This window comes from Citrus sinensis, chromosome 2 (genome assembly GCF_022201045.2).
Source record: "Citrus sinensis cultivar Valencia sweet orange chromosome 2, DVS_A1.0, whole genome shotgun sequence".
Lineage (NCBI taxonomy): Eukaryota > Viridiplantae > Streptophyta > Magnoliopsida > Sapindales > Rutaceae > Citrus > Citrus sinensis.
The window spans coordinates 5,781,303-6,022,917 of NC_068557.1; the positions used below are offsets into that span (position 1 = coordinate 5,781,303).

Genomic DNA, 241,615 nt, shown 5'->3' on the forward strand with positions numbered 1-241,615 from the left:
GACAAGTATCTTAAATACAACAAAGATACCAGAAGAACTTCCCCTATGTGAACTTTGAAGTGGTGCCGCTTCACATTACCGTTAGGGTTGCTCTTAAGAAAGTTCATGAAACAAGAAAAGCACATGGCCATTAAAAGTGCTAAGTGAGAATAATGTGAAAATATGAACACAAAAGTAGTTGTGTGTATGGTGTTACCGGTTTGGTCATATAGAAATAATTGGTTCAAATCTTTAAGCTACCTCGAATTTCAACTAAACTTTGTAATACTTATACTAAGGTAAGGTTCAACTCGAAAGATACTTTTTTTATGCATAAACTCTGTAATATTTTTTGTTGGTGTCTCTTTTATTCATTTTTGACCAAGTGGGGGATTGTTGTGTTTTGGTCAAATAAGAATAAAAATCTAATTATGAAAAGTCATAATGCTTGGTGGGATCTTTTGGTCAAATCTAATTATGAAAAGTCACAATGCTTGATGGTGGAGTATTGAAAAATCACAATGTTTGGTGGTGGGGTGTTGGTGTTAAAAAGTCACTATAAAGATAAGGGAGATAACTTTCAATTATAATCTAATTTTTTATAGTTCTTACCTTTGTCAATTTCCTATAATTTAGAAAAATTTATCAGATATAAAGTATTCATATTTTCTTAGTGAATTCTTCACATTTGCTTGTTGCAGATTGGCATTAAAGACTTGTCAATAAACCCATAAATAATTTTTATCGAGAGTGGGACTATCAACGTTTTAAAAAAAGCCTATTCGATTAGTGTTTCAAACCTCCATCTACTACTGTTATTATTTTTTTTTAACAGCTTATGCTTTGCGGCATGAGTTTTGATTTGTATGTTCGCGTGCAATTCTATTGATATTTACCAAATTTTATAAAATACTGAATAATTGGTGTGCGTGGTCATGACTGATGGGAAACGTGTTCGAACTATTTAATAGCAATCATTATTTAGAGGGAAATTATCATTCGTATACCCTATATTTGCTCTGTTATCAAAAATACTACAACACTTTGAGGGTGTATCAATCGTCCACCCTTAGTTGACAAAATGTATCAGCCGACCACCAAACCGTTAGTTGCCGTTTGAAAGTTAATGGAAGTACAGTGAATTGACGATTTTACCCTTGAAAATTATCACTTGTATACCCTTAAATTCTCTTTTTATCACTTGTATACCCTTAAATTATCACTTGTATCATATGAAAAGATCAAATTACCCTTCTGATGTCATCATACTTAAACGGCAACTAACGGTTTGGTGGTCGGCTGATACATTTTGTCAACTTAGGGTGGACGATTGATACACCCTCAAAGTGTTGTAGTATTTTTGATAATGGAGTAAACTAAGGGTATACAAATGATAATTTCCCTTATTTAGAATCCGCTCTTAGGTAAGAGGCTTCCGGTCGCTGGAGAAAGAGACGGCGACGTCGCCAGCAACGGAAAGAGTAAACTAGAAGCCACACGATCTTATTCAGATCTTTCCAGTCTCTTCAAAGCTACTAACAAAATTGGCTACCGAGGTCATGCGGCGGCGGTGCACACGCCACCTAAATGTCCGAAGCTCCCATTATGCCTCCAGGTAACGACAGAAATTTGAGGTGCACCGCCATCTTTTTTATGCATTGTGGCAATCACGGAGAGATTTGATTCTAGTGGCCGTGTACTCTACTGCATCGCCGTTTGACCGTCGCGTTAAGGAGATCTCCACTATTTGGGGAATTTCTGAGCATCCAATAATGTGTGACACAGGATTTATTTGTAACTATTTATCTTCACCGACCAGCTATTCATATCCCAAAAGTTAGCTCGTAATCAATTTGTCATGAACACTAAAATGATATATTTGAGTAAAAAGTCTCTAGCAATTGACAAATTTTCCTGAAGGAAGTTTTTATAAAATTAAGATTAATAAATTTATCTAAGATCAAGAACTACACTAGGAAAACTACGTGCATAAACTTTATTAAGTATTGGGGGAAAAAAAATTATTAATACCATTAGTATATCGGTTTTTTTTTTTTTTAATTTTACTTTAAAGTCCGAGGCCTCGGATTCACTTCAATTTGTGAGTCTCTATATAACATATGTAGTAAACAGAAAAGGCAGAAGGAAACAATAACTCAGCTTGATGGGATAAAAATTGGGGTCATGAGTTAACATAAAGTTTAATATAACAACAATGTATATATACCAGATTTTAAATCTAAAATATGAAAGGTGGAGTCCTATGAGAATGGCATTTGAAGAAGCAGCAGCATAAATTTTAGAGCTCTGAAATCTAGAAGTAACAACTCGGTCTTAGGATGCCGATTCAAATATTCCACAACATGCTTGATGTCAGCTTGGCAATGAACTCACTTTTGTACTAAATCAACGACACGGTTGAAGGTGATAGAGGTGGAATGATTAATGTAATTTTCATGAAACATACCTTAAATTGGCTTTATCCGGACACTCACTGAAGTAGTATTCTATACTTCAACGACCAGATTCTATGATCCTCCAGCAAAAGGATCTAGCATTTCACACAATTTGGCATGAACCTGGGCAGTTGCAGACAGTTCTGTTAAAACCCTAGTGTTTTGATCTCGAGAACAACCTCCTCGCTGGAACCATTCTATTGCTGAAAATACTGTCTAACACTATAACAATATACAAACATACATATTAATTTAACTGGAATGTCAGAAGTATGAATTTGGATGTGAGTTTGCACTCTAACTAGTAAGCAACCTGTGTTACCACCTCTCCAAACTCCAAAGCTTACTTTTGGATGCGGACGATCATGACAGAATATAAATGTATCCTCTAGAATCCACCTCTTTGATTCTACCCTAAAATATTAAGCTTTCATTTAGTAGGACTCCTGACAAACCAACATTTCAGACATTAAAAGTTCCAAAACTCCATGAAGTTCAGTTACTTGGGATTGTGATCCGTCTTCTGAATAAAAAAAATGGACTTGATTTCTCACTTCAACCCAACTACAGCCACCACTCTTCCTCAATCCTTTCTCTGTCATTAATTTCCTTACATTCATAGCATCAATCCATCTCCCAGCCGAAGCATAAATATTTGACAACAACACATATCCTGCCGGGTGCTCCTCTGGCAGTTTCCATAGATTCTTCACTGCCCTCTCTGCTATCTTCTCATTTTTATAAGTCTTACAACCACTTAGTAGAGATGCCCATGCATTTGAGTCAGGTTCAAATGGCATAGAGTTAATGAAATCTTCAGCTTCAGATAGACGACCTGATCGAGATAGCATATCCACCACACAGGTATAGTGTCGTCCATTTGGTTTTATATTATAAATCGGCTCCATGGAGTTAAAGTACTTAAGTCCTTTGTCAACCAAACCAGAATGAGAACAAGCAAACAGAACTGATAGGATTGTGAGCTCATTAGGGGTGATAGATGTTTTTTCCATTTCCTCAAACAAATTTATAGATTCCTTTGCATAACCACTTTCTGCAAGCCCTCGAATCATAACAGTCCAACTTATTTCATTCTTGTCAGGCATTCTATCAAAAACCCGTCTAGAGCTCTCAATGTCCCCAGATTTTGCATACATATCAGTGAGTGCAGTTCCCAAAAAAACATCATATGGAAACCCAAGTTTAATTATTTTTCCATGAAGGTCCTTGCCTTTCTCTAATGAGGCCACGCTTGCGGAAGCACAAAGCACACTAGAGAATGTGGACTTATTTGGAATTTCTCCTGACAAAAGCATCTCATTGAATACAGCAAACACCAAATCAAATTGTTTATGTTCTAAATAACCAGAAATTATAGCACTCCAAGAGACATCATTCCGTTTTGGCATGTTATCAAACAGCTCCTTGGCTTCTTCCATTTGGCCGTTCAGACCGTAACCACCAATCATAGAATTCCACGAAACCACATGGGCCACATCCTTTTCAACAATAGAGTCAAATACTAAGCGTCCATCTTTAGTTTCTCCGCATTTACTGTACAAATCAATAAGAGCGTTGCTAATAAAGACATCCTTCTCAATCCCAATTTTCAAAACATGGGCATGAACGTGCATCCCTGATCTAAAAGCCTTCAAACTGGCCAATGCACTGAGAACAATTGAGAAACACGAGGTATTTGGCTTAAAAGAATATCGAGTCATTTGGCGGAAGAGTCGGAAAGCCTCTTCAGGATAACCACTCTGATTATATCTTGCAATCATCACGCTCCAAGAAACTTCATTCCTTTCTGGCATCTCATCAAAGATTCTACGTGCTTCTCCTAGGTCTCCCATCTCGATAAATACATCTAGTATTACAGTCCAAGAAACAACATCTCTCTTTTCCATCCGATCAAACACACTCCTAGCCAAATCGACTTCACCCATCTTCAAGCTTAATGTAATCAAAGAATTACACACTGATACATGCTTTTCAAATCCAGCCTTAAAAATTAACCCAAAAACACTCAACCCCAACCGAAAATCATTTATCTCTGCACAAGCTTTACAAATAGAACTGAAGGTAACTTCATTTGGTTTAACTCCAGACTCAAGCAGCTTCAAGAAAAGCTTCAAGGCTTCAAAACTAAACCCATTTTGAACAAAACCACAAATCGCAGCAGTCCAAGAAATCACATTCTGAAAAGGATTTCTTTCAAAATACCACATTGATTCTTCAACTCGTCCATGTTTCATAAAACCCGAAATCAAAGCTGTCCAAGAGACCTCATTTCTTTCAGGCATTCCATCAAACAGTCTCTGAGCTTCTTCAAGATTTCCCCACTGAATATTAGCATTAATCATGCAATTATGCACAACAAGATCAAACCCATTGAGATCCTTAACAATCTCATTAGCTTCAAGAGATTTTCTGCTGCCTAGATACATTATCAGAAGCCTAGTGGTTAAATATCTCTCCTTATGAATCCCTGTTTTAATTAGATGGCCATGGAGGGCACGTCCTTGAATGACCAAGTTTTGACTTGTGATGTCTTTTAAGAGACAGAGACACGTCTCAATGTAAGAATTGAAACTTGTTTCGGGGTTGATAGAGAAGAGGCTTCTCAAAGAAGCTTTCATGTTGTAAGAACTAACGGGTAGTTAAGTTAGTTGACTAGAAATTAAGGAGAAACTGGCAAGAAATTGTGTTCCGATTTTACGGCCACAACTCCAAAATATGTTATCAGTTTCGGAAAACTTGCTGGTAAGTGCTGAACCAAATAACTACTTATTTTCTTACCTTAATTATTTTTTCAATAATAAGTTAAACCCAGTTTTGTGTGCCATTTTACATTATCATTATGTTAAAATTATTTTTGTTTAAATATCATTACTCTTTCGATTAAGTGCTTTTGCTAACTACGTGGATGCACGAACGATAAAATATTAATTTTAATTATTAAATAAAAGTGTATTAAAATATTTTAATCATTGTTCCTTCAAAATTAAAAGAATTACAAATATTAGAAATTAATAATATTAAAAATTCCAACATTTTAATCCTAACTCGAGTCTTAATATCTTGGAAAATTTACTCATTTGACCACTTTTTAATTTTAATATAAAAAAATATCTCACTTTAATTTTTCTTACAATAGTAACCACTCACAAAGCTCTCAGACCAAACTACCCCTAAAATTTTAAAACAAAACAAACAAACATTTTATCCAATATTCACCTAAAAACATCTCCTACCACCCGAACTACACCTACACAAAGTTCCTTCACTTCTAGTGTTTCTTGAGTTCCGTCAAGTTTCTTCACTTCCAGCGGCGATTTCCTTCACTTCTAGTGTTTCTTGAGTTCCGTCAAGTTTCTTCACTTCCAGCGGCGATTTCCTTCACTTCTAGTGGCGTGTGTGAGTTATTTTGGTTCTAGCAAATTCCTTCACTTACGGTTTCGGTGGCTTAGGCACTTTCTTGATTTTTTTTCATTAATTTAGAATAAAATTTTGTTTAAATTGCCTTATTGGTTCATCATTGATCATAGTTAATCATTAGAATGTGTATTGGGTATGAAAATATGAGAGTTTTTTTTAAGATTAGGATATCTAATAAATGGCACACCAAGTGTCTGTTTAAATGCCTCTAAGAAATTATTGATCTAAATTTAGAATTATTTTGAGGTTAAAGAGAAGGTTGGTGTGCCGGCCAATCAAGAACGTGGATGGTTGCCCGTGTTGCCTAAAATTTGGCCTACTTGCATAATACTTAACTAAACTAAATAATGGACATCTCTCTGGAAAATCAGGCGACAGACTATGTCGCCCGGGCGACGCGTATGTCACCACACTGTCCGTTGACAACTTTACGCCGACGATATAAGCTGTTGCCCAAGTGACGTTGCTTGTCACCCAATTTTCCAAAGAGTTGCATAATACTTGACAAAATCAAGAAAAAAATTACTCTTTGGAAAATCGGGCGACGAGCCTATCGCCACAATGTCTATTAGCTATTTGACTCGTGCGACATGGGGCGATAGCCTATCGCCCTATTTTTTCGAGTGTTGTCAATTGCTTGATTGTAATCAATAACATAACACCATAATTAATCAACGTAATAAAGTCATTCCAAATTTAGATAATACAAGATTAATCAAAATAAGATCCTCCCATAAGTCTTACATGATAAAGTCATTCCAAATTACATAATACAATTTACAAAATTAAATATATCTTCGAACACGCTAAAACACCATTAATGCAAATTTACTGGAAGGGGATTCTCACACGTCTTCCGGTTATGGTCATGCTCCTCGCACCAACCACAAGTTATAGTAGACCGAGGCAGTGAATCAATGGGTTGTGTCGGATGAGTTGATTTCACATTTGTCTTTACTGTGAGGGAATATTCATCTGAACTTTTTTTCAGAATTCCATATAACTTTGCAATAAATTGTTCAAATGTTGCATCTTCTTTTTAAACAAAATGCAGTAACTTTTCCATTCTCATACTCCATACGACCATCCTCCAAAGTCTCCCATGCTCCATCAAAATACATCTTAAGAACTATCGACTCTATTAACCTGATGAAAAATAATAAAACTATTTTATTAAAAACAATGCAAACAATAACATTACTATATTAAATAAATAATTAATTATCAACGAATTCGGGTGACAACACTATTGCCTAGGCGACAATATTGTATATTAGGCGACGTATTTTGTCGCCGGATAACGAATACCAAAATCGAGGCGACACATGCATGTCGCCAGGGGGATAGGTACTTGTCGCCTGGATTCTGGGTTTCGTCTTCAATATCTTTCAAAATTCATTTTCATCAGATTTTACCAAAATTTTACTAATTTATAAATCTATGACCTCGTATTAACCATTTAATGTACCCATATTGTAATAAAATGAGCGACTGATCTTTTGTATAAAACCCAATAAAAAATAAAAGATAAAGATTGAAGAAATACTAACCTAACTTTTTATTATTCTTTAGTTTGTTGCTTGATTTTGTCTTCAATACTTGGATAAATATATTAGTTTGATGAATGTGAGATAGATAAAAGGGAGGTTGAGTGATAGTTGGATAATGTGGGAGAGGTGAAATGAGGAGTGTTTTGGTGGTGTGTGCAGGTGTTCGGTTGTTGCTTGAGAGTTAGATAATATTGGGCGAAATGTTTGTTTGTTTTGTTTGGAGAATTTATGGGTAGTTTGGTTCGAGAGCTTTATAAGTGGTTGCTATTGTAAGAAAACTGAAGTGTGGTCTTTTTTTATATTAAAAGTTGGAAAGTGGTCAAATGGGTAAATTTCCCTAATATCTTTGTATCCATTATCTATTTTTATCCCCTAATATCTTTGTATCCCTTATCTATTAAATTATGAATTTCATAATTTATAAAAGAGTGGGACTATTGACACCCCTCTAAATACCTCTTAAAACCTCTTTAATTATTTTACAATTTTAACTTTTATTAAAATTACATATTAGGAAAATTTTTAATTAAACCCCCACTCAATAGTCAAATAATTTTTCTATTTTAAAATGTTGTTTTTCTCTAATTTTTGGGTGAGAAATTTATCACCGACGGTTATAATTGAGAAAATAAAAACTCATTATTTTTTCTTTAAATGTAAGAGACCCGGTTTTTTAAATGGGATTTAATAATAAAAATTAGAAAATAGAGTTTACACAATAAGTGTTACTTAAGGGTATTTTTGTCATTGATGGAGGTGTTAAAAGAATTTTATAATTTTATAAAATAATTTAATAGAATTAATTAAAAAAAGTGTTAAAAAATATTTAGATGGGTGGTGCCAATAGTCTCGCTCTTTATAAAATTACTTAACCATATAGCCGTTAAATCAATTAATCGCGTAAATTACAATTCACCGTGCATGATGGCCGTATATGTCCGAAAATTGCTTTCTTAGCTTATCCTTATCCTTGGCAGGCGGCAATGTATCAGTGAAAGGTCAATTGATTTGAGCATGCCCATATGCAGAGGCACCGTAGATGAGCATTTTGGCTAGTTAGCAACTACACCACATTCCAACAAAATGGCAAACAGAAATTAGAGACGCTGCTGATTAATTTGAAAACTCTAAAGATTGTCAAGCCTAACCTACTCGAGCAAAATGAATTGTTTTGGTTAATTTTGGATTTTTTGTTATTGTTGGATTATTGGTTAATTAATCAATCAACATGCCAAATTTCAACGTATTTAATATTGGCAAATCAATATTTTCGTCACCAGTAACGTAATCCCAGCTAGTTGTTAAATATCTGTAGAAGAACGATTACCGAGACTGTCCAAGTGTCCATATATTAATGATGAGGTCGCCGCCATCATCAGGTTGCCTAAAAGCAGTTATATTATAAGCCATCTAATTTTAAAAAATTTACGAAAATAATCATAAAATTTTTATTATTTTCACAACTAACCCTCTTAATTTTTTTCTATTAATATTAGCCAAACACACGTTTTTCTCCCCAAATTACCCTTCTTTACAAACCAAAAGCAACTTTCTTTCTCCTCTTTCGCCAAACCAAAGCCAGCTTTCCACTCTTGAATCATCAACCAACGACGACGGCAAAAGGTAACGATAAAAATGAAATCCGATCATAATTTATCCGAATCCAACACTAATCGGCATCACATAGTGGTATGAATTATTTTCTGAACTTGCTCGAGAGTTTCAGTGAACTGCGAATCGTGGGTGAATTTGGAGACAGGCTGCCTGTCGCACCAAAACTTGAAAAATCTATTTGCAATTCATCACTTGTATTTTTGTTTCCACTCGGCAAATGGGGCCTTAACTCTCTAGTTTGGGATTTAATGTTTGAAGAAAATTTCGATTTATTGCTGCTACAGCAACTATATATTGCCAGACTGCTAGCCAACTTAGAATTGCAGGCCATGGTCTGGTCTTCATCTTCATGCCTTCCGCAGGCATCCAAGGCGCTGCTGCATCTCAATATCTCGGCTTCCTGAATAGAACAAATGATGGTAATATGAACAACAATGTTTTTGGCATCGACAGGAAGATCACTGCAGAAATGAGGCCCAGCCTTGTCAGGAAGATCACTGCAGAACTGGTGCGACTGCACGGGCGCGCGCACACCCGCTGTTGCCCAGCGACTGCTGCCGATGATGGGAGGTTCTTCGGTTTGGGAGAGATGGGAGAAAGAGAGATTGTTGGGGGAGAGATAAGAGAGAGGGATATTTTAGTCTCAAATGTCTTTTTATGGCTAATGTTGATAGAAGTTTGTTTGGCGGGTTAAGATGGAAAAAGTCAAAATGTTTATGGTTATTGATGTAAATTTCCCTCCAATTTTTCTCTTACATTACAATATTCTCTAAATTTAATGTTACATTTTTCAGATTTTTATTTGAATTTTTTTAAAGTTTTTTACATGTTATATTAAATTTGGAAGGAAAATTTTTAAACTACTAGAGTCTAGAGTATTAAATTTGGAAGGAAAAATTAAAAAAAAAATACTAGAGTCTAGAGATATGTAGAGCCGTTATGGGCTTACCCAACTTATCAACTTACTAAGTTCTCGAATCATCTAATTAATTACTTCATCTGTTATTGCACTGATATGATAGTCACAAGCTTTTGAATGAAAAAAAAATCTACTACTAATTAACAATTCTCTCATTTTTCTTCAAGAGGAAAAACTATTATGTGAGAGAGTCATTGTGAACCATTTAATAGAATTATGAACGAAGTTTATTTATTTATTTTTTCCTCTGACTCGTTTTAATTTTGAAGAGAATGCACACACACACATATATATATATATGGTAAAACTTCACATGAGATTACTAATATGAAGAAAAAATGAACTTGAAAATATCTTTAAAAATATGTTTAGTTTCTTATTCTTTAAGTATTTTTTTTCTTAGTTGTGACTGTGGTATCTTTAGCGTATCATACTTAACAACCCGAATACCATCATATATCATATGACAAACTTTTGTTGATATTTTAACTAACTGATTATGTGTAGATTGTTGGCTACGTATCCTTGGGACCATAATCGATCACACCTACACTTTCGCATCACAGCCCACTCATTTTCAATTTCACATTGGCAAGAAAAAGAGAAGTGCAAAGACAGGGAAGCCCTACATATGGGTAAATGCCGAATTTGATGGAACCGCCGTAGCGGAAGCGGAAATGATAGGGTAGGAAATTGGAGAAATCCAACACGATTAGCTTATACTCTAAATGAAGGGTGATTAGATTTTATTCTAACCTAAATGATTCAATGAGATTTTTAATAACATATAAAGTAATATTAGATGACGCTCTAATTTAAATGACTCCACAAGAGAGATTTTGATAAATAATATCTAGAGAAAATTATAAAAGAGAGATTTTATTGAATAACTGAATCTGAAGTTACAATAATAAGACCTTTCTATTTATAATAGAGAAAACTCACTTTCCCAAAATTAACTTACTTTGCTAAGTTAATTTAAAAAGAAAAATTAAATCATAATTATAATAAAAATAAAATATTAAATTACATACCATAGTAGACTCCAATTAAAATAAAAAATACTAAAATAATAAAAATTCTAAAATTTCCTACATCAAAATTATTCATGTTTTCCATCTAATATTTCTGTAATAAGGCCGACAATATAATTCATCGCTAGCCACACAAATGTTGCAACTAGGGATTCAACCTGCCCATATATAACCATCACCAGAAAGATTTAGGAATCCAGCTATCAACCACACCAGATTAGAACAAAATTTGGACTTCCGAAAAGCTACGAGTGATGTTGTACTTGTCACTGGGCACCGTTGTCCATTGTCATTATTAATTATGGGCAGAGTTTATCTTACACCGCTGTGCCTTACAGCTATAAATTTTTTAATCCTCATAAAAGTTAATAAGTTTTAAAATTTTATTTTAAACCCCAAGCTACAACCAGGCTGCACTGCAATTGTACTTCAATGTTTTTTTAAGTTTTTCATTTATATTTATAGCAAATTCAGTGCCAAGTTTTTATTCTATTTAATTGAATCTCTAACTTATTTAATCTTATATTTATTGAGTTTTTATTCATTATATTAATGATTTCTTATTTTAATATAGCATGATCTTTAATGTTGAAGTCTTTTATTAATTATTTAACTTTATTAAAAATTTTACTCATTTGATCTCAACGTTTCAATTTGTTTTATATTTTCTTTATTAAAATTATTAATTTCTAACATTTCGTTTGCTTTTTCTATATCATTTATAAATAAATTTAGATTTCCTAATTTATTTAATAAATATAGCGAAATTCAATTTAATTGATTATTTTCCCGCATGTCTGAATCATTGATCGGATCAAAGAATTAAAATCTTTCATAAGAAAATTCTCTTTGTATATAGCTAGAATGTGGTATCATTTGCTTTTTCTATTTCATTTATAAATAAATTTAGGTTTCCTAATTTATTTATAAATATAGTAAAATTCAATTTAATTGATTATTTTCCCGCATGTCTGAATTATTGATCGGGTCAAATGATTAAATTTTTTCATAAGAAAATCCTCTTGTATATAGTTAGAATGTGGTAACTTATTAGTTTATATATTTTGTAAATTTATTAGAGGTTCTAATGATTTATTCATTGTAACATCTTTCCAGTAATTTATTAGAGTCATAATATATTTATGACATTTAATATCTCTTATAATTCAAGATGCTAAATTTAGATTATATATATATAAGAAAAAAATCTAGTTTATTCTCAGGAGAGATAAGAAATTATAAATGCATGTGTAAATATATATTCAGAATTTATAAATTTTTATGAATATGATAATTATTTAGATTTTTATAAAAATATAGTAAAAACTTTTAAAAATTTTAAGAATAAATGTAGAAGAGATGGTTAACAAAATCATTTAGTTATACAAAATTAATGAGGACTTATTTAAAAAAATAAATAAATATGTGATTCAAAATAAAAATTTTTGTAAAAAACTATTACATCCATACCTCGTTTTAGGTTAAAATTATTTTCATCAATTAAATTAAAAAATATCAAAATCTAACCACCCACCCATATGCATCGGCTGTTTGTCACAGCGAATGTAACATAAGCTTTGCCTTAATTATGCCGTCCAAGTCAAATTCATTAAGTGGCATTCTCACCTTTATCGTCTCGGGGACGCTACCTTGACAGCCCCTGCAAAAAGAAAAACCATTCATTCCAAGCGGCAATGGACGCACCGTTTTCTTTCCTAGAAGTCAATCTTAATTCAATGCCAAATTCACCTGCAAGTAGTTCTCCCACAGGCTGCCCTTACCCGTACGTTAAACTCTGGGTACACTATCCTATATTAATCAAAAGCATGCAAAAAAGAGACGCAACGTATACTCAAGAGAGAGTTCCCGTTGTAAAAAATAATAGCAAAAGCAAGAATTTACATCCTATCATCTACAATCATTCTTAGGAATAAGTATCTGTAATTTTTAAAAATATGAAATTAAGAGTTTCACAATGGTGTCAAATATTTTTATATTATTGTAAATTGCTGTAAAATTATATATATATTTTAAAGAATTTAACACTATTGTAAATAATCAAATATAAATTTTAAAAAATACGAGTGCCGGCAAAGGAAAATGACTAAGTCATGCATAACAAGTACAAAGATTACCTTAATTGAATCAATAATTATTAAAGAAATAAAAAAATAAATCTTAATTATTACTCGAAATCGGCTGCTGGGGACTGAATCCTAATTCAGCGTATATATCACACAACATTCCAATGAATCCTTCAAATACACACAACACACACACATATATATATGACCCACCAAAGCACTTAAGAACCACATATTCAATTTCAAAGGCACCTCCCGACATCATTTCCCTCTCAAAAAATTAACCCAAAATAACCAAGAAAGCAACATGGAAGAAGATCCTCCGTCTCCCCAAAAAAGATCAACATCACCACCAACCCCCTTCACTCTCCCCGTCGATTCCGACAAGAAAGCCACAGAGTTCCGTCCATTCTCACCATCATCCCTCTCATCACCTCACATGCGAGCCTTCCACCTTGCATGGCTCTCCCTCTTTTCCTGCTTCTTCTCCACATTCTCCATCCCTCCTCTCATCCCCATCATCCGCCACGACCTCAACCTCACCGACACCGACGTCGGCACCGCCGGCATGGCCTCCTTCCTGGGCTCCATCTTCTCCCGCCTCGCCATGGGCCCCGTATGCGACCTCCTGGGCCCACGAGTGGCCTCCGCCACCCTCTCCCTCATCACAGCCCCCATCGTCTTATCCGCCTCCCTAGTCTCCTCCCCGCAGTCCTTCATCCTCGTACGCTTCCTCGTAGGGTTTTGCTTGGCCAACTTCGTGGCCAATCAGTTCTGGATGAGCTCCATGTTCTCCGGCTGCGTCGTCGGCCTCGCCAACGGCGTCTCCGCCGGCTGGGCCAACATGGGCGCCGGCGTGTCCCAGCTACTAATGCCGTTAATCTTCACGGCTATCACCAGCCTCAACGTGGGAACACACACTGCATGGCGCTTAGCTTTTATAGTTCCGTCAACATTCCAAGCTTTAACAGCCATTATGGTTTTGATCTACGGCCAAGACTTGCCTTCCGGGAACTACAAGGAGTTCAAGAAAACAAAAACTGAATCCAGAGAGGAGAAGTTTGTGCACGTTCTTTTCAATGGCCTGAAGAATTACAGAGGATGGATTCTGGGTTTAACGTACGGGTTCTGTTTTGGGGTGGAGTTGACGACTGATAACATAATAGCGCAGTATTTTTACGATAGATTTGGTGTGAATCTTCAGGTGGCGGGGACGATAGCGGCGAGTTTTGGGATGGCTAATTTGTTCTCGAGGCCGATGGGCGGGGTGATTTCCGATGAGATGGGGCGGCGGTTTGGGATTAGAGGGAGGCTGTGGGGTTTGTGGGCCGTGCAGACGGCGGCCGGGTTGCTGTGTGTGTTGCTTGGACGAGTTAACTCGCTTTGCGGTTCTGTACTTGTCATGTGTGTGTTTTCTGTGTTCGTTCAAGCTGCCGGTGGCCTCACGTTTGGTGTCGTTCCTTTCGTTTCCAAAAGGTGAGTTTAGTTATTTCTTTGATTTCTCCGAAGAAAAGATATACGTTACGGAGTGGGCAATAAAAGGACAAATATCTGTCCATGCCTGCCACGTGGAAACCATACAGAGAACATCTTTGTCCCTATACTCTAACTACGAGTAAATTGGGTACCAAGCCAGGATTTCATCGAGCTAGGCCACATGGCAAGTTTTTATTCGGAAAGCTGTATCGCGGGCACCACAACTTCCAAATAGGAGTTTGCCACGTACACGATTGGGTTCCTTGTGAAGCGTGATTGCGCACTCCTGATTAGTACCACATTTAAAATTTAATACCACTTAAAAAATTTAGATAGCGGTATAAAAACATTGCAGGTTTAATACTTATTGCATATCCTCCTCATCTGAGATTTTAGGTGTTAAAGATAATGTATGAAAGCAAAAATATTCATATAATGCAACACAGATAGCAAACCTAAATACATGATAAAATTAAGGATTTTGAAACTATTTAAAAGATCAGTTGGAAAAATTAAAAATTACAAGTAGCTAAACTTAAAACTTAGAGATTAATATTAAAAGAGTAAATAATTGCAGGAAAATATTTTTGGTGTGACATATCTAATAATCACAAGTGTTTATTTAATCTCATAAATTTTTTTCAAGTTCTTTGTTATTATCTAGATCTTTTTTAAATAAAATTTTTAAAGATTAAATAAGTTATTTTATTTCTACTAGTAAAAATTTAAATTTTGGGCTTTCGATTGTATTTAAATAAGTTATTTTGTTTCTACTAGTAAAAACTTAAATAAGTTTTTTTTAAAAATATTAAAATACCTCAAATATCTTTTACTTATTTGATAATCTTAATTCATCTTTTTCATAATATTACTTTTAAAATTACCTAATGAAGTAATTTCATAATATTATTAATAAGAGCTTACTTTTGCCTTTGATTTTTCTATCACTAACTCATTGTTTGGATTTTAAATTCCAGCCACATATGTGAAAAGAGTATTTACTTTCTTTATATGAAAAAAGAGAAAAAAATAATAAATGAAAAATAAGGACATAAAAAGGAAATGAAGCAACTTTGATGCGTACATTCGATGCGCATATTTAATTTGTTGTTATGTGCAGGTCATTGGGAGTGATATCAGGGATGACAGGGAGTGGCGGGACAGTGGGAGCCGTCGTGACGCAGATGCTGCTGTTCTCAGGCTCTAAATTTTCCAAACAAACAAGCATTTCTCTAATGGGACTTATGATGATCGTTTGCACTCTCCCGGTCTCCCTCATTTACTTTCCTCAATGGGGTGGCATGTTCTGTGGCCCTTCCTTTGATCCCAATGAGCCTGCTGATGAACATTACCGCCTGCTCCAATGATATATGTTCTGATAACAGAAGAAATTAAGCAGTTTCTAAGGCTGCGTTTGTGATTGAAATTGAATAGTTGTAACTTAAAAGTTACAGCATTAAAGTGTTTGGTAAACATTAATTTCTTTAGTTCGGAAGTTATATTAATATGATTTTTTACTTTTATAATAAAAAATATATTATATATTTAATAATTTTTTCAAAATTATTATTTAAATTTTATATTTGCTATATATTATTAATGTTTGTTTCATAGTTATAACTTTTTTTTCACAATAACTATAACTTAAAAATTATACCACTTCAATCTCAAACATGACCTAAATTTCAGAAATAGAGTCAATGAATATTCTGTTGCAGAGAAATTAACCAACAATAAAAATAGACTACGAATTGCAAACCAAAAGACTCGTTATACGACGTCGTTTTTGGGCCGCTGCTGTACGCTTTCGTATTTGTCGTGTGGTCAAACACTTTTTGAAAAGGTCCCAAACGTGGGTCCCAGCAATAGCTGACATGGAAAGTTTTCATCCAACTCTGCGGGACCAAAAAATTATCTGATTAAAATATCAACAATTTAAACATAAGCCAAAATGGAAAAAATAATTAAAAAAAAAAAAGGAAGAGAGCTGGGAATATGGCAGTCGCTATGGTTCTAAGTTATCATCATGTCTCTGGTTATGTTAATCCAAATAAGTCCAGTTTAAGGTAATTTTATTTCATGCAAATTAAGGCTCGAAATTTAGTTTTGCATAAATTATTTATCTAATAAGTTAGAGCTTGAACTCGGCGAGTTGATGCGTGCATAATAGAGCAAGATGGGGTCAAAGATGCAGTGTAATAAGATGTTGCAATGGAAGGGCAGGAGAAAGGGCGAGCAAAAAGAAGAATTACTATGAGTTGCTGGGGGTCTCAGTTGAAGCAAATGGGCAAGAAATCAAAGAGGCTTACAGGAAGTTGCAGAAGAAATATCACCCTGATATTGCTGGCCAAAAGGTCATTTCATTTCCTTTTACTTGCTTTGCTCGTTTAAAAATATTCTAGCTGAATAGCCTGAATGGATAGAAAAGCAAGTGTATTGTTTTTATATATAGCAAGATTCTATTGGTTGGTTGATTTATTAAGGACTTCTAAACTCGTCATCATACGACCATTTAATCACATAATGCCATATCTTATGAAGTATGTATTAATGGAAAGTCATCTTAAAAATATGATGTGTATGTGACTGCACGTGATACTATGTGACTGGATGATCATATGGGGATGTGATGAGAGCAAGTTGGAATGCTGGACATTATCGATAAGTTGTGACATGTCATTTAGGCTTATCTATCAGTGACTTCTTAGACCAAAGCGCAAAATCTCTACAAGAATTTTGTTTTAGGTTCTCAACCCCTAATCTGCCCTGCCCAAGTGCCCATGTTGATGTAAGGCTATGTTACTGTGAATTTTGAATCAAATTTAAAAGATAAGTTCTTTTCTTCTTTCAGGGTCACGAACATACGCTATTGCTGAATGAAGCCTATAAAGTGCTAATGAGAGGGGATCTCAGAAAAGATTATGATGCTTCCATCGGTCAAATGAGATTTCATTTTGGAACAAATGCCTCAGCTGGTTTTAGTCGTAGCTCATGGAAAGGACCACCGAGACCAGAAGCTCTATTCGTTGATGAAAATGCATGCATAGGTCATTCTCTGTTCTCTCTCACCCTGTTTGTATTACAAATTCGCACATTCTCCAGAGTCCTGTCAATTTCACTAGTATTCGATTATCACCTTCTCAAAATTTTACTTCAATTAACATATAATGTCGCAGGGTGCAGAGAATGTGTACACCATGCCAGTAACACATTTGTTATGGATGAAGCTACCGGATGTGCACGAGTTAAGGTTCAATATGGGGACAGTGACCAAAATATTGAGGTAAAGATCCCTTTGAACAGAATATCTACAAACAGAAAATATATAGAACAGAACATTTATCTCTTTATCTGGTTTATCAGAGGGATGGTTCATAAACTTTCAGGTTTCTGTTGATTCATGCCCAGTGAACTGCATTCATTGGGTGGATAGGGAAGAGTTGCCAGTGCTTGAGTTCCTGATTCAACCTCAGCCGAAAAAAGGGTATGGTGTATTTGGAGGAGGTTGGGAAAGACCAGCAAACGTTTTCATGGCCGCTAAGGCATTCAACAAACAGCTACAACAGCAGGCTGCAGGTGGATCCAATCCAAGAACTGGTAATACATTTCACTTGTGTTCCATCAATGATTGAATGTGAGCTTAAAGTAATGCTATTTTTGGATGCAAGTACTCTCTTCTACAACGATTTAAATCCTACTTAGAATAAATGTGGTTTTAATTGCAGCTCAATCAACTGCTGACAAAGAAACCCCTGCTCAAGCTGAGGCTCGAGCTAGTGCTAGCATGAAAATTAAGATGGAGAGATTCTCTATAATCTGGAATTTCTTCAAACAAGTATTCAGGGAAAAACATGTGCAATAGCAAATGTTAAAGATCTCCCTCAGATGCAAGAAGATATCAATTGCAGGAGACCTCGTCCCATAGTTGTAAATAGTGGACTGAGTTCTTAAAAGTTTAACTTACTGTAATTTCAAAATATTTGCAGACAAGGAAAAAGGAAATACGCAAACAATCTGCATAGCTTACAATCGATGTATCTTCACCACTACTCTGACTTTAGTCGTGTTGGTTTTCTTACCGAAGGCAACATATGTGTGCAGTAACCTATTAGACGCATCCAGGCATTTGTTTGGCAGCTGGAAGTCGGAACTTATTAGCAATAATTAATCACAAGTATTCCCTTATGAATACCAAAAGGTCTTTATAATGAAAAGAGTATTAAATATTAAAAGTATAATGAACCAATAACCATCAAAGTAGTAGGAAAATACAAACTCTTCTTGGTTCCCGTCAGACAATAACAGTTTTGTCTACACCCTTCCGTACAATGCAGAGAAACAAGTTACATTGGGTAAAAAATAACTGAAGGTTATATACATAATACCCAAAAGGAAAATGACTCCCTGAAGGTTCAGCTGCACAGCCTCCATGAATGAACAGTTCTGCCAAATATTTTGTCAGCAGTTGCTTTGGCGAAAGATGCCATTACATCTATAAGCTTGTAATAATGTTGTTACTTGGTTGGCCAAAATTTGGATTGCCGCATTGAGCACAAGAATGCTAGTTTTTCTGCAGAGACCACATCTGCAACTTGATTTGTTGGAGTTGAGAGGCATTCGTCAATAGATCCTCCAACAGTTTATGCTGACAATTTTGGTGACGATGATGATGCCATTGACAACAACAAGGATGATAATCAAGCTGACCTGAGATACCTGGATAGCTTCACACAGTTAAATCTGGTGTTACCGGTTTACCCTCAGGAACAAGGGCCAACATATTTGTCATTCAGTCTTGTTGGCTAAGCCAGCTCTGCAAAGAAGAAGTCTGATCAGAATTTAACTCAAACAATGTACTTTTATAACTAAAAATTATAGATTTTAAACCAAGCACAGCATCCAAAACCAGAGTACAGAGGCCTTTTTTACCCCCCCCCCCCCCCCCCCCCCCCTCTTTTGTAGGACAAAAATCACAGTATAAAGTTACTTCTTCAGTTTATGGCAAATCGCCATTAGCTAACCTTCCAAAGGGACATTAACTAAACTATTAAAGTGACTAAATTGTCTCTTGCACCTTCACTTACCCGTAGAGCCTGCATCTATCTGTCCCAGCACAAACTACACACTCATCTGCGTCTCCAACTGCATGGCTTAAACAATGTTTGATTCTGTCATTTACAACATCCTGCAATCAGAAACCACTAAAGTTCTAGATTTCAAGAGTATCTTTTTTAGGTAACTATCACTTATTGGGTAAGGCAACTTGGTGATAACTCTTCAAGTCGGAGAAAAAGAAACGCAGATAACAGGATCATATGAAAAATACTTGTTAAAATAAGAAATCACAGGAAGAAAAGGAAAATGCACAATATAAAATACTAGGTCAGATATATTGGCAATAAACAAGAATAGTTTTCCAACTATTTCCATAACTGTGAATGACCCACAACATGCTCATGAGTTAGAAACTAGTTTACAGTTTCAGAGACCCACTTAAAAATTTAGTTGTGAAATATGCAAAGCTCTATAGACTGGCCTAAAAAATTCACAGTGGTCGAGCAAAAGAAAGGACAAAATTATTTACCACTAGTTGCTCATGCAAACCCAACGGTGCAGTTACAATATATGGAACACCTGGGTGCTCCTTTGCTGCTTCAGCAGTCAAGGAAGGTATATCCTGTAGAATAAAACACATCTGATGCATTTTACAAGGTATCTTTGATATTTCAACAAACGCTTTTTTAAATAGATCTACAGAAATCAATTGTGTCGATAAAAATTCAGACTAATGTTATCAAGGAAATTAGAAAGAACTACCTGGTACCAATGTCGTCCTGGGAAGAGAAAAAATGGGCTTACAATCACACGATTTGCCCCTTGCTGAACACATGAGCCAAATGCATCTTTTATTGATGGTTCAGCCAACTCCTAGTCAAAATAAAAGATAGAAAATTAAACAAGAATTTGGTCAATTTCCAATAGGATACAAAAGATAAAGCAATAGTAGACCCAAAAACCATCTATCCATTCTGAATTCTGGTGACACATGTGTAGCACACGAACACTTCTGACCTAAGTGAACATAAAATCTTGACAGAAAAGTTGCAAAGCATCCAAACATCTTGATGATCAGAAAAAGAAATACATAATTTTCAATCTATTGTATGAGAACGTAACCATTAGACCACCATTCAATTTTGCTCAACCTAGACACCAAATTAGATAAATTTTGATCCAGCAAACTGCATTTCATTACAATAAAACGTAAAAGAGTAAAAATGCAAATGACATTACCATATGAGCAGGCTCTACAATTAAGTATCCAGTTTTCTCTCTAAACATGGCCACAAACTGATCTGAAATTTAAGAAAATTCAGGCCTTAAGTACTTTAGCACTTTAGCAATAAACCAAGTTAATATTTAAACAAACCAAAACATCAAATTTCAGCCAAAAAAAAAAAAAAAGATTAAAAACCAAAATCATTGATAAAGCTTTGCAGCTTACTTAGCATGAGATTGGATTCTCTACGACGCGACCCGTGGTCAACAATAATCACACCATCTTTATCACCAACCCCATCTCTCGAAGATGACTTTATTGACAAATGTTTTGTTCTTGAGGGACCTCTCTGCAAATTCAAAGAATTGGGATGCACCCATATGGTGTTCTTTGTTCTAACTTCGCCTATTGAACATCTACAGCAGCATTAAAGATAAAAGCAACAAACTTGTAACAATTTATTTCATTTGTTTTTTTACTTTAAATAGATTAGAACATAAAACAAATAATCTATTCATGAGACAAAGACGAAGAGATAATAACCTTTTTACAGTGAACTGAGGAGAGAGTGCCAGCGATTCCACAGACATGTTTTGATCCGCTTTCCAGGAGTTCGGAGTCTCGGAGGGCTTGTGAAGACTGCTTGTAATTTTGCAAAGAATGAGCGCAATTGAAGATGACAGAGATACGATGTCGTTTACTGGCCCAGGGTGGCATGGAAACTGAGCCCAACTTAATGAATAGGCATCGGATTCGGACTGTTGACTGTTGAGTAGCCCCTTCAACATCTTTATAACACCTTTTTCAAATTTTATTTACTAAATTACTCCCGTGTTAATTGATAAAATACAAATTCATATATTAAAATTAACTAAATTCTCAAGAAACTTATCCTGAAAACATATTTCTCTAAGTTTTTATTTATAAAATACATACAGGTCTCAAAATCTTAAATTATTTTCTACTTATACTAAACTCTTATCATTTAAACAAAAAATGATAATTTTTAATTAAAATTTAAAATATAAATATATAGTAAGTATATGAAGAATTTTTTTAAATAAAATTTATATGTGCATTTGATTGAATTCCCATTCTAAATTAAAAAAAAATTAATTAATATCTCGTATTTTTAATTGAAAAAGGGGTTTATTAAGAATTTTTAGAAGTGTTTGAAGATAGACTCAACTGGGATAAAAACTGGATTCCCTTGGGCCCATCAAGCAATAGAAATGACCATGAAGTAAATACACCCGTTAAATTTCTCAATACACCCGTTCTATTTCTAAACGCATCAATCGAACAAATGGGCAAGCTTTCCCTCTTGTAATTTCACCGGCGCTATGTGAAAAATTGAGGAACTCTTCAAACATGTCATGGTCCAAATCAATTTTTTTTTGGGAAATTAAACTTATAATATAATTTCATCCTCTGAGTTAGGGGTGTCAAAAAAGCCCGCCCGGACTGGACCCGGCCCAGATCCGGCCAATTCGGTCCGGGCAAAACCCAGACCGCATGCATACAAAAACCGGATCCGGGTTTGAAATTCTCAAACCCGGACATTTCCGGTCCCGGTCCGAGTTCAACACAAAAAATCCGGAACCCGGACCGGACCCGGTTTTTTAATAAATTTAAAAAAAATAAATATATTATATATAAATATATAATTATGAATTTATGATATATTGGATGTTATTTAAATTTATTGTGTAATTATTGTGTTGTTGAATTTAATTTATTTATTTTTATATATAGATTGAATGAGTTTAAGTTAGAAATTGGATAAATTTAGGTATTAAAAAGTAGATTGAAATAATTTTTATTTATCATTTGTGCAAAATTTGTATTGTTAATGTGTTATATATTTGTATTTGACTATTTTCTTTTTTAAAATTTGAAATTGAATGAGTTTATTTGATTATTTTCTTTTTAAAAATCTGTATTGTTAGAGAAATAAAAAAAAAATTGAAGAAAAAAATTGAAAAAAAATTAAATTCATCACATGCGGGTTTAAAAAGCCCGGATCAAAACCCGGACCCGGAAGGTGCCGGGCTCAAGCCCGGACCGCACCCGGAAAAACCGGGTTTTAACCCGGGTCCGGGTTTGCATTTCTCTCATCCCGTCCGGTCCCGGGCAACACCAAAACCCGGACCGGACCCGGATTTTGCCAAGCCTACTCTGAGTATATTATAGCCGATTGTGAATGACTTTATATTTACGGTCATTCAAGTTCGAATTATAATAAAATGTAATTGATTTTATTAAATATTGGAGTTGTACTTAAATTATTTATGTTCATCATGGATATTTCTATCCCCACTGAATTTATGGACCGATGTTTCTATTCTCACTAATTTAATTTTGAAAGCAAAGCACAACTCTTCTCTAAAACAGAAGCAATTTGGTGTGAATTTCAGACTTGTTGAATCTCATAAGTAGGCACCATTTTCATGAACCAGAGCCCTACGTGTCTATTTTTTTTAACTTTTGGCATCATCATTATCTAAACCAAAATTCAAATAATGATTATAAATCAAGACATCCTTATTTATTACCCTACTTAGTAGTTGCATTGCTTTTGAAATAAAAAATCACAGCTGCCGTCCTATGATATGCATATACCAGACGCTTTGAACAAATAAAACCCCTTTTATGTCTTTAACAACTAGCGTTGGTTGTTGTTAAGTTTCTTTCAACATCTTAATACTTCAGCACTTGCCCCTTTTTTAAGTTAGTCAACACCTACTTTAGTTTTCTATTCACATTGATTGCCAATTTTTATTACTCCAACTACATTATTTTTATTATAGTATTAGTATGATATGAAGAGACAATAATGATACGAAGAAACAACAAGTGGCAGTTTAATTTCAAATGTATCATAATATTAGTTTGTCACCAATTGAGAAATGGGTATTTAATTTTTAGACGCACGAAGGATAATATTTTAAACCATGTTTGATTTTTATGAATTAATACCGGTTGTGTTACCTTTTTTTTAATAATGAGATTAGTTTAGTGTTAGTTTATTTTATAACAGACTGTGATGCTCCATATTGCTAGGTTTGGAATATGAAACTACTTTTGGCATTGTGTTGCTATTTGTGAATAAACTTTTATCTTTTAGATAACATTTACATACCAAAAATGTTTTGACATCGTATGAGGTAGCAGTGGAGTACGTCGAGAATTCAAATTTTACAAGGGGAAAAACTCTTTTCAAAATAAGAACATAGCCCCTCTATTTGTGTATCTAATAGGTTCATAATTCTGCTAAAATTTTACCACCCTTATCAAGTTATCATATTGAATTTTAACCATCGCCAATGATTTATGTAGCTATTGTAGAGTTATGGATCTTCTGGATGCCACAATGGCACTTATTCATACAATTGTCTTTTGTAACTTTTTATTGAGTTTGGTAAATCATAATTGGTAATTGGTGGATAGAAATAGCAACTCTCAAGAATTAGTATTATAAATAAAAACAAGCATTTAGAGTAAGAGGGTTGATCTAATAGATTATGCAGCACATGTAATGATGTACTGCGTTGCTCGGGTTAAATTATGAATGTGAAACTATAGAATCCACAATACAAAATCTCTCAATTATAACTTACAACGCACGATGTCGCATACTAAATCAAATTTATAAGACATTACTATATACAAGAAAATTAATTTACTGTATTAGCTTCGTGCAATTTCTTTTTTACAATTTATTTTTATATTTGTAAACAATAATTTGTTTTTGTTACAATAAAAATTCAATCATTGATTCCATTACCAAAGATTTAGGGACCTATTTGATAGAAATTAATAAATTAGTGGATCCTAGTGTCATTTATTCAAAAATTGACGACAATTAACAGAAAAAATTTCCATTAGTACCAAAATCTGAACACCTTGACAGTTCCCTAAATAAAAGATGGGGATCTAATCCCTCCACCACACGCAATAAAAGCAATCACAACGCCATAACTAAAAAAGCAAGAAGCTGAAGCTCACTTGTCAAGCTAACTCAACTCTCAAGTCCACTCCCTGTTCAATTCAATTCAATTTCAATTTCAACAAAAAATAAATAAACAACTTCCCCGTCACTCCTCAGCCTCGAAGCCGTTAAACATTTTCAGTGGATCGCGTTTGATCTTCAGCTAAAATCTGAGAACTCAGTTTCATGGAGTTCCACTGAAACGGCGTCGGTTCTGCGCGGGAGATAAATGAAGCGCAAAGTGGTGTACCAGCAGCAGCAGAAGTTTAACTATAAATGGAAGCGGAAAGTATTCGCGGCGATTTTGTTAGGATTCTGTTTCGGCAGTTTGGTGTTGATGCAGTGTCAGTACACGCGAATCATGTCTCTACGACCTCGTTTCGTTCAGAAGCCGAAAATCGCCTTCTTATTTATCGCGAGAAATCGGCTTCCTCTCGAAATGGTTTGGGATAAGTTCTTCAAGGCACGTGTCATTCAATACTTTTACTTATGTTATCGTATTATTAATAATAATCACACTTCAATTACAGATTAATTAGTTAAGTGTGTAATGCTGCAGGGAGAGGAGAGTAGATTCTCAATATACGTTCATTCAAGGCCTGGATTTTTGTTCAGTAAGGGAACGACTAGGTCAATTTACTTTTTGGATCGTCAAGTTAATGATAGCATACAGGTACTTGTTATATGCAAAATTTGTTCAAAAATTTGTGCTTATTAGTTAAAGTTGTGGTAAAATTTGAATTTTGATACATGTTTAGTTCTTCTGTTGCATTTCAGGTAGATTGGGGAGGAGCGAGCATGATTGAGGCAGAGCGCATACTGCTTAGACATGCACTTGCTGATCCTTTTAACGATCGGTTTGTTTTTCTATCAGACAGGTGAGAATTGTCGATCTAAGTTGGTTTATTGAATTTTCCTTTAGTAGCTGCAATGGAAGGCCATTTTTGGAGTATTTCTGTTATCTGACACTCCATTGGCTATTTTGTTTTCTTATCAGCTGCATACCTCTTTATAACTTCAGCTATACATATAACTATATCATGTCGACATCAACTAGTTTTGTTGACAGGTTAGTTTGCCAACCATATCGTTTGTATATGTGTACATTCTTTTGTATGTCTTCAGTTATTCATTGGCTGCAATCCATTTTTGTATAATTATGTGTATGAAATGTCTTAAATGATATTTTGTTGAGTGTTGTGTTAGAGAGCTTGAGTACAGTTTATTTTGTTTATAATGCTTTCTATATCCACAATAGTAGTTAACATCTTTCTGAATTTTATTAGAATGAGGTAGACTTGATGCTTCTGCACAAAGAAGTGAAATTTCAAAAGGCAGAGAAAATGGAAATAGAAATGTGAGGCTAACGAATTAACATATAGATCTAATCTATATTTTAAATATAATTGAGAGAGAAGAGAGATGAAGAGTCGGTCTGTAAGGGAGACTGGATCGCCTATTTTTAGAAGTCCCTACATATCCTAAAGAGCCAATGGAGCGTAACTGAGACGTTTATTGTACATATTTCTTTAAATTAAGTTTTTTCACCTATTTGTTGTCTAATACCTGATTCTTTGTGAAGCAGACAGTTGTATCCTAGTCTGCATATTAAGTTGTCTTATACTCTGTTAAACCGCAGCTCACGTTCACTTTAGCTTTTCCAGTTAGATTAATTTATGTAGATTTTATGTGTCTCTACTTGGTCGAGATAGAAGCTCTTCTAAGGTTCAAATGGTTATCTATCAGTACATTGTTAAGTTGCAGTCATCCGTGAAACTTATAAGCATGCATTATTTGGGAATTTATTAGTCACTTTTTATCCCTTTCCCTTCTATGCTATAAACAAGACCATCCAGCATCCATAGCCATATTTTAGTCCATTTCTATAGTGTAGGCATCTCCTGTACTCTGGCATGCCTGCCATAGTAATTTGGCCAATAATTATTTCTTAGTTTGGCCTTTACTTATTAGCCTGAAACATACTTCTGAAGTGTCTAGTTTGTTGTAATAGATTTACAATTTACCCATAGTTTAGTTTTGTAAGCATCGACCATGCTTTTGATTTCTTTAAACTTCTAGGTGTAGAATTGCTAGTATATCTACCATTCTGAATTATCAAATTATTTCCATCATCAGAATCTGAAATCACAACTCTAGTTCTTGTTCTGTTTTTCATAATGTTACTAAAGAAGTTTGTTATCGCCTGTACTTCTGTTTGCTCAATTATTTTCTGTTAGGTGATTTGACATTATGTCCATAGAAAACATAAAATGTAGTTAATAATTTATGTCAAAATGTTGTATTTTGAATCAATTATAATAGTTTATTGTCAATGCATTGCTGAAAGCAGCTTTGCTGATACAAAGGAGGGCCGTTATAATCCGAAAATGGCTCCTGTTATTCCCATCCATAACTGGAGGAAGGGATCTCAGGTAACAGTTCAATAATATTCTGGATTATTTTTTTCTGAAGTTCAATGTCAAACTAGCGCTGGAGTAACAATGAAATTTTATGTTTTGTGTTCTTGCAGTGGGCTGTTCTGACCAGAAAGCATGCAGAGATTGTTGTGAACGACACCACCGTGTTTCCAATGTTTCAACAACATTGCAAGGTTAGTTCTACTTATCTAAGGCTTATATGCTGTACAGGTCCTAAGGTGTTCATATAATTAGTGAAGAATAAATATTTCAAAATATTTAACTTCTTTTTCCGATATTGTTCAGTTAACAATTTCAAAGTTTTCTTGTTTGTTTTTGACCTGATTTTTTCTGTAATTTTATCTTATCAATCTATCATGATTATGCAGAGGAAATCATTGCCTGAGTTTTGGCGGGAACACTCATTTGTAAGTTTCTTTAAATAGTACTCAGTATCTGATTGGAAAGTTCTTTAAGTTAATTTTTTCTTTATCCATTTGCAGCCAGCTGATCCATCTAAGGAGCATAATTGTATACCAGATGAACACTATGTTCAGACTTTACTGGCTGTAAGTTAATTTGTTGTTTTGTTTTTACGCAGACCTTTTTTCATCATAAAATGGTAAATGAATTTAGGCTAGGTTGGACTAGTAAGTAGTAACTTCTCTGCTACCAGATATATGAATCTCATAGTACCATTGGCTTCCCTTTGTAAGCTTTTTGCTCTCCAAATCCTATTAGTAACATTATTCTTTTCATAAGAGTAAGGCCATTTCGATGTCTTAAAGCGTTCTTTTGAAAATTCAGCAAGAAAGCCTTGAAGGAGAACTAACAAGGAGATCATTGACATATTCTTCATGGGATCTTTCATCTTCCAAAGACCATGAGCGCCGCGGATGGCATCCTGCTACGTACAAGTATGCTGATGCTACACCCCTGCTTATACAATCCATAAAGGTATGCATCTCTCTCTCTCTCTCTCTCACACAGACATTAAGGATAACTTGCTCTCACATTATTGTGTAGCGATCCTTTGCATATGGATTTTGTACATAACTTTGCGAGTTGAAAATATTAATGTTATTATTTCCTCGTGCCACTGATACTGGCCGCTTGTTTCTTTCATCTTATCTGGGATAATACATTTTTCATAATTTCATGTGCATTCAGTAAATACTTTAATAAGAGTGTATTGACATTAGAAGCCAAATATTATCACTCTTCTTCCGGTCATCTATCTTCCCTCCTCCCTCTCCGAAACAAATGTTGTCCATCTGAATGAGCAACTTTTTCCTCTATCATTGTTTTCATTTTTAATGTCACCATTTAGATCTGATTAGTTTCATCTTCTTCTCTCAAGTAAACTAGAACTTACAAAGCAAGTCAACATAAGTCAGGAATTCAGAAATAGATTTCAATGTCAAACTGCATTTTCAAGTGTTCACACACCAAAAATGTTCCAAAGTCTAATAATGAAGAAATTGATCATTGAAGCGACAGCAATCGCAACTGTGCCATCAGTGCTTTGAGTAGTACAACATATTGCCCGTGGTGCCTGCTTCTACTGTGCTGCTTTTTTAATCAGCCCACTGTTAATCAGTTTTGTTGCCAATATACCTCTGCTGGAATCACTATGATATAGGACCTTCATCTTGTATAGTTGGTTCAAATTAATACAATTAGGGTGCAGTTGGCACACTATATTGTGTTACATTTTATTAACCATATTGCATTATAGTATATTGCGTTAGGGTGCATTGCATTAAGTTGTAATGCAATATTATTTTGGGGATTATTAATTTTGGAAATTAACTATTAAATAATTTTTTTATATTAATTGTTATATTATAAAAATTATTTAATAATATACTATTATCAAATAATAAAATATTACAATATTATGTTATATTATTAATAAAATTATGTTATAATTTAATTAGTTATATATATTAGTTGATATAATGTAGTATAATTTAATACCAAATTGTAAAAATATAATGCTATATAATTATATGATATAATAAAGTTTATATTATTTTATAAATTAATATAATAGTGAATTTTTAATTTATTTTTATTCATTTATTTGGAATGTAATTGTTTACTTTTAAATTTATTTTTAGATTAAATATTTAATAAATAATAAATGATTAAATTAAAATACTTTTTGCGTATTCAAAGTAAAATAATTAAAATGATTTTATGAAAGTAAAATAATGTATTATCATTTATTTATTAAATATTTAGGTTTATTACTATCTTATATTATTATTTAAATTAAATTTTATTTAATAAATTTAAATTTATTGTAATTTATTAAATAATAAAAGTTAAATGATTATATTTTAAATTATAAACAATGTTTTAACACAATACAATCTAAATCTTACCCCCATGGGTTTATTTTATACGCCTTTTATTGTATTAGCCACTTTTTAAGTGCAGTTCAATACAACTAGAAATTGCACCAAAAAATGGGTTAGTATAAGAAATTAAGAACAGTGTTTTAATGCAATACAATACAGTGTAACAGCTTCCAAAGCACCCTTACAAAATTAAAATAGTTTATACATAAAAACTTATCTGTTACAGAAACTTCGAATATGTTTTACAAAGCAAGTTAGCACCTTCATTATGGTCGGATTAAGAGGAAAGTTATAATTTTAGGGATTTTACTTAGGTTTTTCCCATAATAATTATGTTGGTTTTAAAGTTCACATCTCGCATTCAAGATTCAGGATGATAATCTGGTAAATCCACAGGAAAATTTTCCCTTGGCACTCCCATGGTATTCGACCTTAGTCCAAATCACCTTGGTGAAAATTTTATTGGTTGTTCCCCAGTTATTATAAATTGATACTTTCAATATTGACTAGGAGATAAATTCAAAAGCATTAAATACAAGCAGAAAATTCAATTCAGAATGTCAGTGAATATTATTCGTACTTATCAATTGAGGGGATACATTGTAAAGAATTTTGATGATTCTGACAGGAAATTGATAATATCTATTATGAGACTGAGCATCGAAGAGAATGGTGCAGTGACAAAGGGAAACCATCATCATGCTTCCTTTTTGCCAGAAAATTTACCAGGCCTGCTGCACTTCGCCTTCTGACCATGGTAAATCTTCCTCATATATAAACTCTTTGTATGAATAGAATGTGTGATGAAATTTTGAGAAACAGTAAGGATTTGATGGAGCAACCGTATTTCGTTCCTTTCGTTGCTGCATGGCTTATGTTTTATGTCCTACAACAGCATGAAATCTCATCTATTCATCTGGTTTATGTTTCTGGTGGACAGTCTGTGCTGGGAGCTAACAGCAATGAAGCAATACGGGAATCCAAACACGCAAAGTAAACAAAAATGTTGTAAGTTTAACATTAGTTAGGATTTATTCATCTTAACCTATACGAAAAGTCTTTGCATTTTGCCAAAAATCATATCTGATAGTTGAGAGCTTTGTAAATTAGTGATAAAAGGAATATCTCAAAGCATGTATTGTGGTGTATATTTTCTCACTCTTTTAAAAAATACATATAAATAATAAAATATGATTGTTTTTCATTAATTGCATTCTTCCATATCTGTAAGATTGTGAAGTTTGATGTCTCTGCCCTTTATGGTTTCATGAGGTATAAAATGGTCACGAGTAATTTGCTACTGTGCTCTTTTTTCCTTTTTCTTTCCAGTTTTTGTCATGCAATTCCCCCCCCCCCCCCCCCCCCTCCTCCTCCCAACCCCAAAAGTGCTCTAAAAGATTCACTTCATTGTCCTCTTTCTTTTCGGCCTAGTTTATTTTCTAAAATTTTCTAAGGCTTTTATGAATATGACTTCTTGTAAGGTGAATCTGGATGAATGGTGAGAACAAAAAGAATCTTGTAGTTAGGTTCAATTTCTCGATGATGAACATGGAGTCGACAAATGGAACAAGGAAAATTATTTAACAGTACCTTATGAATTAATAATCTTTTATCCAAAGAGATCAAAGAGTGGTCCTTTGGAAGATACACTCGAAAGTTCAATGCAATGGCTTAAGTCACACGGCTCACGTCCTGCATGTGATCTTAACAATTGGAACGGGCTTAGCCTTAGATTTACTGCCTTGATCCATTTCAGTCTTAATGGAAATTACTTTTTTTATTTTCATTTCTTCCGAATCAAACGTCAAACTTTGCATATAATTGTTTATTAGACACGCTAAAATGGCTAAAATAATTAAAGATATTTGCATTATCAAACACGAAATTTTCACATGACTTTATTGTTATTCATTTAGCCTAATAGCATCCAAACCCCATCCACATCTATGTTAGCGAGGTTTAAACTTAGATCATCTTTATTTATATTTTTTCTTAACGTGCAAAATTAATTACTTTGAATTTTAAAAATTGATCATATGGACTGTGTTGTTGTTAGAATCTTCATCTCAAGAAAGATGTGGAAATTGAAATACAATTTTTAGCTAAACCGTTAACTATTCTTAGTCAAATGATTAACTCACATGTATTGCGAGCAAGAAAATCACATAAATGATTTGCATGTGATATAAATTTTGTCAGTTTGTCCCGCTTGCAATCCTCATGCACCTATGGAAATGAATTTCTACCCATTTTCTAGTTGCTTTTTTTTTAAGGATTGTATTGACAAAGGGACGTTATTAGCCTTGTATACTGTCTGATTTAAACGTATTAATTTATTTTATTATTTTTTTTAACTACCAATTAGTGGGTCTCAAAAAGACAAGAGTTATATTTCATTACTTTTTCTCAAAAAATTAGAAAGTAAAAACAATTAAAAGGTCATTGCATTTTATAGACAAATGACCGAATATAAAGTATAAAAATAATTACTCACCCCTCATAGGTTGAATTTTTGTAATTTAATTATAAATTTTAATGACAATATATATATGGGCTCTGTTCCAATCCGGGATTCCCGGATTGGAATAGTGTCCGGAAATCATTTGGGGGCCGTTGGATTGAAATCTAACGGCCCCCAAATATTTTTTTCTTGGCTGCACGTGGTGGAGTCCACCATGTGCAGCCAATGTTACATCCAAAGGCCCATGATAATGAGACCCCATCAATCTTAAGGGCTTAATCAATTTCTATGACACGTAAAAGACACGACTTTGGACACGCAATTAGAATTATAAATTCACAATGACCGTTCGATTCCTTCCATTCACCGGCACCAACAATAAATCGAGCTACTTCCGCAATAAAAATGCTTCATGTTTCCACGACATTCCATATTCGCATGGTCTTGTCTCTCCCTAGAGATGGCAAAACCCCGGGCCGGGTCCGGGTATTGCCATGACCGGACTCTGCCCGGATGCAACCGGTCTGGGTCCGGGTTCGGGCAGGATTTTAATCCGGGTACCCAGATTTTATATTTTTTAATATTTTATGTGTATATATTTTTTATTTTTTGGTAATTTTATAAGTTTTAAATTTATTTCAATAAAATTTGACATAAAAATATAAACTTTAAGTGTTTAAAACTTTATATATGTATAATAAATAAGTCAAATAAATATAAAATATTTAAAATAATATATATTTTATAATTTTTTTAAATAAAATCTGGGTTCCGGATTTATCATGTGATGCCCAAGACCGACCCGGTTTCATACCCGGGCCGGATAACGCCCGGGTACGGTCCGGGTTCGGACCGGACGGGTATTTTTGCCATCTCTATCTCTCCCCTGAATTCCCGATCCATTAAACAAGAGCACATGAATTTTGACTACCATCAATACGGGTCCTTGTTCATAAATACTTCATAATTACTCGAAAATGAACCTTGAACACAGGTTTATGGTCAAGAAAATAAAAAATATCAAGGGCTGAACTATTGAAGCTTTATCACAAATTAATGCACGGACTCGTCTTTCATATCGACATTAGATTATTTTTAATGGGATAATCTTTAGTTGAGTCTTTATCGTTTATAGCATTAAAAAATAATAATAATCAAAGGCCATAAGTTTGTAAAATGAATGAACTAATAAGTTCCTTTAAATTCAAATTTATATAATTGAAGTCCTCAATTTAATTTATTCGTTACAAAAGTTAGCGAAAATATTAACTTAAATGTAAAAAAATAATTGCACCGCTATATTTTGTGATTTAAATTATAATTTAAACTTTGTGCATTAATTTTTTTAATTCTAACCGACTATTTAGAGCCTATTTAGTAATGTTATAACTTTTAAATAATTATTATTAATTATGCTGCACAAATAATCAGATTTGAAGAGAACCAACTAAATATTTGATAAAATTTATTTACTATATATGTATAATTTTTTATATGTGTATATCTAATAATTAATAACAAAAATAAATTATTTTATTTTGTTAATTGTATTATCTTATTTTTTTATCTCAATATAATAAAAATAATAATGATTTCTTTAAATTTAATAACTTTATTTTCTAGCTTAATAAGACTAATTTTCAATTTTTTTAATATATAATATAAATATATATATGAAATAAATATAAAACTGATTCTTAAAATCAAAATTTGAAAATATACTCTTCATTGCTTTATGAAATCTCTTATACAATGGGGTGACTTAGCAAAAAGTGATTTAAAAAATATTTAACATTAAAATTAGCTTTCAACTTTTCAAAAATATTTTTAAATCTCTTAGAATCAATCTTAAACACAGCCCTCATTAGTTTGAGAAATAGAAAATAGAATTTTACAACAAATAAAATCTTTGGTAAATTTTTATAAATTGATTCAAATATAAAGAGCACAATTAAAATACATAATAATTATGACTCTTGGAATTAAACATTGAAATTTAATTCTCATAATATTTATAAGTCTTGGAATTAGACATCAAAATTTAAATTTTCATACACATTATTCCATCACATCTATAAAATATTATGATTTTTATATTAAGTAGCGTATGAATTGAATTTTATTATTAGAAAAGTAGTTATTCATTTTGAAAATAAAAATAAGAGTAATGATAGACATCTTAAATTTTTTTATCCCAAGTTCCAGCCCAAATGATATATTATTCATTAATTGGTTGGTAATTCTTTATAAGATCCAAATGAATTAATTATATTATTCTCACCAATCAATTAATGAATGCCATGTCATTTGAGATAGTTTTTTGGGATATGTAGCACTACTCTAAGGTAACGTTTACATTTTAGATTAGAGTAAAAATCTTGGGATTGAAAGTGTAGAGTGGAAGTGGAAGCATGTTGTTTACTTACTTTAGAATGGAAATATGGAATCGAAATCAGAATTCAGTTTATATGTTTACTTTATCTTGTATTGGGAGTAAATTGTTTTAAATTATAGTTTTACTCTTATTTAAAGAATTGTAGTTTTTAATTACAAAATTAATAAAATGTATATTTGAAAAATAAATATTTATTTTATTATATTTGTAAATTATAATAATTATTAATATTCTTAATTATGCAAATCACAATTTTTTTTTAATTTTAATTTTAGTTATGTAAACTAAAAATTATTGATAAGAGCAACAAAAATGAAACATTATTATTAATAATATAGTACAAAATTAATATTTTATTAAAATAAAATATTTATTAATATTATTATCATTATTATTATTAAATAAATATAATACTATTATTTTTAAATAAATATAGTAATATTATATTTTCAAATAAAAATAGTATATAGTAATATTATTAATTCTTTATGAATATAATAGTATTATTTAAAGTAATTTTAACTTAGAATCAATGTAAATTATTATTTTTAACTAAATATAATAATATTATATTTAAATAAGTTTAAAATTATTATTTTTTAATAAATGTAATTTATAAAATAATATAGTAATATTCTTTAAATAAATATGATAGTATTTATTTTATTAGATATAATTATATTAAATTTAATAAAATAAGGGGTAAAAAAAAGAAAAAAGAGGTAAGACTCCCACCTCCCTTCGTGGGAGTGGGAATTTCACTCCTTACTCAAAAAATGGATAGAACCCATGGAGTGAGATTCTCATTTTTCTCTTAAAATATGTAAGCAAACATTAAGGTGGGAGGCAATGGCGGTGCCAGAAATTTAATGTAGCAAGGGCTAAGTTTAAATAATAACGTAATTAAAAAATAGTCAACAAGTAACAAATAGTAAAATAAAAATTCTTTAATTTATTCAATTCAATACATTTATAATTGACTTCTACTTGTTTCCTTATGTTAAAAAGATTAAAGAATAATTTTATAAGGGAAATTATCAGCCATATACCCTTAAATGACATTAGTATCAAACGTGTTACAATACTTTTTAAGTGTATCACTCGTATACCCTAAGTTGACAAAACACTTATGCCGTCCACCGATCCGTTAACTGCCGTTTGCGAGCGCTGACATCATAAGGGTAATCTAGTCTTTTTTTAAAAACTACATGGCATCCCATTTACATAGTAAAAGACGACATGTCATATGATATATTTTGATAAAAATGACATATCATCCCATTTATCGGATAATTTCTTAATAATTGCTAAAAAAAAAGCTACTTTACAACCGAATCTACTCCTCCAAAATTTAACCTAAATTATTGAAGATCTACTCCTCCAAGCTCCAACTTGAATTTTTTATGGTATAATATGTATAATTGTAAATAATATGTTGTTAATAATTTTTTATGGTATAAGATAGATATTTTTTATGGATAATTGTTAATAATATGTACCATTAATAATTCATATTTTTTTAATAAAAAAATGTATTGTTAACAACAAAATAAAAAAAAATGTGTATTGAAAATTTACATTAATTTTCAAGGCAAATTTATTTTTTTACCTCATTTTGAGTTTAAAGGGTAAAATAGTCATTTTGCTCAAATTCTGTTAAGTTTTTAACGGTAGTAAACGAAAAGGTGGACGCCAAAACTCTTTTGTCAACTTAGGGTATACGAGTGGTATAAGCGAAAAGTGTTGTAGCACGTTTGATACTGGTGTCATTTAAGGGTATAAGGTTGATAATTTCCCATTTTATAATCAATAATACAAATATAAATCTTTTTCTATATATACAACAATAATATCACTCAAGTATTGATCTCTCATGTGATTTCACAAAATTCATAGTTGAAAATGCAGTTTTTACTATAGTTATGACAACTAATAAATCCAATAAATAAATTAATGAATATAATTTATCATTTTTAGTATCAACTATTTTTCATGCTAGCTTACCACTCCCTTTCAATTTTACAAATTTGCTATCAGAACCCACTTCTATATTGCAAATATCAAGTTGAATTTTAAGTGCCATAAGATTCATTGAAGAAAATTATTTGAATAAACTCAATAAGGTGAAATAGTTTTAGGCCCGAGGAGCTTAACAATAATAAGGTTTCTTTGTGGGTTGAAAATGTAAAAATAAGTACTTAATATTTTGATTACTTTTAAATTTTAGCAGTACTTTTGTGATAAATTAAATTAAAAGTGGGACAACTACCTAATTAAATGTATAATTTTTTAAAAGTGAAGGCGGGCTTCAGTCCCCCCAATCTTAATGTGGCACCGCCACTGGTGGGAGGAATCTATAATCCTAAACTCCACTCCATACAATAAATAAACATAACATAAAAATAAAAATATGTAAATTAATTAAATGTAAACTAACAAACACCATAACAATTCCACAATCAATCAAACCCTTCTAGTTGCTATCACCAAGTTATTAATACATTTGATGATACAAAAAAAAAAAAAAACCTTCCATCAGTTACAAATTTAAACTTGTTCAGTTGATGAAGTGATATTGCTTACCTGCACACCATCAAGATCAATAGTTGTTAACTTCACTAATGGAAAGTAGCATGAAGTGGCAAGAAAAATGATGACTCTCCATTAATGCACCATACCTTAAATAATGTGAACAAAAAAAAAATCTCAATGCCCAGCAATGAATAATAGTTCTATCGCATACCTATTTTCCCCATTTTTTTCAAGCTAATTAACCATGCCCAATAATCATAAAATCATAATAATACATTATTTAGACCGTCTCTCGCCACACACTAAAATTTCAAAACATTACTCAATCGTTAATTTATTTGACATTTTTAATTTTGTTTCTCAAATATAATTTTCACACCCATAAACCCAGTTCAAGTAATTGTTAAACGCAGGTCAATCACACAATTAAAGTATGATTCTTCTCCAACAAACCTAACCACCGATAGACAAACAATTTTGCAGCAATCCTCGGGCACCTTTATTTCAACGGTTACTTGGCAGTTAATTAGTTGCGACCCCCAAGTGAACGCAATAGTTTCACCGCACGTGTACTAACGGATACTCACGCGTCTCCTGACTTTTTCTCTACGTGGCAAATTCTCATTAGTCGTCGTGGGTAGTTGGAGCCCAACGGTTTCTAGACACTCAAACAGTCAAACTTTATTTAATCCCCGCGTCATTTCATTAAAAAAATTTGCAGTCCTCGAGAACGTTTTTCTTGCTCGTCAAGTCTTACACGTGGCAAATGACTAGCCCTCCACATTTCACTTTTTCGTTTTTACTTTTACTTGGAAATTGGTCGGTGGATCGTTGCATCAGAAGCCAACACGTGGCAGTAGTCGGCTATCCACCCCCAACTTGACGCTGTTTATTTTACCAAAAGATTTTATTTGTACCTTTTGGCCTTTTAAAATTATACAGCGAGGTACAATACTTGGCAAATAACTAGAGGCCGGAGCTCGTACTTGGCCCACGAGTATAATTGGACGTGCGATAGAGGCCCACACGCTTTGAATAAAAGAATATTACTTTTTAATCCTTTTTCTTTATTTTAATGTGCTTTGGCTTTGACGGAGGGGACCATCCATACTCATTACCCAAATTTCGGTGTGTTTACTAAAGAGGTTTAAGAAATCTCGTGTGCGTGATCACCATCTAAATCTAACCATATCTCACTTTGACGACAACCTTTCATTTGATGGACATTTTGGTAATTGAACTCGTGCAAATGACCTAAGTTGCCCTTTTGTGAATTTTCCTTGGCTAACTTTTACTACCGAATTCTGTACCATACCAATTGTATAATAACTTAAATACGCACTACTAATTATGTTGGGGATTGCGATAAATGAAATATACATACAATATTACAACAGATTTATTATACAATTTTTTTTTCCTTTTTTTTTGGTTCGCTAGAATAGACATAGTTGTTATTATTGTCACGGTACCATCCAAAAGTTAGAATTTTATAAAAAGGAAAAAGCAATTTATTCTTTTATTCCTATTCTTTATATATTTTCCTTGATTTTGGTATAGAAAACACGAAGTAGTGGCTAGTAGTATATGTTGTTGGATTGGATTCACTCATTATTATTGTAGATTTTATAGCATAAAAACAAAAGATACCACATAACCCTTCTTCTTTTTTTCGGTGGGGGGGCTTTATTTGCTTCCCTCATGCGATGTGGCGTGTTCTTGTTGATTCTTGAATGGAATTTTTCTCATATAATGCATGCTCCCAATTGGCCGAAAAGGAGAGGAAAAAAAAAGAGTAGTGGTTAAAAATAAAACCAAAAACGTGAAAAGGAATTAAGCAAGGAAATTTAAATGAGATAAAGGGTCCGAAATCCAAATCTTCACGTAAAGAATCATAGATCAGCACTTTCTGAATTTATGTATCCAATTATTTAAAGAAATTAAACTAAGATATCTATTTGTTGATCCTTGGAAATCAGCAAATGGAATCATCATCACAACTATTTATTCATTATTTCTTTTTTTGTAAGTCAATAAATGTTATTAACTACAAAATAATAATAATAATAATAATAATAATAAGAGAAGGGAATATCCTAAGTGCAATCTTAATCAAGAAATTATTCAAGTAATTAGCATTAGTCACACTTAGTAACTACTGTTTCCGTAAGATGGGCATGTAGATATTTTACAATCTTTTTTATTTTTCAATGCAAAACTTTCATTTGGCCAATTAAAATTCACCACGTATTCCATTTTATATATAGGATTGGACCCCCGTCAATAATAGTATTTCAGGTAATTAAGAGACTTAATTTTTTTCCTTCATAATTCATAAAACTTGAAGTTTGAAGCCGACTTAACAGGAATTATTAAGGAAAGTAAATTTTAAAAAAACTTTCGCTTAAAGAATTGTGGGAGTCATAATTAATGCCTATCGAATTTTGTTAATGAAGACCCTAGAAAGCCTCAACAATTTGACCGCCCTTATTATCAAGGGCGCACCGCACACGTCTTAATCTCACCCACCGTTGATTCCTCACAACATGTAAAAAGTAACCAATTGATCTTGGATACCCTATCCCATGCATTTTTCTGAGAATTTATTGATTCCAAGAACTTGAAAGACTTGATATGAAATGTGTAGATTGAAAATGACCATGGGAACATCGATAGATTCATTCATTCAAATTTCAGAAAAAGACAAGATCAGGAAAACCAATTAAGAGTATTTTAATCCAGAACGAATTTCTATTAGTAAATTGATATATCCCCCAAACTCAAACTTTTAAAATTTTCAATAATAATAACTATATAAGTAATGATAGAGATATAAATTTGTGCATGTGTAATATATCAATACGTTATTGATAAGATAAAAATACAAAATTTATTATAATAATTTATAAAATAGGTTTGTGTAAAAATAATTCAACCAATAGTGTATTGCAGAAAATAATAATAATAATAATAATAAGTTTATAAAATTAGGTATTCACGAGAAATTAGAATTGATTTAGTCTATCACCATCGAATGTATCTATTTCAATTTTTTTCTTGGTTTAACATAATTCATTTTCAAGTATTGGATTGGAGACAACAAGGCAAATTAATTTAATACTGTAGGGTCATTCAGTGGGCACAATATTTTAATTTGTATATCACTACATGTAGACTCACATTTAATTAATTTCCTAAAAGAACATGTGGCCATAACTAATTCGTCAAACCTAATTTTGTGGAGTCTTGAATCTTGATGTCACATTCATCCCTTTTGAGACCCCACAAACCTCAAAGGATTTAAATTTCATGTTTGTGTGGCACAAATAAAAACTAATATATTATTATATAATATATGATAATAAATAATATTAGCAATGGATAATGTTAAATAATTAAAATTTCACTTTTTCCACTCTCTCGCTAGACTGACCCGGTTTGAAAAGATCTTATTGTTCAAACCAACCGCCACATCTTTTAAAACGACAATGTTTAAGAAGCACCCACCCCACCTTCCTCTCAAAATTTCTACCTCATGGCATAGCCTATAAATACAACACTTCCCATTTACATGAGGCAGCAAAAACAGCAAGTTTAAGATTTCATTAACACAAAATCAAAGCCTACAATCTAGTAGTTTTCAAAAGCACCATCACACTGATATTATTTTGATACCATTTTCCTTTTCAGCCACCTTCGAACATTCTCTATATAAACCAACCTTCTCTTATTCACTCACATTCATTACCACACAAAAGCTTTTTTACGAAAACACAGATCTCAAACTTATTCTTTGATTTGCTTTTTTTCTTGTTCTCAAAAATGGCTCCAAGCATTAGCAAAGTTGCTTCTGGTGTCAGAACACTCGTTGATGGTAGCGATAACCAGTCAACGAATATCGATATCACCCTAGAGGATTCAAAACTCCATGCAAATGGACACGTGTTCCTCTCTGATGTCCCTGATAATGTCACTCTCACTCCCTCCACAGCCACCGCCACCGAAAAATCAGTATTCTCCAACGTCGGATCTTTCATCGGGTTCGACTCTTTCGAACCCAAAAGCCGCCACGTGGTTCCCATAGGGAAGCTGAAGAACATCCGGTTCATGAGCATATTCCGGTTCAAGGTCTGGTGGACCACCCACTGGGTCGGCTCAAACGGCCGAGACCTCGAGAACGAAACCCAACTCGTGATTCTTGATAATTCAACCGACACAGGAAGGCCTTACGTTCTCCTTCTCCCCATCGTCGAAGGCCCCTTTAGGGCTTCTCTCCAGCCCGGCGCCGATGACTACGTCGACGTCTGCGTCGAGAGCGGGTCCACGAAAGTCACCGGCGACTCCTTCCGGAGCGTTGTTTACGTCCACCTGGGTGACGATCCTTTCAAGCTTGTCAAGGATGCCATGAGAGTCGTTAGATCCCATCTCGGAACTTTCAAGCTCTTGGACGAAAAGACTCCGCCCCCTATTGTTGACAAGTTCGGCTGGTGCACGTGGGATGCATTTTATCTAACGGTGCAACCTCACGGCGTCATGGAAGGCGTTAAGGGCCTCGTCGACGGAGGCTGCCCTCCCGGCCTCGTTCTCATCGACGACGGGTGGCAGTCCATCAGCCACGATGAGGACCCGATCGACAGTGAAGGCATAAACCGTACGGCTGCTGGCGAGCAAATGCCATGCAGGCTCCTGAGGTATCAAGAGAATTTCAAGTTCAGAGATTATGTCAGCCCTAACGGCGGTGACAGCAGCGACAACAAAGGCATGGGTGCGTTCATTAGAGACTTGAAAGATGAGTTCAAGACCGTCGACCAAGTCTACGTCTGGCATGCACTGTGTGGATACTGGGGTGGGTTGCGGCCGAACATTCCCGGGCTGCCGGAGAAGACGACGGTGGTCAAGCCCAAACTGTCGCCGGGATTGGAGCTTACGATGGAGGATCTCGCCGTCGACAAAATTGTCAACAACGGCGTCGGATTCGTCCCACCGGAGCTTGTTGATCAAATGTACGAAGGGCTTCACTCACACCTGGAGAAAGTCGGTATTGATGGGGTCAAAGTCGACGTTATCCATGTAAGTGCTTTTACTTAAAACTGCTTTTACGTGTCGTTTTTTCGGTTAGCGTTGGTTATTGTTATGTTATTAATTTTTGACTCGTTTGGTCGGCACGGTTCTGCTAATTTTTTTTTCTTCTTTTATGCGAAATTATTTTGAAAATTCGTCATTAGTCATTTTTATTTTTTACAGTTGCTGGAGATATTGTGTGAGAATTATGGAGGAAGGGTGGACTTGGCAAAAGCATATTACAAGGCATTAACAGCTTCTGTAAGGAAGCACTTCAAGGGCAATGGTGTAATTGCCAGCATGGAGCACTGCAACGATTTTATGTTACTTGGGACAGAGGCCATAGCTCTTGGTCGCGTTGGTATGACATCGAATTAATACATTCAAAATTTATAAAAATGGATTAGTTTTAATTAACAAGCTTTTAATGCAATCAATTCTTTCCTTGCGTTTATAACTTTTGTTAGGCAGTGTCGGCTAGTCCTACCTTTATTTTATTCCCTGTGTTTTGGGCAATAAAGATTTTAATTAGATCAAAGCGTGTTGATTTGACTATAAATGTTTTAATTAATCAGATACCCCTAAGATCACCACGTGTACGAGATCACATATTTAAATTAGTTAATATCATTTAGGTGGACCGACATATATATTTTTATTAATTTTTCCTAGCGAGAAACATGCCATGCTTTTCGGCAGCAAATTTTGAAGGAAGAGCCCAATATGTAGGAAGCTTTGGTATCTCAGTTGGGCCCAAACCGAACTAATAATAATATGTTTGTTTCAAATTGTGTGATACACAGGTGATGATTTTTGGTGCACTGACCCATCTGGTGATCCAAATGGTACATTTTGGCTCCAAGGTTGTCACATGGTGCATTGTGCATACAACAGCTTATGGATGGGCAACTTCATTCACCCAGATTGGGACATGTTCCAATCTACTCACCCTTGTGCCGAGTTCCATGCTGCTTCTAGGGCAATTTCCGGCGGTCCTATTTACGTTTCCGACTGTGTCGGAAAACACAACTTCCCGCTGCTCAAGCGCTTGTCGATGCCTGATGGGTCTATTCTCCGGTGCGAATACTACGCACTTCCGACTAGAGACTGCCTCTTTGCTGACCCTCTCCATGATGGCAAGACCATGCTCAAAATCTGGAACCTGAACAAGGTTTGTTACTGGCTTTGGTACCATTTGATACAAACTTGGACCTTATGTGATGGGCCTGATGGACATAACCCAGTTGCTAATTTTTATTATTTGATTTTTGCAACAGTACACTGGAGTTATTGGGGCATTTAACTGCCAAGGAGGAGGCTGGTGCAGGGAAGCCCGACGCAACACATGTGCCTCACAATTTTCACAAAAGGTGACAGCCAAGACCAACCCAAACGACATTGAATGGAACAGTGGCAAGAACCCAATTTCCATTGAAGGGGTTCAAGTCTTTGCCATGTACTTGCAAGAAGCCAAGAAGCTCGTTCTCTCCAAGCCATATGAAAACATTGAGATATCATTGGAGCCATTCAGTTTTGAGCTCATCACTGTGTCTGCTGTGACTCTGCTGCCTGGAGGAACATCGCCATCCGTGCAGTTTGCTCCCATTGGGCTGGTGAACATGCTCAACACCGGCGGCGCAATCCAGTCTTTGTCCTACGATGATGATGAGAATTCAGTGGAAATTGGAGTGAAGGGAAGTGGTGAAATGAGAGTCTTTGCTTCTGAGAAACCAAGAGCTTGCAAGATTGATGGAAACGAAGTTGCATTTGAGTATGAAGGCCACATGGTTGCTATTCAAGTGCCGTGGTCTAGCCCTTCTGGTTTATCTGTAATTGAGTACTTATTTTAGAGCTAGACCAGGCTATATCAATGAGAGTCCGTTATCTATATATTTCACATTTTGATGCCAAATTATGAGCAAGTTTAACTAAGTGTATTCAAGTACAATAAAAGTACAGTAAGATTTATTACTAACATCTTTCTTCAGTTCTTGTCCATTACTCTTCTTCTTTAATTTGAATAGCTTCATCCAAAGTCTTGAATTTCTTTTGCCATATATTGTTACTAGTATGATGTACATGATGGACTAGGCAAATTTTTCCAGTTCTAAATTTGTAACGTTAATCTTTTCAAACTCATTGAAATGTAAAGTGATGCATATTTTTATAAATTTTAATTTAGAACTATGAATTGCTCTTAACAGGTGTCTTGATAAAGGGTGTATGCATTAGGACAAAAAAAAACAATTTATTAAAAAAATGAAAATCAGTTCACGATTGCTTTAAACCGTCCCTCACTATTAAAACTACTCAAGATTGATTGAATTTTTTTTTTTATAAATAATGTTAGAAAATAAAATTAATAAAGTTGTAATTTAATAAAAATTGGTCTGGCTACCCTTGCCTACAAATGCAACTGCTCGGCTCGGTACAATTAATATCACAATGGCTCAAATATATTTCGTATATTGTCTTCTTTTGGTTATTAATTTAGAGTGGGCAATTTTGTAACTCACGCTTTGGGGTACTATTTTTGGGTTGTAAGTATTTGCACCTTAAAAAAATACTCTGACCATTTTATTATTCTAAACAAAGTAACAATACATCTAATAATTTGGTCTACCCATAACACTTTTTAGGGCTGCTCAAGATCCAATCAATTCAATCCAAATCAATCTAATTTTTGTGACCTTTTGATTAGATTGGATTATAAAATAAAAAATCCAATATTATTCTATTGGTTTATGGATCCATGTGTTCAAATCCAACATAAAGTAATCTAACCAATTAATTTCATTTTCTTTATTTATTTTTAAAAATCTATTTTTTCTATTAAAAAAAAAAACTAGTTTTGTATAGGACAAGGCTGTTTGAACCTACAAAACTACTTTATAAACTCATATTTAAACTGAAAATTTTATTACTTAAAAACTATGTAGAATTACTTTTTTTTTTAAGGTAATAACACGTATCAAATTGATCAAGAAATAACATGTATTAAATGGATCAAGAAATACATCGCCATATAGTTGCAATTATAGGACTATATACGACTTAAGTATAATAATTAGGACAGTACCCAAGAGGCAAAGCCTGAGTTAAGGCAATGCAAAAAATAAGACAAATTCAAAAAATAAAATAAAGATTATCTCTACATTCACCTTTTTAGTTTTACAAACTTGCAAAACTATCTTTTGACTAAAAAATTTTCTTGAACAATTATGAATTTTCATTTCTTGTAGACTTTAATTGTGCTTTACTATACGTAAATCACTAATTATTTCAAATTGTTTTAGTTGCTCGTTGTTGCAAGTATGAGAATTGACGGAAAAATTCATTTCGTTAATTTGCAGTAAAAGAGATTTCTGTGCTTTTTTATTTTTTTTAATTAACCATTGAAGAATTTACGATCGCTTAACAATGATGGGTTTTCACTTTTCAAGCATATATAAAGAGTATATTTGGCATATAGTTAGGTTTGTTGAGTAAAATATAAATTTTTAATTTTTGTTGATGGGTTTAGTGAGAAAAAGGGTTTATTAATTATACTAGTGGGTTCACATAGCTTTATTTGTATAATTATATAATAATAATACAAAGTAAAACTGCAAATCAGAACTACTATTTGCTTTCAATATTTAAATATTTTTTTTCAACCAAATGATAATGAATACATGAATCATGAAATATTAAAAGAGTTGATTTTTTTTTTACAATTGTTAGTAATCAGAATTCTAGAAAGTAATTGATTATTTTTATTTGTAATTTATTTTATTCTAATTAGATTGAATTGGATTTGGCTTTTCATTATTTTAGATTTTATTGGATTTCAAATAATAATTGGATCAAATTATATCCAAAATATAAAATTCAATATATGATGGATTGGTCTTGGATATGACAAAACTCAATACATAAAATTAAACCACTGAACACCTCTAATACCTTTACCATACTGTTTAGGCATTGTCTCATGGACAAAAAGTTAACAAAATATGATGTTTTTACAGTGCACAAATCTTAGGATATGATATAGGACCCAGGCCCAAGCCCATGTTTTTGTCATTAGGCCTAGGCTCTCCAAAAGCCCATCCAAGGGCTTGAGTTTCTATGAATTTTTAAATTATTTTTTAATAAACTAAAAAAACTTAAATTAAAGATGATCAACCAATACAAAATAAATTAATATATAAAATATTAGTAATACAACATAATAAATCACAAATACTAATATTGAAAACAAACTAATCTAATATTTGCAAACGACTTCTTCCTCATTCTTCAATTTTTCTTTAGTAAAAAGTTTTTCGTCAGGAGCTTCACTTAACCAAAAAAAAAATGTTAACATAAATAATAAATAAAAAAACAATTACTAATTGATTTTTAAAAAAAAATATTTTTATACAGATTAATAGAAAGGAATTAAAAAATAAACAATAGAGAAAGTGAAATTATGTAGAGATTCATCCACATTTAATTTTCTTTAAGATGCAATATAAAATTTTCTTCTGTATTCCCTTAGTATCTATGCTGTGATGCCATTAAATTGAAGCAACAAAACACTACTAAGCCAAGAACCATTCAAATCAGTCATCAGATAGTGCCACAAGAATTCAAACCAATTAAGTTTCAAGATTGACAAAAAATAGTAAAATCATCAGATGCAACAACCAATTAACAGTGCATGAATAAAACCTAGAACCAATTAAGCTTAAAATAATGATAAGAAAAATTAAGAGAGAAAGAATGACCTGACTCAGCAAGCTGAAAGCATAGCAATCAAACCCAGAATCAATAAAGAAAGGCATCTAGTGTTCAGCCCAGCACCAAGCTGCGTGATCACTCAACGAACAAAAGACAAACGTGGCTTTTTTTCATTTTTCTCATCTGAGTCTTTGTTCGTCACACTTTTTTTGCTCAATCATATCTCCATTTTGGTGTGAGGCAAAGGCAATTGAAGGTGCGGCTGTTCACTATTGGCTGTTGCTGCACTTTGGGTGGGTGTGTGTGACTCATGTGGGCATTACTCATTCAGGTTCATGGGTTTTGAGTTTTTCATTTTTTTCAATTTGAATTGTTTTTTATATACAAATATAAAGGGTCTTATCCAAACTCAATCTACGTGACCCTTATATTTTTCAAGCCCCTATCCATAATTTTATCCCGCGGGCTTGGCTTGTGCTGGCCTGAACTTTTTTGCCAACTCTAAATATCTTCGAGATAACATAGTTACAGCCTCAAGAGTTTATTAAAAAGTATAACAAAAGTAAGAATGTTTGGATTTTAACTTAAAACATTTTACACAAATTCAAATAATTCATCTCATCAAATGTTAGATATTCAAAGTCAACAACCAACAAGCCTTTGGCCAAATGGGAGAACACATGTGAGAGCAAGTGTTTGAAACCTGAAAAAAAAAAAGAATTATGGGGTCTAATTCAATTATCAATTATAATATAATTGAGTGGAGTAAGCATCCCTTGATAATATTAATGAAGGTTAAAATTTGGACTACTTCACAACATTAATATAAAGTAGTCCCAGTCTGTGAGTAAAGTAAGCACTAGGTTAAAATCGCGAAATGTGAGTGGACTAAGCATTCCTTGATAATATTAGTGAAAATTAAAATCTAAACTACTTCTCAAGATTAATGTAAAGTAATCTTAGAATGTGAGTAGTGTAAGCAAGTAGTCACATAATGAGTGGAGTAAGCATCCCTCAATAATATTAGTGAATGTTAAAATCTAGGATGCTTCACAAGATTAATAATGTAAAGTAGTCTCAGTATGTCAATAGAGTAGACAAATAGTCTCAGTATATAAGTATAGTAGACATATCTCGAATAATAGTATAGTCCTAATTATTATCAAAGGTTAAAATTTGGGCTACTTCACATGATTAATTAAAAATAGTCCCAATCGAGTAGGCATTAGGTTAAAATTGCGAAATATGAACAGTAGCTATTCCTCAATAGTCCCAGTATGTGAGTGGAGTAGGTATTTTTTGAACATTAGAGTAGTCCTAGTTATAATGGAATAGATGTCTCTTAAAAATTAGTGAAGTTTACATGGATTACTGTAAACAAATACCATAAAGAGTAATTATCCACCGACTATTTATTTTTTCGCACTTTTTCAAAAATATACAATTCTTAATTTTTTTTGCTAAACTCCACTCAAAATTATATTATTTTGCATATGTCCATTTATGACTTCAATCTGTTAAGAGAACTAACAAAATATTGTATAAATAACTTTTTTACCCACAAATATAAAAGGACAATTATCCACTAACGACTTTTTTTTTTGCATTTTTTGAAAAATACATAATTCTTAATATATTTTTTTTGCTAATTCCACTTGAAGTTATATTGTTTTGCACTTATCTACTTGTGTCTTCAAACAATATCGTTGTGAAATGATAATTTTGCTCTTATGATGTCAACAAAGTTCTAACCGTGTTATAACCAAAGTGGACCAATGAAAAAAAACATTAACTTCAGGTGGAGTGCTGTAAAAAAAAATTGTGTATTTAAAAAAAAAAAAAATCAAGTGGTCAATGGATAATAACCCGATCATAAAATGTTGCTCACTCACCACTTTTTTAATGATTGATTTTGACGGGATCAATATATATCGTGGAGATGTTGGGCCAGTCGCTCTAAGGCCAGGACCGGCTCGACCATGTTTAGAGCCTTAGGCAAATGATTTTAATTAGTTTTTCCTAAAATTTAGAACTACATATATTAGTTATACATTATTTATTGACAATCGATTCTTTAAACACTCTAAAATGTAAAACATTAAATAAAATTTTATTCTACTATTGCTAATCCATGAAATTTTAATTCAATTATAAAATTTTCACTCATTGTTTTTCTAACTCAATTTACATCCTTTTTATTACTCATTTTCTAGATTACATTAATTTTTCTATTCGTCTATTTTCTAAAGTTTTTCGATATAGTTTTACTTCAAAATAATAAAACAAGCACACAAAAAAAAGTAGACGAATAAAAGAATATATTAAAAAGAAATAAGAACAAATAGATAACACAACTAACTAAGAGAATAATAAAAAGATAAAATCTGAAATTTGAGATGAAATCATAAATTAACTTTATCTTTATATTAATTGTTTGAGGATTTGAGTAATGACCAATAATCATAGAGAATAGAGAAAACTATTAGATTTTTTTCTTTTTCTTTTTCTTCTTGAGTAGAAAGTAGAGGAAGTGGGACTTTTTTTCCTTCTCTATTTCTTTCTCTCAAACACTAAGAACATATCATGTTTTGATTGTTGGAGGAAAATTTTAATGGATGAAGTAATAAATGTGGGGTTTTTTATAGAGGTTTAAAATGAATATAAAACTTTTTAATTATAACAAATTAATTCTAACAATGAAATAGAGAATTTGCATGATTGAAACTATTAATTGATCAGTTTTGTATGAATTAAAACTACTAATTACTACATTAAATAAACTTTATAAGAATTTGATAGTTTATTTAGGAAAACATAATTACCAAATAATAAGAAATAAAATGAATAATAATGAATTTTAAATTCATTTTCTTCTTTTGTATATAAAGTAATTATCTCATGGGGCCTTCATGTAAAATGGGGCCTTAGGCAACCACCTAAATTGCTTAGAGGTCGAGCCACTACTGTCTAAGGCCATAAGAAAACTAACCCAAAGAGACGGTTAGCTCATTCATGGTTCGAGCATTAATAGTTTATGAATGTATTTTAACTTGAAATTTATTTTTCACCTTGTAACAATGAATACTTATTTGGGTTAGATGGCATGCTGCCATTGCCGGCAACGATAATTTGAAACTAATTTCATAGTGACTAAGAAAGTTAACTGTTTTTATATTGTGCCTGATGAAATTAGCGATACAAATACACCTGTAGTGACCAGCAAGTCTTTTAAACTCAAACTAGACTGATCACTGCCCAAGGTGCTAGTGATCTAGTCAATACAAGTTGCACAAACCCAAGATCTAATCAGATAAACTCACTCAGTAACAAAAGAACAAGAATTTGATCATGAACAAAACTAGAAACAAGAACCCATATAAACCAAAATTTTAAGTGGTTCAGCTAAGCATGGAATGCTCAGCTTACATCCACGAGAGAAGCCTCAAGATGAGCTTTATTGAATCAACAATGAAGATTGTTACAGAGCCTTACACCAGACTTTACAGAGAACAAGATAACACTTTCTCTCACACAAAACCCTCACTGCAAGACTCTAGAATCGTTCCTGAACTTGCCCCAAAACCAACCTTTATACCATGTTTAGATAGCTAGCTTAATTTCCAGATTGTATGGATTGTTGACACGTGGTTAACAACCTTTAACGAACTCGGAACAACCTCCATCACATGCTTCCTCACATGCTTCCTCACATGGTTACTTAAACTGTTATCCAAAATGAGCTGGATCGTTGTCGTTTTGTCTAAATCGTTTTTTGTTATGAAGCAGCTGAGCAGCATGTGAGCTAACGAAGCTTTTACAGTTCCAAAACGCAGTCGTTTTTGGAAAGCTAACTTGATTCACCACCTCACAACACCCAACATACTTGAAAACGTTTTTAGAGTCAATGATATTGTGATCGAACATGGTTACCGAAATTCTATAATTTGAACGACGTTTTGTACATAACAGATTTGTCTATAAGGCAAAAAGCATAGAAGCAACGAACACTTCTTTAAAGAGAAATATAATTCATAATCATTTTTTTTAACCTTAAAATACAATACCATGGATTCATAGCCTCCACCCATTTATAGTAGAGCAAAGTCAAGGAAATCATGTGTCCTGCTTAGTTTAATTATTAATTATTGTGTTGTAAAGGTTTCGTTTTATAATTGTTGGTATTTGTTTGTACAATTAAATTTGCATCTCTAGAATTTTGTTAAGTTTGGATATTGTTTGTAATCATTGCCGCATAATATTATTTTCATTTTCATTTTTTAAGTTGAAATATGATAGATTTATAATTTATGACTAAAATCTAAACAACTCAAAATAATTAGTTGTGTACTTTTTTTGGTTGTTGGAGAATTAGTCGTGTCACTAATCGTGTAATGGTCTTAAACACAAACTGTTGTCATCATATTGGTGCCTCTACATCTCCTCGTTGTCAACTTGTCATACCTGCTAGAAGGGGAGATATCGGCCTAATTTTACATTATCCGCATCAAATTGGAATATTGGAAAAAATCAGGGGAGGTGTGTGATAATACCCTGAGACAATGAGAAGGTGAGGATTTGGGCCTGATGGCGGCCCAATTTCCTAAACTGGTGCTTTCCCAATGATACGATTAAACAGAGAATTATCGATAACGCCATAATGTAGTAACTACGCACCGTAACGCAACGCGGCACAGCACAACAGCAGCGACGATGCTGACACCGAGTCACCGACCCGAACTCAAAAATTATAATCAAAATTTAACCAAAACAGATACTCCTTTTCGTCGTCTATAAGAAACCAACAAACCCTTCGTCGTTAATAATCTGTCTATCTATCTCTCAATCATCATCGTCAATTCATCATCCACTCTGCGATGAATACATCGCAGTTCATGGACAAGCAGATAATGGATTTGACGTCGTCGCCGAGCATGGACAAAGACTTGATGGATCTGACGAATCATCATCGTCCGCCGCAGCACGAAGAGGACGATCGCGATGCGAATAATAATGGGATTGGGATTAAGAAAGAAGAGATCGTGCCCAGTTACGATTTTCTGCCGATTCGTGGTGGCTTGTCTCAGTCTCTTAATTTGGACTCTTCTGTTAACAACGATGCTGCTGTTGGTGCTAGGGTTTGGAATTCTTCTGAGAATAAACCAAACTCTTCTTTGCCTCCGGTGAGAGTGAGTATTTGGCACTCTCTTTTATTTGTTTGTAATCCAGATGGGTTTTGATTATTGTCGGGTGTTTTTGTCTGTGTGTGAGATATTTTATGGATTAAATTTATTGTTTCATTGGTGATGAATTGCTATTCATTAGGTGAACGCAATGCGATTAGTGAAAGATTTGTTTTGTGCTTTGTTTAACTGTTAACACTTGGGATTAATTTTGGGTCCACTTTCGCCAAATCTAGTGCGTTGTCTTTATCTTTTGAAACAACGGTTATATATATTAGGAGTCAGCATCATAGCTCAAAATACACTCAGAATCTGCCAATGGAATCTAGTGAGGAGCATTATGCAGAAATGTGTGTGCGTTTTTCCCCCCTGTTTGAGTATAGTCTTGGATTTAGTCACGCTTGGAGCTGAGTCTTTTGGTCTCACTATTGTTGTTTACTCAGGTTTTAAACACTGTTACTAAAGTGGCAGCCCTGCTGCGGCTTTGTGCTCATACATTTTAGATTCTTTATGTTTCCTTGGTTAAGCTATCTCTCTTCTCTTGGTGTCTGTGTGCAAACAAGTTGGTGTTTGGACATTGGAAGATCTATCTTTTTTCAGTTCCTTTATTTGTCTTCTTGATTGGTGCTTTCTCTATGCATTTAGTTCAATCATTCTTTTTTGATTATTTCTTTAAAAAATAATATTGTATTGGATTTCTGGTTCTTTGCTTGGGTTATGGACAGTTTTGTGTAAATTTTGCTACTGTGTTGCTAGGAGGTCAATGATGATAGCATTTGTATTCAACTTGTTTTGTTTACTCTAAATTTATATGTTTCCTTGTTGTGTACAGAATTTTGGTTCTCTGGACAATTTTGACTGCCCAAAATTCAACCTGGGAAATCGCTCTGATGCTACCATAGTTTCAGATATTGATCAAACAATGAAGAAATATGCTGACAATTTACTGCATGTGCTTGAAGGTGTCAGTGCACGGCTAACACAATTGGATGCTAGAACCCGCAACCTTGAGAGTTCTGTTGATGATTTGAAGGTATCTGTTGGAAGCAATCATGCAAGCACTGATGGAAAAATGAGGCAGGTGGAAAATATTTTGAGAGAGGTATCTTCTTCATTGATCCTTTCTCTTATTGCTTGCTCCAATCTTGATCGCCTCTGCGCTAGATGCGCATGGTCGATGGCGTAAGCACTGCATCTGATGGGAGATGCTATGGAAATCTTTTCTACTTTCAACTACTCCCATTAGTTATTGCAAAGTGCTTCCTCCAGATTCATGATAAGCTGCTTGTATTTGACATAATCAAATATGTCAATTCTATAGGAATCGACCTTTAGATTTTAGAACTTGAGGGAACTTGGTTTAATGTGCCTTGAAGATGGTAGATTCTTTGGAAATGTCACATGTTTGGTAGACAATAAAATATTTTTCTCCACATTGAAGTCATCAAGCCTAGCTTTCTTCTGAAAGAGATTAGCTTTACAATTTTCATCTAAAGATGCTCATCTTTCCATCTTGTCTTGCTCTTAATGTTAACATATTTGGCATTAGTTAGCAACAACTATGTGCCTAAATTTGTCATCATTTTAACCCCAATGTGAAGTTAAATTTCAATATCAGAAGTGGGCCTAGGATTTTCAATGCTGAATATATGGTTTTGGCAGCTCATCAGGTAGAATTATATTGGATTATTTAGGACTATCATGTTGAAGGAGGTAGGAATCTGATAATTCAGAATGATGGGATGTCATTTTTTTTTTATTTCGTATTAAAAGAAATTGTTCTAGGATCTAGTCAAAGCTGCATCAGGTTTGGAGATATTAAAACCTAAGAGGTCGACTTAGGTGGTAATAACTCAGATAGACAAACACATTTTCATTCTTTCATTCTTTCTTTAAGTGTACTTCTTGTGTTGGATGGTTTGGACCTCATTATAGAAGGCTTCTCTCTGCTTCCTCTTTTCCTTTGTTTCCTTTTTCCTCCTCCATTGGTGTATTTTGATGAAATGCTGAAGTTTTGTCGGGTGATATGGTTTTATTTGTATATTTTCTCTTGTTGCTCATAATGGTAATTGTCGTCGATCAAACGCAGGTGCAATCAGGGATACTTGTTTTAAAGGATAAGCAAGAGATGTTGGAGGCTCAGATGCAGCATGGAAAACTGCAAGGGTCCAAGGTAGATCAGCCATCAGAAAGCCGGAGCACCGTGCACACAGAGGCGGTGCACCAATCAGCATCTGCTTCCCTGCAATCTCACATTCAGCATCCTTCTCCTCCTGTTACTTTTCCGCAGTCAGTTCCTCCTCTTCCTTCCACAATTGCTCCTCCAGCTCTGCAGCAGAATCTATCACCTGCTACACAACAGAATCTACCAGCTGCTCCGCAACAAAACCTACCACCTGCTGTTCAGCTTCCAAATCAGTTCCTCCAGAGCCAGAACCCTACTGTATCTCAGCGAGATCCTTATCATCCAATACCTGGTCAAACTCAAGATGTCCCAAGTCAACAATACCCAGTTCCTCCAACTCAGCAGTCACAGGCCCCTCCTCCAGCTCCTCCACACCAACCATATCAACCTACCCCACCACCATCTTACTCTCAGCCACCTCAGCTGCCTCTATCTCAGTCTTCATTAGGCCACCTTCCTGAAGAGACAGCTTACATGCCTTCTCAAAACTACCCACCAAACCTTCGCCAGCCTGCTTCTCAGACACCAAGTGTGTCCCCTCCCTCACAAACGTATTACGGAGCTCCACCTTCTCACTTATATGAGTCACCACCCAGCAGACCAAATTCTGGGTTTCCTACAGGGTACGGGACACATTCTGGGCCAAACGAACCACATCCTTACGGTGGACCACCTTCTCAGTATGTTAGTGGCTCCACAATAAAACCACAGCAACACTCTTCTGCTATGATGCACAGTGGTGGAAGTGGTTATCTTCAACTCCCAAGTGCTCGGGTATTACCCCAATCAATTCCTTCCGCTTCAGGGGCTAGTGGTGGACCAGGTTCTCCTGGAACTGGAAATAGGGTTCCCATTGATGATGTGGTTGCCAAAGTGGCTAGTATGGGATTCCCCAGAGACCATGTTAGAGCGACAGTTCAAAAGATGACAGAGAATGGCCAGTCAGTTGACCTGAATAAGGTGTTGGATAAGCTGATGAGTGATGGGGAAGTCCAGCCCCCGAGAGGTTGGTTTGGTCGATAACATGGATCTTTTGATTCATTCTAATGTATAGAATTTGTCACTTCTTTCTAGATCAACTTCGCTGAGGGGTAACTATTTGCTTTGAAATTAGGGGTTAGCGTCTCCTCTTTGGATAAATTGTTTTCTTTTATTCTTTGATTGCTGGGTTGCTTGGGTTGCTTTGAAGCTGGTTTTCTTGTATGTCTTAAGACTCTGGTTTGTGAATTCGAATGATCGCATCTGATCAATTTGTCCATACTAAGAATAATTTGAAGTGGATTCTCAAGTGTTTCTCATTTAATTGTAACTGTTATCCGGTGGAAGAAGACGAGACTTCGTGGGTTTTGATTTAGAAATTTGCTGTTTAGATAAGGAATCAAGTTAGCCAAATGGGTAATGGATATTAGATTATTAGGTTACTGCAAATGAAATTATTCTATTGTGCTCTATTTAGGACAACCAATTTGCGGTCGATGTTCTTGTAAGATATTAAAATTGTCGGCAAATGATGAAGGCGTATTTTTTATTTCTTGTTTACTCGTCACTGATTCTACATATGCCTGGAGGGTGACTTTGAAGTAGCGGCCATGATTTGCAATTATGCTTTTTATATTAAAATCCCTCGACTTGTTTCAAATTTGCAATGCTGTCAATATCTTCAATATCTTGAACTTGGAATTCATGCTATGTTTTCAACTAGCAGTATCTTTTATGCATATGCCAAAATAGGCAGTCTTGTTCTCTATGGACCAAGAAAGGCTTGGTAAAATATAAAGCATTTAGCTGAGCCTAATAACAAGTGTTTCTTTTTTAAGAAGTCAGCTATAGTTCCATTTTGTATGCAAAGCAAAGAAACCTTGAATGTTGATCAAGTAACTAGAAACAGTGGAAACGCAGAGAAGCTAGTACCCAAGAGTTACTCGTGTTAACGAACTAAAATGTGTCTTTAGGGAAAAAAAAAAGGATACAATATTATTGTACAAACAAGGAATAACAAATGAGTAGACTTTTGAATTTTAAATGACGTATCACCAAAATTGTTATGCGTTTAATAATAGTTGATATTTTATACTATTATTAAATAAGATAATTTCATAGCATCAATATATGAATGATAGGTTATGTTTCACATTTTTTTGGATACAAACTTTATGAAATTACTTTGTAAGCATGTCAATACTTTAAAAATTAATTTATCACCACCAATCCTTTTTCTGTCTTTTGAAAAAAAAAATTCTTATTATTAGAAACTCATTCTTCATAGCATATATAATTTTTTGTTCATAGCATTTAATTGGCATATTTAACTTTTATTGTTAATGATAAACTTATTCTTCTAATGACATACAAATAATCCATAAATATCATGTCATTGTTCCTAAGTTTCTCAGGAGATGTGTCCGAAATGATCCAATGTTTAGTAACATTTGGTAAGAAAGCCTACACGAAATGAGTTATCAAATAACTCTTTTGTTTCCTTCCTGGCCTTCATTTTTCAGTAGTAGTTTACATATATATCCCTTATTTTTAACAAAAACATTGATCCCAAACCTTTTAAAAACATTTAGTGGCTATGGATGTGAAAACTCCATTTTAAACTAACTCCTTCAAATGCTTTTGCAAATCATTGGGTGTCATAATCGACCAAATTCTTTTATAAGTATTTTAGCAGTGTTGGTTCTCTTAACAAACAAAAACTGAAAAGTGCATTGTTTATCTCCTAAATCGAAGTACCAACGGGTCAACTACATAAGAGAAGCTAAAGTTCTTTCATTGTCATTCTTTCTACCTCTCTTTCATTCACAGCTTATTCTTTTTCGAAAGTGTTTACTCATGTGATTCGATGAAATCATCTATCTCAATATTGTGATATTTAAAAAAATTATTGCTTATTTTTTCATATCGTTTAATCATTAAAATTCCTTTATACTAATAATAATATTGTTTGATTAATTAATATCTCATACGAAAGTAATTAATCAAACATGATATACCTGTCAATTCTACTTCGTTTTTTTGGTTTCCTATTTATTACCAACACCATTAACTTCAAATAATCCTTAAAAAATATAAAAAGAGAAGTAATGGAAATATTCATAATTTTAAGAACTTCATGGGAGAAAAATGAAATTAAAGAATTCTCGTTATCGTCCTCATGCTGATTTTTTGATAATTAAATATTTGGCAGCAGAGCCTGTCCATCGTCTTTCTTCTCTTATATTTTCTTCCATCTCAAATAAAAATCCCATTCGCTTTGACAGCTTTGAAACAGAAACAAAGACCAAAAAACCACAACAGAAATAAAATTAAAATCGAAAACGCAAAGTCGCAAACACACTCTCTGTTACATCCCATCGGTTACATCCTTATTTACGATCCTGCCCCTGTCCTCTCTCTCCCTCTCTCTCCCTCTCTCTCTCTGCAACTATTTTATTTTATTATCTATCTTCCACAAATGTCCCTTCGCGGGGCCTATAATTACATTTTATCTCAATCGGAATGATTATTCAATGAGAGTGTCGACGACGGCGTTGTTCACTCAAATCCTTCTAGAAGATTCTGTAAGATATTTTACATGTTATTTGTTATTTCCTTTTATTTATTTTATTTAAATGATTTTATGATTCAAAAACCTAGATTTTTGTCCTTATTGAATGGTTCAGGAAATTTTTCTTATCTAAATTAGAAAAGCCAATCGGTTATTAGTGATTACTTAAAAGTTTTAGTTCACATTTATGTGTCTATTGGCGTGTGTTAATCCATGTCGCGAGTTATTGCTTTTAGTTTAGGCTTGAATTCTTCAGTTTATTGTGTGTTTTTGAATAGTTTGGAGAATTAAGTAGTCTAAAGATTGTTGTTGAACTGTGTAATTTGAGTTCTAATGTGCCTGTCATTTCAAGTTGTTAGGACTTTAGCTTTAACTTTAGTTAAATTCGTGCCCTCTGCTTGGAAAACTTTATTTGTTTATTAGTGGTTTGTTATTTTTATTGTAGATATTTATGGTAATCGTGATCGTGATCATGTTGGTATATTTAATTCGTAGTGGATCTAGTGTGACGATTGGGGAGCTTTATTTATGTGATGTACTGTGTTCAGTAGATGGGCTTCTATGGTCATTTACTCGAGGTAATCATTTTGGAAATTTTGACACATGTTTAAAAGGAGTCAGTGGTGTGGATATGCTGGTATTTATTGTCAAATGTCTATCTGTGGGATAGAAAATTTACATCTTTCATAGGTTGGCATTGGCAGTATTCAAGTACCTTGTCGCATTTGAGGATGATTTGTTCCCCCATAAGTTCGTTTCCTTTCCAGTTGTTTCGGGTGTGAATGTAGGTCTCCGGTCACATCCTAACTTGTCCTTGCCACTTTGATAAATAGCATGTTCCACTTGTAGACAAGTGGGTGGCTATGTTGAGAAAATGATACCGAAATGAAGCTGAGTTGGGTAGTGCTTCATTTGGCGAACTAAGACTCATTATTTGGGCTTTCGCTTAAATCTTAAATTGGGTTCTCAATCAAGCCTTACTTATTAGTTGGTACTGGTAAATGATATTCTGACTTTTTATTTGTCAATACAGCTATTGAGCTCATCATGACCATGATATGAATTGGCAAAAGCATGAGCTGAAATGTTGAATATTTGAATTCATTTGTTTATAAGCCCTTGAGTGTGTTTATGTTTTTAGTAGAAGATTAGCTGCAAATGATGAGAGAGAACATTCTCAACCATATGGAAATATTGACTGTGACCTAGTTGATAAATTTTTGAAGTGGAAGTATAGAGTGAAATGAAAAGCGGAAGAATGAAACACATCTGCTGGGGATGGGAGGTTTTGTTCAGAAAAATAGATTTAGGAGTATATCTGACACGTGACTGTAAACTTATTTAGGTTGTTATCAGAAACTTGCCTGCAATTTCGTAAACGAATTGAGTCTGCTTCACCAATTGAGGAGATACTTTTAAGAGGTTGAGAATAGAAGAGAGTGCTGAGGTGCAATGATATTAGACTGTGACTCTTAGAATTTGGTAGATAATAGAGCTAGGGTGGGAAATTACAACCTTGGATATCAACTATGCAGGGGAAAACTTTAGCCTTGTTCACCGCTTAAATTTGTTGAATTGTATGTTTGTGGCTCTCTTAGTTCTTTTAGTAGGATGGGCATAACTTTAAAGGAAAACACTATTCTACAAATCTTTTGCAACTAGCAAAGATAAAACATAGTGCTTTTTGACTCCTCAAAGAATTTGATAGGTTCCCTGCAAATAAAGGATCCATATCTTTGATATAAGTACACAATTATTGGTTTCATTAATAATATTCAATCTATTGGTGAGATCTGGAATTTTGTTTTAATTGTACTAATTACTAAATATACTTTTATTGTTAAAAAATTTTGTGTGAAAGAACCGCACAGAACAGAAATGTCACAAGCATTAAGCTATAAATAATTTTTTAGGAGTTATTTGTTTGTTTAATGCTAGTAATTAATGATGGACACTTTCTAATATTGTGTGTTGTAGACGTTTGCACACCAATTGGTTATGGAAAATATTGGCCTGCATTCTGTTGACTTTCAAGTTTTCCTATACATTCTTCCCTGTGGCACATATTTTCTATTCTTAACTCAGTAAGACATTCTTACAAAATATTGAAATGGTGATTTCTTTCAATTTAGGTTATGCTGTCAGTGCGATCTAAAACTTTCCAAGTGTTTCATGGAATGTTTTCGTGACAATATTACGGATCTTCTATGCCTCCTGGCTTCCTGTTAATTAATTTTGCAAAAGCTTGATCCTCTCTGCTGGAATTGCTTCCCTGCTCGGTTTGGAATTGTGAGTAATAAGTTTCACAAAATCTTAATCTGCTTGGAAATGTGTTTGTCTGAGTTCCCAACTTTGTATTGTGCGATCTTCTTCGCTTCAATATGCATATTGTTAATATGCAATCCAGTGCCTTCATATTGATGTCCCAGAAAAGGAAAATATAAAGTAAAATGATTCAATACAACCCTAGGGATTTCAAATGATTAGTTGTACTAACTTAGAAAAAAATTAAATTAAACTCAAAACCATTGGTTGAAGCTCTATTCTTGTTGATCTTTAAAGAGCTTAATTGGGCTTTTGATTTATTTTGAAGAATTGATTGTATGTTTGTCTCATATTGATTGTCAATCTATATTCGTAATAGCCAGGTACTATCTGAATGCCACAATTATGTAAAAACCTTGATCTAGTGTTTACTAATAAATTTCTCAATAACATCCTAGCATTTTGTTTCCATCTCAGATCAAGATCACCGTTAATATTAATATCTCAACTGCTGCTCCCTATTTAGATGTAATAGGCATCAGTTTCTGATATGTTTCAAAATGTACGCTTTCATATAAAATCTATGGTACAATGGAGATGTAGTGTTTTGGCTTATTTGGCTAGAAATGAACTACAATATTTTTGGGGATTCTTGAGAGGAAGATGTCAATTCTTTGAGGGTTAGAGCCTTGTTTCTAGCATCTTTTTGAGCCTCAGTTTCAAAGGAATTTTAAGATACTTGTTTATTTTTCATACATTTAAATTGGGAAGGAGCTTTAGGTAAGGTTGATTTTGTCTTTGTTTCATATGTTTATACTGTTTAGCCATCTCAAGATAGAAACTTTTTTCCCCCCCAAATATGCTCTCTCAATTGTAAATTCTTTGGGTGTTTTTGTGGCTAGTGGACACCTTGTTCAACTTTTGTAAATCTTTTTTTTTGTAGAAAAAATGTTCCATTGCACATCTTTCTGAATATAAAGGGTAATGACTGATGAGTTGATAGAAACTTTGGGTCAACCCTGGAAAATATCAAGAGCGCAATAGTACTCAACTCTCTTATGTCTGGCTTCTCCTAATATACATATGATGGTAAGTGGGATCTTTAAAATTAGAACAATGATGGTTATCCTTTTGTGGGATCAGATAAATTTAGCATTTTGAATATTGGCACTTAGTTTTACTTGTAGATTAAATGATTTTGTTTCACTTTGAGAAACTTTACTTGCTTCTAATTACTTTTAGACGATCATAACGGCAACAATCTCCCTCTGTTGCTTTGCAGATGTTAAACAACGAGGAGAAAAATGGTTGTCAATTTGGTTTAGACATCTATAGTAGAGAAAAATAGGGGAGAGGGAACGAACAACGAGTGAGACTTCTCATACTGCTCATCAACCCTAGTGTTCCATCTTATGTATATAGGATAATAACAGCATGCCCTCTTTATTGACTTCATGTTCTTAGTTACCAAGGTGGCTACTTGGTAACTAAATCATATCAGAGAAGTGATTCAAAGAAAGTTTCTTTATCCCCCCCCTTCTCTCGGTGTGTGATGTGCAAGCAAAGTGCAGAAAATTCAAATCATCTTTTTCTTCGTCGTTTGTAGCTTCAACATTGTGCAAAGAAGCTAATATTTTGTGGGTCATTCCGGGTTCTTGTGATTCTCTTCTTGTAGAGTATTCCTTTGCTTTTGATAGAACAGAGGCTAAAACTCATTGGAAATGTGCAGTATCAGCTCTGTTTTGGATAATATGGGAGGAAAGAAATGTTCGTATTTTTTAGGGGAAAAGTGCTGATAATGTTGAAGAACTGTGGGATAGAGTTCGTCTTCTTGCTTGATTTTGGGCTTCAGTTTCTATGGAGTTTTAAGATTCATCTTTTTTCTTCATTCATCTAAACTGGGATGGGGTTTTGAGATAGGGAGTTATAACTGATTCTAGCATGTATAGGGGTGATTGGGGATACGTTTGTATGGCACAAATAGGCTTAGTTTTGTGTTTGCTTAGTGACAGCTGGTCCACTTTCTGTATTAATATTTTTCAACATTAATACATTTTTGAGTTTCTTATCAAAAGAAAAAAAGAAAAAATTTTAAGGTGACAACTTGGCTGCAGGAAGGTTGGGGATTATATGTATGCTTGTTTACTTGAATTGACTTCTCTTTAATATCTGGCATTTTTGCAATTTGGCATGACTTCATTTTTTACTACCTTGGTATTTCCTGCTACATTTGTTGTCATTGCATTATACTTTGTATTTCATTATATTTGATAATTTGAATTTGCTTACCTTAATCATTTACTTGTCTTGTCTGCTTTTATTGTCATGGACATAGATTGATGTGAATAAAGTGCATGTAAACTGTTGTTTTGTTTTTATTTTATAAGTTTGACGGGTGAATGCTATTTATAATTGTGATTGCTTAACTTATTCTTTTTCCTTTTTCTAGGTTCCCTCTAATTGCTGATTATTCTAGTTAACCAAAGTGGTTGGATTACTTTGACCGTTCAGAGTTTGGATTTTAATGCAATAAACAAAATTCATTTCATTAGAATCATGGAGCTTAAAGTTTCATCACCTAAGCCAGCAAGTCTTTCTCCTCCAGATTGCACCAGTGATCCTGAAGAGAAGGAACTCAGTGATGAGGATGATGACGACCGCAACCATAAGCATCGTAGGCGGGAGACACGGTCACAATCTTTGGAGAGAGATTCTTTGGATCAAGTATATATGAGATCATATAGAAAGCGCAACAAACCTTTTGAAAATGGGCACTCTTTCAGGGAGAATGAATCTCAAGCAAGTGAATCCTGGAAAAACTATAACATTCCTCCCCTAGAGAAGGACTTCACAGCAAAGTTTGAGAGAAGACGCCCCGGTTTTGCATCGCTATCCCGAGCACCTTTGGATTTGAGTCAAAGAATCAGGGGAAACAATACATTTTATGGGGACCTTGGGCCTGGAAGAGGAAGAGGAAGGGACTCTGCTTCCTGGAATCAACGTGATACTAGATTCAGCTCTGTTGATATTGCTTCTCAAATACTTCAGCCAGCATCCATGCCACCAAGTCGCTTTGCTGGAAGGGGGCTTCCTAATATTTCAAATTCGCAGAATGCATCATTTGCATTTGGATTAATTCCAGGAGTACCAAATGGTGGCTTAGATACACTCCCCTCCATTGGTTTGCAGGGGACACTCAGACCACCACTGAACTCCTCGTTAAATATGGGCATTTCACGCCAACGATGTAGGGATTTTGAGGAGCGAGGATTTTGTCTCAGGGGGGACATGTGTCCAATGGAGCATGGAGTCAATCGTATTGTTGTTGAAGACGTTCAGGTATGAGCCTTTAGAAAGTTGTTTCCTATTTCTGGGACTTCGATGGCCTGTTTGAATATGCATGATGCATGGTTGTTGTTTTTGTTTTTCAAGTTTTTCTATCAAAAGTCCAATTTTGGCTAATGGTAAAATATGTCCAGTGCATCTGACTGGAACAACCAATCACTTGATTCGGGGAATGAATGTCTATTGCAATTGAAATACTCTATTTGTCCGTTCTAAAAAGTTGCTAGTGATGTTTTTGTTCTTTCCTGTTTCTTGTCGAACACCTGCTGGATGGTTGGTTATAGCCAATCTTAAAATTTAAAAGGCTACACATGAATCGGAGGCTTCATATGTTGAACTGAATTTGTTTACCTGCCTATTTTTTGTTATTAGTATTCTCATTGTTATCTCCATGCGTAATATTTTTTTGATATGCAATATACTTGCAGACCTTATGCCGAGTCATAGGATGAATAGGTCATTGGCTTTTGTTGGTTTCATTTCAAGTTGTTTAGTTTCTTCTATTTCTTCCATGACTGATAGTCTTTGAATGTTTAACTTGAGGAGAAGTCCCTGGATGATGGGGCTGCTCCAATAGATAATCATTTTCTTTGTGCCTATGGATCGAGTTTGTTGCTTGAGGAGCCATTATGGAGACCCCTGCAATTCTAAATTCCTAGCCATTTGCTTTTTTTTTTTCGGATTTTTTCTAACTAGTATCAGGATGGGTTTGAGTTCTCTATAATAATTGAATGAATATACAATGCACTTACTGGTTTGTGTGGTAAATTGTGAGCTTGGCTTCCTTCTGGTTTTGATCCACCTATTTCCATTGGAAAATAGCATTCTTTTTTGCTTGATTAATGGATGTTGCATGTAAATAAAATCTATTGCCTTTTGATTTACAGAGCCTTTCACAATTTAACCTCACTGTTCCACTCCCAAGTGCACCGCTACTAGCAACACCTGCTGGACCAGGTCTGCTATCTTCGGTTGGTGCTGCTTCAACAACATTGATGAATAGTAAAGGAGTGCATAACAAAGGTAGCAAGACTGGATTGATGGATGATGGCATGGGCTTGAATGGTGCGTATTCTGATTCTGCAGCTGCAGGCGGAGCTGATTTGTATGATCCAGATCAACCCCTGTGGAATAACAACGGTCCAGATACATCACCTGGCCTTGCAGCACTACATTCATCTAATGATGAAACTGAATCCTTGTTGAATGAGGATTCATCAAATAATCATCATCTGAGGGCATCTGATAGTGCTGATAATGATTTGCCTGTGAGAAATGCGGGGACTGCTGCTGTTTCACAGAATACAAGTATGTCTGTTTGGGGTAGAATAGGCAGTTCAAAAAATAGATCAAATGTGAAAGAGAAAATTGATGCAACGCTAAATTCATCGGATTATCTTGAGAATGAAACAAAGGAAGATAGGGAGGCATTACCCAGCCTTCAGGGTAGTTACCATAGAGGAAAACGGATTATTGAAGGGGATGCTATCCAAAAGAATATGGATCCATCTACCAAGGCACAGAATGATCATATGCGTAATATCCGGAAACCATCTCAAAAGGCATTGCGTACCCTATTTGTCAATAACGTTCCCCTGAAAAGTAACAGGAGAGAGGCTCTTCTTTCTCATTTTCAAAAGTTTGGAGAGGTTGTAGACATTTATATTCCATTAAATAGTGAACGAGCTTTTGTACAGTTCTCCAAACGAGAAGAGGCAGAAGCTGCTCTAAAGTCTCCTGATGCTGTTATGGGTAATCGATTTATCAAGCTTTGGTGGGCTAATCGTGACAGCATACCAGATGATGGAATAAGTGGTGTTAATGTATCCATGACTTCTCACGGTATGACAGCTGCTTCATTTCCAGCGCATACCTCTGTTACTAACAAAGTGAAAGACAATAATCTTCAATCCACCACTCTGAAGGGAGGAAATATTGTTCCTGCTGCTGATGTTTCTCTGCCCGCTCCTGATCACCCTACTGTTATTACAAATAGTCCCAAACCTCCACCTCCATTGCAAAAGAAGCTGGACAATCTTGAGCAGTTGAAGGAGGAACTCCGTAAAAAGCAGGAATTGTTGGATCAGAAGCGGAATGACTTCCGCCGTCAACTGGACAAATTAGAGAAACAGGTAACACCAATTATCCTTACCTTTAAAATTACTTATAATGTATTATAATGATTTTTCAAGTTTGGTTATAGTGTGTTGGCTTCCATTCAGTGAACTGCATTCTCTGTGCTGCTCTAACACAGTCAAAATGCCAAAAAAATGCCAAATTATTTGCCTGAAGTAGTACCTACATCCCTAAAAGCAGAAATAGGTGGTACTGGTGTGACCTTGAACTTGTCTTTTTATCATTTATGTAACAGTTCTAGAGAGAGTGGAGGGAAGGCGCATATGAGAGATTACATGGGAAGAAAATAATTTGCATTGTTCCCAATTATACAATAATTGAGATTACATGGGAAGAAAATAATTGCATTGTTCCCAATTATACAATAATATGATGCCCGTCTTGTTGAAGGGGCCATGGGCTTTTCTCATCACAGATCATACAGATACTTAATGTCAGTTCTTTCTGTTTAGTTTTCCCTTCAGAGCGGTCAGGGAGATATAATCTATTTCCCTAGTGCAACTGCTTTTCCATTTTCAATAATGTACACCATTTTAGCTTTCTATCAAAAGCTAAATATGGTATATGAATTATTTATTATGTCTAAGACACATCATTTCTGTAAATGGCTATTCTTAAATTTTAACTTTTTGCAGGCTGGAGGCAAGAGTGATGTGGTGTCTGAGAAAGCTGCTAAAAGACTTAAAGTGGGAATAGCAGCTGATGTAGCAAAAGCGACAGCAAGGTCCTCTGATTCTACTGCAGCTGTGGCATCACCACGTGCTGAGATGATGGCAGACAAGAACAAACTAGTGGATATTGTTTTGTCTCCTAGTCAGAAAGTAAACACAGCCATGGTGCTGCAAGAATCTACAAGCTTCAAGCAGCAGATTCGTCCATTAGCACCTGCAGGGCCTCCATTTTTGATGAATAGATACAAATTGGATAACCGACCTACAGCATTTAGAATTATTCCACCTTTACCTGTGGGTTTTGCAGATGTAAGTTCCTCTTCCTCTCTCTCGTCACCACCCCCACCCCCCCCTTCTTGCTTTAATGTTTATGGCGTCCGTAGAATACATTTCTGTATCATAGATTTAGGAACTGGGTGGATGCTCTTAGGGATTAGTAAACCTTGAGAACTTTTAGTTGAGTGCCGATCCAGTGGCTAAATTGTCATGATGTTCGTCTTATACTTAATTTGAGATTTTAGGATAGGATCCTATACTCAACTGCCTTCTAATCAACAGTCTTTTAAAACAAGCATCCTCTTAAGAGTATATTAACAATAATTAACAAGAGAACATTCTCTGTGCAGTAATGTGATCATTCCTCTTGATAAATGAAATCTAATGATCCCGATTTTTATAAATGCATTTATATGGTCATTCTCCTAGGATCAGTTGCTTTATGCTGTATGTATGTCTTTGTGCGTCCCCCAATGAAAGGTAAACTAAAGTCTGTATGCCCTTTAGGTTGCTGTCTTGAAAGAGCACTTCTCATCATATGGTGATCTTGCTTCTGTTGAGTTGGAAGATGGTGAAGTCCTTGAAGGTGATAATGGATCAGATGCATCAAAAAATTGCCAAGTTCGTGTAAGTTTTACAACACGCCGTTCAGCTGAGAGGGCATTTCTTAGTGGTAAAAGCTGGCAAGGCCACGATTTGCAGTTTACATGGCTGATGCCAAGCAGTTCTAGTAATGACCTGGGTAACAAAGAGAAGACATCGACTTTTCTTAAGGGGTCTTCAGATACTGATGTTCAGAAAGAAGAGAAACTGTCATCTGTTGTCTCCCAGGAAGCCGCAGCATCAGGTAATGCTGAGTCTGAAAATTCAGAGAGAAAAAGTAGTGTTGAGCATGCGGAGTTGCAGGAAGTTTCTCAGCCTAGTCCGACTCCGATGTCTGCTGAGGAAGAGTCACCTAAAGACAATGTTTGTTGAGGGCGGGGCCGATAGTCAGAATTGTACAGTGAGGTAAAATGTTAAATCACATTGAAAACTAATTTTCAGGAGCCTTGGCTTAGTAAAATTCTGGAACTTGATTTTCCGGTACAGCGTTTTCTTTTGCATCATAATGGGATATGTAAAAATGAAAATTTTTCGGTTTTTGACCAGTCACAGGGGGTTAAAAGGATTTAGCTGAGTGATGATTGTGTTGTCTTTCTAGGAACAAAAGGTAAGTTCAGAAATTCTGTTGAAATTAATTAAAGGGTTAAGGATATTGGGAACTGTTCCCATTCTGCTTTTGAGTTATTCCCCATTGAGATTATCCAAGAAATTCTAGAATTGATGTCCCTTTTTTACAAAACTAAACAAATTTCTTTGGAGCTAATAAAATTATAATTGCGCCAAATTCCCACTAACATTTTCAAAATGAAAACGTCATTTATTAATTTATTTTTGGCCTGGAGAGAACTTAAGTGAACGGCCGTAGGAATCATTTGGAAACAAAATTTTCGAACTTATTTTGCTAACAATTAGGAATTCTAACATTCGATTCTTAATTCATCATTCTTTTGCTTAAATAATCTATGGAAGCTGATTGCTTGTTTTCGGCTTCGTTTGGTACAACTTATTAAATAGAGCTTATAGCAATAGAATTTATATCAATATAGTTTTTGGACAAAAGTTATTGGATGTTTGGTTGTCAATAAAAAAAGTATTTTTGAACTATTAAACTGCTTGGTTGTGTAAAATTAAAAGTGTTTTTATGTAATTAAATTATAAAAAATGATATGTATTCATAATTATATAACATGTAACAAAATACTTCCGAGCTATCAATTAATAAGAAAAAATCAGTTCAATCATTTCTTTTAGTTTCAAATTTAAAAATTGCATCATTGATATATTCTCCCAAAAAAATAATACTATCCAAATTAAAATGATAATCAATAATATAATTGAAATGTTAACGGAACATGAGAAGTGTCGCAATTTGATCACGTTCTTGGTCTATTTCACGTACGTTGAATGAACTTGTACTTTGTTCATCATTGTTCTCTTCCCTTTGATTCTCACTTTCATTTGTTGGAAGCAATTCATCATCATTATCAAAAGGTTGAAATTCTTGGTCATTATCTGCATATTTTCTTATAAAATTATGAAAAATTATTGAAGCAATCACAATTTTCACTTGCTTACTAAAAGGGAAACTAGGCATTTGTCGCAAAATTTTCCATCTATTTTTCCAAACACCAAAAGTCTTCTTAATTGTGCATCTCAAAGAAGAGTGGGCAAGATTAAATATTTCTTTTTTTTTCTCTTAGTTGACTTCCACGTCGAAAATCTGGAAGATGATATCGTTCACCTTTATAAGGACCTAAATAACTTGTCATGTGAGGATATCCAATATCTACTAGGTAATACTTACCTGTAAAATAGAAATTCTATGATTGAAAAAGAATTAAACAAACTTATATAGAAATGTATCATAAATAATATATTATAACTAACATGTAGGTGGATGAGGAAAGTGCAAATAAACCTATTGAATAATATAATAAAAAAAGATGAAACAGTGGCAATAAACCTATTGAATATTATAATAAATTGGTCAGGGGTCTTAAATACACGTCAAGTGCATGATAAAAACAAAGAAGAAAAAGGTTTGAATAACATGATAAAGACAAAGAAGAAAAAGTAGCAGGAGACATTACCTGGCATGCTCCTCACGGCGGCTATGACTATGATTGTTTTCTCAAGTGTTGGGTATGTGTAGGGATTGCAAAATTAAAGCGCTGGTTATTTAAAAAAAATAAGAGATAAAGTAAAGTGGTGGCAGCAATATGTTTATATGGCGGCAACAATTTTTGTTTGGTAGATTTTATATAAAAGGTATTATGTAATTAATGAAATATGTCAAGGATATTTTTAATATTATATATTTTTTTAGAAAAGCTCTCTAATCTTTACTTTCAAAAGCTCAAATTTTGAGCTTTTGCTAGTAGATGTAAATTAGCTTATTTAAGCTAAAACAACTCTACTAAAAAAAAATCAAACACCATAAAAAATTTTAAAAAATACTTATGGATTAAATAAGCACTTATACCTCTTAAATAAGTCATACCAAATAAGCACTTCATCTTAGCACCCATAAATTCTCTGTTTGTGGAAGTGGATAACATAATTAATAATGTTACATAAATTTTGTGTCAATTTTGTAGTTAAAATATTACCAAATTTATGTACAAAGATCAGAATCAATTGTTACCACTTTTTACATTTTTGAAATCCATTGCAACCCACGCAGAAAAGTAGGGGCGGCAAAATGCATAAACAAACCGAATTCAAATTGAATCATAAACGAATTTAGCTTAAAATTTGCTATTTCAGATTTGATTTGTTTATTAAACGAATTGAAATCTCAGGATTCGAAATCCATTGATCTATTGATTGAATACTCGGTTCAACTTGTTTAGTAAAATTAATAAACAAATCAAATTAAATCTAAATTTGTTCATCATATAACAAATACATAACGGATTAAATTGAATATAAATTCGTTTACAAAAATATAATTAATAATGCCACCTTAAAGAAAAAAAGGATTGGTACGAACTAAGATCTCGTTGAAGGGAGCATCACTCCTTAACTTTTGAGATACAAGGACACAAGGCCAGTTATCTTGACAGACACAAGATCAAGCAATCACATAACTCACTAGAGGATGAACTTTTAAGTCTTCAAACATTCTGGAACTGTAACTCTCCTTCATTTATCGGCCACACCATTAAAATAGTGGCCGAGTTTGGAAGATTTAGAATTCCTTCCGATCAATGCTGTTTCCCCCCAGACCATCTAATAATAATACAAGCTTCCCTTCCAGGTTTCAAAGGTTGCTTATACTCTCGGAAAATTCTGTTTGTCCTCAATGCTTCAAGCCTGTAACATTCATTGCACCAATTCTCCTCTTCAGTGGGAGAGCTGTCAATCGTGCTCTACATCTGATCTTCCATAAATTTTGCCTTCCAAACCACTCATTCCATAATTTGATGCCCTGTTTAATTTACTATTTTAACTTAGAAGGGGCATCAGTTTGAGGTTTGAAGAATTACTTGAACTGATCTCATCCAATCATCTGCTTTGGAGATAATTGTGTTCAGATTGCCACCCAATTTGACAAACGCTTTTTGCTACGCAGGTTCTTTGTACTTCTCCTACAAAGCTTCCAGTGTCATCTAGCTTGCTTCTAATGGATAATATTTCATTTCAGACCCATAAGAAATTCACTCTTTTGAAATAATAGGGCATTCAGCCTTTCTGGGAACAATCTCACTACGGCTTCATTCAAAACGTGGTGCTGTAACCGAACGGACTGAAGAAGAGTCAGATCGTGTTGTACAAATTTTACCCATATCTCTTAGTTTGGAATTTTAAATTCGAGCCCCCATCTTTGACTCCATGTTCTTTCTTAAGCTCCTTCGCATCTTGTCTTGTCAAGCTGAAGTCATCCATGCTATATGACTATTTATATGGATAACCACCTATTTGTCTTGCAGAATACCTTCAGTATCTCACCTACATTCAAATTCAGAAGTAATATTATTTTCTCTCTTCAATACGAAGCAAAAAGAGACGAGGTTCTCCATATAATAGAAAAAAATTTCTACAAAACAATAAAGAATCTGAAACAAGTTCTGTAAAATGCCAACCTCACAATGCTTCTGTTGGGTCTTAGTTCAACCTTATTAAAGCAAACAATACAAGAGATATTTTATGTAGTAGGCACAACTACATATATTTATTATCATTCATCTAGTATATCGGTATACAGGCTAGATTTTTATACTCTACTAGGTGCACATAAGCAAGTCCAGTACAAGCATCAACATTAGTGCATTTACTCCCTGCAAATATTACGACGTGATGCATGTTCAAAGAACACAATCAGGTACTGATACAGAAGTGTTCTTTTTTTTTTTAATACTAACATTACAGTCAGTCAACTGCTGATATTACTACCAATTGTAAACTTATAATGAAAGTATTTATGGAACTAGTTATGTTTGAGGGGTGACCAGTTATATTCAAAAGGTGTTTACTCCACTCACATTTCGTAAGAAAAAAGACTGATTTTACTCAATTATTCCTTAAATAAGGGAGGAATTAAATCCTCATATTTCAATATGAAGGCTTGAACTATAGAGACTCGAACTGCTACCCTCACAGCTCACCACTCAACCAAAGGCCAAGTGGCAATGATAAAATGGTTAACAAGAGTATTTCTACCTAAATTTGCCTAGTAGTGGCCATAGCTTTTGACCTATTATATGATGGCACTATCTTTTTTTTTTTTAAAAAAAATAAAATTATGTACTACATTGAGATTCCATTGAAATTTCAATGAACGATTAATTTAAAGGAAATGGTTCTTGTGATAAAAAATTTCCAAAGTACACTACACTTTGGTGAGTATCAGTCTCATTTTTGTTTATGACATGAATTTGTCCTGTTTGGACACAGGACATCACATACCTTGTGCTAATGCTGCTGTTTGCACAATAATAACAACCTTTCTCATAGGTTCCGCTCTTCCACCATCTGCATCACGTACGATGACTAAAGACACATTGAACTTACGATTGGGGTACATGATACACTCTTCTGATAATACAGTACCGAATGCGTATTCGTTTTTTGTCTCTCTATTGGCCCGCCTTTGGTCTTTCGTATGGGTGTGTTTCCAGCCACTAATCGTGCTAGGAGCAACCAATGAAAATAGAGTTACAAGTTCTAGGGCAAAGGAGAAACAACCTGGGCTTTTGAACATGAAGCTTGAGGACACGAATGGGGCTTCGGTCGATAGTCTTTCTCTTCTGTTTCGCCTTGGAATGCCTATTTACAAGGGATTATGGTAGTTTACTACTTACTTTCATATAGCCACTTACACCTAAGCGGTTCAACTCAGGTGAGGCTGTGCACAGGTCTGAGCAACCTGGATGACTAAAGACATATGGAACTTCTGATTGGGTTACACGATACACTCCTCTGATCATACTTCCAGCGAAACATAGCATCTATTGCAATTTTATTCCACCTGAAATTTGCGCTCCATTCCTTTCCATAAACTATGGATCATATACTTGCACGTAAGATTATTTGGTGCAAACCCTAGTCTCAGAAATCTTTTCTGCAGCTCCATTAATTTTGATAAATCACCATCTTCAGCAAACATGTTGAAAACTGCATTGTAACTTTCAGTATCATAAATTTGAAATTTCTTTGCGAAGAAGCCCAATAATGCTTCAGCTTTATTAACATCCTTTTCCATGCAGTACCCATTTATTAATACACGGCATATTTGTGAGTCAGGTAGCATGCCAGACTCAAGCATTTCATCCATCAATGATACAGCCTCTCCACTTCTGCCTATTCCACAGAAGCAGCATATAAGAGCTCTATACGTAGAAAGACTTGGTTTTATATTCCTATCCACCATCTCATCTTTTAGAAGCAAGGCATCTGCCACTGAATCACATTTGCAAAGGGACTCCATCAATTCATTGTAGATTTCCAAACTAGGCACATAGCCATCCTGACCAATCCTTTCCAGAAGACTCGTGGCTGCAAATGGCCGATTATCTTGGCACAAGGCAACTATTAGATAGTCATAAATATCCCGAGAGATTGAGACTCCAAATCTCTGAAGCTCAACAACCAAATTCAGAGCTGAAAGCAGCCTGCCCTCTTTTCCATATCCCTGAACAATAATCTGACAAGTAAAAGTATCTGGATAAATTCCATTCCCCATCATCTCATAGAGCAATGATTTTGACTCTTGCATCTTTCCCTCCTTGCAATAGGCAAAAATAAGAGTGTTATATGAAACAATGTCAGGACTCAACCCTCTGTGAACCATCCGATGGAATAGCTGATGAGCTTCTCTCACCTTCCCCTCTTTACAAAGACCATTCATCAGTGTAGTATATGTAACCAAATCTGGCAACACATTTCTCCTGTACATGATCCGATACAAATAAAATGCATCATTTAACCTCCCTTTCTTACAGTAGCTACTTATCAGTGTATTATATGTCACCAAGTCCGGATCGAACCCTTCTTCTTCGATCTTTTCCAAAAATCCATTCACCTTATCCACATCTCCATTCTTGCAAAACACATGAGTCAATATATTGAAAGTATGTGTATTTGGGCATATCCCAATTCTCCCCATCTCCTCATAAACTTGCCAACACTGATCAATACAATTTAACTTCAACAGGCCATTTAAAAGAAAATTGCAAGAAACAATGCTAGGCTGAAAACCAACATCCACAGTCTTTCTAAAAGTCTTAAAACTTTCTCTAATCAAACCCACTTTCACATAAGCCTTAATAAGCATATCAAAAACAACAGGATCCCAATTACAATCTTCTGTACACGAAATCAAATCCTGGAAAACATCTACACTATGTGGACAATCTTTAACCAACTCAACCAATTCACACAACATTTTCATTGCGAAAGAGAACTTATTGTTCCAAGCTAATATATGAACAATGAGGCAATAGTTACTGCTAGTAGGTTTAATTTCCAGATCATTTTTAACCCAGTTAAAGAAAGTGAGGGCTGATACCGAATCAGACTGGCATCTCAACAAAACCCTTGAAATTTCATGAGCACCCAGATGAGGAAGAAGGGGTTTTAAGTCATCCTGAAGAAGGGTCAAATGGGAATCCCCCTTTTTGAGGGATGAACAAATGAGATCGACAATTTTGTTGGGGTTCTGAGTTTCAGGAAGAAAATTGTAAAGTGGGTTGGACAGTGATTTGTGCTCAGAATCTTCTATGATTTGCAGAGAATATGAAGATGAAGCCGAAGAAGAAGAAGAAGAAGAAAAGGCTAGTTTCGATATAAAATTTATGTAAAAGGATTGCTTTTTAGGTGAAATGACGAGCATTTTTTACCAATGGATTTTTTAATTGAAGCTTAATAAATTCATCCGCAGGTAATAATTACCGAAAGAAAGAGAGACTCGAAGTCTCGAACCAGAAGCAGGCTTCGTATACCTGACTATTTCTGATCTTCACAATCTAACATTGGGGTCCCTAATATTTTATTATTTTTTAAGGGGCATTTGTCTTTCATTTGTATCAAATACGCCCCTAAGTTCCACCCGAATAACAGTTTTTTATTCATAGTCTCATAACGGAGTGCAACCATAATTTGGTAATGTTTACGCTTTTCAAATAATATATCTCCGAAACTTCAATCCAACGCAACCTGTAATCGATTGCAATTATGAGTTGAGTGAGGCCGCCACATTTTGGATGATGGAAGGGTTGAACAAATCAACAAATTATTTCACTAGTAATCAAAGTATTACCGTTTGAAATATGAATGACGTATCACTTGAGATGAATATTTCGTGTCCTTCATTATGTTCGCAGAGATGAGAAAAATCCACGCCATAGGGATCTCTATATGCTAGCGAGTTCAAAACTGGGAATTTTGCTCTCCTTGAATGCCCAGTTATTAGTTATAGAATGCAATTTAATAGCTCCAGTTCACTAATGTTTAGACAAGTGACTTTTCAGTGCGAATATGGAACTGGTATTCTAGCAACCGTCATTATTAATCTAGTGCTTAACTAGATGCCGTGATGATAATTTAACTAGGACCAGAAGGCTTTTATCGTAAGAAAGACATAACATCAAATCTCAAATCTACTTCGATGAGAACTTGTGACCTGATAATGTTGCATTCAAGAACCAGAAAAAAACTATATCTTCACACAACAAAATATACATATATACAGCAGCTTGAAAAAATTAGATTTACTTGCATAATGGCTGTTGCTAATGATGAGAAAGCCTTGATGTAATGACAAATCTTTTACAGAACATGGTCATATTTCACCTGACCAACATATTGCTGAGCCTAAGCTGCTTTTCAGGAGGCAAGTAATCTTTCAAAGATATGCAGGCACGGTGCATCACATGTAATAAAAGAGCAGCCATGTCATTCTCACTTTCATCAATTGGTTGTGTGCTAGGTGATGACTGACTGGAGGTTACATCAGTTACCACCCAATTATAAATGCGTTCAGTTGATGCCCAAAGATAAGACATGAATGGTTCCGCAACAGTTTCCCAACCGGGTTTTGATAGAAGAGAAGGGAGGGTCACTGGTAGATCATTCAACACAGTAGAAGAGTCCAGAATCAGAAAAGGCATATATCTGCAGCAGCTACCGGAGAGAAGACCAACAAACTGCAGTGCCTGCAGGACAATGAAAGATTACTTTTAATGAAAAAAGCATCAAAACAAAGAGATTCAATTTGCTAACTCACAAAAAGGCGGGTTTATCTCCCCATTTATCATCATTATTCAATCAAAAAGAGCAAGCCACCCAACTGAAACAGAGGCATGACTATTACTTAAATAGAAAGCAAAAAGGCAGGGATCATTAAGGTAGTCAGTGAACAATTTTGAACACACTCAACCTAAGGAAACACAAATATATATAGATCAGGTCAATATAAACAAAGTGATATTAGCCCAACTGCAAACATGCCATAATTATATTAAAACATACATATTCTTCACTAATCCAAGTGGCACTAAAGTAAATTTCTACATGGCACACACATTGATTTTTATTGGAAAAGTTCACGAGTAACTGGTTCAGTATCTACCGTCAAAGGATAACATGAAACGCAGCTAATTTCGATGGTGTCAACAAGCCACTGTCTTCTGACACCTTCTTCTGCATGTTGCAGAGCAGCAACAACTTCAATAAGTACGTCCCAGACACCTGAAATACAAAGTCAATTGTAGTTGACAGTGTTACAGCATATTTGAACAAGGATCGCATAGAAATTCTCTTCTATTTTTGTTTTTTACATTTTTTATTTTTGATATCTTGAAATCCTCAACCTTTCAGTGTTCACAGAGCTTTAAACTGGCAAGTTCAAAGGATAAAAATGTCCCTTGGGTGGTCCCAACGGGTTTCCAAGCCCAGACCTTTTGGCTAGACTCAAGACCCTAAGGGTTTAAACTGTCTTTTATATTGTGACAAATGTTTCCAGTTTTGAAGTAAATGACTTGTTCATATATCCTTTATTTCATATGTTCTACAGAGAATCTCACCAAGTGATTTGAAGTTCAATATGTAAGCTTTTAGCTTTCCGAGCTCAGTCAATGGGAAGGAACCAATTCTAACTAGCTTGGCTTTTGCTTGCATCTTTTTCACCACCTCACTCAACTGGACATCTCCTTGCAATGGATTCACATGTAAAACCTGCATGGTGATCGTAGCTGTTACTAATGACCATTTAATGACAGATGATCAAAATGAATTCTTTTAGCACAACCTCAACAACTTTTAATTTTAATATAACAACAAAAAATCAAGGCAGTCTTCTAAACATTTTGGCCAATATTGCAGGATCAAGTTGCCGCTCACATGATCTCAATATCAATGAAGGCAGTGAAGCAGGAAACTTGAAATGAAAAGAATCACTTCAGTAATGTAAAACTGGAGAGAGAGAAATAATCATACCTGCAGAAAGTCCAATACCCATTCTCGTCGAGCCTTCCCTAGGCATCTAACTGCCGCAGACCACTCCTCCACCAGATTCTTTTGATTCACTCCTATGATGGCAGCATATTGTAATGCAGGCAACAAGGCAAAAAGAACCTCCATGCACCTTTCCATGTTAGGAATGTGCTCTAGAGAGTCAAGAGAAGCTTCTTCCAAACAATGATGGAGACCATTCCAAAACGAAACTCGTAGGAAGCTTTTCTGATCAGGATTATACACTTGGTACGAAGTAACTGAAAATAAATAGTCTGCCATATCATCAAATAGTTTCTCAAGCCTTGAACCTGAGAACAATTTTATCAGGTCCGCCAAATGGAAGAGCAAAGTTGCCTGTAAGTTCAGCTCAAGTGTTTTGAACCTAGGTAGATCAGACAGTTCATCGAGGAAAGATAGAAGCGGATGAAATTGGTTGGCATGAGCTAGTGAAAACTGTATACATTCCTCTCTAAGGATTCCTCTCTTATAAGCAGAGTCTGGTGGCAATCCCTTAGCAATCTGGGCCTCATATCTCATGCAGCATCTGATAATTGCTCCCCAATCCAAGGTTGGCAGTCTGGGTGCTCGTGTAAGACACCGTAAAATAGTTGATACTGTTACAACACGTGCAGTGGCATCTGTCTGGAGTTCAAAGAGAAGATAATATATATGATCAGCAGAAGTAATTATACATTTTAAGGGACAAAAAATTATGTCCCCAGGCAGATGGGTTTTTTTATTTTTCTACAAGTGTGTGAACACACGTGTGCATAATGTGTGTCTGAGTGTGAGAAACAGAGAGGTTCATATCAAGAATGAAAGAAGCAAGAGCAAAAAATACTGGTGATGAACCTGATAATGTAATGAAATGCTCAAAAATAAAGGCAGAAGAAAATCCCTTCATACTAAGTAATAACCACCACAAGAAAATATGCTGAAAATGATACCCATTTGCACACATACACCATGCATGTTAGTGCATGTTTGGAATTGTGGTGAATTGCCAAATAATTACTTATTTGACAATCTACACCCAAATTATGTTTAGGTTGTTAAATTATTTTTACAAAAACAGCTGATTTGGGTTCTTTTACCCAATACACTAGCAATCATCAAATTATCAAGCATAATTTGGGAGTAGATTGTCAAGTAAGTAATTATTTGACAATCCACCGCAATCCCAAACATGCACTAAGACATTCTATACTGGGAACAAAATAGAGCTCTCTCAACAAACAACTTCAGAACTTCTAGTCTGATACCCAATCTGTGGTCTTGAAAGGATACAAATAATGGAAAATAAGCCCAACCACCTAAAAGGCATAAGTTGAGACTTTTAAGGCCTAAGACACTTTGACAGTTGATGGTGGAATACTAGCAGTATCCAGAAACCAATAGCTGGCTCAAGACAAATAAGGATGGTTTTTTTGAGGCACTGACAGAACAGAAATAACAGCTTGCAACAAAAAGATAAGAGAAAAAATACCTATTTCATGTAGCCAAATAATGGAGGTCCCTCAGACTACTTGCAAATGCATTCCCTTTTCTTGCACATAAGTCATCCAATTCAACAGGATTGATATTTTAATTCAATACATGGCATCACAACAAACTAGCTAGAGCTTACTCCTTCCACTAATGAAATAATGTTTCCCCTAGCCCTGTAGTAGCTGTTCTTTCCTATGTCAGCTTATCACAGAATTTATCTGTTTTGAAAATTCAATTTTGTACCGTTTCATTTTCTCGAAAATGATTAATAAATGTGAATGCACTAGACACTGCTTACTTAAAGTGATAACTTCCTAAAGAGGGGCACTCTAGGATATAAAATACAAAGGATACATAGAAAAAGAAAAAAAAAAAGAACATCTGTTTACTACCAAGAAGTCAAATACTAGATTGAAAATTTCAAGATAAATGAAATCAATGTAATTATTATCAAGAAAAGGAAAGAAAGAAAAGAGAGTGAAATAATTGTCTGAAAGAACCGAAAGAAGAAATCTGCCTGAGAGAATAAAGATGCATCAGTTTAGGACGATTGTTAGAATTTAAGTGAGTGACCTACCCCAGAATAATTAAGATGGCTTAACCACAGACCAAGCTTCATGACCACATTGTCGTCGGAGAAACGTTGAGAAACAGATTTTGAACCTAATAAATCAGCCTTGATATTGTTGTCAGTATTTAGTAGTTCTTTTGACCAAAGATGACATCGAAGAAATGACATTGCCCATGCCGCATACTGCTGCAGTTGATGGTCATCAGAAGTTTGAGCCACAAGAAACATCTCTTGCATCAATGATGTCACATGTTGTTCACAAACAGGATCTGAAAAGAGAGGACCCAGGGTATAAGGATGTTCCTGTCAAGCAAAATTATGAAATTTAGTTGCATAACTGAGCAAGCAGTGCCAAGTTGGGAGGCGTACAAGATGAGAAGGAACAAGCACATGGGCATGTGCAAATACTGGTTACAGCTATAAGGCATGACTACCTTTTGTGCACATCCAGCACGCATAGATGAGTTCAAAGGATCAACATGTATAAGATATCCAGCGCCTGCTCCCAAAGCATTAACAACTCCAAGCATCCCACCCAGATGGATGATAGGAGGGTAAGGATTAGAGTAACATTTTCTAAACAATTCTAGAAAAGCATTTACGTAATCAACATTTAAAGAATGCGCCCCTTCATTGAAAATGCAGGCAAGAAGGCTTCCAGCTCCAACACATGATGCCATCAGAAGGCTTTTATGAAAGTTGCCAGATTTATTAACAGATAATAACTCAGAGATAAGTTCCCTATAGCCATGCACAAGATGGTTCAGTTCTTTATCATCCATCAATTCTACTCCTCGACAGAAAGCCACTATAATGGGAAGTGCCAAAGAGGATCCAACAGATAAAACTATCTCAGATCTTTCACCTCCAGAACCATAATTTTCGACCAGAGAATTTACATGAGGAATCCAGGAAACAATTAAGTCTTTTATCTTCAGCACAACATCATGTTTCCCAGCTCTGTATATTACACTAATGGAGCTTGCTAAACCAATGACAAGTCCAGCAACACCCCATATGTCATCCTCCAAGCCATCATCCGAAAATTCAGAAGTTACATTCATCTTTACATCACAAGTCTTCACAGGAAAATGAGCAGAGAGACCTTCTAGAATTTTAGATGAAGAGGGAGCTAGCTGGAATATCATCATAGATAACGCTTTCACTGTCCTTCCCAGTAATTCCATTTCTTCTATCTTGTAGGTTTCCTTGTCCAAGTTAGTGCCATCAGCAGCTGCAGCCCAGGTTAGAAGATCTTGGCATGAAAATCCCAAGCCAATCCCACAGGCTCCTCTAACAAGGATGCTTCTGCTACTACTCAAAACCTGAAAGCATGCAATTTAAGTGCTGTAGAGCATCAACAATTCATAATGCATATTAAGTTATCTTCACTACCAGAACGAGAAGCAGGTCATCTCCTCTACTGATTATTCTTTACTTAGGTGCTTTTCCATTTGGCTATTGGTGGATTCTTTATTCCTGTTCTATTCTTTATTTTTGTTCTTTTTGTAGACAAAATAAACTGTACATGACATGATGTTTTTCTTCTCAGTGATGACCAATATTTGGAAAGACAACAGACTATGGCTTTCAGAATCACACATTTAGTTTTCTTTTTCACCAATGCAGTTTTTCTGTTCAAATGCAAGAGTTTATTTAGTATCCGAAGAGGCAAATTAGTAGAAAGAAACTCATCATGAAGTATCCAAGAGAGATATCACGAGGAAGACAAAAATCCAAAGGACAGTAATGACCATAGGACAGGGAATTATTATTATTATTTTTTGGTTGTTCAAAAATAAAGACGAGAGGAACAGGTTGGAATACCCAAACACCATACACACAAGCACTATCAACAAGAAAATTCCTTTAATTCTATCCCTCTCAATCCTCCAAAATGGTAAATGATCACATCTTGAAGAAAAACAATTTGCTTTAGGTTCAATACAAAAGTTCCAATTCTTCCTTCAACATTTTTCATCTTCAAGATGAATCAAAGGCTGAAACTTTGGGTCAAAGACTGCTACTTAAGATGGGTGATATTGGAGTAGTCAAAGAAACTACAATCTAAAACATAACCCTCAATCGTGTTGGAAAATTGAAGAATTCAACAAAAAAGAATTGCAAGATTGTGGTAACAACAAACTACTTGACACAGAAAAAGATATCAGAAATTTTTTTTTTTAAAATATCACAAATTTTGTATCTAAGTCAAGCATATGCTCAACCCATAAGATGGGTGATATTGGAGTCATCAAAGAAACTAAAAATCTAAAGCATGATCCTCAATCATGTTAGAAAATCGAAGAATTCAACAACCAAAAAAAAAAAAATTGCAAGATTGGGTAACAACAAAGTACTTGACACAGATTAAAAAAATCAGAAAAAAATGAAAAATATCAGAAATTTCATATAAGATCAAACCATAGGGAATAAAGCATATTGCAAACGCCAATTATTATTTATGGCTAACATTTGTAGCAAAAAGCTCATTTTTTTAGTTAATTTATTTTGAAAGAGATTTACACTGTCCAATATTTTTTTACATGGAACCTACTTGGTTTGGTACTTTCCAAGTACTTAACTGATCCAGCTGAACAAAAACAACAACTGTCACTTTATTTTGCAGCGCATTTTCAACATAGAGTGATACCTTTTTACTCCACAAAAGGGTCCAAAACAACATAAAATCATAGTTCTCTTTACCTCCAAAAGTCCAGTGATGTTCTGAAATTTTTGCTTATGGTCAGTTACATGTAAAGAGCTTGAGATCAATCCAATGGAAATTGCAGCAGACCACTGGCGGTGTTCATGTTCATGCTGAAACAACCAACTTAATAGAAACTTTGAAGCTGTTGATTTAATAGTATGAGCTGACTGAGGCAATACCTGAAAATAGGAAGCAAATCCATAGAATCTAATAGTGGCATTGAGCAAAGAACATCAATCATGAATCGGTTATATGATACAGTTACACTGCCACTGGTAACCATACTAAAGTCCATGTCACAGTACCAGACAAATATTATTGACTGCTTTTAGATTTATTCTGTGGCAGGATTGTTCCCAAAACTGAGCTCTTCTAACCCATTGTGAAATTCTATTAGCACAACAAAACTGTAATGAGGAAGTGACACCCTCGTCTTCTGCAGAGCATGGTATTTCACCTTAGGTGGGATTCATTCCCAAAATATAGACGTTCCATTTTCAGGATATGAGAATACTAAATTCATTACAATAGTTACATTCTCATTGTGCAGATTATCCAACTGTTAATAAAAAAGTGTGGACCAAAGTTGGATTCTGAAATGATGAGAAAAAGAATTCTTTCATTGATCTCTTACCGAACACAGAGCACCAATAGCCAGTGCAATATTTTCAGCAGATCTAGGCATAGATTCTTCTGCCACTCGCATCAAAGTCTGCATAATGAGTGGAGAAATAAATTGAATACATTGGACAAAAAATCATTTTTAAACTACTATGATGTACAAACTCAGCACTGTAAAAGCACAAGACAATGGTTAACCTTCAAAATATCATTGGCAGCTTTAAAAGTTCTATCTGGCACAATGGATTCTGCTTTAGCATCAATGGACATAATAATAGCTCTGACCCAGCGTTGCATGAAAAATTTCCATGATTGCAATGAAAGAAGTGCAACAAAAATATTTCTTGAGAGCTGAAACGAAGCCGCTATATCGATCAATGCATTCTCATATCCAGAAAGTACATTTTGTAATCCCTGAAAACAAAGTAGGCAAATATGACAGCTTAGTGGATCATTGACCATAGAAATTTTGATAAGCACAAAGACTTACTCTTGCTTCCCCTTGGTTCCTCAAATCTTTGCGCGTGAAGGAAAGACATAACAGGGCTGCACCAGGTAACTCTCTGGCATAAAATTTCTTGTCTGCAAATGAAATGCTATAGAGGTTTTATATAAGGGGATTTAGTAGAATAAAAATTTTTCACAATTAGCTATCAAAATGAAAATTCACATTTCCTCACTAGATGCTTTAAGTTATCGAACAAAACAAGTTATATCTAACCAGTTTCTTTGTTTAAAAGCATATACACAAGCAATCCAAGGAACACATATTTTCTTGCTCTTTCCGTTGTTGCCTGATTTCAATGAATTTAAACTAATGGTTGAAAATTTTGATCATTTTAAACACATTCGACTTCAGCATAATTAAGTAATCAACTTGAATCATCACAAAGTCAAAAAAGATGGAATAAGAACTTATTTTATTGGAAAATTTAAGGATCACCAATCTCATTATTTTTCAGTTATTACTTAATTTAAAAGCTTTAGCTAATAAGCTAGGGCTCAATAATTGTGGTTGAACCCTTACTAGCACCCCTATAGGCAATGTGGAGGAAAACCCAAACACAGACATAAATGTGCATGTGAATACAAATCAGACACAGATATCTACATGATGCAGGGGATCTAAACACTAGATCTTTGCTAGAAAATCATCTCAATGAAATTCAAAACTGCAACTACAAGAACAAGAGTTACAGTTAACCCAAAACAATGGTATTAAGCTCCAATATAATCAAGAGGTGGACTCTTGAGTCAATGAATAGTAATATATATATATATATATATATGAAGCAGGAATAGTAGTATATTCAGAAAGACATAAATGACAGCTACTGTAAAAGCCTACTAATTATAGGTGCACACAATCATAATTTACCGTAATTATTTATTATTATATACAATTTCATTATTATTTTTATTAATGTATATTTATCCTTTACATATAAGGTTTTATGTTTATTTGATATTATTGTTATTTGGATTTAATTAAATTTAACAAATAATTGTCTTTATACTATACCTGAAGAGAAGATAACCCGAGGAAAAATATCCAGTAATTTCTCAATCTTACTTCCAGGTACTTTTTTCTCCTTCACGAATCTTCGCCGATTGCTGGTGCAAGTCAACAGAAGGTTTTCAATACGTGGTAATGGAATATTTTCTTTGGCATGTAATGGAGGAAAACAGATTGTAGAATACTATTTTTTTACCTATGCTCATGTGTTATAATCTTGACTTGAAATCCTTCCATTGCCCTGAGTACAACTGGGTTTGTCTCTGAAATAAGAATCTCAAAGCTCCTTTGCTTGAAATCTAAAATATTTTTATCAATATGTGAGACCTGAGAAAATGTCAATTAATTGAGAGAGGGCCTCAAACAAAAAAGCCAAAAACAAACAGAAATGAAGTTGACAGCAAAATTGAACAAGCTGCAAAATATATTTCATTCACTTGTAAATGGCAAGAAGTGATCAAAATAGGAAAAGTTGCTGAAATAAGATTGTCCAGACATTCAAAAGCTCACCTCATATTGAGTCAAGGCCTCAAAGGCAGAGGCTCTAGCCTTTGCCCATTGTAACTCATGGCCTAGATGGGTAGTGGTACCAGTATCCCACAAAATCTTCAGAACAGTCCTTGAAGCTTCTGAATAAGCTTCTGCGTCCATTGCTCCCCATCTTAGAAGAATGCATAAGCTGCCAATCAACAGAGATTAGCAGGTATTGAAACTTTTTTTTTTAACTTTTACCAAAAGAGATGATGAAAATATTTTAGATGATACACTGATTAAAATGGAATAAACCTAGGAGGCAGACTTACCTTGAATTGCACAGAAACAAACAAAGGGGAATAAGAAAACTACGCAGTACAAAGGAGTAATACTTGAATAAAACAACACTAGAAACCAAATGTTACAGCAAAAAGAAACTAGAAAGAAATCATTTTTCATATATCAAGGAAGAAGGCCCATTTTGGAGAAAAAAGAAAGATGTCAGGATGTAAGCTAATCATGTCAATGCATAAGGCTAGCGGCCTAGCACTCCCTCAGTAAACTCACCATGCCCAGGCTAAGTTATGTTTACAAAATTGCTGCCCTATTGACTTAATAATCAGTCAGACAAATTCGGTCCATAAATTACTAGTTGATTTCAGGAAATGCTTACCTTTGGGCAAGCATTGGATCCAGGGAGTAGTCTAGCACGTGCTTTGCAATGACATCCCAGGCAGTATAAAAATCTGGAGCAATAATATTAATATGATAGACAATCAGAACTTCTCCATATGTGTACATTAATTAAAATCTAGAAATACGCAATTTCAGAATCACCAAAAGCACAAAATAAAGATACAATATTCTTTAAGGTTTCCTGCCCATTCCAACAAATCAATATACAAAGAAGTTTCTGTATGTTCTTTCTTTTTTATACCCTTTTGATAAGAAAAAGTAAAGATGTTATGTTTATTTTGGAGAGAAACATGCCTATCTAGGTTAGAGAAAAATGATTTAAGGAAGCCAATTTTCTACAAAATGAATGTAATCGTCCATATAAAAGGATTCATAAAAACTGATGACATTGTCCGTATAATCAGGTATTAACTGCAAATTTACTACTATAAACAGGAAGCTTCAAATTAAATCTTCCTGAAATGTGAATGGAGCTAATAGACAAAACAACACAACTTCAATGTATGAAGTTTTATCTTTAGCATTTTGGATATAATCAATGTAACTAATTTCTTCTAGCTCTATATGATTGAGGTGATTTGAGAAAAACAAAATTTCCACTTCATTCACCAATAAGTTAATATTTTTATTGGCTCCACCTTTCATTCAGGCAAGCAGATGGCTTAACGCATAGAAAACCAGGCAAAATCAATTACTTAAAGGAGATGTTTAAAATTAGAATCAACATGAAACACAAAGGGAAGATGAATGATGAAAACAAAGCTAGACTGCTCACGATATATAGAAAAATGATTTTACAATTCACAAGTTTATTATTCTCAATGAAGGTTGAAAATATGAAAACCTTTTATATCCACAATTAAAAAGGCGGTCACATTTGCAGCTTTAAGTTGCATCTGTGAAAAAATAACAGAGGCTACCACCCAAAAGAGAAAAAATTGCAGTAATATTCATGGAAAAGAACAATTAACATGTTTCTTGTGAAATGAAGGCTATGTCTGGTGCTGCAAATTGACAATATTTGATAGTATAGGACAAGATAGAATTAAACTTAGTATTGATGATCTTTTCATCTTTGCAATCATCATCGATAATCAAGTTGCTGTTGACCAAACAATGAGGAATGAAAGTTCGGCAACCTTAAAATGCAACCATCAAATGAAAACAAATTGAGGTGCACTGCCACCATCTTCAGTGTCAGCATCAGCTGATCTACACAATGGTAGTCCTAGGGCACCCCAACACGGTTTGATGGTGAAGTTACATGATTTGCGAACTCTTGGTCTTCATTTTTCGGCCAACAACAACTTGAACACCAATAATAATTGCATGAATTAGTAGATTGACAATCCAAGTTTACCATGGCACCCACAGAGACTTAAGAAATAGTGGCCAATGCTAGCGGCTGGCTACCAAACAATGCTACTTTTGTTTTGTTATTAGTTAATTACAAAGGAAAAATACAGAATATAATGATATTTTATTGGTACAATTTGCAAAAATATTACAATACAGAAAAACCCAAACCCCTATGGGTCTAATTAGTACAGTAACAATGCACTACTTTTCAAAATAATACCAAGCAATCCCTCTCTTTTTAAAGCCAAATATGGGAGTAATAAAATTTTCATACAATCACATGAAATAGTACTATTATAGAGTGTTGGCACACAAAATGCACCCAACTGTTGGAAGTCATAGCACAGTAAAGATTACCAATAACATCAGCTTCACAAAGATAAGCAAGGCTCTGTAAACCAAGAGCTTGAATAATTGGATCTCGGCTCTCAATGCAAGCCTGTCGAGGAGGAAGGAGGGAAGGGAGAGGAGACACCTCAGAATGGCATACATAAGAGAAAGCAAAGACAAAACAATTTTAGGGAAACACCTACCGCAACAGACAAGATAAGATCCACTCCCCTATCAGGGTCTTTTCTGCAAACATCATGAATAGAAGCAGCTATGCTTATACAAATGTTTCTCTCAGACTTCAAGTCAATGAGCAATTTTGGCTGTAATACTCCCTATATGTTAAGAAAAAAGCATAACCAAAAGACCAAAAAGGAAAAGCGAAAGGAATCAAAGTAACAAGAACTGTAGTGCATAGAAGGTTTTCAATGCCCTTACAAGCTCTGAGTAGTTAAATAAAACGGTTTTTACTAAGACTTTAGGAATAAAGTCAGTAAGCCAAGCTGAGGAAAATGTCTCAAGAACATTCTACTCCCCAAGATAAGCTTACCTTTAAAAGCAGTAATTCAAACTCAAATAGCCAATCAAGCCACAATATGAAAAATTTCAAGTAATTTTAGGTATCTGAGGATGACACTCAAACAAGCTTCAACATGATTGACTACGTTGAGGCAACAGGAATCTCAAAACTTACTTGCAAACTCCCAAAGGCGCGATCATTGATCTCCCAGGTCTGACAGAGCAAGCGAGTGGCTGTAGCATATAAAACTCTGGATAGTATATAAAGGACTGCTGTTACTTGATGAAAACACTTATTAATCAAAACAACAATTTAAAGATTCATTAAAATAATATAGTTAATGAAACAAGAATGGTAGCAGGATTCAATGACTATAACAGTTCATCCATTATGAGTGCATACGGCTTTGCATTTTTATGCAGCATTGGCAAGATGGTTTGAACTACAAGAGGAATCATGACGGACTGTGAAGCAATTGATGGAAGCATTCCCAAAAGCTTTGGCTGCAAGAGTAGTTGAAAAACTTTTCTTATTTCACTAACTGTGACAAAAAATCAGGAGCAAAAAAGAAAAGCTAATTATGCATTGTTTTAAATTCAATAACTTTTCTTATTTCACTAACTGTGACAAAATAACAGAAGCAAAAAAGAAAAGCTAATTATGCATTGTTTTAAATTCATGACACATGATTTGAATGCATAAAAGGAAACCTCACCAACTTATTCTGGCACACAACATCTTTTCTGGTGAACATATTACTGTAAAACAAAATGGCCAGCAACAATGGAACTCCCAGTTTAGGATCCATCTTGCCAACAGTAGCGAAAGCATCTACAGCAGAACTTCCCAATGATGGATGTATCACCAAAACACTGGCAATGGCACCAAGTAACATGGACATTTCTACATCGACAAATACAGCAAATAATGCATAACTTTAATGTAATTTAGTGTCATAGACAGATACAAAAATCTCATTCTTAGCTATTACATAATACAAATGACAGAATTATCAATACTATACCAGTAGATAAAGCCTCTTGAGATGCAGAGACAGGTAGGGAGGATTTTTTGCTATCAATAATGCATAGCAAAAGTTCTCTTAGTTGAGAAGTCCAAGGTCCTGGCCCTTCATCCATTTCTTCGATGCGATAATTTCCTGTTGAAATCAAACTGAGAAAGAAAGAACCTGATGTCGAATTTTGATCCTGCAATGTATAAAATGAAAAGATCCAAGAAAGCCTCAATTGCAACTCTAGCAAGGAGAACAGACTTTCAAAATTAACGGTTTATTAAAGTAAACAAAGAAACAAGCTCAGATCTAAGTTTATAGAATAAACCTGAAACCATAGATTTTTCAAAAGCCTAAAAATAATAGATCCAAATCCAATGATGGATGGATTCCCTGCATTCATGGCCACTTCCATCTTTGGTGCTGCCAACAATTTCACCAAAAGCTTCTCCAACAAAACAAGCAAATCACTTGCCACTCCTTTAACTGACTTAGAAGGTGACGACATAAGGTTTAGGATGGGAAATATCAACAATAGCTCCTCACTAAGATCACATGTAGCTCCACCAAACCCATATTCTGCAAAAGAGAGTGACTTAGTGAAAATGCAGTAAAGCATTCAAATAGATTAGCAAACCAAAGAGAAAATGATGCAAGATTATCTGTCAAAATCCACGGGGGAAGTAAAAAGAAGTGAACTGATAGTCATCTTGTATCTCATTTAAGAAGCAGAGCACAAGACCAGAAGGTTCAGTTTTTTTGTTGGTAAATATCAAAACAATAGCAGCAACAATAAAACTAGAAACCTTTATAAAAAAAAATAAAACCAGATAAAGTGGTAACCTTTCTTAAATACCTGCAAAGCTTCTATAATATCAAGCAAATGTAATACCCTAATTGAATGGTACATGTTTTAGCCCATTTTTGGTGAGCTAAAACATTAGAGAAGATTTGTTCTTCAGATGTTTTGGGGACAACTAAAAATCTTCCTCTAAAGGTATTTATGGAGTGGATAGGTGTTTCAAAGACCTGCAAAAGAGAATAACATTAAAAGTCGACGGCGGAATGACCGGCAACGGCACTCCAACAATCAAATTAGGCTATTGCAAAAAAGAAGAAAGCATAGCTTTACGAAAAGTAATGGTGTTTAGAAGATGAAGAATGAAGAAGATGCTTGTGTTTCCTATAAACATGACCTTTTCATACGGGGTGCCCCTAGGGGTGTCATCGAGTCCATTTGGATATGTGGGAGAGATTTATTAGTCTATCCCCTTCTTAGGTAGGGTACGTACGATGTTACTTGTGCTTTATATTCAAATATTAGGGCCATTGGGATATTTCTCCTTGTTGGACAAGTATAGTCTCCAATTTCTAGCTTCTGTGAGTTTGCTGAGAATCAAAATTACTTTATAAGCAGCATGCTTTTGTTGGATTCTCAGGTAAATCAGAAAGTCATGTGCTCTCTGATCCTTTAGGGCTAGTCATGCCCAATAATCTCCTTAGGATCACTACATAAGGTGCTATCCCTTACATCAACATATAACGATTTGGTTTACTTGGAGAGGAGGTGATTTGTTGGAACAAGCTTATTGATGTATAAAGTGAGTTGTCTAAAATGCAATGGAAACCTTGTCACATCATAGATAGGAGAAAATTTAAAGCTGAATTTGGAGAGAGAAAGACAAACTCTCAAACCTAGTATGGTTTAATTCAACTTTGTGGTCCATGTTCTCTTCCATTATCTACTCAATGTCACTTTAGATATTTTCTATATTTTTAAAGAGCTCTAAGGCCTTGAAGAACGAATGAAATGTGTCCTTCCTATAATGGAGGCTTCCTTTTTTTAGACACGTGACATCCTCATATAGGCTTATGAAATTAACCTTCAATAATATTCTCGAGTTTTCTTTAGAAATGAGGTGAAGGAGACTAAATACTTTGATAGTATGTGTCATTCCCCCTTTTTCATTCTCTTAACAAAGGAAGAATGTCTATTCGAGAAAAGGTATGTGTGAAAAAATAGGCAAGGCAAGTTTTTAGGGAAGGCATGCATGACTTAAATTAGAAGTGCTGATGTGGCGCATTTATGTCTGCAAACATTTAGGTGGGATATGAAGAGTTTTAGAGAAGTGAGAGAGGTAGAAGGCCTTCATTCTTGAAAGAATGGATGAAAAAGAATTGGCCTCAAGGTTAAGAGCCAAATGGAACTTTTTAGGGTGCCGCAATCACCCAAGGGACATATTTTCTCCAATGATTTTAGATCACAAAAATGTGATAAAACATTTTACACCACCTACGCGGGTTCTCCATGGCTTCTTCAGGCTCGGGAAGCCTAAGTTCAACGCAGGAAGGAATCTTATACCGATGTCTAAGATGATCTAATTCAGCCGAAGTCATCCACTTGGGGTTCTTAACAACTGGCTTCTTAGTTTTTTCGGGTTGACCGGTTAGCAAGCATCAATAGAAGCTTTAGAGGAGCTTCTTGAGAAGTACATTTCTGCACCAGGGGAGGACTTAATAGGCTGGTTTTGAGGGCTCTTTTCTTTTTAGAGGGAAGAGTACGCACTCAACTGAAAAATAAGGTCCAGGATCTCAATGTCGTCATCCTCATCTTTGGATTGATTGCCAATCTTGAGAAAGGGTCCTCAGCATAAAGAGAAGTCTTGCCCTCTGACCTACTGTTGCCTAGAGACTCCCTAGAAACCTCAAGTTTTTATTTCTCAAGAAAAAGAAATTGAAGGAGAGCGATAAGGTTTGTAAGAGAACGGGATCCACCACTTACACAGTGGTTAATAGGGTGTTTCTACCCCTTAAATCTCAACCATCTATTTTCAAAACAAGGTTTGTCTATTGTAGGGAGCATCTTTTGAAAAACGAGGCGAAGCTCTTCATATTCTGCCTAAAAATTCACAGACATAAATATACCATGTCAGCACTCCCAATTTGAGATACGCATGCCTCCTCTGAGAACATACATTGCCTACTGTCTCTCAAATAGACACTCCTCCATTGTTAAGAGGAGGAAAAAGAGACAACGACATGTACCATCAAAAGTAAATAGTCTTTTTCATTTCATTCCTTGACAAAGAATACTAGGAGGATATTGTTGAAAGTTAATTTCAAAATCTATATAAGGATGCCACATATCTTGAAAAAGAAGGTCAAGAAGCCTCTATCATAAGAATGACACATTTCGTTCGTTCGTCAAGGCCTTACAACTTTTTAGGGATATGGAAAATATCTAAAATAGCACTGAATAGATAAAGAAACAAAAAGGTGACCACAAAGTTGATCTAGGCCATACTAAGTTTTAAAGTTTGTTTTTCTCTCTCCAAAACTAACTCTAAACTATCTCCTACCCATAATGTACAAGAACTCTATTACATTTTAGACAACTCACTTCATGTACCAATGGGCTTGCTCCAACTAATCACCCTCCTCTTCAAGCAAAGCCTAAACGATTACCTGCTAGTGAAAGAGATAATATCTTAACTAGTGGTTCCAAGGAGACCATTGGACGTGACCAACCCCCTAAGAATAAAAGAGCATCTGATTTGTCTGAGGTACCTGGGGATCCAACAAAGAATACCACCTCATAAAGTAATCTTGGTCCCCACTGAACTCATAGAAGCCACTAATTGGGAGACTACACGTTTCTAACAAGGAGAAATATCCCAACGACCCCCCAATATTTGAATATTAGGCACAAGTATCATTATATCTCTACTTTAGTAAGAATTAGACTAATAGATCTCTCTCACATGTCCAAATGACTCAAAGGTGCCCCTAAAAAGGTCAAATTATAAGTAAGATAGGTATCTTATTCATTTTTCATCATCTAAACACTATTTCTCTTTAGTAACTTCAGGGCTTTCGTCTGTTTTTGCACTAGCTTAATTTGATTATCAAAGTACCGTCATTGGTCATCTCGATGTCAACTTCTGATGGTATTCTCTTCTTTAGACTACTGAAAAAACTACCCACTCCATAAAAGCCCTAAGAGGAAGCTTTTCAATCGTCCCCTAATCATCTAAAAGACAAATCTTGTCTAATGTTTTAACTAACCACAAATGGGCTAAAATAGTAAAACATGTTCATTAGCTGAAGTTAATGATTATTTGCGCATTAAAAAGTAACCTAGCAACTTAGAACCCAAATATTATAATAACCCATACTAAGTCATATGTAATAGTAGAATTCTGTGCTAAGAATGCTATGAACCATAGTAGCTATGACAACGGAATCATCAAAGAGATTTGGAAACATACCATTTTCACTCTTCCAGTTTATGAGGAATAGAAGAAATTTCAATATACACAGCTGTTCATGTTCAAGCTCTGAATCAATGAGGATTGAAAATAAATAAAGTATCACTGAGGACAATTCAGGCTTATATTGCAACCTTAGCTCAAATTGGGCAACCAATACGTGCTTCAATACTTCAACTATGTGCTCAACGCCACCAGACTGTTTGAAAGGAGATGTATAGAGTGAAAGCACAGTTCCTAACAGTTCCATGCCGCTCATTTGGGCCTCAGTCACTAGCTGTTAACATGAATGGTAAACAAAATAGCTTTAAACGACAGTAGAAACAAAATTGAACTAATAAATAGCGCTTTAATTAAACTCATTTTTCTAATCCCATAACAGCACTAAAGCGACAATAAAAGTTGACCATGGTAGAGTCACTATAAACTGTCAGTGACACAATAAGTTATAAGAATAAGAACATACCAATCCATTTGATACCAAGTGTCTCAACACCACTATATATGAGTCAACCATGCAATCCAAGACAAATTCAAGATTCCTTTGTTCCTGAAAATTTGAGCACCTTATAACCATTACGTTGCAGAGAAGCCATTAATGTAAACTTCAAGTAGCCATTTCACTGAAAAATAATAGCCATCACTGCCGATAAAGAAAATGGAACTTTTCCTTCAAGTAAACTTACTTTTGAATTCTTGAGGGGCAAATATTCAAGGCAGCCTCTTAAGACCTCGAAAACTGGCAGTGCATCACTAGGAAATGAACAACAGAGCGATGCTACTGATGATACCAACTGCCTCACAAACAAAGATGACAAAGAATCCGAAAATGGCATTCGTAAAATCGAGAAATTGAAAAAGGGCCTCAAGAATTCACAAACTTCCACCATTCCCAAATGCTTATTTTGTGTCATAAATAACAAAACTTGTTGGACTAGCTCAGTATGAACCTCATTTCGGCTTGATAGAATCTGCAATTCATGAATGAAAATATAGCATAAAAATTGAAAACAGTAAACTTCAATTTTCAAATTCTTCAACACTGCCAGTAATCAATAGAAATAAATTTACTCCAACTTAACTTTAATTGTTTTAATCACTTACAAATGCTTGCTCTGTAATGTAAATTAAATTCTAGAACCAAAAATCACAAAAACAATGTCCATAATGTGATTATATAACCGACAATCCTCCAACGTAATCAAATACTTCAAAATCAAAGGAACTGGAAGGAAACTAATTTAAAAACTAGAAAAGATTTTAAATTCGTCAAATTCTTTCCACATAACATTTAAAAGCAAAGGCAACTGCATTTCCCAAAATCAAAAAGACAGTATTCATAATTTAAATTTAAATTATGTTTAAAATTCTCTCCATCTCACCTTAATAAACGGATGATTCTCTGTGGCCCCAAACTTCCACGACCCATTGAACCTCTCAAACCCGAGCCGAACAAGGTACCCCAGTGCTTTAACAAACAATGTAACAAATTTTGGATCGGATCCTTCAAGAGCTGACTGGAGCTCTAACAATCCGAGAGAGAGGTCGAATTTCGAGTCTGCGACGAGACGGCAAAACTCGCGCACCGTTTGGTCGACGACAGCGGGAGAAGAGGAGTTAAGGCACTGAGTGATTGCGTCTCTTCCGGGTTCTGAATCGGGTCCCAAATGGGCCGGTGATGTCCGGAGCTTCGAGAAGATTGAAACTACCGCGAATTTTTGAAGCGAAGGTTGCGGTACTCGTGCTTTCTCGAGTAGAGGAGAGTAAGAGTCCATTGTTGGTGCGTCAATGAGAGTGATCCCTCAGTGCGACTGTGCGAGAGAAAAAGAAGAGAAGGAAGCATGTTACAGCTAGTCTGCTACACATGTAAGCTAGTAGGCCGCGAAATAGAATGGACCTATTAATACAAATGGACAAAATTACAGGATTATTTCGAAAAAAACAAAAAAAGGGATATATATGATAATATCCAAACAAACTTTCCGCAATACGTTGTCGTTTGGATCCCACAGTCAATTTTTCCCTTCTCTTTCAACTCAGGTTCTAACGTTCTCTGGTTTTGTCAAATTCTGAAGCCTCTCTTCCATTACAAGTGAAACATCAATGGCGACGACGTCGCTCGCAGAACTCGATGATGAAACGGTGCGCAGCATGGCAATGGCTGCAATTTTCTCAGACTTTGTACATCCTCTCTTCTCTTCCCTTTTATGCTCAACAACTTTCTTTACCTGACGGAAAAAAAAAATTTACTTTTATAAGGTTAAAATAAATTATTGAACTTGTTTTATTTTCAGGGTGGGAAGATAAATTCACTTGACTTTCATCGAAAAGACGATTTATTGGTGACGGCTAGTGACGATGACTCTGTGCGACTTTATGATATTGTCAGTGCTAAGTGAGTAGCTCAATCGTTGTAGACACAATAATAAGGCCTTAATTAGTTAGTTTGCATGTGATACTTAAATTTACAGTTCTTTTGTTTTAGTTAAATCGGTATTAAAATTTAATTCTTAGCTACAATAGTTGGTATCAAGATTTGTACGCTCTTTGAGAGTACAATTGAACGATGTTATTGTTTGTGAGGATGGTTCCAGGGAGTATAGAGCTAGTTGTGGATTTGATGAGAGTTAAAGTTGCAGGAAAGCAGCAAGGGTATCGATTTAATTTGTTAGATTTTAATTGTTTCTATTATTATTATTATTATTTTTTTTTTGGTGTGAATATTAGGTTGATCAAGACCACGTACCACAAGAAACATGGTGCTGATTGTGTTTGCTTTACCCATCACCCAAGCTCTGTTATTTGCTCGACAAAATATAATCTTGATTCTACTGGAGGTGAGTTTCTCAGTTCAAAAGCTTTCTATTCTCTTAGTAATGTGAATTACCGAGGCTTGATTTTGGTGATTTTAAGTGATACAGATGGTCGTTCTCATATTTCATTTTTCTTGCTAGAGTCTCTGCGGTATCTATCAATGTATGATAATCGAATTCTTCGCTACTTCAAAGGGCATAAGGAGAGGTTTGAATCACATCACTTGTTGTTGCTCTAGTAATACTAAAAGTTTAATAAGAACAAATTATTCCAAATTATTATATATAGTTTTGAAGAAGGTTGATGTGATGTAAAAGTTGAATGAACCATTGAAATGCATATGCACACATGGTCACTTCTTGGGCAACCAATGTGAAGCTACCTAACTTAAATTCTTTCAGCTCTTTGTTTGTATGTTCTATGTGCTTGTTGGCATATGGATAGGTTATCTTGAGTAGCAATAAGAAGCATTTGGGTGCTTCTATATGACATTTTTCTCACTTTTTTCTCCTCATACTCAACCTTCATACGGGATATGTATAACAAAGTACAATACTATTATTACTGTTGATAAATTGACATTTGTACCTATTCTGCATGGTTGTTTTTCTGATTATTACACTCATTTTTAATGCTGCAGGGTTATTTCTCTCTGCATGTCTCCAGTTAATGATAGCTTTATGTCTGGTTCTCTTGACCACAGCGTTAGAATATGGGATCTTCGTGTTAATGCTTGCCAGGTTGGTTTCTTGTTTCACATGAATTCTGTGCAATCTATAAAGTTCATGTGTAAAAAGATTTAAAAAAAGAAAATGAAAAAAAGAAGTCATGTTATCAGTCTTGCAAAAGTGGCAATTTAATGCCTTCTCTTCTCAATACTATATAAGAATTGTAATTAGGATCAGTGGCCTCAAACATATATCTTGAAGTCTATCTCTAATATTCTCTGGAAATCGCATACAATTTAAGTTTCTTTCTTGAAGCATCATCGTGAGGCAGTTCAGCCATAACCCGTGTCATTTTACGATCATTATAGATTGCTTCATTGTCAAAGCATAGCTACATGTATATTCACTTTAAAAAAATATATACAAAATAGTTGATTGTATGCTTACTTACATAGTTTTCAGGGAATTTTACGTCTGCGTGGTAGACCTACAGTTGCATTTGATCAACAAGGCCTTGTCTTTGCGGTGGCAATGGAAGCGGGTGCTATCAAATTGTTTGACTCACGTTCCTACGACAAGGTGCTTGCCTAGAAAGTGCTAGCTTTTGTTTTGGCTTTTGTCAAAGTGAATTTCACTCATTTCTAGAATTGCAGGGTCCCTTTGACACATTTCTAGTAGGTGGGGATACAGCAGAGGTTTGTGATATTAAATTTAGCAATGATGGTAAATCAATGCTCTTGACAACCACAAATAACAACATTTATGTTCTTGACGCATATGGAGGAGAGAAGGTTAGTACACCGGATTGAAAGATTCTGTCTTATTGGTTCATGTGATGTATAGTTGTCAGGTTGCATCTTCTACTAAATCCTGTTAGTTGTTCTGTAGTCTGAACCTTAGTAAATCTATGGATTCTTTTGCTCCTTTTCCATGGTTATATTATAAGATATAGTCTAAATAAGTAGTTGTAAAACTTTTCTGTTTGCAGCGCTGTGGTTTCAGCTTGGAGCCATCCCCAAACACAAATACAGAAGCAACTTTTACACCAGATGGCCAGTATGTAGTCTCAGGTATTGTTCGTGTTTATTATTTTGCAATTTGAAAAAAAAAAAGATCTAGCATCCTGTCCATTTCCAGGTTCTGTTTTGTCTCCTGGAGACCTGGACTAAGTTGATTGCAACTGTTCATTAAAATTCTGTAATTAGTTTTAAGTTTTAAGCTCCAGGTGTTAATGCCATTCATTGAACTGATTATACGTTTTAACCAGTTTTTGTCATGCATTGCCTTTTATGCTTTGTATTTTACCGTGATGCCTAGTCAGTTGACTGATGCTTTTCTTCTGCTGGTTTTTCATCTTTAGATCAGCTCTAGTCATTTTGTTTTTCTGGTGATCAGCATTTGAATGATAACACAAACTTCTTCCAACGCTTCCCTCTGGAAACATTTTGCAGGCATTAGTGGATTTTTAACATTCAGATTAAGATGTGATCATCATTTGAATGATAACGCAAATTTCTTCCAACGCTTCCCCTCTGGAAGCATTTTGCAGGCATTAGTGGATTTTTAACATTCAGATTAAGATGGCATAGTGTCCAAATATATAGTTAACAAGACCGTTCAATCAGCCCAACGGATGAGAACCACAATCCAATTTGAAATGATAAAACTTTTTTATTAAATTACTCAAATAAACCAAAAATATGTTTTATTAGGGCATCCCCTCATCTTAAAATCCCGGAGTCTCTCATAACATTGCTCTAATGTGGTTTTTGTACTTAACTGATGATTATTTCTTGTTATAGTGATAAAGTTTGTACTTAACTGATGATTATTATTCAGTGTTGCTTCAGAATTTCTTCTCTTCTGATCCAACTTGCCAGAAACTAACTTTACTCTTTCAATTTGTCAAAGGATCAGGAGATGGAACTTTACACGCCTGGAATATCAACACACGGAATGAGGTTACAATCTTATTTCTATTAGAGAGTGTTTTAATATTTTTATAGATTCATTTGATCCATTCATTATATGGAATGCCTTTATAAATAATAGGAACAACGAGACTTAGCTCTGTGGTTAAATTGGTTCTATTGGGCAGGTGGCCTGCTGGAATGGTAATATAGGAGTAGTGGCATGCTTGAAGTGGGCTCCCCGTCGGGCAATGTTCGTTGCTGCTTCTTCAGTTCTCTCATTTTGGATACCCAATCCTTCTTCAAATTCAACTGATGAGTCTACGGATCCTCAGGCAACTGTAAAATCCGATCAAGTTTAGCAATTGTAATCGATTACAGCAATCCGATCAAGTTTAGCAATTGTAATCGCAAGTTTAGCAATTGTAATCGATTACAGCGAAATTGTAATGTCAGCGCATACCAAAATTCTGATGAATTGTTAAACAAAATTAATAGAGCAATTTCCTATGTGTTATGAACTCCGCCCAGTATTCTCCTTTTGAACAGTAAAAGTTTTGTTCGATGAAAAATTTCCTCTGCTATCTAGGCAACACAAGCAAAGTTGCCGATTGGTTCCATTTTACAGTTAAGTTGATGATTGATTCCACTGTAATGTTTACTTATAAATGACATAACAAAATAGCTAAAATATCTGAATTTGTTGAATTGCAGCTTAGAAAGCCAAAATGTAGGGCAGAACTCTTAGCTGAGAGCTAATCTCAACACATTGTCCCAATTGATTGTGAATTTGAACAAAATTGAAAGAGATCTTCAGAAGCGATTGCAAATTTGAACTAAATTAGCAAATGGAAGATACAAGACAACAACTGAGACAACACATAGCATATTCAAATTCTAGATAATTAAACCCAAAAACAAAAGCACCAAATGCCTTGCATTCCAAGTAAGCCCAAGAGCCAAACCCTTGCACCTCACAAGCCACAACAGAGGACGGACTCTCCTACGACTGAATACACAAAACTTATTACAACTACAAAACCAACACTAAAGCCCTAAAAAGAAACCACACATTGTCTTCCCCATCAACCGATCATATCAGATCAACATTTTATGTCCTCCCCGTCTTCCCTCCTGCTTCATGAACCTTACTCTGAATATCCTGCCCAACTTCCTTAGTCTTCTGGCCCACATAATCCGCTATTCCCGCCACCCGCTTCTTCGCCTGGTCCGCCATCTCCGGCACCGACCCAGTCTTCTGCCGCAATATGCTCAGGACCCACGAGAGCGAAGACAAGGCCGTCAGCCCGAAAGCCCCCGACGTTAAAAACCCAGTCACTGCAAGAGCAAGAACAATGGCTGCCGGGACAATAACGGGGCTGAAGATTATGAAAAGAGGAGTGGTGACGCAAAGCCCGATGATGGTTCCAGTCAGCGTGACACCGGCAAGAGCAAGAAAGGTTCCACCGAGGGGCAGCATGGCCAAAACTGCAAGAACTTTGCTTGCTGAAGGGCCTCCTGCTGCTGCTCCTCTTTGGCCAATAAGAGACTTACTGTGCTGTTGTGGGTGCACTTGAAGCTGGTGTGGCTGTGGGCGATCGCGTTCAGCCATTGAGATGCTTAATTCAAGAGTAAAGAGAGAAATATCGAGCAGTAAATGTGAATGAGGGGAGAGATGAGTTGAGGAACCGGAAGCAGTGGTTTTGTTTTATAGGAAAAGGCGGGAGAGGCAGAATGCGGACACGTAAGGGTTGCATGATGACTAGAGGCTTTGCATGAGAAACAAGTTGCGATGAGATTATTGGGGATATATACGTATATAAACAAAACAAACTGAAACCATAAAATTTTAAAGGGAAAAAGAAAATTGAGGTGGCTTTTGAGTGTACAACTGTACTGCCACATTGCTACTGTTGATCTGCAAAATTGTTGTGTTGTGCTTTTCGCCTCAAAACGTGTGGTCATTTTTTGGACTCATCTCTTGAAGGATCAACGATCCCACTTGGTCCTGAACTTAAAAATGGTTAATTATTGTGAATTTATTCTGATAATAATCGCTTGTTATTTGTGGAGGAAGATGCTCACTTTTTCCTTTTTTTTTTTTCAAAATTCTATTTGATCTGATATTTAAAAATGAATATTTAGATATAATATAACATCTTTAACTTTGACCAAATAGAATAAATTTTTAACGAAAGAAAGCATGAATGTTCACTTAACAATAATAGTAGTACAATTCTCCATTTTAGAAACGAGGATTTAATTATTTTTTTTTAGTGAGATTATTTAAAAATCTATTAAATTTTTCATTAAACTTATTTTTTTAAATAAACACACCATCAAACTTTTAAAATCTAAATAAATTTAAAGCCATAGGAAATCATGTTTGGTGGATTAAAGATTCAAACCACCTCTTAAAAAACTAATAATCAAAATTTAAATAAAAGAAACTATATTTATTGTGATAAAAATTCGCCCTTGATACCTTGTTTGTTCGTTTATTAAACCAATATTCATATTACTCTTAAATTCCTAATATTTCTCATTTTTACTACTTAAGACCTTAATAAAATCATAATAAATCATTAAAACTTTATTATATCATTCAAATTTAAATACATTATTTATATAGTGTAAGAGGACATCCTCACTTTGTTAACATGAAAATATTACTAAAAAAATAGATTTTAATATACTAGCAGGAAAAATATAATTTCTTATATATTAAAATATTTTTTTGTATTTTAATGACACATTCACTTTGACAAAACGAAGATGTCCTCATTAGAGAAAGATTTAAATATACACACTTACATATACATTTATTAAACTATACGATTTAATAGTATAATATTACTATACTATTAAATTATATGGTTTAATAATTTTCACAATTATTATATTGTTAGATTACATGGTTTAATAACTTTCCAAAACTTTTAATAAATTTAGGATCTTAGATTGGCCATACATATAATTTGTATGTTATAAATAAATAAATATATATATAAAATAGCATGCAAGTGGGTATATTCATAAAGAAATATAGAGTAATTTCTTGAAATTTAATTTTTAATAGTTATGTATACAGAAATTTAACAGAGGCACCAAAGTCAAATGGTCAAACGATTTAATGCATTACATATTTCCGTTGGGGACTTAAATGGGAAAAAATGAAAAATAAAAATGATTGCCGCCAAAAAGAAAATTGAGTTCCCTGGCCATGCCCTCTCAAAGCTAAGTATGGCGACATGGGTTCAAATTTTATGGAAATTGGAGCCGTGGCCGTTAACTTCAATGGCAACGAGTCGCCGCCGTTTGTAATTTCATCTCGCAAGGTTTATTTATCATTTTTTTTGTTTTTTTAAAAAATTAAGGCTTATTTATTTACTAATTCCAAAATCTTTTGAATTCCAATTGTATGAAAGAAGTTTATGTGGCTGTGATGATGCCAAAAGGTTTAATTTGTGACGATCTGTAAATACGCATAATCTGAAATCTACTAGGGGTGTCGAGGATTACCTCAAAAATCTGCTCCCACGAATATAAGGAAAGATACCTATTATTGTAATTTTTTTTGGAAAATTAAGGCCCCATGGGGGCTTAAACGCACGCCCTCAACATAGTTAGGGACGTGAGTTGCCACTAGTCAACACGGCTGAATGGCTTGCGAGGCTATAATTAAGATTAGTGGAATTGGGTCTTTTCTAAAATTGATACATAATTGCATGCCATCGTAGATTCTGTGTGTTGCACCAATATTGGGCATGAATAGTTTCAATTCGTTTGCCAAATTTGCCCTTTTTTGTTGTTGTTGTTGTTGTGTGTTCGTGTTTGAAGTAATTGAGAGAGGAAAGTAAAACTTTCGCCGAATCAAGTTATTATCTTTAACAAATTTTGTTTCCCAAAATTTTTTTTTTGCGTTTATGATGGTTTTGGTTTTGGTAGGTCATGCTATAGATGCAAGTGATTAGCATGTGAAAAGTTTTGAATGAGACATGAATTTTATCTATCTTAATATTAATTATTTGTGGAAACCTTTTGCAGGAGAATAACAACATTCTAATAGCTTCAGCCTTTGGGGGATTCAACTGTAAGTTACATTCCAGATAAAGAAAAATAGGCAGTTTGTTTTAGCATTTGCATCATGAGATGGGTTTAATTTTTTTTTCCCCCTAATTGGCTTATTTTTCAATCTCTACTCGGCTACTTGGTTTATATGTAAAGAGCAATCAAATGTGGAACAAATTTGCTTAAGTTAATTTAAAATTTTGGTTGCATTGATCAAAGTTTGTTCTATATTTTTAGTAGTATCTTGTTTATATACTCCACTAGATAAATTTCTATTCCAAACAATTAGTTTTACCAATTGATGGAATATGAAGACACAGCTGCAACTTGCAGTTGACGGATGGATGATGATTACGAACAAGGACTTAACTCTCAGGATTCAACATGAAGAAGATTAATTTTAAATTAAGTATACCTTTCTTTGGCAATGTTGCAGACAAAGGTAAGGAATGTAGCGGGAAGGAAATGTATTGGAGTGTTGATGGTGCACATGGTAAGCGTAAAATCATTGCACCCCGATCCCAAAAATTCTGGTAGGTCTCTTAAATATTATTTTTTTCATCTTCTGATATCTGAAATGTTTTTTTTCCTTTTTTCAATCTCTTAATTTTAAGTGTTATTGTTCAACTGATCTTCTTGTTTCTAGATCAAGAAATGGTTTCTTTGTTATATGGGACTTGAGATGCAAGACTATTTCCAAAAGTAATTCCACAGAATTCTCCATTCTATAAGTTATTATTGCATTCCGGCTTTCATTTACAGGTTTATGATGTTTATAAAAAAAATTTCCTTTTAATATAATAAATGGTTGGATATAGCTTCCACTCAGTTGAACCATATTGTTGTTCCTTATCCAGCTCATTTTCATCTCAATCAAAAAGGGTTTGTTTGTTGCCTCAACTTCTTGTTAATCTTTTTTATCCTACTCTTGGATAACATGTCAGTTCCTTCAGGCTACCCACATAAGCATTACTTCTGATAAGCAGTGAACAGGTATCATATAACGAGTTGCCAATTTCCCAAAATTAGTTTTGAATTCCTATAGAGTTTATAATTACCTTGCTTTTCTCATAGACAACCTGGTCATTTCAGTGTTCTAAAAATCTGGGATATGAAAAATATTAAGGCTCAAGTTACTTAGGCATGTCCTTATACTGAGTCATTGGCGAAATAGAGAAGGTTAGTTTCTTCTTACTCAATGGAATGTTGAATGGTTGCCTATGCATATTCTCAAATGAGATAACTAAAAATTAATCTTTATACTTTATAGAGGAATTAAACATACTGTCCAGTCCAGCGACATTTTAACAAAGTTTGGTTATGAGCATCTGACCTTTGTAATGGTATGGAAACCCTAACATAGATGAAAATGTAGATATGAAAATGGTAGGCACAGTCTGGAATTAGAAGTGAACCAACATTAGATCAATCCTCCAAAAATTTCTGCAGGTTCACGAAGCTAAAGATTTAATTAGAACTATCAGTGTAGCTATACTACTTATAATTTTATATGATTTCAAGAAACAAGATTACTTGGTACATCTAGCTTGTCCCAGGATTTAAATGGGTGTTGGTTACAGCTCCATGCTTGGTCAATAGGTACGTGCTGTTGTGATGAGCATCTCTCCCTTAAGTCGTATTAATTTTCTGCTGTATTGCCTACTCAAAATTGTAATTTTGGTTGTATGCACAACGTAGTGAAATGTCTGTTTTTGATGCACTGGTGGAAGATGATTTACCTGCTTACGGTACCCGGCCATATATGAGGTTAGAGAACAAAAAAGAAAAAATAGCTAAAATGCTAAACACTCTATTTTGGATGCTTTCATGCTTCAGATTATACTTGAATAATCTACTTCGGTTTGTTAAAGGTCCTATACATTGTTCCTCTGGATGTAGAATAGAATCATTCCATGTAAAGGTACGCCTTTCCTATTGAGCATAAGCCTCTGCTCTATCCCTAGCTCTCCACCCTCCACGAATAAGTACCAATTTTTCTATTGTTAAGATTCATGCTTTTCCGCTATCTGATTTTATTTTTTCCCTGGCAGTCACCAATTAGCCCCGAAGCGACCATATACTTGATGGAAATATCTATGGCAGGTAAGCCTTCCTCTCGAACAAGGCTTCTTCCTTTTAGTTTTGCCTCGTTCAATTTGTAACTTAAAAATGCAATGTCAAACCAGGTTGATAAACCTCAAGTGTTTAATGAATCAGGCCCCGTTTAGTATAAGCTACAACACTGAAGTGTTAAGTAAATTCCTACTCTTTTAATTTGTAAGCTAAGTTGATTTTATCTCATATTTATATAATGAAAATTTTATAAAATCTATCTTATTTTTTATTAAATTTTTAATTTTTTTTTCCATTAACTAATTTTATTTTATTTTTTAGCAGCACCTCAACTCCAAGCATGATTGACTCTTCCAATGCTATAAAAATACAATGTACATGAAGACCCAAAATAAAAAAAATTCCATCTTCTGATATGAAAGAAACCTTTGAGAAACCGCCCGAAGCTGCATTACAAAGTCCTTTTTCTGTGTTTGAATCCTTATGCCTCAGTGAAATATCTGGAATGTCAGTCTGATTATTACGCCTCTGGAATAGATTTAATAACCCTGTTAAGAATATTATTGTACAAAATGCCAATTTGTTGGGTCTTGTGCTGGAGAAGCAGGTGTGATTTTTTACCCTCTAAAACCTTCTCTGATGCACATTACACAGTTAGGTGATAAACTTGACACTATTGCTTTTGATTTTACTGTGTTCTATGGGAAATGTAAAGCAGGAGACAAGATGATTCCAAATGCCAAGTTGCCAACATCGAATCTTATCGTTTTTTTCCTTTTTCTTTTCAGACTGATTAAGTGATGTCCATGCACATACTTTCTTTGGACACACATAACGCAACTTCTTGTACGTAACTTGTTAATTTTACGTCCTAGAAGCGCCCCGGGTTGAATGATTTGCGCATTGGCATGTATGTGGTGGCTCAAGCCCAAATGGGGTTGTGCCTTCTCTGCACTCCTCTATTAAAGAGGACAAAAAGAAAACGAACTATTAAATAATGATTAATTGTTCATGAGTTTTACGTACAAATACTTTGCTTTCCATATTCCAAAGAAGCATTATTCTCGCAAGAAAAAAATGCGTTGAAAATTTAGAATCCTAACGTGATATGCACAAGTAATTTATATATCTCTATTATCAGTCTATAAAGATAGTGTTTACTCAAATGAAAAGCGGCTATGAATAAGTTGTATACTAGAGTACTAATTGATGTTTGATTCGAGGAGGAGAAGAGATGAGAGGGGAGGTGATCTTCTTGTCAAACCGAACATGGTGTAATTGAATTTAACCATTGAAAAATGGTACTAGTCCTAACAGATGACTGAGGAGCCACAAATACGGCACCACGAGGGTGAGGGTGCCATTTTGACACCCTATTTTCTGTAATTTAAAATCCAAGGCTGAAGTTGAATAATGCCATTTATATTATTCATGCCTACGTCTTTTGGTTGGATGTTAACCTCCTCTTAATTATTGAACAATGATTCAGTGCATGCAGTCTCATATTATAAAATACGCTCAAGTCTAATTATTACAGGTGAAATTATACTATAAAGTGCATAACTCTATTAATAAGAAGGGTCTGGCTACGATGCAATTGTGGTATCGTACCACAGTTGCACCCAACCGTTGAATCCACTTAGATGGATGTGATCCATTAAAATTCAATAATTGAGTATAACTGTGATACGGTACCAAAATTATATAATAATTTTCCCTAATAATAATTTAACACATTCCAATCAATCACACACCATAAAATGTGCAACTCACCGCTCTTTAATTTAACCATTATATTGAAAAATTAAGAAAAGAGATACTCATCATCGACGGAGCTCTAGCCTACAGCTTATAGGGACAAGCCATGAGATGCGATGCTTGTAGGTTTATTCTCACCACAATGCTCCTGAGAAGATTATTGAAAAACTCTATTCAAAAAACATGTGGTTAGGGCCCACTTGAAGGGTCTTGGAGAAATGTCCCAATCAATCAATCAATCAATCAGTCAAAATATTAGATTGCATGGGCATGGCAACTTTTTGGAATAGAGCTGTCTTTGGTTTTGGACCTCTTGAGTCACTTTGATAATTCTTCATTTGGGCGGTTGGGGATGGCCCATTAACTTGGAAAATGAGATTGTGACCGATTCTTGAATCGTTGATTCGGGTCCCAGATTATGACCCTTTTTGCTGTTTTGTGAGCATGCTTGGTTTTCTATTTTGCTTTGCATGTTAGGAAAGAGACATTTTGTATTTCTTTGATGCATTTCATCGAAAACCTTCAAATCAAATCATATATTTCTCACTTATCTCTCATGATATCGATGAATGAATAAAGCAATGTATATATATCGAGCTATACTATAATCAATATATATAATTTGCTCATAATATTTTTATAATAGTTAATAACTCCCCTAATAATATAAGTTTATAGTATTACCCTTATTTTCAAATACACTTTTATTTATATTTATTATAAATTAAATAAATTACATGAATAGAAATTAAAATAAAAAAATTAAGTATTAAAAATAAGAAATATATTTTTTGACGTAAAAAAGTTAATAATAGAATATTTTTATTGAACTTTTTATTTTATAAATATTTTCTTATAATAAATATATAAGAAAATTATTATAAAATGATAAAAAAATATTATAAGAAAACTTGAATAATAAATAAAAATTATTATAAAATAAATAATAAAATAATTTTCTTGTACTTTTTATATTTAATTTTAAAATATTATAAAATATTTATTAGAAGAAAATGTTTAAAAAATAAAAAGTGCAAAAAAAATTATGATTATTATGTTTTGTTCACATCAAAGCATATATTTCTTATTTTTAATACTTATTTTTTTATTCAGTTTCTATTCATATGATTTATTTAATTTATAATAAATATAAATAAAAGTGTATTTGAAAATAGAGGTAATATTATAAATTAATACTGTCAGGGGAATTATTGACTATTATAAAAATAGCAAGGGAGTACATGGTATTTATTAATTACAGTAAGGGGGAAATTAGCAATCTTCATGTAGGTGTGTGTGTGGGGGGGGGGGGGGTTCAAGATCTTAGGCTTTTTTTAAATTTGAGATGAATTGACAGTAGTATAACATATTTTTATAACAATATTAGACAACATTGTAAAAATATGTTCACACCATTGTCAATTTGTCCCAAATTTTAATCCTACATTATAGAGAGAGAGATAGAGAGAATCATCCTTACGTGCAAGTGCCTTCATTTTTTTTTAATGCGGAATTAAACCGTTTGGCTTAATAGAATTATTTTTTTAATGCAATATAAAACCGTGCAATTTTATAGCATTAAAAACTGTCTTTATTAAACCATACGGCTTAAAAGCGTGCCCGCATGGGAGGGGAAAAAAAAGAGTGCCCACGCTAGAGAAAGATTGTATATATACATATCATACCTGCTCTATAAGATTGGTATTTTTAAACACCAAATCCATTGATATTTGCACCTTTGTAAATTTGATGCCCATTAAGGACAATCCTTATTAACATTTTATGATGTTTTTAATAGATATGGTTTCTACATGTGTGGTCAGTGTAATGGATTATAATTCTCTTATAATATGATTCATCTGAGTAAATACTATATAATTGGTACATGAGAATATAATAAATATTGATTACATATAAATAAAAATACACATATCAAAAAATTCTTAAAATAATTCAAACGTGCTTAGATCATAAAAGAATCTTTATTCGAGTATAATAGTCGGTACAAAGTAATGCATATAATTAGTTACATCAGGTCACAGTGTGCGTTCATTTAATTTTAAAGAAAAAGAAAACCCAGGTATCTATTTGTGAAATATTGCTAATTTTTATTCTACATTAATTGAGCAAGTTCGGCCAGCTAAGGCTTTGATTTCTTTATAAACTATATTAGAAAGAGGAAGATTCCATGGGACATAATCAATCATATTATACGTTTTATATTGCCAAATTCTTTTGTAAAAAGTACCTGAAGTTCAAGTGAGAAAAAAGGAAAGTGGACTGGCCTGCAGTGATTACTTCCTAATTCAAACCATGAAGATGATCATGGAGTTAGAACATGAGCTAAAGCTACCTAAACATTTAAACGTAATTTAGCTCATTTCATATATATGACTCATTTCATTTTATTTTTTGTACGCTAAAAGAGTATCATTGTATCTACTTCACTGTATGTGATGCAGTAGTGGGGTTCTTAATTACTGCAATGTCTGAGGTGCGAGGGATGATAAACAGTGAAGAATATATGTAATAAAAAGGAGACAAAGGTGAAAATCCAACTAAGATTCGCATGCTATTTTTTTTCTCTACTCCCTCACATGGGAAAACAATTCTTTGTGATCCTATGAGAGTATTGACATCTCTACTGCTACTTACTGTTTACAGACAATATTAATGTCAATGCTATAATGAAAAGGTCAAAAATTCACAAGAAATATTACTATTTTGTAGTGGTTAGCAAAGACTTCAACTCAATGGTTGGGGAAGTCAACAAATTTTCTTGTACTACTGTTACTATTATCTGTTGTAGAAAAGAGATATAGTGTTGGATTGAAGAAAGTTGATTTTGAAGCTTGAAAAACGAAATTGATGGATGGACAGAAAGGAAATTGATTTAAGGTCTAATTTTTTTCTCCATTTTTCCTTTGTTCACACTTAGCTGGCTAGGTCCCATATTTAATTTATATATGTAAAGGGGAATTTATCTGTTGGATGAGATATGTGTGAGTGATCTTTTCCCCTTTGTTATGAATATGATGGTGATGTGGGCATATTAGAACAGATGAGTGATGTGTGCGTGTGTTTCCCCTCCTTTTTATGATAGTGAAATGTCGATAAACATAAAAACACACTCCCATAGTTAGTTTTATTTCGGTGCACTCGTGAACTGAGTCACCCTTTTAGTAAATGATATTGTCACACTGTTAATTTAGCATTTTATTAACTCGATCCAAAAATTAGACGCTACATGATTGTACCAATTGTACTTAGAAAATATTAAGGTGTCTCTCCTATATACCACCATAAATCTACGAAAATATATTCAATGAATAGTGTGGCGCTTGTATGCTCTTTTTGTATGAATAAATAGGTAATAGATAGTCTCTCAAATCAAGTATTCCCTTTAAATATCCTTCGAATGCAGTGATGAAACCTTATAAGAGAATTTTAGTTATTTTGGACATATTTAGTTTACAATATATATATATCTTTAGACGATTCTTTACTTCAAACATACGGAATTAACATAGAAAATCTTTAGCTTTGGAACTTGACCTGCTTTATGTATAAATTCAAATTGTATTTTGGAACTTCAAGTTACATGCTAGCTTTTTGAAACCTGATTTTTAAAAGGTTACTTGAAACCCCTTCACTTTTTCAAGTATCACACAGATCAATCAAGCATACGATTTACTCTCAGCCTCACACTAAATTAAGGAGAAATGGTACATATAATTAGAAGTGAGCTCCCAATGCTAGTGCCAAAAATTAATAACGACGCAATGATCACTGGATATCAATGATTGCTGCTGTTACAAGTCCATTTATCTACATTTTAGAATTTTTAGATTTTATATGTAGTTGGTGGCTTATATTTGTTGAACCATATAATATAATATGGAGCATAAACTATTTTAGGTTGGTGACGGAGTTGCATATAAAATAAACCTAACTAATAATTAGGTATCTCGATAGATTCTAAACCAATTAATTAAAATCGATTATATTAACTTGTATCTTAATTAAGTATTCAGGTTAGGATATATACTAATACCATGTATGTACTTTTTTTCTTTCGTTAAATATATAACACAATTAATAATGAATAAATATTCTCCCCCCTCATGTGAGCTGACGTCTTGTATTTCAGCCTAAGAGGTTATACAATCTAGTCCCAACATAGAGTGACACCTAATAGAGGCACATGGTAAGTGTTCAAAAAAGGAGGCATACGTCAAGGGAACTGGAGAATATGTAAAGTACCAAACTTCTGTAAGTAATAAGAAGATGGGTTCAGAAACAGAGATATATATGTACATGTAGATTATCTCATAGTTCTTAGACAGAATTCTCATTAAATGTGCAAGAGGCTGCAAAAATTAAGGATGCTTTTAGCTCAACTGCAGACTTTTACATGGTTGTTTGAAGTGGACTCAACAGCATTTTCTGACAAACTAGCTAGCCAGTACTCTCAGCAAATTAAGTCAAGGAAACAAAATTAGGTCTCAATTAAGTTTCAAGAAATGTACTCTCATAATTAAGAAGACATTCTTTCATAAAATTAGAATATGGACATAATATAATACAATGACAAGTAAAACACAGTCCATTATGAATCTCGAAGAGAAACCCTAAAAGGGTTTTTTTGTCATATTTTATAAAATACAATGACAAATCAATTAAGGTCTTACATGCTGCTGCTTTCTCCTCCCTCATGGCTACCATCATTATTATTATTCCATTGAGATGGGAAATAAAACCCTGAATTTTGTTCATTAGTGTCACTTCTTGCTCCAAACTGAGGTGGCATTTCATTGCAAGCATAACGGATCAAATCAGCATTTGTGGCATCTAACTCTCTTTGCAGCCTCATGACTTGTCTTTGAAGGACAGAAATGGCTCCAACACAGCCATACACTGGATCTTTAAGCCGTGCCTCGGCTTCATAAGCTAGAGAGTTCACTGCATCTTCCCTCTGATGAGGCAGAACTTCGTTTAAGAGTTTGCTTACATTGCTTGCACCAAATATTTTGTGAACATTCACAAACTTTTGAGGCTCTTCAGGTGGAAAATATGGAGCAAAAACACAATCAGGCATGCATTTTCTCCTTAAGCACTTGCAGGCGGCACATGGAGCATTTGAGTAGCTTGAAGAAGCCATCAACCTTTAGTTCTCTGCAGCAAGTAATAAAGAAAACAATGTGTCTATAGCTTAATTAATAATAATTACTCCTTTTATATAATTAATTAATTATTTTATTTTTTGGTTAATATTTTCAAATACAATGAAATTGAAAATTTCTTAAAAACACTAGCTGCCATATTTTTTTTCTTTTCAACCTACTTTTACTTTTTTGGCCTGCAAACTAAAGCTGTATTTGTTGAATTTTCAAACCGTACTTGATCTTGAATTTTCAGGCAAAACCCTACATATAGTCAAAACAAACGGTGTAAAATATATAATAAAAATTTAAGGGAAATTATAAATAATTCTCTAACGGTACTCCTATATTTATGTATGTACATCGATTTCCTGTGCTTGGATTCTCTTGAATTTAAAGCTCAAGTTGCCATCAAACATGTCGCTACAGGATTAACATATACAGATCTTTCGTTTTGAAGTTTGAACATTTGGACTTATAAGACTTATATCAGGCACAATCTTATAGAAAAAACTTGAAAAAATGAAAAGACAAGGCTTTGAGGCAGTTGGTACTGTGGCTTACCTTTTTGACAACTAGCTGTAGCTAGATGTTTCTCTGAACCAAAAAGGAAAAGGAAAATATACCTTCTATTCCCTTTTGTATAGGGCTCTATATCGAGCTGATAGATCTGTTAATCCTTGATTGTTCCAAGGAAAAAAGAGTATTACGCAGCTGCAGCTTTGTTTAAATGATGAAATATTAGGATTTTAGTTATTATTTATAGGATATATGTGAGAGTCCAATTGGGGTAAACCCTAGCTAGATGCAGCAGGGCACCTGCAAAATACAGTGACAAAATATAAGTGGAGATGAGTGAAGGAAAAAAAGGAGGCAAAGAGCATTTAATGAGAAGAAATGAAAAGCAAAAGACAAGTGTAATTAATGGGGCTACAAGAAAGTAAGATGGCGACTCATGACTGTGACGCCCTACTTATAATAATGATAATTAAAAATTTTAGTTAACTCGAATTCATCCTCTTCGTCCAAATTACATGAGTATAAAATTACATATTTTCTTAAAAGGTTACAGTACATATAGTTTAAATTCATTTTTAACTTTTTTAAAATTCAAATTCAGAAAATATTTATAAAAAAGCTACTTAAAAATTACTTCATGAAATCGAATCTCTTGAGACTAAGTTTAAAGTTGAAAAATACCCAAGTCTATTGATGAGGCTAAGTGTACAAATACGTGCTTTGCATAGCCATTTTTTTTTTTCCTTTACGTCAACCCTTTTGTCTTGGAGCTTAAAAAGAAAACAGTAAAAAATAAAAATAAAAAAAAAACTCTTGCCTTTTGATACGACAGTATCGAGTAGCGAAATCCGAAGGAGATATTAGGCTGCACCATATACACACACATGTTTAAATGTGTGTGTGTCTTCTCACGTTCAGATCTTTAAATGTAAATTTCATACAGATTTGTTACTATATTTTTATTAAATAAAAAGATATGATATCATATGAGGTAATAATGAATCTGCATCAAATCCGCTTATAGTCATCTAAACCTAAGAAGCTAAGAGAGAGAGATATATATATATATTTTTAAAAAGATTGATCAAAATGAAAGAATTTCCTTACACATACCTGATGAAGAGCGAGAAATTGAAAAAATCCTATTTAAATTGAAATTTTTAATTAATTTTAATTTGGTTATCTATTTATAGTTTTATTGTTTACATGTTGCTTATTTGAGCAGTATTCTTAATTTAAATATGACTCGTATTAAAGTGAGTTTTCTATCAAAATTAAAATAAGTTATAGTTAATATAAATAAATGTCTTTTGTAACCTTTACGAATAGGCCTTAGTTATTTATTATTGATTATTTTTTAGAATAAACTTTTGGTATGAGTTCTATTATTATTATTTCTTCGTATTATGTGGAATTAACAAATTTTAACACCCTAGATTCGCAAGTATTCTTGGAATCAATATCGATTTAGTTTATTTCTTTTATTCTAGTATACTCAAGAATCAACGAAGTAGTGAAAAATATTTGTATCTATCCATCACCCTATATCTTTTATCCTTCCACTCATCAGTTTCATTACACAACGTTCTTTTGTAAAACCATACTATATCAAAAACTGACGAAAATTCAAGCTCTTTTTATTTTTATATTTTCCTTTTGTGTTAAAACAAACTAGGTGCAGGCATGATCTCTCAAGACAAAAAGGTCTTTGCTCGATCTACATGATTCTTTTCCATGCCATTGTGTATAAATAAAACTATTGTAAGGTATTTTCAAGAACTTGATCAAGTGGTTTTAAGTAGTCTTTTTTTTGTCCTTTTTTATTTTTTAAGCTACCCAAATTTGGGTCTTGGGAAGGTAAGAGTTTAAAGAATAAATTTAGGTTCGCCCAAAAGAAAAAAAAAAAAAGCAATTGTAATGTTTGAATAAATGATGCAGTGAAATTAATACAATGTTTCTAGATATTACACATGCATATATGCGTAACAACAATTATATTGGCGAAAATTAAGGTCCATAATACAATTGTATTTCTTTCAAATCCCAATTTTTTTTTTCTAAATTCTTAATTAAACTACTAAGTTTTTTTGTTACACTTGCATAACCTGGAACTTCCGTGCAAGTTCATAATTTATCATAAATTTAGGGTAAAAAATAATAAGGGAGGGTAACCGAGGACTTTTGAGCTTTCAATAGAGAATGTTGGGCTTGGATCTATCACTAGTGGCATAAATGTGCATTATTAGTTAATAAATAAAAAAGAAAAAGAAAGAAACTTTATGATTTATTTAATAAATTATCTGTCTTATTACTTATTATTTATTACAGAATGACCTTTTATTTTTTAAGAAAATAACCTTAAAAGTATCTTGTATTAATTATAATTTGGCCGCAAGCAGTTGTTTTCTCGATAAAATGATTATTTTCAAAGCACTGGCGAAGGTGAAAGCCTGGAGACGTCATGAGCTTTGAGTTTTCCTAGCTAAGCACAGTACTCATTTTGGACGAAGAAATCACGAAACAAAAATCGTGAGGATGAAAGACGCGTTCATGAAGCCGGAAGCGTGCAGACAATGTACATTTGGTTCTTGGGGCCGGGGCTGTTGGAGTTGCACTGTATGATCACTCTCTTCTGAAAAATGGTAAAAGACTTTCTCGTGGTGTATACGAACCCTTGGACTGATACGTGTAAAGGACACACACTCACACACACACACAGTGAGCATATGGGCATGCATGTTCCTGTTTCTCTCTCTGTGATTAAGGTATATTATTGATTTCAACTATATATCAACACGAATGTATCTGAAACCATTACTATTATCATCCATTATTGAAGCATTTATGACGAAATATGCACAGTAGCCAAAATGGGTTAATAATTTCAATTGTAGTTGCGGACAAAGTAAGCTAAAACATATATATGAAATGAAGGGACAGGCATATATAACGTGTGGCTGGGTTTCTCTTTTTTTTCACTTATGGGTAAGCTGTTTCTTATCTTGTACTGCTTGTCCCAAGCTGACAAATTTAGTGACAACTTTCATTTCATGCACTCAATAATTGACAGATTACTTTGAAGATCTGAAAGTGAAATTTGATTCCAAGATGCTGATGTGATAACAATCTCATGGTAGCAGAAACTTTGATGCATGATGGTAAGAATTTTCAACAATGAGATGCCAACAAATTAAGTCTGTTCATTTTTACGTTTCAAGTGTGTCAGGAAACTGGTTTCAGTGTAAGCTCGTGTGTGCCTGAGGATATTTGAATATATATTTACGATACGAGCAAAATTAGTTTACTGCAATGTGAAACCACGTAAGTTATAATTGGGACCAAAATATGTATATGCTTACGTGACTTATAAGAAGATATAGAATTTTTACAAAATGTGTATTGATTAAGGCTTATTTGCTATTATAGTTGGATGGTTATAGCTTAAAAAATAATAATTTGGTATTATAGTTGGATGGCTGTAACTTAAAAAATTATAATATTGTAATGTTTGGTAAGCATTAGTTTATAGTTTTGTAAATATAAATCGATTTTATATCACACTTGTGCGATGAAAAACATATAATATATATCTTCACCATTTTTGTAAAAATTATTATTTGAAAGTCATTTTTATCACATACTATCAATTTTTATTTTATAATTATAGTTTTTTTTCGATAACACTTCAATGCCAAATAGGGTTTGAGATTCATGATTACTAGATTTTGCTGCTAGCAATAGAAATATGTACAAATAATCATTTTCGGAGGGATATTCCAATAATAATAATAATAATTGAGATTTTTTTCTTTTAAAAATTATAATTAATTTGGCATTAAATAAAAAAAATTATTGACAATGAAAATAAATCACGTTAGCTGAGAATATTTACTGAGTTATATATATAAGATTGAATAAATCTTCAATTTATGAACTAATTAATTGACTTTTAACTATGAGTTAGCTCCATGCATTTCTAAGTATCATGACCATATTCATATATAAGTGCCCTGTGCTACCTTACCGCTTGATAACATCCATGAAAAATTTAACCTAACTTTTTTATGTATGAGTTAAGCTAACTTCTATAACCTTCTATAGCCTTCTATAAATGATTCAATGAATTACACCTATTATACATACATACATACATAACGAATAGGAATATACTTTTGATGTTGAGTGTTGACTCTTAAACTACATTTGGGTTACTGGTTATAAATTATTTGCTAGATTAGGTGACTATAACTAGTTAACCAAATAGGCTTATTTCTAGAGCTTGCTCCACCTTCAACTCTTATCACTCGCAACCACCACCAAAAAGATACATAGCAAATATCAGAATTATAATTTATAGACATTTTAGTTGACATAATTGAAGTCATGTGTCGGCGTACACAATAATATTGAATAGTTGAAGTGATGTTAAGTTGCTTTAGATGATCTTCATAATCTGTATGGTACATGAATCTACTTTTTCGTAGTATGATATATAAAAATTGTATGGACCCGTGCATGCCTATAAACATGCCATGACTTTCATTATCTTAATTTCAAGTTATAAAATAACTAGCTAGGTATAGACAAATATTTTTTTATTACTTCTAATCATTACCCAATATCATCATCAAGAAAGAAATTGGGAGAGTAATGAGGATTTCTTATACCCCACAAACTATATCAATCATAATTTGATCAAAATCTACCTAAATTAAATGTATGATGGGGTTGATAATACTTTGATCAAATCTATATATATGGAAATGTCTATCTTATTTAACAAATATATCAATGATGGCATGATTATATTTTGATTATAATCTATAGAAAAGTGCGTAGTGTATATGAAATACATGTAGGCAGACTTAGAATTAAACAATATTAAAATATATTGTGCATCCGAAGGGGTCAGATCGAGATGGGGTCATGGAGAAAAGTTGAAGAGATAAGAGGAATAAGTTGAAGTCAATGAAGCGTGGCTCTAATGATTGGAGATCCCCTATAATTCAATGGTTTGTTAAAGATGAAGATCATATATTTATTTGGTGATCAATGGAATGGAATTATGCTTATTTTTAATCAAAATACCACCACCCTTCCATTTCGCGTGTATATTCAGTAGCCTTTATGCCCTAACGGAGAAAACAATAAATTAATGCATACAAAGGATATGTGTATTGTTGTGAGCACAGTTTGATTGAGGCACTTCATTTGAACACTCTTTAGCATAGACTTGTTCACAAGCTTTGAGCAAAGCTTTGATTAATCAAGTTAGTGAACATAAAATACTAACAAAAATCAACTTCAATTATTTAGTTTATAGCATAGTTAGACCAGTTCACATAGTAAAAAAAAAAAGGAAAAAATTGCCTATGCAGGGTAATTAAGAGGGGTCAAACGGTGAGGTGAATATCATTTTACTATAATAAAACCTCGTTGTATATATATCACTTGAAACATTTAAGCTATTTAAGCTAATCACAATCAAAATTACGAAACTCTCAAATCCTAGAAATCCTAAAAAATCACCAAGATCAAAACAACAATTTTTTTTTGAAATAACAAATCAAAAAAATAAAACTTACCCTTATACATAATTCCTTTGGTGGCTCACTATATCACCAGTCAAATATAAACTGTGTCGAGAATGAAATATCATTAGGAAGCCATAAATCCAACGGTTGGATTGTTGGAAAGTGGTGTAGAAAACAGAGAGGTCTCCCTTTATGCCTCAGCAGAAGAAACAATAAAATATACAAAAGATAAATGTATTGTCGTGGAGGGTATTATTAAAAATTGAAAAAGATTATTATTGATGGAACTCTCATGTAACATATGGTGATATCGGTTGCAAATATCCCAATGTGCTATTTTCCGTCCATGCTCGTCATCATTCATCAACATGCTTGCTTTCCACACCTTGGCTTGTCGTTTGCTATAATGGATTGAATGTACATTTGACTTACATGTATATAATGGACTTATTTGTGATTAGGGATGGCAATGGGGAGGGGAGGGGAGGGGACCAATTTTCCCATACCCATCCCCGATATTTTGCGTATGTCCCCGTCCCCTCCCCGTCCCCGTCAGAATTGTTTGAGAGAATCACCATCCCCTCCCCGAATAATAACAGGGGATCCCCGGTCCCCGAATAACTAATAGTCTAATACATTTTTTTATTTTCGATTTTAAATTAATCATATTAAAATAAAAAATTCAGATAAAAATAAAGTTCAAAATATATCTTACATTAATATTGATCCATTACAAAGTCACATTCAAAATATAAATTATTAAAATAATTATCTTTGTCAATGACTCAATCTTCATAATCCTACAATAAAAAGAAAAAAATTATTTTTATATCGGCAATAAAATAAATGAAATAAATGTAGATACTTAATTAATATTTTTAATAAAATTATTTACCTCTTGCTCGTCCTGCTCCTCCTGTTCTTCCTCGAGAAATGTGACAAATTGAGAGATAGCCTCAGATTTCAAACCTAAAACAATAAAAATGATATAAGTAAAGTAACTTATAAGTACAAATATTAATAACTGTAAAATATAATTACAATGTAAAATAAACTTATACTGCAATTGTAAGCTCGTAACTAACTTTGACAGCACACGAAGGCCTCCAATGTGCTTGGATGAAGTTTGTTACGGTGTGGGCTCACAACTCTACCATCGGTGCTAAAAGCTAATTTAGAAGCAACTGTTATAATTGGAATTGCCAAAATATCTCTAGCAATTCGATCTAATGTAGGATACTTATTAGCATTTAATAATATAAATATTTTGATATTTATTATTTTTAACAATATTTATAATTTTGTTATTTATTTATTAATTAGTAATTTTAAAAATAAAAATAAAATTAAAAATTCAAATAGGAAAATGGGTAGGGGATGGGGATTCCACCTCATCCCCGTCCCCTCCTCGAATAAAAAATTGGATAAAAAAATTTTCCCGTCCTCTCTCCGAATAAAAAATTAAGTATAAAATTATCCCCGTACCCTCCCCGAAGGTACCCGTCCCCATGAGGATTTTTACCATCCCTATTTGTGATGTTATCCATACTGATGAAATGAAAGTTATTTCGTAATAAAATAATAATAATAATAAGGCTGCTTTGCGTGTTTATGTTTTGACTATGCATTGTGCTGCGCATAGAGTACTCTTCAAAGCATTTGATTAGCTAGTAAATCAGTAACTATTAATCTTTCTTTTATTTCCTTTTCATCCTCTTAATTAGGAAATGCAGACATGGTTTAACTCATTTAGGGTTTAATCCACCGTAAATCCGCCAATCTTTATGGGCAACACTCCTGCCAACCAAAACTTTGCATCACCTCTCAACACATTTGAAGATATTATAATAGCATCACATCACATCAAAAAATTATGTGCGCCCACATCACTTAGTCTTACAAAAAATTGATAACATTTGGTATTGGGTTGTATCCTGCTTTACATTTCTATCTGCAGAATCAAAAGCAATAGTATGTTGCGGTACTGTCGAGTTTATTATCAAACTGTAATTTCGTAAAGGAGGCAAAGGGTAAAAAGCTTACTCTGAATAGTCGGAAGGGGACTGAGACCTTCCAGAGCACAAGGCCTAACAAATGATATTTTGTACAACAATATTCTTCATATAGTGTAATTAAACCATTCTCCAGGGGATCATATTTTACGGAGTAACTAGAAAGTAATCACGGATGGTTCTTCGTTTCACTGAGGAAGGAGGGTTCAACACAGAAGAGGGACTATTCAGGGAAGCTTCAGGGGTTTTTTCAAATGCTTCTTTTGTATCAAAAGATGGAATTTTTTTCTTCTGGGCCTCGGGAGTTCTAATGATAGGCATATTTTTAGGATCGGAAGAGTTAATTTGGTTTAGCACATCGTCTGAATTATATGAACGATCAGAACCCTTTGCTAACCATCCTGGTTCTCCGTTCATAAAAAGTTTTCTGCATTCTGTACTTGGAATTGCCATTACTCTCCTTCGGACGGAAGATGGAGATCTCATGCTCGAGCAACGACTGTTTTCAAGGCTCCATAATCGAACCTAACAAATAAAAATTTGCAGAAATTGAGATGTTTTATAAATACACACGAGTTAAAAATGTATTTGGGCTGCATTTATTGGATTTGTAAGATGTTGATCTTACTGTGTAATCATCTGAAGAAGTTACAATCTTCCCAGCCTCATTTGGACACCTACAGAACGAAAAGAAAGATGATCAACATATCTGTAAAAAAGAACATGGATAGTGAATAATGTCACTCAGTAAACAGATGAAATAAAATACCAATTTACTGCTGTAACTTCCCCATCATGGCTTTTCAACTTGATAGGATCTGCTTGAGGTTTATTCACCTGGTTTGACATTGCATATTCAAATTACAAATTGAAGAAGGCAAAACTTAAAAGATGAAAAAAAAAAAGAACTCATATTTTCAGTAGAAACTCTACCTGCCATACATAAGCATTTCCATCACTAGAGCCACTGAGTATATGACTTGCATTAGGACAAATTTCCGACTTCAATGGCAAAAGTATAGTCAGATAATGGTAAAAAACGAATCTTATACAATAGAGCAATCAGGATTAGTCCTAGACGAGACATACCTTTACATAGAATGATTCTATTCGACATCCAGAAAAATGTTGTATTGGGCCTTTATCAAGCTGAAGTACATTGTACAAGTATATTCTGAAAGCATGAATACAACATATGAGTTAAAATTTTCAACATTTCAGTACTTTTTTCTTCTACTGAAATTTCAGTAAATGCAAATTGTTTATAAAAGGCAGGATTGTGAAACAGGCACCACATACCATGCACTACAAAGTAGCATTTCAGTGGGTTGTGCATTAAAACTAAATTACAATATTGAGTATGTTTTACTAAATATAAAAATTAATAAAGCTTTAAGGGAAAAAAATACTCATCACAACAGCAACATACCTATGGTCCATGCATGAAGCTGTAAGAAACACCCCATTAGAATCCTGAGACAGGCTAGAAATACCATGTAATCTTGTTTCCTGAAATCAGAAAAAGCCGAATGATAACTAGAATTGCTTTACTAATAAATGTAATTAAATCTTTAAATTCATGATCTTCTAGTTCCAGAATAAGCCTGCTATTTACATCCACATCTGCTATTTTAGTGTTCCCATAACTAATTAGAAGGATCAAACACTCGATTAAAGTTGGGGTAAACATGCTGGATTGGACAGCAATGCTCAATTGCTCCATAAAGATTAAGTTTTAGTCATCTAATTTGAGAATATGCAACTTTATTCCAAACAATAACAAGTAATGTTTCAGCATTCTATTATGCAAGGGCCGACTAACCTTTGCGGATGATGACTCTGCATGAGGACAAGCCTGAGTAATTTGAGCCTTAAGATTCCTGGTATCCCAGAATTTTACAATGCTGAAATGAAAACAATGTCAAGAGAAAAGCAATTTTAACATTAACTCTCAGGAATTCAAAACCGATTTTGGGGAGAGTTGCAACATCTTATAGATACCTGTTCACTGCACTAGCGGTAGCAATGGACACTTCATCTTTCAGATAAAGAACTGATGTAATGCTCATGGAAGCAGCCTGAAAGAACTGATTTATTAGCAAAGAGTAGAATAAATTAGATTAAGAATTATTTGAGCAGAAAACAAACCTTCCTGCGGCTAACTCTTTTTGATTGAGACAAAAGATGAGCTCCTTTGACTACAGCAGATGAGCTGGACAAGGAAACAATAAGATTGTTCAACTGAGTGCAAGTTATTACCAACCATTTAATTCATGTATAAAATGGTTTGTTTAGATCATAAACATCATATGCTTGTTTAGGAAAGCAGAGATGCAACAACTTACAATACAAAAGATTCTGCACAATTACTTTTGGGACTGGACTTGCATCTCAAGTCCCATATAGCAAAGGACCCATCTCTTGAACCAGAAACAAGAATATCTGTTGAACAATTACATTTATAATTAAAGAAATGGAAAGAACTTTAGTTAGATACCAGATGGTAAAAAGAATGAAAATATCTACCAGAATTTGTTGGATGAGAACACAATGATTTTATACTCCCTGTGTGCCCCATCAATGCTCCAGTACATTTCTTTTTCTCTGCATCCCATATCTTTATCTGTAAAATGAACAAATGGACAAAGGAAAGTGTAAGCAATGTACAGTCAACCTTCATCATGTTGAACTAAAGGAATAAGTCTTGTTCATACTCATTGTTTCAGTTGCCAATTGAGAAAGCAGTTGCATCTTACAATTTAATCAATTGGTATTAATTCTAGCAACTTATTAAGTTTTATAGACCAAACTGAGATCAATGGAACCAGACCTGTAACTGAATTTAAGCTAGTTTGTTTAGCAAAGTTCATCCCCTTACTTACAGTTTGATCCCCTGAAGCTGTTAAAATGTTGGTATCCTCCTGCGAAAAGTTTGGCAAATTTCACGTCTCAGTCAAAACCTTGCACATGTTAGATTGATGCTAGGCAATAACAAAAAATTCAATATAATTTCATAGAACCAACGTAGTTACCTTGATCCAGCACAAATCAAAAATAGCATTTTGATGTGCAACCCAGTCACTTATTCTGGCTTTCTCTGCGAAAAATTCTATAAATTTCAGCATAATTGAAACTAAAAAGAATATCCATCCACAAAGAAAAACTCCGAAGCAGGCATTTCATAAACAAGAACTAAGACCTGCATTCTCCTGGTGACATGCAAAAGAAGGAAGCTTTCTACGTGAATCAAACAAGCTCACATAACCATCCTCGTCCGACACGGCAAATATATGGGAGTTTTTACTTGTCTGCAAAATTAGGGTTTTTTCCTCTCTCATTAAATCAGTGCATTTGTTTGCAGGCATCGATTCTTAATCTTAAGTAAAAAAAAAACACAAAAAATAAAATACAAATTATGTTAACAACAACAATGACAATAAACAAAAACCTTGCAAAATGAAACGGCCAATGGCGGCGTCTCCTCGCCATGGTGTTCGACGGCCACGGCTCCGATTTCCGTGAAATCCGTTACCACGTCACCAAAATACGGTCTTTTCCGAGCTGAAAAAAATATTAAATAATAAATTCAAAGAAAGGTGTAATCAATCACACATTAAATTAATTTATTCAATCCAGAGATGGGGAAACCTTTGAAACCGTTGAGCTCTCTTGATCTGACATTTAGGAAGAAAGATTCTGATTTTGGGGTCGCCATTGAAGATTCAGGGTTTAGGGAGAAAAATTGGAAAAATTTTGTTTTTCGCAGTATTAAAATGTTTTTGTTGCTTCCAATTTTGGCGCCCGGATATTGGCTTTGAGCGGGTAGGGCAACTCAAATTTCTTTTTGGCGGTAACTAATTCGCATGAAGGGTATATTTGTCTTTTGGAAAATTTGGAATTAAAAATGTTCACTTGTTGGATCATGTACCATATCGGCCCAATTCATGCTTACCGCTAAATAAGGGACTGATGGCCCGGCTTGATAGGTCCAGTAAAAGAACCGCTTGGTGAACCGGATTTGACCGGTTTGTATGTAAATGACAAGTTAACGAACTGAAGAAACTGTTTTCCTAAGTGTTCGTTCAAAAAATCAACAGCGAAAAAGTTCACCTGTAAGTACTCATTTGAATTCATCAAATTCTTCGTTTGTAATCAATTCTTAGATTCTAATTATTTTACAGTTTGTAATTCATGCTTTTTGCTTTTGGTTTTGTTTGGTTTTGCTGCCTTGATCTGCATCTGGGTTTTGGTTCCCCCTAGTTTATCATTTCTGTAATGAATATTATTCAAATTAGATTTAGATTGATCGTACCTTACAATCAAAATTTTCTTGAGGAAATCAAAGATGGTTTGTTGAAGATTAGAGATTTTCTTGATTTAAATCCTTATAAACACTTACTATTCAAATTCATTGACAGTAATAATAGTAAGAATAATCATAGATGCAGCTTAATATTGTTCAGCATAGGTTCATTTTGCAACATTTGTTATGCGAATGGTTACCAGTAACCATTTAATCTCGTAGGATGTAAAAGATAATACTAGTGAAAGCAGTAAAATGGAAATTTGGATCTCTTTGTTTGTGAAAGCACTATTTTGTTCTCAAATTCTAAGGGATATTGAATTTTTTCTGGTGAATTCAGAGAGAGAGATCAATAATATTTATAATTCATATTGTAGTAAATTATCATGGCCGGGCTGGAGGAATTAAAAAAGAAGCTTGCACCATTGTTTGATGCTGAAAAAGGTTTTTCTGCTGGATCAACTCTTGACCCTTCGGATTCGTATATGGTGAGTTTCCCTTTTGAATGAAGGAGATGGGTATACAAGTTGAGTTTTTCACATGATATGCTATTGGTTATATGTAGCTGTCAGATGGTGGAACTGTTAATTTATTAAGTAGATCATATGGAGTGTACAACTTTAATGAGCTCGGATTGCAAAAATGCACATCTTGGCTTGCTGATGAATCGGATCACAGCGAAAAAACTTATCGATGTGCTTCTCATGAGATGAGGATTTTTGGAGCCATAGGTAGTGGAGCAAGCAGCGTTGTTCAGAGAGCTGTCCACATTCCCACTCATAGAATTATTGCCTTGAAGAAGATTAATATTTTTGAAAAGGTGTGCACGTTTTCTAACTTATTATATTCCTTTTTGTGTTTTGATGGGAGGATTTGGCTTTTTACTTTGTATATGCTATTACTTTTCAAATGGAAGCTAAATCATTGGCTTATATATATCATGTTATTCAGGAAAAGTTTGTATAGTATAGAATATAAATTACCATTAGTTAGGGATTTTCCTTTTTCTTTATTTTGAAAAAAAAGAAGTGGATAGTTCGAATCATCATTTAGTCCATTGAATCATATCTTTGGGTGCTCAGGCCATGATTTTTGCTTAAAGAGAAAGTATTTGTTGACTTTGTTTGTTAACATGATGATTGCCGGTCTGCTTCTGATAGTTCAGGAAGATTCGTCTTCTTCGGAAAGTTAAGAACCTTGAATTGTGTACTCATGACCTATATATACCTGGGATGATGAGTTGATTTGGGTGTTGTTGATGGGTGCAAACACCACACAGGGCCAACTTGATTTCATTGATTTGAAAAATGAGTTGCCTTGTAGACATAATGCATAATAAAATGTTTCATCTAGTTAGTGAATAAACTTCCACAAATATTCCAATTTTTTATAGGAGAAAAGAAATCAGCTTCTTACTGAGATAAGGACATTGTGCGAGGCTCCTTGTAACGAGGGTCTTGTGGAGTTCCATGGTGCATTTTATATGCCAGACTCGGGGCAAATAAGCATAGCTTTGGAGTACATGGATGGTGGATCTTTGGCGGATATCTTACGAATGCAAAAAAGTATACCAGAACCAATTCTTTCATCAATGTTTAAAAAGCTTCTACAGGTAAGGACATTCTTGTCTCTCTATTTTGTTTCATATATGATAGAAGCTTAAAAGTTTTATCTTATTATGTTGCATATCTTCCTACTAAGTTCACATTGTTGGTTTATGTGATTCTTCAAGGGATTAAGTTACTTACATGGAGTCAGACATTTAGTTCATAGAGACATTAAGCCAGCAAATCTTCTTGTAAATCTCAAAGGGCGGCCGAAAATTACAGATTTTGGTATAAGTGCTGGCCTGGAGAATTCAATAGCAATGGTTAGTTATAGAAATTATTTGTGCTTTGATTTTTTATGGAATGTCTCTATTTGTAATGCATGATAAGTGGAATTATTGGTATCTACTTTCGAGTTATAATCTATGACATAATATCGCCTTTAATATGTTCGAATTGTTGCTAACTTGTCTCAAATGTCATATACTAGTGTGCTACTTTTGTCGGAACTGTTACATACATGTCACCTGAAAGAATTCGAAATGAGAGCTACTCTTATCCTGCTGATATTTGGAGCATTGGTCTTGCTCTTTTTGAGTGTGGCACAGGAGAATTTCCTTATGCAGCTAGTGAAGGACCAGTCAATTTGATGTTGCAGGTGATTGTTTTCAATTTCTATGTTGTTTTAATGATAAGCAAAATAATATTTAACTGATTTACCATTTTTTTAATTTGTATTGCCGAATGGTTTTTACCGAAGATCTTGGAGGATCCATCACCATCACCATCAAGACAGAACTTTTCACCAGAATTTTGTTCATTTGTTGATGATTGCCTCAAGAAGGATGCAGAGGCTAGGCCCACAGCAGATCAGGTAAAAGACTGACGAGTTATCAACAACACAAATACAACTTAAAACCTTTTTGTGCCATTTTGAACCTTCCATGGATGTTGTAGTGTACAAGGCAAAAAGTTTCTTCATTGTCCATCTATTCATAATAGTTTTAGACTAAGTGGATTTGGGATTTAACCAACTTGTACGGTCATATCTCATGTGCAGTAGTATTGATGTATGTGTTCCAGTAGGTTGGCCAAGTGCGAACATATGTAACATAATATCTCATCTATCTACATGAGATTTAATGCTGGAGAAATTGACAAGGAATTTTAGTAGGGTTTGACATTTTAATTTAATTCATTTTGTAAACTATGTGAATATCATTATGAATCAATTTTAGGGGAAAAAATATGAATCTTTATTAAAAAAAAATTATAAATAAATGTACTTATTTTTATGGACATTTGGTTCTAGTGTAAAATCTGAAATTGTCTTGGTCTTTGATCAATTTGGGCTCGGCCGCTTGAGTGTTAATTAAACATTGATCACCTGAAGTGTGGTAAATATTTTAGGTAAGTTAAAGCAAATATCTTTGATCTTTTAATTGTTGCTTAAAAATTTCTTTTATTTTATAGTTCATTTTCATCCTTTCGTAATTCTATGTAGATTTCTGTATAAATATGGAAATATGCACTGAATTTGTCAAATTCTGATGACAGAAAGAATACAGTTGTTAATCTCTGTGTGTATTTTGTTGTTGATTGAAAGATCTTGAAACTTTTACATTTCGTACTTTATGTCCTTCAAGTGGTACTGTTTCACTGCAGCTTCTTTCACACCCATTTATTACAAAGTATGAGCATGCAAAAGTGGACTTAGCAGCTTTTGTCCGAAGTGTATTTGATCCAATGCAAAGGATGAAGGATTTGGCAGATGTGAGTACCTAGCATCATGCATATATGTGTGCATATATTATACCTGTAACCCTATTATTACATCTTCTATAAGAGTACTTAAATGGGTAATTATAAGTAGGTTAATCATATCGAATGGACAAGACAAGAAGTCGAGTATAGTAAATGTCCATCAGTAGGAGCTTGCTTTGCTCTTAGTTCATATCTCCTGAGTGAGAAGCCAAAACTACTTGAAAGGCTTATTCAATAAAGATATTAGATCTGTCTGTTTTTAGTGAGGATTGGGATGATCAGGTCGGTTGAGGACATTAGCCCACCAATAGACTGTGTGCCATTATAGTACTCTTTGGGGAAAGGGTACAAGAATGGCACAAGGTGATTACGAGGACACTATATTTATATTTGAGTGATGATAGAGTTACAAAATCTTGTACAATCTCATGTGGCAAAAATTCATTGGTTAGATGAAAATGTTGGCAAATCATGTAGGTCAAGAGGTATTTAATCCAACTAATTGAATTATGCCACACCAGTTTTTAAAAGAGTTTGTCGCATCATTACTCTTTATATTGAGTTCAGCTTATGTCCTGTTACATAAGCTGGTATGTAAAATCTCTCGTCATGTTACATAAGCTGGAATCACCCCTTTTGCTTGGACAAGGGTAAATATAAAATCACCTGGCGGTGATCTAAGTACTTGGGCCCAATTGTGAGCCATTTGTAGAAAATACTATATTACAATTTCTTGAGCATATTTGAAAACTGCTTCGTCTAGCATAAAGATGTATGATCTCATTGAATTTCATTTCTAGCATAAAAATGATGTATGATCGCATTGAATTTAAGCTTCTCCTGTACTGCTATTTTAAGTTGAATAATTCAGTGAAACACTTAAATTACTAAGAGCCTGAACCAACATTAGTAGTTGATGCTAGTCATTTATATATTCAATTACTAACATTTCTGTTTTTGAGTGATCAGATGCTTGCAATACACTATTACTTGCTATTTGATGGACCAGATGAACTTTGGCAACATTTAAAAATTTTATATAACGAAGGATCAACTTTGAGGTAATGTATACCATATTTGTTGTTCAATGATTTCATTAAATGTGATTCTTTACCTAAAGTCACTGACAAAACATCATAATAAACTCAAGGACAAAACATCATGACTTTTATCACCGGTAACTACTAAATTGAATAAGTATGGCGATTTTTTGATGCCTTGGTTTGAATAGATCATTATTTTTGCTGAGATAATTTTTTTTTTTCCTTTTCAAGATTCTCCGGGAAGCATTTTGTTGGTCCAAATGATATTTTTGCGACTTTGACAAATATTCGAAGGACATTAGCTGGAGATTGGCCTCCTGAAAAATTAATACATGTTGTGGAAAAACTTCATTGTCGTGCCCATGGTGAAGATGGAATTGCAATTCGTGCTTCGGGATCTTTTATGATCGGAAATCAATTCCTTATATGTGGAGATGGTGTACAAGTCGAAGGCTTGCCAAATTTTAAAGATCTTTCGATTGATGTTTCTAGTAAAAGAATGGGAACATTTCAAGAGCAATTTATCGTGGAACCAGGAAATCTCATTGGGCGTTACTTTATTGCTAAACAAGAACTTTATATTACCCAATAGAATGAATGATTAACAAAATTGCAATGATTTTTTTTTCCCTTTTCAAGGCTAGTTTCTAACTTGCAGTTCTTTCTTGCAAGCAGTTTTGTATATTGTTGGCACCTGTGAACATATTGGAGTTTAATGTTCCCAGTGCAAATGTTGTAAACTTGTATAAGAAAACATTTACACAAACATCGACTTCTGTATGCATGCATGTTATTTCACTTTATCTGCATGCCCGGATAGGAGAAGTCATGTACGTATAAGGATCTTATTTGTGTTAATTAAATTAGATTTAGGGTTTATATGTTTATAAACAGTGGTGTTGGCTTTCTCCTTGGTTCTTCTTGTCATGTATTATCTACTATTAGCCAGCAGAAGTGCTTGTTTGTTTACAAGAGCGTATGGAGAAGGAAATGCAGTTATCAGAAACATCTGGTTTGACAGATTTATGGAGCCAGGTAAGTTTGAAATTGCTAACGCTATCAGTGTATTAGATAATACAAGACAAGAATTATGGACAAGTTTCTACCAACTACATCCATTGTAGAGGACTCATGAATCTTTGGGACCGTATTTGTAAAAATCTTCAAGCCAGGTAATTTAAAAGAATTCCCTTCTCTGTTTGCTGGTCTGTTTGTTTGCTTGCTTGCAGGAAAGGCAGTGCAATGGATTTATCTAAGAAGATGTCAATGGATCTTCACTTGCTCTATGGGGTTGCACATGAGGGTTCATGGTTTCGTCAATGGATATGAATTCTTCAGGAGAAGCTATGGGGTGGTGAAAGGAATCTATGAAGATGTGATTGAAATTCTCAGCTCATTGAAACTTGATAAGGCTATTCAAGATCTCTGTGGTAGGATCAGGGCAGACAGATGAGGCAAATTGTCTGATTACTATAGACGAAAAAGTGAAAAGATGGACAGATTATAATATCTGCTCAAGTATATGTTAGAAAATGTTGCTTCTGATATAAGGAAAACTAATGTGGCTGCGAGTGCTATTTCTGTGGTGAATGATGATGATGAAGCCAGTGATCCTTCGCCTTAAACCAGAATGACATTGCAGGGTGGTAGGTCTGTGTTGAAGGTAGTAGCCGGCAGTGCTACTTCATCGGCCATCTCGAGGCCTTCAACCAGAATGACACTGCATGCGGCGCGAATGATAAAGCTTCTGGTCAAAAGAAAACAATTGTAGCTAGTGCTACGTCAGCGGCCATCTCAACACCCTCAACTGGAATTTGAATTACTGGAAATGGGAAATTGGTGATGATACAGAGCCAGTGACGAATGCTGGGATGACACCATGAGTGGTTTATGGTTCCATTGCATTCCATGCACCGGCAAGTTAAGAAAGCCGCAGAGTTGGCACTGGAAAAGAATTTAAATGCCTAAAATAAAATAAAAATAATCGAAATGTTCAGCTTTGATATTCTCTACTTTCTCATTTTGTTCGTCATTTAATTTATATCCAAACGCTGAAACAAGTTCGAAGAACACCTTAAGAAAAAATAGTAATAAAATTTTTTTAAAGGAAAACATATACTTTGTCATTAAAATTCTACCCAACATTAATTTGCTCCTTCATAAAACCAAGAAGTATCACTTTTATGTGTAATACAATCAAATTAATTGAAATAAATAATTCAATTTAGGGTTTAAGAAAAGTACCTAAATCGTATTTTATTGTTTAAAATTATAATTTACTTGAGGAATATTTTAATAATAAAAAATATTTTTTAATAATGAATTTATTGAGTTGTTTGATGTATTCAAATAATTATACTCCTCATAAAAATATATTAAGTGAATTTTATGTTTCTTATTTAATTTATTTTTTCAAGATAGTTAAAATTTACAAATTTATGTTCTCATAAAGCATATGTATATAGTGTTCATGTTATCGAGGCACGTGGTAAATATCAATGAAGTATAATACTATAATTTTACAAGCCTCGTCAAAAGAAATGAGATACATTAATCACACCAAATTGGCCGAAATTACCAAACAAACCACATTAGGCAAATACAAATAAAAATCAAAGAAAAAGAAAAACAAATAGTTGGCAAAACAAAAGTAGCCACGTGTGACTCCTTTTATTTAACCCGGATCTGATATTAACGGGATCCATATAAACCCCAGACGGGTTTTAGTTAAAACCCTAGCGCGTTGTCTGCTTGGCCTCCATTTTCAGTCCTAACGTGACCTATACTAAGCTTCTCCGCAACCATGCCGAAGCACTATAGACCCGCCGTAAGTTGTCTAAAACGACGGAGTATTGTCTAAAACAATAATTTTTAAATGCTCAGTCTCTGGAATTTTCTATTGCGCTTCCGTTGATTTTCTTTCGAATTTTTTTTTAATGTTTATAGGGAAAGAAGAAAGAAGGAAACGCTGCTAAATATATCACCAGGTCACAAGCCTTAAAGCAACTTCAAGTCAATACAAAGCTTTTCAGGTCCGCACCTCTTACTTCACCTTTAGTATGTTTATATGTGAGCTTGCTGTATCTTTTTTTTTAATTATTATTATTATTATTATTGGAAATCAGAAAATCAACTTACTGAAGAAATATAATTAATGTTTGTTTACTTATGTAGACTTTGAGGATTTTAGCTAAATATTGATGGAAACAGAGCGGTTGCTGTATTAGTGTATTTAATTTTAATTTGTTCAAACACATAGTGTGAGCATTTCTTAGGTAAATCATATGAGCAGGAACTTCCAAAAGGCATCAACCAGTTTTATTTTCTCTTATTTATTTATTTATTTATTTTTTGCTGTGCTGAAAGCGTGAAATTAGAGCTTTGGTATTTGAGTTAATGGAATAGGCAATGTCAATTCTGACCTTGCTGAAGAAGATATGCTATGCTTATTGTTTTGTTGGCTTGAAATTTTAGGAAATTATGCATTTACAAAGGTGTATTTCCCCGGGAGCCCAAGAAGAAGTTTAAAGGAAATCACCAGACATATTATCACTTGAAGGATGTTTCATTCATACGACATGACCCAATACTTGAGGATCTGAGAGCAAAGAGTGCCTACAGAAAGAAGATAATTAAAGCCAAGGCAAAGAGGAATAAGGAACTCGCTGATATTCTGAAAAACCGCCAACCTGAAATTAAACTAGACAGACTTGTTCAGGAAAGGTTGGCTATTTTACTTGGGGTTGTTTTCCTTGTAAAAATTACAACTCTTAGATCACTGCCATTACAAGTCCCTGACCTCTTTATTTTATTTTATTTGTTTTATTTTTTGTGATTGTGATTGTAGATATCCACACTTTATTGATGCACTCAGAGATTTGGATGATCCTCTCACATTGGTGCACCTTTTTGCTGCATTACCTGCCAGTGACAGGCTGAAAATTGAAGTGAAGCGTGTCCATAATTGTAGAAAGTTAGTATCTCATATTTGTCATATTTAAGAGGAAATAGGGGTGTAGGAACCTGTAGAGCTTGTATGGTGTTCAGAAAATCTGATATGTTTGATTAATGATTCTTTGTTTATGTTTAATATCTCATCGCCTTATATATTGACGCTAATATCTGTTGTTTGACTAGATTGAGTCATGAATGGCAAGCTTACATTTCTCGAACTCATAAGTTGCGAAAGGTTTTCATATCTGTAAAAGGGGTATATTACCAGGTATTACCACATCATGTTTACAATAGCCTTGCTTTGTAGCATTGAGGTACCTACCTTTGTTGTTTACACAAACATGCTTCTGTCCGTGCATGTGTACAGGCTGAGGTTGAGGGTCAAAAGATTACATGGCTAACACCTCACGGGATGCAGCAAGTTTTGCCTGATGATGACGTAGTCTACGATGTCTTACTATCATTTTTGGAATTCTATGAGGTCATTCCTGCTAGATTTTGAGTGTCACTCTTTCTTATTGTCATTTTCTTTCAACGGTGCAAATGAGTATATCTATATATTTTTTTTAAAAAGGCTTTAAATGAATAAAGACTTTTCAAGTTTAGTTATATGCTCTTCATGGCTTGCTTCTGAATTTGGTGGGCACTCTGAACTTAGATGAATAGAAGGTTGATCATTTAGTAAAGTTGTAAGAGTTTTCTCTAGACAAGTATTGAAGGGTAAAAATGAGGAAGTACGAATGAATATCTATTATTATTTGAATGGTGATATCAGCACTTACTTTCTTGAGCTAAAATTTCTTAAATAGTTCATTTTGGATTTTCCCCCTTGATATTGTTGTTTTTTATTTGTCAAAGATCATCGAATCATTATCATTCACTGAATTTGGTCTTTAACTCCATATTTTATTTATTTACTTCAACTTTAACTTTTTAATGATTGTGGTTTGGGTACAGACTCTCCTTGCCTTTGTGAATTTTAAACTGTATCATTCGATCAATGTGAAGTATCCCCCCATTCTTGATCCTCAATTGGAAGCTTCAGCAGCAGGTATGCTTCTCCTCCTCCTCCTCCTTCTTCTTCTCTCTTTCTCTTCTCGGGTTGGGGAGGGGGGTTACCTACACTTGTACCGAACTTTTAAATGGTTCATGCAATTTGTTTGTTTATTTTTTCCACAATCTTTGTGCTCCACATTTTTTGCCTTTCAGTGAAAGCTAATATAATTAAGGGTTCCTGAATTCTGCAGAACTTTATGCACTTGCAAGATACTTTGATGCTAACTCTAGACCCTCTGAGAAAGTTGAGGCAACACAGGAAGAAGAATCTGACCTCAGACTAGCCCAACTTCAGCATCAACTTCCTTCCAATGAACCTGGTGCACTGATGCAACTCGTTAAAGATGCTGCTGATGAAAATGAAGAGGATGAAGATACAAAAGAGTGCAAGAATCTCTTCAAGAATATGAGATTCTTCTTGAGTCGTGAGGTGAGATTAATAGTTCACTGACCATTGCATCGTGGTGTGTCTTGCTTCATAATGCAGCAGTTATCATTTTTTTTTTTTAGTTGGATTTTCTTTTGACGATGTGGTTAATAAATATTGCATAAGGAAAAGAGAATAAAACGGTGAAAGAGAGAGCATACAGTCCTTTGAAGAGGATATCAAAACACAGCATAAAAAGAACTAAGGCTGGTTAACTGGATGAACTATTGATAAAGACGTGTCAGCCTCTGAGTCATTGTGTACTTGTTATTTGAAAATGATATAATACGTGGGAGATGGTTGCTAGTCTACTGGTCATATCTTGAGGGGTTTTTTAATTATAGAGTCTTGCATTTTCTGACACTTCCATTGAAGTTACTGTGATTTTTAAGTAAAATGCAACTACAGTTAGTTGTTTATTGATTCAAAAAACATGCAGAACAAAAATCTAATTTGAACCGACTTACCTATGAATGACTGTAGTAGGTAGTCATTAATTTGTGTTAATGTTTCTTTTTATTTGCCACTGGTTCCTTCTTCAACTTTTCTACGCTCCGGCTATCAACTATTTGTTATTGCATGACATAGTTAAAAAAACAAAATGTTTGTGGCAATTGAAGGCATTGCAAAATGTTGTTGTCTAATGACTGAGAGAAAAAGCTCTCTTTTCTGGAATATCTTTGCTAGGTACCGTAATGGGGTGATCATCAACCTTGCAATAAAGTTCCTGCTTTTTTTTGTTTGGATTTCTGGTTCCCTCTTCTACATTTGTTATTAAGAATGTGGAATCTTTGTTAGTGCATGACATAGTTAAAATTTCCTGCTCTTTTTTTTTTTTTTAATTTCTGGTTCCCTCTTCTCCATTTGTTATTAAGAATGTGGAATGTTTGTTATTGCATGATGTAATAGGGGAAAATAAAATTGGTTGCGGGTGTATGTTCTTAATTGACTAGTTGGTATGTGCCATTATTGTGAAACACAATTAGTAACGTCTTACTTATGGTATTACACAGTTATTGAATTTACTGACTCAGTACTTCATTGCTCTTTTTTTTGAGTTTTTTTAATAATTTGGAGCTGTGTAGATCTGCTCGTTTAACCTTTCTGTGGACAGCTTGTTCGCCATTTTTTACATTTTTATATTACCATCTATAAGAGTTTTCTGTAAAAGTTTTCAGTCATGGAAAACAGAAAAGAAAAAGAAAAGGAAATGGAGTGAGACAAAAAGTTTTAAACTATCAACTTTAGACACTTGCAGTCATGTTTGGCAGCCATTAAATATGAGACCACATTAATCTTACGGATTCGTATTTTGGAACTAGTTGACATTGAAGAGTTTATTCTTGTCACCTCTTCACCATTAGTACAACATCATCTTTTTAAGTAATGTAAAAGTTTAGGCTTTACTGCGATATGGGATAACTAACCTTCCCCTATTTTCAGGTTCCAAGAGAGTCGATGCTTTTTGTTATTCCTGCTTTTGGTGGTACTGTTTCTTGGGAGGGAGAAGGAGCTCCTTTTAGTGAAACTGATCAGAGTATTACTCATCAGGTTGGCCATCAAATTCAAATTGTATATTTTTGAGACTTTTTGGGGGATAATACACTCATTGACTTCTTTTATTTGCTGCAGATTGTTGACAGGCCGACTCAGGGTCATGTATACCTGTCAAGAGAATATGTCCAACCCCAATGGGTTTATGATTGTGTAAATACAAGGATTATATTGCCAACAGATGCATATATGGTGGGAAGGTAATCTTTAAGATCGATTTTGAGATCTATTCCTCTCATTAAATTCACCACTCAACTATGATTTGTATATCCATTCATATTGTAGATATATGTTATTTTCTTGGAGGTCACTAGACTCATAGTTTCTTTACCTATCGCCACTACGATTGTTTCAATTCCTAGTTGATGTTCTTTGTTCTTTTTCATTAACGTTTGATCTTTGTTTCACTGTTGACAGGGTTCCTCCCCCACACCTATCACCTTTTGTTGATAATGAGGAAGAAGGTTATGTACCTGACTATGCAGAAACCATTAAAAGGTTGAAGTCTGCTGCCAAAAATGAAATCCTTCCAATGCCTGGTATGGGAAAAGAAGATCTGGATGATCCTCAAAATTTGTTGGCTGAAGGTTATATCAGTCGAGCAGAAGCTATTGAAGCTGCTGAGAGAAAGCAGAAAGTGCGTGTACTGAGTATCATTTTAGTGTAGAATATTCTTTTCTCCACAAGACATTGCTGTCAATTGGTTTTCTCTACTTTTGGATTGAGATAACTGCATTGCTGATTTTATCAAATTCTAAATTGACACAGATGATGACTCTTGAGAAGCAGTATCATGATGAACTGAAGATGGAACTTGACGGCTTCAAGTATTCTTCATCTGTGTCAGATGCTACTAAGCAAAAATCTGGTGAGGATATGGAAACTGGGGAGGAGCCTCTCCCAGATGTGCAACAAATTTCTACAGAAGATATGTCAAAACTTCTGATGTCACGCAAAAAGAGGGGGCTTTATGAAGCTATGAAGGTAATTTTGCTGATTCCTTCCGGTTGCTTTCCTTCTCTATCTTGTTTTCCTACTTACAAGTAGAATATAGATTAGCAATCACCTAAAGTTGTATGTGTTTCAATGGTTTGAACTGGTGTTTTTATTATTACTTCCTAGACCTCTGTTTCGGTGGCCTTGGGTTACTTATTAAGTAAATAGCGTTTCTTTCCCTTTGTCACTTAATATTTTCTGAAGTATTCTACTTTCAGAATTCTGCTGCTTTTGCCCAGCTGCAGAGTTTTGGTAGTTGAACCAAAACATCGCATTTTATGTGAGGAGTATTGTCAGTTTTTCTATTCTCACGGTGCCTTAAGAATTTTAGTAGTATCTTGCATCAGCCGTATTTCTGTGGGAATGACTAGTGTGCTTTGTGTTTGTCAGTACTATTTGAGTATTTTCCCTCCCAAATTTTGTTTCCCACTACTTTAGAAAGTTTACAAATGTCAGTTTGTGATGTATTAATGCTTTCAAATTTTCAACTGTTTTTCAGAAAGGCCAAGAACGAAAGAAAGCTCATGTTGACCTCCTCAAGCAGCGGAAGAAAAAAATTGAAGCAGCTGAGAAATTTAAAAAGAATTGAGGCCTGGAACTGTGAAAGGCTTGAAGTTATTGTTATCATTTGCTTACCCCCTTTGTTGTAGTCTTCACTTATAAGGCTAGTTAATATATTTAGTTGGGCAATTAAAAGCAGGGCTGTAATTGGTTAAAATTTTGACTAAATATAGGAAGTTTATTTATTCTTACTCCCACCTTATCTTGGTTTCAGACATTTCTCTGATCATTCTTCATTGTACATTACACCCTCGTACAGCCTACAGGTAAGGTTTAGTGTTCCAGTATTAGTATAAAGTTTAGGCTCGTTGTTTCTCTTGCAGAAATAGTAGATCAAATGCGACCTTTAATGGAAAAACTGTTTCCCATAAGATTGTCCTAGTACTTCGACGGCAATATTACACTTCTAGACCTGGAATTTTTCTTCTATGATTGATCGATATAAACAGATCAAAGGTGAAACTTACACTGTCAGAACTCCTTTAGGTATAAATCCACTGCTTGTGCCTCTCTTCGCAGCTTGGAGACCAAGGAAGAATATTTTAGCCTTTATATTGTTAGTCCATTGGTCCCCTGTAGCTTTCAGCTCAGAAGCATTGCCTCTGCACTTGCAGCAACTGTTCTAGATTTGCATCCATGAGTAATTGAAATATCTGGTTGAGTTGATAAGCTTGAGCCACATACTCATTAGTTCTAGAATTGCCCCTCTTTGCTAATGGGAAATCTCATAAACCCTGAGAAATCTTAAGAGGTGGTAACTGTAGAAGTTCCTGTGCAATACACTACAGTAGTTTGAAAGTCGATGTTTTTTTGGGTGGTGTGTGTTGGTTGGGGGAGGTTAATTAAAAGTGTTTTCTATAGTGTTTCAAGGATCCACCTATGTTGCAACTGTTGCAACATACCACACTTTTTGTCTTTATTCTATATTACCGTTGGATGTAAACTAAATGAATCTAACAGTTGAAATTAGAAAGTAGGTAAAGGTCTATGGTCGGTTATTGAAAGAAATCATAAAAAAAGTTATTAAATAAAGAAAGTGTACAAAAATATGTTAAATAAGGGTCCATGTATATACTGATTCTGACTTTGTTTTGGGAGGCCGTCGTTGAAAAAATTTTCACACCCTAGAATTTGAGATCATCAAAATCTTTTCAACCCCCAGAAAATCCGATCATTGAACTGTTTTCCACCCCAGAATTTGTGATTAATTTCCCATAGAAATAGCTATCGTCAAGTTTCAGATGTAACTGATAGCATATTGCAGGAGACCTTTTCTAGTAACCATCTGTAAAAGGAGCCAAAGTTATCATCGACTCGAATACTGGCCATACTAAAGGTTACGGTTTTGTTAGATTTGGTGATGAAAATGAGAGGTCAAGGGCCATGATCGAAATGAATGGTGTGCATTGTTCAAGTAGGCCCCAAAAAGGCTTCTGGATATCAACAACAATATTCTTCACAAGCTCTTGTATTGGCTGGTGGACCTGCGTCAAATGGTGCTAGGGTCTAAGGATCTTATGGCGAGTCCAATAATGCGACTATATTTGTTGGGGCACTTGATTCTAATATCAGTGATAAGGATCTTAGAGAGCTTTTTTCTCATTTTGGTGAGATTCTCTCTGTTAAAATACATGTTGGTAAAGGATGTGGGTTTGTGCAATTTGCAAACAGAAAGGATGCTGAGGTTGCATTGCAGAAGTTACAAGGGACCGCTATAGGCAAGCAAACAGTCCGTCTTTCTTGGGGTCACAATCCTGGGAACAAACAGTGGAGAGGAGATCACATTAACCACTGGAATGGGGCACACTATGGAGGTCTGGGCTATAGTGGCAATGGATATGCTTTTCCACCAAATCGAGATCCAAACATGTATGTTGCAGGGTAGTACGACACCGTGTAATTTGAACTTGCTGAACTGGCTGAAATTTTACCCAATGAGATCTATGAACTAAAGTAGGATGGATTTTGCTGCTGAATATGTAACTAAATTTGTAGTTTGCAGAATTTTGCAGCTAGAATATACTTAATAGCTTGGAGATGTGTGAGGCTTGTATTATTATTTTTCATTCTTGAGGAGTCTGTTTGAGAGGGATTGTTATGTTTGTGTTTCTGAACTAAACTCAAGAGGAGAATGCCAAGAACAGAACCCTTGAATGCCTCCACAGTATTTGTCAAATGAAATCAATTACACCTACTGCACAAACAAATTCACCATTTAATTGATATGCCTTATAGCCCCAGCCCAAGATGCAAACATACGTGAATAATTGAAATTTTTTCCCCAAGAAATTGCGACAAATTTTGTTCGATTTAGTTGTCTCCAGATTGATTCTCAACCACAATCCATCAAAACCTAATTTCTATTTTTCATACATAAAACATAATTGGTTTAATCGGATGAATTTTGAGCAACCGGTATCAATGGTTCCCGGTGTATACCTCATTTATCAACCATCTAATTTCAACCTTTCGATTCATTTAATTTATATCCAACGGTAGTTTACATTGAAGACAAAAAGTGTGGTACGTTGCAACTGTTGCAACATAGGTGGATCCGTGTTTCAAACCTATCGAAATTTATAAGATATGGGAATTAAATGGTCGAAACTTGGAAAGCCTCTCTTCAAGGCCTTTTTTTTTTTTTTTTTTAACTTCTTGAAACTACAGGACTCTTACTATTCTACTAAAAGAATTGCTCATGAAAAGCTGAATAAAATAAAACTACTGTGGTTGAAAATTTTTCATTATGCAACCCCGCTTATAAATATTTAGTGAGGTGACGTAAGTATTTTGTATTACCTTACCATTAAATTATAGTGAAGTGGGATTCTTCTTTCTAACTTCAATTTTCCCCCCAAAAATGGCCTGAAAGATGACTTTTCACCCAACAAAGTATTCCGAAGATGTCGGCATTATTTGCTTCTTCCGAAGATGCAAGAAAAAATGAACCAGTGGACAGCAACATGACCGAGAGCCTTTAATGTGGTAGACTCAAACATCATGAACCAAGCTATTAAATTAAAATGTAACAATAGGGAATATTAAAATTAGTTTCGAAGTGGGAAAATTGAAATCAATTTCTTTAAAGGAAAATAAGATGCTCAAATGTTGCCTTTAATACTCAAAAGACTTGGTAAATTTTGATTTTCTTGACCCTTCACACCCAGAGTAAGCGTTACTCAAAGCCCTGGAACTATTTATTCTAGGGGGATGGCTGAGTTCGCTCTTGATTCTATGTATCTAAATGATAATTCAATCCGATTAATCTCAGACAATGCAAGAATGAATTTCCACTTCGGAGAATATGAGATCATATTGCTCTCAGGTTTTGTAATGCTGGTGTTGTTACGAGAGTTAGATTCTATTTGACATTGAAGTGCTGTAACTTTTAACCTATAATTGCTGTGAAAAAAAAATTATAATTACGAAATAAAAGTTAATAATATGTAATAAATATAAAATTTTAATAGTTATTTTGATAAAATTATTTAAAATATATTAAATTTTTCATCATACAAGTGAAAAATCGTATCAACATAATTTTTAAAGTATAACAGCAAATATTTACCAAATATTTTAGTGTTGTAACTTTTAAATTACAACTGCTTAACCTCAATACAAAACAAACCCTTACATTAACCTCAGAAATATGATAAGTGCAGTTGTCAGTATCTATCCTTTAGAATGACAAATTGTCATTACTAACGGCTTCTCTATCCTTGCATGTTATTTGTGCGCAATTGACGTCTCTGTTGACTTAAAAAGCATGGTACGTTCTTTGTTATAAAAATAAACTCCGATCTTCAGATTTATTGAGTTGTAAACTGGTTTGCTGACCCTTTTTTTTTTTTCCAGCTTTTGGTGATGGATTATTAATTTTTCTTTATTATGTTGATATTATGCTCGGATTGAGATCAATAACAATAGTAGTATATGTCGGGGTGGATGATTCTTTGCATTTCAAAAACCTGCATTCAAATACAATCACACAACAATTTGATTTTTTTTTTTTTTTTTTGTACACACAATGAACCACTCATTCAATCTGCATCTATCTACTCACTCTATATTCAAACCTCCGTAATACTTGCACTATACTCAAACCGTGGAAATACTTAAACTACACTCAAAACCCTGGTAGCAGGCAATCACTTGTAAACTTCATTTTGGTGACACTTGCTTTGGATGAGAAGACTTACCAGTAATGGCTTTCTTCACCTTTGAAATTGAATGTTTGACCTTTGACCCTACACCTGATAGTATATTATGAGATTTCTTATGTGCAACCTTAACATCCACAGCATCTCTTTTGGCTTCAATCGTGACTGGGGCATCAGAGCTTGAGTCTATCCTTTTATGTTCATCTCCCTCTTGTTCTTCATCCATTTTTGCATCTTCTACATGAATGGCTTCTGGTTGTTTGGTTTGAATTTCTTCTGTCCTGCCTTTTGGTTCTCCCCCTTCGCCGACTTGTTCAGCCACTTTCGTAGTTTCAATTCTGGAGCTCTGAAGGGGGTCAGTCAATGAAGCTGTAGCTGAATCCATCAATGCTGATTTCTCAGTTTTTCTTTCCCCTGATTCTTGTGGTTGTTGCTCTCCTTCGAGGTTAATCTTTGCTTTCTGTGGAGTTTCTGTGGTTCCTTGCTGCTCAAAAATTTTTGGCGCAAACTCATCGCCAGTTTGAACTGGTGTGTATGGGCTCTCAATGAGATCTGCTTCAGCTGGAATTTGCTCCTCAGTTGTTGCACAAGAGCTTTTCTCTAACTCACTAGTTTCTTGAATGATTTTGCTCTCTGTTGCAAACCCCCTGACGCTTTCTTTTTCTGACATCGCCATACTCGATTCCTGATAAAGATTAAAAGTAATGCTGCTCAACTTGAATTTTTTTTTTTTTTTTGAAAGAATCATCATCAGTGATATAATTAGTATTTTCAAAACTAGTACTATTTAGGTTCATTTGGTCTTGGAAAGTTTGAGAGAATGGTCACTTGAAAACAAATAAAACTGGAGCTCATACGTCCTCAATTCTCTTTTTGAAGAACTCCATTTTGTAGAAAATTTCTCTGCATGATGTTTGTAAAGCTGCGTAAATCACTGAACAAGTTGATGAACTGCAAACTCTTGTTCTAATTTTTTTTTCCTGAAAATGCTGCTACAAGAATAACTGGAGCATTTATCATGGTTGATATTTACTATTTAATTTTTACAGAAAATCCTTTTTATTGGCAAGGTTGAAAGGAGAGTTGAAGTATAATCTGACCTCATTTTCCGGAGTTGTGGCTTCTGCCTTGCCACTTCCATAGTTGCTTTCTTCTCCCTGAGTGCTAGCATCCAATTTGATTGCTGAATCTCCTGCCTCCTTTCCCTCAAATTCATTTGGACAGCCCTCTTTTGCAATCATGTTCTCTTCTGAAACTTGGTGTGAATCCTCAACAATTATATCTTCGGCAACATCTTGCCTTCCAATGTTCAGGCTTGCAGAGCCTTTTTCAGTTTCCTCAAGTAGCTGTTTTTTAGATAAAGCTTCAGCTTTTATAAAAATGAAATTACAAAAAATCACAAGAATATAAATCAAGTGCATTCCCCTTTTCTAACCTTTTCATACTGAATTTTGTTCACTGCGGTTTTAAATGCATTATCTGTCTCGTCTCCTCTACATTCTTCGGCCTTCTGCCCGTCATCTTCAAGGCTCTTGTTCATTCCTTCACAAATGGAAACTGGTTGACATGTTTCCTCAACTTCCTTTTCCTCTGTAATCTGTTATATTTCACATTTCAGTCACATCACCAAATATGTATGCAATCACATTGAAACAAAAGGAAAATCAATTTGCAGAAATGAAAATGCATCAAGTATTTCCTCTGACCTGTTCTTTTGAAACTTCAGTCTCTGTAATTTCATTTCCTTCTATTGTTTTCTTGCACTGATTTTCTTCAGTCCTCACTTCACTAATAGCCTCTATTAGATGTTTTTCCTTAATTTCTGTGTCCTCTGATCCAGCAACTTCTTCCTGAGAATGTATTACTGCCTCAGATTGAAGAGCCTTACTTTCTGACGAAGCATCGGTACTTTTTAGCTTTTTCTCAATTCCCCAAGGCTCTAAAGCTCCGTCAGGAGTGTGGCCTTCTTCTTCGTAAGCTTCAGTTGGATTGTCCTGTAAATCTTTATGGATTTTAAATCCCATAGTGGAAACTTCAAGCTCCCTGGGTTCTTCTGTTTGCAAGCATGGGCCCTCATCTTCCAACTTTTCCACTTTTTGCTGTTTCTCTTCTTCTATCTCCTCAACTGTAACGGTAGTTTCATGCTTGGGGGCCATTGGTGCACTTGTTTTCTCTGCTGAGGGAGTCTGATCAGTAGTAATTTCATTTTCTGTAACAGGTTCAATAGCTTGAGCTCTATAGTCAGATGCTGCTTTGCAAGCTTCTTCAGTGTTTTCAGCATCTGGCTTCTCCTCAGTTGTGTTTTTCCCAGTCACATCTATGTCTTCAGTACTCTGATCCTTGGACTTGCTTGCTAGAACAGACTCTATTTTGGATTCCCCAACTTCTTCTGCATTTGAATATTGCATAGGCACAGAGTTTGCAGGTGGAGCTTGGTCCAGCTTTTCGACAGTTGGGATTTCCCCAGCAGATTCTCCAATGTCCCTTTCATTGGACTCATAAGTTGCATCAGAGGCTTCTTTGATTTCATTAACTTCATCTGCATTTCGATTTTCCACTGCTACACTTTCTTTCTGTGCATGCTCAAAATTACTAGATTGGGGGTGGTCCATCTTTTCCACAGTTGAGCTTGCCCCATTTTCAGCAGTCTCTTTAGAAACCTGATCCTTGGTTTCATCAACAGCATTGGAGACTATTTTAGTTTCCTCAGCTTCATCTGAACCTGTATTTTCCAAAGTTGCACGCTGTCTCTCTGCATCATCATTATCACCATGATTAGGTGGGACTTGATTTGGCTTTTCTACTGTTTGGCTTTCTTCAACTTCAGCTTCTTCTGTGACCTGCTCTCTGGACTCATAAACTGAATCAGAGACTTCTTTGACTTCATTAACTTCATTTGCTAACATTTTAGTTTCCTCAATTTCATCCAGACCTGGATTTTCTGAAGCTGCATGATCATCGTTATCCGTTGGGACTTGATCTGGAGTTTCCACTGTTTGGCTCTTCCCAAATTCAGCTTCTGCATTCCGGCTTTTGGATTCTTCAGAAGCTATCTTGCTTTCCTCAGGTTCACCTGCATCTCCGTTTTCTATGGCACACACTCTCTCTCCCTGGCCACTATCATTCATTAGGGGTTCAGATGTTTCTTCAAGTATTAAACCGCCAGCTTCTTTACCCTCTTGACACTTCTCAGTTTCTGTTGCCTCTAGACTTGGCTCATCTGAATCAATATGGAATACCTTTACAAGCTTCTCCTCTATCTCAGCTTTCCCTGAACTTTTGTCTGTTTCTACAGTCAGAGAAGCATTATCAATCTTGCGGTAACAATCTTGTGGTTCCTCAAAAATCTCCCCAGTGTTCTCTTTTAAATCTTTAGATGACGGCTCAATACTTATGTCCAGTACTTTCTGTTCTTCTGATTCTACTCCAAATGATGGTTCTCCTTCCCTGGCTGAATCTTCTCCAATATCTGTGTTTTCTGTTTTTGTCTTTTCTTTCAAATCTGCTGCTTTTTTATTTTCTCTACACACTGGGGTGGAGTCTTCCATCTGTTTGAGAATTATACTTGTGTTCATAAGTGGAAGAAAAGATAACATTATGTGTAAAATACAAGATCAAATATCCACTGAATTGTTGTTAAGCTGACCTCATCAGTTTTTTCACCAACAGTTGATAACGCATCATTAAATGCATTTGCACATTCTTCCTCCATAATCATTTCTTTGATATCTTCACTATCATCAGATTGCTCAACTCCATCCTGTTCAAATCGAGATATAACAAACATATTTAAATGAAATAGTCATGTAACTAACTATCAAGAGATATTGTGCCTGTTTTTCCAACCTTTTCAGTTAAGATGACAGCCTTTGTAGTCTCATTTGCATTTTGTTCTTTGTGATCTTCAGCTTCCAACTGCGGTTCCTCTTTCTCCATTATTTCCTTATCATCTTCGTGATTTGATTTGTAGCTGCTGTTTTCTTCAACCTGATTCTTTTCAGATTCAGAGAATTTTTTAGTAGTTTGATTTTCAGCTGCTTCAAGCTTCAGTTTCAAAAACTGACATATTAGTGAAAAGACTCAACGTCATCCATAATAATGAAAACATAAACAATGATAGAGTATGTGTTCTACATGACATGAAAAAACTGAGTCTCCAGCATGATCCCAGTATGAACAAAATTATAATTACTTGTGTTTTTATATCTTCTTATGAATTTACATAGATGGCATGGGGATCGACTTTTCAATTTCTATGTGAACAAGATGTGAGAAGTTAAATTTTGAGGCACATTTAAATGCAAACATAGTGGATCTTTCCACAGTGCTAAGCTGTACCATACAGATTGACAAAGAGAAAAGACAAGGAAGATATTAGTGCCAGTTGATAGAATGTTCGGTTTGACAATTGTTTCTCTTACCTCGTCTTTCAGGGCTTCTCCTTTCTGTTCAATTCCTGTGTCTTCCACTTCAATGACTTCCTTCAAGTTACGTTTGAAGATCTCTTGCTCCAAGATACCCTTTTCAGTTTCTGCACGTATAACAGAATTTTCAGAAGCCTTCAATACTTCGTCAAATGGTTTTCCATCTTCTGTTTTTTCCATTTGTAGTTCCAGATTCGACGATTCCAAATCTTTCAAAGTTGTTAATTTGCAAATATCAGCCTGATCAGCAAGTTTCCCAGTTATTTCTCCCTTTGTGATTTCGACAACTTCAGACATGGAAGGACTCTTTGCATTTTCCAGCTCAGGATGCACATACAGATCCTCTATTTCATGTTTCTGAATTTCTTCATTTGCAGCTTCCTTTTTGATATCCACAGACTCCAATTCAGAGACATTTACTGGGTTTGTGGTATTGTCCTGTTTATTCACGAACGTCTCATCTATTGCTTGGGCAACACAAGCAGTTTCTGTGTTTACATTTAGGACATCGTCTTGTGCTGGAGGTTTATCAACTGACTCAATCACTTCGGTTGAGAGCTCATTTTCTTTTGATTTCATTGTTGAATACTCCTTCAGCTCATCTTTTGATATTTCTTCTAATGGCTTATCTTTGGTTGTCTCCTCTGTTTGATCTTCATCTCCAGCATGAGGCGCATCATTCTGTATTTTGCAATCTATGATTTCTCTATCTTCATCTGCCACTTTTGGGATTTCCCTGCCCCTCTTCTCACCCAAGTCAGATGTGTGCTCTGGTTTCACATTCATGTCTACACTTTCCGGCATTGCCTCCTTTGATTCAGTTTCTGCTATGTCTTTGTCTCTGAAAGCAGCTACCTGCTTTTGTTCTTCTGGTTCAGCTTCCTGTAAACCTTGTGCTTCTGTTACCACTGTAACAGACACAGAATCTGAATCCTCAATACTAGTATCTTCTGTTTCTTTGATTTCTTCTTCAGTTTCCTTGTTTGATATATGTGACACCATGGAAGACTCTTGGATTAGGCCTCCATTTGTTTCTCCAGCATTGTCTGCTGCCGGTGGAATCTCATTATTGTACTTCTCACCCAAGTTGGATGCTTTCTGTGGTTTCTCATTGATGTCTGCACTTTCGAGCACCATCACTTTTGTTTCAGTTTCTACGACGGCCTTCTCCTCGAAAGCAGGACCAAAACTTTCTACCTGCTTTTTCTCTTCAGGTTCCGCCTCTGCTACCACTGCAATAGTTGCAGAATCCGAGTCACCAATAGTCGTCTCTTCTTTTTCTTTCATTTCTTCTTCAGTTTCTTTGTTTGACATTTGTGACGCTCTGACAGGCTCTTCAATTAGGCTTGCATTTGTTTCGTTGAGTTGTGTCTCTGCTTCTGAGTCTTTTGTAATGCCCAAATTATAGGAGTCCACATTTGATTCTGCTGCCCTGACCTCTAAGGTCGTACAGACTGTTTCCCCGGCTGAACTTGCTGCCTCGGTCTCTTCTATGAATGGAATTGATTCATCAACCTGATCAATGGATGAATCTGTCAGTTAGACATTCGTTAGGATTAAAAAAAAAACATTTTGAAAAGAATTTAAGCTTTTCTTAACCCTGACCTGGTCTTTTGACTGCATGCCTTTGCTTTCATCTTCTTTTGAGTTTTTCTCCACGAGTCCTTCAACCAGTGAAGAAGAGGCATCTTGTTTAGAATGTTGCACTATGTCCTCAGTGTCGCATATTTCAGCATTCTTTGTATCTTCATATAACTGCGGCAAAGATGAGGCTATAACTTCATGAAGGATCCCAAGAATGAAATAGAAGATAAGTATTCAAAAGATTGTAATGGGAGATCAACCTCTTTAGATAATTCCTCCTTCATCTCATCATGAACCAACATTTTTTCCTCTTCTGACTTCAGGTCCAAGACATCTGTGCTTTTGCTTGCATCAGATGACTCAGCAGCTATTTCATGATTCTGCATCAATAAGAGCATGACATTATCAACTCCCTTAAGTAGGCAATAAACGGAGTAAAGGAATTAAATAGACGATTGAACATTTTAAAATTTTAATCATTTACCGCCTCATCTACAATTTTATTTTCCTCGGTGTCAACCTTCTCTTCTGTTTCTTTGTCATTGTCTTCTTTCCGTGGAGCTTCATTAAGATCCCCAGAAGCTTCTACCTCCATAAGACTAGGACTTTTATCAGCATTGGTACTGAAAGCCTCATTTTCGTCAGACATCACAAGTGACAAACGTTCATGCTTCCCTTCTGGTTCATTTTCCTGCTGGATATGTTGTAAATCTTCTTTGCCTATTGACGATTTCTTTTCAATGTTATCTTTAGCACCAATCGGCTCATTATCATTGCTGTTCCCTTCAGCCAGTATGACAAGGGCCCCGTCCTCATTTATTTTCTGTTCTGCTGAAGATTCTGTTGCAGTTAGGTTATTCTCTTCATTCTGCACGTTTTCAACTTGTTTCACCAGGGAACTATCAATGGTTGTACTTGTCTCATGAGCCGCAATCTCAGCTGCTCCTGATGTCTTAGAATTCTCAAAAATCTGCACATGAATTTAAGTTTTGAATCAACAAACAGGACTATGAACTTAATTTTAGAAAGGAAACAAGTCAGCGATAAGTTCATGGTGCAGAAACCTCTCTTGTGGACTTGTCTTCCCTCTTTCTATTATCTTCTAAGTTCATGACAGGACTTTGGTCAACTGATTCTGGTATGAGGCCTCCACTATTGCTCTCTTTGACATTCTGTTCTGTGCTGTTCTCTACTTCTGTCTTTTCTTCCTTGAATTTAGTGCCGTCAGAATTCTCAGAAGTTTCTTTTTCAATTGACACTGGCGAGATGTATGTATCATTGCCTTGTTTGGACATCTCTGCAGCCATATCATCCTCTTGAGAGCTCTGTTCAATCCCCTCTTCTTCAACTCCTCTAGATGGGTCAGCATTCCTTTCCACCTTTAGAGTTTGTTTTTCACTATCCTCACTTCCACTTGTTGTCTTGAGTTCTACACTTGCCTATACAAGAGATCAAGGTTGTACTCTTAATGTGATTTAAAGAGATGTTGAAAGAAGGTTCAAAAAATGAGTTTTTGGAACCTGATTTTCAGGTGTTTCTTCTTCTTTTTCATATTCTTTGGAGCTCTGAAGGGATTCTTCTCCAATAGGTTCTGGTAATTTATCTGTAGTGCTGCATTCTTTTTCATTCTTGACTCCATCATTAGAATCTTCATATAACTGCACAACAGAAGAGGATTTAATTTCATAAAAATTCGCAAAAAACTTTTAAAAAAAAAGATATTTAGAAAATAGGAGATAATTTTTTTTCTTTATAGATTCCCTTAAGCTGGTGTTCTTAGAATCTTTGTATAACTGCAGCAAAGATGAGGTTTAACTTCATGGATAGTTGGAAAAGAATGAATACTACATAATTATTCAAAATATAGGAGTTGAGGATCATGCCCGGGAATCAGACCTCTTCAGATTCTTCCTTCTGTATCTCATCTTGAACCAGCATTTGATCCTTTTCTGACTTCAGTTCCGAGACTGCATTCTCTGTGGTCTTGCTTGCATCAGATGACTCAGCATTTATTTCAAGATTCTGCATCAATATGCGCATGAACTCTTTAGCTTACTTATGCAGACAGGTGATCAACACATTGAAGGATTAGAAGAGGATTGAAAATCTAAAGACATATTCGTTCACCTCCTCCATTGCTATTTGGTTGTCCTTGGTGTCATTCTTCTCCTCTGTATCTTTGTCATTGTCCTTTTTCCACGGAGCTTCATTGAGATCCTGAGTTCCTATCTCCATGAGGCAAGGACTTTTATCAGCATCCACTACAGATTCCTCATTTTCATCGGACCTCACAGACAATGACTCTGCATTCTTCTTCTGTAGTTCATTTTCCTGCAGGATATGTTTTGAATCTTCTTGACCGATTGATGGCTTATTTTCACTGTTATCTTTCACAGCAAGTAGCTCATTTTCATTACTTTTCTCTTCAGCCATCATGGCGGGGCCTCTGTCCTCATTTCCTTTGTCCTCAGCGGAAGGCTCTACTGCAGTTAGCTGGTTCTCTTCATTTTGCGAACTGTCCCCGTGTTTCATGTGGGAAGGATCAAGAATTTCCGTAGTGCTCTCAATGGTTGTACTTGTTTTGTGCACAGTACTCTCACCAGTTCCTAATGCCTCAGAATTGTCAAAAATCTGCAAATGAATTTTGAGTTTGAAATCAACAAGAAGGACAATGAATTAAAGTTTAGAAAAGAAACAAGTTGGTGAAAAGTTGAAGGTCTAGCAACCTCTCCGGCGGACTTGTCTTCCTCCGTATTATCATTTTCCAAGTTCTTGACTGAACTTTGTTCAACCAATTCTGATTCAGGTATGAGGCCTCTGCTATTATTTTCTTCCATGTCGTGGTGTCCATTATTCTCTCCTTCTGACTTTTCTTCCTTGTGTATATTCCCTTCAGTGACAAGTGTTTCTTGTTCAATTGACAGTGGTGAGGTGTATGTGTCATTGCCTTGTTTGGAAACCTCTGGAACCTTATCATCTTCTTGAGAGCTTTTTTCACTTTTCGCTTCTTCAAATTCACCAGACAGTTGTGAGATGGATGTATCATTGCCTTGTTCGGAAATCTTTGCAACATTTTCATCTTCTTGGATGCTCTCTTCAATTTTCTTTTCTTCAACTTCTCTAGACTGATCAACATTCTTTTCCATCTCTGCAGTTTGTTTTTCAGCAACCTTACTTGCATTTGTTGTCTCGAGTTCCACACTTGACTATAAAAGAAATCAAGATTTTACCTTTTTAATATGATTAAAACAGGTATTGAAAGAAGATTAAAACAGGTATTGAAAGAAGGTTCAAAAAATGATTTTTTTGAAATAGACAAGTAATAACTTTAGCTAGGTTACATAAGAGATAATTCAAAAGTTAATTTATTTTCTCACCTCCTCCGTGGCTGTTTTGCTGTAGTCAGTGTCATTTTTCATTTCCGCTTTTTCATTTCCTTCTACCTGCAGAGTTTCTTCAAGTTTCTGAGTAGGTCCTTCCTCCTCATCACCGGGGGATTTATCAGCATCTGAATTGAATGCCTCATTTTTGTCAGATATCTTAGACAATAATTGTGGAAGCTCATCTCCTGGTTCATTTTTCTGTAAAATCGGGGTCAAATCTTCTACAGTTTTTGATGTTTTCTTTCCATTGTCATCAGCAGGCTCAGAATAATCGCCTCTTTCTTCTGCGACCATGGCAGGGTTTATGTCCTCATTTCTTTTCTCCTCCAGTGAAGAGTCTCCTTTCACTTTTGAATCATCAACAATTTCTTTGGGGCTTTCTTTGTTTTTACTTGTCTCCTGTCCAATGCTGTCAGTGGCTTCTGCTGTATCTGATTTCTCAGGAATCTGCATATGAATTTAAATTTCAAATAAACAAACTAGACTATGAGCTAAAACTTGAAAAAGAAACAAGTATCCTGCAAACCTCTCCTGTGGACTCCTGCTCTAAGTTCTTGACTGGAACTTCTTCAACTGATTCAGGTGCAAGGCACCTAACGCTGCTGTCTTCTGTGACCTGTTCTATGTCATTCTCTCCTTCTGATCTTTCTGCCACGTTTCCTTCAGAGCTCTCAACATTTGGTTTTTCAATTGATTCTGCTGAAATGTGTGCAACATTGCCTTCAATGACCTGTCCATCAATGGCCACTACACTGTCCGTGATCTTAGTTCCATCATGCACCTGCATTGGCAGAAGAGGCTTCACCAACCATTGTAAGATTGAAAATCAATGAAAATGTAAATTAGCATGTGATTTTGTGTTTGTTCTTTCACGAATATTATGATCAAACCTCTTCATGGGTGATGTTATTCCTCTTCTCATTATCTCCTACTATGCCGCTCTCATCTTGATCGGTCAATTCTGGTGCAACCTCCAGAGGACTTCTTTCTGCTTGAATATTTTCCTTAGCCTTCTCATCTCTGACAAATACGGCGTTGTTGACTTCAACTGAGGTTTCAGCATCAGCAACTGCAACAGTTATTCGAGGCCATCAGTATCAAATTGTTCCATCTCTCTCTCTCACAACCACACATGGATAGTCATTCACACATCAATTCACAATAATTTCATAAACTGGTAATTTGTTGATACATTCTAGATTGCAGTTTGTACACTCTTTGACACATATAAAACTTAGAGTATCTTGTCATCACGCCTAGATGTTGATGAGGCTTTGAATCTTCAATTATTTACTGATATATTTCTTCTTGTTCCTTTTTACATAGAAGGTGCTAACAAAATTTATATAATAATTACTTTTTTTCCTATGTCTAACTTTTCAATGCTAAATTTCCAAAACACTTACTGTTTGCTAATATTTCTTCTGTCGTGGCATCACAAGCCTCTCCAATCTTCTGCGTCTCCTGATTTGTGTTCTCCCCCTTGTCCATGATCACAGATGTTTTGTCAAAGTCTAATCCAGAAGCCTCTTGGAGTTTCTTTTCATCTGTTTCACTTGCTTTTAGGATTAGTTCAGCTGATTCTGCCTCTTCAAGAGGTGTCTGCTCAATGATTGTGGAATTTGAACTCTGGCAGGCTTCAGGTGCATCTTCAATGTCCTTCTCCTCTTCTTTTGTGTACTCTTCGTTTGCTTCCTGAATTGTTCCTTTAGGTTCAGTTTTGATGACTTCTTCCAAATCTTTGCCTTCAGTTTCTCCTGCCTCCTCGTCCAACACTGGAATGTCATGTAAATCACTGGCATTTTTATTTTGGGCCTCAACTTCTGCACATTCTGTCTTCTCATCCACTTCACTCACATTCTGAAATAAAAATGGAACATCTTTGAAACCTCTGAAAATATTTGATAACTAACATTTTTTTATACTTTCGGTAATAAAGGAAATTTAAAAAAAAAAAAAAAGGGAAACTTCGAGCTGATCATGATGTAAATTTTTTATCATTTTAAACCTTTTTTTAAGAACTGCATTATCACTCACAGGTGTTAAGTCTACCTTTATTTCTCTCTCAAGGCTTTCTTCCTCACTTTTGATGGGTGTCTCCTTGTTGACTGTTGTAATTGCTTCAGCTTGTTCAGTTTCAGCAGCTTTATTGAACTCCTCAGCCAATAAGTTCAAGGATCCTTCAAGCTTCTCCTTTTTTGGTTTCTCCTGCTGCAAGTTCTCAGGTCTGTCCTCATGGTTTGTCGTCCCATTTTGGTTTTGCTCAAAGGCATCAGTAATTTCCCTGTCGGTAACGTCGTCTTTGGTTGCAGTGACACTACTTTCTTCCTCATAGCTGTTCCCACCAGATGACGCTTCTTTCGCAGGCAGTTCCTCATTTATGCTTGATGTATCTTCATCTTTCATAATTGAACCATCTCCTTTCTGGTCACGGCTTTCATAATCCTTACCTGCAGATTTCTCGGTCATTTCAATCTGTTCATTAACTTCTTCTGGACTTTCCTTGACGATATCCTTGCCTTCTGTTTGCATGGCAGGAGTATCTATGCTGTTCTTGTTGTTCGTTATATCTTTACTCAGTTCAGTTTCATCTTGAGATTTCTTCTCACATAAAATACTGGAGGCCTCTTTAAGCTTCGCGCTTTCCTCAGGTTCAGCTTCATATACACCTGATACATCTGTTGCTGGTGTCACTGATTGTGTGTCTAACATTTCGTTATCCCTCTCTCTGATTTTTAAGATTGCTTCTTCATTTCTCTGGATGTCTGTTGTTGAGGGGAAGATGCCTTCAGCACCTTCATACGTGGATTTTTCTTTCTCATTTTCATCTGCTACTCCCTCACTTGGTTTGGTTGCCTCAGGCACCTCATCTGTTAGATTACTGGACTTCTCTGCTTCTGTAAAGCTTGTGTCTGTCATTTCTTCTCCAGTGAATTCGACTTCAGTTGTGCTTTCAGCTTTCACACATGGCTCCACAACAGTTTCAACACTCTTGTTCAAGCTGATTACCGTTGGATCTGGTATATGAATTAAATCTTCTTTGTTTCGATCTGATACAGCCTCTAGTACGTTGACAACTTGTTCGTTGGATCCCAAATCAGTATTTACATCTGTCATTGTTCCATCTTTCTCATAATTATGAATGGCACTAGTTTCTTTCTCATTGCTCTTATCTTCGACTGGTTTCTCTTGTGAATCTTCTGTTACTTTGTTTTCCTCGGTTCCTCTCTCTCCAGCTACCTCAATAGTTGAAGTGTTCTGGGTCTGCTTCCCATTCTCTGGTGCCTCATTGCCAGCTTGAAGAGTTACTTCCTCAGGTTCAGAACTTTTTGATACTCTACAGGTATCTTCAATGGAAACTTGGACAGCTGAGGGTGATCCCAAAAACGTTTCACCCTCAGCGGTTTCAACATTGAATTTTATTGCAGTGTTCATGGCTTCAGCACCAAAATCACTGGCTGCTTGCATATCTTTTGTTTCTCCCAAGTATTCGACGGTATCAGGAGGAACATTAAGAGTCCCCTGGAATTTCTTCAATTCTCGTGAGAAAGTCTCATCAGCTGTACTGTCAAAATGGCCACTTCCTGGGTATGTTATCTCCCCTTCTCCTTTCTGCATAAAGAAAAAATTTAATTGATATTCATAAAAATGTTGTACATAGGCTAGTAGAAGAAACATTGAATGAATCATTGTTTATGCTCTCTTTGACAATCCAATATTAAAGTCTGCTTACGAGCAGAGTGGTCAGTAACATGATACTAGAGCCAGGTCAATCAATTGGCCCTGTTTTTAAATTCTTCCATTGTTTTAATTAAATTATGTCAAGTGTTTCAGTGTTTAATGTCACGTTTGAGTTGTTGTTATGCGTGATCCATGTACTTTGCATGCGAAGGAATGGCTTAAACCGCTAAAGATTTGTCACGGAATGAATACTTTGCATAGCAACTTGTGCGGCACTTAGACAACTTCTAGCACAAAAATTGCTAAATAAGCCTATCGAATTTCTCAAACTAGCTAAGCAATAACTGTTGCTGAAAGCTTTTCTAAAACATTAGACAGATTAAAATTTTAAATGAATTCCAGGAAACAATTATAAGGCACAGGTGATATGAGAAGATATGATTTAAGAGATGAAGTGGTCTAGATCAAACATTAGCATGCTTTCTTTTGGTACTCATCTTGAACGCAGCATATGGATTCCAATTATGGTATTTTGTCTACAAGGAATGGATGTAGAATTTTGAACAATTCAAATTCATTATCTGCAAAGAGGTTAAGTTTTCAAATAAATATGGTGGATAAAGTAGACAATTTAATGGTTTCATGGGCTTTTAATTGTGGTGTAAGCCGAAAATAACTTGTGTTTCTTCTTTTATTGGTGATCAAATATTTCCTACAGATTCTTTTTTTTTTTTTTTTAACTTATGCTGGTTTAATAAGCTATGGTAGTAGAGCCAGAGCTGTTTCAGATCAGGATGATAAGTTTTGTTTATTTATTTGTGTTGACAAGTTGGCAGAAGATTTAATAAACATCTAAATGCCTCTATGGTTTTGAAAATCCGAACTAGGTACAAGAAATGGGAGAAAATCTCCTCCGGGTAACAATAGATGATCGTTGATGCGCATAAAGATTGAAAAAGGACATGATCGGAACAAAGAACAATTATATAAATTTGATTGTTGCTGGAATGAAAATGAACCAGAGAGCTTAATATTAATGCCAGTGTGTGAAGAACATCTAGTGCCCTAAAGAATTATGCTTGTATATAACATGAAGATCAAAGAGAATCAAGTATTGGTTTCATTCATCTGATACAAGAATTCACAATCATGTCATTCTCAAATTCATTATCTGCAGCAAACATAAAAGTAAGCCCTGTCATAGAGGAGAGAAGTGATCTCACATACCCTTATGGTTATAGGTTCTGGCATATCTGCTTCGGTTGCCATTTTTCATGCGGGGGCATTTGCATATACTTTGTTTCTTGATCAAACTCAAAGAGCAAGCTTGATGTGTTTAACTCATATGAATATTCTTATAACTTTTTGAATGTGTGGATCAGTAGATCACTCAATATGTATACTACTCTCTTGAGAGGTAGTGTTGCTAAAGTTGGCTACAAAATGACAAAACCCACTTGGTATATGCTAATTTGTTGCTGAGTTGGCTAAATGGGTGGAGTGGTCCTACTGATTGCTCATTTAAAATGCCTTGGCAATGTTACAGTTCTATTGGAACTGCACATTCCTTTAGATCAATTATGCCTAAGACTTTTTGTTGTGTAGTACTTGATGATGTTTCCATTTACAGAATGAGGTTCTAGATCCACATTTTGAACATCTTTCTTTTTGTCAAAAAGTTTTCTTGTGGGATGTTAATTCCTTTTTCTGATTGTAATGGTTAAAGATGATTTTTCCTGCTGAAGGGTTTATGTAGTTCAATGAGAGAGATTCTTACGTTCACGGCAAACGATCATTTCATTTAAAAACTTGTAATATCTTACATCACTAGTGAGAGAGAGGATCTTTACTAGTTTATAAGATTAGGTTCTCCTCATTCAATAACTGTGTTTTGCATCAATATATAATCTGTTCAATATGAACAATACCTACTTAACTGTTGTGTTTGATCATTAAAACCTAAGTGAAACATGTTGAATTATTTTATTCATACAAGATTTTTTTTGACTTAATTTCCTAACATTGAACTTTCTGCTTTGAAGCCAAATGATAACTTGGGAGTTTCTATTGGAGTTCAAATTTTGGATTTGGCATTTTGCTCAATTGCTTTTAATGTAACTGAAGGGGGCAGCCAACTGTTTACAAATGTTATGCTGTAGCATTGTCATGACTACTATGAAACCTCTACTATATACTAAGAATTAGTGGAATGTAATCAATTAAAGATTAGATTTTAACTTTCCGCAAACAATGAATTAAGAAGAAGAAAATTTGGAAAATAAGGTTTGTTACAATTGGTTGGTTTGTTGATTTGTTTGAATATTGTGGTATCCAGAAGATAAAGATAGATACAATATTGATAATGATAACATGTGGAGACTTTTAAATTTTTAATGCTAAAAACTCATCTAAACAGAGCATAATACAATTGAATTATATGCCGAAAGTTGATCATCATAAAGGACCTCACAACTTTAATTCTTTGGTTATTTGCAATAGGAATTTTACTTATGCAACATTAGTGCTCTTTTTAATTACATTATAATATATTAATAAACTACGATCAGAAATATGTTGAAATTTTTAAATTAACTCCATGATTGCACAGTCCAGATATTTGAGCTCAGAAAATGTCAAATTTACTTCAAATATGTAGATGAAATCAACTTCTACGATAAACATGAGAGAACTAAATCCTTTATCTTAAAAATGAGATAAAAAGGTACCCATCACAAGACCAATGAATGATTTATAGTAGATATGTTATGGTTACTATTTAATATATATATATATATATGATTGATAGGTAACAAAATTTCTAATTTATTAATTTCATCTGCATGGTTACATCCCAAAATTGCATCTACATGCCTATTTCATGCAAAAACATAAATTACTCCCTTTTTTTTTTTGTATTTTTGTTATCATTTAGAGGATATGGCATGTGTAATATTTATACTCTCCATATGACAAAGATCTTGAAAAAATTGAAGGAACTATATAAATAAGCCACAAAATTCCAAATCGAAACACCTAATTTTGTTGAATAATACAGAAAGGTAAATAGGATTTTGGATACTATAAGCACGTCGCTACTCGCTAAAGTGCAATTATGCACAAAGCAAAAGCAAAACTGTTTACCCAATCTCAAACAAACCGTCCAAATAAAGCTTCATCGTCCTTCTTCGCCGCCCCCCACACGTGGATGATAAGTTGAGGCGGCTCCAAATTCCAACTTGGCGTTCCCCCCCTTTTTTATTCGAACCATCAAATGTCGAAAGAAAAATTGTGACAGCCCTTTTTGGTTTGATCAAAATGTCATAGGCTCAGCTCATAACATAACATGGCAACTAAACATCTCTCTCTTATTAGATAGATAAGAACTTCGTTTCAAAGAAAGTGACTCTTTTGAAATGATCGTCATTGGAATATTTGTACCAACAAGTCATTTTCAATTCTTTTTGTAGAAATTTTTAGCCTTGTACGCATAAGATAATAAATAGAATTGTTAATACCCAGTGCAATTGACACTTGTGCGATTGATTTTAATACTTCGTTTCACTTTACTTTGTTTTTGCTAAATGGATGTTACGTGCACCTTCTTGCAGCTCATTGATGGTCACACCCTCGGGTTTGAGAATAGATTTTTACGTTTAATATTCGAGTTCGATGTCACTTGCCCTTTAGCTGAGTGGCTGGTAGCAGTTCAAGCCCCCAACAAAAAGTATCGTGGGGGCTCAAGTCATTTCTTAATTATTAGGTGAAGGTCGGTCTTCTCATTTACTAACGTAAATGGAGTAAACGTCTTTCAAATATTAGAGAGGGTAAAAATTTAAACAATAATTTTTTAGAATGTATGTAAAATTAGTCTCAGTAATAGTCTCATGTAAATATGAGTAATAGTCTAATTGTAAATATCAATAATAATCTCATGTAATATGAGTTCTAGTCTGATTGTCATAATTAGTTAAAAAAAAAAATTCGAGCTCGACATATCTATTTATTGTATTGTAAATGTTTGTATATAAACTCTTGATAGATTTTAAATTGTAATATATCCGTAGATTCTGAAATTTAAGAGAGGGGGGGGGGGGGGGGATTTTAAATTCTTGTCGAGCATATTCCTTTAATTTTCGAGTTACATTTATAATCCTTGTGTTAATTGAGACTGGTGTCGCAATAGACTTCTTGTAAAGTCTACTGGATTCAATCTATTATATAATCTCATGAAGTTGCACGAACGGTTTGAGTAAAAATAGAGGACACTGTCTGTCCCCATCAATTTGGGTCGCAACGGCACTTCGTAAAGTAAGATTTTGGTAATGGTCGACTTCGTGGGGGCTACGTACGCCGTGTAAACTAAAACTCTTGTGCTTGTTCGCATCATATCCTACTACGACTTACATTATTGATAAAGATGCATGAAAGGGATATATATAAGGAATTCTCATTTGAACCGAGCACTATATTTATCGGAACATTAATAAAAACATGCATATACTAATTTATTCTACGAGATAGAACATTTTTCCTAAGAGGTTTTGCTTGACTAATTTCTATATAGCGCTATTTAGCTGGCCTATGAGAGGTCATAGAAGTAAATATTTTCAAATCTAAAATTGATCGAAATATGTAAACTACTTTTTAGTTAAGTAATGGACACATGTTCACCTAATTCTTAAGGTTAATTATTTGAATTCTTCAAATGCACTGCATCCCCCCATCAGTTTACTATGAAGAGAATAATGATTAACAGATTGAACTGCTTACTCATTATTCGGATCTGAAACATAGAATGAGTGTTAATTATCTTTTAAATATTTAAAACTATATTCGATAGATTCTACTTGTAAATATAAATATGTAAAAATTTGATTAAGTTACTTTCAATGCCTTGATTGGGTGATTTTTGAGTGTTTTTTTTTCAAATTTTATTTCGTCAACCAGAATTGGAATCTAAAGAAATAAAGAACTAAAAAAATAATTGGAAATAAACAAAAATTTAATGATAATCGCGTTAAATATTTGTTGGAAAAACTTTACTACTATAATAATCTAACTCGGTTTGAATTTAAATTAGTCGAGATTCAATGTGATTTTTTAATAGCTGATGGTTTAATATACAAAAATAAGGGAAACTTGTGGTGCAACTGTAGTACCGTGCCACAGTTACATCCAGCCGTGGATGTCAGTGGATCCCACCAATCCAAATGCATCTAACGATTGGATGTAACTGTGTCACGGTATCACAATTGCACCGTAGTCTGATCCACAAAAATATATATATGTATATTGACAATTGTCCAACAGAATATGAGATCAGCAAACTGGATGTGGATCATATCAAACGTTCAGCAATCACGGTGGCAAATCAGGTCGCTCCAATTTTAAGGGGACCCACATGAGAATAATGCCACGTGATGAGATGATCTTCTACCAGTTGCAGGAATATTAAGCAGCACGGAGGAATTTGAAGCCAACCTCGTAGGCCCACGTGGCTCCACGTCAAATTTAGTTGACAAGTGGCTTTTCACTGGCTGTAGGTTGGGGCCGGCGTTGCAAAGCCGCCGAAATATGTGGACCCCCCTTGAGGTCACGTATCTGACGGCTCTCCTTATCCTCTGCCCACAATTTTGAAGCTTCCTTTTGTCTTCTTCGGTTCTTCCTCGTAAATTCGACTTTTGTTATTAATTATCTTTTATTTTTTTGAATTCACGCAAACTTTTCTTTTCGACACTTTTGGGTCTCGGCAAAATCGGTTCCCTTTTTGGGCCTGGCTCACTATTTAAATGGGCCGAATTGACATACGCATCGATCCAGGAGCTCAACCGGTACTGTTACTTGAGAACTCCGCATCACAATTTTAGATAGAGTCTCTCTCGAGTTTGAATAATATGATTCCAATTAATAATAATTCGTTTCAACTTTTATATATATATATATATATTCATTTATTTATGAATTTTTAATTATACCATAAAATTATTGTTTGCGCGCAGAATTAAATATAATTTTATCTCATGCATACTTTGATATTAGGTCAATGACAAAGACAAAATACAATCACGGAATTACGCTTAACGTGTGCAAAGAATTTCTAAAGGGCAAAAAAAGCAGCTTTCACACCGTTTGTTATTTTTAATTTTGCTTGACAGAAAGTAAAATTTTAAATAAAACAATCGTTGTTCACTTGTTCTTATCTAACTCGTTTCAATTTTAAATTTTTTTTCAGAAACGGCGAACATTTTGATTTACAGCAACGACGACGTTTAAGTCCTGCAGCCGATATTTTGCTGATGATTGTGCCCTCGACTGTTTCTCTGACAGCGGCTGGCGTCACTTCCCAGACAGAAAAATTAAAATAATGTCAGAACAAGGGCAAAACTGGAAAACGAAAAAACAAAAATAGAACACAACAAAAACGCGGGAAAAAGAGCCGTTGTTGTGTAAACCACAAAATATTGGCGCCAAATTTTCCTTTTTCACTCGTTTTCGGCTGCCCGTAAATATCCGGGCAGCTCTCTATTTTCACCAAATTGTCTTGCTCTGCCTCTCCACCTTTTGCTTAGTCACGGCTACAATATAAATAACCCTTTTCTCACTCTTACAAAAAAAAAAAAAATTCTTTGTTATTTACTTATTTTCCGAGAAACTCCAATTTTCCCTCTCTAGCCAAACAACCAAACGAACACCCTTTTCTCTTATTCCCTTCGTATTTGTTCTGATTCTTGATTCTTGATCAAATACCTTTGTCTTTTTTGCTCTGGCAAAATGGGGTTTTCGAAAAAATCACAAACGGACGGCGGGTTAGAATCGGAAAACAAGAAATGGGTGATCGCCGGAATCGCGATACGGGCATCGCTGAAGCCTATCAAGACCACCAAAACGAGAGGAGGCAGAGAGAGTGAAGGTGATTATGAAGACGAAGAAGAAGCAGGTTTATCAACAACTCCGACGGCGAAAGAGGCAAGAATACCGGAGAGGCTGCCGTGCCCGCCGGCGCCGAGAAAGCGGAGACCTTCGAGATGCAACTTCAATAACGGAGCTACAAGGGAGTTCTTTACTCCCCCTGATTTGGAAACTGTGTTTAAACTCCATGTTGAGAAAGCTAATTAACAATCTTTTCAAATTTAAAAAGTAGTGCTTTTTTTTTAATCCTTTCTTTCTTTCTTTTGAGTTTTTGTTTTGTTGTAGTGAGTTTTTTATATTAGATTTGGTGAAGAAGAACATGTACAAAGATGAAATGGTAGGTGTTAGAGTAATAGTGTAGTTTTAGTTTAATGTTTTTTGGGTCATGAGAAGTGCTTTTTTTTTTTTTTCCTTAAATCTGCTTTGTCTTAGTAGGGGCTTGTAAACCTTGTATTAGGAAGGAATGAACTTCTTGGAAGTTGTTTTGACATATAAGTTGTTAGTAAGTTAACTACAAAAGCACTTTTTTGCAATTATAATTTGCTGCTCTCCTCTCAATCATTTGCTCTTTGCTCTTCAATTCCTTTGCTCCAAATCATTAACACACAACCCCAGCAAACTCTGTTCATAATAATAACATTTAAATAAAAAGAAAAAACAGAAGTTCTGTTTTAATGCTGTTTTGTGTATGGGGCAATAAGGGCTTGTCTAGTCTACAACAAAATCGTCGTAAGCAGGATTTGGTTTTTTAAACTTTTAACGGGAATAGCTAGCTATACATCACAGTCATTTCATTCTTGGGCAACAATTGTATCGTATAAGAAACCTAATGCTGGTGCTTTGTTTCTCTACACAAAAAGTACGCACGTGCAGAGTATATACACATGCTTTATTGCGTACGTGAGAGAATAAGAAATAAGTATAGACGAAAAGTTTGTCAAAGAAACAAGTGAAAGCAAAATCTTTTTGTGGCCGAGAAGATGCTTGCTGCACGGATGTTTGGTGATTCAAAACTAGCAATTGATTTGAGTGTGACTTAACCCCTCATAAGAACCATTCATCCATATCAAAGTACCCCTTTTATGCCCTGCCATCTCCATCTTTAATCGTCTTTTATGTCCCCACTCACACAACTCGCTTGACTTGAGAGTTGACCCACCAAGCCAACCTCCTAGTAAATGAAAAGAGCGGGCGGTGAATTAGAAGAATCCTATGAGGAGTTAAAGCGGAGTTTAGTTTCATCATTAAAAAAATTTACTTGTTTTCAAGCACTTGATGACAGAGACAACTTGTGAATTTTGTTTTTTTTTTTATGTGTGGATAAGAATTTAGGCATGTTTATCATGTACCAAACAGTCAGAATTGTTTAGAGTTGAGTAGACAGGATGTGTCCATACATGCATGATAAAAAGGATTTTTTTTTTTAAAAAAAAAATTAAATTGAAAAAAAAAAGTGAAAATGGGTTGTTTTGTTCTAGTTAATTTGGAGTTTCTATTAATTAACTTTGCATATTATGCAATGATTTCTAGCCTTCTAGGGATTAGGACACTTTAACAAAGCATGTAGTAAAGTTGTACAAAAATTAATGTCTAACTTGTCGGAATGTTGTCACTTTTAATTGGATTAGCTGGATAAAACTACAATAATCTTCTGTTAAATGGCGCAATTTGATGCTAAATGCAAGTGGGAGAACAAATTTTGGCTTATATCATTGTTGCCGATTGGGGGGACACCTGATACTGCCAATAAAATTTTCATCTTGTGGAGCAATTTTCGGGTAATTTTTCTTCAAAAAAGGTTAAAAAACCCCCCCAAAATAAATTAACATTTCTACAAAGATAAAATTCGGTGTGATTATCTTATTATACCAGATGTAATAGGTGCCTAAATGTATTTACAAAATATTGGCTACAATTATTAGAGTCATTATCCATATCATTGATCTTAGTGCCTTATCCACGAATCAAGGTCGTGTGAAGAAAAGAAAAAAATTATCTGCAAGATCAGTTTATTGGTAATGGATTCTAAAACAGTCTTCTCTTCAGTAACAAATATGAATATACGATTGGATTTTAGCATAATCTCTTCAAATTCATAAAGTACCACAATAATTGGGGTTTTTAGTTTACACTCTTATAAGATGAGTGCATTTGATTTCAGCAACACTTTTGTTAATTAAACAAATAATAATTTTAATTTAATCAAAATGTGTGTCATTGCAAGGAATAAGAAAATTCTTGAAGGGTTTGAAAAGCTTAAAAGAGACTCACAAAAATACTTTTCTATGTGCTTTTAGAGGGAAAAAAATGTATATTAAAAAAAACTGCAAAAATACTTTTGAAATCCTGTGAAAAGTTAATTCAATTTTAATTAGAAATTGTGCATTGGGCACCTAGGGCGTTGGTCAATGGGTGCACGCACTTCCTTCCATTCTTTGGAGGGTAAAAGTGCCAGGACTCTTTCTTCCCTTGCAAGTATTTGTTGATATAAAATAAACATCATCTTTGTTAGGAATTAACTTTCGAATTATACTTGATTAATTTCCGAGCAATTAGTAAATTGTTGTATAATTGGCAAATAGTATATGCCTTACTTCGTTCGGGATATTCATGGCATGGCAATCAAACAAAGAAATCAATCAAGCGTGATGGTTGCAGGAAAAGCAAACAAAGCAAATTTAAGGCAGTCATTTTCAAATGCGCAAGACAAAGGCTGTTGCTTTAACAGGTATAGCGTTGATTAAATGGATTCATTTGATTTTTTTTTTTGAAGGATATATGATAAATGCATCCAGGTGAATTTGGTACTGCACGGTCGGTGCTGCTTTGCCTGCCCATTTTTATGTCCATATAATCTGTGTATATATATGTGTGTGCATGCGTGTGTGAGAGAGAGAGAGAGACTTATTTCTTGGTCATTACATCTTTCCTTGTGGGGACCAAATTTAATTGATATATAGATGCCAAGTTATATTATAAGTACAAGTAAGCAATTTAAATTTATTGATAAAAGTTGATATATATATATATATACTCAAATAAAGATTAGATGATGCCTCTTCCCTTGAAACTTTGAACTCGTTTTTTATCACTTCCTTAAGGTCATGTAAAATCTCATGCAAATTTTTAGTAACGTCCTTGGAGACATTTTCAGCTGTTTTTCTCATTTATTGTTGGAGTTTTCTACACAATCTCGATTGTACTATTAGACTTTCATATATAGGAAATTTATCTTTAACATTATCCAAGTATGTTGTAACATAAAAGATTGAATATCTTTACAAGATATTTTTTTCATTGATGAAAGTGGTAATTATTATATATATATATATATATACAGGTACTATTGAGATTGTGAATTCAAACACATACAAGAATGAAACGTTAGCTTTTTGTATAAAGCCGAGCTTTCTAGCTCATCAAATGATGGTTCTAGAGAATTATAGTGAGAGATTTGTGAGAGAGAAAGCTTATTCTTGTACTTTGTAGTCTCAGTTTCGAGTTCTTGTAAATTCTTCATTGAATCAATCAATAAACTAGTTCTTGTGGTTTCACTCGTGGATGTAAGCTTTGCAAAAGATTGAACCACGTAATCTTGTATGTTCTCTGTGATTTAGCTTATGGTTTGATTTCATTTTGATTGAGTGATTGAGCTAGTTTAGTGAGTATTGAATTATTAGTTTCATCTTCAAGCATTTGGTGCAAATTGTTTAGGTAGAGTATTGATCTTGTTAAGCTCAAGAACAGATCAATCTCTACTTGTACTAAATAAGCATTTAACCTAAATAAAAAAACATTATAAAGTGATTAAAATCCTAATTTTTCCTACATCACAGATGGTTTAAGTCAATAAGATTTATTGAACTCATAGAAATTCAAAAATAGTGTTCAGTTTCTGTACACATCGCAATTCAAGAAGAGTTTGACTTTCATTTATAAAAATGTGTGTCCATTTTAAAAGAGTAGAATGTTCCTTAACAACGACATTAAAAATTTACCTGATTATGCTTTGTCAAAACTACAATTCAATCCCGAAACATATGGTAATAATGAGAGTTTGACTTCAAATTTCTTCAATAGAAATCTACAGAATTGCTCCCTTAACCATGTCTTGTGACAAGTAGGAAAATATCTTATTTTATATTTATAGTTATAGATATTCAATAAATATCTGGATCCAAACATGGGAGCTAGGAAATTTACGTTAGGAATTGCTCAAATATCTTATTTCTATTTTATAGTTATAGGGGTAGGGATAGATATTTATCAAAATATGAGAATAAATGTCTCAGGATGAGTTACTGTTGATTTATGAGTTATATTCTAAATAAATCTAAATTATACGATAAGTATATCAATTCAAATTTTCACTAAACCTCATATTGTGATATCAATAAATAGTGACATTTCAAACCAAAAAAGTAAAAATGATTAAATATGGCAATATTTGTCTCTCTATCTTAAAGTGAGATAGGGAATGTTTGGGGGAAAAAAATGTCATTCTATTAAGTATTAGCTAGAATAATTGTTATGTCACCAAAAAAAAAAAAATTTGTAATGCTTGATGAAAATAGAACAAAAATATCTACTCCGCTAAATCATTTTTATACTCCGTCGCCGTCAGAGTCACAGCCCTTATTAACACATGGATATTTGAAAAAATATAATTAAAGCAATTTCAAAAAATAATTCACATCATTTTTAGCTTCTTATCGTGTAATATTTTGGGCTGGATTATTTAATTTGGAGTTAAAAGCACTTGAAATAGTGTGTGAAAAAAGCTGAAAATCTTATTATTAATGGTTGTTGGTTAAAGAGAGCACGATAATAGATTCACCTTGAAATCTTTTAACAACATTTATTAAGTAAAGAAAATAAAGTGCCGTTATAAAACATCTTGGCTCAACATTATTGACTTGTTTGTTTAAACATAAGATTACACATTTTTCAAGATTGGTATAGTACAATCAGAACACCAGTCACTCGGTCAGCACATATAATTGGTGGGTTAATTTGAGCTATTTTAAATTGATTAAAATAAAATTATTTTTATACAAAAAAGAGAATCCAATGTATTAAGCAGAGGAAACTAGACAATGTACAGTACACACACGGGATGGGGCTGCCCAAGGAATCCTAAGCGGACGAAGGTTTCTATAACGTTAAGAACAATATGTTCGAGACCCCTTAATCTATTATTAAATATCTAATTTGTCATAAAGATGATAAATTATCAATATAGTCCCCAAACAAACATAAAACATACAAGGAATAAGCAGGAATTATGAATTTTAAAACCAATCACCATCCGTGATTTTGAAAAGAAACTAGAAGAACGTAATATGTTTATTTCAGCTAATGTTAATTATTATTAAATCTCAAGGATAATTTCTTTTTTAAGGATAAGATAATTCACTCTCTTTTTTATTATTACAATATAATTGTACTCATATTACAATCAGAAGTCTCTGAAACCTGCATTCCTAGATATTTTATAAAACGACTAATGTATTAAAGTTTTTTAAAATTTTATTCAAAAACCATCAAATGGTGGATTTACAGATAAAAATGTCATTTCAGTATTTTTTTTTGAGTCGTTGGATGATTGAAGGATGTCATTTTTGAATTTCCAAAGGGTTGAAAACCTTAAGACAGGTGATAACTAGATTTATATCTTAAGATATGATTAAAGATGAGTTTGGATTAGAAATTAGAATTCGTGTGATGCAGTGCACGGTACTATAGTGGAACTTCGTTTACTTTAGGATTGACTGTACACTAATTGGCCACGAAGGACGAGCTCATGTAGAACCGACGCATGAAATTGCAAACTCTAAAAAATGGGATCCGTGCCTTTTTGATTTGGAAGGACCCAACCCGATTCCCTCAGACCGTGTTGACTTGAGAAGAAAATTTCATCAAGCTTAGTTTATTAATTATGAGAACATTTTGTATGGGTCAATTTGTTCATTTCTTAAGTGTAATTTTTTTCTAAAATTTATTTGTCACTTAGATCTTTAGAGAAATATATTTATAAATAATAAAGGCCATTTTTATAGGGTGAACATTTTCAAAATTTCATAATGAGGTTTTGGTGAGTGCAACCTAGTGTAATAGTGTTAGTTTAGATACCAAAACTAATTTTAGCCTCCACTTTTTTTTTTTTTTCTCTCCCATTTAGCTTCATTAAGTTGATAAGTTCAAGACAGATATTCTCACACTCTTGACTTTATCTCGATGAGAAGATCGTGACACTTGATTCAAATGGGGGAAATCTTGTGAGGACTTTTGGGGTTAGTACAATAGATTTGTATGTGAGGTGCTTATGGATGCTATGCTTTGTAAGTGTTATTGATTCATTGTAAACTCAAATTATTTTCATAGTGAATTGTTTCATTTACAGAGGGACAAAATTGTATGTCAAGGGTTTTACTGTAGATTATGAGGATCAAAAGTTTTTTTTTTTTTTTTTTATAAAAAATGTGCATCTTATGAATGTTCATTTATTTGTGAGTTTACTTTTGTTGCCATAAATTAAATTTATATAATTTGTGTAATTGGCAGTGGAAATTGGGAGTAAATATATATATTTTGGAAGTGCTTTTGTTAAGACGAAGGTATTGGAAATTGTTGTTTTGGATACATTTGGAGTACTAATATTTTTTAGTGTGATAATTGCTTCTTAGTTGCATTTGCTTCGTAGTTGTGATAATTGCTTCTTAGTTGCATTTGCTTCGTAGTTGTATTTGAATGCATCATATCCATTCTAGAGAGTTTATTATTTCTGAAAATTTTCATTTCGTAAATTATAGTGATATAATAAAGTATTGAGGTAAATTATAGGGACATAAAGAGGATTTAGTCATGGCAAAAGTATAGAGGATATATATCTAAGATCATCAATAACTTTAAATTAATGGAGCAATTCACTGATTCAAAACAACATTATATGTGTTTATAAATTCTTTTTATATGATTTAAGTCATAGCTGTTTTCAAATGCACACACACACACATTGAGCTTAGCTTTTAAGATATGTATGCATTACTTTATTTTATTTTGTATAAATAACATACTATACATGTCAAACAACGCAATATCAATCTCTCGCATACATAAATTTGATAATTATACTTTTAAAGATAATTCGATCCATTTTATTTAAAAAAATAAATAAAGAGTAACAATATTTGAGCACTAATTGCTATGCGTCACTTGTTTATTGAAAGATGAATTTAGTAACTTGTTAAAATTATTTATTACTCTATTTTTTTTCATTCGTAATTGAATACTACACCAGTTGAGACTTAAATTAGATTATAAATATTGCGATTCCAACTGTATCAAGAGACTTGAACAGAGTATAAAAGATCCAAAGGTATTTCATATATGTTTTAGTATTTGGATGTTCATATTTTTTTTTTAATGCTTAATGAAGTTTCTATATAAAATACGATATTTGGACAAATGGCATAATGTTGAAAAAATAACCATTACAATGACATAATGTTGATTGTTAATAAATAAATGAAAAACAAAACAAAATCATTTTGGTGGTGATTTGTCACTGTTTTATTCAAGTATCATTCCTTTTCTAAAAATAGCTTATTTATGGTTATTGATTTTTATTTTATTTTATTTATTACCTTTGTTTTCCAACAAGATTTAAGCAAGGACAAATTAAAGGTGATGATGAAAATTCCGACCAATTTGCTTCTATTGCTTAAAATTTTTTTAACTTCGTGAGCTTCTTCTTTTAGTATTTCAATAACAATCTAATTAAGATCCATGCTATTAAAGTGACAATTAATGGACAAGCTCCTATAACCATCTTTTGTATGTTCCACGCATCTTTTGCAACTACTTCTAAACATCGCATTAGCATGATTTTGAACTTCAATTTTGTAATACAACCAGCAATTTCTATACATTAAGTTATCTTCGAAAAAAGGGCAAATGTAAGTCATGAGTGGGTAGACCTTCCACCATGTGGTATGTATCCTTATGAGGGAATGAATACCTTATATTTTGCTATGTCTTTTTAATAGTCATTTTCTAATGAAATTTATCTCTAACATTTTATATTTATTAAAAACTTCACCGGTGGTGGAGATGCAAGATGTATTTCTTTTCATTCAGATGGTTATGAATATGATAATGAACAATAGATCAATGCCCAATTGTCTTATATACAATGACAATGACAAATTAGAAATCATCGATAAACACGTAATATTGATTATGATTAACAAAAAAAAAAAAAGTTAATTATTGTTATTATTATTTTCATTGATATATTTTTCAAGTAAATTTTTTATATATATAAATGAAAAGAGAAATAAATTAACGAAAAAAAGGATAGACATCAAATAGTCAACATTGAACGACCCACTAAATACTTATTTTACTAATGATATCTTAAATTTTATCCATTATTTATCTTTTTTTTTATATTAATTTGTTAAGGGGTTATATGTCTTTTGGAAGCTTCCAAAAGATTCAAACAACCTATTACTATAAATAAATATATTTGAGGTTGAATTCAGCTTGAAAATCTAACATCAAATTTAATGTACATTAATAATATTTTATATTAATTATTAAAATAACAAACATATATACATATAAAATCTACCTCACCATTATTTGATGAGACTTAAATTTTTAATCTCGAGAATGAGCCAATGAGATGTAAACCACTAAACTAACTAAAAAATTGTTGACATAAGATAATTCATTTAGGAAGAGGTTAAGAATCTATATCTTGCGCGTGCACGCTGATCTTAAAGGGACAATAGTTTACTTTTGGTTGAAATGAGGTGGGGAAGGATGTTGGAGGTAGGTGACTAAAAGAAAAGGATCCAAATAATAATTTGTTACTTCTGTTTCATTCAGTAAAAATAATGAACATGTTAAGGGTTCTAACGAAATTATCCGAAGAAACTTGGAACAAACGGAACAGCTGTTTTTTTTTTATTATTATTATATTTTTTTCAAATTCTTTTTCACCTGGCACACCGCCCATCGATTTTTGTTCCATAGGCTTGGCCCCCAAGCTGACTTTTGCGGTACGTTGGTTCTACGCGGTTTTAGCCCAAAACCCAATTTTTGACCTGCCCGGCCTGCCCGTTTATTTTGGCGGGAACTAGAAATTTTGGTTGTTAAATTTTGGCGCCAAAAACTGGAAACCGGCCCGGGAAAAGCGGGGACGGCAATCTCTGTTTGGTTTCAGTTTTTAGATTATTCTGGCCCCACAATTTCTCTGTTTAGGACTCGGCCTTTCTTCGTACGTGTTTACAGTGATCAAATTGGACGGCTCTGTTTTTGTCACCGGTCGCGGCCCACTTGTTCCCAATCTAGACCGTTGAAATGCGTGTGCTCGTGATTAACCCATCTCATAACTCATGCATACTTGATTATAGAATGTTGATCCAGTCTTTTATCGTCCTCTTCATTTTATAAACATTTTAAATTTTTTATTCTAAATTTTATCTTTAAAAAAAATTATCATTTATTTATTAAGTAATTTATAATTCTTTACGAGATTTAAGTAAATTAATTATATTATTTTATTAACCAATTAATAAGTACCACAAAATTTGAGATAATAAATTTAAGATGTATAAGACTATTTTTTTATCAATTTAATTGGTTTTAAGATACGACACATTTAAGTGGAAGGCTAGCCACACAATAATGATGAACATGATTAATATCTTATAATACATCATATTTACAATAATACTAGTATTGAGACTAAATCATGTGTCTTATGTAGAATTTTCATTCAACTAATACTATTATGCCATATCAGCTCGTATAAAATATTTTGCACAAAAAATTTGTGACTCTATAATTATTTTCATATTTATGACTTTATTATATTGATACTTTAGTGAATATCTACTCATTTTTTTATAATCTTTAATACATTCATAAAGATATATGAATGGTTATTGGATAGACATCTACAGTAAATATGATATGTATATTTTCATTGTTAAAACTATCGAATCAATTATAAAATAAAGAAATGATGAATTTCATTAATGAAACAGGAAATTGTTCATAATTACACTAGATTCACAATTAAAATGGTGAATCTTAGCAATCTATTGTTTCTCCAAAAAGGAAAAAAAAAAAAAAAAAAAGGCAATCTAACGGTAAATTAGCCAAGACTTACTCAGATCTACGAATCACAATTATATAGAAAACAATTATTACACTTGAAATATTGCTATATTTAACTTTTGGCTTTTAAGTACTTCAAAAGTTATTTAAAGATAATTCCCCAATAGAAAAAATTTAATAATAAAAATAAGGGTGGGGCTGTTGAACCTGCCAATTTACTCAATAAACTCACTTTTAAAAATAATTTTTATCAATAAAATACCCCTAAATTAAATTACAATCGTGGACACTAGAGTATAATAAAAAAGAAAAAAAACCAAAATTTTTACTCTTTTAACCCATCTTTATATTCAACATAGTTTTATAGAACCCTAATCAATCAAGAGGTGTGATTCTATAATACTATTCATATGTTTATTTATTTATTTATTTTGCTTTAATGTTGGCATGCCATTCGGGTTGTTCTTTTGGCTCAACGTTCATGGATATGGATGATGGATATGATTTGTTTGAGAATGGCCCCTCACTCAAAATTGTTTAATTTAAATTGATGATTAAATTTCCAATTAATAATCAATTATTGTTTTTTCCCAGATTCTAAAATAATTATTTTTTCTCAGATTCCTCATATTAAATTTTCACACCATCATACAAGATTTTTCTCACCATTATAATATAAGTCAAACAATAATTTCATGATGACGACTATTTTCTCTATACATAATGTTTTGATTCATTTTTCCTTGAGTGAGGGGCCATTCACTCAAAATTGATTATTAAATTTCCAATTAATAATCACTTTCCAATCTAATGAGTTTAATGAGTAAAATCACTATTATTATAAAAACTAGGTTTAGGAATGGTATATTAGATATTTTAGTGGGTTTACTGAGTAAATTTTAAAATTTTAAAATTTTAAAATTTAAGAGTAGTAAATAGGTTGATTGAGTAAATTGGTAGGTTCAAATAGCTGCACCCTAAAAATAATAGGATTCTTTTTAAAAGATCGTGTTCAAAGAAGTCCGGCTCGGCTCAATACCGAACTCTAATTTGAATGAGCTTTTATCAGATGAGTCTGAGTAATAGCTTGGCATTATCGATGCACCACTGCCGCAGCATCAAGAGCAATGCGAATATCCAATGAAAAAGTAACAACTACGGCGTCAACGCCTAAAATTGACCCCGTCTTCTCTTTTGCCAAGATCAAAACAATTATAACGCGATTTAAATCTATCTTCAATTGATTTTTCTTTCAATTATTTAGATGTCGATTGTCATTCCATCCCATTTGAGACCTATCATTCGAGTTGTGCCATGATAAAGTTATCTAGATAGGATTTTTACTATTTTCTAATTGTAAGTATAAAAATTGTAATTTAATATTTTTAAAAAAATCTTAATTAACCGATGACGATCCATGGTTATCTAAGTTATAATTGAGCTATTAAAAATCTGGTTTCATGTGTGCATTTACTTTCTACATTGTTCATATTGTGCAAGTGCATGATCAAACCCTCATTTGTCATATTCATGTATATAAATGTACTCGTATTCAATGTGACAGTATTTGACATTATATATAACCGAATGATACAATGTGTATAATGTAAGGTCGATATTCTTTACTTCTATCGTGTTAGTGAACTACCACCAAAGCACTAAATTCTTATACGTTTCTTGCTTATCATTTTTTTTTTTATGTCTTGTGCTTTTTTGGTAATTGAACTCTATGTTCAACTTGAATTATTGTGAAATATATATAGACCATTAAAAAGAACAAACAAAATTCTACCAGCCTTGGCCGAAATCCAGTACCCTAAAAAAAAAAATAAAATAAAAAAAAGTATAGTGTATTAGATTTCGTATTTTTCTTAACTTTATTTAGTTCCATTTGCGTGATTTTAAAACATGGACGTATGCACTTTAGAAGTTAGAAATATATATATATATAAAACCTTCGCATTCATTATATGGTCCTTACTCCTTAGTCTTATTCGGAAAATTACTGAGCAAACTCCAGAGCTAAGTATAGATGTTAAGTATCCGTAACTAGTGTAAAAAGAATTATGGTTAATTTTTCCATTTGGGTTTTGAATTATACTAAAAAAGATATCTGATGTTTATCAATTAAAGAATTTAATATTTTACTACTTGGTCAATTTTTCCATTTGAGATCTGAACTGTACTAAAAAAGATATTTGATATTTCGTTAGTGATCTACATTTGCCCTTAATCTATGGTGTTGTTAATGGTACAAAAAAATATTCTTATTGTGAGAAATACTACAAGTGCCCTTGATTTGTAGTGTTGTTAATGGATAGATAAAATTTTCTTGTTGTGAGATTTTTTAATTTTTTTTTTTTTTTTAAATACATGATGTGTATTGCTATTCAATGTAACCATCAATTTACCTGTATTTATTTTTTTTCCAATGATTGCGCACATAACAAAGTGCTGTTGACTTATTTGGTCATCGTGATATCTTTGACGTGCAAGAGATTTTTCTCCTCCTCAAGGGGGAGTTTTATAAGAATTTATAGTGGGTGTGATTAGCTTCAATCTATTTCGTACTTAACACGAGACCATGATGGTTCTGGCTTGGGCTACAGCATTTCTAGCCTGATCTACTTGTAGAATGATGGAGTGTACTTAAAAGGCCTTTTTTACAAACTTGGGTTCAAGGTGGAGCAGCCCGAAGTTAAGTCAAGCTAAGTCCAATAACGTGCCAACAGCGCAAACCCAAGGCTGTGCTTATACTGTTTTATTGAACGACATTAATGTTATTTGATAACTAAATGCATAATTATAAATTTGATTTGAGTAAGATTATTGTATATAGCTAGAACTATAAATTCTTTATACATACTGTTTTTATATAATTTGCTATCACTGATATAAGGACGAGGCTACTTGAATCTACTAAAATACTCAGTAAACCCATAAACAAAATTTAAAAATTTATTTTTTACTTTATGAACCCACCGGTTTGCCCAATATACCCTAGTTAAAATATAAATTTTTAATAACTATTAAAATATAATTGAAAAGTGAAACCATCGATGATTTATGTACTGTTAATTTTTGAATGGTTCATAAAACCAAAAAACACCAAAGAAATTTCTTTTACTGCAAATTCATGGCATGAACTTACTTTTATTTTCGTCAGTTCGATACCTGCAGAGCTGCACCCATGGGCAAGAAGTTGAAAATTTTGGTAATTTGGCTCACTATCTATCAATCGCAATGCACCGATGATTTGCAACAATTAAATCTTGAAATATGATTATTATACAAAACGAAAATGTACAACAACTCATGAATTAGAGTTTTTTTTTTTTTTAGAGAAGATAATTCGGGTTTGTAAGATAGGGTCTTTTTTTAAAAAAATTCTTATCCTGAGGATATTTGAATAATAATTTTTTAAATTAAAAAAAAATTAAATATATTTTTGTGAGTTTAAATAACCTCATTCCCAGCATAACTACATGAGCTATGTAGTACTTATTTATTGAGATTAATAAACTGCATCAATTTATACAAAATACTGTTTTTTTTTCTTCTTCTTCTTTCTTTTTGACATGTTGTGCTAATGCTGTTTGTTGGCCTAGATGGCGAATGAAAAATATGATAATATATGCTACCGACAAGCTTAATTATGAACGAACAGTTAATAATTACACCAAAGTTCATATTTTATAATAGGTCTAGAATCTTTTCACTCTAATAAGTTTATCTTCAATTATTTATCACTAGTTTAGTTAAATAATGCACGTCAATGTTGAATTGACATCCACGAATATCACCTTTGCACTTTTAAATCAAATAATCAATGGCCATCAAATGAAGCGAAATAAATGGTTAAACTAATTTATGTTAAACAAATTATTGTTGAATAGAGTGGTGATAGATGATATCCCAAATTTTTGGGTTCCCAAGGAATAATCATTATCAAATTATTAAACCGAACCTTACATTCAGGAATGATAAAGATTGAAGACCAATATCTGCAACATTAACTCTTGTCATACATAAGCAAGAACAAAAAAAAAAAAAAAAAAAATCATTGAATTATATTAATACATGCAACAGAAAGGCCAAAAATTAAACCCAAATGAGGTTGAGAGGAAGATGTAATAGCTTACCTAACTTTCACCAAAAAGAAAACATGCAAAGCATATAATAATATAGGAAAAAACCACATAAAAAATTTTAAGACTGAATGAACAAATTAAGCCAAAAACTGCATTAAGTTGGTTTTTTGAATGGAACGATTTCAAACGATGCTATTTCAAAGTTTACGCTTTTCTCAGATTACCATAAGAGGAATCAAATCTACTGAAGGAATTCAAAGGTATAAGCGTGCCCGGATCAACTTGCCAACACTTGCAGATACATATTCGAGCTAGCGTTTACATTGTCAAAGATATCTAAGTTCATGCTTCATCATTATGTAGGCTGGAGATGTTAGTGCACACGCATTGGCTAGACTATTTCATACACATTCGAAAAAAGAGGGTAAGAAAAAAAAAAAGGCAAGTCACCTAACAGATGTGAATGAAGTCTATATATATATATATGGGCAAATGAAAAAGCTTGGATAGCCATAACAGTCAGAGAATAATGCATTGGGCAAGAAAGAATTCCAGGTTGATTCATCTTGGTAAACTGTCTAAGCATTATACTTCTCCTTAACATCATATATCTATGCCACAATTATGAAAGGATTGAACAATTTGATCAACATCAGTCACAAGATCAACATAGGAAAGCATACTCTAACTGATCCTTGTTCATAGTTTTGGCAAGGAGTTGATTAAATGCCTCACAGAATGAAGGCAGGCATCTAATCAGACAGACAAAAGCATAGAAGTTCTGGAAACAAAACTCTAGAATGATTGAAGACGAAGAAATGGGAAAATGATATGGAAGCTATATCAGAAACAGCATCAAATGTAAATAGTTATACCAATTTTGTGCGGAGATGATATTCTAGACAGCTTTTACTTCTTAAGGCACATGAAAGAAAATCTTGAATCCTATAAAGAGTCAAGTACATGAAGATATTATCTGATCAATTTTATCAAAATAACGCCTCCTTACACTCTCTTGAAACCTTAGGCAACTTTGCAAGGATCTCCAAATTTTAAATTTATCAAACAAATACTGACAAGCCAATGTCCTAATGGATCAATGAAAATATATACTAGAAAGAAACCATAATATTCTTGATAAACTAACTAAAGTCAGCAATTCATCTCTTGACAAATTCAAATGATATATACTGAAAGTTGTACAGCAGTTTCTTAAAACTCTAGCAAACTTTTAAGCTTGTGATTTGGAGAGTAAAAAGAAAGTATTCCTATGCAGTACAGAAGCATTTCCAAGCCATAACAGTGACCACCACAGGAAAATTGCTATTCAATTTTTCCTAATAAAGTGTGATGCACGCATCTTCATTCTTCACAATAGTAGGGCTATTCCTACACTCTGATTTAGACAAATAGTAATTCAAAGTATTTTCTTACTCCTCAAGTATTGGATAAATGTTGAGACAATGACTCTTAGGGAAAGTGAAATAAAATCAAGAGCAGCATTCATAATCAGTGCACTGTTGGATGTATGAGTCGGTTGTTGTAGTGTCAGTGGCATAGGAAGCAAAAAAATAATAATAATAATTAAAGTTGATATATGATATTGTGGCATTGAGCCATGGAGAAAAAAATCTTTATTATAAATATCAAACATTTGTTTAAACTTAATTATCCAGTGAACAAAACCAGCACTTCTAACACACAACATGAACAGCTGAAATAATTACAACAAACCTAGAAAAAGATCTGTGAGCATATACCCTTTTTTTTGGGGGGGGGGGGGGGGGGTTTTTTAATATAATTTACTCAGAAATCATATTTTCACTCTTCCAGCAATCAAACGACAACCTCAATAAATTTTTGCAACGCCCATGTCCTCACAACATCAGAAAGCTTGTTTTCATCTACCTCTACACGTCTCAACTGTGGAGAATTTAGAACAAACAACTCAACAGCCTCAGCCCCAACCCGACAACAATGCATGATATCAACAGTCTGCAACCTCTTGCAACTCTTTGACATTGAAACCACTGCCATACTTGTGAGCCCTTTGCACCCTCTCAACTTCAATTCAGTCAGGTAATTGCTAGAAACTAACATCGCCATGAACTCTTTATCAAGCAACATTTCGTTATAAGACAAGTCCAATTTCCTCAACTGCTTCAAATTTTGTCCAAGTGAAGCCAGCAAACCCGGTTCCCTATCAACAACGTCACAATTTATGAGTGCCAATTCCTCAAGCCCTGAACTCATAGCAACTCCAAGAGCCTTTAGGCCATCGCCGGAAACAAGACAACAACTTTGAAGCCTAAGAACTGATAAACCCCTGAATTTCACTGCAACAGCTGAAAGATGAACGTTGTTGAGGTCTAAGGGCAACCGAAGATCGAGTTTTTGCAAATTACACCTGCAGTGGCTTATAAATTGAAGCAAACCCTCTCTACTACAACCATCATATACCAATAGAGAATTCAAAGAATCACAATTCTCAGCCAAATTCAATAACACCACATCAACTATACTCCTGCAAGTCCTTAGCTTAACTTCCTCTAGACCCTGCGAGCACTTGACAAAATTTGCAAATGATCCTCCATCTCCAATACCTGAACAGCTTTTTAGCTGCAACTTTTTAAGCCTTTTACAGCTCCTCCACAGCCAACCAACACCCGTATCCTCTGATCGAATCCCGGATAAACAAAGACTCTCCAAACCCAATACTGTATCAATTTCTTCATTCGAACACAACCCAGTTTCTCCATAACGTCGAAAAACTTCATTTTCAACCTCATCAGCATCACAAGCATAAACAGACAATTCCTTTAAACAAGAAAAAGAAGCAACCCAGTTGAAATAAAGAGGCCTAGAGAGAGAAACTGTAAGAGAAGTGAGATGATTACAGGCTTCAGAAAGGGATAACAAAGAAGATACAGAGACAGGACCAGCGGAGAAACGGAGGTGTTTGAGATTGGAACAAGAAGATGAGACTACAAAGAGTAGACGGTCAAAGAAACTGGGGTTGCTTCTAGAGGATGTTGTTGCTGTTGACTCAGAAGATGATAAGGCAACAGAAAGAGAGGAAACAAAAGGGTAGTTAGATAAAAGAGATGACACGGAAAATACCATTGAATTGTCAGGGATGATTCTGAGAGAAAGAGAGGTTTTTGAAGCTCTGTAAAGATTAAGCCAACGCTTAGAAACCAAACAAACTGATAAAGATGATGATGATGGCGTTGTGGGTAATTTTGTGAATATTTCTTGAAGCAGCTCATCACACAACATGTTCTCCATTTTTTTTTTTTTTCCAACTCTATCTTCTTCAATTTCTAACACGTCTCTCAATTCTGCGCTTCAAATAGTTAGCTTTTGGGAGTGTTTGAGTTTGGGTTCCTAATAACTACTGGTTCTTGTTAGGACAGAGAAAATGAATGTGATTAGGTAGAGATATTGAGAAGAATAGAAAGTGGAGGTGGCATTATATTTAAGTTGCTCCTTTAAACGCTGTTTCAGGAGCGTGTATGTCACTTTCTTATTACAGTAAAAGAGTACAAGGAATGTTAATGGGATGGGGCCAAAAGCTTTAAGCTTTCCCTCTAATAGATGCAAAAGCCATATTCTTAAGCAACTTGTGGATCAAAACAAACGAAGCCATTTCCACCGAATCCCATCTTCTCTAGGCACAATTTAAATTTGTCGCTACTCCTTTTGGGTAATTTACTCAAACAGTTGGCAGGTGCATTTCTTGTTTTCCAATAAATAAACAAGTGTTACGGTTAATAATGGTGTATTTAGGCGTGTGATTTCACAAACTGTTTACGCGAGTTTGAGAACCATGCTTTGTTTGCTCGTGTCCAAAATCCATAAGCGGCCACTACGTCACCTCTTACTAAATTTTTATACACCTCAAATAAATAAAGGGTTAATTTTGTCCTGCCCCCAACTGTTTCAACATTTTTCGCCACACACTCATATGTTTCGAAAATACTCACTCCACATTCAATTCCGTTAATTTGACCGTTATGTTTAACGGAGCTATTTGAAATTTAAGTAAATGTCCAAAATACCCCTTATCTTGAATTAGAGAAAAATAAAATGAGATAAAATATTAATTTAATAATTAATGTTTACATTAAAAAAATTTATTTAAAGGTAATTAATAATAATTTCATCAATTAAATTATCAAATAAATTTAATTTATCATCATCAAATAATATTTAGGATATGAATTTTCAAATTTACCCTTTGACCGTTAGAATAAACGGTCAAATTAACGGAATTGGGTGTGGAGTGAATATTTTCGAAACATATGGGTGTGTGGTGAAAAATGTTGAAACAATTGGGTGCAGGACAAAATTATCCCATAAATAAACTGGTAAATAAAATTCTAAATAAGAGAAAAAATTTCAGCAATCCAAAAGGCAAAAGATACGCCGCCCTGTATTTTAAGGTTCCCACATTCGCAAAATGATCCTTCAATTATTGGATGGATGGGGAGACGTGGTTGCTCAGCAATACTTATCCTCAACAACTCTCGCTCCAAGCATAGTGGTGAGTCGCTGCCTTCACCATGTTGAGGGTGGCTATTTGAGTTCCATAGGGTTCAATTCAAATTGGAACCTCTATTAGACGCAGATTTTTTAACTCAGCTGATAAATTATTGGGCTAAACTATACATACATACATACATCCATACATACATCCATACGTATATACAGTAATGAGTAATATATAATAATATATCAATGCATAATCTTCTCAAAGAAACCCCGGGAAGCTTTTGGGATCCACGCTGTCACAAAACTTCTGAATTATGTGAATTCGATACACATCACATGGTGGGTCACTCGGTTTGTTTCAAGTATCCAAATCTAAAGGAACGGTGCATGGATGTACTACAAAATCTAGTAAGATTCATACCCATTGTCGTTTTATCAAATCTTCCACAAGTTTTCAGCCGCACATTCATCCATCATTCTATTTACTTATTTAGCCTCTGCCACTTACGTTTGTCTATCTATGTTATTGAAGAAAACAAGGGCACGAGTTGCATGACACTGCTAACTCGCTCAATTGAGAGACCAGTTCCGTCTGTGTTTTTGCTTAACACGCACTCAGTGGTGTTGCCGAGATCAAAGTACCACAGCCACAGGTTGATTGAGATTCGAGAGAGCATATAAACCATCGATCTATAGCCTCATATGGCCACTAACATCAGTGTAAAACGATGCCAACAAATACAATGAGATTGTTAGTTAAGTGCATAATCTACATCAGCAAGGCACCTGGTCCTCATCAATCTCTTTCTTCTACTTCAATAATCTTTTAATGACATTTTTCTAAGCAAATTCCTTTAATAACAGCATCCCACAAGAAAGCAAAGGGGCATCTTTGTTTGATTCCCTTTTGTCTGAAGAAAGCCTGTCTATATTCCCGTACTCTATACAGGAGAAAAGTTAAATATTTTGTCTTCTTCGACCTGCCACAGCATGTCATGCAAGCAGACATGCACACGAGTATATATGCCTAAGACAAATTCTATTTGAAGCATTGGTATAGCTATGACTTTGTTGGGCCCTTGATCTGATTATATGAGACACTTGAAGCTACACAGTCACACTAAGATCGTGCAGCTGAAGCAAATATATCAGATGATTAGGAATGCTAAATTTATGTCTTCCAGCCTGTAGTGTTTCATCATTCATAATCCCGAGCTTCAACTGGCTCTAGCCACTTGAAAGTCCCCTATTTTAAAATCTAATGATTGATAAATAATGGCCTCCATAGATAAACTTATCAAATCCTGATAAGACCTTTATCTCTGTATGCAGCTCAGATCTATCTATCAGACAGAAAATGAGGTGCAAAGACATTAGATCGAGTTAAAATGCTCTGGATCTTTTGATTTGCAGGTCTAGTCAATCACTAATGTACAGAAAAAATTGACTAAGACGGGTTAACAAGGATGAAGTAAAATTTGAACACATAATACCCAGCAAGGTAGGTGGACCATACCTATGTAGAGGTAAGTAGCACTATTCCACGCCCAAAGGGATTCAACCCAATTCCAGAAATCGCCAGCATTAATGCCACTGAAACCTTCAATCACACCCTTAAACACAAAAAATGTAGCTGGAGGGAAAGTGATAACCCCTAGAACCAGATTGCAAATCATCCTCAAAATACTTCTCAAACTCTGGCCCCTCACATCAAGTTTCAGTGGGTGAGCCATCAAAGCCATTGGGACCATCAGTAGAGCCCCGATTTCTGCAGTAGCAAAATTGATGACAGACATCAGACCCAAGCCAATGAAGAAAGAAGAGATAGTTGCTGATTTCAAGGTAGCCCATTCTCCTTGAGGAAGCCCATAGATATGTGAAGATGGCGAAACCAAAATCCAGCGCAAGATTTCAAGGCTCAGAATTGAAAGCAGAATCCAGACTGAAAAGTTGGTAGTTGGGTCACTATCAGGTATTTGGGAGATGAAGTATGGGAGTAAGGAAACAGTAGCTCCCCAGAAGTGAACTACAAACACTGTTTTCACAGAATTAAGCCATTTCCATGATTGGAGTACACTCCCAAGCTCGTTAGAAGTAGCAGATTTGTCTTTCTCCGAAGTAGGATTCAGATCAAGAGTCTTAGCATAGAGAGAAGCTGCAACCACAGGAAGTGGTGCTACAAGGAGAGCGAAAGCAATCATATAGACTCCCACTGAAACAAACTTACTAGGAGATGTCAAAAGGTAAAGGAAGAATGACTGGTGAAACTTCTCAAGCAGGTTATTTACTGATCGAATAACTCCTTCAATCAACCTGAATCAAGCAATGGAAATTTTTAAATACAATGGCAGGAAAAAGAGTGATTCTTCAACTTTAAGATAACATTATAGAATCCACGTCACAGAAGTGAAAAACAAAAACAAGAACTACATTATATGGAGCATTTGACCTTTTTTATAATATATATATATATATATATATATATACTTCCTGAATTGTAAGAACTCTGAATGTTTCAGAAGTAATGAACATTTATTTGTTACAAAAACAACCAAATGGATAGTTACATCAAATTTGTTCTGATGCCAAAACTTCTACCTTGATTTAGTTCACACTGTAAATTGCACTATATTGTTTCTTGAAGTTGAACTCTCTAAAATACATGGATATTAACAAAAACTACACTCCTTGATTAAAATTTTTTGTTTTTTATATCCTATAAAACCTTCAAGCTGCTTAGAGAACTCTTGTTTGATTTGTATGATATGTTTCACAAGAGAAGGGCATCTGACCAGGACTCAGCAAAAAGCAAATAGTATTTTTCTCTTTCAAAGAAATCAATTATATTTATCAAATAACCCTGACTACCCAGGCTAAAGCAAAGAAGTAACAGCACATATTAGAGTCATTTGAAAAAAAAAAAGGAAAAAGAAATAAGAGGAACACCACACAGATAAAAGCCAAGTAGCAGAAACTATTAACATTAATAATAATAATAATTAAAAAAAAGTTTACGGACAATCAGATGATATAAAGCATACGAGTTATCATACATCCACAGACCTTTTCGTGTGATGACATAAACCAATCCCAGGCTCAAAAGTCCCTTTGGTAATTGAAATAAGAAATGAAACAATTTTTTGAACTTGGGTAAACAAGGGAAAAATCCCAAATAATCATGGAGACTGTATTGTTTAAAAGTAATACCACCTATGTTTCAAAAGTGAAAAAGGGTAATACCACCTAGCAAGCCATTTATTCTGTACGCCAGAAAGCATTCATCAGTGTAAACCAAATAAAGAGAAAAATAAGAAGAGATCTCAAAGTGACTAACCGGCCACCATGAAGAAGGAAGTCATTTCGCCTGTCCAGCCTGTCAAAAGAAATTCTCAAAGAAAATTCCAAAGTGATTGCATCAACTTGGTAATCACGGAAAGCACCATGAGGGCCAGTGGGAACACCAAGTGCCTAACAGCAGAGGCAAATATATGCATTAACTAACAACACACCAATGGTCAAATAAGTATACAAGAACTCCAATCCCATAACTATGGAGAAGTTTGGACACACACAGCATTTGATACCAAAATGAAAAAGGGTAACACATTGCCAGCAAAGACCAACTTCCCCAGATACAGTATGAGTGTGTGTGAGAGAGAGAGCTAAATGAAGAACGATTAATTTAACCACTAGAGAAAAAACCACCTGATGATATAATGAACTTGCAAGTGTAGCAGCACCTTCAACATAATCCGCAGCTGAGATACCGAGCTTCCAATCAGGATTTAAGGTTTTCACCATTTTTCCCAGTGATTCAAATACTTCACCCAAGCTCTTCACCCATTTGGAATTAAGTAGCCAATGAAATTGTTCCACCTTTACTCGCAAACCTTGCCTATGAACAGCCAAATAATGGACAATGTTGATGAGGTCCAAATTTGGCATCTGGCCATTGGATGCCTCGGCATAAATGCCAAGAGTGTCCTCATTTTCATTTCCATAAGCAACTCCTAACACCAGGGCAGCTGCCATAGTCCCAGAGCGTCTAATACCGTATGATATCTTCGATTCAAAATTATTATTGCCAACATGACAAGTTTCAGTATTTAGTGAGTCCAAATTACTGAATGCTGGAGTATGATAATCTCTGAGCCAAGCAGCAACAGGGGCATATTCTCCATACTGAGAATCAGCCACGAGCCATATAATATCTTTGGCCAGCCATGTAACTCGGGTAAGCAAGGAAAATACAGAGTATGCAATGCCCAAGGATAAAGTCTCCCGCACACCACCCTTCACAGCATTATAAGGAGTCACCAATACAATAGCTTCCTTCCCGTCCCCACGTGGAGCTCTTATGATTCCAACAGTGTTGATGCCATACAATGAACGAGTAGAGTTCTCTTGCATTACCCCAGAATCAGGGCCAGAGAAAAAGTGCAATGGATGAAATTGATTTAGTTGAGGATGGAATTTGTGATTATTAACTTGAGCACCCAAGTTGGACATGTACTTGGCTACGATTCCATGACTTTCTCTGTCAAAAAATGCAATGGTTTAAACACAGAATGGCGTCACAGCCTTTCCTTTCATTTGGTAGTTTAAGTGTAATGGTATAGGTTGGCATTAAAACTATGATTTCACAGGACAAAAACAGAAAGAAGATAAGAGGTCAAAATCTAGAGAAGTGAAGACCAGCACATAATACACCTATCCAAAATGCAACTTGTTTAAAATCCTAAAACATAATCTGTAGCCAGTTGCATAACATGTAAGGTATCCGCTGTAAGGAAAGATAAAACAACAAGAAGAAATTATATTTGTTCAACTAAATGTCAGGGCCATTCCCTCATTGTCTTGACAAACTAATCAAGTCATCATCACTTAAAACTCTCCAAGGTACTCAACCTCATCCCTTGCTCTTTGTAGTTTCATCTGAACACTAAATAAACAAGAACAAGACCCGCAGATCTGTGAAACTAGTTTAAGCAGCCTTTTTGGTCAGCTAACTCCCTTCACTTAAAGCCTAACACCTTTCAAACAAGTGTGGACCCAGAAAATCAACCTTTTTAATTCTTCAGCAACTTAAGTTATGAGAGAAGTGAAGCAAAATGGTTTTGGATGGACTTTAATATCTTATCTCTAGTTTGGATATTGCTAGAAATGAAGAGAAGCTAATGGAAAGATAATCGTGATTCTTCCATAAAGTGATAATTCCTTATGTTTCATTTGCTCTAAGAGTTAAACTTTGATATTTAAAAAAAAGAAAAAAAGAAAAAATAGCTTAACTAGAAGATACTTCTAATTTCCCTCACTTGAGAATTGGAAAAAGAGAAATGTTAGACCTTCTGCCATTTCACTTCTGTTCTCTCCATTTTTCCTCAATCCAAACCCGAGAAATCATTGCCACAAATATTACACAAATATTATAGGTTGATATGTTCAATTTAGGAAATTTCCAAAAAAAAAAAGAAAAGAATTATTCAATGTATGATGGTAATAATAGATAACTCAGCAGTTGGAAGAAAAAGAAAAAAAAGACTAAATTAGTAATGACATACGTGGTTGCACCCAAAGGGTTTGAATGCAAATTATTTAATTCCTTAATCAATTTATTTGCCTCCGAAACTTCCTGATTGGAGAGCATGGAACTTGCGGAACCTGTAAAACAACATCAGTGAAAATGAATAATAATTAACCACAAAAAAAAAAAATCTAAATAGCAAGAAAGAAATGAAATGACCTGGCATGAGAGCATTTTCGGAAATGTAAGTGTTCTTGGCAAGTACAGGTAGGAGTAACAGACCGAAGACTCCTGCTGTGCAACAAATGACACTGAAAGCAAACACCGAAAGAAAAATCAGAAAAAAAGAAAAATCAAATTGAATTAAGACGAATAAGAATATCAAATTGAAAAAAAAATGAATGCATTTTGGATGAATCGTAGTATCAGTACCTAACGAGGACGCTGTGTGAGAGGAGGAGGACCGCTAGACGCACAATTGGCCGTTTTCTTTTCTTAGAAACCTCGGTCTCGGCCATGATCAATCGACGATACAATCAATAAATGATTAATATGAAGTATTTTTTTTTCTTTCAACCGTTTACTAGCTCCATAGTTACTGAAATTGAAGAGAATTAACAATCAGTGTTTCATGTTATCAATTTTTCATTAACAAATATACAAGCCGAGCTCAAATCTTCAGTTAACAAGTAGCAATTAAGTTTTCTAGATTCAACAACAAATAACGTTAAATTTAAAACTTAAATAAAGTACATTTTTATTGAGAAAATCAAGAATAAAATAATCTTGCCTGATTGATAATGACGGAGAGGATGGGAGTTGGAGCCGGTGAGGGGATTTGTTATCGGGAGTGCTAGGATCTTGGGCTTTTTGTTCTGGCCAGATCTGCTGTAACTGGGCCGTCTCGATTTCTAAGCCCTTGATAACTTTTTTAAGAAACGACGCTGTTTCGAGAGTCTTTTTTAATTTCTAACTCGTCAAGCAGACGGACGTTTCTGTGTTTTCCCGGTTGGGTCGTCGGGGCTACGATGATAATTATATGAAATTACCAAAACAGCCCCTTGCAGTCGGCTAATTTACGCCTGATGGCCACTTCTCCTCACACGAACCTTCACTCTGTCACCACCTTCTATCCCACGCACACCAAGCCACTTCCAATTTTCACTGTCAAAATTCCACATTTCAAAACCAAACACCAATTTCAAATTATTTCTAATAATAAAAAATTCAAACGGGTTTCATTTCCAATTACAAATTCAGCATTCACCGACAGTGGAGTTCCGAATAATGAAAGCAATGACAATATCATAAAATTTTTCGATTATTTTCAAGATTTGGTCGCCTTTATACGGCAGGTTTTTCCCGGCGGTAGCTGGTGGAATTTGAGAAACGGTCAAGAAGCTGAAAATCCAACAGCGAACCCAATTACTGTGTGGATAGCTCTTAGTAGAATGTGGAATTTAATTGGGCGAGATAAATGGATTGTCCTTGTAGCTGTTGCTTCATTGATTGTTGCTGCGGTTCGTTTGCTTTTGCTTCTTTTTTATTTTTAAATTTAATTATTTTATCTCTTTTTTACTTATTACTACGGAGAACAGATTGTGTAATACTAATACTGAATCATCTTGCTGTTTGTTTGCATCATAATTGAAATGTTGAGTAATTCGATAAAAAATTTTATGTGCTTTAAGGTTTATGATGAAATGCTGCAGGTTTCAGAGATCTCTATGCCACGGATATTGGCCGAAGCTGTATTTTCAGCTCAGAGAGAGGAGGCAATGGTTTTCCATAACAGCTCGAGGTTCTTGGTTTTGTTATGTGTCACCTCCGGGATATTCAGGTAAATTTTTTTGTGCAGTAAATTTTTCATTTCAAAAAATATGAAATATTTTGAAATATAGCCTGCTATCTTTTGTAAATTTGTTATTTGATTTCTTGACTGAGGTGCCCAATTGATTTTCTAATGTCGGTTAAATTACAGTGGCTTGCGAAGTGGCTGTTTTAGCATTGCAAATATAGTCCTGGTGAGAGTTTGCCTAAGTCTATATTATACTCGAATATCTAATTTGCATGATAGTTTTGAATTTTTGAGAAGCTGCGAGATATCTGGTATATTTCTCTCTGTACTTCTGAAAACGGTAGCCCATTTCATTCTGGATAGTCAGTGAATCCTAAGCGATTGTTTCAGTAAACTTAACTCCAGGTTTTATTTGTTGGCTTGATGATTTTATTAGGGCGTGCTTGGAATTATTTCTTTTAATTATACGTGATCAGTATCTTCTCTTGGTGGAAACCTTTGATCTATGGTTGTCGTCACTTTTGATCAATTTGTTCTGCTTACTTATACTTAATCTGTTCTTTTTTGCAATTAGAAATTACTATTGTTATTTTGACGATCATGAAATAATCTATTCTTCTTTTTAATAGTTATTTTCCTACGAATTGAATTTATAATCCATTGATGCCCCCTGCTACATTTCTTAGGTTAAACGTCTTCGGGAAACTCTGTATTCAGCCCTTCTATTTCAGGCGGGTGTTAAAATTTAGTGTGTGTTTTTCAACCAAGTGCCATTTACTTTTTTACCAGCATATTGGCAAAGGCTTTCATTTCCTTGTTTTCTTTTCCTATTCTTTGAAATCAATTGTGTATAATAATCTCTGGTGTCTCCGCCTTTGATGCAGGACGTATACTTTTTCGACACAGAAGCAGTTGGTGGATTGACAAGTAGGCTCACTGCAGATTGTCAAAGACTGTCTAATGTCATTGGAAATGATATTAATATGATATTACGAAATTCTCTTCAGGTTGTTTTTCATTTTTGTCCCTCCAGAAATTGTTTTCTCTCTTTGAATCGTCATTTGATATTAGTTTTACTCTGATTGACTTCTGAATTTTTCCTTTTTCCTGTACTGTTTTTACTAAGTAGGGAGCAGGTGCATTCATTAACTTGCTGACTTTATCTTGGCCACTCACATTATCGGCACTGCTCATATGCTCTTTTCTGTCTATCATCGTTTCAGTTTATGGCCAGTAAGTATTTACATATTCTCCCCCTTTGAATCATAAACACATAGGCAAACACAAAATATCATTGTTTTAATTTAGTTAATACAATAAAGGATTTCAGACACAAGACCTAGTGGTCAAAAAATTCTGATACCATGTTACCAACCATGCCAAAACTTTGTACTATATAAGTTTTAGCGGCCTTGATAATCATTCAATTTGTAGATTGGTGCTTTTATATTCATTGCATTAAAATTTTTTGTAGCCTAATATTTGCAAATATAATCATAGGAGCATAGAATCTTTCTTGATGTCTGTAGAGAAGTAAAGTGCTATCTTTTTTCTTTGATATGGTTATTCTGTCATATTGAGAGTGAAATCTTTCCTACTATGCATGGTTGAGATAATGCATTTTATCAAACTATAACTTGCATTTTTACAACTTTCAACTACTTTGTGATTCTTTTATTCTTATTTTCTTTCTTCTCTTAAAGTTGTATTTGACGAACCTTTTGATATTTGTCAGTGATATTAATGTGAGTTGTTTTTGTTAGGTATCAAAAGAGAGCTTCTGTGTTAACCCAAGAGTGCAATGCTCATGCCAATAATGTAAAAGCAGGAGACTGATTTAGATTGCTGCGGAGAATTCTGTTGCATGTGTAACATCTCAATTTGATCTATTATTGTCTATATATTCAGGTTGCACAAGAAACACTTTGCATGATGCGAACTGTCCGGGTTTATGGAACAGAAGAAAAAGAACTTGGAAGGCAATAACTCATGTCCATAAACCACCTATAGTTTCTTTTCTTTATGTTTGACACACCTGCATGCAAGTAGGGAGCACATGTACATGTCTTGTGATACATAATCATATCAAAATTTAAATGATGTTTAATGGTGTTGCTAGGTACAAGATATGGCTGGAGAAATTAGCTTTTATACGCATTCGTGAAAGCATGGCTTATGGACTCTGGAATATGAGTTTCATCACTCTTTATCGTTCAACACAGGTTTGGAAAAACCCATAAAATTTGAGGTTTTCTCCATAAAACTCCTTTGCTTCCATTCATCTTTCTTAAGTTGATATGGGCTTTCAATAAATGCATACCTTGACATGAATCGATTATTCACCGAGGGCAACTTGTATTTCACTGCATGAGGAAGAGGAAAAATGGAAATAGAGAAATGAAAAACTGTTTATCAAATTTTATATCTTCCTCTTTTGTATCTTGAGAAAGCATTCTCTCTCAATCTAGATAACCGGAAAGGTACACATCCATATAATATGCACTAGGTGCTTGATTTGCTATTTGTTAGCATCAGATATCTGATCTAAGACATCATGGATCACAAATACTTGCATTTCTGTTCACTAAATTTGTTTTACTTTATCTTCAATGAACAACAGCAATGAGGTTTAAAAATGCTGCAGTTTTTATAATAATGTAACATATTATATCCGTTTAAGTTTGATTTTTATGAAACTTTGTAGGTTATGGCAGTGCTACTTGGAGGGATGTCTATCATGATTGGTCAGGTATCACCAGAGCAGCTTACCAAGTACGTATTGTATTGTGAGTGGCTGATTTATGCAACTTGGAGGATGGTAGACAATTTATCCTCATTACTGCAGTCCATTGGAGCAACTGAAAAAGTCTTCCAATTGATAGATCTCTTGCCCAGCAATCAATTCTTATCAGAAGGTAAGTGCTGTCTTGTAGTTTCTTTGGGGGAAGTGTGCTTGTGTTCTTAGTGGTTGCCTTTTAGTTTAAGTGCTGTCTTGTAGTTTCTTTGAGGAAAGGGTGTGAGTGTCCTTGGTGGTTTTCTTTTGGTTCAATGAGCATTTCTTTGCATTACATGGACTAGTTTCACTGCATGCATTGCTGTGATTTCGCTGAAGCATGTATCTGGCGCCGTATATCCCTTTGTCATTTTGCAAAATATGGTTTCTGCTAGAATTGCTCAATTGGGAACTATTACCTTTCTTTTCTGAAAGGTTATTATCACCTTATTATCGTTTCTTTTTATGAACTTGCAATGTGTTGAACTGCAGTCGGGTTTGGGGTTTAGTTTTTAGATGACTAATATGAAGGACTTTGAAGGAACAGATCCTTGACATATATGCATCAGGGATATCTGCACTTTTCAAAGCTACTATTGTTATAGTTATTAGATTTCTTTTCACAACTAGGGTCAATTTTTATCTTCTGTCATTGGTGCTGGTAAATTTTGTTCCGACGTATATCTGAGTCCATTCTCAGGTGGAAGAACTTCAACCTTCAAGTATTGGGAAGAGATATCTTATTAATAGGTCCTTTTGAGATGAGAAACTGTCGATCCAAGTGCTAGTTACCTATGTGATTTTTGCTCCATGGCCATTTTCATTCAAGTCTTCTATTGAAAAGTTAGTTACTGTTTATGTGCAATTTTTGATCCTGCATCTGCTTTTCACAGGAGTGAAATTGCAGAGGCTGATGGGACATGTGCAGTTTGTCAACATATCTTTTCATTACCCATCAAGGCCAACAGTATGTCTTTTGTCCTCAATTTCTAAAAAGTGTTATTTGGGGTGAAAACAGTTTCTTTTTGCTTCCTTTGTGTGACATAAAATTATGTAATAAAGCATGCATTTAGGCCTTTTTAGTTGTTGAGCGGATTCTGTAATATTCTATAGTTATGTTAGCTTTGTTTTTTAGAATTTTTTTTGTCTCTTCAGTTTCTCTTGGTTCCTTTTCTGCTTCCTAAAAATTGATCTGGTAATTTAGATGTTCTGGTTTTGCCTACTCTCAAGGAGAAAAAGGGGAAAAAAGAAAGGAAAAAAAAGGATATAGTGGTTCGTTTCGCTTATATGTTCTTTTAGCAGTTGTAAAATGTTTGAATATAACGTAGAGCTAGGAACAAGTTGTTTCTAAGTATTTTCGTTTTTCAAACAGCACACGGAAACAGTATGAGGAGGGCCCTGATTTTCTCATTCACTGGTCTCCCATGGGCATCTCTTGCATAATTCATATGACATGTTGAAAAGGCTTATGTATCAAGCTCTGGCTAATTTTAAAAGGGTTGCCTGCACTTATGAGCTATTTATTAATATCTATTTTCCAAAATTTCATTTCTTTTCTTTTTCTTGCTTTGTTCTTTACAGTTATTTTCTATTTAGGGTGGTGGACTTGGGGCTTTGGAGGCTTCTGTTGAACTTATTGGTCTTTATTGTCATCTGATATGTAAACAGGTGCCAATTCTAAATCATGTATGCCTTACCATAGAAGCAAATGAAGTGGTTGCAATTGTAAGAAATATCTTTGCCTATCTGTCAGCATCTTTCCTTTAATGATGGAACAAAGATTTTCTGGTTGAGTCTATACCTATTTTGCCAAGGTTGGTCTAAGTGGCAGTGGAAAAAGCACATTTGTCAATCTTTTACTACGTCTGTACGAACCAAGTGATGGTCAGGTATGCTAACTTTGCTTTATAATGAAACATCAGCTTTAACATTTAGAACATAAATTCTCCTTTACTCAGAATGTCTTCAGAAATATAAGTATTTTTTTTAAATAGCAATTAAAATGTAAACAGTACTGGATTGAACATGATTTTGTTATTGAACATGGACTCATTGGAACTAACGCATCTATATGTTAATTCTGATTGCTAATTAAAAGTTGTAGTCTATGCCTATTAATACATACATACATAACGGGGGTAAGGAGGGTTGGCTCGAGCGTGATTTCTCCCTTTGTGGCTATTTTCCATTATTTTCAATATCTGGCCCTCCAATACATGCATGATTGAGTTTCTCTATTCTATTATGGCTGTTGTTCATTATTTTACATTTCTTGCCCTTGTGGTTCTTTATCCTTTCTTCTTTTTTGAGCATTCTGTTTCTAGATTCTTCTTTCTGTGTGCATGAAATTTTGGTATTCTGGATGTCTAGTTGGATCTCACATGCATAAGTGCTCTGATCACAGATCTATATTGATGGTTTCCCACTTACAGACTTGGACATAAGGTGGCTGAGAGAAAAAATTGGATTTGTTGGACAGGTTCAACTTCACATCATAAAATCTATTCGATCTTACCAACACACAGCTGCAGTATTTTATCCTGGATTTTCATTGATGGCAGGAACCTCAGCTCCTTCAAATGGATATCAAGTCAAACATTATGTATGGTTGCCCTAAAGATGTTAAAAATGAAGATATAGAATGGGCTGCGAAGCAAGCTTATGTGCATGAATTCATTTTATCTCTTCCCTGTGGTTATGAAACCCTTGTGGATGATGATTTGCTCAGTGGAGGGCAGAAGCAGCGAATTGCTATCGCTAGAGCCATACTCAGAGATCCAGCTATTCTAGTGCTTGATGAAGCTACCAGTGCTCTGGATTCAGAAAGTGAACACTATGTAAAGGCAAATACTCCTGACTCTTTACTACAGAAATAAAAGCAAGATCTGTTATAAATTCGGCTAGCTCACTGTTGCTGAAGAATTCTTCTACTTCCAATCTTTTAGGGGGTTCTTCATGCTCTCAGAAATGACTGTAAAACAAAGAGAACTGTCATTGTCATAGCACATAGGTGAGTTTTCTTGCATCTGTTCGGTGCTTTTTTGTTTTCCCTGATTATTTGTGGATTAAGTTGAAAAATAGCTTTTTTTCAGGCTCTCTACCATTAAAGCTGTTGACAGAATTGTTGTAATTGATGATGGTCGAATTATTGAGGTTAGGATCCTAGTCTTGCTTGTTTCAAATAACTCTTGGTTAATGCCAACTAGGACACATAAAAGTTATGACTTATTGTGTCCGTGCACAGGTAGGTAATCACGCTGAGCTCCTTCACAAAGGCAGGTTGTATGCAAAGTTAGTCAAAAGACAAACAGAATCCTTGACTTGAATGGTGATTGTATCATTGAATTCGTGATTGCTTAACAAAGTATGGCTAATTAAGCATGCACTTACAATGTGTTGCATTAAAGAATTCTAAACAGAAGGGAAGAAGTAAAAAAATAAAAAACTCGTATGCCTTCCGTTGTTTAGTAAGGCTTGAATAGAGAACCAAAGCCGAAAGCCTGGGGAAAAGGTACAGCTGGGTTGTTTTAAGTTGAGATTTTCTTGAAGAGAGATGACAATCCGAAATGCGAGAGACACCGAATTGCTGAATGCGGAACTGCTGTGCGATAATTTTTTCCCGATTTATAGTTTTCTGATTCTTGCTTGAAGTTGAGTTCAAATGTTTTAAATCTGATTCTTGCTTGAAATTTAGTTCAAATGTTTAAGAAAACAAAACAAGATTCTGTTTAACGTGGAGGTATTATAGTTTTTAAGTTTCGGTAGCTGTAGGAAAAAAAATAGTAACTATAAATAAACTTATTAATGTGTGGTAAATATGACTTAAATAATAACGTTGATAAAATAGTGAATATATTATTGGTTTTTAATCATATAAGTAGTTGATTAAATCAATTTAATTTTTAAGTCATAGTGGATACTAGGTAGTGTTTACTAATTTTTTTAGTGTTAAGTGACTTTTAACTTCAATGTTAAATAGTACTTTAAATATAAAAAAGATATAGATAAGAGTTTTTTTTTTTTAAGTCCATTCTGCGTTCGCAGTAATTATCATTGCAAACAGCGCTTTCTTCGTTCCACACGCCCTTTTATGGTATTATCAATCCGATTTTTCTTCTTCTTCTTCTTCTGTTAAACTTTTGTCACTCGAACAAATCTCCGGATAAATTTGGTGATAAAGCATGCTGTTGTTATCCTTATTTTAAACTGTAATATTCAAATCAATATCATCACAAATCCCAAAATGTCATTGTTTCGTCTGTATTTTGTATTATAATAAATATTGTTATTCAAGAACTGAGAGAGAATTAAATAACTTTTGTGAAATATGATCTCTTATCTTTCTACACGGTATATAATTACCACCAAGCGATCACACAGAGTGCATCAGCTACAATCATGAACAAATCATCACTTCTTGTTGATATTGTTGTTCGTTCTTTCAATCTCTATCACGCAACCATGAGCTAGTGCTAGTGCTGAAGCCGATCATGCAAAAGAAAAACCAGAATCCTCTTCTTGGCTGGCACAACTGCCACCGTTACCGCAATTGCCAAATTTTGAATCTAACGATATTATAGTATTCTTTAATTTATAGTTTTTATCCACTATATTTTTTTTCATATTTTAATATTAATTTAATAATTATTATATTTTGATATAATTAAATTTATCAAAATAAAAAATATTTTGAAAAAAAAAATTCAAACTAAATGGGTTTGGTTTGGATTGGGTTAAAAATATTTGGGTTGGACCCAAATTTTTATGGCTTCATTTGAATTGAATTAAACCCAACCCGTGCCCACTCTCCGAAGTGCATTGGCTGATTGTTCTCCTCCAGTCAACTATAGAAAATTGATTCCATCACCCGTCAAAATCATTTCAATGGCAATCTCACTCATCTCCTGAGTATCTATCCACCTTGTGCCAATGGAGCGCAGAATCACAATCTATGAGAATAAATATCATCCTGTTGTTGCAACTTTGTATAACTAGACAAGCTGTGGAAGGAATATTTTACATATGGTAAGGCAAATTTCTTAAAGATCCTGTTGGACGACCAACAATTAATGGATGAAATAGAAAACTCGTGTTTCTTAATCGAATAGCTTTGCTCTGAATACTTCAGAATTAACCAATATCTCTAACTTAGTATTAGAGCACGCTTTTATCAGAGAAAGTGATCCTTTCATCTCTAACAAGTTGCAATCGAGTGACACAAAATGTACACATGGGGCACGTATTCTTCCCTGGAATTTTTCTTTCGCGATGTCCATTTGGCAGTATAAAAGCCTGAGCATGCATGGTTCGTACAGAGCAAAACATTATCCAGTATATCTAGCTACCATCCCTTCCAGTGCAATCCAACGCCATACATACAGTTCCAATATATGTTTGCTCCGTTAACTAAGGTGTATGCCTTATAGAGCAGTGTCTTGTAGCTAGCTAGCTACTGTAATCATATAAATAGTACTTATGACGATCATATGAGTTTGGGTATGGTATACGAGGCAGCGGCTTCTGTTGATTGCTGATGGCATGATATATATACACACATACACTTGGCCAATTTGCTGGTTTGATAATACAGAACAATGTTAAGATGTTACAAGATCCAATTGTAAAAATAGACCCCATCCATCCTCATGAACTGGGACACACAAAGCAACAATTTTCCTAGCTCTCATTGCATTTTTATTCTCATTTGTACGAATAGTAACGATTACTAAAAATCATAATCATTGAAATTTGACGTTTTGAAAGTGGATTAAGAGTTAATAACTTGCTTATCTTAAGTCAAAGTAACGTATAAGAGCTAGTAACAAAATAAGGAGGAATAGTTCGAAATTAACTCAGTCAGTTCAATCTGAAACATGCATGCAATCTATATCTATATCTATATATATATATATAAAGTTGGGGCTTGAGGAGGTGATGTGGTATCACCATTTCTCATATTTGTATATTCTCTATTATCTAATAAATAAAGAAATTTTTTTTTTAGATTTGGCTTTTTATCTTTTCATAATTAATTTGATTGTTATTATAAAATAACAATTATGTAAAGGTTTTAATGAGACATACTCTTTGTAATGAACATCCAAGAGGGAGTAGTATGAATTTATTAAAATAAATGTAGATGTTCATAACATATATCTCTTAGTTTTCCCACTATCTCCCATTAGCAACCTTTACCTTCCCTATAACTCCCACTATCTCACAAGGAATTATGATCCATAATTTTTCATTAATTTCATGGAGTGATTATGTAACTATAAAAGGAGAACTCATCTTTTTGTTTTGTACACACACAATTAGAATGAATAAAATCACTCTATAATATATTCTCTCATTTTATTATTTATCTTGCGTTGCTTCTTTATTTGTATTACTGGCTAATAGCTTTTTTTGTTTTTTTTATAAGGATGCCTCATCTTAAAAAAAATCAATTCATATTTTTTATCAGTTTCATCAAGTGTAAAGTAAGAAAAAATGATAATACTAAATTCTTTTTTCAAAGCCGCGTGAAGCGCGGTTCTATTTTCTAGTGAATCTAAAATTTAAAGGTTGCTAAACCTTCTAATTGAGTTCCGAAAGCTACAATACGGTATATGAAACCTGAATAATATTTGGTGGTTACAGAACCCTTCCTCTTCCCCTCAATATTTGTTACTTAGTCTCCAACCGCAACCAGGAATCAAATCTTCATCCCCCTTACCTTTTAAAATATAAACAGTAAAAAAAGTGTAATTAAATGGAAAATAGGAAATAGCTCTCTACTCTATAGCTATTAACTAGATCAAGCCCTTATGACAATAACTACTGCAAAACAAGGCTCACTTTTGCGGTGAATAAGATCCTACTTGATATTTGCTAAATTGTAACTCTTATGATAAGTTGTTGGAAAAAAAATTGTAATTAAAAAATAAAAATTGATATTATATGATAAATTTAATTTTTTAATAATAATTTTGACAAAAATCTTAAAGATATTGTAAGTTCTTCATCGTATAAATATGAGATCAATTCAATATAATTTCCAAGCTATAGAAATTACTATTTACTAAGCATCAAGTGTAAAGTAAGAAAAAATGATAATACTAAATTCTTTTTTCAAAGCCGCCTGAAGCGCGGTTCTATTTTCTAGTGAATCTAAAATTTAAAGGTTGCTAAACCTTCTAATTGAGTTCTGAAAGCTACAATACGATATATGAAACCTGAATAATATTTGGTGGTTACAGAACCCTTCCTCTTCCCCTCAATATTTGTTACTTAGTCTCCAACCGCAACCAGGAATCAAATCTTCATCCCCCTTACCTTTTAAAATATAAACAGTAAAAAAAGTGTAATTAAATGGAAAATAGGAAATAGCTCTCTACTCTATAGCTATTAACTAGATCAAGCCCTTATGACAATAACTACTGCAAAACAAGGCTCACTTTTGCGGTGAATAAGATCCTACTTGATATTTGCTAAATTGTAACTCTTATGATAAGTTGTTGGAAAAAAAATTGTAATTAAAAAATAAAAATTGATATTATATGATAAATTTAATTTTTTAATAATAATTTTGACAAAAATCTTAAAGATATTGTAAGTTCTTCATCGTATAAATATGAGATCAATTCAATATAATTTCCAAGCTATAGAAATTACTATTTACTAAGCATTTTAGTATTGTAATTTTTGACTTATAGACTTACAGTTGCCCAACTTTAATATCAACCATAACCTAATTTAAGTGATTTTGATAACCTAAATTTTAATTTTGATTTTGGAGGCGACGAAATAAAAAAGTACCAAATTTGAAGGGACGATGATTTAAGTGCAAGTTTGAAAGGGCCAAAACCCACTATTTATAATTGCATAAATTTCAGTTAATACCCTGATCTTTCCTGAATCCTCCAAACAGCACCTCAATGAAAAAACAATGTATCACGTGCTAAAGCCACAAGCTGTTAATACAAGTGTTTGCATGCTTTCCTTAAACCAATACTATAATTTTCTACTTCATTTAAAAAGTAGAATTGGGAAAATCTAAATTAATTTTTTAACCGTTTATTAGCTAAAAATTCAAACTCAAATCACCAATATGAAAAAAGCTGCTTCATTGCGGCGGAGGGAAGCGACTCGCATGGTTGGGAGGCTAGGTGTATAATTAGCTATATTGGCCCATTTGAAAAGTTGGATGTTGATGGCTTGTACGCGTAATGATTTTAATGGGAAATTTACACCAATAGCCAAAAATTTTTTGGCTTTTTTCATCTTAACCCCCCAAACAAACTTCTATCAACATTAGCCATAAAAAAACATTTGAGACCAAAATACCCCTCTCTCTCATCTCCATAATGTTGGTGAGCTTGCCTTGGCGCAACAACTCGCCGATTCTGTCAAGCCTTTAAATCAGCCATGGCGGCAGTAGAAACACGCTCCATTTCGGAAATGGCGTCGTCAGAGATTTTGGACTCGGTTTCACTGACCTCGTAATCTTCAAGATCAGAGAAGCTCGCTCTGTCTCGGACTTCCCTACGTGGGCTGCCGGAAGAGCATCTGTTGGAGCCCGTTGCCTGGAAGTGTTGGTGCGACAGGCAGCCTGTCGCACCAAGTGTTGGTGGTTCTTTCTACCCCTTGACCCTTCAGGCGAGTTCTCCCTCTCTTCCTTCTCCACCTTGACCACCACTCTGGAAGTGTCTTCCTTTTGTTCTGTAGAGAAACCGTAGCTTTCCAAATCAATAATTAGTTGATTACCAGTAGGAAGGAACTTGCTAGCTTCCTCCATTCCTTTCTTGAACTGCAGGACAGACTCCCTATCAGTAAGCATGTTCTGAGCCAGAAACTCGTTCTCAGAACTCATCAACCCATTGCCAATAGTAGTCATGCTATCTGGTGGGTTGACAGAAAATTGCGAACTATGCTGCTGTGAATTGGACTTCGAATGGTAATCCTCAGGTAAAGGGTTTCGTAAAAAAGAGCCATTAAATTCTGCAGTATCACCAACCAACAGTGATTCGACAAAATCACTGGCGCCGCTACTGGTGCTACTAACAGCACCAGAATCACTATTAATCCGACGCCGCCGACGATGGGAGGTTCTTCAGTTTGGGAGAGATGGGAGAAAGAGAGATTGTTGGGGGAGAGATGAGAGAGAGGGGTATTTTGGTCTCAAAGACTTATTTATGGCTAATGTTGATAGAAGTTTGTTTGGGGGGTTAAGATGGAAAAAGTCAAAATTTTTATGGCTATTGGTGTAAATTTCCCGATTTTAATTGGGGAAAATGATAATGAAATTGAATGCGGACAGAATGCTGCTATCAATACATTAGTCTTTAACCGGGCATGGAAAGTTAGGATTTGAATTTATATAAAAATGGGCTCATAAATGAAAATAAACCATTTTCACGCAATATATATATATATAGTATCTAGTTAAGTAATAATTGTCAAAAAGTAAGCGGCCCACCGCAAAGGAAAAAGGAAAAAAGAAAAGGAGTGGTGCCGCACCGTTCAGGTAAGAAAATAATAATAATAATAAAATGTATAATTGATAAATAGTGCCTAAATTTTATCTATAAATAGAAACGAAAAGAAGGAGCAAAAATATTCTATTGTGAGAAGCAATTCCTACATTTAAGAGATCATAGAGTTTTGAAGACCTTAAATAATAAAGTTTTTACTTTAGTGATTTGAGAGATTTGATGTATTGTACTTTTAGAAAGTGAGTCAAAATATTACAATATTTATAATTCTCATTTTACTAATAAAATATTTTTCTTGTATCTTTGCATGTGGACGTAGGCTGAAAGCCGAACCACGAAATTTTTAGTGTCCCTGTATAATTTTGTGTCTCATTATTTTTTAATTTTACTTTAGTTACATGTTTGCTTCACCCATCAATTTCTCAACAATAATTAAATTATTTTTTTTAATTAAGCACAAGTATTTGAACAAAACCTTGACAAAATACAATAAAAATATATTCAAAACAACATGATTTTGCGTTCTTTTATTTTTTAAACATATAAAAACAGTGGTTTTAAGTGTGTTTTTATCACTTTTTTGTTAGAACTTAATTCAAACAATAGTGCTCCTTTTCTACTAGAACTATATATAGGCTCTTTCCCTGATATGAAATATTTATTTTAATCTGGGAAAAAATGTAAAACAGTTATTTTTCATTTAATTTTTAATGAAATCTGAAAAAAATTTCATCATTAATTAAAATTTATGATTCCGTTATTTTTTCTCATGATTTTAAATTAATTATTATTAAAAATTATTAAATTAATAAATAATTAAAGGTATTCATGTCAGTTTTCAATTTAATTTTTCAATTAGTTATGTTTAAAAATTATTAAATTAATTAAACAATTAAAGGTATTCATGTCCTCAATATCAAACAACCATCAAAGGTGAAATGGTATGATCAATAAAACAACTTGATAGTTAGAGTTTGGATGTATTTTAAAACAGTAAGAAGCTTCAATATTTCAGTCAAACAACAAAGCGGTTTTTGCTCTTTTTATCTTTTAATTTTAATGATACAGTTGTACTGTTCTTAGAATTATTTATTTTGTTTTTGTCAAGACCAACTGTAGTATTAGCTCTGTTTGTCCTAAATTATAGAGGTAGAGTGACCCCAATATTGATTATGATTATCATTATAGCATTTTTGCCATTTTGGCTTTCTTAATTGTATACTGTCAATTATAGGAGAAATTCTAAAATATATCAAGGGTAACATAATCAATTAATGTATTTATGACGTGCGTAATTAAATTAATGATGAGTGGATCTTTCTTAATCGTATACTATCAATTATATAAGAAATTCTAAAATATATTAGAGATAATATAATTAACTAATGTATTTATAATGTGTAAACTTACATGGTAATATTTTAAAATAAACATATACGTATCATAACATCATTTTATTGTTATATAGTTGATATGATACTTCCGTTATATTTTAAAATTTCTATAATTATATTACATTGGGTATTATTATCTAGAAGAACCCTTGTTCCTCAATTATAACGGCGGCGTGGGGTTCAAGTTTCCATGGACACATTATATTTCTTGTGTATTTATGGAAATATATTTTTTTAACATGCAGAATTTTAGGTTGGATGGCAAAGTATATGTATTCTACCTAATAAGATTTGGATTTGTAATTTGTATGTATCTGTAGAAGATTACCAGCGGTTTACTAAGTTAATCAAAACTTTATTAACTTACGTATGTATAGTACTAAGAAGTGGGAAACAATGGAGACGACTGAGTATCCCGAAGCATAAAAAAATCTTATGGTCCACGTGATAAACGTGTAGCAATTTTTTTTTTTTTTTTCAACCTGGGAAGACAGGTGTAATAATCTTTAACGTGTGAAAAAGGGACCTTTGTGATTTGTGTTCTCTGAAAAGAGCTCAAACGTGCAAGTGCAAACAAAAGCTGAGATAATACCTTTTGCGTCAGCGAACCGCCATCTCACACTGAAGACAACAATCATCGTGCCGCATGAAAACGTCAATTTCAGGGTTTCGGATTATGAATGCAGAGCCTTGCATGAATATCAACCATTAAGAATACTCACCCATTTTCCTTTCGTCACATGCGAGACTTAATTTAATTAGGGCCCCTCAATTTACATTTTTTTTTTCTGATATTGCTTGAAAGAACCATCCAGGGCAGTGAAAATTACTATTATCCAGATTGAGTCTTTCTTTAAAAATGGCTGTGAATTAATGTGATGCTAAATTACTTTTCACACGTTGGTGTTTTTCAATTGATGGTCCGTATAAAAAGGATTTGGAGGGCAAATTAAGATTTTCAACACATCCACAGAAGAGAGTAAAGAGTGGTGAGTGAGTTATCAAAAATGGTGAGAGCCCCAACGTATGATGAAAAAGGAATGAAGAGAGGTGCATGGAGTAAAGAAGAAGATGATAAGTTAAGAGCTTATATTCTGAGATATGGCCACTGGAATTGGACTCAACTCCCCAAGTTTGCTGGTAATTAATTGATCACATTAATTAATAAAAATTGCTATCTAAAGTATCCGTATACATATGGGATCTTTATTTTTTGCTGTTGATGATTGTTGTTTAATTACAGGTCTATCAAGGAGTGGCAAGAGTTGCAGGCTGCGGTGGATGAACTACCTGAGGCCAGATATAAAACATGGGAACTACACCAAGGAAGAAGAGGATACTATCATCAAAACACGCCAACAACATGGCAATAAGTTCGTACTACTCTTCACATTCATCACTTGTTCAATTTTTTCATGAAAATTTTTAGTTGATGACCTTTGGCAATCAAATTGATCCTAGCAAGTGTGTAAAAATTACCCCAGAAACGGATGATTATTTTTATCAATCTGTTACTTTCAGGATTCGAACTCGAGCAGCCACCTAATGATTTTAATTATATCAATACTTGCAGATGGGCTTTGATTGCAGCAAAACTACCGGGAAGAACAGATAACGAAATAAAAAACTATTGGCACACCCACTTGAAGAAGAAGATCGATAAGAAGACAGATTCAGCTGATCAAGAGCATGAAGAAACCTCACAGAGTGATCAAGCAGAAAGGCAAGAAATTAATCTGGCTGCATCAACATCGAGCTCTGATCATCATCGTCATGCAGTTGGATCTCCCGTTAATAGTCTGTGTGAAGATATCAGTACTAGAGATTTTTGGACACAACCGTTCGTATCAGATAGCGAAAATGATTATTACTCTCTGTCCAGTGATTCGTGCTATGAGTATACCATAGACATATTCGACCCGGTGATGCAAGAACTGCAAGCGTTCGATGTTGATTTTTCCTCCTGATGATGATGCTAGCAGCTGGCTACTAGATAGCCACATGTCAATTTGTACCCCCTTTTTTCTGTTCTGATAATTAATTAGGCGTAGCAATTTAAATTATCGAGCAATGTAAATTATCCTGTAATGATAATTATCACATGAGATAAATTATAGTTTATCAATCTTTATTGCATGCGTTTTATTCCTCTAGCTAGCTTTTCGAACTGCCAACGTTAAACTTTTGCTCTATTTCAGTTTATCATATGCCAAAAACTTTTTTGGATTTTATGATATTGAAGATCATTTAAAACAAAAATTAAATGACAGCCTTTATGTTAAAGTCATAGTACATTTGTCTCTTCAGTGATATGAAAGTACGCAAAATATGGCACTTATCAAGCACATCCGTTCATGTCCTTCCAAAGTGGGATTTCTTATTAATTACTGAAGTCGTTGCACGTGTCCTAATGCATTTTCCATCTGTTACCACCCTGGCCGATAGAAGCTTATATTTAATTTGTACATTTCCACTTAAATGATAAGACTGATTGATAAAATGTAATAATAGATATTTTAATTAAGATTTTATTTATGAGAATGTGATTGTAATAATTTTTTACATAGTGAATATTTTTTCTTTGATTGTCTGCTAACAACGACGGTAGTTTTTCTCTAGATTTAGAGTTTTCCAATATATTTTAATTATTCTTCATTTAATTTTTCTAATTATTTGTTGTTTGACAAATTACTTGGAGTGATTTTCAGAGAAATCTCAATTTTCTAAAAGTAGTATTAGAGCTGATAGTTCGTACTTGGGGTATACTATACTATTCACATATACAGTATTGTTTATGTATACGATATAGTTTAAGTATATGGTGAAGCCGATCTGAATGGTGCGCAGTGAAAAGCAAGGTCAAAGTGGAGGGCATATATATCAACAACTGGTATTTTTCAAATTTGGTGGGGTTTAATGTTGTTGAAAAAGAAAATTAATGGGAGAATGATTATTTGGGTTATGGACAATTCAAAGTGTATCCAATTTGGTTTGCACAAGGATTTGTAGGTGTGGAAATTTTGGCACCTTAAGGAAACTGTCAAAGGAGAAATGAAGTAGGGTCAGCAAATGGCTCTAGATATGATATTGATAGCATTGCTAGTAAGTCTCTCGTCATCGTAAGAGACGATGGTCCCTTATTAAATAGACGATGATGACATTCTCATGGTATGTCGCTAGCGCCATGAAAGGGAATGTGTTACTGCTAGTGAGTCCACAAGATTTGCACACAAGGCATGGTTGGCATTAATGCAGGGTATTTTGTGGAATTTATGTCGATGGCTGACAAACTTCTAGGAAAGCCAACATGGAAGTTGCACCAATTTTAGCGAGAGATTTTCACAAGTGTTGATGTAAAATTCTTGGAATTAGTAATTGAGAAACATTCTTAAGCATGTAGATATACTATAGGAGCATTTGGCTCTTCAATATAGATATTACGGGTTTGCTTTGTTGATAAATATTTTTTCGGATCATGTATTTGGGGTTTGGGTGAGAGAAAATTATTTATGAGAATGTGTTTGTAAAAATTTTTCATATAGCGAATATTTTTTCTCTGGTTGTCTTCTAATAACCGTGATTTTTCTCTAGATTTATAATTTTTCACGTAAATATTGTATTGTGTGATTAGTGTATTCTCTATTTAGTTTTTCTATTTATTGTTGCATGACAAATTGCTTGGAATGATTTTCGGAGAAATCTCAATTGCTATGGCTGAGCCTCAGCCAAAGATTGATTTACCATGGGTTGATTTAGATGAAAAAAAAAAGAGAAATTATCCACCGACCACCTGTTTTTTCTAAGTTTTTTAAAAAATACACATATCTTGATTTTTTTTGGATAAGTTCCACCTAAACTTACATTTTCTTACACTCATCCACTCCCGTGTTCACACTGTTAAAACATTGTTGATGTCATAGGGATAAATTTTTCTTTTGACCCCGCAAAAAAACGACATCGTTTTTTAGCTTCTTCCTACCTCTCGAAATGCTTTGTTTCAACACAATTAAATTCTTTGTTTCATAATTAATTAAAAAAATTCTCTGTTTCATAATCATTTGTAGAGATCAAAGAAAGTAAATGCATCGAGATGGGGAATCAATGGCAATAATCGTTTTAATTTGGATAATTATCATGTGTAGCCAAAATTTAATCAATAATCGTTTTAATTTCTAGAATAAACCATGTGGAGATGTCGTGATTTTGTTACAGTGGTTTTTTAGCTTGTTCAAAGTCAACCTGGATTCTTCATTTTCCTTGGAATAGACCTGCGCTTTTATATTGTTGTGTGTAATAAATTCAACGTTCTTACCTTTATTTGCAATTAGATTGGTGCCACCATTTTCTTCGCATTACATTACATCATTACCATGCCAAGAAAGAGCAATATCCTCAAAACCGTTTGCAACGATAGCATGCCCCGCAACCATTATTATCCACCGCTTTCAGTCCACCATACACATTTTAGTAGTAATCTCCATCGAAACTTCAACATGCAACACTATTTTCCCAGATTCCCCAGTCCAACAACATCTCATTTTCCTTTCTTCAATATGCACCCAACCTCTCACCAATCTCCTTCACTTTCTTTGCTGCTAATAGCTTGATCTCAATCAATGATCGTGCCACCAGCAGCTTGAGCCTGAAGATCGACCATCCATTACCGATTTGCTGCGGCTAGCCGCAACTTCTTCAGTCATTGGATTGAGTTTGGGATTAGATTTTGGCCAGCCACGACTTTTTTTTTATATATTTATTTAGGACAATATTATAATTTTATATTTGGGGTAAAATAGTCATTTGATCAATTTTCCGTTAGTTTTTTTAACCGTGTGCAGACGGAGGTAGATGGGTGCAAGAAAATGTTACTTTAAGCGGAATTCAGTCAAAAAAACTAGGACGTGTATTTTTAAAAAAGGTGGAAAAAACAGGTGGTTGGTGGATAATTTCCCAAAAACAATTGTAGAACAAGTGTTGAGCCTCAACCAAAGATTGATTTACCATGATTAAAAGAAAAGTATAAGATGTGTTTGGCACATTGTATTGTATTATATTGTATTGCATTATTTTAATACTGGTGTATTGTATTATGTTGTATTGCATTATCATTGTATTATAACAATGCTGTACAATGTTTGGTGCTGCACTGTATTGTATTAATTTTTAATTAGACTATATTTGGTGTTGCATTGTATTGTATTAATTTTTTGTGCTTAATTAAATTAAATAATTTGAAAATAATATTTATTAATACTTAAAAAATAATAAATATAGAAATCTTAAATCATAGAAATTTAACAATTTTTTTAGTAAATGTTAAAAATTAATGATTAAATTTCTAAAATTTGTATTATAATTATAATAAAATTTAATATTATATGTAAATAATAAATTTAGATTATAATTAATATTATAATTGTTAATATAAATTAATAAATTATTATTCAATAATATTAAATTATATTTTAATTTATAATATATTATTATTTTTACATTTTAAATATTAATAAATTTATAATTTAATATATATAATTATAAATATTTAAATTTGAATAATATTAATTTTAAAATTAATATTAATGTAAATAATATTGTAATATTAATATATTATTTTTATATGAATCATTAATAAATAAAATAATATCATCATACAATTTATTTTTATATTTTATTCATTATATTAGTATTTAATAATAAAATAATTTATTTTTATAATATTTCAATAAAATAAATTTGCCTCAATTGAGGTAAAAAGCTGCCGCATTACGCAAACCCGAGGGAAATGCCTCATTATGGTGCATTATAATGCAGCATAATGAGGTCTCAAATTTTGCCAAACATCTCCTTAGTAATAAATTAATGTGAATAGTATTATAATACCACACAATCTCATGCACCAAACACGCCCATAATGTATTTCAGTGCTATTATAAGGGAAGAACCTGTAAAATTAGGCATGTTCGAGGAATACAAATATACCTTTATTATTAAAATTAGATATAGAAGATAAAATTAATAGAATAAGATCCAATGATAGGCCCACGATTGGATATGTTCAAAATAATGATAAAAGCTCATTTTTAAAAAGGGATAGACAGTTTAGTGAATTTAGTTGTACTAGATAATATAGAATAAAAGATAAAAAAACATGCACTCCTTCCAATAATACAAGGAAACCTAAATTATAAAAAATGAATATTTAAGATATACCTCAAATATTCTATAAGTCTTAGGGACAAACATAAATAAGACATTAATCCTATGTCATGATTTTAAATGCTTTGATATATTGTGTAATGGATCTTATCCATATAGCATAACATACACCATAGAATGTGCACTGGCAAATTCGGCCAACAGTGAAATACTTCCCAATAAAGATTTTAATGAAATTGATAAACTATTTAATAAAGTTGAAAAGATACAATATCTTGAGATTTTGAGAGAACTTGATTTACCAGAAGAATGGGAAATAGATCTAAGTAATCAACCTACGTTGATCAGAGGAAATACTACCAAATATATAGATTATACTCCAGAAGGAATAATCATTATAGGAAATAGGAGTCATTATCTATGCCCAAAAGAGAACCAGAATTAAGTAAAATGCAAAGTTTTACTAGATGTATTCATCTTGTGATACCACCATCACATGAAATACTTACAACAGTTAAAAAAAAAAATCAAAATCTAAAAATTAAGATTGAATATAATAATAGAAAGTCATGAGACTTTTGCTATCCTTAATAATAATTTTAACAAAAATCTTAAAGATATTGTATGTTCTCCATCGTATAAATATGAAATTAATTTAATGTAATTTCCAAACTATAGAAATTACTATTTACTAAATATTTTAGTACTGTAATTTTTAACTTATAAACTTACAGTTGCTCAACTTTAGTATCAACCATAACCTAATTTAAGTGATTTTGATAACCTAAATTTTAATTTTGATTTTGGAGGCGACAAAATAAAAGGTACCAAATTTGAAGCGACCATAATATAAGTGCAAGTTTGAAAGGGCCAAGACCTACCATTTATAATTGCATAAATTTGGGTCACTACCCTGATCTTCCATGAATGTTCCAAACCGCACCGCATTGAAAAAACAATGTATCGCATGCTAAAGCCACAAGCTGTTAATACAAGTATTTGCATGCTTTCATTAAACTAATACTATAACTTTTTTTATTATTTAATTCATTTAAAAAGTAGAATTGAGAAAATCTAAATTAATTTTTTAACCGTTTATTAGCTAAGTTAGCAGCTCCTAGCTAAAATTCAAACTCAAATCACCAATATGAAAAAAGCTGCTTCATTGCGGCGGGGTATAATTAGCTATATTGGCCCATTTGAAAAGTTGGATGTTGATGGCTTGTACACGGAATGATTTTAATTGGGAAAAATGAAAATGAAATTGATGCGGACAGAATGCTATTAGAAATACATTAGTCTTTGATCAGGCATGGAAGTTCGGATTCGAATTTAAAGAAAAATGGGCTCATAAATGAAAATAAACCATTTTCACGCAATATATATATATTATCTAGTTAAGTAATAATTGTCAAAAAGTAAGCGGCCCACCGCAAAGGAAAAAGGAAAAAAAACAAAGAGTGGTGCCGCACCGTTCAGGTAAGAAAATAATAATAATAATAATAAAATGTATAATTGATAAATAGTGCCTAAATTTTATCTATAAATAGAAACGGAAAGAAGGAGCAAAAATATTCCATTGTGAGAAGCAATTCCTACATTTAGGAGAGCAGAGAGTTTTGAAGACCTTAAATAATAAAGCTTTTATTTTAGTGATTTGAGAGATTAGATGTATTGTGCTTTTGGAAAGTGAGCCACAATATTACAATACTTATAATTCTCATTTCACTAATAACATATTTTTCTTGTATCTTCGCACGTAGACGTAGACTAAAAGTCGAACCACGTAATTTTTAGTGTCCCTGTGTAATTTTGTGTCTCATTATTTTTCAATTTCACTTTAGTTACGTGTTTGCTTCACCCATCAATTTCCCAACAATAATTAAATTATTTTTGTTACTTAAGCACAAGTATTTGAACAAAACCTTGACAAAATACATTAAAAATATATTCAAAACAACATGATTTTGTGTTCTTTTATTTTTTAAACATATAAAAACAATGGTTTTAAGTGTGTTTTTATCACTTTTTTGTTAGAACTTAATTCAAACAATAGTGCTCCTTTTCTACTAGAACTATATATAGGCTCTTTCCCTGATATGAAATATTTATTTTAATCTGGGAAAAAATGTAAAACTGTTATTTTTCATTTAATTTTTAATGAAAACTGAAAAAATTTCATCATTAATTAAAATTTATGATCCCGTTATTTTTTCTCATAATTTTAAATTTAAATTTTCAATTAATTATTATTAAAAATTATAAAATTAATAAATAATTAAAGGTATTCATGTCAGTTTTCAATTTAATTTTTCAATTAGTTATGTTTAAAAATTATTAAGTTAATTAAAAAATTAAAGGTATTCATGTCCTCAATATCAAACAACCATCAAAGGTGAAATGGTATGATCAATAAAACAACTTGATAGTTAGAGTTTGGATGTATTTTAAAACTGTAAGAAGCTTCAATATTTCAGTCAAACAACAAAGCGGTTTTTGCTCTTTTTATCTTTTAATTTTAATGATACAGTTGTACTGTTCTTAGAATTATTTATTTTGTTTTTGTCAAGACCAAATGCAGTATTAGCTCTGTTTGTCCTAAATTATTGAGATAGAGTGACCCCAATATTGATTATGATTATCATTATAGCATTTTTGCCATTTTGGCTTTCTTAATTGTATACTATCAATTATATGAGAAATTCTAAAATATATCAAAGGTAACATAATCAGTTAATGTATTTATGACGTGCGTAATTAAATTAATGATGAGTGGATCTTTCTTAATCGTATACTATCAATTATATAAGAAATTCTAAAATATATTAGAGATAATATAATTAAATAATGTATTTATAATGTGTAAACTTACATGGTAATATTTTAAAATAAACATATACATATCATAACATCATTTTATTGTTATTAGTTAACATGATACTTCCGTTATATTTTAAAATTTCTACAATTATATTACATCGGGTATTATTATCTAGAAGAACCCTTCTTCCTCAATTATAACGGAGGCGTGGGGTTCAAATTTCCATGGAGACATTATATTTCTTGTGTATTTATGGAAATATATTTTTTTAACATGCAGAATTTTAGGTTGGATGGCAAAGTATATGTATTCTACCTAATAAGATTTGGATTTGTAATTTGTATGTATCTGTAGAAGATTACCAACGGTTTACTAAGTTAATCAAAATTTTATTAACTTACGTATGTATAGTACTAAGAAGTGGGAAACAATGGAGACGACTGAGTATCCCGAAGCATAAAAAAATCTTATGGTCCACGTGATAAACGTGTAGCAATCTTTTTTTTTTTTTTTCAACCTGGGAAGACAGGTGTAATAATCTGTAACGTGTGAAAAAGGGACCTTTGCGATTTGTGTTCTCTGAAAAGAGCTCAAACGTGCAAGTGCAAACAAAAGCTGAGATAATACCTTTTGCGTCAGCGAACCGCCATCTCACACTGAAGACAACAGTCATCGTGCCGCATGAAAACGTCAATTTCAGGGTTTCGGATTATGAATGCAGAGCCTTGCATGAATATCAACCATTAATAATACTCACCCATTTTCCTTTCGTCACATGCGAGACTTAATTTAATTAGGGCCCCTCAATTTACATTTTTTTTTTCTGATATTGCTTGAAAGAACCATCCAGGGCAGTGAAAATTACTATTATCCAGATTGAGTCTTTCTTTAAAAATGGCTGTGAATTAATGTGATGCTAAATTACTTTTCACACGTTGGTGTTTTTCAATTGATGGTCCGTATAAAAAGGATTTGGAGGGCAAATTAAGATTTTCAACACATCCACAGAAGAGAGTAAAGAGTGGTGAGTGAGTTATCAAAAATGGTGAGAGCCCCAACGTATGATGAAAAAGGAATGAAGAGAGGTGCATGGAGTAAAGAAGAAGATGATAAGTTAAGAGCTTATATTCTGAGATATGGCCACTGGAATTGGACTCAACTCCCCAAGTTTGCTGGTAATTAATTGATCACATTAATTAATAAAAATTGCTATCTAAAGTATCCGTATACATATGGGATCTTTATTTTTTGCTGTTGATGATTGTTGTTTAATTACAGGTCTATCAAGGAGTGGCAAGAGTTGCAGGCTGCGGTGGATGAACTACCTGAGGCCAGATATAAAACATGGGAACTACACCAAGGAAGAAGAGGATACTATCATCAAAACACGCCAACAACATGGCAATAAGTTCGTACTACTCTTCACATTCATCACTTGTTCAATTTTTTCATGAAAATTTTTAGTTGATGACCTTTGGCAATCAAATTGATCCTAGCAAGTGTGTAAAAATTACCCCAGAAACGGATGATTATTTTTATCAATCTGTTACTTTCAGGATTCGAACTCGAGCAGCCACCTAATGATTTTAATTATATCAATACTTGCAGATGGGCTTTGATTGCAGCAAAACTACCGGGAAGAACAGATAACGAAATAAAAAACTATTGGCACACCCACTTGAAGAAGAAGATCGATAAGAAGACAGATTCAGCTGATCAAGAGCATGAAGAAACCTCACAGAGTGATCAAGCAGAAAGGCAAGAAATTAATCTGGCTGCATCAACATCGAGCTCTGATCATCATGCAGTTGGATCTGCCGTTAACAGTCTGTTTGAAGATATCAGTGCTAGAGATTTTTGGACACAACCATTCGTATCAGATAGCGAAATTGATTATTACTCTCTGTCCGGTGATTCGTGCTATGAGGATACCGTAGATATATTCGGCCCAGTGATGCAAGAACTGCAAGCGTTCGATGTTGGTTTTTCCTCCTCATGATGATGCTAGCAGCTGGCTACTAGACAGCCACATGTCAATTTGTACCCAGTTTTTGCTGGTCTAATAATTAATTAGACGTAGCAATTTAAATTATCCAGCAATGATAATTATCACATGAGATTAATTGTAGTTTATCAATCTTTATTGCATGCCTTTTATTCCTCTAGCTGGCTTTTCGAACTGCCAACCTTAAACTTTTGCCCTGTGTCAGTTAGTCATATGCAAAAAGTTTTTGGATTATATGATATTGGAGATCACTTCAAACAAAAGTTAAGTTTGACAGCCTTTATGCTAATGTGACCGCACATATGGCTCCTCAGTAATATGAAGGTGCGCAAATTATGGCCCTTATCAGGCACATCCGTTCATGCCCTTCTAAAGTGGGATCCCTTATTAAGTATTGACGTCATTCCACGTGTCTTAATGCGGTTTTCTCATGTATTATCGCTGTAGCCACTAAAAGCGTATATTTAATTGTTTCCGCTCAAATGATAAGACCGACCGATTGGTAAACAGGAGTAATGGATGTTTTCAAGTTTAACCTTAAATTTTATTTTAATAATATGGTGTGTTATTTATTAAGTAATTAATAATTTTTTATAAAATATAATGAATTAATTACTTTATTTCATCAATTATTAAATGAATGTTATAATATTTAAAATAAAAATACTAAAATAAAATATTGAGACGTGTAACACTACTCAATCATCAAACCATCGGCTTTATATTTATGATGTGATAATAAATCGGTGAGATTAATTTTTTTAATAAAAAATATTAATGTGATGTCATGAAAAACCAATGATGTCACGACGTCTGGGTTCAAAATTGCACCGACCAAATGCTCCCTCCAGAAATTGCAAGAAAAATTTGGACATCACCTAATGAAATCTAACGAACTTATCCTCGCCACGTGTGCACGAAAATTCAGCCTAACCTCTAAAATTCGACCAATCTGAATCTTTCATCTGGATGAATTTTATCATCTGTATTTATGCACTAGATAAGAATTGGACGATCTTTTATGAATCGCCACATGAAATTTAAAAAAGTTTATTAATTAAGATTTGTTCTTAAGATCCTCTTAAGATTATTTTCTCTGTCATTCTGTCACTATTTTTTCTTTTTTCTTTTTTTAATGTGAAAAAGAATTTAATAGATGGTTCCAACATATTCAAAAGATTTTGATAATATATATATATATATATATATAACTCTAATAGAAGTCAACTAAGTAATAAATGAACTAACAATTGGAAAAATATCAGTGTTAAACTTAAAAGTAATGAAACAAGCAATGAACACATTACTAATATGAATTTATGGGTTGAATCAGAAGTAAGATTATTGAAGAAAAATGCAATTAACAAAGATAATAAAAATAAAAAAAGAGAAAAGAGATCATTGAGAAAAAGTACTAATAAGAATTATTGCCATTGTAAAGATCCTTGCTAAAAACAATTCAGCATTTCGTGGAAAGAATTCAAAGATACATCAATAGAGTAATGGAAACTTTTAAAGTTTAATTGAAATGAATACATAGTTTGATCCAACAATGCAAGAACATATTAGATGTATTAAAAAAGGTGAAATTCATAATCACTACCTTAGACATAACATACAAAATGAGTTCATACAAATGTTAGCAATTCAAATAAAAAATACAATTATCAACAATATGAAGAAGGAAAATATTTCTCAATTATTTTTTATTGTGCTCCAAATACAAGCCGTCAAGAACAAATGTCTATTGTATTCTTACCCTAGAGATATTTCATTTTGGAGCTTTAGGACGTATTTATTAATTATTTCCTTTTTCAATGAAGCAATGAAAATTTTTACAAAATAATATGCTCAATTTGACTGTCAAATCATTGTCACAAATATATTGGGAAAGTCATATTAAAAGTGCAAAAGCAAGTAAAACATCTCCACAAATAAGAGATGTTTTACTTGAATTAGAAGAAATTAGTTAAGTTTCTAAAATAAAGAGGGAAGCTAAGTGTTTTGTTGAGCATTTGAATTCAAACACTTATAGAAAGAAAACAGCAGTGTTTTGTTAATGGTTGAGTTGTTATGAAGTCACATGAAGGAAGCATGAGCACCTAAACTTGAAATGGCAACTAAAGCAACCATTTTGGCTATAATAGACTTTTCTATCTCACATGACTTGGCACTCGAATGCTTAAGTAGGGATGGCAATGGGCACCGCCCGCAGCGGGTTTGCCATTACCAAACCCAAACCCGCACAAAATTTAAATTACCAAATCCACCCGCAACCCGCAGCGGGTTTTAATCTTTTTAAAAAAACCCACCCGCAGCGGGTTTTAACAATTACCAAACCCGCAATGGTATCCGGCGGATTTTTTGCGGGTTTCTGTATTTGAAATCACAAATGTTTAATATATAAATTTATAATAATAACCTCAAATTCCATATAACATACTCAATTTTATATTTAAACAATGTAAATGAAAAATTAAAATTTCTACATCAATTCAACACAAATTCTCAAATTTAAGTATAAATTATACAAATTTATTTAAAAAGCACAAACTAGTATCTAAAAATAATAATTACATTTCATATTATCATTTAAAACAAGCTCCAAGAGAAGATATTCATTTCATTCACCACCATAAGCACCCATCCAACACAATGCCTATAATAATAATTAAGATTAATATTTTCAAATACTAATTCGAAGGGAAATACTTTTAGTTTTCTTTAGTTTATGACTTTAGAATAGGAGATGGGCCACATATACATATACACAACTTTGAGCCTTTGGCTATTTAGTAATTTGATTAATGATATTATTTTCTTTATACATTTTTAGATTAAAATTAAATTAAAAATATTTGGAAAAAATATTGCGGGTTTGGTGGATATCCATGCGGGTATCCACCGGATATAAGGTTAATACCAAACCCACCCGCATTCATATGCGGGTTTTAATTTATAATACTAAACCCGCCCGCAACGGGTAAAATTACCCGCAACGGGCGGGTTTTGGCAGGTGGGTTTGGGCGAGTTTGCGGGTTTGCGGGTACAATTGCCATCCCTATGCTTAAGTGATTTCAAGGTCGTTATAACGACTTGGACACATGGCGAAATTCTATACATTCTGGGTTTACATATCATTAAATTGCTATTGTATAGATCTATGTGTATCAAGTTGGTTCAGAGAGAGTTCAAGAGGATTCTAGTGAGAGACTTGAGAGAATGAAAGCTTGTTCTTGAGCTTTGTAATCCTCACTTGAGTTCTTGTAATCTTCTTCAGTGAATCAATCAATAAAGTCAGCTCTGATGTTTTACCTGTGGATGCAAGTCTCAAAACGGTCAAACCACGTAATATTGTGTTCTTGTTGAGTTCTTTTATTTGTTCTCTATTTTTCATTTTGATTTCAGTTGTGTTCTGGACTGTCCTTATTAGTAGATTGGTTTTGATCTAATTTGATTGATCTTCAAGTCTTGAAAGCAACTTGCGCTGATCTTCGATTAAGATCTTGGGCAGAGCTTTTGTTTCTATTGAAGGTTAATACAGAGCCAGCTCTACATGTTTAGCAACATCTGAATTGAAAAATTTTGAATTCATATCAGATATGATTATTTGATATGATAAATTATTTGCTATTAACTCCATAAGTAAGAACTTGCAAAAAGAAGATATGAATATTGATATTACCATAGATTAGGTCTTATTTCTTTTTCTTTCTTTAAAGTTATAGAGAAAATGATTCATTTATACTATGACTTCAACCAAAGAATTGTAAGTGAAATGGAAGTAGAACCTAAATGTCATGAAAAACGTGTGATTATCAAAAAGCTACTTCTTTAACAATCAATAGATTTGAACAATTTCAAATGGATTTTGTTTAATTTCAAAAAGTTACAATTGTTAAGTGACAATATTTTAAAATTTGTATTAATCATGAAAATGCTTTAAAACATTATATGGTTTCTACTATAGATAGTTTAGATTTATTTTTAGAGCTAGTAATTTTAATAGATGTTTCTCAAGCTGAAAAAAAATTCATTGCTTCATATACTTAATTATTTGAAAAAAAAATGATTCTTTTCCAATTGCATATATTGCTTATAGAATATTATTAAAAATACTGGTACCAATTGCTTCTGCACAAACAAGTTTTTCAAAATTAAAATTAGTAAAACTTATTTAAGTTCAACCATCTCATAAGAGAGATTAAATGAATTAGCTATATTATGTATAGAGAAAGATATATTAGCAAAATTAGAATATGATAATTCGATTAATAAATTTGCTTCTAAGAAATCTAAAAAAATTAATACATGTATTTTACCTCAAATTATTTAAAAAGAATAACTAAAATAATTTGCCTGAAGCTCTAAAATTAGTTGAGCTACCCTTGTCAACAGGATGCATTGGTGGTTAGTAATAGGTAAAAATAGAAGAGTAACCAATTAATTAACATCAATACACTTACAAAGTTAGAGTTCACATGTTGTCAATTCCTAGCTCAGGAAAACTCAATTAAGTGTTTATATACCCTGTAAAGAAGTTTCTATTCCAATATTATTGATCTTAGAAAATTAGGATCGAGCGAATTAACTAAATAACTTTCGTTTAGTATGATCTTCATCTTCTATATATACAGTAGTATATATAATTACCATCAAGCTATTACACAGAGTACATCAACCACAATCATGAAGAAATGAATATTTGTGATATTGTGGCTCTTTCTTGTAATCTATTGGCTAGTTCTAGTAGTAGTACTGCTGAAGTTAGCTGATCATGCATGCAAAAGTTAAACCGCCACCGTCACAAGGAAGGATAATTAAAAACAACAAGAAAAAGAAGACTTTTTTGCCATCTCTGATGCTGAGTTAAATTACTCTTATGGACAGTTCACTATGATTATATACATAACTAGAAAATAGAACCGCACTTCGCGCTGCTTTAAAAAAAAAATTTAGTATTATCTTTTTTTTTCTTATTCTACTTTTAACGATTGATTCCATTCGATTAAGAGGCAAGACTTCAAAAAAAAAATGAAACTTGAGGTTGATATATCAAAGCGAGGCCACCTGGAGAAGGAGCAGAAGATGCATCACAGTAGCCTCTCAATATGTTCCCTTCTTCGGCAGTAAATCCGAGAGAGGTGAGCATTGCAGGCCAACAATTACGGGTGATGATATCAATAGCGCGACAATAGTCAGGGCCAATATCAGCCTGGCTATTAAGGAAGAATATAACAATCTCATTTGAGCATGATTTCAGCTCCATTAATGTGTTCCAGCACTCCGTTAGGCCTCCGCTAACTTCAAGTCTTATTACAAGATCGTAGATTCGTAGCCTGATTTTATATTGTTGTTGAGGCAATCATTCCTGCTGGTTGCATTTGTAATATTTGCCATGATCAAGTAAGTGAGGGCCAAAATGAAAAACACATGTTTTAGAGTTAATGCTATTTTTTGTTATTTTATGTTGTGTCTATGTTTATGTGGGATATCATATTTTTTGTTGCTATTTATAAATTAAGGTGAGGCAGAGGAGAAGAGTGATTGAAAATGTTTATAAATTATTGCTTAATTTATTGTTAAGAATGTTTCAATTAGAGAAGATAGTTGGTCTTTTGATGAACTGTTACATATTGATTGTGTAATAACAGTCAAATTAATTATGAGAAGATGAAAATTCAAATCTGAAAGAAAATTTATCTATTTATTAGATAATAAAGAATATACAAAGATGAGAAATGGTAATGTTACATCACCTCTTGTAGCCCCAACTTTATATAAATATATAGATATGTACTTTAACACTTCGATTTTAATTAAAAATCTGTGTTAGTAAAATAGATTGAATTTTTAGTATGGACGATTTACATACACATAATATATACATATAAATTTATATCAAAAATCTATATATACATAGTATATACTTTGAACACTTTGATTTTTACAAAAAAATTTATTAGTAAAATAGATTGAATTGTTATTATGCACGATTTACAATGACTATAAAGTATTGTGAAGATATTCAGTAAGACATGCCACAAATTGATCACCACTTATTTATTGACCAAAAATTCGGGCTCCCAAGTCAATCACGAGAGAAATTCTGGAGTATATTTGATGTTCCATGTCATCAATTGAGATAGAACGACCAACTAATATATTTTGACATAATTTTTAAATTTAAAATTAATTAATTAAAGTCAAACAATTTTTAAACTTAAAAATAAATTAATAAGATAAGTACACAATGATTGGAACAGAATTTGAAGATTGATCAATTCCTTCTCTTTCTTTACTTCATTTTTCTTGTTAACACAAATGTTAATTCTATTTCCATCCCCGTCGTGAAATATACTTCAACTTTGCAATACATTGCCAAGATTCATCTCCGCATTTCACAAGTTCCATCAATCTTGTTCTTGATCTTGGCGATCCGTTAACCTGGTCGATTGCGCTTCTTCTCTAATGTGTCATCATCATCCCATTGGTTGATTTCAAGTCAGTCAATCCAGTGTTCAAGAACTGAAAAGTCCCCTTTTCCTGAGAATGGTAGTAACAATACCACTAAAACTACAACAAGTGTTTTTATGGGTGTGGCAATGCAACAGAATTTGAGCTTCATGAGGTGACACGGTTAAAAATTAAAGATTGGATGGAGAGAGAATAATGGCGGAGTTTGCAGGGAAGAGAAGAAGCCTTTCAAAAATCTTTCTTTATTCAATTAATTATTTTTATGGCTTTTAATAAACTAATGTTTCTTGGCTTTTGGTCTTTGAATTTGGAAGAGAGAATGAATTTTTCAAACTAGAGTAAAGAGAGAGAAAAGGCAAAAATAGTTGTTTCACTTTTAATTAATTAATTTTTAGGTTTAAAATTTATTGATATGGATGGTAAAAAAGTCCAAGCCCGTCTCAGTTCACCCCATTCTCATGTCTCCCACATAAAGGTCTGGACAAGGGTTTAGGACAAAAAGTCCGAGTCAAGACCAAGTCCGAGTCCTCTATTTTTTTAAAAAATAAATTTATAAATTAAAATTTAAAAAATAATAGAGAAATTAAAAAATTAAATTAAATCCCTAATGTATATATTAATAATGAATCAAAAAACTTAAAATTAAAATAATAAACTCTCTTTTAAGTGTTAATTAATTAAGAGAGTGCTTGAATTAGAAAATGTAATACTAAAAAAATTGAATCTCTAAATTTTTTTTTGTCTCATTTTCTTTATTTTGAAATTTTTATTTTTCTTTAATTTATTACTGATTATAACAACTTAATTATTATTAATTTATTTCAAGTTTATAATAATTTTTAAAAAATTAAAAAAAAAAAAAGCCTAAGTCCGACCCAGACCTACAATAAACCAAGTCCAAGCTTAGCCCTTGCACTTCCACTCTAGCGGGCTTGGGTCTAGGCTTAAAAAAGTCCATCCCAAACTCCTAATTTGCCAACATTATTTATTGATATATGTCAAGATATTATTTATTGATGACTTCACATTAGCTGATGACATGGAATATAAGATGTATTATAGAATTTCTCCAACCATGAAGTGTCGCGATCTCAGCCAGACCCAGAATTCATGAACTCAGCAAAGAGTAGTGCAAGTCGGATACCTCAAGCGATCAATGACTCCGCCACCTCAACGACAAGGTTAACAAACTTTTCGCCCAGAAATCCCAACGGAAGCGCCGAATTTCTGAAACGTAATGAAAAGGAAACCCACCCAGCAATGAATGTTCGTAAGAGACCAAAGGCAAAAGTTTTATATTAATTAAGGGCACTTTTTGTGCCAGCTCCATGCTCTGCTTCAAGCATTGAGATTAGGGTGATAATATTAGTGTTTTGATTTTATGGCACGAGTGAAGTAATATATCTTTGTTTCAATAAACAAACAACATTGTTGATCTTTTAAAAGGGGGTTCCAATATTGGTGCTTTTGGTGACACAACTTTTTGCCATCAATTAACGTTTCCCTTGCTATAAGTTGTAAACAATAATTTTTATTTTGTGATTTGTTTTGGTTGCTGGATCCACCCCTACTCCAACGAGGGCTGCCAGAGAAGCCCATCTGACCTGAGATTGAGTGTTTCGGGCCTAGCCGGGCTCAAACTTCACTTAAGAAGCTTGAGCCTATTTTGTGAAAAACACTTAGAATTTAAAAAAAATATTATTTTAATGAAAATACACTTTTTTATATATAGTTAATCCACCAAATGTATATTTATAGTTTTAAATCCTATAACCCAACTTTTAAAACCTAATTCAACAAGAAAATTAAATTTTATAAATAATAAACTTATAAATATAATACACACACTCACAAATTTTAGATTTTTGGCCCGGCATGAAAAAGCCCAATTTGATTCAGCCCGAGCCCGACCCCACAAAGACGAAATGGGTTCTAGTTTTTTCAAGCACAGATCCGGCATGATATTTTGCCATCTCTATTCCATCTGACAATATAATTGGACATTTGATCTCTTACTTACACTGTGAGAGGCCAAATTAAAGTTATCCTAAAAACATTTATTATGATTTTTAAAAGTATAGTAGGATCATCTTCTAGTTTACTCTTTGAATTAAAATATTCCTTATCTCTAACCTGAACTATATAAATCATGTTGTGTCATGTCTCAATTATTGATAACCCAGGGCTGAGATAATTACATTCTTATGTACCAATTATCTGTCACTATTTTGAATTTTTCTCTTAAGAAATTTATATGGAGAGGGAAATCCTAGTCTGCCTTTGGTATTGTTTTTTAAATTATGTGTCTGTATTTGTTTATAATAGATAAATTATTAACTTTTAATGGAATTGAAAATGTGTTTAGCTGCCGACTTACAAATCCGATAACTACATCCTAATTATTGATCTCCTTCAAGGAGAATGCATTAGCTATTCTCCTGTCTAGCACTTTTTTTTTTTTTGGGTGAACCCAGTGAAACCTAATTCGGAGGGCATTATGTGCATTGTCCCTTATTAAAATAAATACAAAACTGAAACAGTAAAGAAAAATACGAGCAAGAGAGGAATCAAAAAATATGTGGCGAGGGAATCCATTAGCTTCTTTAGATAAAATGCTTTAGAATTCAAAAGTCGCAGACTGCCACCAAAAGATAGGAGAACAATCGAGACCAAGGTTAGCCAGTCTATTAGCAACACCATTTTATTCCCTAACAGTATGTGAAATCTCAGATTAATTAATTGCCGTATTGCTTTCCAGATTCTATACATTCCACAAATTGTTCATCGTTTCACGATTATGCATGCATAAAAATATATGTACTTGCTGGATTGTCTGAGCTTTCTCAGGATCACACGCAGCGGTGCATAAATCAAACAATCGAGCTGTTTGATCGAGGAGAGGAAGAGAAGGTTTTGCATGAAAGAGAAGAGGCTGTCAGAGTAGCCAAGGAGACTCCCTGGCGACCAAACAAAAGGCTTCATGCTTGAAACCTAATGATATTGACAGCCGCAGGCAAGTCATCCTTGGCTAACAAACGTTACTCTTATCTTCATGTAAGAACCCTCTTCCTTAGATATTTATTTATGCTTCAATTAGCCAGCGCAATGCAATTGCTTATATCTAGTTTTTGAGAGATCTTGGTTGGTGAAAAATAGAAGGCCTGGCATGAGAGATAAGGGACTGTCAAGTTAGCCGAGGAGACTGCCTGGTATCCAACAATCAAAGGGTTTCTTTTAGAAAAATTATATCATCAACATGATTTTGAAACCACTTAATTGGAAAGTTCAGGCAAGTCATCCTTGGCTACCAAACTAGACTCTCATTTTCATGGCAGGCCTCTCTTTATGTCGATCTATAGTATGCCGTAGTTATGTTTACAAGTTTCTATTTATAGCCAACGAAAGGCTTGTTAGATTCGGTCCATTGGTACATAATACCATCTTATCAATTGGCCACATCAACAAAGTCCACTAACAAGCAGTACCCGGGCCCAATTGCCGGATCACCTTTATATGTTGACAAGTTCCGGTCATAATTGACGAGCTATCTCATAAAAAGAAATTTTATAATACATCTAGTATATTACATAATATGTACAATTAAATTTAATATAGTCATCACTTTGTGATAGTTTTTCAAAATAAATACACGGGTATCATAACATTATTTACTTGTTGTATTGTTAACACAGTACTTCTGATGTATTCTAAAAAATTTCTTCATAGCATAGCATCAATTGTTATATGGGTAACATGGTATCACTAATATATTTTAAAATTTCTCCACACATAGAAGCCAACTAATAAAATAAAACAAGCAGCAAATTGTTAATGTCTTGATATTTATCTTTGACCTGTCTTTTGTGTATACTAGCCAATTGGGTTGGTAAAATTTTTTGAGTTAATATGATAGGTCCGAGGTTGGGCTCACATGAGTGTGGAAGAATTAATTCCATTACCAAAAATGCTATTCACTTAGAGGGGAAAAAATATTCTATGTATTTTCACTACTTTTGGTCCATGCATGCATGGAATGAGCCGAAACCTTCAAAATCCTTTTGCCGTGAGATGACTTCGATGTCACCAGAAAAGAAAGAACAAAATAAAGAAAAGATGATTTTTTTTCATCAAAAGGATAATCCAAACGAATATTTTACATATGATGTCAAGGGTTTGATCACAGAATTTACGTACAGAGCCATTGACCAAGTTCTTTTCACCGACAGAGGGCATATATAATGTACACGATTCCAAATTCCAAAAGCAACATCCATCCATTTAAGATGCCCTATCTGTTGAACAAATAAAGTCAGCGCCAGCGGCCCAGCGCCACTAAACAAGGTATTTGCAGATTTTATTCTAATGAAGAACCCAATCCCTCTGTAACCCGATGATCGCCCCATTGTATCCTTTGGGGTTTCGGATAAGCCATAGCCCACAAGGGTCGTTTTATTGGTAATACCATAATAAGTGGCTGAGTGGAATTATTAGCGCCCCCTCTAACAAAAAGCTCTTAAAATCATTTTTCTCAATTAAGGTGTCGTATGGAATTGAAATGTTAGTAATTTTTAAACTATGATTATTGTATAGAAAAAGTTACAACTATAAAATAAAAGTCAATAATATATAGTAAGTATGAATTTTAAATAATAATTTTGATAAAATTATTAAAAATATAATAAATTTTATATTATACAAGTGAAAAATTATATTAACATAACTTTTAAGTTACAATAATTAGTGTTTACTAAATATTTTATTACTGTAACTTTTAAGTTATATATGTTCAACTTTAATTTCAAACGCACCTTAAGTTCATTAAAATATTAAAAAAAGTTAAACAATTTTATTAGACCCCCGGTTATTCTCATAATAACCTTTAATAGTAATAAAACCCAGTAATGGTTGTGAAATTCTTATTGCAGGGATTGATTTTGCGCCGCAATTCTCTTCGTCCTTCTCTTCTTCATCAAAGTGCTCATGATTTGCCATAAATAATTTATTAAAAAAAGAAAACAACAACAGGCTGTTCTGAAGTGCGTGCACCACTACATTTAAAATGCCATTGAATAATCCTGGAAGCTTAAATTGCTTTCAATTCTCTTTATGCGCCGAAAAGGGCAGAAATTGTTCTTTAAAGACAATGCTTCTTTGGCACGATTGCTTCTTAACTTCATCACTTTTTGCAATTTGTGTTTGTTGTTTTTATTGTTCTGTAATTTCTGAATTTGCTTGGAATTGGTACCCGCCTAGTTACTGTTTAGCTGAAACTGGGGACGTCGCTGGCTTACTGGTTTATTTCGATTGAAATTTTGAAGATATAAATGTGTCAAGGGTGTAAAGCGTTTTTACTTAAATCAATCATGAGCGAGTTTTATCAAATATTAATTCTTTTTAAGTAATTTCAGTTATGAGTAAAAATGTAAATATATATCAAGGGCTTTAATAGATTCTTAAGGAGGTGCCAATAGTTTCAACTTTAATAGGCTCGTCCATATGGATATGAATTGGAATTTTTGCTTCTGATAGTTGAGGCGAAAATCTTGCATGGGACATGGGCCATTCAATAGACTTATCAAATACATTTATTCAATTTAAAATAAATAAAGGGTGGAACTATTTCAACCCACTTATAAATTAATTATGATAGATGTTAGTCAAACTTAAATATTGTTGTTTAAGCTCTTAATTTCAATCTTATATTTTTTTAGTTGTGTGGTAAAATTAACTTTATTTAACTGATCACCTAAATTTGAATTTTAGGAGAGATATTAAAAAAACATATTTGACCTACAGTCTTAAATATATTCGAATCTTTGAAACACAAATTACATTCACAATGATACCATAAATTTTCGTCCATCCACACAATAAACTTATATTAGTCTTGCACACGGAAGATCTTAATCCTCTTCTAATCTATTTTTTCCTAATGTTTTCATTGTACAATTACATGTGGCAATTGTAAAATTTAATGAATCTGGATTCTAGGTTCGGTGTTCGTGAGCCTACGATGTTGAATTTGGAAGAGCCCACATTACCAACAGCAGAGAGTTGCTCGCTGATTTCACGAGCGGCGAGAAGTACAAGCAAGAGGTTTATGCGATTTCCTAATATCTAATATTTGAGAATTTTTGTCGTGATAAATATCTTTCAAATTAATTTCTTTGTTTATGAGATCGAGTCATTGATGAGGATATACATAAAAATTAGATTTATTAAAAAAAAATTCTTAATACAAAATATTTGAATTGCTGTACACGGTCAGCTGAGTTTTGAATACTGCCTGATATAGTGATATTGATAACTTTTGTGAAGCATGATCCCTATCCATGTCAGAATTTGATCTTTTATAGTGTATATATAATTCCACCAAGCCAATATTGCACAAAAGGTGTACAATATCAAAATTGAAAAGTAGTGAAGCTCCGATTCTTCCATTTCATCAAACAATATGAAGGGATCATTATTTGCAATCTTGCTTCTTGTTCTTGCAATTTCTTTTACACAAGCTTCGGCCAGAGTTTTAGCTAAGCATGTTGAAGCTAATGGGGCAGCAGCAGCAGCGGCAAAACATAAATTCTTCGGATTATTTTGGCCTCGTTTTGGAGGACTGCCTCCACTACCATCTGCAGGCCTCCCCTTCCAGCTACGCATCAATGGCCATGTCCATTCCCCTGGATGATTCCCCATTGGCTACCTTCACTCCCACCACTGCCTTCCCATCATTGAATTCAATTCACGAAGCTTGTAGCAGCAGCATCTTCTTTGGTCTTTTGTCTCTTAGATAATCAATGTCCAACTTCTTGTTGGTTAATTATTTATAGGTATTAGATGAATCTGAGTTGAACGAATCAATCTCTTTTGTTTGTCAAGTTTGATTCAATAATAAAATACTAGAATTCTGTTGACCTGTCTATGTGATTTTATGATCTTATACATATATCATGCATTCATCTTAACTATACATAACAATCACTACATTGATGAAAATGAAAAATAACAGATAACAGATATCAATTAATAAGGAAAATATATTAATAACAAGAAGAAGAACATTTGTTACAAGAAACCAGCAGTTTCATTCAAGCACAGTAGTGCCTCTGATAATTTTTTACAACAATATACACATATATTACACGGATTCATAGTCTCAAAGATGCTCGAGGGCTTCGCTGGAAAAATCTCCAGACTGAGGAACTTCTTGATGAGGAAGCCTTTTTATTCCCTCGTCATCACCCTCTTTCATAACTAATTTATTCTCATTATTTATCCCTTTCAGAATTTCCCTTTTATCATCAGATTCACTGAAACTACGTGGTGCCTCATCAACAACACCTTTGACCTCCTTCACTAATTTTTTCTTCACCGAGGGATTTGCTTCTTCTTCCTTGCTTCTCTTTATCTCCTCCATGCCTTGCAGGCTTCAGCTGCTGTACCCTTTTGGAAATTACATATATTATATGTGACCTGTTACTGTTGGTGTGAGTATGTGTACGTTACATTTAACGTAACGTAGCACTGTCCATATTATATATGTATGTATATACATCTGCTATAATTTACATGCATTGTCAGTAATGTTTTTGCGTGAAAGTGAGTGTCACGTCTGTGATTCAACACGTGTTGCTTCCAGAAATGGTGGTGCCACGCGCAAAGCTCATGCCCGTTTGTAGTCATGCCAAGTGTAATCTGTGAATATTCGGATAAATAATGTTCACGTAAAAAGAAAGAAGGCCCCCACATTAATTTAGTTGTCACTGGATCCTAATTTTTTTGTTTAACGAAAAATGGCAACAAGGTTCTCCCCACGAAGTGAACCACATGTAGTCCAGAACCGTGCAGCATGATAAAGTAAAATTGTAAAAAAAAATTAAACATTAAAAAGTTGGTCATTAACACCCCTTTGTCAGTCTTGGTGAATTATTTCCGTAAAAATAGTATCAAAATCAAGTTTTTTATTCAAAAATTTTGAAATATCATGGTATACCGACGGAAAATCGATGACATATATTTTGATATTTAACCCAAATGAGAACTATATTAGTTTGCATTATTGGTATCACAAGTCATTTACTAGATAATTTCAAAATATAAAATAAAAATAGATATAACTTTTTTTAATTTAATAATCGATGTAGGATATGATCTATTTTTAAATTATGATGCAATAGTGGATAATATAACTAAACATAGGCCATATTATTCATTAGAATCACTTGATTTAGATATTAAAGAGTTAGTATAACTGTTTGCATCACATGTATATGATTTTAGAGTTGAAGAACTCATAATAATAAAAAGTAGAAATTTAAACATTGACTTTATTCTACAAAGTAGAATCAGAAGAGAAGTTTCCAAAAATAATTTTTCATGGAAACAATGGTCTATCAATTTTGCTGATGAATGTATTGATGAATTATAATAGGTTATAGTAGATTTCTATCTATTAAACGGAGAGAGGAATACAATTAGAGTAACAAAAGGATTAGGAGTAAAAACTATCCTTCTAATAATATGCTAATAGGATACAAAAGTTTAATCTTAAAGAAACTCTTGCTTCTACATAAAGGTTTAAAAGAAAAAATATTCGTAAGAACATTAGAGATATTATGCGTCATAAATATTTAATAGAATGCAATGGGATCCTATGTAGATGGTATAATGAATAAATTACTTAAGTCATTAGTAATTTCACGAAATACAGAAACTAGTAGGTTTCCACCATCCAATTACAGATAGAGAGGATTTACATATGGAAAATTTCAACCTTTTGATTTAATTAATGATTCAGACATGTGAGGAGATAATCAATTAAATTGGATTTCACTATAACTGTTAAATAAATTAGGAAACTCTAATTTATCTATAATTTATATAGAAAGTGTGAATAAGATACTACAATTAATAATTTTAATGAAAAAAATATAAAATAAATTAAAAAGTTAGGAGATCAAATGAGTAAAGAATTTGATTGAGTTAAATAGTTGATAAACGACTTCAACATGCATATTAGAATGCATTAAAGCAAGAAATCATTAATATTATGAATAAAAACTCGTTAGATTTAAGACTAAACAATTTAGAGATGCAATTAAATAAAATAAAAAAAAAACAATGAGCAAATCAATAATAAATTTGCCATAAATATAAATGGAAAATTTCAAGAAAATTGAAGTACAAAAGGTAAATATTAACATGGAAGAATTACTCATCGTAATTTAAGAACATAATAAAATCTTACAAGATATTATAATTTAAGAACATAATAAAATCTTACAAGATATTATAATTTACTCTAATGAAAAGAAAAATAATGAAATTCAATTGATATCAAGACAAATATTTGACAAAATAGATGGAAACAAAAAATTAATAAGTCTGGAATAAAGAGTGAAAACACAAACAATAGATTAAAAGAGCCATCTGATAGGAATGAAGAATCTGAAATAGACGAAGAAAATGATGATGTCTTCATTAACCTAGAAAATATCGAGAAAAGATAGAATGTCTAAAGATGAATGAGGAAAAGTCAAGGTTTACGAACAGAGTGAATCTAACAATAGAGCTGCTTATGCTAAAGAAGAGATATCAACATATAAAAGACCACAAAATCAATATTTCAAGTCTGGCAAGCTTAAAAAAGAATATAAAACTCTAAGAGAATATAGTGAAAGATCAATTACCCATAATGGTGTATGGTTAGATATAGATTGCTTAAAAAATAGAGATAAAATAATAACCACTTGGGTAAAGTCTATGAATATTGCTCTCACATTTCATAATTTAGATAGATATAATAATATAGAGTTCCTTAAAACTTTGACTATAGTAATAGTACCATAATGGTATATGGGATTGAAGGAAATAAATAAAAAGAAAATATTATATGGAAATATCTTAACAAAAATGAAACATAAGAACAAATCTTAAGCAGATTTGAAAATACAATAAGAAGAGAATTCTTAAGAGAAGATTAAGAAGTTGATTCTCAACAAGAATGGGAAAGAAAAAGAATGGAAAATATAATAAAACTAATTAGGCTTGAATATGTGGAGCGAATGAAAAAGTTTAAAAACTAAAATCTATTTAATTAGAGCATCCGAATGAATATAGGAAACCCATTACAATTAGGTTTCCTGGTCTCGAAGTTCTTGATGGACTATGATTGAGAAAAAAAAAAAAAAAAAAAGAATCCTTATGAAATTGGGAATTAATAATATGGTCGAGAGTTATATATAGAGGTGGGATTCTTGTCTTCATCGGCATTATCATCAAAGCAGAAGCCGAGGATGGCCTCAAGGAAGCAGAAGAAGCAGAGGAAGAGGGTAATCTCTTCTTTCCTGGAGATCACCAATGGCCAAACCGAAGAGACCGCCTTGAAAATCTTGAATGCCACTAATTGGAATCTTGACAAAGCTATTCTGCGGTTCAATAATAATAGCAACAATATAGATGAAGATGAATATGAAGTCGAAGTGGATATTGAAGATGAGGTTCGTCCTCCTCTGCCTGTTGTAAAGGACACTCTTTGTTATTATCCGCAGTACTACCAACAGAAAAATCCTGAGGTTTGGGAGTCGGAGGACAATTCTGAGGTTTGGGGGTCGGAGGAGCCCAGTGATAACAAAAATAATAACAATAATCTTGCTTCTTTATACCGTCCACCGGTCGATCTGATGTTTAATGGCTCTTTTGAAAAGGCAAAAGATGTTGCTTCTGATGAAAACAAATGGCTACTAGTGAACTTGCAGTCTCCGAAGGAGTTTACTTCTCATACGCTTAATAGGGATACATGGGCAGATGAAGCTGTTTCTCAAACTATCAGGGCTAGTAATTTCATCTTCTGGCAGGTTTATGACGACGACGACGACGACGACGACGATAGTGAGTGCAGGAAAGTTTGCGGATATTATAAATTGGATTCTCTTCCTGTAGTGCTTGTAATTGACCCAATCACGGGCGAAAAGATGAGAAAATGGTGTGGAATGGTTGATCCTGTGAGTTTGCTTGAAGATCTATTATCATTCATGGAGAGTGGCCCCAGGGATCAACTTGAAAGAGCCACTAAGACGCAATTGCTTCCATATCCTCCGGTTCATGAACAAATGACTGCATATCCGGCAGTTCCTGAAGAACCTTTGCAGGTTGCCAGGAATCTTGTTTGCAGGATTGGAGTTCGTCTCCCTGATGGTCGTATGATTAGGAGAAATTTCTTGCTAATGGATCCAGTGCAGCTGCTATGGTCTTTCTGCTTTTCTCAACTAGAGGAAGCCAATCAGACGAGGCAATTTCGCTTGACACGGCCTGACCCAGGAGCTCCCAAGCCTCTTGATTATAATAGTAAGATGACCTTTCAAGAATCAGGGCTGAACAACTCTGTGATCTTAGTTACTTTGGAGTGAAAGATTGCTGTGTTGGGGCACTGGGTTACAGCCTTTTACTAACAGGTTTCTTCAATCTAGTTTGCAATTAGATTTTTTTTTTTTCTGTTTCCTGTGCTAATTTTGATTATTTTGTTCCTTTAGAAAAGGAGAGGGAGAGATTGTAATTTGTCTCAGTGTAAATTCTAGTTTATTGGAAACTTAATTTTGAAAATCATGTAATTTATAATTAATTAATGAATCTATATAATGCATTCTATGATTCTATCATGGGTTAGCCAGAAATTTTATTTCACTGATGTAAGAAATGAAGCCTGAGGGGTTGAAACAAAGTGATCGAACGAAATAGTTGATAGACTATGGGGCATATTAATGCAAACTTAGTGGGTGGCTTTGCATTATAGATGCTGGCATATTAGTAAATGATCCCACAGCCTGAACTTGGAAGATCTTGATCCTTTTGAGTGACCTCCCATCCTCATCTTCCATGAGAAAGATCATGTATCTGTGGGGAACTAATCAAGCTTTCGTCAGAATAGATTACAATGCAGTTGCATTTGCTCTGCTCGACACGAAGGCATAAACATTAAGATAAATCGTGATTCAAGAACAGTAAATTGGCAGAACAACAATTGTCTTTGATTAGATTATAAGAAAGATAATCTCGACAATTAACACTGGCCTAAAACTATACAATCTCCTTTAGCAAATTATAATCTCCTGTCTCAAGCTTGTTTCCTCCTCCGACTGAAACTAGGCTGCTCGTGTAAATTACAGCATAAAAACATTTTCTTTTAAATTCCTGGTAGCTGAGATTGTAGCAGCACGATGCTCTATTCTCGTCTTCCATGATAAGCACATCATTTTTCCAAAATACTAATGGCCTCTGGATTCTTGAACTCAATTCAGAAGTGAATAGTTTTTTTCCAGGCTGCATCAATAACAAATTCGTCCATCACCCATATCTCAAAGGAATTACGAGTCTGGTACGCGTCATACAAATCAAAGGCAAGAGATTCATTAAAAACTATAAGCTTCCGAGATTCTTCACGAGCCTTAAACGAACACTTTGGCACTGATATCTGTCCGAAGACCTCATCACTCATGTCAAATGAAAGGATGAGAAACATTATTACCACGCAAATTGCCACGTGCCATCCAAAACTCAGAAGATGACGAATCCCAGCTTCAAAAGGGTCCATGAAGGACAATCCTCTCCACGAATCTGTACTCAACGTGTACATTTCAACCTTGACAGAAGCAACCTCTTCAGGATCGGCTATAAATGTCAGGATTCGGACAACTTTGTCATCATTGGATTTGGGATCATAACCAAAGCCAAAATCAAGTGGAAAGCTCTCTACTCCATCGGAACTTTGCAAAATATGGAAACAGGACAGGAAATTCCCTAAATTGCCTTATAGCTGGGTTAGCTAAAATAATGTCACACTAATGCAATTAAAGCAAGACGTGTATCTAATAATCCCATGGCACTGAGCCAAGGAAAATCAATAATCCTCGCAACAACAGAAAAACGATCCTCACCAGGTACTTATGTTCCTGTTCTGTTGTCGTAGTTGAGGAAGAATAAGACATTTTCTTTACTCTGAGTATCAGTATCAGTAACGAGCTTGCACTTGAGAAGAACGCAATTATTCTTATTACAAATCTAGTTGCGGAGTTGCTAAACAAATGAATTTGGGGCTAGCAATGAGAGAATCCCATAATTTTTGTACACATTTGGATCGCATCTGTGAGGCGACAGGTAGCCATACAAGAATCTCTGCCACCAAATCTTCAGGTATATTGCTAAACCTCGCCGTTATCTTCAAACAGTTGTGCATTGTGCAATTCGTTCATTGTAATGGTGATATTTGATCCCTCATTTTACCATGTTTCATTGGCTAGAATTTGCATGTCTTAATGAGCTTTACGCCCCAAGGTGGGCGAAAACTTTTAAATAGATGCCCTTAATTCCACCCGTTGACGACTGTTACACTCACTACGACTGTGACAAAACTGAAGCTAGCGGTTTGTTTTGTATGGCCGCAATCTTATACTTAATGAGAATCTTTGTCTTTATGTCACTTCTATGCAAACTTCAACGGAATTCTTCAAAGAGTACTAATTTTCAGAATGGTGCTAGAATAATCATTAATGGTGTTATAGCTAATTGAAATATTAATAAAGAATACATTAACTCGATATGATTTTATTATTTTGTTTATGGCCATTCTGTAATCATTATGAATAAATATCATTTTTCTTCGCAATTTTGCTCTGATATATAGCTTTAATTTGATCAAAATGCGATGTTTTTGCTGTGTTTGATGAAATGGCTGAAAGAAATCTTGTTTTCTTGGAATTTGATCGTTTCCAATGCAATTCAAAAAGGGGAGTTCGATATGGGTTTAAAGATGTATTTGTACATAACATAATGCAATTATGCTCAATGAGTTTAAAAAGCAAAGCAATAAGCCATATTCTCTATCTGCCTCATTAAAACGAATTAGGAATTAAAACGAATTAGGATTTCTTCATAATCTGAGTTTTGCTTAAATAAAAATTTAGGTGGGTTTTAAAGGAATTAAATCTTGCTTATTTATTATCAATAAAATATATATATTACAAGATTTTTAAAAATTAATGATAACTCAAATCAAGAGATGGTCATAATCCGTGTGTATAAACATGGGAGCTAGTGAATTTGATTTGTCGATTTATTGGCTCATTGCTTTGCTTTGTAAATTAGAATCGAGTACAGAGCCATTTTGGTTTGAAATTCTGTAAACCGTACAGATTTTGTTCGGTTCGGCCGGGCGAAACCGAAACACAACTGGAGATCCGGTTTTACTTTAAAAAAGTAAGGCATCGACTTCAATTAGAATTTAAGATAGACGCCTGGACGAAAAAGCTCCTTTGCCTTTGCCCTTTGGTCACCCTCATCTCTCAAATTCGCACAAACGGCAAACCCGATAAGTTCGTCGACGTTGCTGCCGCCGCCGATCGCTGCTTCCGTCGCGTCCTCGTCGTCCGTCGGCCCTTGCTGTCCTCTGGTGAGTTCCTATTTTGGCTTTTTTTTTCAATTTTCTTTTTAAATTTAGCTCTCATCAATCCATTGGTTTACTTAAGTTTCAATGATGTGTAGTTTGAACTGAGATACCCATTTTGCTTCTTTTATTTTTCTCAAGTTGTAATTCTTAGACCATGTTAATGAGGAATAACTGGTGATATATATTTTTCCTGATGTAAAGTTAGCTCAAAATTAAAGCTTTTTTGGGGGGGACGATGCTCAATTTTTTTATTTTAGCTCTTTTGATGAATTGACGCTTGATGATGGTACTCTGATCTCTTCTATAAAGTTTGGAGTTTTTATTTTAATCTGATTTGATCTGTTGATAGTTTGCTTCTGCTTGGCTTTTCATCTAGACAGATTTGTTGGTAGATAGCTTGCCCTTACTCTATGCATCAGGCTAAGATTAGTGATGCATTCACAAAAATATGAAATGATGTGTTTTTCTCGTCTTGTAAATCCCAAAAATCCAGGTAGCCCAAAAGCAGAAAAGTCCAAACAAGCATTTGGTTCGGTCGGTATTGGTTTGAAACCTTCCAAAGCCTGAAGTGGCCAGTCCTAGTTTGATCTATCTCTTCCCCAGAAGGGGGGGGGGGGTGGATTTCATTCTACATTTATTCATACATGCTATCTTTTGATTTTGTTTGGTGGATGAGAAATTGCAGTGAAAGTAAACCAGTAGGATCAGTTTGACTTTATCAATATTTTATTCATATTGTAATATTCTTTCTCTCTAGTTCAACTGTTAGATTATTTCTTCAACTAATTGCTCATCCTTACAACTTAACATAATCAGATCTCAAAGGACCCAACTCTATAGAACAATCTGATGCGGTTCCTAATGGATATTAAATTCATAAAACTGACCAAATTGCCTGTTACTGTGCACACTTTTTTTTGGGGTGGGTGGGGGTTGTGCTTTCTTTACTTATATTTTGATAATCTTGGGATGAATTTAAGTAAAAATTTTTTGGATTAATGTACTACCTTACTTGTGACATGTTGTACAATTTTTTTTTCTTTTCATGATTGCTTACTATTTTCTGAATCACTATATATATATTAATTGCAGGATATATGCTGTTCTTTAAGTATTTTCTAGGTGAAATTGACACTCAAATTTTTGTGTTGGTTTTACAAAACTCTGCATCCATGTCAGGTTTGAAGTAGACTCCATGAAGTTTCTTCGCTCATGTCCTTCAACAAAGCTACCTTTATATAATATCCCGTTGTGGTAAAGCAGTGACAGAAAATTTATACTTTGTTTGATGAAAATGACAGAAATGTTCAGTTACACAGCTTGCAGACAGTTATCTCAGATGTTCTTTGCAGTGTTCTTCTTTCACATGTCTGAGTACATTTTAGCAATTGCCTTTCATGGGAGTCAGAGTGTCACTCTTAGGTCACTTCTTATCAGCAAAAATTATATTTTGGCAATGCTGTTCTCTATGATGGAGTACATTGTTGAAATTGTTTTGTTTCGGGGGTCGAAGGATTTTTGGTGGATAAGCAATGTTGGTCTTGTGATGGTTATAGCTGGGGAAATCATACGGAAAAGTGCCATTTTAACAGCTGGTCGTTCCTTCACGCATATCATCAAGGTCTGTCATGAGGAACATCACGAACTGATTACACATGGAGTGTATGGATTTGTCCGTCATCCCAGCTATTGTGGTTTCCTCATTTGGTCAGTTGGTACCCAGATAATGCTGTGTAATCCCTTGTCCACAATTGGATTTGCATTTGTTGTGTGGCATTTCTTTGCTGAAAGAATACCATATGAAGAGTATTTCTTGAAAGAGTTTTTTGGGATACGATATGAGGAATATGCCCGGCGAGTTCCTTCTGGAGTGCCATTTGTGAAGTGACAATATATAAATGTGCCATTTGTGAAGTCACTGTTGTTTTATTAGGGAATATGAAGATTAGAGTTTTTGAAGCTGAAGTGAGCAATGGTTGGCAAGAGCGAAAAATTTATTTAACAACTTTTTTGTGGCTTTTTGTACTCGGGGAATGTTTGCTATTGAAATAGGTTTAAGGTTTTAAGAAGATAAGCTGTTGTTATTGGTGGTATTAGGATAAATGCTTATGAAAAATTTAGTGAAAGACTACAGAGATCCATCCTGATTTATTTTAGTCAATTGGATTTTATGTTTTCCACTCAAGATACTATGATAGATGAAATGTCGTTTTTGAATACACCTTTAAGGTGGCCTGTTGTGATAGGAGTTTTTTTATTGTGTTCGGTGTTCACTATATGAGAGATGTTGTAGTGCCAGACTGCTAGCTCAGGTTGGATACGGATCAAATTGAAAATTTGTTGATAGAAAATTTTAGCCATTTTTTTTCAATTCTTAGTCATTTTCATTTACATTATAACATTACATATTTTGGGATCGGATCATTGGATTTATTCATTAAAAAGAATCAATTCAATATATTTTTTTATGTACTCTTAGGAGTTAGGTGCTATATTGGATTTAATCCAATTTCGAATCACTTTAGATTATGATTGTTGCATTAACAATACTATCAATACTATTCTTCTACGAGGCCTGAACAATTCAACAACTCCATTGCGTGCTCTGCCTGCTTGCAAGTTTGATTACATGCTCTGCCTAGCTGACATTATTCCAACCAATTAATATTCTTTATTACTCTCCTTATAGTGACTGCTGTAATCTTACTGTGAGCTGATTGTAAAAAATGTAACGACAAAAAATAAAATAAAAATAAAAGTAAATTCCTGTGAGCTGATTGTAAGGACAATGCATGTTATCTTTTTTCCATGCGTGAGAATGAAAATTGTCACAACAGCAATTTTCATTTTTGCATGGATTTTTTCACCCAAATTCTCCATCAGTTTGTACTTTTTACCAAAAAAATCTACAAAATTTTATTAAATTTTACAAGCTTTATGAATTAATCAATATTTTGATTGCAATATTATTTCTTCAATTCGCTCATCATTACTCATGTGAACAATGTTTTCATGTTTTGTTTTGTTTTGTTTAAGAAACACTAATTTTATCCATTTTAGTGATAGAGCTACAAACAGTTTTGTATAAATTAATGTGTACAAAATAATGTGGCTTAAGGAAATTGGTTAAATAAAACCATCATGAGATAATAATAATTAAAAATAATTATTATTATCACTTTTCAATCAAAAAATAATAATTATTATCACTTTTCAATCAATCATGCAATATCAATTTATATACGTTAGTTTGTATAAAATCGTTTATGGCTCTATCATTATTGAATAAAATATAAAGATCTTTTATGGGTTTTGTTTGTGGGCTGGGCTTGTTTTTTCTTCAAACAGAGTCATAATCTACAGAACTAATTACACTGGTGTAATGTACTCAGCCCCACTATGGTTCAATAATTAATGGAGGTAACGATTTTTGTGGACTTTGGTTAATTTGGTAACTTCCTCCTGTCATCTTTCACTTTCTCACCGTTAATTAATAAATATTGCTACATATTTTAAATTTTTATTTCAAACAATTATCATAAATAATATGATATTTATCAATTGTCTGGTGAGATAATACAATTAATTTATTTGGATCTCGTAAAAAATTATCAACCACTCAATTAATAACACATTATCTGAGATTAAATTTGGGATAAAAAAATTAAGATTTCTATCATTACTCTTAATTAATATTTGCTCGTTAGCCATCAATTCATTACTACTACACAACATTATACAGTACTAACTAGTGTCACAAAACAAAAACTAACAAATGAGTGAGTACAAAAAAAAAAAAAAAAACTATATAATAGCATCAAACATTTAATACTCCGACGATTTTCAAGTGATAATGAATGACAATATTTTTAGTTACAGTATATCATAATGGATATCCATCTCCCAGTTCTAAATTCGGCCGATTCCATGGCTAAATAGATGGAGTACACCATCACAATGTTAATCTAAAAAAATTTGGCTGATTAACTTGAAACCGAAAATATTATTAGATTAATTTACAATCCAATATGCCTTCAAGGATTGACCGAATACTTTTCAAGTAAGTTTTTAAGATGGGAGCAGCAAAAGGAAGATCGAACAGATGACCTTGTTGTTGTTGATATTATTAGTATTGTTATTGTCATTATTGGCAAGAATTTAGGCCTATAATTTGAGTTGATTATTATTGTTGTTGTTGATATTATTAGTATTGTTATTGTCATTATTTATTCAAATTTCATCCACACTAATTTAAGCGCAATTCTTACTTTAAACTGCTCGTAAATCATAGCTAGGGTGGTTGTATAAGATCCAATATCAATAAAATGTCCATTGGAGTTAGGCTTATAAAGTTGAGTTTGTAGGGGTCTGGTTTGTTGGATCAACTCCAAATAATTTGTGTATTTGGATAATAAAGAACACATTTGTGACAATATTATTACAAATAACGAAAAATTAATTACCAAAAAACAAATAGTAAAATTGTGATAGCTATTAGTTAAGAGATGATGCACCATAATGAGGCCCCTGATTTTGTATCTATTTGGAAACAGAATAATTCCTTTATAAGGCATGGGCTTTGATGTTGACCATTCATAGTGAGGCATCAAAGGGCGATAAGATAATCATGCGACGTATTTCGCATAATTTCATTGATTATTTCAATCGTATATTCTATGTAATGAGTTTATTAATTGTCGCAAGAGTGAATTTTTATTTACTCAAAGGACATACAATGGGGCTCATCTAGAAGTACAACAACGGGATCCCATTAGAAGAACCAAACAACATTAGGACTTTGAATTTTAATCCATTGACACGAGAATAAAAAAGAAAGTAAATGAATCCTTTATGTGCACTGTGGCTCCTTCTCATCTGAGCCTAGATAACTAAATTACGTCGTCATAATATTGATTCAAGAAGAAGTTACGATAAGTAAACTTCTGAATCTCTTATTAATTATAAATTGTATCGTAATTTGAAAATTAATTATTGACTTAGGTCTTAACTGAAGATTTGTTTTCTCGCATCTCTTGATATCATATATGTGCCACATAAATACTGAATGAAAAGAGCCACCAACCCACCTGTGAATCCTTTTTAAATAAAGTCCAAATCTTAGAGATACGATTGTGTTAAAATGCACCCAATTCGTGAAGAGCACATGAATTTTGAGGAAAGAGTAATGATAGATATTTTAAAATTTTTTATTCTAAATTTCATCTTAAACAATGCGTGATTCATTAGATAGTTAGTATTTTTTTAGAAGATTCAAGTGAATTAATTGCGATAATTTTTTGAGATTAAAAAATTTAGAATGTGTAGCACTACCCTTTAAAAAACATATATAAAGATTCAGGATGATTATTTGTTGATGTGCAAATTAGTGATGGAAGGAACTTATTCATAGTAATTAAAGGAAGAACAGGACAGTACCATTTTTGAGGCTATAAAAGCAATTATCGAGTCCGATATCGTTTTTCACATAAAACGAAAAGGAGATGCATGCAAAGATATCGACATGCAAATTAAGCAGTATCGTCGTTCACTCTCCCTCAAGGGCTTCTCTTCAATCCATATACGTATTGAACTCTCTCTATATACATATGCTCAAATAATAATTAACGAGAGGAGGATTGACGCCGTAGCCCTCAGGTAGAGTGATCGACTCCCGTTTTATTTAATTCTCACTTGTTACTCTGGAAGTGGAAAGCTTGTTGTTAGTTGTCATATGAATGACGAACTCCATTATTGAAGTGTATATTTAGATAAAATTGTTATTTCTTATATATATATATATGCCTATGCCTAAAGATCTTTGTTTTGTCTGATATGCATGGTAGAAATTGGAATCCTCTACTAAATAAACATAGGTGCTAAAGGAAATTATGATTCATTTTATAGACAGACTATGAATCGCATTTTCACTATTTTCATTTTTCATAAGTGACTAAAAAACAAGATAACAGCCTTGTCAAATTAAAACCATCTAATCAAATACATTTTTTCTTTCCACGAAATATGTTTAGAAAATGTCATTTAAAAACAATGGAAAATCAAACACACCTTAATTTTTCAATTTTGATATGATGATTGATGGGTATATATTTTACGAGAATTAAACTGGTTATTAATAATTCAGGATTGTTTTTAAATACAATTATGAAATTCTAACTAAACAACTCAAGAGGGGGTGAATTGGATTTTAAAAAATTATTCAATAATAACGTCACAATCCAACACCAACAACTGTCACCAAACAACAACAACAACAATATCAGCAAGTAAATTAAGAGGTAAGAGTTCAGAGAAACAAATACAATAATTTTTACATGATTTGAGAAACCTACCTACGTCCATTACTCTAAGTAATTCAAGCATGATAATTCCACTAATATCAAGCATTATATTCTGACGCTCCAAAAATTAGTACAATTGACTTTAAGGGTATCAATAAACTTATATAAATTTTCTATATCCTGCATCTTCTTCGACCAAGTGTTTCTCAACACTCATCCAATTTGAAAAAAAATGAGTTTTTACAAATAATGAACTCACTAGAGTAGATATACAAATCTAAGCGTAAATTTGTATATGATCATGGAAGAAAACAAGTGAGAACTCAAGAGTATTTCACCTTTGAGAGAATAGACAAATTTTCATGCTCACCAACTATTCTAATGGTTAAAAATTGGGTATTATATATTTAAACAAAAACTAACTCTATTACTCCATTACAATTATATAATCTATGCACAAATGGATTAGTGGTAAAAATGAAGCGGACAACTACTTGCTGACATGCCAATTGATTGTTGAGAAAAAAATTTGAAGTTTTAAGTTCAGGACGGATCACTGCTTAAAATAAATGGATGGTCATTTCAAAGACACAGATTTAGTGGTCAGACGCGGATGATTGCTGGCTGATTCCTCAAATTTTTTGATTTTACATTTTGACCCATGCCTTTTGAAATTACATATTGGCTCAAAATGATAAAAATATTTACAAAAAGGTCCTTTCTAGTGTCTCAACTATTTGAATAATTTGAAATGAATTTCAAAACTTTTCAAATTAGTTCATATATTTGGAAAACAATAATTTTGATAAAACAAGTGATTTCCATTTTCTTCAAACATTTTTTAGCACAATTATCACCATACCATATTGTAATAAAAGATTCAAGAAATTTGGTGAATGTGATGCATAAAAGACTTTTGAGCTCACATTTGTTGATTACGCATGGATATAGACAAATTAGTTTTACAAGAAAGGTTAGAGAGAAAGATACATCTAAGCTAGTGTGTTGAGCTTGATTCTTGACTTAATTAAAATATTCTTAAATCCTATAAACTCAATTTCATGTGAATGACTTTTGATCTTTAAAAACTAATGAAGTTTTTTTTTTTTTAATATTACCCTTATTAGATTGTTTGTTAACATCAAAATCAAGGTTTATATATAAAACCTTTTAGGTCAACATATTCAATTTCTATCAAAACATTTAAGATTAACTATGTGATATTACAATCTAAAAATTTACTAGAGCTTCGTAAATCAACTATATGATAATAGAGTTTGGATATCTAAACTCATAACATACTGAATCTACTTATAAATAATTAAACGAAAATCAATCTTCACAACACATACGGCATACCACAAAGCGGTGTGGCTTACCACAAAGCGGAGCAGCGGTGGATTAAAAAAAAATGATGGTTCAAATTGTCTCTTTTATTCTGATTTTTTTTAAGTTGAAAAAAATAATTGACTTTTTGTGGTTACAACGAAACACGAGGTTCATTTTTGGTTCCAAATTTTAGAACAAAAAAAATTAAACTTTCTAGTGATTTTACAAAATTGGACACGTGTGATGTTATTATTGGGCGGAAAAAATATAAACAGAAAATTATAAAAATTAAAGAACTTAACTGGAACCAACCTGATCGGTTCCAATTTTCTTTATTTATTTTTTAAAAAATCAAAATTTAACTGAATCACTTTTTTTTTAAAAGTTTAACCGAACTTAACCAAACCGTTGCGCCGAATTCAATCCAATATAATAAGTTTGTAACAGACTGCACCACACAGCATGATGCCAAACCAAATAACTAATTAATAAAGCAACTCACACTCACATGGGAGTTGGAAAAAAGTCTTTTTTAAGTAGGACCAAACATTCCCGTAGCCGCTAAACCAAAACCATGAACCATCTTGTCTCGTGCCAACATAACCTGGAATAAAATTAAGTTGGTAGAAATATTAAAAAATAACTAATTCAAATTAGCCCCATTTGATATTTGCATGCCCGAATATAATATTATTAAGGGAAATTATCAGTCATATATTCTTAAATGACACCCATATCAAACCTGTTACAACACTTTTTAAGTGCATCACTCGTATACCCTAAGTTGACAAAATATTTCTATCATCCACTAATTTGTTAACTTCCGTTAGAAAGTTAATATAATTATGATAAATTGTCTATTTCGCCCTTTAAACTCAAAATGAGGTAAACATATACATTTAGTTTAAAAATTAACATAAATTTTTAATACACAATTTTTTTATTAACAATATTTTTATTAAAAAATATGAATTATTAATGGTACATATTATTAACAATTATCCGTAAAAAACATTCATATTATACCATAAAAAATTATTAACAACATATTATTTACAATTATACATATTATACCATAAAAAATTCCAGTTGGAGCTTGGAGGAGTAGATTTTCAAAAATTTAGGTTAAATTTTGGATGAGTAAATTCAGTTGTAAAATAGTTTTTTTTAGTAATTATTAACAATTATCCGATAAATGGGACGACATGTTATTTTTATCAATATATATCATATGACATGTCATTGTTTATAAAGTAAATGGGATGACATGTCTTTTTTTTTAAAAGACTAGATTTCCCTTGTGATGTCAGTACTTGCAAACGGCAGTTAACTGATTGGTGGACGGCAGAAGTGTTTTATCAACTTAAGATATACGAGTGATATACTTAAAAAGTGTTACAACACATTTAATACGGATATTATTTAAGAATATATAATTGATAATTTCTCTATTATTACTTTTTGCTGCAGTGTGCTTTAGTTGAAGTTGTCACTTATCAGTGAGCTCAATAAATCTAAAAGCGCTTTTTGTTACATAAAAAAGGAGCTAAAGCGTAATTTGCACTAGCTGGAATCTTTTTGGCCTCTTTTTAAAAGTTAAAAGAGTAAAAAGACGTTATCTCTTGATAATTAATCTAACAAGGATTTCGCACTTCAATGAAGTTATGATCATGTACTTTAATTGAAGTGTGAGATCAAATCCGAGTCTATTGGCATCCAATTTTAATCGGGTGTAGGGGTTCAAGTGCCCGTCTCATGTTGAGACTTTTTGTCCTCCTACCTAATGACATGGGCGGATCCAATTAAGGCCCAGGAGGGGCTTCAGCCCCCCCTGACCATTAAGTTTTCTTTTAAATGTACTCCAAATCTATTCTGAAAAAGTTAGATAAAATAATTTGAACACATCTTTCATTTATTAAAAACCTTGTGGTTCAATGGTAAGAGTACTATTTAATGATTTTCAAACCTTAGTTCAAATCCCATTAGCCACATTATTTTATTTTTTTAAATATTTTGTGGAAACTACTTCAAAAAATAATATTTTCACGCATTTAAA

At 33.8% G+C, this 241,615-nt stretch overlaps 25 protein-coding genes, 2 long non-coding RNA genes and 2 other non-coding genes across 82 annotated transcripts; 15 read left to right on the forward strand and 14 right to left on the reverse strand.

Annotated features, from left to right (window-relative positions):
- Positions 1-2,869: 2,869 nt before the first annotated feature.
- On the reverse strand, positions 2,870-4,882 carry LOC102627615 (pentatricopeptide repeat-containing protein At2g22070-like). The gene has a single exon (XM_025095036.2). It carries the CDS (start codon positions 4,880-4,882, stop codon positions 2,870-2,872), a length of 2,013 nt encoding a protein of 670 aa, XP_024950804.2.
- An 8,329-nt stretch (positions 4,883-13,211) lies between these two features.
- Positions 13,212-16,102, forward strand: LOC102627329 (high affinity nitrate transporter 2.7). The gene is made up of 2 exons (XM_006470213.3): positions 13,212-14,550; positions 15,671-16,102. Exons 1-2 carry the CDS (start codon positions 13,382-13,384, stop codon positions 15,915-15,917), a joined length of 1,416 nt encoding a protein of 471 aa, XP_006470276.2. The 5' UTR covers positions 13,212-13,381; the 3' UTR covers positions 15,918-16,102.
- Positions 16,103-16,245: 143 nt separating this feature from the next.
- LOC102626758 (chaperone protein dnaJ C76, chloroplastic-like) lies at positions 16,246-18,571 on the forward strand. The gene is made up of 6 exons (XM_006470211.4): positions 16,246-16,616; positions 16,721-16,904; positions 17,402-17,597; positions 17,727-17,833; positions 17,937-18,147; positions 18,276-18,571. Exons 1-6 carry the CDS (start codon positions 16,546-16,548, stop codon positions 18,410-18,412), a joined length of 906 nt encoding a protein of 301 aa, XP_006470274.2. The 5' UTR covers positions 16,246-16,545; the 3' UTR covers positions 18,413-18,571.
- A 203-nt stretch (positions 18,572-18,774) lies between these two features.
- On the reverse strand, positions 18,775-21,618 carry LOC102627039 (sirohydrochlorin ferrochelatase, chloroplastic). The gene is made up of 7 exons (XM_006470212.4): positions 21,374-21,618; positions 21,056-21,246; positions 20,845-20,906; positions 20,368-20,478; positions 20,135-20,227; positions 19,635-19,735; positions 18,775-19,363 (listed from the first exon to the last, which is right to left on the reverse strand). Exons 1-7 carry the CDS (start codon positions 21,616-21,618, stop codon positions 19,336-19,338), a joined length of 831 nt encoding a protein of 276 aa, XP_006470275.2. The 3' UTR covers positions 18,775-19,335.
- A 3,114-nt stretch (positions 21,619-24,732) lies between these two features.
- On the forward strand, positions 24,733-30,812 carry LOC102626456 (glycosyltransferase BC10). 2 transcript variants are annotated; one of them, XM_052435437.1, is made up of 11 exons: positions 24,734-25,288; positions 25,385-25,494; positions 25,599-25,699; positions 25,819-25,890; positions 27,172-27,253; positions 27,352-27,432; positions 27,628-27,666; positions 27,742-27,807; positions 28,046-28,195; positions 30,233-30,361; positions 30,545-30,812. In XM_052435437.1, the coding sequence occupies exons 1-11, from the start codon at positions 25,051-25,053 to the stop codon at positions 30,599-30,601; spliced, it is 1,125 nt and encodes a 374-aa protein (XP_052291397.1). In that variant the 5' UTR covers positions 24,734-25,050; the 3' UTR covers positions 30,602-30,812. The 2 variants fall into 2 exon arrangements, with proteins under 2 accessions (XP_052291398.1, XP_052291397.1); XM_052435438.1 differs by lacking the exon at positions 25,819-25,890 and having other exon boundaries at positions 24,733-25,288.
- Positions 30,813-40,516: 9,704 nt separating this feature from the next.
- Positions 40,517-44,028, forward strand: LOC102625978 (probable galactinol--sucrose galactosyltransferase 5). The gene is made up of 4 exons (XM_006470209.4): positions 40,517-42,062; positions 42,237-42,414; positions 42,857-43,224; positions 43,331-44,028. The coding sequence occupies exons 1-4, from the start codon at positions 40,815-40,817 to the stop codon at positions 43,901-43,903; spliced, it is 2,367 nt and encodes a 788-aa protein (XP_006470272.2). The 5' UTR covers positions 40,517-40,814; the 3' UTR covers positions 43,904-44,028.
- Positions 44,029-45,968: 1,940 nt separating this feature from the next.
- Positions 45,969-47,170, reverse strand: LOC102626267 (uncharacterized). Its single transcript, XR_008052388.1, has 2 exons — positions 46,805-47,170; positions 45,969-46,370 (listed from the first exon to the last, which is right to left on the reverse strand). It is a non-coding gene; the product is annotated as an uncharacterized LOC102626267 (long non-coding RNA).
- A 4,250-nt stretch (positions 47,171-51,420) lies between these two features.
- Positions 51,421-55,425, forward strand: LOC102625691 (protein transport protein sec31). Of its 2 annotated transcripts, none has more exons than XM_025095262.2 (3): positions 51,421-51,937; positions 52,770-53,039; positions 54,027-55,425. In XM_025095262.2, the coding sequence occupies exons 1-3, from the start codon at positions 51,632-51,634 to the stop codon at positions 55,143-55,145; spliced, it is 1,695 nt and encodes a 564-aa protein (XP_024951030.2). In that variant the 5' UTR covers positions 51,421-51,631; the 3' UTR covers positions 55,146-55,425. The 2 variants fall into 2 exon arrangements, with proteins under 2 accessions (XP_024951030.2, XP_006470271.2); XM_006470208.3 differs by having other exon boundaries at positions 51,422-51,943.
- A 1,881-nt stretch (positions 55,426-57,306) lies between these two features.
- On the forward strand, positions 57,307-67,689 carry LOC102624841 (zinc finger CCCH domain-containing protein 41). 6 transcript variants are annotated; one of them, XM_052434784.1, is made up of 7 exons: positions 57,307-57,685; positions 58,168-58,250; positions 59,805-59,961; positions 62,387-63,276; positions 64,170-65,414; positions 66,054-66,398; positions 66,873-67,689. In XM_052434784.1, exons 4-7 carry the CDS (start codon positions 62,494-62,496, stop codon positions 67,338-67,340), a joined length of 2,841 nt encoding a protein of 946 aa, XP_052290744.1. In that variant the 5' UTR covers positions 57,307-57,685; positions 58,168-58,250; positions 59,805-59,961; positions 62,387-62,493; the 3' UTR covers positions 67,341-67,689. The 6 variants fall into 6 exon arrangements, with proteins under 6 accessions (XP_052290744.1, XP_024951028.2, XP_006470268.2 ...); XM_025095260.2 differs by lacking the exon at positions 58,168-58,250 and adding an exon at positions 60,881-61,026; XM_006470205.4 differs by lacking the exon at positions 58,168-58,250 and adding an exon at positions 61,220-61,306.
- Positions 67,690-69,866: 2,177 nt separating this feature from the next.
- Positions 69,867-72,201, reverse strand: LOC102624379 (uncharacterized). The gene is made up of 2 exons (XR_008052461.1): positions 72,156-72,201; positions 69,867-70,919 (listed from the first exon to the last, which is right to left on the reverse strand). It is a non-coding gene; the product is annotated as an uncharacterized LOC102624379 (transcript).
- On the reverse strand, positions 72,198-74,434 carry LOC127898566 (pentatricopeptide repeat-containing protein At5g40400). The gene has a single exon (XM_052435299.1). The coding sequence runs from the start codon at positions 74,299-74,301 to the stop codon at positions 72,430-72,432; it is 1,872 nt and encodes a 623-aa protein (XP_052291259.1). The 5' UTR covers positions 74,302-74,434; the 3' UTR covers positions 72,198-72,429.
- A 632-nt stretch (positions 74,435-75,066) lies between these two features.
- Positions 75,067-94,358, reverse strand: LOC102623696 (protein RST1). Of its 4 annotated transcripts, XM_006470199.4 has the most exons (25): positions 93,870-94,358; positions 93,174-93,458; positions 92,954-93,037; positions 92,488-92,764; positions 88,548-88,798; positions 88,232-88,415; positions 87,923-88,110; positions 87,610-87,710; positions 87,382-87,457; positions 86,891-87,022; positions 86,715-86,796; positions 84,976-85,048; positions 84,339-84,507; positions 84,025-84,155; positions 83,835-83,926; positions 82,803-82,894; positions 82,511-82,726; positions 82,326-82,403; positions 81,688-81,870; positions 79,416-80,306; positions 78,988-79,284; positions 76,905-77,564; positions 76,493-76,643; positions 76,039-76,157; positions 75,067-75,622 (listed from the first exon to the last, which is right to left on the reverse strand). In XM_006470199.4, exons 1-25 carry the CDS (start codon positions 94,260-94,262, stop codon positions 75,257-75,259), a joined length of 5,571 nt encoding a protein of 1,856 aa, XP_006470262.2. In that variant the 5' UTR covers positions 94,263-94,358; the 3' UTR covers positions 75,067-75,256. The 4 variants fall into 4 exon arrangements, with proteins under 4 accessions (XP_006470262.2, XP_006470263.2, XP_024950334.2 ...); XM_006470200.4 differs by lacking the exons at positions 92,954-93,037; positions 93,174-93,458; positions 93,870-94,358 and having other exon boundaries at positions 92,488-92,539; positions 92,622-92,763; XM_025094566.2 differs by lacking the exons at positions 92,954-93,037; positions 93,174-93,458; positions 93,870-94,358 and having other exon boundaries at positions 92,622-92,758.
- Positions 94,359-94,503: 145 nt separating this feature from the next.
- Positions 94,504-98,412, forward strand: LOC102623395 (protein ANTHESIS POMOTING FACTOR 1). Of its 4 annotated transcripts, XM_052433045.1 has the most exons (11): positions 94,505-94,668; positions 94,782-94,882; positions 95,082-95,139; positions 95,215-95,324; positions 95,442-95,508; positions 95,942-96,041; positions 96,432-96,548; positions 96,623-96,760; positions 96,958-97,039; positions 97,881-97,930; positions 98,068-98,412. In XM_052433045.1, exons 2-11 carry the CDS (start codon positions 94,846-94,848, stop codon positions 98,239-98,241), a joined length of 933 nt encoding a protein of 310 aa, XP_052289005.1. In that variant the 5' UTR covers positions 94,505-94,668; positions 94,782-94,845; the 3' UTR covers positions 98,242-98,412. The 4 variants fall into 4 exon arrangements, with proteins under 4 accessions (XP_006470261.2, XP_052289005.1, XP_015383149.2 ...); XM_006470198.4 differs by lacking the exon at positions 95,082-95,139 and having other exon boundaries at positions 94,504-94,668; XM_015527663.3 differs by lacking the exon at positions 95,082-95,139 and having other exon boundaries at positions 94,621-94,668; positions 96,425-96,548.
- A 288-nt stretch (positions 98,413-98,700) lies between these two features.
- On the reverse strand, positions 98,701-99,573 carry LOC102623125 (oleosin 18.2 kDa). The gene has a single exon (XM_006470197.4). The coding sequence runs from the start codon at positions 99,489-99,491 to the stop codon at positions 98,991-98,993; it is 501 nt and encodes a 166-aa protein (XP_006470260.2). The 5' UTR covers positions 99,492-99,573; the 3' UTR covers positions 98,701-98,990.
- A 1,477-nt stretch (positions 99,574-101,050) lies between these two features.
- LOC102622736 (uncharacterized) lies at positions 101,051-105,032 on the forward strand. 22 transcript variants are annotated; one of them, XR_008051249.1, is made up of 6 exons: positions 101,051-101,217; positions 101,927-101,972; positions 102,284-103,871; positions 104,002-104,053; positions 104,137-104,227; positions 104,348-104,626. It is a non-coding gene; the product is annotated as an uncharacterized LOC102622736 (long non-coding RNA). The 22 variants fall into 22 exon arrangements; XR_008051246.1 differs by having other exon boundaries at positions 104,137-104,204; positions 104,345-104,626; XR_008051258.1 differs by having other exon boundaries at positions 104,137-104,199.
- Positions 105,033-110,322: 5,290 nt separating this feature from the next.
- LOC102622027 (LOB domain-containing protein 25) lies at positions 110,323-111,846 on the reverse strand. 5 transcript variants are annotated; one of them, XM_006470196.4, is made up of 3 exons: positions 111,570-111,846; positions 111,126-111,207; positions 110,323-110,956 (listed from the first exon to the last, which is right to left on the reverse strand). In XM_006470196.4, the coding sequence occupies exon 3, from the start codon at positions 110,940-110,942 to the stop codon at positions 110,469-110,471; it is 474 nt and encodes a 157-aa protein (XP_006470259.1). In that variant the 5' UTR covers positions 110,943-110,956; positions 111,126-111,207; positions 111,570-111,846; the 3' UTR covers positions 110,323-110,468. The 5 variants fall into 5 exon arrangements, with proteins under 5 accessions (XP_006470259.1, XP_052291229.1, XP_006470257.1 ...); XM_052435269.1 differs by having other exon boundaries at positions 111,508-111,846; XM_006470194.4 differs by lacking the exon at positions 111,126-111,207.
- Positions 111,847-118,800: 6,954 nt separating this feature from the next.
- On the reverse strand, positions 118,801-122,893 carry LOC102621254 (uncharacterized). Its single transcript, XM_025095339.2, has 16 exons — positions 122,657-122,893; positions 122,457-122,569; positions 122,208-122,316; positions 122,041-122,105; positions 121,891-121,929; positions 121,535-121,631; positions 121,354-121,450; positions 121,157-121,220; positions 121,010-121,086; positions 120,831-120,912; positions 120,438-120,517; positions 120,098-120,182; positions 119,942-120,010; positions 119,778-119,845; positions 119,637-119,685; positions 118,801-119,533 (listed from the first exon to the last, which is right to left on the reverse strand). The coding sequence occupies exons 1-16, from the start codon at positions 122,721-122,723 to the stop codon at positions 119,156-119,158; spliced, it is 1,539 nt and encodes a 512-aa protein (XP_024951107.2). The 5' UTR covers positions 122,724-122,893; the 3' UTR covers positions 118,801-119,155.
- Positions 122,894-123,020: 127 nt separating this feature from the next.
- On the forward strand, positions 123,021-128,556 carry LOC102621743 (mitogen-activated protein kinase kinase 3). The gene is made up of 10 exons (XM_006470193.4): positions 123,021-123,120; positions 123,689-123,799; positions 123,877-124,131; positions 124,705-124,923; positions 125,044-125,181; positions 125,349-125,516; positions 125,619-125,732; positions 126,524-126,631; positions 127,592-127,683; positions 127,897-128,556. The coding sequence occupies exons 2-10, from the start codon at positions 123,698-123,700 to the stop codon at positions 128,255-128,257; spliced, it is 1,557 nt and encodes a 518-aa protein (XP_006470256.2). The 5' UTR covers positions 123,021-123,120; positions 123,689-123,697; the 3' UTR covers positions 128,258-128,556.
- Positions 128,557-130,338: 1,782 nt separating this feature from the next.
- On the forward strand, positions 130,339-136,404 carry LOC102620972 (pescadillo homolog). Its single transcript, XM_006470190.4, has 13 exons — positions 130,339-130,492; positions 130,612-130,697; positions 131,140-131,388; positions 131,513-131,638; positions 131,803-131,887; positions 131,987-132,100; positions 132,577-132,670; positions 132,867-133,105; positions 134,546-134,653; positions 134,735-134,856; positions 135,074-135,293; positions 135,425-135,640; positions 136,152-136,404. Exons 1-13 carry the CDS (start codon positions 130,469-130,471, stop codon positions 136,239-136,241), a joined length of 1,773 nt encoding a protein of 590 aa, XP_006470253.2. The 5' UTR covers positions 130,339-130,468; the 3' UTR covers positions 136,242-136,404.
- Positions 136,405-140,149: 3,745 nt separating this feature from the next.
- Positions 140,150-154,874, reverse strand: LOC102619953 (uncharacterized). Of its 3 annotated transcripts, none has more exons than XM_052434708.1 (21): positions 154,673-154,874; positions 151,817-153,376; positions 151,171-151,624; positions 150,655-150,833; positions 150,291-150,545; positions 149,759-150,211; positions 149,108-149,587; positions 148,509-149,012; positions 148,278-148,403; positions 147,902-148,039; positions 147,446-147,820; positions 146,866-147,351; positions 146,642-146,761; positions 146,403-146,552; positions 144,795-146,312; positions 144,220-144,360; positions 144,020-144,133; positions 142,080-143,921; positions 141,809-141,970; positions 141,474-141,719; positions 140,150-141,058 (listed from the first exon to the last, which is right to left on the reverse strand). In XM_052434708.1, the coding sequence occupies exons 1-21, from the start codon at positions 154,712-154,714 to the stop codon at positions 140,375-140,377; spliced, it is 10,029 nt and encodes a 3,342-aa protein (XP_052290668.1). In that variant the 5' UTR covers positions 154,715-154,874; the 3' UTR covers positions 140,150-140,374. The 3 variants fall into 3 exon arrangements, with proteins under 3 accessions (XP_052290668.1, XP_052290667.1, XP_015383203.2); XM_052434707.1 differs by having other exon boundaries at positions 144,220-144,366; XM_015527717.3 differs by having other exon boundaries at positions 144,220-144,417.
- A 5,183-nt stretch (positions 154,875-160,057) lies between these two features.
- On the forward strand, positions 160,058-160,882 carry LOC102619661 (cyclin-dependent protein kinase inhibitor SMR6). Its single transcript, XM_006470184.3, has one exon. The coding sequence runs from the start codon at positions 160,217-160,219 to the stop codon at positions 160,559-160,561; it is 345 nt and encodes a 114-aa protein (XP_006470247.2). The 5' UTR covers positions 160,058-160,216; the 3' UTR covers positions 160,562-160,882.
- Positions 160,883-176,353: 15,471 nt separating this feature from the next.
- On the reverse strand, positions 176,354-178,064 carry LOC102619363 (F-box/LRR-repeat protein 4). Its single transcript, XM_006470183.4, has one exon. The coding sequence runs from the start codon at positions 177,862-177,864 to the stop codon at positions 176,413-176,415; it is 1,452 nt and encodes a 483-aa protein (XP_006470246.2). The 5' UTR covers positions 177,865-178,064; the 3' UTR covers positions 176,354-176,412.
- A 2,384-nt stretch (positions 178,065-180,448) lies between these two features.
- On the reverse strand, positions 180,449-185,527 carry LOC102618394 (uncharacterized). Its single transcript, XM_006470179.4, has 7 exons — positions 185,385-185,527; positions 185,027-185,192; positions 184,814-184,905; positions 184,632-184,731; positions 182,776-183,607; positions 182,405-182,538; positions 180,449-181,383 (listed from the first exon to the last, which is right to left on the reverse strand). Exons 2-7 carry the CDS (start codon positions 185,110-185,112, stop codon positions 180,528-180,530), a joined length of 2,100 nt encoding a protein of 699 aa, XP_006470242.2. The 5' UTR covers positions 185,113-185,192; positions 185,385-185,527; the 3' UTR covers positions 180,449-180,527.
- An 11-nt stretch (positions 185,528-185,538) lies between these two features.
- Positions 185,539-192,929, forward strand: LOC102618671 (ABC transporter B family member 26, chloroplastic-like). Of its 11 annotated transcripts, XM_052435477.1 has the most exons (19): positions 185,539-186,114; positions 186,307-186,434; positions 186,576-186,618; positions 187,079-187,123; positions 187,277-187,399; positions 187,522-187,625; positions 188,156-188,210; positions 188,301-188,371; positions 188,512-188,614; positions 189,097-189,141; positions 189,238-189,307; positions 190,059-190,132; positions 190,762-190,890; positions 190,980-191,054; positions 191,570-191,644; positions 191,727-192,008; positions 192,111-192,175; positions 192,258-192,318; positions 192,410-192,929. In XM_052435477.1, exons 1-19 carry the CDS (start codon positions 185,680-185,682, stop codon positions 192,488-192,490), a joined length of 2,064 nt encoding a protein of 687 aa, XP_052291437.1. In that variant the 5' UTR covers positions 185,539-185,679; the 3' UTR covers positions 192,491-192,929. The 11 variants fall into 11 exon arrangements, with proteins under 11 accessions (XP_052291437.1, XP_024951223.2, XP_024951224.2 ...); XM_025095455.2 differs by having other exon boundaries at positions 189,097-189,307; positions 192,247-192,318; XM_025095456.2 differs by having other exon boundaries at positions 189,097-189,307; positions 192,247-192,318; positions 192,414-192,929.
- A 7,825-nt stretch (positions 192,930-200,754) lies between these two features.
- LOC102617826 (transcription factor MYB58-like) lies at positions 200,755-211,149 on the forward strand. 3 transcript variants are annotated; one of them, XM_052433418.1, is made up of 3 exons: positions 200,755-201,175; positions 201,279-201,408; positions 201,609-202,135. In XM_052433418.1, exons 1-3 carry the CDS (start codon positions 201,043-201,045, stop codon positions 202,000-202,002), a joined length of 657 nt encoding a protein of 218 aa, XP_052289378.1. In that variant the 5' UTR covers positions 200,755-201,042; the 3' UTR covers positions 202,003-202,135. The 3 variants fall into 3 exon arrangements, with proteins under 3 accessions (XP_052289378.1, XP_052289383.1, XP_006470240.2); XM_052433423.1 differs by lacking the exons at positions 201,279-201,408; positions 201,609-202,135 and adding exons at positions 210,291-210,420; positions 210,621-211,149 and having other exon boundaries at positions 200,764-201,175; XM_006470177.4 differs by lacking the exons at positions 200,755-201,175; positions 201,279-201,408; positions 201,609-202,135 and adding exons at positions 209,771-210,187; positions 210,291-210,420; positions 210,621-211,149.
- Positions 211,150-220,402: 9,253 nt separating this feature from the next.
- Positions 220,403-220,555, reverse strand: MIR169J (microRNA MIR169j). The gene is given in 1 exon segment (NR_161511.1): positions 220,403-220,555. It is a non-coding gene; the product is annotated as a microRNA MIR169j (primary transcript).
- Positions 220,556-227,610: 7,055 nt separating this feature from the next.
- Positions 227,611-229,125, forward strand: LOC102610749 (plant UBX domain-containing protein 7-like). Its single transcript, XM_015527704.3, has one exon. The coding sequence runs from the start codon at positions 227,787-227,789 to the stop codon at positions 228,897-228,899; it is 1,113 nt and encodes a 370-aa protein (XP_015383190.2). The 5' UTR covers positions 227,611-227,786; the 3' UTR covers positions 228,900-229,125.
- A 658-nt stretch (positions 229,126-229,783) lies between these two features.
- Positions 229,784-230,722, reverse strand: LOC127900254 (uncharacterized). Its single transcript, XM_052434857.1, has 2 exons — positions 230,544-230,722; positions 229,784-230,252 (listed from the first exon to the last, which is right to left on the reverse strand). The coding sequence occupies exons 1-2, from the start codon at positions 230,720-230,722 to the stop codon at positions 229,784-229,786; spliced, it is 648 nt and encodes a 215-aa protein (XP_052290817.1).
- An 888-nt stretch (positions 230,723-231,610) lies between these two features.
- LOC102617349 (protein-S-isoprenylcysteine O-methyltransferase A-like) lies at positions 231,611-234,176 on the forward strand. 2 transcript variants are annotated; one of them, XM_006470176.4, is made up of 2 exons: positions 231,611-231,934; positions 233,024-234,176. In XM_006470176.4, the coding sequence occupies exon 2, from the start codon at positions 233,220-233,222 to the stop codon at positions 233,817-233,819; it is 600 nt and encodes a 199-aa protein (XP_006470239.2). In that variant the 5' UTR covers positions 231,611-231,934; positions 233,024-233,219; the 3' UTR covers positions 233,820-234,176. The 2 variants fall into 2 exon arrangements, with proteins under 2 accessions (XP_006470239.2, XP_006470238.2); XM_006470175.4 differs by having other exon boundaries at positions 231,615-231,934; positions 233,111-234,176.
- Positions 234,177-241,615: the final 7,439 nt, after the last annotated feature.

Excerpts from the sequence above, each read along its gene's own strand:
- LOC102627615 (XM_025095036.2), bottom strand. The coding sequence starts at position 4,882 with ATGTATCTAGGCAGCAGAAAATCTCTTGAAGCTAATGAGATTGTTAAG.
- LOC102622027 (XM_006470194.4), bottom strand. The coding sequence starts at position 110,942 with ATGGCTTCTTCAAGCTACTCAAATGCTCCATGTGCCGCCTGCAAGTGC.
- LOC102623395 (XM_006470198.4), top strand. The coding sequence starts at position 94,591 with ATGGCGACGACGTCGCTCGCAGAACTCGATGATGAAACGGTGCGCAGC. Across the intron at positions 96,042-96,431 it reads TTCGTGTTAATGCTTGCCAG|GGAATTTTACGTCTGCGTGG; the intron begins GTTGGTTTCTTG and ends CATAGTTTTCAG. Across the intron at positions 96,549-96,622 it reads ACTCACGTTCCTACGACAAG|GGTCCCTTTGACACATTTCT; the intron begins GTGCTTGCCTAG and ends CTAGAATTGCAG.
- LOC102617349 (XM_006470176.4), top strand. The coding sequence starts at position 233,220 with ATGAAAATGACAGAAATGTTCAGTTACACAGCTTGCAGACAGTTATCT.
- LOC102618394 (XM_006470179.4), bottom strand. The coding sequence starts at position 185,112 with ATGGCCGAGACCGAGGTTTCTAAGAAAAGAAAACGGCCAATTGTGCGT. Across the intron at positions 184,732-184,813 it reads CGAAAATGCTCTCATGCCAG|GTTCCGCAAGTTCCATGCTC; the intron begins GTCATTTCATTT and ends GTTGTTTTACAG. Across the intron at positions 182,539-182,775 it reads CAAGTTCATTATATCATCAG|GCACTTGGTGTTCCCACTGG; the intron begins GTGGTTTTTTCT and ends CTCTGCTGTTAG.
- LOC102627039 (XM_006470212.4), bottom strand. The coding sequence starts at position 21,618 with ATGTTGAAGGGGCTACTCAACAGTCAACAGTCCGAATCCGATGCCTAT. Across the intron at positions 20,479-20,844 it reads TTGTAGAGCCTGCTCATATG|GAGTTGGCTGAACCATCAAT; the intron begins GTAATGTCATTT and ends TATTTTGACTAG. Across the intron at positions 19,364-19,634 it reads GATAGATGCAGGCTCTACGG|AGCTGGCTTAGCCAACAAGA; the intron begins GTAAGTGAAGGT and ends TCTTCTTTGCAG.
- LOC102623696 (XM_006470199.4), bottom strand. The coding sequence starts at position 94,262 with ATGGACTCTTACTCTCCTCTACTCGAGAAAGCACGAGTACCGCAACCT. Across the intron at positions 92,765-92,953 it reads ACTTGGTATCAAATGGATTG|CTAGTGACTGAGGCCCAAAT; the intron begins GTATGTTCTTAT and ends TCATGTTAACAG. Across the intron at positions 84,156-84,338 it reads AGGCCTTGACTCAATATGAG|GTCTCACATATTGATAAAAA; the intron begins GTGAGCTTTTGA and ends ACATTTTCTCAG.
- LOC102610749 (XM_015527704.3), top strand. The coding sequence starts at position 227,787 with ATGGCCTCAAGGAAGCAGAAGAAGCAGAGGAAGAGGGTAATCTCTTCT.
- LOC127900254 (XM_052434857.1), bottom strand. The coding sequence starts at position 230,722 with ATGCACAACTGTTTGAAGATAACGGCGAGGTTTAGCAATATACCTGAA. Across the intron at positions 230,253-230,543 it reads GCAACTCCGCAACTAGATTT|TTCCGATGGAGTAGAGAGCT; the intron begins GTAATAAGAATA and ends TATTTTGCAAAG.
- LOC102626456 (XM_052435437.1), top strand. The coding sequence starts at position 25,051 with ATGAAGCGCAAAGTGGTGTACCAGCAGCAGCAGAAGTTTAACTATAAA. Across the intron at positions 27,433-27,627 it reads TGTTTCAACAACATTGCAAG|AGGAAATCATTGCCTGAGTT; the intron begins GTTAGTTCTACT and ends ATGATTATGCAG. Across the intron at positions 30,362-30,544 it reads CACTTCGCCTTCTGACCATG|TCTGTGCTGGGAGCTAACAG; the intron begins GTAAATCTTCCT and ends TCTGGTGGACAG.
- LOC102619363 (XM_006470183.4), bottom strand. The coding sequence starts at position 177,864 with ATGGAGAACATGTTGTGTGATGAGCTGCTTCAAGAAATATTCACAAAA.
- LOC102618671 (XM_025095450.2), top strand. The coding sequence starts at position 185,680 with ATGGCCACTTCTCCTCACACGAACCTTCACTCTGTCACCACCTTCTAT. Across the intron at positions 190,133-190,761 it reads ATTACCCATCAAGGCCAACA|GGTGGTGGACTTGGGGCTTT; the intron begins GTATGTCTTTTG and ends TTTTCTATTTAG. Across the intron at positions 192,176-192,257 it reads GTCATTGTCATAGCACATAG|GCTCTCTACCATTAAAGCTG; the intron begins GTGAGTTTTCTT and ends GCTTTTTTTCAG.
- LOC102621743 (XM_006470193.4), top strand. The coding sequence starts at position 123,698 with ATGGCCGGGCTGGAGGAATTAAAAAAGAAGCTTGCACCATTGTTTGAT. Across the intron at positions 124,924-125,043 it reads TGTTTAAAAAGCTTCTACAG|GGATTAAGTTACTTACATGG; the intron begins GTAAGGACATTC and ends TGATTCTTCAAG. Across the intron at positions 125,517-125,618 it reads CAGTCAATTTGATGTTGCAG|ATCTTGGAGGATCCATCACC; the intron begins GTGATTGTTTTC and ends TTTTTACCGAAG.
- LOC127898566 (XM_052435299.1), bottom strand. The coding sequence starts at position 74,301 with ATGCTCGTCATTTCACCTAAAAAGCAATCCTTTTACATAAATTTTATA.
- LOC102624841 (XM_052434784.1), top strand. The coding sequence starts at position 62,494 with ATGGAGCTTAAAGTTTCATCACCTAAGCCAGCAAGTCTTTCTCCTCCA. Across the intron at positions 63,277-64,169 it reads TTGTTGTTGAAGACGTTCAG|AGCCTTTCACAATTTAACCT; the intron begins GTATGAGCCTTT and ends TTTGATTTACAG. Across the intron at positions 65,415-66,053 it reads TGGACAAATTAGAGAAACAG|GCTGGAGGCAAGAGTGATGT; the intron begins GTAACACCAATT and ends AACTTTTTGCAG.
- LOC102619953 (XM_015527717.3), bottom strand. The coding sequence starts at position 154,714 with ATGGCAACCGAAGCAGATATGCCAGAACCTATAACCATAAGG. Across the intron at positions 148,404-148,508 it reads ACCAAATAGCAATGGAGGAG|AATCTTGAAATAAATGCTGA; the intron begins GTGAACGAATAT and ends ATATTGATGCAG. Across the intron at positions 144,418-144,794 it reads GAGAAGCCCTGAAAGACGAG|CTTGAAGCAGCTGAAAATCA; the intron begins GTAAGAGAAACA and ends TTGAAACTGAAG.
- LOC102625691 (XM_006470208.3), top strand. The coding sequence starts at position 51,632 with ATGAATACATCGCAGTTCATGGACAAGCAGATAATGGATTTGACGTCG. Across the intron at positions 51,944-52,769 it reads CTTCTTTGCCTCCGGTGAGA|AATTTTGGTTCTCTGGACAA; the intron begins GTGAGTATTTGG and ends TGTTGTGTACAG. Across the intron at positions 53,040-54,026 it reads TGGAAAATATTTTGAGAGAG|GTGCAATCAGGGATACTTGT; the intron begins GTATCTTCTTCA and ends GATCAAACGCAG.
- LOC102617826 (XM_052433418.1), top strand. The coding sequence starts at position 201,043 with ATGGTGAGAGCCCCAACGTATGATGAAAAAGGAATGAAGAGAGGTGCA. Across the intron at positions 201,176-201,278 it reads TCAACTCCCCAAGTTTGCTG|GTCTATCAAGGAGTGGCAAG; the intron begins GTAATTAATTGA and ends GTTTAATTACAG. Across the intron at positions 201,409-201,608 it reads CGCCAACAACATGGCAATAA|ATGGGCTTTGATTGCAGCAA; the intron begins GTTCGTACTACT and ends CAATACTTGCAG.
- LOC102627329 (XM_006470213.3), top strand. The coding sequence starts at position 13,382 with ATGGAAGAAGATCCTCCGTCTCCCCAAAAAAGATCAACATCACCACCA. Across the intron at positions 14,551-15,670 it reads GTTCCTTTCGTTTCCAAAAG|GTCATTGGGAGTGATATCAG; the intron begins GTGAGTTTAGTT and ends TGTTATGTGCAG.
- LOC102626758 (XM_006470211.4), top strand. The coding sequence starts at position 16,546 with ATGGCAGTCGCTATGGTTCTAAGTTATCATCATGTCTCTGGTTATGTT. Across the intron at positions 16,617-16,720 it reads CCAAATAAGTCCAGTTTAAG|AGCAAGATGGGGTCAAAGAT; the intron begins GTAATTTTATTT and ends CGTGCATAATAG. Across the intron at positions 17,834-17,936 it reads ACAGTGACCAAAATATTGAG|GTTTCTGTTGATTCATGCCC; the intron begins GTAAAGATCCCT and ends ATAAACTTTCAG.
- LOC102623125 (XM_006470197.4), bottom strand. The coding sequence starts at position 99,491 with ATGGCTGAACGCGATCGCCCACAGCCACACCAGCTTCAAGTGCACCCA.
- LOC102620972 (XM_006470190.4), top strand. The coding sequence starts at position 130,469 with ATGCCGAAGCACTATAGACCCGCC. Across the intron at positions 133,106-134,545 it reads GATTCTTCTTGAGTCGTGAG|GTTCCAAGAGAGTCGATGCT; the intron begins GTGAGATTAATA and ends CCCTATTTTCAG. Across the intron at positions 134,654-134,734 it reads ATCAGAGTATTACTCATCAG|ATTGTTGACAGGCCGACTCA; the intron begins GTTGGCCATCAA and ends TATTTGCTGCAG.
- LOC102625978 (XM_006470209.4), top strand. The coding sequence starts at position 40,815 with ATGGCTCCAAGCATTAGCAAAGTTGCTTCTGGTGTCAGAACACTCGTT. Across the intron at positions 42,063-42,236 it reads TCAAAGTCGACGTTATCCAT|TTGCTGGAGATATTGTGTGA; the intron begins GTAAGTGCTTTT and ends TATTTTTTACAG. Across the intron at positions 43,225-43,330 it reads AAATCTGGAACCTGAACAAG|TACACTGGAGTTATTGGGGC; the intron begins GTTTGTTACTGG and ends TTTTTGCAACAG.
- LOC102619661 (XM_006470184.3), top strand. The coding sequence starts at position 160,217 with ATGGGGTTTTCGAAAAAATCACAAACGGACGGCGGGTTAGAATCGGAA.
- LOC102621254 (XM_025095339.2), bottom strand. The coding sequence starts at position 122,723 with ATGGCGACCCCAAAATCAGAATCTTTCTTCCTAAATGTCAGATCAAGA. Across the intron at positions 119,686-119,777 it reads GAAGTTACAGCAGTAAATTG|GTGTCCAAATGAGGCTGGGA; the intron begins GTATTTTATTTC and ends TTCGTTCTGTAG. Across the intron at positions 119,534-119,636 it reads CTTCTTCAGATGATTACACA|GTTCGATTATGGAGCCTTGA; the intron begins GTAAGATCAACA and ends TTTATTTGTTAG.